We start from the raw sequence: 286,807 nt of genomic DNA on the forward strand, positions 1-286,807 counted from the left end.
TACACACACACGGTACGCTCGGGTATATACACACACACGGTACGCTCGGGTATATACACACACACGGTACGCTCGGGTACATACACACACACGGTACGCTCGGGTATATATACACACGGTACGCTCGGGTATATACACACACACACGGTACGCTCAGGTATATACACACACGGTACGCTCGGGTATATATACACACACACGGTACGCTCGGGTATATACACACACGTGCAATTCCTTTTCAGTGAATAAATATAGAAAATGTAAAAAGTGTGTAACGCTGCGTGTAACGTCTGTGCATGGCGTTAGAAGAGGAAGGTACCAAAGCTGCCTTTTCCGTTGCGTTTGAATTGGTTCCCCACTATGGAGACAAACATCTCTTGGGACGTCAGTTTGTCGTCATCTGCTTTGGTGATGCCCAGGGTGCTCAGCCTTTTCTTCATTACAATTTTCCGTCTTGAATTAGCGACTAGTTCATTTGTGATGGCGTGATTGCCTTCAGCTTCCTCCTGGCCTACAGAGGCAGTATATTTCTGCTCATCTGCCACGTCACAAGCTTCAATATCCAGCGGTGGAAGGAGCACGTCTAACGGAGCCTCGTGTTCCTTTGCTTTCTCTTCAGGGTTGTGACCTACAATACATCAGTAAGGGTTAATTAACATCTCAGAAACGCCAAAGCCCAACAAAGCCGCCTTACAAAAAGACAGAAGCGCTTTAAAGAGTTATATAGTTACCTTCAGACTCTTCTGGCTCTTCGTTCAACACGTCTAAGGTGGCTGCAGGCTTCACCAAGACAACTCCGTAACCCTCGTTATTGTGTATGACGTTGTTCTCCATGATTATTTTGGGGGTGTCGTAAACAATATCGATGAAATCCTGCAAACAGAAAAGACTGTAACGTGGCTCTTAACACCGGTGCCGTCTTCATACGTGGTTTACCGTAACGGAAGTGGCACCGTCTGTATATAAATATATAGCATTATAAAGGTCTGTAGTAAGACCCAGAACGAAGGCAGGCGCTTACCTTAATGAGAATGCCGTCGCGGCAGTGGTGAACGCCATTTCCAGTCAATATACAGTTACTGCCGGGGTAGATCTCTATTCCTGCTCCCTGCCACAAACACAAAGGGACAGAAAAACCTAGTGAGCGTATGTGTGAGGCAGGCAGTCCGTACCCCGAACAAGCAGTCAGGTTCCTGTAACAAATCCAGACCCATGAATGCTTAGAGTGCCCTGAAGCATCGTGCAATAAAAAGTCCTGGAGGGACACACGCCCTGCCATAGGCCACGCAATACATTTCGCTGGTTTCTGTAGCGTAAGGATTGTATATAAAGCAGATACCTTGGCACCATACAGGTCACAATACTTCATCAGGAGCTCCGCAGAGTTCTTCACCGTGACTCCCGACGTCTCACACTGTAAAACACAATTATCCAGCTCTGCCTTCCCACTGTGGACACCTAGAAAAGCGGAAAACCGTGAGAAACACTCGTATAATAATAAGAACCGCTTCCCACGTGGAATTGTTTAGTTATTTTGTATCGCGGTAGCGGTAATTGCCACTTTATAAGCCATTAGTAGCCCTATTCCTGCACTAGGCTTGCTCTAGGCGCAGAGAAACGAGCCCCAAGGAGAAGCTGCAGCCTCCACCGCTGGCACGGCCTTCCTGCGGTCTCCTCTCGCACTAATCGCAATGAGATGAGATTTAAACGAAGGAGTGAGAAAAAAGCTTTTACTCGTCTCTCTCCACCGTGCAAGAAGCCATCAAGCGGTTAAGATGTTTGGAGCAATATTGAAAGTTTGAAGGCGCCTTGCGTTATAATATTAATTTACACCATTGTCAGAAGAGTGCAGTTTGATGCTCGGCCCGACCCAGCTGTCTGCAGCTTACGTGTATTAGGTACTTGTTAGAACAACAGGTATCCGTGCTAATTAGACACAAGCCTCAGGAACACAGCTTCACACCCCGACTTCGGAAAAGAAATAATTGTGGCGGTGACAGGAGGCGAGATGGGATTACGCTAAGGATGCATGCAGATTTCCAGTAACGCTTTAAATCCGTGCACTTTTATAAATACAGGAGCATCCCCGCGGATTTAGAACAGAACGCCGAACTAACAGGAAAAATAAATCGGTAGTCACTTAAATTTAGGCCGCTGGTGACCGTCATTCAGGATCGTTAAAAAATCATGGAGGGCAAAGAGGCTGCCTTTTAACGGAGCCAGCCGAGGCTACTTACTTATAATGCCTTCTACTCCTTCGTGTTGGATAAATTTCACGTTGGAGATTTTGACGTGGGCTCCGGTGCAGTCGACAAAACTGTCCCCTTTGCCCTTTTTTTCTATAACAACATCGTCTGGCAGACCGTATCCTGTGGAAAGAAAACATCCAGCGAAACATGAATACTGCAGCTTGTAAAACTTCCAACGGCTTCCGGAACAGACGCGGCCACCAGCCGCCCTTTTGCTACCCAAACCAGACAATGGAAACTTAACGGGGGGACGCAAACGAAGTTCACGCAACGCGGACTGCATCGTGTTAACCGGACGTGCAGAACTCTGAACACGCTTCATATCAAGCAAGCAGGTGTAGGAGAAGAGATCCACCATGATTTCATTGCGAGAAGTTTCTGGATTAAAGAACGTGGAATGAAAGTAGCGTTTCCTTTATATCTTCCACCTGCTCTGGCGAGTTGGAGGGGAGCCCATCGGAAAATAAAAGTCTCAGATAATAAACAGCCGAGGCAGTGGGGAGCTCCAGATTCATATTTCAGCACCGCAGCTCTATATTAGAACTAGAAATCCCACACATATGTAAATGTAGCAGGCAGCTTAGCGGCTTCTCAACAGCCGAATCCTAAACGGAAACCCAACATACTGACTGGTAAAGCCGGCCTGGCTACTCCACATCCACGGCCCAGTTTCAATTATTCATTGTTATTAGTAGCTCGGATAACCAGGAGCGTTAAGCTCATGGACAATGGTTTGTAATAATGTATAACCTGACCAACCCATTGCACAAACCCCTCAGTAACCGGCTGTACACAAAGCCCTGACAGTGTGCTTACCTTCTAGCTCTATAGAGTCTGCGATGCCGATCACGCCATAAACCTCATATCGGCCGGGACAGATAATGACAAGGTCCCCCTCGTAGCACGCGTTAACTGCTTCCAGCGGGTCTCTGTGAAACTGCAGAGCAAACGAGATGTACAGATGTGGGAGAAGCACATGCGCATGCCACTGCAGGGTGCCCACGGGCTTCACTTAATGGTTTAAGCTACATATAGGAGCTGAAAAGGGCTCTGAAGGCAACTATTCCTGAAAAATGGCACCAGGATCGAGATGCACAGAATGTATGCGCAATCAGGACTCGATGTGTAACTGAAACGCGAGAAGAAACGCTGTTAGGACAATCGGCTCCTCACCTGAATCTCTACATTTCTGCTGCTGTTCTCAGGCTGAAGTCTTTCCGTCATTAGGTCCTGTAAGGTGGCGAAGGTCATCGTTGTGGATACGATATGAATAACTCTCCCACCCGCCTGGCGAAGTCCTTTGGCTTTCACGCTGTGCGAGCCGGAGTTTCTCTGATAACAGAACAGATATCTGCAGAAACAATCCAAGAGACGACTCCTTTACAACGTCACCGGGACACGACGTCACGCAGACGCTCACTGCGGCTCCAAACAAACCTTAGGAGAGGGTTTTCAATCAGTTTGAGCTTCCTTTTCAAATTCTCCATCTGGTCATCCATCTTCATCCCCTCCACCATAGACACGTTATCCAGTTCCGAGTCCGAGTCGGAATCTTTGTTGGATAAACTGTTGCGTAGGTTGGTGAACCGCGCGTAAACCTCCTCACATTCCGAGAGAAGCTTGTGATATTCCGACACGAGCGCTGATGGGATCCGATCTTCCAGGATGTCATAATGTCTGCAAAAGAAGTACATGCGGTTGTGACTTTAGCCTTAGGCACCGAACACAGAACGCGGTCCTTCAAAAGACCCCATCGCGCCGAGCGACAAAGCGTTCATACGCGAGCTCCCCACCACTTTCATCCTGTCCTGGTCTAATGTTCTTGGCGCGTCTTCCCAGCTGAATTTCCTACGTGAAGTAAGTATCGGAGGTGTCTGCAGCTTTTTATGTTACCAACAGACAATGGTTGCAACAGTAATAGAACAGGACATTTCAAATAGAACAGCCAAGAACAGAGAAGAGGCACTCAGTCTACCCGGAGAAGACAACGTCTCACAATGTAGAGTGGGCTAATCACAAAAGGGGATTTCAGTTCATCTATAATGGCCGCGTTCTATAAACGTGCATTTCAGGAGATGTAGGACATGGGACACAGAAAACGTATTGAGGTTAAAACACAATATGTGCGATTTATCATCATGTACTCTAGAAACGTAATTGAAAGTAAAATGCCCAAATGGGAGGCCCTAGCGCGAAGACAAAATAAAAGCACACCAGCCTCCGAGGCCGCGGCAACTATAAATCAAGCACCACATTTCCGCGTGGGTTGCTTGTATAAGTATACACCGTCACGGCAAGTCTGCTTCTCTGCAATTGAAATCGCAGAACTCCAAATTTTGACGGGAGCCGCAATCTGTCACTCTCTCTCATCGCCTCCTCCTCGCAAATGCAAACAATTTACTGTCTATTAAGACTGATCGGATCACAAAGGCTTGGGCTGGTATTTATCACGCCGGTATCCACCTTCTATCATCCTAAACGGCTCGGAGGTGTGTAACCAAATACTGCGACAAGCAAAGTTATCTTTGATGTAAGAGAAAGCACCCCTCCTTTCCTTTGCTGGACCATCTGCTGCGTTGCTCACACATCTCCCAGACAAATGCCTTTTGTCATCTGCAAATGTAAAGTTTGCAGTCCAGAGTAATTTCTGATAGGTGCTGAAAACGAATGGACTAAAGCTGTCACAACAGGCTTCTCCAGAAAAACAATCTCATCATTAAAACCTGTTTGCGCATGGAATAACGTACCTGCTGCTTGTTATTGTAAGACTATAACGGATTGCTGAGGAAGGAGCGTGCGGGATGGCTACATGTTTGGTTATATTGGGGGTATATAAGAAAGAATATAATAAGAAATATATATATATATATATAAGAAAGAATGAACACGCTTACTGAAGTGTATTGTGGGCAGATGCGCGTCTAAAATGACATTCATTAGGGGACTCAATGCGTGGGAAGAGACGCGCGTCCGTATGCAAACTACCTTGAAAACATACTAAGAACAGGAAACATTATTGAGCCTTTTAACGGAGAACGGGTGCAATAAGGAGACAGTTCTGCATTTACGGTAAAAATACATGGTTTGCGTAGTTAAGCAGCGCCACCCAGTGGCCTCCTGTCATCATTGCAATGCCACGTCTCAAGATCTGTGCAGAGTCCTCTCCGAACTTAGCTTTCAATGCGCAGATAAAGGCATTAACACATGACGGGGCGCGCAAGTATGTGAGACGATAATTAAAACAATAAAAAACAAGAAATGGAAATAAAACATTTCCTGGAGGACTTACAGACGCAGACGAGGCTCAACGCAGCGGACAAAGAAATCCAAGCGGTCATCTTCCTCTTCATCCCACGGCCGCCAGATGTGCTGGTAGAAAAAACTAAAGAAAAGGAGGATTTCCTGATTCTCTTTTCCGGTACAAAGGTGCAATCATGCTCTTCAACAGAGAAAATGTGAGGTTTATGATACAGAAAATAGTTTCTAGAAAAAGATAAAGGGGTTAAAGAGAAAGGAAGAAAGCGGAGGAAACTTCAGCGCATTCAAAGTGAAAATACAGACTGAGATTCTCATAAACACGCCAAAGATTTGTAAAAACAGAGTGGCTGGAAAGGTCAGAATGAGATATTATTATTAATACATGTTCACTTACGCACCAGTTATCGCAGCTGATTGACAGGACTGGGTTACGGTACCCAAGTCTACTAAGCCAGGCAGGCGTGTGGTGAAATACACTTACCGCACATGCTCGACAACGAGCGCCGTCTGATCAAAGTCCCCTGAATCATCAAACACCACGTAAAGCTCCTGCAGAGGAACCTTCTGGTCCTTAACCTCCAGCAGGTCTCCAATGCCCTCCGCGCCAACGCCGCTGACCCGGGATTCAGACAGCAGCGGCTCGCACAGCCGCACCACGGCTTTCAGACTGGACGCGTCCACATCTGTCACCTGCAAGCAGCAGACCCGAGTCAGGGGACAGCCAACGCATTACACGTACACGTCACACTCATCCCCGGACACGTCACACTCATCCCCGGACACGTCACACTCACCCCCGGACACGTCACACTCACCCCCGGACACGTCACACTCACCCCCGGACACGTCACACTCACCCCCGGACACGTCACACTCACCCCCGGACACGTCACACTCACCCCCGGACACGTCACACTCACCCCCGGACACTTCACACTCACCCCCGGACACTTCACACTCATCCCCGTACACTTCACACTCATCCCCGTACACGTCACACTCATCCCCGGACACGTCACACTCATCCCCGGACACGTCACACTCATCCCCGGACACGTCACACTCATCCCCGGACACGTCACACTCATCCACGGACACGTCACACTCATCCCCGGACACGTCACACTCATCCCCGGACACGTCACATTCATCCCCGTACACGTCGCTGCTCGTCCCACCCTACGCTTCCTAAAAGTGGCGCCATGTAATTGGATGTTCCCCGGGAATGTATGTGCAGATAGTAAAAACTGTCAGTGTTTTCATTTACAGCTTACGCGCAGGTTCACAACGCAGAGACGGCGAGCTGCCGGGACATGAACGGTTTATTAGCGCAGGGACGGCCCTGAAGGTAATCCGCGAAAAGTCCTGCCGATACCTGCTATGCGAGCCAGCTGTCAGCAGCCTCGGGGGGATCCCTACCGCAAAGCAAACTGCAAACAAGTCCTTTATTAAAATCTACTCAGGCAGAGAGTCCCTTAAACACAACAGAGGATTTAGAGCCGTGAGTGCGCTTCGATTTAACGATACTGAGAGACCCGGTAAGCAGACGGCTCCCTCATCCTCTGCTGCGTCCTGCGCTTATATTTCACTCGCGTACTTCTCATTCTACGAGGTCCAGGCCAATAAGCGGCGCTCAACGTACCTCCACCAGAACGTCGAAGATATCCGTGTGCCAGACAGCCTTCCAGCCCGTCGGCTCTATAGCCTTCTCTACGTATTCACCGATGAATTCTTCGACTTCTGATGGCTTGCCATCGCCTTAGCAAAAAAGAGTTAGAAGGTGTTAAGGATGCATCTTTGAGATATTTGGGTCAGGCTGGCACAACGGCTGCCATGATATGAATTTCCACGCGAGACGCGTAGTAGGATGGAGAGACGGAGCAGTAACCCGGTACCAGACCTTCTCATGAAGCACCGTGCCCTGCGTTAGACGGGTGAACCTCGGGGACAGGCTCGCTCTATATAACTTTAGCTAATGGAGCCAAGGGCACGGCTCCGACTCTCAGGGCCAGGATTGCAGCGCTCTGAGGGCCACGCGGTGACCAGCGGGAAGCAGAGGAGCTTAAACATGTTATATCCCGAGCTGACGGTGAGAAGCCTATATTTAGACAGCATGCGAGTCTGTGACAGCAGAGGCATCTGCGCACCGGTTTATTTGGCACATCAACTGCAGTTCCTGCTGAAAAAGAAATATCTGGTGGTCCGCTCATCATCGCTACAGAAAAATCTGGTTTTGCAAATAAGGTTTATTTTAAGCGTGAAGCTGCCAACGAGGAGTAGGGGGGCCGACAGTCCACAGATGGTAAGGAGGAAAATAAAACTCACTTTCTAGTTAGGTTGAGTTTGCTAAAGTGTCAAAGTCAAGTACAAGAGGCTGGCCATCAACCCGCTGGTCTGAGGTTACGCTGCCCTGTCCGCGTTTAATAACCAAGTCTGATAAATGAGAAACGTATCTACTGTAGAACTTTGTAAGACAGCAGATACATGAGCTGGATGCGGCCCTTAGCGGTCTGGGGTATGACCGCCCCCCCTGTCCTGGATAAAGAGGCAGGTTGGTGCTCATCACGCAGCAAGCGAGTAAAGCACGGAATGACGGCACTCACCGAGCAGATAGTCCTTATACGCCTCAAACCTCTCGTAGAACAGAAGGTTGTTGGTCTGAAATACATCAGGAAACAGCACGTTCCCGGTTGATGTGAAGTGCGGCACCGATTTCCCGAGCTTCTTGCAGCTGCCGTAGTCACTCGCGCTCTCGTATCCCTCTTGGAACAAACCTAGAGATGGGGCAAACATATCTCAGCGTCATCCCCTCTGTGCTCACACCGGAGATCGTTCCCACCGCGCTGTATCGTCACATTGTCACCGAAGCCGATAACATTACTCAGGATCTGCGAGCGCTGAGCGGTCGGGAGGAAGCGAGTGGGTCCCATCGCTAAAGAGAGGAAGAACCCGCAACCCCGACACTTCATTCATCAGCCACAGCTAAGCCTGCCCCGCATTATAAAAACATCTAAACAAGAGAGCACGGCAATGACTAAGGTTTTCCTTCAGCAATGAAACTTTAGTGGAAATATTTGTCTCGAGGAGCAGCAATAATAAAGCAGAGAGGCCCCAAAGTGATTTATTTCCAAGCATGACGGGAAAATGACATTTACAGGCACCGCGAAAGCTAGTCGAGGACTCATAGGGAGGGTGGAGGCGACACAAACACTGGCACACAGGGGCAAGCGGAGACCGGGCACAGAGACCGGGGCACAGAGACCAGCACTTTGCACATGGATGCTTTGCTCTGTCATAGCCATATAATGGAACAAACCAGAGAATCACATGGGCTCTAATACTATAGAAATCTATACTCCCCTATATAGAATTACACAACTGCACTAAGCAACCAGGAACCAATAATGGACATCATATATACATAGAGTGTGCATGGGGACATTACATATATATACACATATAATGGGTGTGTACATGTGTGTGCATTACATATACAAATAAAGAGTGCATGTGTACAATATATATATATAGCGTATATACACATAGAGAGTGTTTGTACATTATACATAGATATAGTGTGTGGGTGTGCCTACATGGTATGGAGTGTGTACATTTAACATATATCACCTATACATATAGAGGGTGTGTTTACATTATATGGAGTGTGTTTACATTATATAGAATGTGTGTTTACATTATATGGAGTGTGTTTGGGGACAGATGTAACTTTGTCTCTATATATTTATACACAGACCCGCCCCGCTGTTTATCCTCGCAGTGTACCGTGCAGGCCTGCAGCACAGACCGTGTCCCTCCCGCACCGTCATGCAGGGATCCGGGTGCGTTACCTCGCCGTAAGTCCGGGTCGCTGCCCGCTGGGAGATCGGCCTCGGTGACGGGTATGTCCTCCATGGCCCGGGGAAAGGTTCCGGTCCACACCCGACAATTACACTTTCAAATTCGCCCGCTCCTGTGCAGTCCGGTGACGTTGACGTAGAGCTTCTCACTGATTGGCTGCCGTGCCCAGCGACACAACTAGGCAGACACTGCTCCGTCTTGTGGCCACAAATGGGTAAGACATGCAACAGCGACACAGCCTGGCAGGCAAAAAAGAGGAATACTTGCTCCGCCTTGTGGTCACAGATGGGTATGACATGCAACGGCGACACAGCCTGGCAGGCAAAAAGAGGAATACTTGCTCCGCCTTGTGGCCACAGATGGGTATGACATGCAACGGCGACACAGCCTGGCAGGCAAAAAGAGGAATACTTGCTCCGCCTTGTGGCTACAGATGGGTATGACATGCAACGGCGACACAGCCTGGCAGGCAAAAAGAGGAATACTTGCTCCGCCTTGTGGCCACAGATGGGTATAACACGTAACTGATAGGAAACGTGTTTATTCATACATTTGGCTTTACATGGAATAACGAGGCATAAAGCAGGCAGTGTACACTGAAATTTCAAGCACCTTTTCTGGGAGCCAGTCCCAAACCCCTGTGCTTTAGGAGCTCAGAGAGGGTACAATGTATTGCCAGAGGGGAAAAAAGAAGATTCAGAAGATAAAAATTGGTTGAAAACAATGGGAATGTACAAATGTGAAGCTATGTGTATATTTTGCCAAAATATGTAAAAAAAGAAATGCCAAAAAATTGAACTTGAGAGAAATGACTCAATAATTTGAGTAACTATTGGAACTATTTTGGATTATTGAATTGGCTGCCAGGCAACCAAAAGGTATAAATCATGAATGGAATTTGAACCGTATATTTAGACAGTGATGAGATTATTGAAAAATAAAAACTAAAAAGAAAGAATAGATAAACAACAAATAATAATCACGACTATTCATGTTTATTTTACTTTTATACATTTATAGGATCCATGTTTATAGATATATATATAATGTTTATTATGTTTATATTGTGATTATATATTATATTTTAATTGTTATACAGGGAATACCATGCATTTAATTTTCAGAACACACGCTATGTTTTCCTATGTAACCTCTATAAGGAAATTCATTCTTGTCTCTATGCCTATGACTAAGCATCAGTGTTAGGCACAAAATGTGTAAGGCGCTCACTCACCGGATGTTGAATCCCCTCTTATGTTAGCCATGTAATAAATATGATATTTTGAATCACACAGTCCTTGTTTGGAGCTTTTTTACAATGTTACACATCCGCATTTTCTTTGTTGAATTTGGTGTTGAAGGCAGCATCCCGGAATGCCAATCCAGGCATGCCAATGCTTAACTGTTATTGACACAAAAGCCAGCACCGATCATCTGTTGCCATACTGAAAAATACTGTTTTTATGTGCAAAGCCTTAAGATGAAAAAAATACAGATCTGCTGAGATTTATTGAGAGCTTCTTCTTTGTCTAAATGGGACAGAAGCTTCAAACGTAGACGCTCATTGAGGCTGATTTGGAAACCACCAGATGCACAAATAAATATTAAAATCAACAGCAGGCATCACAAGCACAATTCATTTCTCTACATTTTTGTAATTAACTATTTATGTATCCATTAAAATGTATTTGTATTAAGCAATCACAGTCATTTTTAGTATTCTTTTTCCTCTTTGCCACAAGATGTCTCCAGTATTCCTATGATAATGTTACACTGATGTCGCTGTTCCCTGCTGAGTACTGCCAGAAGTTCCTGCGTTTTCAAATCCACTGCCAAATGTTTAATTGCTTTCTTTTGCCGAAAATTCAATAAAATTAGCTGACTCGTGTTACACTGCCCCAGTCTGCGCATGTATCCTCCTTGACATGACCAATAGAAGGTTCTTTATATGTATTTCAAATGTGTTAAAATAACAGCATAATATATATACTAATATAGATGAAATATTCTTCATTTTTCTCAGCACATTATAGAGAGCTTAGGTGGTGATAAGTACAGAAAAACGGATACAAGCAAAACCATCAGCGGTAAACGCATCTCTGTGTTCCAGATTATACATAAAAAGGAAAGACACATACCAGCCATGGTCCAAAACAGCACTAATCCAAAGCTTGATAACATACACGTGTCATAGGTCATAGTATGGGCAGCAGCAGGAATGCATGTGCATCAGTGGATGTTACGTAGCCCAGAGCATACCCGGTAGAACCCCTAGGAACGCTTCACCAGATAACGGCATGGTAATATGTTGTGGTGGAGGACTGGGAGGTGGGCTTGCCCCTCACTGCATCCCCAATAAAAGTTGGAAGGTAAGGGACAAATCATAACACAGAAACACTCCAGTGCCCCGTGCATGATTTAAAACGATGCAACTGTTCCTTTAACACAGAGTCAGGATCATAAACAACAATAAGCAAGCTGCCCGCGTGATTCATTCAAACCCACTCAGCATGAGATGTTAAACTGTGTTACATGCTGTCAGCCAGCGGCACATGGAATGACAAAATGAATGGTATTTAAGGGTCTGGTCAAATGTGTACTTTTGATGGAAAAGTGCAGATATCAATCAGCGACTCGCTATAAGGTCTACGGATCCATTTGCTTGAGTTGTGCTATTTTTTAATGAACCAACATGTCAGTTTTACAAGCCTTTGTGGTCTGGACATTTACAGTCTGCAGAAGGCTTTATGACACCTATTTTAAAGATCTAAGAATATTCCTGCGGCCAGACACTCGTATATTTCAGTCTACTATTAAGATATATTGAGTATTGCCTGCTAGCAGTGATAATATGCTATACTAATATCAGATTAATGAGTAGCGCAGACGCTTCATGGGCCATCATTAGCAAGAGGCTTCTGGGGTCATGTCCAATGTGGATAAATAACAGAATGACATTTTCACATGTGGCCGACTATAATCTCTTTTGTGACTCCTCCCACTGCACTCTAACCACACCCACTACATTCTAGTCACTCCCACTGCATGAACATCTCGCACTGCATTCTAACCCCTCCTGCTGCATTCTAGCCACTCTCACTGCATTCTAGCCACTCTCACTGCATACTTGTCCTACGATGACTGTAATCCAAGTTGTCCAGCCCTAGCATTTGACTTCCCCGTGATTTAAGCTTCTTATGCACAGTAACTTTGTATATACAAAAAGCCAAAAGGTTTTTAAGCCTTTCCTGGATCATAAAGTCAGCACCATGTCTCATGTTTAATGCATTAGTGACCACTGAAAGGCGATGCTAGAAAAAATGTCATGGCTGATTTGATAAGAGCCTCTTAAATATCTGAACATAATGGCAGGTTACAAGCCTATATTATGAAACATGTAATCATGAGAAGTATAAACTAGTCTCAAATAAATAAGATATTACTTAATCAAACCAGGTCTGAAAGGGCAGGGATTAGAATGAAACTTCATATGGAGAAAAATAAATCATGTATTTTTGAGCGACCGTTAACAGCATTTAGTAATTACCCTGCTGTAGAAAGAGCTCATCTAATGCAATGTGCTTTGCCGCTTAACCACCCCCAGAATTCATGGACTGTTACAACGTTCATCGGCCCAATGGCTCTATGCATATACGGTATATTTACATTATACATCTTTTCCATAAATTTGTACCACTTCAAGGGTCATTTTAGAACTGCTTCACATCTAATAGTTTTAAAAGCTCACACACAAACTTTGTTCATACAGATGTCACACCATGAACTTGTTTTACAAAAGCCGCACAAGACAATCGGTACAAAATAAATGCGAAAACTTCTTTGAATCTAGAAAAAAACACATTTCTAATTTTATCTTTAGAGACTGTGTACCTTCTGCGTCTGCGACACTAGTGAAACACACAAAACACAAAGCTCTAATTAATTTGGAGCTAGAAGAAGAGGGGTATTGTGTTTAAAAATGACAAATTAATTGGGAAGATGTGGGTGATAAAACATCCCTTCATTTACTTGCCTTGATTGTATCATCTGTATCGCAACACAAACCCTCCATGCTTCTTTGCCACGGTAAGCACAATATATTCACCACATTTAGCTGAAATAATCTGAAATAATAACATTAAATAATAATATTCCAGAATCTGTCTAATCTCTTGGGTCTCTAGATTGATCACCCAACAAGCGCTTCAGGCTGATTAGATTCTATCACAGCTAGGTGAGCTGCCATCGCCTTGACCCAAGTGCTTGGCTCGGCCCCAACTAACAAGCTGGCTCTCAGCTCGAAGTTTGGTCTTTGGAAGCAGTCTCACTATTGTCTGTGTTAATTTACTGTCACCAGATTAACCACCAGTCTGTCTCTGTGTGCGAGCCTTTATTCTGTGCTTTCTGTGCTTTCTGTATGTTGAGGTCACGCACATCACCCATGTGAAGACTGTGATGTCCTTCATCTATTACTCCTGCAAGGCTGGCACTAAAAGGACCCGGGTCAACTTCTTGGTGTATCCCTGCTGAAAATAATCAGCAATGAAGGTCCACACCACATCTCGGTACAGTAAACATATATTGTTGGCATTGTAGACATTCTAGGTACCCGAGTAGAATACTAAAAACCACTAATCCGCCACTCCAAGGCGAGGTTGAGATAGTCTTAGTGTCATTTCCCAAGAAGAAATTATGAAAATGTTCCAGAATTTTGCTGCGGAGCAATTAACTGCAACTTCCCGTACGCCTGCTCTGACGGTTAATCAGAAGAATGGTGCGCGCCTTTTAATTGACTTGTAATTAGGAAGCAACACAAGAGTAATTCTGACCGATTTGCATACAGCTCTCCGCGAAACAATATGTTTGTTCTAGTGAAAATCAGGAGGGTAAAAAGTTTCACAATCAGGAAGCTAGATAGAGGTCAGCACAAAAAAGGCATTGCCCCGAGGGCAGGTACATGGTTTATTGAGCCTAGCGGCACCTACAATGCGAATCCAACCCCGACTATATCAGAAACGTTACTTAAGTGGTAAGCTGCAGGATTAACCCTTCTTAGCCTCGTTATTTATTTATTTTCTTATCATGATGCGAGTAAGGATTGGTAATATGAAATGAAATAGCATCTGCTGGTGATCAAAAGTGTAATCAGCTACCACGGAGAAAACATCCGATTTCATTTCCCATAAACTGTTCCGGATGCTCTTTACCCCTGATTACAAAGTCCAGCATTACATCTTCCACGTGACGATGGCCACCTGTGATGCAATATGCATTAGGAGAGCTTTAAATCCAATCCCACCGTGTTGCTTCTCCACGTTCATTGAGTATGTATGATCCAGCACACAAATATGTGTTTTGCAGGAAATTGCAGGGCAGTTGGGGAAGGCTCGCCAAGCTATTCAGCAGCAGACAAAAAGACCGAATGAAAATTGCAGCTCTCTGATCATGTTTGTCAGTTTTTCTAGTCTGCAAACAACCATGGATGATTACAGTTATTGTAAAACGTCTATTTCCACAGTTCAAAAACTTGCAGAAAAGCAGCCATTTGCATAACCAAGAAATATTAGCAGGTTTGAAAATTGCTGATCCGACGATGCTAATAAAGACATAAACTTTATGTCCTCGTGAAAAAGTGTCCAACTGGCCTATTTTTGGATTTTTTATGTATTTCAAAAAATACCCACCAAAAAAATGAGTGTTTCTTCCCAAAGCATGAACTAAAGAAGCTATGTTTTTCTATTCACCTCCTCGTGACCGCAGGCAACAGGGGTTCTGTATTAAAAATGTGATTCTGGGGCACAGTCGGAAATTGGTCTCACTGCCATATTAACAGAATAGAATGATCAAATAAGCAGGAACGTTCTGTTAGTTGTTATGGTGATACTATGTGTGGCTTCTATTCTATAATAAGGCTTAGAAAAGTCTACTAGTCCATTTTCCAACAGGAGACTAAAGAAAATAAGCTTTCTTCTGCTCATATATATAGATACGGTATATATATATATATATATATATATATATACCGTATCTATATATATATATATAACGTTGGTGCTTGCTATCACTCCCTGAACTCTTTCCAGGTCTCTCAATGAACCTTAAGTTACTATTATAAAGAAGAAGGCGAAGAGCTTTTGGCTCGCCTAATACGTCAAACGTCTGAAAAGCCCGCACGGGAGGTCTCAGATAGGCAGCATTGTTGGCCCAAAAGCAGAATCCCCTCATGGGGCTCACAATTCACCCAAAGCGTCTTCTGATCCTGTGTAGGAGTACAGGTAGAATTGTTCCTTACAGGCACAAAACACAAATGTGTCCTTTCTGCACTCCTTCATTAAGAATCTATTTACCCGTCCTTATTACAAAAGGATTATTCTATTAGCAGGAAAGCAATTTAATACAAACATCATTTTGCTGGTTAATTATCACGCCTTGTGTACAGAGCATTTCAGCATCTTGCTCTCTAATAAGACTTTGTTTCTCCGTGATTAACTCATGGCTTCACGTTAGGAGATTTCTTGTTTTTCTGGATGTAATAGTTAATTAAGCCAGTAGCATGATATAATTTGTGTTAATGTGTCAGACAAAGAGCAGCGTGCATGGTGGTATGAAGCGGTAGCACTGATCTGTCATGGATTGACGGGGATCTAACCGTCTGTTAGTGTATTAAGAGTGCCCCAAGACAAGTGCTTTTATTTTATCTTAGGGAGAAAATTACAAAGATAATCAGAAACCCAATTCCGTGACTATTTTTGATGCATGAAAAAATGTCTCCAGTATAAGGACTGATGTAGTGTCACAGTCTGACACCGCGTCATTTATCTCTCAGTCACTTAGCCGAGGCGATCTGTGCTCCTCTCAAATGTGGAGACCGATTCGGAGAGACAGCCAGTAACTGAGCGATGGTGGCATGCCTATCCAGATCTGGATCGGCAGAGGAAATGGAATATGATTAGAGGTGAGAATACCAGCGGGCAGGCAATCATTGAACAAAGTACTCAGACAATAGGAAATTCTCCCAATCTAAGACTACTACATAACGGCACAAAAGGAAAAGCGAGACGCCTTGAACTCTCGGAAAGAGTCTTTTTCGCGATCCAGTCTGTGAAGTCAATAAAACCTCTCAGACGGCCTGAAATAGTGACTGCAATACTGAACTCTAGAGGAGGAACACAGACAACGTGTTCTTAACCAGAGAAAAAATCCAAGTAATGCTCTGAGTAAACAAAGCATAAAAAAATAATATATCGGATGGATTTCAGTGACAGCCGACTGTGTCTGTACAATAACGAAATAAGCTCAATAACGAAAATATGGCAGAGAAAATAGAATTAAAGGTGCTGGGATTCATTTCAGGCTAGTGTTTAAAAGGAAGGCTTCCTAAAAGGTCATCCATAAACAAAATAACTGTGGATCATTATATGATCATTATTTCGGTTCATTCTGTGCATAGAACAGAAGATAAAGGTCGGATTACAATGATAGGTAAGCCATGCCAGACACATGACCCTTGCACTATACAATGCGGTGACAGTGGTTGATATTATATATATATATATATATATATAAATAATACACACAATAAATGACACCAGCCCGACTTGGATTTTTTAATGGCCGCGGCATTCATTTACCTAAATGCCGCGTCGTGTTTTATTGAGAAAACAAACAAAATAAGCAGTTAAACGTCAATAATTCACCTCACCGCTTAAACCTGCTGTAGGGTCCCACACTACTACTATAAACATTACAACATGATGTATCGCCCACCAGGTACCGCTGGTCGTTCCTCCACACAGCGGGTCGCGTTAAGCCGTGTCACCTACTGACGTCATCATAAAACCAATTCTAAATCTACCCAAGAAACAAAAACAAATGAAAACATAGTAATTTAGGTTGAACAAAGAGCTAAGTCCCTCGAGTTTAACTCTTCTACCTATTGTTCCTACTTTTTATCCAAAAGAAGGAAAATAAATGTGATTTCTTTCCTACTACATCACAATAGATCTTGCTTTGGGAAAACATGACTTGTGCAATGGAGCAAGAGAAATTGGGGGTATGTTGTTAAGTCGCTGATGTGTCACGTCGGTGTGTATCCACCCACTGGTGTCAACGACACTCAAATGAAGGAAAATAAAAAGCCCCACAGCGAGAGAATTGTGTATCGGGCTTTTATGTGTTTGGCATGGCTTGTATGTCTACCAGTAACTCTGTGTTATATCACTGCCAGGGCTGGTTGGTCAAAATTATAAGGATAATAACCCCTACTTTTATGTCTGTGACACTGGAGCACTCTGAAGCCTAATTTGCACTGCATGAGAGCACAATGTATCCATGGCGATGAAAATAATTTTTCCTCTAATTGTAATTTACATAACTCCACAGGCTCCCAGTTTACCTTTCACTATACAATGTATCAGTATGTTCTATGACATCATTTATTTTACCAATTCAACAAAAACCCTGATAATTATATTCATTATAAGGGAATATTGTTTTTTTTCCTATAATCCCACTAACATTTAATATGGCTTTGGGCAGAGTTGCTTTTCTGCTTAAGATTGTTGCCAACTTCCACACGAATCCAAGAACAAAGTTCTCAATATCCATTTGCTTCCTAGAATAACTTGTAAGCACTAATTGCGATCTTTGTGGTTGCGAACTGTGGATTTCGTTGGAAGACATTTCAATGTCTGCGGTTTGTATCCTGAATATCAAACCATTACAGATAACAGGAGTCCGTTTCTGTCCCGTTCCTGTCCCGTTCCTGTCCCGTTCCTGTCCATGGTGCTGAAAGAAGCACACGCGACACATGGATAGTCAATCTCTTGCAATCTGCAGACCGCTGAATGATGCCCCTCCACGGCATTTAAGTCCCGCGTTACCTAGCACAGAGTAGATTGATTGGAGTAGAATTTTTTGCAGATAAATTGAGGCAGAGCTTTGTTAAAGTAAAGCCGCCTTGATATTTAATTATAAAGGACAATTTGTTACTGTTCACTGTTACTGTTAGCTCCAGCAACAAAACAAGGAGTCAAAATGCGTAGCTGTCCTGTAAAACACATGTCATTTTGGAAGGAACTTTGATCTTATTTTCGTTGGTAGGATTTGACCCAAGGTTTTTGTGGGTTTTTACAAAAAATACAGATTCTTCTACTTGGCTACTGACTCGTCGGTCCGGGTGAAATTCCAGATTCCAGACCCTACACAGATAGTCGGCTGTCAACTTGTCTGTCGTAGATTGAGGATATGCCCTTTTTTTTGTTACTTTGACTTCCTATGTGAATTTTAATGCATGAGTAAATATTTGCAATTACGTCCCTTGTAGTGCAGTCCAAATCATGCTGCGGGCATGATGGTATTATATTTCATTAAACCGGTTTTAACAACTGTTGTTAATAAAAAAAATCCCACATTTTATTTATAGACATTCTTTGAAATAATGTCTGTAATTCAGTTTCTATTGTTCCATTCGTCGTCTTAATTAACCTCGGATCTCCAACTGTGACCTTACGTCAAAGGCTTTGCAAGAAGCACAGAAAACTCCAAGCGCAGCATAAAGAGATTTACAGCTGTAAATTGGCCGGGTATTTAATGGCTAGAACGCTATAGTGACTCCTCAATCAGTTAATTACATGTTTTTATTGTTCTTTGCCCAGAATGGCAGCATGACACTAGAAGAACCGACAGTCTGCTGGCTGTTTCTCTTCTGGCTTGCCACTGGTTATTTCTGATGTAGGTTTTGCACCTGTTCTGATTGGTATGTTGGCCCCTTTTAAATGGTTGGCAGATTTTCCATGAATTGCAACGGCACATTGTGTGGGGGAGGAAAGATGGGTAGAGACACTAGTCACTTGCCGTCGTGGACTCTAAACGTACAGGCAAACTGTTTCTCCGTTTTCAAAGCAGTTAATGATAATCGGAATTGACTTACAGAAGAAACAACTCCATTAGCAGCCACCGCTTTGGCCAAAGAGAGAGGTAAGGTGAGGTCAAGTAACGGACGGACCCACAAGAAGCTTTCAGGATTTGTAGACACCACAGGCAGAGAAATCAGGGGGTGAATAAATCAGACAATGCAATGATGAGATGAGGCTGAATCATGTGGGAGCATTTGACATATTTTGCAGTTCCAAATACCTTCTTGCCACTGTGTAAGGAGTCTAGGGTGTTTGACCCATTTGGCCCCTGGAACAGTGATATTGCCCAATCTAAAGGCGAGTTCTGGATCTCGCCCTACATTTACATTGCCAGTCATGTCACAGCACAGGCCAAAAGCATTTCCCCATACGGAAAACACTTGCCTGTAATATCAAAGGGAGTTTTATATTCCGTCCACTGCAAAGAAAAACATTCAAGGATTTTTTCCCTGGAATTACACGCATTCAGATATAGAGGTTCTGCACTCCAACTCATAAAGTACTTTATTCGCTTTCTCAAATAACAGTTAATGCATTTCATCTAACGGAACAGATATTCCGGTGCTTTCATCAAAAAGAAAAGGACTGTGCTTGCTGTCGCAGAGGGAAGATTGATTTTTATTAATATTGATGAATACACTTTCATTTTATATTATTATTATTATTATTATTATTATTATTACCTATACATGCATTTCATTAGCATAGAATGCTTGTTTTTGCTTTTTAAATAGAAATAAAATCAATAAAAGCCCTTGAAACACAGCATGCCCGTCGTATTTGGATACAGTAAATACATCATTATGACTTAAGACATGAAAGTGTCTGAAACCCTCTACCTCTAATATGATCCAGCCATATTGGTCCAAGAGAAGACATGGATTTTATTCATAGTTCACCTTTTTGATGCCTTTTTTGGGCCAACATAGAAGAAAATGTCACATAAGCTTTCAAGGCCTTCTTTTATACCCCAAAAGCTGATGTGACTCTTACTACTTTTTTATGTTGGCCCAATACAATGTTCCAACTTCAATCAACATTTTTGAAAGTGAATACCCAGTTTTAAAGTATATAAATATGTAAAGCCCTTTTAGGTTAGTTTACCTGCAGTCTGCATTGTCCTAAGCAAACCGATGTTGGCCGTCCTCCATTAGTTGAAATGCACTCCTTGTATTTAGAATGGCAGATCGTAGCTTGATCTATTAGCCAGCCTAGTGGTCCATCCTCATTATATTATACATTAGAACAGAGACTTTCATGGGAAATAGGCCTTGCTTTAATCTTCTTTTAAAAATCTCTCACATTGAATTATCTTTGTGAAACAGTTTGAATCTCACATTAAAAATGAGAAATAATCCTTTTATTTCCGTTAAATAAAACAGACAGTGCTAATTCCAAACTGCACAAAAGAAAATGGTAATGTGATTTGATTTTGCTCTAAGCGTTAACCGTATGGCGGCTGTACAGTGGCAGGAAACATAATTACTGCCTGTTCTGTAATTACTCTAATAGGATGTCCATTGTACCTCTATGCAAAATAATTATTATAGGCCAAAGAAAAAAACGCCAATTCCGCTGGTGTTGTGGACATGATATTAATAACACTCGATGCGCAAACATCTACTTACTGCTATCTAATAGTGCTATTATTTTTTAAGGATACATTATATCCAAAATTTGAATTGTTGTAGTTTTACCTTTGTCGGACTTGATACACTTCAGGTAGTATGTGCTCTATCCTGAGCTTTTGTCTTTTATTTTTAACATTTGGAAACTCTATATTCTCTGATGTGAACGAAGCACACAAGTTCCCTACCGAATTATATATGGAAGGGGAAGCTCCCCTTTACATACCCCAATCCCTGTAAGTCCCTAATTCTTGCCCTATTGGGCACGTGAACACACAGCTTCAGGGCTTATGTACACATACACTTACCAGAAGAATGTGGTCCTGCGCTGAAACATTGTGGGCTTCAGTGTTTTGTTGATGGCAGAGATTCAGATGACGTTAAGAGATCTGCACAAATGTTCTATAAAGCAATCAAACCCTCGGTACGACTGGAATAGTCGCGGTGTCTGAGAAGTCTGTAACTCGCGCCACTTATAAGCAACAAGATGACTCATGTGAGTGAATTAACAGAGAAACACAGTTAGATGCAAACATTCCGTGTGCATTTAGAGAAACTCAGCAACCATCAATACGTTGCAAGACGGAACTTGAACTCCTCACACGGGGGCCGTTTATTACCGGCAAAGGTAGAGATTCAGTAATATGTAGAAAACATGCCAGAGCACATGCAGCAAACTTATTTCATAATCACTATAATTCACTATTCACACGTTTCCTTAAATAGTGAACTTTATAGGCTGGGGGCGGTGATGGGTTTTAATAAAACAGCAGTCATTTTTTCTGCATATCTGCTATGTGAATAACACTAAGACGGGGAGGCAGAACATTATTACAACAGTCATTATTATTAATTATTATTATTAAAGAATTAAACAATAGTAAAACAATATAAACAAAGGTGATTGTGATCTGTATAGTATCAACTTACTGTACCTGTATTATAAATTCTAACATTTCTGCAAAACCCCTATCTAACTAAATTATACTTTCAAAATATATATATATATATATGCCACATTCAAAACATATGTAAATTCTGTTTATATGTTCTAAAATATTTATCGATCATCTTCAGCACCTTAATTAATAAAAATATATCATTTCTCATATAAAAAATATACATTTTCCAAAAACAACGTATAATTCATTTTATTTTACATCTCTCTTGTATAAGAGTTTAATTTAGCTGTTGATGAAGACACATATAAATCATATAAATACCGTTTCTTTGTTTTGTGGGGCTCTCCTGATGTGTTAATTGAATTTTAGTCAACGTTCTAAACTTGGCACCCAAATGTCAAACAGCCAAAAATTGTTTCTACGGAATAGGATAAAAACCGCTAGGCTGTGACGCATTTGTTTTAATAGCTCTCTGCGACTTGTGGCTGGCATGAGCTGACTCCATGGGATGTGATTCATAATTACCAGGGCTTCTGTTCAGAAGGGGGGCGTTCGATGGAGGTTAGCCACCAAACAATCCGGCAGAGGAGGCATTTAGTAAAGCAGACCTTCTATGTACAAAAATTACAAAAGGATATGGAGAATATATGTAATTCTCTTTATAAAAAATAAAAAACCCTACAAGACATATTTAAGACATTTTAATGACACATTTCAGCTTACCTGCCCGCGCGAGTTATTTTTAAGGACTGCGGCAGGATCGCTTGTCAGTTCACCAAAATCACTCCTCCGAACGTCACGTCTCTTCTGCACTAGAAAGCAAAGTTTAAGTTCGAATTGACATTTCGGAAAGTTTGTCAGGTGCAAGACTCAATGGGGACGTGGAAAGGAACTGACAGGTGAGAGCTAATCCAAGGAATTTCAGAAACAAATGATGGAGTGTTTCTTATTTTGAAATCTTTAAGCGCTTGTCTGATTCTGCTGAGTGGTTTCATAAACTGCTAAAATAATTGACAGCTTGGAAAGAACTCATTTAAAAACCAGTGGGAACTATTCAAGGGTTAAGTAAGGTTATAATAATGCAATGAGATCAGAATGCTTGTAGGACTTGGATTGAAACAAATGTTTTTTTTGAGAAGACATAGGAGGCTATTGAAAGGTAGTTACTGACAGCTACAAAGCTCTGTGGTGTCAAGAACCATTGAATGAAAAGATGTGTGTTAGTGATAATTTGAGTAATATCAGGTATTTTAAACCACCATTAACACCAATTAAGGGTTAATGTCATTTAATCTGGCACATAAAGTCTCAAAATGAAATAGAGTTGTGACCTTCTTGTGCTTTCTAGATGTGTGACTTTGGTTATAATTTGGCTTCGGATGATACAAAAGATGTCTGTATCTTGCATACAAAAGGGCTGCAGTGGGTTTGAAAATGTACTTGAAAAATTTCAACAGATCAGTATCTGTATTACTATCAAGGCTGCAAAACAAGGTAGGATCAGCCAAGTTTAAAAGGCTGCTGCTTTGTAACACAGCACATGATTTCAAAAGCCTTAAGCTCTAGAATTGCTATTCATCAATAACCCTCCAAATCCCCAAACAATTAGAGGCATCCCCTAAAGTAACATTCAGTATTCAAAAGACAAAAGCCCCCGGCGTCCTATCCGCAAGCTGCTCTGCTTTATTATTCCATTTTCTTGAAGAGCAGGATACAGAAATTTAACAAACAGAGTCAAGGCGTACCGAGCCACAGTGCGAGGCAGAAATAGCCCAAGGCGCTCTTCCCATCTTTATTCCCCTTCACGCTCACACAGCGATGTCTTCAATAGACAAAGTGTGCTTCATCTTACCTGGGAGATGCGGATACAGGTGATACAGGTGATACAGGTGATACAGATGATACAGGTGATACAGATGATACAGATGATACAGGTGATACAGGTGATACAGGTGATACAGGGGGTCAGGTATACAGTAAACAGACCAATCTTCATTTGTTCAGGCAGTTGTTTTGTGGTTCTTATGTATTCGGAAGATGGGAATTACACGGTCTCATTCTCACAGAATCCACGCAATTAAAATGCCATGAAATGTACAACGGACTAGAAAAAAGGAGCAAAATGGCATTTCAAAGTGGCAATAGCTGCCACGGCTCGCTTTACCCAACCCTTGTGATGGCAGCTGAGCTGATAAGAATGTCAATGGCTTCAAATAATCAGGGTCACAGAGTCAATAATAAGTTTTAATAAGCCAAACTTCTTTAGCTTTCAGATTCTGTAATTAAAGACATGACTGCCTAATAATACATGTAAAAGGGTCAATCTGCTGCCCCAAATTGCCCCAGCAAACATAAACGCATATTAATATCCATTTTTACATTAAAAATAAACAAAGGTGCTGGGGATGGAGGAACATCCCAAATGTATAGAAAGGATTCAGATAAAAATGCCTCTATGCACGTGGATGAAAATAAAAAATAATTGCAAAATAACGGCTGAAATATACCATCAAGGGGATATAAAGGCTGAAGTATACCATCAAGGGGACATAAAGGCTGAAGTATACCATCAAGGGGACATAAAGGCTGAAGTATACCATCAAGGGGATATAAAGGCTGAAGTATACCATCAAGGGGATATAAAGGCTGAAGTATACCATCAAGGGGACATAAAGGCTGAAGTATACCATCAAGGGGATATAAAGGCTGAAGTATACCATCAAGGGGACATAAAGGCTGAAGTATACCATCAAGGGGACATAAAGGCTGAAGTATACCATCAAGGGGACATAAAGGCTGAAGTATACCATCAAGGGGACATAAAGGCTGAAGTATACCATCAAGGGGATATAAAGGCTGAAGTATACCATCAAGGGGACATAAAGGCTGAAGTATACCATCAAGGGGACATAAAGGCTGAAGTATACCATCAAGGGGACATAAAGGCTGAAGTATACCATCAAGGGGAGATATAAAGGCTGAAGTATACCATCAAGGGGATATAAAGGCTGAAGTATACCATCAAGGGGAGATATAAAGGCTGAAGTATACCATTAACGACTCACATGCAGGTTTATTGGAATATTGCCAAACCTGGAAATCTTAACGCAAAAATCAGGAAACATAACAACTTTACAAATAATCTCAGTCTTGCTGGTGTATGAGTGGAATTATGAGCTTGCCGCATGTTTATCCACATGTTTAGCTGCTATTTCACATATGGCCCCACGAGCTAACATGAAGCAAGGCCTTTAGCCAACATGTTTTGGTGTTTCTCCCATGGGATCTGTCTCTGTTAAGCCAGTCCTGAGTGACACACGCTGGCCTGAGTCCCGTATATTCATTCGAAAGCCTGTGTGTTCCACGTGTTTTGGGCTCATTGTATCGAGGACCTTACTGTGCCATCTAGTAGTTTTAGCATCGTCGGTTGAAAGGCACCGTCAATGTCACCACTGAATAGTTTATCACCGAACCCCATGACTAGTTACCAAGAGGTGAAGACTGACATGAGTAATTTAAGTGGGAGCCGTGGAATCATGCACCATTACGTCATCATCATCATTGCTAGATCCAACTGAAGGCCAAGCTGCCTGCATCGCTCAATCTGTAAAGTTGTTAAAAGAATAGTTTATATATATATAGATATTTCCACAAGCACTATGTCTCCAGATAAAAATAATTCTATTGGTGGAATCATTTCTGAATCGGGACCCCACTTAACCTTGGGATCTTACGTGTCAGCACTTCAATCTATGTAATGGATGGCCTAAAGCCAGGCTCATTAAACTTGGTACATTTGTGCAATCTGCCTTGTCACAGACTACTTGTTGGTAAATATAATGTCTGCACAGCTGAGCCATCAAATTATACTCAGCCATGAATTTTAACTAAATAATAATCACACCACATGTATTATTAATGGGAACACCTGCTGAACTGCTAAATACTAGAATGGCTCCTCTGATGGAATAACAAATTAAACATGAATAAATATTTAAGAAGGTCACCCTCTGATTGTCAGCACAGTTTTTACCGGAAGACGTTAATAATAATATATATATATAATATAATAAACTCTTATGTTACTATTATATCTCTTATTTTTGTACTTATTTTGATAATTAGCAAATGACTGAGGATCTACACGGCAGGCGGCTACCTCCACTCTCCCGAAAGTCTCCAGACAGGAGAGTTAAGTGATGTTAGCCCAGAAAACTGCCTTTGCATTTTACATCTCTGTTAACATCTCAGGAAGTTGCTCCCAAGTCTTAATTAATTCTAGTTTACAATCAATCCAAAAAAGGAGCGAATCATTCTGAAGTTAGTTATAGATCACTACTGCTGAAATCAGATTTGTCTCTAACAGATGGTACAAACCAGATCCTCCGTTCTGCCATTAGGAAGAAACTCCATGTAACGTAAGTGTGAATGAGTTACGGGAGGTTTTCAGTCAGTACTTGAGCGGTGTAAATTTAGCACATATAATAAGAATGCACCATGTTCCCAGTAGAAGGAGGCAATTTTCAGCCTAGGTGAAGCTCATCTGGAGGTGCCGCTGACACTAATTCCCACATCAGGTCGCACTTGTCTCCGGCTCATTGGGAGCCGTTTGGTGAATGATACAAAACATGAAGCTGCCGTCCACTGTGCCTGTAATGGAAACAGCGGATTATCTTCCTCATGTCATTTCCTGACTGGATAAATATTCCTAACAGTATAAAAAGAGCCAGCCACGATGAAACCTGGGCCTTACCATCATGTCCATAACAAGACAAAGGCCCACCATGACTGAGTAAAAGCAATGGTATCCACTGCACCTGCAGCTATTTCATGCATTAATGACTAATTAATATTATGTGTACTTACCTTCTCATATGTGCCTTCTGCTCCAGTAAAGGAGATCAACCCTTCTAGGATCCTTTTGCTCTTACTTTCTCTATAGCGGATGTTTGATGCCCATGAAGGTTTCATTCTCTAGGTAAGAACATTGATGGAACAGATATTACTGGGCCCCAATGCAAAAATTACACCTCCCCCAAAAATGCTTGTAGATTAATAATTCAGTACATATAGACAACAGTATTATTATAGAGCATGAGATCTGCACATTTTTAAGCTTTCATTCCACCAATAAGTTTCATATTGTGAAGAAAAACTACAATCGCCTCGTGTTTTATAATCAGACAGTTCCGTTCATTTTTCTATGAATGTGTAGGATGGATCTTAATTCATCCGCATAAATCCTTTGGTAAAATTAATACCAGAAGAACGTGTTGATTTAATGAATTTTGCAATTATGATTAACATATATTAGTATAAAATTAAACTATATTTAAATTGCGGTCTCAGGTGTCCTGTTGTGGAGCAGAAATATTTATCATCCTGATTAAGATGCTGCGGATACACTTCTTGTCTAGTTAGGGCTCCATTGCTAAGGTAAAATAATACTGATATGGCAATTTAGCCAGCATGAGTAATCGTGGGTCTCAATCCTTCCTCTAGCTAAAAACATAATTAATGGGGTAAACACGCAGCACGATCACGTCAGAGATAAAGCAAATCATTGGGAGGGATCCATAGGGTAAAAGCGCATTGATAATCATGCCTGCTGCCGGTAATATTTTGAGAGGTCACCGCAAGGTCTCTAACGCCTGCCAGAGGGATTGCTGAGGTTTTTGCAGAAGATCATTCAGTTAGAATAACTATTCTGTGCATTAAACAAAGACATTTGGGGTTGCCAAACTTACAAGCCCAGCATGGGATCTGCATACATTTTCCATGCAGTGTTAACTTTACGTTAACAAAGTAAACAATTTCATTAAATAAATAAACTACTGTACAATGTTGCCAACACGTCACATCAATAACATTACGGATACATCAATTAGTTACAGTTGAATTACAATTAAAGCCAGTTGCAAACTCATTCTGTTTTGACCAAAGGGACACCGATATTATAGATTATTTATTAGTAAAATCAGCGTGACCTGCGTCTCCATTGATTTTTGTTAGGATAGTGGCTGCTGTGTGCATATCTTAATCACGTCAATCTGCCTCCTTCCTGCTTTTCTGGACTGTCCTTCCCTCAGGGTATAAAGGACCTCTTCAAAGCTTCCATCACAGGCCCCTATGTGCATGGGAAAAAAGGAAAAATGTTAAAAACCATTACTAGTTTACGGAGATTCAGTATATATTCAGTATAATTAATCACCGCTCCATACTGTAGCAGGAAGTTTCACTTCAGTAAAAGGACTGTTTCTTAAAACATTCACGCCAAAAATTAATAAATAAATGATTTCATATAGTAAAGCCCTAGATTCTGATACCGGTTAAACTCAAGTCATAGAAAATTCAGCTGCGTTATATGATGTCACACATGTGATGTGTGCATGAAGTTGTTACCTCGACTTGCATGTACAGGAAGGCGGAGGGTTAAACACCAAGAAGTCACTGCCTGGGCTGAATCCATTTTATGATACATTCTATAGCGAAACAAAGACCTCTCACAATGCAATTCAGGATAAAAATACTGGCTAATTAGAATTTGTTGCAGAAGAAAGTGTAACGGGGGCGCCCTGATGTTACCGCAGCGGGTACAACTTGCCCAATTAAATAGCAATCAGGGTGGGTCGCAACAATGCAAATATTATTTGTATCTAGAGGTTTTTAGCTGAACTGGAATAGCAGTGCACGGATGTGTTTTCTCGGATACCATGTCCTCGCTAAATGAAATTAATTAATTTGACAATTAGCTCTACACAGTATGTATGAATATCATTGTGAGGCTGAGCCTCATCTACATTTTCTTCCAGTTTTCCATGAATCTTTCTCTTTTTTCCTCCCCACTATTTTCTCTGCTCTGCTTCCCTTTCTCTTTTCGGCTTCAAATGTAATTTTTAATTGGAACGCAATGTGAATAATCACAATGCCAAAGCTACTCTTAATTCATTTATGGATCAGGTCAGGAAGAGGACATAAACGCCAAAGCCCAAAGGCCCAGGCTGGCATGCTGAGCTGGACCAGGACACTGGTCTAATGAGTGCTAATTATCGTACCACCTTAGGGATGTTATTGGACCCTTAACTTATCAAGACCTGCTTCGGATAAGCTTCACTATACTAACCCGTTAACGGTATCCATGGCTCGTTACCAAATACAAAGGGGAAGTATCGTGTAGATGCGTTATTGCTTTTCACTTTCCAGTGGGAAAGCTGTTGAAAGAGAAGGCATTCATTACCATTCATACCGATTGCTCTATGTAATGTCACAGCCAGGAACGCGGAACTTATACCCCACGGAGCATCCACCCAAATCGAAAACCTGAAAATACCACATAATTGGAGAATAAAAAAAATAATATAATCCCAGCTGCATAAATATGGAAATCCCTTCAATGATTGTGGGGATAACGGCATAAATCTGAGAGACTGTTTGTAATCCTTATGGACGCTAAGTGTTGGTGAGCAACACATCCCATGCTGCCAGTATTTAGCGTGACAGTGGCGTGTTCCCATAACTAAAAAGCTCTTTGCGTGGCCGGCAAGAATGCTTTCCAATCAGCAGCCCGTGTGACCGGCTCCTATCAGCATTAGCTAATAGCTGGTATGTGCATGGCTGCCGCGACCCAGCGGTGTTAATCCAGAACCCAGTCACCTGTTTACTCCAATTTATTGCAAGTCGCACCACCACACAAACAGCGGGCTGCAAAACATATTGCAACAATATTTTTAGAAACATAATCTGCAACACAAGCGAGTCACACAAGCTGGTTTCTGGGGTATTACAATCATGGTGCATTCATACAGATGGTGGCCAGATTGGAGCAGATAATGGTTCACTGATAACTGATTTTGTGATTGCAGGATCGAGGCTATGTCGAGGTACACGCACTCCATGCGTCCACCACCAACGCAAAATCCCATCCAGCGTTAGCCGCAGCACCGATAGAAAGACCCCAGACATTCTTCTCTTCTACTGCGCCAATTGCCAAGGTTATTAGCACTGGTGATTCACTGCTATTATTACGGCACACAATGGATGTTTGTATTATCACTCTCGCTTCAACACTTCAGGAGCATTCGGCGGATGTAATTTGAATGGATAATGTGAGTGTAAATGCATAATGCTTTTTAAAATTCCCACATGCTGTAATTAAAGGCATCATAAAGAATCTAAAACTTGGCTTCATTCAACCAGACAAAAAGTTAGTGCCGCAGAACTGAAATTGAATGATTAGCCATCCATCATGTATGCATGGAATCCTATACTATTCCTAATGGAGACGCCTTAATGAAACGTTATTTCCAAACAGGTCGGCCATACATTTCTTAGCTGTGATGCCACGGTAGATCGATGGCTGGCCAGCTCCTGGCGTGGCAGCATAAAAGTGGATCCCAAGCCATAATAATCAGCAGTGTGATCGTCACCGGTGGCTTCTTTTGTTTTTTGTGGTTGGTATAGTTTGGAAAGCGTTTGTCTTGGCTCGGTGCGCTGCTCGTCTCTCCGGCATGGAAAGGTTTAATGCAGAGGATGCGCGGGATGCGTTATGCAGCCTGTGACAATTAGGGGACGTTCTTTGGAGCACAGCAGGCCATTAAGCAACAAGAGTGCACATATTAGGCTGAGCACTTTCTATTACTTTCTTCTTGTTTTTGATTATTTCCAGGCTGATTTATATTCTGACAATGTGCCGCTGACCTAATGTACTGCATTTTTTTGGGTTTCATAATGCTGAAAAATCCTATCACAGTGTAAACAGCCTGCTACATGTGTCAGGCACGGGCTTTGTTTCAGAAACCAGAACTTGGTATTGATGACATTTATTGTTAAATGTTAATCTTCCACCAAGACATGAGAACCAAAGCCATTATAACATGTACAGCTCCGTTAACGCTGTTAATTAAGATGTGGGAAGTGGTCTTCACAAACATAAAGGTGTCCTTGTGTATGCGAAACATTCCTGGATTTGCCACATGTAACAGTGTATAGGGTATCCAGGTAAAAGAAAGAATTGTATAAAGACTGCCCACACAATGAATGCGACTATAAAGGCATTAATGCAGCAAGGGACGGGATTATGTGGAGTTCATGTTATCGCTCACACTGTTTTCTAAGCAATACATGAAGATAAATTGTGACAGTTTATTGTGTATAATCAACATTCATTTGTTTTATCATCAGTCTTGGTGACCATGAACAATAAATGAAGCCCAGTCTGAGGCATTTATAACAAGCCCCCTTTGGAGATGTTTAAAGGGCTTTGGTGCACGTTCCCACTCAAAACCCAACATATATATAGTGGGCACGGCTACCTCCCTTTACTATGGATAGGGGAGTGGTGATGGTCTAGAGCCCTGGTTTGTACCCCATTCTTACAGGTAAATGATTATATTTCTTCAGGACCAGGGCACAGAGACAACCTGGTAACAGCAGAGGATGGTCTATAAGGGTTTATATACCGTATATATATGTGATAGGGTCGGGGCACAGTCTCCCCCTGCAGCAGGCATACAGCTGGTAACAGCAGAGGATGGTCTATAAGGGTTTATATATATGTGATAGGGTCGGGGCACAGTCTCCCCCTGCAGCAGGCATACAGCTGGTAACAGCAGAGGATGGTCTATAAGGGTTTATATATATGTGATAGGGTCGGGGCACAGTCTCCCCCTGCAGCAGGCATACAGCTGGTAACAGCAGAGGATGGTCTATAGGGGGCTACCGACCACTCCAGCAAACACACACAGAACGCGTCTCCTGGAGATAGTTATCGGCCGTTGTCACAGGGACATTAAAGCTTTTAGAGGAATCGATCCTCCTCCTAGGACCTCGGTGCCTGCATCTCCATTATACTCCCCAGGGGGCGCTGCGAGCAGCTCCTGGTTGACCAGTCCGCAATTTGCCACGAATGAGTCGCCTGCTTTCTGGGAGCTTCCTCCCCCGATCCGCGGGAGGAAAGGGGATCCAGGAGTTTGAGGCTATCCGCCGGCTCTGGAAGGGGAGGCAGGAGTTTGAGGCTATCCGCTGGCTCTGTAAGGGGAGGCAGGAGTTTGAGGCTATCCGCTGGCTCTGTAAGGGGAGGCAGGAGTTTGAGGCTATCCGCTGGCTCTGGAAGGGGAGCCGGGAGTTTGAGGTTATCCCCTGGCTCATCTCACGGACACCCCCTCTACCCTGGGCAGTATGTCTACAGGGATGTGACTTTGTGGGGTAGAAGGCTGCTCTCTTTTCGAGTTCTGCAGCTTCTCCTGGAAGGAAGCCTCGTGATCCCGAGCCGGGCCAGTCGACGTGCCGACCATGAACAGTTCCGCAGCGGAACTTCAGTCCGGGAACGGGTGCCTGGCTGCCGGGGAGGATCAGCTTCAGCACTACGGACAGTTCTCCCCCGGGGTCTCCATTCTCCTGGCCGTTGTCATGGCTCTCATGGTCCTCGCAACAGTCCTGGGGAATGCCCTGGTCATCCTGGCTTTCATCGTGGACAAAGGACTCCGCACCCAGGGCAATTTCTTCTTCCTCAACTTAGCGATCGCAGATTTCTTAGTGGGTAAGTGGGGTGCGAGTGTATGGGGGGGGGGCGATTAGTACAGCCTCACTTTACACACCTGTGGTCTGTATAATGTATTCCATAACACTGTAATCTCTCTCTCTCTCATTGGTGGAGAGTATTTATATGTGGTCCTTTCAATATCTAGTCCAATTGTATAGCCAACTTGTTCCCAAAGGTCACCATCCTCCTGTAGTGCCTTTGTGCAGTGTGAAATTATCCATTGGTGTTGTGGCTTCTCTTTGACAGGTGGCTTCTGCATTCCTCTGTATATCCCCTATGTCCTGACCGGCCACTGGAAGTTTGGGAAAGTCCTGTGCAAGTTGTGGCTAGTGATGGATTACCTCCTATGCACAGCTTCTGTCTTCAACATTGTGCTTATCAGCTATGACAGATTCATCTCTGTCACCAAAGCGGTAAGGAGATCACATTATACCACCCATGTAAAAGAGACCTGTACCTCCTAATACCCTGCAGCGGGGCAAATACCTTCCCCAGGGTCACCATGCTGTCCAGCAGTCAGGGAGTAATTGACACAATGACTAATCCATCTCACACAAAAGCATTACACACATATTACGGTAACACAAATCACATCACTTCACTGATCAGGTTAATTCATTTTTGACTCAGCTCCATGACATGCAACGCTCCTCTATTATTCGGTAAATACAGTAAAATAATACATTTACCCCCAAATGATGCGTGTGAACGCGTGTAATAGTTTTATGCTAATGAAAAACTGCTGCTGATTCTGGCTGAACACACAAACAATAAGGGTTTTCAGTACACCAGGCAGCCGGTGGCATTAGGCATGGTATACTTGATGTTTTCCATTGCATTGTTCATTTTGTTTGTTTTTTTATCTATAACAAGAATGCTTGATTTAGTACATATAATATACTATGCATTTACCTGATGCCTAAAGAAAAAAAATCAGCTGGCTCCCATGATTATGTGTTCAGCTCCAACATGATGAAAAAACACCCATAAAACATATTTACTGTAATTCTGCATACCCACCATAGAGTCCTTCCACATCATCGAAGTTTAGTATGAAGAATGGGATACTGTATATGGGAAGGAATAAAGCAGATCCTTCCAAACAGAACCATTAGAACCTTGCCTAGGTTCTACCTGACCCTGACTGCTACTTAAAGGCATTAAAGGACCATAAGCTCCCTACTGGCTACAGCATGAGGTTGTTGTTAGCCAATAGGAAACAGAGACCACTGGAGCCATTCTAGGACTCTTCCAGATTGAACGCTTTGCCCCAGAATGTATTCTTTGTATGTATGGCCCAACATTTCCCAATAGACAGCTCATCATTTCATAACATCCACCGAGATTAATATATAGTAAATAGGAAAGGTGTTTGCTGCCAGCAGGTGAATCGGGTGCCTTAGCTCTACAAATTCTACAGGACACCAAAAGAACCGGACCCCTAAACTCTGCATAGACCAGCACAGCTCGAAGAATGGGACCAGCAGATTTTATTTAGTTATTATTTGGCCGTAACGCCATGAACAGACACACAGTAAACATATTTCTGCAAAGACTGCCATTGATCCATTTCCTGCAACACCAAGTGTGTTCATATAATTGTGATTCTGTAAATGGATTAGGAAACAATTCCGTGCAGGAGGCTGCATATCACTTTAGAGTTGTTCAGGTTATGGCTTGAGGGTATCACTTATAAGACAAACTACATGTTCCATTCACCCCAATATTAAGAGCTGAATAAACTTTCCCTAAAATAATGGCTTTACATTTCAAAGAAGGGGCCACACATTCTAGTTTAGACCACTAAAAGGTGACATTTGGATCCTAGCTCCATATTGTGTCAATTGTGATTATTTTATAATGATACTCGTGACCCATACACTCCGCCATCATGTCGTGACCACGTAGGGCAGACAGGACTGAGTTAATTATTATTATGCAGTCTTAGGATGGACGCCTTAAGCATTGTGTTCGGGGGAAGTTCAAGTATATTCACCTTAACACGCTACAATTATTCCAGTATGAAATCTTCATTAAAACTAAACACTGACCATTAAACATTTTTGTTCTCAATGCATAAAACCCATAATCACCAAGCTACAGCCAAGTGAAATGTATAAATTAAGCAATTTTTCCCTTTCAGATACAAGGAACATGTAATCCTCCCCTTTCCAAGAGTGGTGCATTAAAAAAATCAATTTAATTACAAACACTTCATCATAGCAAGACACGGCAAAAGGTTCTATATTTCAGGAAAGTATAGCATTAGTGGAATTGCAGTGAAGTACCTGGGTAGGGTGTCCTCATGTGTTCATTAATGCCATTTAACCAGCAGGTATTTAGCGTGTGTTCTCGGTAAATGCTTTTTATCAGAGGAAATAAAAGAATAAAATAGATTATGAAAGGGGTTTTTTGCAAATAACTCATGTATTGCTCCCCAAGGCTTGGAAACATTAACATTTCACTTGTAACCTTTCTGTTTTGGCATAATGTAGGTGTCTTACAGAGCACAGAAAGGAATGACTCGGAGCGCGGTGTTAAAGATGTTGGTGGTTTGGGTGGCAGCGTTTCTGCTGTATGGACCAGCCATCATTAGTTGGGAATACATTGCCAGGTCCACCATTTTACCGGAAGGAGAATGCTACGTGGAATTTTATTACAACTGGTACTTTCTAATGATCGCCTCCACCGTGGAATTCTTCACGCCCTTCATCAGCGTTACATATTTTAATCTGAGCATCTACATCAACATCAAGAAAAGGACCATCATGCGAAACGAAGAGTTGGCCCAAGGGCAGGAGCATTGTGAGATGACTTTCCAGGGCAAGAGGAAAGAACACCTTATATTTTTTGTGAAGCCTGCAGACAAGCTACACTGTGAGACTAAAAAACAGACCACCTGCCTGACTTCTACAATTGCTTCGACTGCAAGACACAGGGAAGAGAAACTTGAAGGCCACATGCTGGACCTCAACATTAGTCAAGATCTCCCACCGCTACAGGTTGAGGTCCAGAACAAAAGACCTCAAGACTGCTTTTACAAAACTGTTGAAAATGCTTGCAGTAATATCAGACAGGACATGGCTAGTAGCATTGCCAATCGTTTTAGGCTATCCAGAGACAAGAGGGTGGCCAAGTCCCTGGCTATCATTGTTTGTGTATTTGGCCTCTGCTGGGCACCGTACACGTTACTGATGATAATCAGGGCTGCTTGTCATGGGCGCTGTGTCCAGCACTATCTCTATGAGATATCCTTTTGGCTTCTGTGGCTTAACTCAGCCATTAACCCTGTGTTATACCCTCTTTGCCATATGAGTTTCAGAAAAGCTTTCATGAAGTTGCTTTGTCCAGGAAAGGTAAAAATACACCCACACTTATTTTTGTAACAAAAAAAAGCAACAGGAAAGGTATTACAAGAAAATAACCCTACCCAACGAGGTAACCGGTATGCATTCTTACGATGCGTAATTAAGATTTGATAGGAATGGGGAAACCCTGGGAAAACTAGGAGTGAAATGCCACAGTTTTATCGAAACGTTGCTACAATATTGCCAACTGTCACTTCTAAGTAGATGTATATAAAATATGTCAGCGTGTAATGTGTCTGGAGCTCCAAGCAACACTCTTCATCTGTACTGAAGTGCATATGCGACCCGCATGCTGCAAGGGGCAACCAGTACATGCAATGGGTTAAATATATGTCTAGAACAGAGGCGCAGATAGGCTATTCTTATGACTAGGTTTATGGGGGTCAAGGGTCATGGGTGTCTGTGGAATATTTAAAATCCCAGATAAAAAAAGGTATGGTCTTAAGAATTTGTCGGTTCATAAAGCATTCACACACTCTGTGATCTCCAGGCCCTGGGGCATATCCATCACCGGGCCTGGGGCATATCCATCACCGGGCCTGGGGCATATCCATCACTGGCCCTGGGGCATATCAATCACTGGCCCTGGGGCATATCCATGACTCCACGAGCACAACGTGTATATAAGACTAATTCCTGCACTTTGATGGCCAACATACTGCAAGACAATATTAGTGACCTACCACCAGAAACCGTACGTTGATCACATGAAATGCCACTTTTTAGAATGAAAGCTGCCTTAACATATCCTCATCCAAACTGCCGCCTTATGCACTAGTAAAGTACATAGGAAGCAACACTGTGAACGATTCAGTATTACATGTACATTTCTAATAGGACACGCGTGTGCAGCATTTCCATATGTTTTTAGCAGCACTTTTCCAGCAAATTTTCAATACTTCGGTAATAAATCCCTCTGCACAGTTTGAAAGGGGACTAAAGCACCTCATTTGGGGATTATAAATGAGCAGGTCTCTTAAATGAATTTAAATAGATTACACTGAACCCCTCGGTGCCAGTCTTCACCGGCAGCATGACTAGAATACAAACCTCTAAAGGCTACAAGTACCGCCAGGTGAGTGTGCCGCGCGACTCTAAAATACAAACAATCATATCTGAGCAGGAGATAGGATCATTGCACCAAAACCACCCATCACCATAGCAACTAATGGGAGAGTCCAATCAGCAGCAACAGACTACTGTTTATATAGATGTTCTGGATAATTCAATAAAATGTACAATATTTATAATGAATATTTCAATGTTCCAGAATCCATTGATAGATTGTTACCCCCATTGCTCTGATACAATGTAACCAACAGCCTGTAGGGACAGGAAATAGCAGGAAACAGCATGCCCTGCTGGGGGGATGTATTCCACTGATTCTGGTGCATCTTGTTACCATGGGAACCAATGCCACCTGGACCACTGTACTGGTTGCTATGGTGATAAGACCACTTTGGACAGAATGACTTTTTATATGTAACCCCAGTATTACATTTTATTTTCTGCTACTCTTACCTGAAATGCTGGGCTTTGTGCTAGATGCTAGGAGTTGTACTGGGGGTCTCTGCATGCCCTGGAATTGTCAGATTCACTCTTTATCGCCATTTAGCAGATCTCTCCTTGTCTTTGGTAATTGTTATCCCACGAGGGTAGCTGGACCATGTTACCCCACAGACAAGGGGGCCCCCGCGTCTCCTGGTGCAATAAACAATCGGGGTACTCGGCTCCTTAATACAGTCTGTGAGAAAAAACTTCAGAAACTGCAGCTCACAGAGTACGGTTCCCGAACGGCTTCATTCCTCTACACGGACTCCATGACAGGGTTTCACAGGAAGTCCCAGAACGAACCCCATTCAGCCTGTTTCCTCCGCGGACTATTTTCTGGTGGACTTGTTCCTCGCGCATTGATAGCGCGGGACGTATCACCGAGGAGCGCCCAGAATCTACAGTGTACATAAAAGGCGGGAAGCGGAGCAGTTTGTGAGGTAGTGGGGTTCAGTCAAGCACGGCACCTTCTCCTCTCCCGGGGCCCCAACCAAGAGGGGCTACTGTCCTCCTGGGGCCAACAGGGTCTGGTAATATCTGACCAGAAGAATTAGTGAATAGCTAACAGGCGCTTGTACCTGCTGTGAGGAGATCCTTGTAATGGACGCTGTGCCGGCTGTGAGAGGAGACAGGCCATGGAAGCTGTGCCAGCTGTGAGAGGAGACAGGCCATGGAAGCTGTGCCAGCTGTGAGAGGAGACAGGCCATGGAAGCTGTGCCAGCTGTGAGAGGAGACAGGCCATGGAAGCTGTGAGAGGAGACAGGCCATGGAAGCTGTGGCAGATGTGAGAGGAGACAGGTCATGGAAGCTGTGGCAGCTGTGAGAGGAGTCAGGCCATGGAAGCTGTGCCAGCTGTGAGAGCAGACAGACCATGGAAGCTGTGGCAGCTGTGAGGGGAGACAGGCCATGGAAGCTGTGAGAGGAGACAGGCCATGGAAGCTGTGCCAGCTGTGAGAGCAGACAGACCATGGAAGCTGTGGCAGCTGTGAGGGGAGACAGGCCATGGAAGCTGTGAGAGGAGACAGGCCATGGAAGCTGTGAGAGGAGACAGGCCATGGAAGCTGTGCCAGCTGTGAGAGGAGACAGGCCATGGAAGCTGTGCCAGCTGTGAGAGGAGACAGGCCATGGAAGCTGTGCCAGCTGTGAGAGGAGACAGGCCATGGAAGCTGTGCCAGCTGTGAGAGGAGACAGGCTATGGAAGCTGTGAGAGGAGACAGGCCATGGAAGCTGTGAGAGGAGACAGGCCATGGAAGCTGTGAGAGGAGACAGGCCATGGAGGCTGTGAGAGGAGACAGGCCATGGAGGCTGTGCCAGCTGTGAGAGGAGAAGGGCCACGGAGGCTGTGCCAGCTGTGAGATGAGACAGGCCATGGAAGCTGTGCCAGCTGTGAGACAAGACAGGCCATGGAAGCTGTGCCAGCTGTGAGAGAAGACAGGCCATGGAGGCTGTGCCAGCTGTGAGAGGAGACAGGCCATGGAGGCTGAGTAGTGAAGAGGTTCAGGTGATGGGGTAGTCCGCTGTGCAGGTTCTGGTAAGTGCAGCCTGTAGGCCTCTGGGTGGGTAGATCGCTGCCCATCTCAGTTATCTTGTATAATGGATTGTGGCTGGAATGCTATTACTGTGATTACCCAGAACCCCTTTGGACCATGGCATGCATTAGATATAACAACTGTTCTGAGCTAATGTTTCCAATGTGAGGCAGTCGCCATAGCAACAGTCCTGCTAACTGCTCAAGACTTTGCTAATTGCTCCAGGTCTGCCTATAGGGACATTCAGGGACATTGTAACATATAACCCCTAATGCTTGAAATGTACCTGCGCGGTGCTTCGCCCTGTACCGTAGGGCCACGGAAGTTAACATGGTGTACCTGGAGCCGGTTAAAACTTTTCAATGCACCTACAAAGTGTATGGCACTAGAAATATACTCTTAATTGCCCCTCAAGATGTGCCATTCAGGGATCACAACACAAATCATCGATCATCCCGTAGGGTTAGTCATCAACATAAAGAAATCCATCTAATTATGAAAACGGCTGGCGGAGAAATCCTTTGTTATGCGAGGCTTAAACGAGCATAAAGATAACAACACAGATCTGACACATTTCAAGCCTAGAAAATGAAAGGTTTTAAAAGACAATTTGTACGTATGTGAGAATGCACGTCTAGCTTCATAAACGAGATTGGTATCAAAGTAATGAGCTGCTAGCCTCCCAGACAGCGCATATCTCTGTATAGATTATGTCATAGCAGGGGGCTGGTTAATAAACAGGCGAGGGGTATGTGCCCAGCAGAGATGGTCACACATTTTCTGCATTAATTATGTTCTGGATATGCCTCTCCCAGTGCCAAGGAATATGTCAGTAAGAAAATGTAAAATTGCACATCTCAAAATGTTATCTGTGCCATAAAATGTGTATGTGTGTATATATATATATATATATATATATATATATATATATAATGACTTAAATGCAAATATGTGGGGGATCCCCTATTAAAGTTGAGAAAGCATTGTGAGTGATGGTAATGGCTTACATGTAACTTAATTCCAACATTCAGCCTGGCGTGTCAGATGAGAAGGTACGTGATACTTAAATAACATTAAAATGGTATTGTTCTATTGATTGAAATGTCCCCCTTTTACCACCAGAGTCACCCTTTGTACATAACCTCTATGTTCCTGCTTTACACATTTCCATAAGACCTACCCATACAAAGTCCTTACCTTACTGCATATTTACTCTCTCTTACTGTGCTGCCTACCTTCCCACTGCTAGAGGTGGAAGAAGTAAACTAATAATGAAAAGGCCCCAGCTTTAGTATTCTTCACTCCCTTTCACATCTGTGAGCGTATTACGGTAATGGATAGGATGTGCTTATCGCCCATGGAAAGTAATACCCACTGTGACAGAACAAATTGTCTGAACTGGGATCTCTCACTGAGAGAGTGAGGAGCATTTACAGCAGGTATAGCGCTCTCCCTGCAAAGGCTAAGGAGGCCAGTGCTTTCAATATGATCAGGTGTGCCAAGCTCGAAATACATAATTGTCAATCCTGGAACAAAATGCTAAATGTAGAGTCACCATGGAGACCAGTGGAACAGTCTTGCTAACCACATTTAGCACATAACCCCAGAATTGCTCCTTTTAACCCTGGTGCCACGGGTGCTTATCAATTTTTGCACATATACTTCTGTAAGTAAATAGCAATGTTATGCCAGGTTTACACGAATGGTTAAAAATGCACATTGTTTTTTCACGGCAGGAATACACAAAACTAACTTCCCTAAAGGAATTTTGAGGAGAGGAAATAAGTACTTGTTATCGAAACCTGTTATTATGAACCATTAGCTGCATGATCATGAGCATTATTGTTCTTGTTATTTTTATATTTATTATTGAAATTGCACAATTAATTTGGGTGTTACGCAGCATCTGCAGAAGTTTATATCCTAAAACGAAGGTTCATGCAATTCATTTAGATTCCAGTTTTCAGATATTACTGCAAGTTTAATAACAATATCACAGTATGCCACAAAATACACAAAAGGGTTTGGAGAACACAAAAATGTTGCACCATTTACTTTTTACTGTAAGTGTAATGCTGAGGCAAATGTAACAATTGTTGCAGTGTTCCAGTGTTGTTATGGATACAGTTCAACCAGTTCATTATTTCCATATGGATTGCAATGATTGAATACATTTTATCTATAAAAAAAACAGGAACTTTGAAGGTGTTTCAGTTTTTATGGGGACGGTAAGTACCTGCTTTATTGTCACATGACAATTAAATATCTTCATTTTAAACTTGTACAATTGATTATTGCTTGTAAATGTTCGGACATTCCCCAGTGGTATAGATGATGTTTGAAGCTGTTAAATTGATATGATAAGGTGGCACAGCAGCTTTGATGAAATCTGTCCTGAAAGCCAGACTTTAATTGATCCACCTTGACACTCTTCTGACAAGACCCTGTAATCTCGCTATGGGAATCTCTGCGGTTACCAGTCTCCTCTGCTTTTCAAAAGGAAATGATTATGGAGGAGCGGATGACAAATTGATTGTAACTGGAAGGAGTGACAAGGCATGCTCCCTGGAATATTAGGATCTTTGTCAGCGTCTTCCTTTCATGCTAGCTTGTAATAAATGTAATTTTTGTTTATTTTTGTGTCCTCCACTTCAAAAAAAAATTTCAGTTTCCAGTAATAATTGACAGCCAGGCAAATGCAAGAGCTAGTGTTAGAAAGAGCAAGAAAGGTGTGCGACAGCAGTCAACTAAAGTGTTAGAAAGAGCAAGAAACAGGGCAAAACAGGGCATAACTATTCAATATCACAGCGCAATACCCATCACATACTGACAAGTCCATATTCCAGAAATCAATTACAAGACGGACTGCAGTGAAACATTGCGATCAAGAGGTGGGACTAGATGCTGGTGCTTCCGTATATATGGTTTATCCTAATGCCATTAATTCGATTTAAAATTAAACAAAGGATTTTTAATTCATGTTTTTGTCTGGGAAATCTGTGAGATTTAATTTACCACATTCTTGGTTTCTGCTGCCTGTCAGCAAGAGCTTTGTCAGCGGAATAGAGCAGCATCATCTGAAAATCATCCTGGGACTGATGAAGAAGCAAAATAGTTATACAGTTATGCCTGGAAAAGCAGTTTGCTCTCTGGGATCCAGAGAATACATTAATGTTACAGCAGTCGACTTCTTCAAAATGAATTATCTCCTTCTGTAATAAACTTTTAGATGAGATTGAAGGCATGGTAGGGTTTCAATTTCCTCCAGCTGACCTGAAGTCATGCCATGCATATAACAGCATGCAATCTACTTTATTATATGTTGGTTTTTAGTTTTTTTTTTACTTTTGGAGCAAGAGAGATCTGAAGAGATGATAAAGAGATAAAGAGAAAACATGCTATTGTTAATATATGCCCTGGAGAAGATTCAAGAACGTCATCGGTTTAATTACTGAAGCAAGACAATTCTAGACACTTGTGCGTGACTTACAGATTAAATAGAGGCAGTCTTCTTTATATTTTTACAGAAAAGACATAGAAACATGCGGTTACTGTAGACTTAACTTAGCCAGCAGCTTTCTTTATCCTCCTGCTGAAGTTGATTATGGCTCAGAGGTGTCAGGCTTGCTGGCAGTCTTGTTGTTTTTTTGTTAATTCAAGAAATCAAGTACCATTGTTTCATATTGTGTGGCTTGGTTTTGTTAGCAGAGCTTTCTGGCATACACTCACAAGTCACTCTTCTTTCTTTCTATTGTACGGATTTCTCCATCTGGACATCTTGTTACTTCTCAGACTAATAAGAAGAATCCTCATAACTATTTAAATTGTAAACTGCAATGTATTCTCTATGGTGTCCTTGTATTTTATATGGATTCTTTAGTTGTTGGGCCAAAAAAAGAGATGTGTTGCTTAGAGGTCTCTTCTTCATGGAAGGTATTATCTTTGACCAAAGATTCGACCTTCTCTTGGACCAGTACGGCTACATCCATTTTATTTTCCTTAATGATCTTTTTTTTTGTGTTTAGAATATTAGTTTATTTCATAATTTTTGGAACAGGTTATAGGACACATTAAATAATAGCCACGCATGTGGATCTAAGTTATCTGCAGGATTACTGTGTATGTCTTTACGTTTTATTCCTGTAAATTGTTGCTAAGGAAACTGTCAGTGTAATTACAGAGAATTGTTTTCCATGGATTTTGCTTCTGTCTTTGTAAAAACTAAATGGATTTCAAAGACGCTAGGCCTTGACGTGGACGTTTTCGCCTGAATGAACAATAAAAATACTCCAGCTTTGGTATGTTAAGATATAGGTTAGATATGAAACTATCCATGTCCACCTCGTGAGTTCCTTTGTTCATCTACCCCAAGGATATTCCTGCAAAGTAAAAGATTCAGTTTTCTGAAAACCGTCTCTTCTTTTTGCCCCCAAACCAAGTTTTCAGTAAGGAAGCTCCCCTCATGTTGTTGTGCACTGGCTTAGTACCCACCTCGTTAGATCAAGTCATAATAAGCATTAAACCACACTACCCGTTTTTACTGTTAATAGTTGTTTTATTATACCATGGGTGCAAATCATGAATTTACAATGGAAATGGTTATACGTACACTATATAGATCACACACTTTCTCTGTTACAGTCATTTTTATACTATATAGAACAACTTCTGTTGATAAATAAGCTCTGTGTACAGTACTGGCTCTCACTGAAAACCACAGAACCTTGCTTATGGAAAATATAACTTCTACTTTGGAACATTGCAATTTAAGAGATTATAAGCATGCATCCATAGAGGCTGGATTTGCAGGACAGGGAATATATATTTATGGAGATATACGTAAAGAAAACAGAGATAGCTGCAGCCCATGTATAACAACCCATACCTAACCGAACGTCAGAAGCAGCAAGGACAGTGTGGGGTTCTTTAAAGGGAAAAACACTCCAGAAAATATGAATTACAGGACATAAAGCAATGGCAAAGAAATTAAATGACTGGGAATTAAGAAAACACATATTCCCCATCCCTTTGACTATCTCACCCCTTTGTCACCCCATTGTACTCTCCTAAAACTACAGCACGGGATGCTGTTCTGGATGGCTGCATAGCCCTGGACACAACAGGAGCAGAAGAGGACTGTAAGAGTTCTTACTAAGTATATTGGTCTGGCATGACGGCCTGTCCATTGAGATAAGTAAATGCTTTGAAGTGCTTAGAGGACCTCTATCACAGAGAAACATTTGTCTACTTGGCATTCCCAAAAGGCACAATCTATGGAAGAAAGAAATCTAATGTGGTTAAAAAAAAATGTCAATGAAGAAAAAGAGTATTAAGTAGGGTATGTAACGAAGAATATGAAGGATCTTCCTTAAAGAACGAGACCCTCATACATGGGTCCTTCTGCCTCTGGAGCTTCTCTTCTCAGACGTAAATGCTCAAGCGTGTTGTGAAAGTGTTTGTTAATTTGTTCAGTTTCTTCACTGGCCTCTAGGCTGGGAAGGTCATCTCTAATCTTCTGGATAACTTGGTTTAGAATCTGGACAGTGACCTAAAATATATATTTTTATTGTGATCAGATTTCAAGCAGGAAGCAAACAATGAACATGCATTGCTTCTTAAAAGTGTCAACTGTCATAAAATAGGTCAACTCAAAGAACCCATAACAGAACCCAGGAATCTAAAAGGAATTCTCACTTACTAAAGAAGTTTACAAGTGGAGTAAACTGCTGGCTAAAAGGTTATTCAATCTTTTCGACAACTTACACAGATGGGAATAAGGAAAGGTATGATTTCCTCCAACGTCTCCCTTTTGCAGCATTTTGTATTCAAAAACCATCCAAACCATAGCAAAGAATTCACTTTGATCCACACAAACAGCACCTTCAAAAACATTGTCTACAGCTCTTGCAAATAAATTATTAAGAGGTGAGAGGGAAAAGCCAGGTTAGAATTATTCATGGGTGTTCCTGCACTCACCGCATCATTTTCCTTCTCATAGAAGTAGATGTATCTGTTGAGAATTTCGATGTAGAGCTGGACTTGTAGAGAGGGATCCATGCACTGATTTGCTATCTTCAGAGCTTTTTTCAAACACTCCATCACTCGCTTTCCACTGTGAATCTACGGAGGTGATATAAATAAGAATGCACAATGAAATCCAATGCTCCACTCATCCAAATAGTTAGCTTTTTAAAAAAAAGACAAGATGAATGGGCTCTGTTTTCACTAAAGAATCCTCGAAATAAATTAAAGAAGGGAACTATCCACAGGAAGCATTGACCGTTACAGTCCCCAAGAGATCCATGCTAGGTTGTTTCTATGTTGAATGTATCAAAAAGATCAAGACTCCTCGTCGTACACAGTGACTAAACGGATCATCGAAGAACCCACCAGCAACAAGCTGTGTTCTTTTGCAATCGACTGTATTGACATGACGGCTGTAATCATATTTCCAAGGAATATTGGATTTCATGTTGTTCGCAGGCTTGTAACTGTGCAGTTTGCACCAACATGGACATTTAGCCAGTTAACGGATTGCCTGTTTATTATTAACCTTTACTACCCAAAGTACAGCACCTTGTGGTGTTACATGCAGCTATCATCCTCTCACCTCCTCTCCATTCTTGTCCGTGTTGCGCCCTGACCAGAAGAGGTGAGCCGAGGTGCTCACTGCTCGGCACTGGTCGGGTTTCTTCAAGAGCTTGGAAGCTGCCAGAGCACTCTGTGTCCTAAGAGGCTCATGGTTCTCCTCACTGAAACACTTCATCTTCTCAAAGGTCCCGATAATCAGTGTGATGGCTGCTAACTGGGCTTTCGAATCACTGATTTCATCTTCATACAGCGAAAACGCCTAAGATTCAGAAAACAACACAGAGCTCACAATAATTAATTGTTGTATAATGTTTAAACCAGAATTAAACTACTGTGGAAGTATCTTTAAGGGACAGTGAAGTCTTATAGTATGAGAACTGAAATTGGTATTATAAATATGCAAAATAACAAAAGCACATTTAGAAAAACGCTGCTGTTCTAGTACATCTGTTCATTTGCTACTTCCGTTATGCCTAGCTTCTGAAGACTACATGAACTGAGTGTGAGTCTGGCCTCCATCTACCTGTAAAATGGTAAGATGTTTTACCAACCATTACCACCCTCTCCAGAACTCAGCGCTCAGCCTCTCATCTGCCCCTTAAGCCGAAGCACCTTGCACAGAAAGAAGACATAGAACGTGGACTCAAAGAACTACACATGACAGGCTACACCACGCATGGTAAAAGTATCGGAAGACAAGGCTTTTGTACAAAGCTTGAATGTACAGATCAAACTTTCGTGGATCAAGATCTCCCGTTAGCTTGTGCTCACCTAGACACGTCGCAAGCAGCCTTTGCCTTGACCCATGAAAGCGACAGTATAATAAGAACAACGTCTTGTTTCATGGGAGAACAATTTTCCATTGTCTCTATTCTATAATTGAAAAGGAGGGTGGGAAGGTCACCATCAAAGTGACAACGAGATGAATTGGTGGAGGTTTAGTTGTTACCTGAGACATGAATTCATAGGCCACAGTCTCGTGGTTTTCAAATCCAATTTCACCAGCTGCCAAGGCTCCTTGGAGGAATAGCCTGAGGGGCAACTCAGCCAGTTCGGCTTTAATTAATGCACTGATCGTCTGATGTGCAAAGGAGAAGATCTTCTGACATTTCTTCTCCCATTTATCATCCTGCGCGGCATAAAAACAAACCCTTAGAAGGAAAATAGAAAATCCAACCCGGCAAATGGAAGCGTAATTATTTAGCACTTGTCTGCGAAAAACATTTCACAGCATTGATTAGATTGCAGGGAAAAAAATTGTGGATGTGATTCTTCCCCGTCTGCTTATTTTTAGATTTCTGTGTTTCAGTTAAGAAACCGCAATGCAACAGATTCTGTAACGCTACTCTTTCTTGGGATATATGCAAAACTGTGCTCTCTGATGTACAAATCACAGTCACACCACTAACACAATCAAGATTATACTGTATCTTGGAGTATGTCTCACTTTGGTTAAATTAATTCATTTTAGCAGTTCCTGAATTTCTGACAGTCTAATTTATTTAAACTTGACTTGATCTGTTGACCCCTAAAAATTCTATGACTTACTACTTTGGCATTTTCTTTATATCGGAAAGCGAGTTTATAAGCTGCGAACACCAGCGGCGGTAGCGTGTAGCGAATTCTCTGGTTTCCTCCCGCACCAAAGTGTTTCCGAGATGTGTTGAGAATCTAGAAGCCAAATTTAAAACATAGTTTAGGCACATCGATATTCTGACTCTACTGACAACAAACAATAAAAGCAGTACAATTCACAATTGGTATTTACCAGCAGCCGATATGGATGATAAACAAGAAACATAAGAATATAAATGACATCATAACCTGATTAGATCTACTGGCTACGCATACCCCATGATTAAATGTTATGGGAAGTTATGGTTGCATTGAACATGCTGCTATTCTGCTATAAACCGTCAACTTCTGAATGCTGCTTTCAACAGCGGAAATAACCGTATTGAGCATGTTTACAGAATAAGAAAGGCTTTGACCATGACATCAGACGGAAAATATGTCCTCCACGGGAAGAGGCAGGTCATGTCCTTATACTGACTACTTTCTGTGTGACATTGCACCAGGCAGTGCATGTAATGGACATTAGGACGTGGTGGTGGAGGACAACATGGGGACCCATCATCGGTGCCTCTTAATGATGGAACATTTCAGAATTCACCGGAGCCATTTCCAAAACCGTCCTCTTCTTCAAAATGCAAACTTCAGTACGTCTATATATTCTTCCAATGTTTTTGCGAGAGAACTTTAAATCTATCTCCTAACATAAGGGCAACACAAATATGAAAAACCCTGATCTCCCACGTCTGCCTATTATAGTCTTCTTCTGTGCTGACAGTCACACTTTGGCAGTGTCCTTACTAAGCAGTAACATCATAATACATTGGGGGGGAAAAGGCTAATGAAAGGCTTGAGACGGCTTCCTCGAGCGGCTGTCGATACATTCACACACACTTTGTATGTGAAAGAACAAGCTTTTTACCCTGAAACGCTGGTTGTGCACTCTGGGGTCTGTGTGCTAATGAATACTACTGAGGCTTCTCTCCACATGAAGGTACTACGACAGGAATGGATATAATATTCAAAGGGCCAGTGACCTCTTATTGATTATTCCGTGTTGGATTCATTAAAAAAAATACCCGACAAGGCATCAAAGAAAAGAAGCACAGACCATTACTACAGATTATTGGTGTTCTGTGCGCACGCTGTAAGAAATTCTGCATTCATAGCTGTTAAGCAAAAGAGTAACCACATCTCTGAAGTCACATATAAGACGAGGAATAAACCCTGAAAATGACGTACCCCCCTTAAAAAAAAACCACAATGAACGAGTGATACAAAGTGAGATTCTTTACACGATGTGGATAGGCCTCTTCGAGAACAACCCAGGCCAATTAAAAAGGTATTGAATGTGAAAACAGAACTATCATTATCTCAACAGACCCTTCATTGCTCTAGCTGTTCTAAGCGATGGCTTATTAATTGGGGTCCGGGACAGACTCAATGATTTAGATTTGTAATTAAAACCTGGCACTAGAGAAACTGCAACACAGCAGCTCTGCACGAGGATCATCCAATCTGGTTTAAAATACTGAAAGACAATTTGAATAAATTTCCAATTTGATGTGTCTAATTGACATAATAGGACCAGAACACAAGAATAACAGAACATGGGAAATTAGGTGACCGCTAAATATCATATATCACTACCCACTGTTGGTGATAAGAGACATGCAGTTGTAGGCAGTTAACATGAGCGTAAGATAAACAAGTTGCCAGCCCTGCAGATGGATTTGAATGGTATGACCCACACATTGCGTAAGATTGAAGAAAATTACAGATGACAAAAGAGGGGAACAACCCTAAAAAACGTAGTGTGCATCGCAGGACATGGTGACTTGCGGAGAACAGATATAGAAATGTGCAGTTTCTGGGATTTTTTTTTTTTAAATAAAAATGCAAGACAATTTAAGGAGAGGTCCCTGGGAAGCACCAACGCAGTCCTCCTGTTATTAATGTCGGAACACCAGCGGTGTAACTGGCAGATATTCATTGTGAGATCCGAGAACTGATTATGGATATTAAAAACGGAGAACTAGATAATAGTGTTCTGAAAACATTTCTTATAAACGAGAAATCAACCACTGTTAACCGATCTGGCGTGCCTGGAGGATTAATTGAGAATAGAAAATGATATTTAAAATGATTTATATACTGCTAATAGCAAAGTAGGATGGTATTACCAGATACAGAATGGTGAGATACAGTAATTGGAAGTTTAAACCGTAGCTGAACATGCATCTGATTGCCTTTCTGCAAATGTATTTTTAAGTAAATTTAACATGAGGACTGTGTATATTACTATTTACTAAAGGAGCTACACAAGACTTCTCTTCTTGATAGTCCTGAATACCTTACAGTAACTACTGAAATCTCAAGTATTCATAATGATAGTCCAATATTCAAAAAACAAAGAAAAAGTTAAAAACGTACCAAATACTGTTGATCTGGGTCATCTGAACGCAAGAGGTGGATAAATCGTCCAACTAGACTCTGTTCATCCGCAAAATCTTCAGGATCCGGGTCCTCCGCCGGCTGGTCAGGCTGGTCTTGTATCAGTGTTGATACGAGATTCATGATGGCGTCCACCTGGCAAATGGAAAAAATATTAATTACCCCAGTGGTCCCAGTTCAAGGCTTCCCTGCAAAACTCCCTAAAGGCTTTACAGAGGGGTACACCAGCCCAGCGACCAACTGCCCCTTATTACAAGGCATTTAACTTCTTCCATATTTCCATTACATATATTGATAAAATATCTTGAATGTCTGTAACAGCGAAACCAAAATCTTTACCTGCTCCTGGGTGCCGACTTCTGTATTATAATCCAGCGCGCTGCTCAATACGTAACAGCTCATACTCTTCCGCGACTCATAATCAAAGTACTCAAAGAGAGGGTGGAAATGCTTTAGCTTCAGGACCGTCAGGATATTGTTATAAGTATCGACGGGGATTTTCAGAAGTCTGGTCAGCTCCTTGGAAACTGCGCTGCTTGTGGCAATGCTGTAAGATACAGATCAATTGAATTATATCAGAGTTACCCCTGTCCCCCGACATCTTTTCAAACGATTTCTGTGGATTAATGCAGAGAACGGAACAGCAAGAACAGATCCTGCAATCCCTATTTTGTTCAGTAATACATACATTTTTTTTTTTTTTTTTTTTTTTTTTTTTTTTTTAACTACCTGCTAGGACATGGAATAAAGAGACCAGAGAAATATCAAAGCCTAACATGCAATTACATGGTGTACAAATCAGGAGCACTTCAAACCTCATCATGTAGAAGATTAGTGCTTCCTACACAAGAATAAACTGTTACTTAAACTAGCGTATCAACTAAGCGACGAACGAAGACCCTCAATTCACAAGCCAAACGTGGAATGATTTTCACTTTCAATGCCACGCAGAGATTTGAAACAAGCAATGACAGCTGTTAAGATTATCTTGTTTATCAGTAACAGTGACTTTTATTCTTTTAAATTCACCCTCATGGAACATCTCATGCTTCCACTCGTCATCACCCATCATATTGTCTGCATATTAATGTGCTGCCCTTCAGGAATAACGTATTCCTGCTATATATGCGACAGAGATATTGTTTTAAACACAACAGATTGGAGAAGAGCTAGCCAGGCTGAGTTACTGGTGTCACATCAAGCACTAGTTAGACTAAGTGCCACTTTGGCCTTATTGAATAACCACCATTATCAGTGTAAAGCAGAGCATACACTCTGGATGGAACATCGGCCGTCAGGACACAAGAGCCGTTTTGTAATTAGAGTTGATTATGATGAAGACTATTCAGTGATCCAATGCCTGGTCTCTTATGAGAACACGCTCAGTCGAAGCTACACAATTAGGTTAATACACAGTGTGAAATGTCTTACCACGAACAACAAAATTAAAATAGATCCAGTAATGGACACTGTACTAAATAATCACTGTTCAGATCTTCTGGGACATATTATACAGGAGCTATGTTCTTTCCTTCCTTTCAGGAATTTTAACTTTTTTGTTTAGAAGGGAATGAAACAACCGTATAGACGTTTGTACGTGGACAATAATACTGGTCTGTCTATTAACTGTCCTTTAACTGTCATTTCCCACAATACGTTTGTTAAACACCATGGCTTGCTAGGAAACTTCTCTGGCGCACACTTGCTTCTTGGCCAGGCCAATACAGTAACCAGGCAGGTGGGGATCCCACAGTCTCCACTAACCGTCGTCAAACTCAGAACGAATAAACCGAGTGGAGATAAGAGTACAAACATCACAATGTTTTATCTGGTGACTGTTCCTAATTGAGTGATGGGCCCTAGAAGTCACCCGATTTTGCAAACATTTCTAAATGTGTCTTGTGCAATTACATACAGATTCTATACAAAGCTTTATTTTGTATCACATTAATCTAACTGCTTGTTAAAACTTGGTTGCCTTAGCAACTAGACTTGAAAATGGCTCCAGATCCTCTATGGTTTAAAATAGATACTGGCAATCAGATTACATTCTGTTCCTAGACACCCAAACAAAACATACATCTGTTCTGGATTCATCAACTAAGATGTAAATGTTCATAAATGGAGACTTTTTGGAACAAACACATGTCTATCTTTGTTTACTGTGACATGGAGCTATACTTTCCACTGCAGACAGAAAACATGGAGACAAACGCCAGCTCCTAAAGTGCTCATGGGAGAATTGGCTACTCACTGTTCAAGGTTGAGCTTGTTAAAGATTTCCACTGTTGTCTCAAGCACTTTATCAACATAATCCACGCGGTCGGGATAGCACTTCATCGCAAGGTTAATGAGAGAAACTTGCAAAGAAACTACATCCTCCGAAGGCATGTCCTGTCTGGACTGTAAGTGGCACAGAAGACACAGGAGTTTTGTTAAGCCTTTACTGAGGATGGAATAAAGAGTAAATTGTCATAGTAGAGACATATGCCTTTGGAAGGGCAATAACCATCACACTCTGGCCCTACCTGTATGACGGAGGCCACCTGCTGAGAGAAGATGTCAAACAGCTTGATATCTGCTGGGATTCCAGGTCCATCTTCCCGATGTGCGAACAGAGCAAGTCTGAGATCAAGAAAAACAGAAGAGGATCTCGATCAGCGTCGCCGTTTGGAGACTGGACATTATACTATATAGTCTTCTATTTACAAGCCTCTCTCTCCATTCCTTCCCACAGTCACATTTATACAAGGGTTTCTCTCTCCTTACGTCTGCTCCCATAAATACATATTACTCTCGTAGCCAGAACTAGATTCTTGACAGTGGAGACCATGTGTGGAGACCATGTGTGGAACCCCCCCCCCCCAAAAAAAAAATGAGCCTTTGGTTAAATCATAAAAGCCCAAAAACTAACCGGAAAGAGTAAACCGAAGCCAGGAGCTTTTCCTATACAAAGCATCAGAGCCCCCACAGAAAATGCACTTACCTGTCGATTAAAGCAATGATTATATTTTTCACATTGACATTTTGATGCAGTTCAGCACAGGCTCTGAGGAAAGGGTTTAGGGTCTGAAGATGGAATTCATCAGGAAAAACCTAAACAAGAAAATGTAAATGTTACACCGGACAGCATTTCCTACCACGAGTGAAGCGTTTCCATGCAATGCGACAATAGATCCAACAGAGAAGTGAACTTATCGTATGGGACTAGCGAGATATGGTGCCTGATTGCTGGATATTACCTGGATTATGCATTCCATGAGGTATTCCTGAGCCAAGGCATCCCTGCAGTTAACAACTTGTTCCAATATCCCAGGCAACACAATCTGAAACGTGGACAGAAAATCATAGTTCAGTTCCAGCTGCTGGAGCCCTATGCACCCCACACAGACCGAGCCCAACTCTCAGGGATACTGCAGATACATTTACCCCAAAAAATTCCTCTCAACACGTCATCCTGTCTTAATAGAAAATCTTCGAGGAGTGACAACCCGCAGAAAAACAGTCCTGAATACCTAAAGCACCACCATTATCCTGCCTCCCAGTCTCTGATGGAATTGTTGGCATTTTTGCAATGTTGTGCCAACGACGGCACAATGAAGCACCTGTTTGTATCTCTCCACGTTTACGCCTTCCAGCTGGCTCAGTCGGACTAAGTTCGTTCCCACTAAGATGCGGAGCTCCTGTCTCTCGCGCTCTCTTTTCTCTTTGTCCCGACTGTGTCCTTGGTGTTGCATTCGGACCCAAAGCTTGTTCATCTCGGCAAAATTCAGCAGCACAAAATCCATAGAGTCGCTGATATCACCGGTAATGTCCTCGCTGTAAAGAAAAACACTTGCGTATAAGAACACATGAAAATCTAAGCGTTATTAGTGTTACTAGTAACTACATTCACCGCTAAATTGACCTCAGGCGCATTTACATCGGGCTCAATGTGACTGAAGATGTAATCGTTAACTGCAAAACCCTTCTATTTGGGAGCCGACTGGACAAGTCAAAGTAACAAAAACAGGAGTCCCTGTGGTTATGGGGTGGATGGAGCACCAATTAGCGAGTGTCTTACTGTGTCTGCTCTCCTTCATCCGGCAGAATGTTCCTAGTGCATTGTAACAGGTAATTTCGGAGAAAGAGTCCTCTCAGAGGATGCTGCACTCCGCGACACATCTCCACCATGTCTTTCAGGATGTCTTTTCTGGACTGGGAGAATGACTTGACGTAGACCACTCCAACTGTGATGAGCAGATAACTAGAAAAAAAAGGAGCCACTCGTCACCGGAATTCAATAAAACCGCCAACCATAACAATGCAAACTTGCGTCTGGAAGGATCATTGTATTTTCAAAGCGAAACATTTCTTTTGGGCAGTGGTTTGCAAGACATGGCAAGACTGTTACAGTGTACAGTTTGTGTGAAAATATTCTCATTCATCAGGTCTTGTGTGGTGACCTCCGAGGTATGCTTCTCTAGATGTACCCTAAAGCTCAATAATGAAAGAGTACTCACAGCCTGGGGATGATGTTTCCGGCATATTGTACCAGCTCATACAGATCAGACACTTTTCTTCCTTTAGAAAATTCATCTGTCAGATACACCTCCAGATAATGCAGCTCATCTGAAATAGCCATGTCTGTTCCCACTCAGTTAAAGAGACTTCCGGTTATACAAGTGCATTCGTTCATAGAAAGAAGCAACGTCCTTCCAAAAGCCACTTAACTGCGCAATGGATTATTCTCAAAAAATCCTTCGAATTTTGGAATTGAGCTGACTGGCAAAATGTTTCAACTCATAGAACAGTCCCATGATACCAAGTCATTTATCATTCAACACTAGATACAAATCATATAGATAACAGGGTACATTAACGAGAGAGATACGGGGATCCGTTAAAAGCTCCGTTAACGGTAAAACCAAAGCGGCTCACAGCCCCTAACAGCCCTCTGCAAAGGTCCTGTCCAGACTAATACAGAATCATAACAACAGGTGAATGAAGGTATTACATAAAGTCAACAAAAAGGCAAAAAAATGTAGACCTCTACAAGATGCAGTTGTCATCTAAGCCCAGGAATATGAAACGCGTCAGTGACCACTACTCTATTGTGGATTTTTCCTTCTGTGTTTGGTCCTGTGTCATTGCTACTATTTTTACTATTGGAATACGCAATAAAGGGTTAAACAGTTTTTAATCGTATACACAGTCTCTCTCACTGTTCCTAAGAGTAAGAATATTTCTCTAGCCTTTTTGGGTTTGTTTTTTTCTTCTTCTCTTGTTTGTTACATCCCTACAAACCTACAATGCCACTTCCAAGCCTAGAGACGAAAAAGGGATGATTAATAATCAGCAATTACGCACATAATGAAAGGGCTCACCAACTAACGAGCATAAACGTCATGTACTGTGTGATATTTACGATGCCCTACGCAGCTTTAAGCGGCTGTCATTAGTTTGTAAAGAACACAGAAGACGTAAGCAGGCTCCAAGTGGTAGAATACGAAGATACACGAGTGTCTCAAATGTGCGGAGCAAGCACTAAGACATCTGCAAGTTTCTACAGACACACTCGGCGGTCTCTAGTTCATTTCTGTTGTTGCCGGAGAAGCCACGTGACCCTGATACTGTTGTAACATCATTGATCAAACCCTCTCACTCTCGTGCGTGAACAAGCAATCAATGGCGTGTTTTCTGCAATCAGTCAGGGGGCTCACAGCGCGTTACATTGTGTGCAGTCTTTAAGATTAAGAAGGGCATCATTATCCCAGCACAAAGTCCCACTAACAAATATCTGATTGCAACAGGGTCCTCAAGAACCAACACTCTCAAGTGGTCATTAAGACACTCTAAGAGACACCCTGTTACACACATTTTCTTCTAAAAAGTCATTCACTAAATCAGCAGGTAAAAAAACACACCAGAAAAAAAAAAAGTTACAAGGAAGCTGAGACACTCCGATTCTGCCAACCCTACCCCTTCCAGTCACTGATGATTTATTCCTAATTCACGTCACATGCGCAGTCACATGACAAGTATTTTACAATGAATGTTTTCATCCGTACTTCTTCAGTCTACAGGGAACACGTCGCATAAGGAAGAAAAGTATAAACAGAACGCTCCTCCTCCTGCATTTTAAGAATAGTCTTCTCAATAGCCGTGAATTAAGGAAGAAAAAAAAGTAAGACGCTAAAAGAAAAAGTTTTTATGAAGACGAGCATGGAATAAACTACTGAAGACTAGGCAACTTTGCAATAAAGGATACAGAGCTCGTAGTAGCTCTTTGGAGAGAGCATGGAGGTGCGCAGCTCACCAAGCATGTTTGAGGCATGTTTTAGAGCATCCATCAATTTGTTCTTGTCCTATAGAACAAAAATAAAACAAAACTTTAAGATATAACACAACATACTATGGGGTATAATCACACAAACAAAATGTTACTGAAGACAGTCATAGAAGACTTAATTGATACATTTGTAAAGGTTTCCCAGATCGTACATCTGCCAATATATTTTTTACAAAATGAAACGTCTCCTTCCCTATTTTCAGGGGCAGAACGGACTGTACTTCCTCCTTCTGGCTGGTGTCTTCTGCACATATCAGGACGCCGTAGTCTACTCTATACAGGAAAGAATGACTACTGTACACAATGTGTCATACTACAGCAGTGTGCACTTATAGACCTAGAACCAACAGTCCAGACATCCAATCCTTAACGTAATCGCGTGTAACACGAGACACGCCGAGTGCTGCGGCACCATGCGCAGAGCGGTGTGTCGCGCTGTGTATATAAAAGAGTGGACTGGAGCGGTTTCTGTACGGTTTCTGTACGGCTGAACAAATTAAACAGAAATGGATTTTTCACAAAGAAGGAACATAAATATATATCTGAATGCCGGGGCAGTAATTCTAACTGGGAGCCGTCTGGTCTGTTGGTAATAAAGCTAGTGACAATATTACTTATCCTATGTCCGGGAACATTAGTTAAATATTAAGCTCTCCTGAATTTGCATATTGAGGCCATTTATCAATATATACAGGTATGAAAAATATCGCTGCTTCTTTGTTTTACTTATTTTTTGTTTTTCTATGTTGCTTATTTTGATGTCGACCGGGGGCGAAGCTCAGGGCATTTCTAAGAAGCAGACTGAAGCCCTCTTCGGATGCTGGGTTTTTGCTTGGTGACGGGCTTGAACCCGTCTAATGGATTTCAGTATTTGGTAGACGAAGCTCTCAATTAGATGAAATAGCGGCAGAATGATAAGGACTGGTTAGAAAATAAAATTTCTAATGAATGGCGTATGGCGGGCTGTGCTTCGCAAAGACTAATTTCACAGTGACAGCCGCCAGTGGCACGGAGCAGATGCTGTACGCCGTGATTTACATTGATTAGGGGAGCAATTTTCCGTGCCGCCCCAGGGGAAATTAGGCAGATTAGGATTGATGGGACAGGCAAGAATTTCATTTTTTTCTATTAAAATAAATGAGGCTGGCATTGTTTTGCAATAGGTTAGGAAGGTGGCTGTAATTCAATTTGATCATGCAACACGAATATTTTAAAACGGTCCCATATGTAGAGCTTAACTAGTACGGGAGATTAAAGTTACTTATTTATGTATCCAGGTATGCAGTGTATATGTCCCCCTATAGCCACACAAAGCCAAGTCTGAAGCAATATTAATTATTGATTTATATAGCGCAATTATATTCCGCAGCGCTGTACAATGTGTAAATAGTGCATAAAAACACTGCATCATATAAAAATGTGGGTTTACAAAGCAAACGGTCAGAAGGCCTCTGCTGAAAAAAGCTTACAATCTAGGGAACTCAAGAGATGCTGAATTATTACGGACATTCGCCCCACTGTCCTATTTGATCATCGTTTGAAACAAGTTTGGACATACACCTGCCTGCTGTATACAGAATTCCCCTATAGCCTCTGCCTTGGGATATAAACCCCGAGACCACACTCCCTCCTTAAGCTGTCTAAGTGAGGGGTGTCAGAGGATTATATACACCACCTGATATTGCGTAGGTCCCCCTTTTGCTGCCAAAACAGGCCTGACCCGCCAAGGCATGGACTCCACTAGACCTCTAAAGGTGTGCTGTGGACGTTAGCGGCAGATTCTTTAAATTCTGTAAGCTGCCAGGTGCGGCCCCCCACGGAGGCATCCGGGTGCCGCGTTTTTTCCAGGTAAGTGACGCAGGGGACAGCATGGGCACCCTGACTGGTCTGCGGCTACGCGGCCCAACAGGCAAACTGCAACGCACGGTGTGTTCTGACACCTTTCTCTCCTCTGTTGGATTTGACCACACGGGCAGCCTTCGCCCCCCACGTGCAGCAATGAGCCTTGGCGCTGGTTCACCGCTTTTCCTTCCTTGGAAGACTTTTGATAGGTACTGACCACTGCAGACTGGGAACATCGCACAAGAGCTGCAATTTTGGAGATGGTCTGAGCCAGTCGTCTCGCCATCACAATTTGGCCCTCGTCAAAGTCACTCAAGTTCCTTACGCTGCCCATTTGTCCTGCTTCTGACACATCATCTTTGAGGATGAAATGTTCACTCTCTGCCTAACATACCACCCACCACCACCGGCAGGTGCCATGATAACAAGATGTTCCGTGTTACTCCCTTCATCTGTCAGTGCTCAGAATGTTACGGCTGATCGGTGCATACAAGGAAAAGAAACCATTTAAGTTACAGAAGTATAGCAGCTGCACAGAAGCAATGGCTAGTTCTGTTTCGCAATAATCTTGAGGTATGTCTGAGAAGCCGGCCTACAGAGTGTCCAAAACGTGTGAACGAATTTAAGGACGCTGAAAAGGTGCGGGGATGAAAATAGCAGCAGACGCTCCCACTGTGAATATCCACATGCTTAATAGTCAATGAAATGGTTATGGTAATTGGTTCATTACATCTTCACACAAGGAGCCGGTACATGAATGGCTCTCTTACCCTAATAACGTTAACATCACTGGAAATAGCCCTTAGCTTCCCGAATACATGGGAATGATTAGAAGAATTTCTCTTTCTTTAAAGAGTCTTGCCGCTTTTCTTTCAATTAGAGATCCGTGTGTCTTTAACACATGCCTAGACCAGGGAATAGTTCCACCAAGTGAATACAAAGATATCGGCATAAACGTCTCTTTCCCAGCCCACGGAATGCCTTAAATCTATTATTAAGCAGAAGAGCACTCTGTAAATCTCACGGTAGAAGTTTAGCCGTTAGAACGCATTCGCCTCACTCCTCAATGTAACAACCACACCTTCGCAATCCAACAGATTTCATGCGGACTGTATTTCAAAACACCACTAATAACAGTTTATATGCAGAAACGACACCGTGAATTCTTTTGTCCGATTTCTCTTTTTTTTTAAAAAAAAACCCCAGCTGTCCATGAAACAGAACACAAGGTGCCCTGATGACTCCCACTAGGCGAGTTTTGGTCTGATGGGAAATATTATTTCAATTTCCATTAAAACGTTCCTGAAATAGCAGTAATCGAGACAGAGTATGAAGGCTCATGCGCTGAATTCTCAAGCCATTCATGAATTATCCTGGACGGCCCTGGCTCCCCCGCTCAATGCTTTTATTTCCAAAATAATCCTAATGAAGAACAACACACGTCCCCATCTCTGGAGACCATCACAAAGAAACAAAGCGCTCGATAGGACATCACTCCGTCTCATCTCAAAGATATGGATAACTATATATATAAAACAAATAATGGGAAGCAATCTCTTTCTCAGAATTAAAAACACATAAACAGCCCACAGAGCCACCCATTTGTGATGCAGGACGTACAGAACAAGCAAAAAAAGCAGGAAAAACAACAGGAAATTTCCATTTATTAGAACATAAAAACACAGAACTCTGCTGGACGGCCAGACATCAATGGATGACAAAGATTAAGGAAAAACAACATCTGTTTTCTCAAGGAAGTCACCAAAATGTTCTCAGCATTGAACTGAAGGAATTCCCTGCCTACGATCTGCATTTTAGTTAGCATTAGCGGGTTTTCTTACCAGACATCTTTTCATCTGGAACGACTGAACCTTCACAGCCTGGATAACTTCATCGAGGAGCTTCTCCTGCTCATCTTGAGGGGACGGTTGTGTCGTCGGCTGCGGGATGAAAAAGAAAAGGCACAAATCATTTAGAGAAAAGTGCTTTTCAGCCAGGAGACTACAGCCTGATTGAAAAACAAACAACCGGCCCAAGAACCCTCATGTTCAGGTCTACGAAAGACAGAAGACCGTCACTCGATATCGCTCCCCTGCCTTGGAGTAGAATGGCGGAGCAAAAACTCCCAGTGCCGATGAGTACCCAGAGTAATAACAGGATGAATGGCAGGTGTCAGCAGGAGGCCGGGGGACATGGTTTTCACTAAAACAAGGATCCTGAAACAACAAACCTGGCTACGATCGGCCCATGGGGGTGTAGGCGCAGTTATCCTATTTATACTAGACGGGGACCATATAGGATTTGAGGATCTTACAGCGAAAAAAATCCGGGTAGACTAGAAAAGAAAATTGGTTCTTATCTTCTAATTCGATGTCGTCTTTTTCTTGTACATGTAGGATGTGTTTGCGATACTTTTGTTTCAGCGAACTGTTTGGGTATTTACAGATTATAAAACATTGTAACAAAAAAAGTAGAAGCAAAAAACTCTTTGGGGAAAGAGCCCTACGTTTCCCTCCAGCAGCGTTTGACTAATGGAGAGGCATTTAAATGGTAATTGTTTTATTTGCAGTGTTATTTAAGAGACATTGTGCATTTTTATAAAATGTTGGGAGATTTGGTACTGGACTGGAGAATAAGATCGGAAAAACATAACTAAAGTGCATCCCAAATAATCACCCCCTTCCCTCAAAGAAGCAGGAAACTGAGTGTTTGTTAGTTTAGCGACGTTGGTCCGGCTCTGCACACGGCAGCGCGTAAGGACAGGCGTGTGCGAGGCTTTAACACAATAAAAACGTTACTTTATTTTATTAAATCACTTTGTATAGTAAAAACACAATCATGAATTAAAGCAAAACTTTTGCTTTTTGCACGCCCATGCTAGGCATGACCGTGGCACCAGCGTGCAGAATGTTAAATATATGATGGGCACCGGCCTAGCAGCCAGGAGCAATAAAGCTTTAGATCCTTTCCCATTACCTTTTACTGCACTGTTCACAGCATGTGACATTATCTGCATTTATCAGCTATGGCGGCCGGTAATTAGCAGGGTAAATAATCAGTGTGCATGCAGATTCTTGGCAGGCCCTGCCGGTGACTGCTCTTTACCCTGACCACTAGTCACTTGTGACCGGGGGAGGGGGGGTCGGGGCTTTAGCGTTTACTGAACCCTACAGCGGGCTGCCAGCCAGGCATGCAGGGTTTGGGGTGCGCACCGTGGGGGTACAGGTGTGCCAGCCGCTGTCACGGGTACATTATCCATGCAGCCAGCCCCCTTATCCCTGCACACAGGGAGGATACCTCTCGTGTGCCTCCCCCGCCTTCCCACTGCTGAACCGGTGATCACAGGCCGGGGCTGGGCCCAGCACAGCCCCGCTACAACCCACACCAACGAAACCGCTCGAGTCTCTGCCCTAGGGGGGCACTGCCCAGTCCCCCGCTTTTTGAATCCACCGCACAGGTTCCTGCACTGCGTGGGGGTCATCAGGACTCACCATGATCACACAGCTTCCAGGACCAGGAGCTCCTTCTAGTCATGTGACACAGTAGACATTACACACGCCCTCTACCATGCTACAATGCTTCCGATTGGCCGAAACTAACCGACCTCCCAGCCAACTGCGAATTGGCTCACAAGAAGCGTTATTGGCAGTGTTGGCACCCAATCAACTGATCCCACTGCAATCTGAGGCGGGGAACTGAGGCTATTGCCCCTGACTCTTTGCCTGGCAGGGTCTGTCACTGTGAGTGGCTTTGGAGCAGCTTATCACCTATGCCTTATGATTACACGTTTATTATTGCCCCACTTGTCACTTCTGGAATAACATTTGTGAAAATACAAAAAAACAATAACTGCCCTTTATACACAACAAGAGAGTCAGTAACTTACAAGTGAGAAGGGCGAGAGCAAAAAACATGCGATGTGCCATTTATAAACTTCTTTTACCCTACGCAATACCAGTTTCCCCTATTCAGGCAGCGAGTCCTGCACACCGCATGTACGCCTGTCCGGTGCTCGACTATTAGTTGGCACTCAAGCTAATTACCCAAAGCGGCTGTAAAACATGGTAAAATCTGAACACGCATCTGGCCAGCAGGGTTTGCCTGGGCATGCGTAACGGCGCATCCCGCCACCTCGGTGTCAGGGCAGGGCGCATGCATGGCTGGCCAGCTGGCTGGCAGGCATATTCCGCTAACCCTCCCCTATGCAGCACCGCAGTGGGAAAATCTAACTAAAATCGGTTCAGATTTTACTTGTTAGACATTGTAAACTTGGTGCACCCTTATTCAGAGCAGCCACGCTGGCTAATGGCCTTTCACTTAGCCCGTTAAAGTGTCTGTGTAACAATAAAAAGGAAAACGTGGCTGTTGAGCAGCAAGGGCTCTATCTGCTTCATTATTAACACCAGCGAGTCGATCAGCGATAAATCAGACCCCGACAGCATGCAGAAAAGCTGTAAAGCAAAACAGTTTTGCGTAGAATTTGGGCAAGTAACATCAGACTCCCACCAAATGGCTTGTGCATCTTTCCATCTTCGCGGCTCCTGATGAGGCCACCAGTGACCTGGGGCCCCTAAGCAGTTATCTATACCGCTTAACTTAAAACTGCCCATATGTCCCTCAATAAAATCAATAAATGATATTGCGACATGCTGTAATGCGCATTCAGACTTATTGAAAGAACGCACAGCGCTGCGGAATATGATGGTGCTTTATAGATCAACAAATACAATTGTGACGTGATACAGCATTTATTCAATAACTATTATGACACAAGAGCTGACACTTCTCTGCTAATGCAGCAGCTGTCACTGAATTTAAACCACAGCACGATCTGTAGCTAAGGAAGATAATAAAGGAACTCTCCAGGACGTCACCGAAGCATGACGTCATTTCTGTGCGCAGCGGGTTCTATCCCCACCCTTTTGGAACGTGGCTTTTTATTGGCTGAAGTTTGCCCAATCGGCTCTTGCTCTCTCAGTTTGCCGCGAAAGTTTCCGACCAGCAGCAAGTTACCAGTTATGGAGTCCGAGGCACTGAGAAGACTGGCTTCCAAAGTGGGGGTGACCTCCAGCCGGGTCATAGGGTATGTTCGGGGGCCGCAGGGTGAGCGGGTCTGCTTGGTCTCCGGTGTTCCTCTGTGTACACGGGGGAGAGCCCTGCAGCGTGGAACGTCTGCCTCCAAGTCCGCAGGAGCAGAGCTCTTCTGTAATCGGGTTACTAAAATCCCCCCAGTCTCTGCTCCCCATTCAGGCAGCAAATCACCCCGGATGTCCCCATTTGGCTTCCATACTGTGTATAGTATGTGTATTGGGTGTAGTGCCCTCACCTGCCCCTCAGTGCACGGAGGTAACTTGCCTGTGAGGGTTTTTTGCCCTAATGCCCCAGTGCTTAGGCAGTGATGCTTTGGGTCAGTTAATGATGGCATTTATCTTTTAGAAAAGCTGAAGAGTATCTGCGCCTTTCCCAGCTGAAGTGTTCAGGGCTGTCGGCACGCGCTACAGCCACCAGTAACGCCGTGATGTGTCTCCAGATTGCAGCAACGTCATTCAATCACCCCGTAGACAAAGTAAGCGCTGACATCTGGTGCCCCGTTGCACGCATCCACCGGAATAATTCTGCACTGAGTGTTCGTGGCCACCGTAGTGCACCTTCTTTTCATCTGCAAGCCGGAAGGCTATCGGCACCAACAAAGTTTATCAGACCTAGTTCTTCAAAATCTCATTTGGTAGGAATATTTTGGATTTTCATGTAGTAACTGCCTTCGTTCCTTAGGATTACTTGGTCACCTTGTCAGGCCTAAACAAGAAGACGTATCAAAGTTGTCTGAAGACGTTCGAGTGCCTGCTAGGCGTGGATTCAAAGTTGGGTCTCCGAGACCTTGCCGTTCAGCATGGGTGCATGGAAGCCATCAACGCTGCGTCCAAAATATTGAGCAGGTTGTGTTCTTCACTAAAATGCTATTTCGCAGCTATGAGCTTTCTAAGGTGTTTTGGGAAGTTTATTTAGGATGTTCAGCTTTTCCATCATGAGAGGTGTTTGGAAGCTGTTAAAGAATCTGTTGGAGTGGACGTTCGAATTTAAGGTTTAGCGATAACGTCCATTAAGGCTTGGAAATATTGGCTTGGTAAGCATTGGCTCTGATGCCAAGGAAATGGCTTGCTACAGCAGTCCATATTATTTGTATTGATTCGTATTTTTTAACCAGGAAGGATACTTGTATTGAGATTTCTTGGTTTCGAATAAGTTCTGGGTTCAAATATGAAGTGAAATATAACCTGCCCTTATTACAGATGTGTTCTGTATTGATGTATATTGGGAGGGATCTCTTAAGGCATTATGGGCACTGCATTGTCCTGCATTCTATCATTGAGTGCAATATTCTTGCACTGAACACCTCTCTGCCGGAGAATCATTACTTCCTTTACCTTCTAGGTACGAATCCAGCCTTCCTCAGGCTCAACTGGCAGACCTGGATTTATCCAAACCTCTGTTTATCACGGCTGCCCTGTACTCTGCATGCAGGTGAGCAAATCCATTAAGTGACATATTTCCACACGCCAGTAGTTGGTACAGCGGAGGCTCAACCAGTTATCCAAGATATGATTCCCTCCATGGGTGGAATGAAGCAGTTCAAAACTAGGAAGGACAACTGGATTATTAAAAAAATAAATAAAAGAACCTGCTGATGAAAATAGGAGAAATCTCAGCCAAATGTCCATCTTCAAACACTGGAAGAGTGGCCATCAGAACATAGACTAATAATCACTAACTCTGTAACCCTGGCCGTAAGGGTTCATTATAATGAAACGTCCATTGGGATGTTTGTTAGAAAACATGGAAGAATGTAAATGAAGCCAGAATGAGTAGAAAATAGAGAAGAGCATGTGAAACTTCGCTCCAGGAGAACCGTGTCTGCCTGCCATGTAGTGTTTCACGTGTGTCACCCTGACACCTGGATAGGTGGAGGCATGAGATTCAGCAGGAATTCGCTCTGAATAATCTTTATTATGGCACCAAAACCATCGTTATTAAATAAAATCTACTTTATAGTAATTATAAATTATAATCCGTTTTAGGTGCCTTAAGATGAAAGTTGAGAAGAATAAGTTACTTGCTGCATCGGGAGTGAAGAAAGGGATATTTGACCGTCTTTGTGTTCAACTGGAAAAGATTGGTCTTCAAATTTGTCGTAAGTCTACCTTGTCCTAAAAGATGTTGAAGGATTCCGGATAGCTTTTTTTTTTTTCCCCTCTTCTTCTGCGTTCTGTTTTAAGATCGGGCTAAACCTTTAACTTCTATTTGTTCCGGCTGGCATTCTCACGTATGCATCTAATTGCAACTTGTGGCACGCCTATTGGAGCTATAGGATGAACCCTAAATTTCTTTCCCCTTAATGCAGAGGAAAGTACGCCAGTGACACAACAGCCGCGTAAGAAGCAGAAGACACTACTGGAATCCTTAGAACAGGTGGCAGGTAAGAGGCTATCATTTAGGAGACTTTTACTCGTTCATGGAGCTTTATCTTGGTGAGTAGTTTCTGCCAGAAGATGTCCTTGGAGCTGCTACCTTCAAATGCAAGTTTCTTTAGCGCCTTTACTGAGTCGAACCTTTTTCTACCCGAGGGTCAGGATGTGATTGAAGTAAAACCCTGCTTTACGGTTTATTCTAATAAAATGAAACTAATCTCCTTGTGATGGCAGACGAAGATGAAGGCGAGGTTCCTTGCAAGCAGGCACGCAGCGACACCGACAAGGAAAGAGACTACGAGGAGTGGAAGAGGAGAATATTGGAGAATGCGGCCAAAGCCGCCACCAATGACACAAGTTGACCTGTTTCATTATCGGATGCTTCTACTGTGAATGTTGGCCATGATCCAAACAGGAGCTACTATTCTTTTTAAAAAATGTCCTTGAGAAGATTTTATGGTGGTAAATATACTGGACAGGATAGATGCGTCCACATAGGGACTGCTTCTTCATGATACTACTAAGCGTGGCAGATCCCCAGAAGCTTTTATAACAAGTCAGTAAAGATGTTGATGTTTTTAATGGCATTTTTTTACCAACTTAACAAATAGTCTGTTTTATATTTATAGAAACAAAAAACATTTTTACTCTGCAGGTGATCTGCTTTTATCTTCTGTTTTTAAATTATTTATTGTAATTTTTAGCTGTGATGCAAAAATAAACCTTTTTAGTGTGGACTTTGTGCAGTGATTATTCAGTACAGATTAGTTACCTGTATCTTCTGTACCGCTTAGACTTTTGTCTTGAGTCTGTTTTATACTTTCTATAATCTGGCATCGGGCCTTGAAATTACTTACTTTTTTTTCTGTTTTGTGATCTACTTAGTTCAGCGGTAACTGCCTGCATAGACTATTCTTCATTAAGACGTTTTATTTTTACGATTCCACCCAAATAACAGAAGAATAACAAATTATTTTCATATTTACATCAACCCGTAACCATAGAGAATTAGGGAACCGAGCGGATGCGTATAAGTAGCGTTTTCTGTACCCTTTCGCATCAAGCATTTCATCTAGGTTTAAGAGTTCAAGCATTGCTGTTTACCAGCGGGCTGTCCGAGTCCGCATTGATTCCTGGAAATAAATACCTAAGCTCGCTGTTTCTGCCGCACTGTTGGAAGTGCCAGAGCATATTGAAAATGTTATTGTGTTTTGAGTAACTCTGACATGAGAAGCTCGTCTCTGTTATGTCTGAATAAGCTCAGGCCTGAGGCTGCAGAACACTAAGTGGATTTCAGGGAAGATGTTTCAGCTGCTCTAGAAGTGCCTACGGATCAGCATCCCATACGCAGGCAATTTGCACCGACTGCGCGTTTGGGATTGTGCCAATAGGTTCAGCGGGGTGAGAAATTGCACGCTGCCCATTGTTATTAGACATACATGTGCCAGAGTCCTGTATATCATAATGTTCTTTGTCACTGAGCCCTTTTGGGTTGTCTAAGGGTCAGCTTGGTATAAATCCCCTGCAGCGCGCTGCGTCGGGTCTGTGCAACTGCATTAGGGGATTATTAAATGTATATATATATACATATTATATAGTCAAGCTGCCAAAGGTGCTTTTTTGAGCTTGACTTTCCTTTCAGCGTCCCCCCCCCAGCAGTGAAATGCACTAAAAAACACACACAAATTAAATGTCTGACAACCGGTTCCAGCAGGAGACTTCAATAAACCCATTTAGAGTATTTTTGCTCTGCTTTTGTGTTAAAAAAAAAATAATCACTTGAATTATGTCCAAAAAATCCAAAACATTAAATGGGATGACAACCACATGGCAGAGGGTAGAGGAGTGTTGTTGGAAAGCACTTGTCGTGCAGACTGTGATGGAGCGCAGGGCCAGGCTTATTGTGTGTTCCATAAAGAGAGGTCGTCTTTTGTCGTTCAAAGCAGCTGATGCTTTGCAAAAAAAAAAAATTAGTTATGGTACAATACGGGGTGAGTGCCCCGTGGGATCAATACAGCTACAGAACAAGAATGAAAGCTAATTGAGTTCTATTATTTCCTATTATGGCAGACTATCCCCATATACCCCGGTCAATTTGGGTTTAGGGAATACCCCCCCCGACTATCTACCATTTTTTACCACTGTGTAGCTCCAACCCTCAAGGGGTGCAAGCAGGTAACAATCCTCGTGTCTCCGAGTCCGAGCACCAGCATCGCAATTCTGATCCAACAAATTCTGTGCTTATGAGTGAAATGACACTAATCCAGGAGGCTAGGATGAAGTTACACTCGCCTGATTTTTTTAACGTTCATGCGCACTCAATGAGGAAGAATCCTCACCCTGTAAACATAATCTATATGCTGATTTACGCAGTCTGGTGAGCGCTTCAAGCTTAATTATTAATGAACTGTGCAAAATGGCTTTATTAACAAGTTCTACAAACTACATATTCAGAGTACATCCTATTAAAACTCAGTAAAAAGTCAAAACATTTCCATGTACAAGTTTAGAAATGAGCGAGACAATGTTTTAGCTCCAGCAATAGTATAAATGCGCGAGTAGTGAGGCTGAGTGCTTCATTTTTGGCCGCGTTTGACTTAGTGATCATGTCTATGCAGTTTACTTCTGATTCAGTGAAGAGGTGGTTGATACATATGTTGTCATCACTTTGTTCATATTAATACTTGTGGATAGCGGCCACCCCCTCATCAGCTTTCCCCACACGATACAACATTTAGACTAATCTTATATTTTCCATAAATGGTGGCGATGCTCATCTGCCATTGAATGCTGCGTGCAGAGAGCATACTCTTTAAAGGGAGCGCCCCAGCACATATGTACAGATTAACTACTCTACATAGGGACTCCTGGCCAAGCGGTAAGCCAAGTGCCAATGGTCTGCACTCAGACCCCGGTTATGCGTTGCTGTCCGCATGATGTCCGATTCTTAGAGCAGCGTTGGCTGTCGAGGAGTCGCTCCGAGTAGCACCAAGCCGGACATCCTGAGTACATTGAGTTGGAGGTCGGTTTCTATGAGGGTTTGAGGGAGAGAAGCTGGAACTTCCTAAGGCGGTTGGCCGCTGTCACCACGTAAAAGTGTTTCTAGGAGGAGTAAATAGAGAAACCATTATTTGCGTTCAGAACGATTTCTTCAAACAAACTAAAAAATAAGATTGCTTAGTGACTTTCTACGTGTTGAATATTTTTCTAGGTCTTCCGCTCTGTAAAACTGTATTATGACTTGGATAGAATTTGTGTTTCCGTGAACGGTTTATATACTGAATCTGGTTCATTTAGAAATGGATTGTAATAATGTCATTCTTCCGTGTTGGGTACTGCAGCCACAGCTGAAGAGGCAATGCATGTAACGGGTGCTTTGGTTTAGAGTAAATGTGGAATAAGAGGCTGTTGCCTTGGCTCTGTTTGGAAAAGAGTGATACAGATGGGGGGGGGGGTATCTTTTTGTTGTGTAGGGTGACCTGCACTGTTTTGTTAAATTCCTACCCCAAACATTACTGGCGGTTTAATAACCAAGACTTACTTTCCATTTCTTCTGCATTAGGTACCTCTGAAGCAACACCTGAGACTTCAGACGGATGTTGTATTTTTTGGCTTTTAAAGGCAGGCTGACCAACCATTCGTGTTTCAGGCATTGCCCGGCACTTAACCGGCAGCTGTAGGAACAGAATCCACAGACTGTCAGATCCACGGGACATTCGTCTGCATGAGTGTATCGATGTTTTGCCAAAGGGACTCTCAATACCCCCATAAAGCTTAAATAACAAGGGCCATCGCTATGCGCTGATGTTGTTTCTTATAAGCCTGTGTTTTTCCCCCGTACACCTAATTTGACACATACGCTTATGACACGTACCTCTTTTCTTTCAACAAAAGTCTGCTGATAAAGTCCTTGGCCTCTTCTGACACTTGCTCAAACGTCTCTGAGTCAAAGTCCCAGTTACAGTTGACAATATAATTCATCGTTTCTGCGTCGCTTTCACCCAGAAATGGGGACAAACCGCTGAGTCTGTAAAGAGGGGAGCACTTAGTTACTTCTGCTCGCCAGCGGGGTGTGTGAGCTACGGCGTTAATTACGGACTATTTCCGGCCTGGGACAGAATGACGTTCATATTATCGCTTATCTGCCATGAAACAAATAGTATGGATCAGTGCGTCGGGTTGTAGCTTACTAAATGACACCGATTAAAGGCCCCGTCAGCTATGCTTCGAAACGGGTCAATTTCAAGAAAGACTCGAATGACCGGATTTTTCTATAAATGACAGATCTGTGGGGACTTACAACATGTATGTGATAACCCCCACGCTCCACATGTCTGTTGGAAATGACACAAAATCATAATTCACAACTTCTGGGGCTAGAAATTCTGGGGTCCCAAAATTCACTCTCAGCTTCTCCCGAGGCTTGTATCTGGGAAATAAAGAAGAGTAAGGCATTCGATTAAAGGTGGATTTATTACTTTTCATATGTCTGAAAAATAGAGGAAATGGATAAAAATCTTCACCTTCTCGCCAGCCCAAAGTCAATGATTTTGATTTGGTTGCCAGTGCGACTTACACAAAGAATATTCTCTGGCTAAAGGAGACACCGAGAGGTTTATTAGCATTGGCATTAATCCATACATTGCACTCTGTGTCGGAATAGATATTAACATAATAAATCACATGCTCTCAGATATAATTATAAGCTACTGGCCTTCAGATCTAAATGAAGGATGTATTGCTGGTGCAGGTAGTATACTCCTTCACAGATCTGCTTGGTGAACATTATTGCATCCAGCTCGGTCAAACTGTAGTTTTCATCCGTGATGCGATCAAAGAGTTCACCGCCGTCGAGACTAAAATATAAAGAACATAAATGAATATTGGTGTTTTTTTAGCACCTGTATCCACCGAGGTACAGTAATGGAGGACAAAAGGCTGTGCAAAACAATGATGTCCCAGAGAATGAGGTCACGGGGAACAAATATCGCTTGGATGTTTGGAGTCTCAGTGCTAAGCAGCACATTTCAGAAGACCCGAGGTTGTCTCTGCTTTTAGGACATTTTCTCTGGATGGTGAAGCACACTTGTGGACGAGGAACCCCGTTTCTAAATCTACCAGAGAATCTTCTAGAAGGACTTCCTGAAACCCATACTACTTCTGTGACTCGGGCTGAATAACAGTTGATCTATTCCATGTCCACTATACCTACCTAAGGATTTTCCAGAGGCATATGTATCAACAGTGTCACTTTTGTGCTGGTTACACAGTGTCCCACCATGCCACACACTGCGTTAGATCTTGGTATCATACGGTGACCCGCGGCTGCCCCGTTGGGGTAACTTACCATTCCATTATCAAGGTCAGGTCATTCTTGCATTCAAAGGCATCATAGAGTTGGATCAGGTTCACATGATTCAAATGGTTCATGATATTAATTTCGTTTTTCACTTCATCCTGTTCAGTTAAAATATTGGGAGAGACGCTTTAGATATTCTATGATGACGTATTTACAGAAACCTGGTATTTCTAGAAGCTGATTAGTACTTTATCAACACAGAACTGTTTCAGCAGCTGAAAGGCCTGATTGTGTGAGCTTTAGGAATGCGCGGGTTGGACACTCACTTTATGGAGAGTTGATAAGCTGCTGTCTCTATGGCCAAGAGGAGTGCTGGGTTACTTCCCTATGTACCGGCACCGAGGAAAGTAAGGGGCCCTTATGGGGTGGCTCATTTCTATGAGTCTACTCCCTTCTGCACCTTATCTTCAACGACAGACCTTGACACAGACCAGAGGTGCGTTCCGTATTTTGGGAAAGATATCCAAGTAAAAGAGAGACTGCAACGTGTGACCGTTCAGCAAAAGAGTCTCAGTGTATTTACCCTGTCTTTGGGTCCTTTCACTCTGATCATTTTCGCTGCAAGTCGGAGCCCAGATGTCTTTTCTACACATTTGTGAACTTGACCAAAGCGGCCCCTATTAACAGAAATATTACACACAAGTGTTAAAACACATCCTCCCATTCCAAATAGAACAAAGCTAAATATAGATGAAATAGCAGAAGCAAATTTACTTTGCCTACTTCCAAACTTTATCTCAAGGGAGTCAATGCGAATGAGATTCCCTAAGACCCCTGGGCAGACTGGCTCTTCCCTGTTGCCCCAACGAGAGAGGCTTTGGAAATGTTTCCTAAACCAACGTTCTTATCACTGAGTAAAAATAGCCTGTAATAATCTGTAGGTGAACTCTATAGGCCAGTGACTGTCTCTTTTTCTCAGTTAGTCCAGCATTATCCTGGGTCTCGCCTCCAGCTGTTCCAGTAAGGCAAACGGGATCTTATATCCCACGATATGCTTCCCAGTCATGCCCAATATCTGGGATTCCACGTAACTACCCCTTAGCACTGAAAGGCATTGCCATTTGCACAATAGATCGCATTTTGCTCTCCTGTCAAGGGAATTGCAAGTTCTGTGTGCTCTGTTGTCTTTGGACTATATGACAATACAAAGGTACAGGGGGCATTAATAGATTCCCCCCTCCATCTTCATAGCAAGGCATCATGGATCAATGAAGCAGGGAGTTTGCGAGCGACTGCAAGTGTAACTCACCGCTACGTGACTTTAAGAGGAAGGTAGCTTTTTTTGCACAAACCCCAATAATCAAACAACTGTCTACGTCTCCCGTGTACTTATTTCACCCAGGACTGTCTCTGCCATCAGGATAGATAAATATTTTGTGCTGTAATGTGTTTTGCTGGAGATCTTTGGATGACATTTAGAAATCCTCCTACGCAGACTAAGTGTAGGTGTTATTCAACAGTATGTTATTTTTTTTAATTAAATATGTATCTGGAGATTTAAAAACATCTTTTCTACACCCATTTTAATGACAGCTCAATAATATCATGCTTTATCCTAACTAGTTGTTTTTATTTGCGTGTGCACGCTTTATTCTGTGCTTGGGTAGGTGTGGGTGTCAGTCTGGAGGCAGCGCGTTGACACCAATATGTTTGGGTCGTGGGGAATAGAAAAAGGCACCAGTGCTTGGAACCCTAAATTTCTCAGCGGGGCAAATAATGTTGAATTAAATAAAGTGTAATGGAATACTGACTGTTTGGCGAGATGGTGACCTATGGGCCCTGCCTCGGTTGAATATCTGTCTCCGAACCCCATTCCGTACACTTACCCTCCTAAGACCTCGTGCTGGCACACGGTGTAACATGATGACAAGATGGCTTGCTTGATCGTCACTATCCGGTGGTTGAATGGTGCAGGCGGCGGAGGACAGTCATCTAAATGAAGATAACAATCGCAGGTACAATCAAAATATATTCGTAGGAATAACTTGGAGACTTAGAAATAACTGGAGATACAACTAATACAGCCAAACCCTCTAAGAATGTAGTCTGTGTTTTTTATTTTGCTTCTATGTGCCTGTAGGGGTTAGGTTATAATCATTTTATTAATTTTCCTATTGCAAGAAAATAAATCAGAGACACGGCCCATGTAATTGTATGCCCATTGCCACTAAAATGCAGGGGATATTGTGATTTCCGCTGCACCTGCTGCATTTTACTGACCTGTACGTACTTTTCATGATGTTTGGACTGAATTTCAATGGTTAATGGACCTTAAAATATATGAAGTTTAGCATAAATATTCTGTGTCGGCTTGTTAGCAGGGATATCTTTTGGTAAGGGAAGGAATACATTGCCCGGTAACACCATATGATCATATTTCTCACCCACCGATGACGTGTAAGGAGGGCGTCTCTGGCTGTGCGGATGGGTCAGCCGTTCCTGTAGATCCATGTGGCTGATCCGTGGCTAATTCCTCGTTCGGTGACTCTCCTTTCTGAGGTCTCGCCCCATCTTTTGCACTGCGCTGTGCGCTCGGTACCTCGCCTTTCTCCGGGTCTCCGGCTTGGTCTGTTACGGGAGTCTCCAGACTCTTGGAAGACTTTTTGTTTTTGTTGCAGGATGCCTTAGGTTTCCCAGCTTTTTGTGAGGGTTGTTTTTCCTCACTTATAACATTGTCTGTTCTCTGAACCCCTGGTTTGGGTTTAACTTTGTCCTGTAATTGTCCCTGTTCTGACACCGTGCAACCGTGAGGGTTCCTCTTCTGGTTCTCCTCACCTACTTCAGATGTTTTGAATTTCCTTGCACAAGAGCCTTCCCTGTAAAGAGCATACGTATGTACGTGATTAATACATAATATACAGAATATTTACCTGTCCGGTATCTCTACAAGCCATAGAAATCTATGCAGACCATGTGGACACCCGCATCGCAACAGATCATTCTGAGAAGAGAGGCATAACTATGTTATTCATGATGAGATATGCCTTTGGACAGAAAGTAGAATTTCACCATGCGAATGTATAAACTTTCACAAAACAGATGATACTTACACAACTTCAATGTCATTTAGTTTCGCATCGACCCAAGCACAGCTAATTAAAGGCCATAAAGCAGATTCTCCGGCAACTGCACACTATCACAGGCCACAGCAAGTCATATAGCGCCATGTTTTCTCATGGTTATTAAATGTAAGGGTGCATGGATGAGGCGCCCTAGGTTAGTGCCTTGCCTGGGGCATCATGGATACATTTAAAAGGCCAAATTATATCCAGTACCTGGCAGGCTGCTCCAAACAGACTGACTCGTTTGTTGCGGGCGATGCCGAGGGGATGGGGCATTGAATGTGAGAGCTGCTGCTTTCCTCATGGTTTCCTGCCTGCTTACAGTGTTCTTCCTGCCGGCTGCCGTGGTCTATGCCGTGGCTGGAGACTGGCTGCTGATACAGGACTGGTGGATTGTTGCCGGCAGCTTTCTCTACAGATCTTTCTGCTGCCGCATTTTTCCCACGCACTGCACATCCATGTTTGGATTCTTCCTGGACTTGTCCTTGGCCTGTGGACTGCACTTTAGTTTGAGAACCCCCTCTCAGGGCTGTCTTCTGCTTTAAACCCCTGTCTCCTAATGCACCGGTTGTTTTGGAGTCTTTAAAACAAACATATACAACAAAATAAGCAAAAACAAATATTTCACCAAACAGCCCATATTTATGACCACGCGGAAGTCGTGCGCCATGAACTTGTACCTCCATCTGGGCTCTTGACGTCAACCTTCACCCCTCTGCTGCCGACTGCATTCTGCGTTTTAGGTTCTTTCTCTTCAGAATTGTCCTTAGCCTTTGGGGAAAGAAAGACGTAAGACAAGGCAATCCTTGAAACCTAGCACAGGGCCCATGTTTAAAGTACCTTTTACCCTTGTGTTTTAGAAAGCCTTCCTCAGTCATCTGAAGCTGGAAGCACTATTCCATTTCTCTGCAAATGTCTTATACCTCTGCCTGGCTTTTGTTCAAAGAGACAATTCCTGGCCTAGAATACCTGCTTGCCTTTCAGATATAGTCATATTGTGGTTATTGCTATGACTTATCGTTTAGTGGTCTGTCGCTGCTATATAGTCAGTATTAAACTGGCTTCTGTATGACCATGAATGGTGTTTCTGCATTCACTACAGACCTAGAAGACCCCATAAAGGTCCCCACAATCTTCTGTGAAACATTCCTCATCTGTTTACCACAGAGATACCACAACCCGGATTATAAATTCATCAAACATCAGTACACTGGCAAAGAGATGTGACGGAGATGGAAAAGTAGTTTCACACCCATCCGAGCAAGTCTTCCACCTTACTCGTGTATCTCCCGCTGTGTTCTACTGCTTTAGAGAAGGAAGATTACATAACGTTCCTCTAGACCCTGATCACCAAGGGGCATCTACTTTAAATCAACATTGGCTGGCTTTTTTTGCTGCTAAATGATGAATATTTAGCAGGCGTGCATCAGACACTGAATTTAGAAGAGCTCCCAAGTGCCATCCAAACATTGCAGGAACAAAGTGGGAGCTGCCATTTCACTAGAGCGCCAGGATACTTTTTATCGAGAGGGAACAGCTGAAGCTGATGAGTAGCACCTCAATAATGAAATCTGCTGAGGTTACAGCAGTCCTTTCATATGATAACTCTTTTTTCAGGAAGAAGAACTTTAAACTCATCTCACTGGCTTCCTGCTGCGCTTGGGAGCCTTGATCTCAAAGTAATACCTGTGCTTCCGAAGCGAGATTTATACTTCTGAAGAATGTCCCTTTAAACAACGTATTTAAGTGCAGTAAAGCACGCTTCATAGAGCGTGATACAAAAGGAGGAGGGCTCCAAGTTGGCAATTATGTCTCTGCTGTTGATGTCCCAAGTCAAAACCCTAACTATTTGAGTTCCAGAACTTCGAGTGTTTCTCTCCCTCTTCAGTACACAGTGTACTGTGTGTCTGAACATCTGAAATAAATAAAGTCCGAGATATTTGTTGTTGATCAGAAAAAAGAACATTTTGTTGTTCTCTGTACTTTGATCGATATGAATAGCATTATTTGGGACCCATCGATGTGATATGCGAGTTGGAATGTCTTAAGTTGTGTATCAGCAGTCAGTTTCCATCCAGCTTCTGCTGCTGAGTGTTTGCAAATCAAGTGCTTATAATACTAAGCGTGTTTTTCTTCATGTGCCCCAAAGTTTCCAAATTAAACAGGTTTTAAAATACCCATTGAACCCAACAGAATTAGCCCACAGGGTACACAAGCTGCAGAATGATAAACACTGGTCCAAAATAGCTCCAGGACTAGCGAGTGTCTGTTCTATTAGAACTGGGATCAGTTCTTTGTATCCTAATTTAGTCCACATCAGCTCGCGTACGGCCTGTATCAGGGGAGACAGCAAGTCATTAATGGGTATGGAGGAGATCATGGAGAGATGGGATGGACACTTACAACGCAGGAAGCTTAAGGTAGACAGGAACTGGGATAAAAAACAAGACTAACCCAAAGAAGATGGGGTAAATCTGCGAACAAGGGGTTCTAAGGAGTTTGAGTCACTAATGTGTATAGCCATCAACATCACAATATGTATGTATAAATATATGCAAGATGTGAGAAGAGAAACCCATTGCACACATTTCTCAATTATTCAAAGTGGATCTTCTGACACCAAAACCAGGTTATTGTGTAATATAAGACAAAGCAACCAGGTCCCCAAATTTGACCTGAACTTTCAGAATCTGCTGCGCATGCCCAGTAATTGATCTCATTAACAGTGGCTAATTCCTTACCCTTTTTAATTGCCAGAGGGCCACAAAGTTCTGTTTGTTTGTTTTTCATGAGCCTGATGGGTCAGTGAATATGTTTTGGGAACACAGAAATGGAAATCCCATTTGGCTTTTGGAATCAGTAAGCCTGGATCTAGAAGCTCTACCTTTACCTGCAATCAGCAAGCTAACGTTAGCTCATACGTCCTTTGTTACTATCTGAGTATCCGACATATTTAGTAACGTTAACTATGGAACAATGAACGATAAAGAAGTGTAGGAATCAGGGACATCATTTCACAGTCATAAACATAAATAAGGCAATTTTGGCACTAAATAAGAACCAACCTCCACTTCCGTCTCCTTTCTCCAGGGCACTGCACCCTTTAGAATGAAATCCAGGATTTTAGAGTTTCTCAGTGTGTTTCCCACAAATTCCACCACTTTGTCCATTGTGGAGACCATTTTTTCTAGGCTGTCCAGTTTCTCCCGGTGAATCACCGAATTCTCGTGAATTCTTTTGAGTAGTTGAACCAGCTCCGAGCTGGCGTCGTTTTCTCTCACCTCCTTGCTTTTATCCCTGAGATCCACTTGGATTTCAGGCACATTTGGGTGAACTGGCCCATGAAATACTGATAATTTGTCAATTCCTCTTTCCACAGAATCTATGCCATGGTACACAGTCTCCAGTTTTCCCATTACATCTTCTTGGAAATGTAATAGCTTGTCCACTTTCTCATTGAGAAGGTTCAGCTTCTTCTCCATACTGTTGACAGGAGCCGGGGATTTGCTGACCAGGCTCCCGGGCCCCTTAGTCGACTCCAATTTGCTTTCGTAGATTTTGGCCAAACAGGATGCTATTGAGTCTTGTTTACTCATTTTCTTCTGCTTGTAAATCGAGTTGGTCCAACGTAATGCATATAATCCCCGACCTAATTCTGCGCCTATATAGAGGTTTTATGGCAGTGACTCAGTCCATGACTGGCCAAGCATCGCATTACATATGTGCAAACAGAATTAACGCACGCTATCAGCATGTTCATTGTGAGCCTCCTAAACCACTGACTAAACTTGGCATTGAACTTTTTTTGGGGGTCCTTTGACGTCACACGGACATTTTACATTCCTTCCTGAGTGGCTGATGATGGACAAGCATGTTAAGAATTGACAATGGCAGTTACTGATATGCCAAGAAGAGTCAGAGAAATCTTTGTAGCAATCTAACTAAAATCAAACAAACAAACAAAAAAACCCCAAACACGCGACAGATATTTATGATACAAACTGGCAAAAAAAAAACCCAACTAAAAACAAGAGAATGCCATCAAGAGGCAGAACAACACATGCTTCAAATGAAAGGCTGTCAGCTCGCCTGCCACTTCTGGATAAAAATAGATGACAATGACAAGGGTACGAAGCCACAAAGGTATCTGGCACAGGGCGTCTTCTGTAAACCGAGACGTCCGTCTGCCTTTGCACTCGCTGTAAAGTCACTCGATGAACAAGAAATCAAATTCGTTTGTTTTCACGTTCAACAAATAATTTATATTGAAAGATGCCCATTAGAGGTTATTATTGATATGTTCCCAGAGTTAATTTAATTGCTAATTAATTGGAATTGGAGATGTTATCGCCGGTCAGAATCTGGATTATGCATTCCTTAAAACAGGGAGGATTTCAGATTTACTCTTAAGGGGTCTGGCATCTGAAGTGAGAGATGACCCCCAAAACAGTTACATCTGATACAGACACATAAAACACAATATATTAGGTAGCGGATTCTTTCCAGCCTGTGGTAAAACAGTAGGTTTATTTGTAGTATCCGCAGCTTCAAGGACATGATTAATTACCGGGGCTGTCGAAACCACTACTCGGCATGAAGTGCCTACTCTGAGCTATTTTGGGATGATTGCATAAAGAATATTTTATTTTTATTTGTCCTTTAATGACCAGCATATTGTTCACAAGGTAATGCAAGCTTAGAGACCCTTACCCCATCCCCAGCCTGTACTTAGAGGTCTGAGCATCTTGGCCTTTAGACAGAAGGTAAAAGCACATTGTTATTGCTCGGGGGGTAAGTTTGTGTAAAGTTTGGTAAAGCAGAGCCTGAAGGTCCTGCTTCCGGCCATCTCTTTGCCCAGTGATAGTGTGTAAACGTGCTTAATGAGCCCTTTTACCCCAGCTACAAATCTTTCCCTTCCTTTTGCTGGAGCCTGGATAGCAAAAAACATCTCTCTTGCCAAGGAGTTCTAAGAAGCACACAAGTGTATTAAAAATAGTTACTTGGGCTCCTGTAATCAAAGCACACGAGTTCTACCTCCACGTCTTGGCTGAAGACTTTCATTTGCTGTGTGCTGATTCAGTGTATTATTTAACGTCACACGGATACGGAATAAGTGAATGTTTTTTTTCTTGGCAATAGTATTCTTGCAAAAATTACTCATAGATGTAAAAGAAAACAAAGCGCTTTGTGAAATGAAATATTTTGAAACTGGAGAGTCCTCGTACATCAGATGTATAACGCATCGAGGCGTGGAAACTATGTTCGCGTGCCAAGCTGCCATCCGTCAACACCTACGTTTTTGCTTTGTTTACCAAAGCCTGGGGACCCTGTTAAAGGGAACATCAAAACAGGGGGATCGCTCGCTGAAAACATTATTTTTAACACCGGGTGTTAAATTACAATAGTTCCCTTTTACTTGCAAACGTAAGCTGCTTTTCTATTGTGGATATTATTGATGTTTGACGGAAGCTGTGAAGAGTGCCTTGTTGCTTATATGAAGAATATGTTACACAATCAACACGCGTGTTTTTAGTGGATGTTATCACACTGCCAATAATTTCAGAATGATAAAACATTAAATTTCCCCATGTTATTCAATAGAACATGAAAATGGAACCTATTAATATATTTCTAGAAGTTAAACCATTTGAAGGCGTTTTGATCATTTCCTGGTGCAGACCCCCCTGTCACATCTCTTCCATCATCATGTATCTCTTTTGGTAAAATCACCAGAAGATCCCAATCACAGCCGCGGAGTGCCACCACCTTTATATCTTCCAATACATCCTGGCCTGGATCCCCTCATGGATGGTAACCTATGTTTTATGGACGCGTTGAGCATCGTTACGAGTTACCGTTGGCTCAAAGTGCTCAGTTCGATAGTGACTTCTGTCCCTCCTCAAAATAATATTCAAGACCTGCATGCCTTTGACGTTCCTAAGATCTGAGAGAGGATCAGCAAGCAGAAGATCAGTGTCCTCTTCAGCAACCTGCTTTCAATAACAAGTACTAAAATACTTTGTTCCACCATGGGGCCGGCCTTAAAAAATATTTTTTATTCTATTCTCTCTGCACGATTCAGAAATAATCACATTCTGGGAAGACAATGTCTATTAATGCTGCCTTTTGGAGCGTGTCATCAAATACAAGAACATGGATGAGATCAGATCGCACGTCAAGAGGCACTTTGAGGTCATTATAATGAAGAGCTGAGTTTGTGGCTAAATTAACCCCTCACACATCAGTGGTTCAATGTAATGCAGCAAGCTCTTCAGACTCTTCTGCCACCATTATTCACGCTGCCGGATCGGAAATCTGTATATCTTATCGTTTTGTGATCACGATACTGGGAAACTGTAGGGAGGCGGGTGGTTTTCACTGAGAACAAGTGGTCTGTTTACCAGGCAGAGTGACGGCTATGGCTGAAATGCAGATGGATGAGTTTTGTTGAGTATGCTGAAAATGAAAGACACGGGTCACCTACAATCTAGCGTGGTCTCATTTCGATGGTTCCCATCTTGAGCCTGGTATATTCCAAGTACTGGGTGAGCTGGTGAAGTCTCTTGGAATGCATTCTGGGTACCTGTGTTTGTCTTCTTCCACCTGTTTGTGTTTCCTCTTCCATGATTCCAATAAAAGCACACGGTGCCAACTCCCCGACTTACTGCCTGGTTGTAATCTACGATTGCCGAATTATAGCGGTGATCAAACAATAGCTAAGAGATCAGAGCTTGGTCCTGGCCGACGGCCATATGCAAACTTCCATATGTATTTTCCATAAGACATTCAGTCCACGTCCTATGTAAGAGCATAAACAACTGCAGATCCCAGCATTCAGTTTACTGCAAAAACTATAGGATCTATAGAAATGTTCTCTTTATATCCAAATAACCAACACAAACATGCTTACTCAAGCTAGTCGCCACTCATCCCACTGTCCTTCCGTGTTCTATACTTTAAAAAACTTCACACATCACACTTTTTGGAAACGTCCAAAAGCCTTTAGAATCCAATTATTAACTTTGGACACATTGACCAATTCCGCAAACAAATACTTAGCAGAGGCTTGGGTTTTTGTGTTAGAATAGATCTGGAGCTCCAGCAATAGGAGTATAAACACCTTGTCGATACATTATACCAAACAAAACGCCTCCCTCAGACTGGAACTGCTCTGATAAATCTGTTACAGTTTTAATAGCTTGGAAACTAGAAAAAAGGCAAAACGTACATATCTTAGTAAGAATATCGGTGTGGATAATCACATGACAAAGTGTGACATAAGAATGATTAAAAACAAACGTTACCGCAAATCTCTTGATGTACTCCGCGACGCTGAATCCTCCTGTCGCCAGCCGGATGGAGCGATGAAGTGTCGAATCTTGGTACAAAGTCCCCATTTTCTGCGCGTGAAATACACTGGGCTAGCCAAAAAATCCACCGCTAAACGAAGACCCCCAGTCTCTGTGGATCTGGTAAGCACTCTATTCGGGAGATAACCCAGGAATGTCTTTATCAGACTTTCCACCAAGCATCCCAGACATGTCACTGCCTTATCTGCTGCAACGCGGAATACAGCTTCCTGCCGCGGAGACGAAGGCTCCACGCCCGCCAGAGACAAAAAAAACTCTTTAAATATCTACCATTTATAAAAAAAAATAAACATACTTCGTAAATCACCAGCCCGGAGGCCATAGTGCATTTATTTCCTGATCTTGACTGTAAGAATGGTGGAATTTGGAAGAAATGCTGCTGGGACGGTGCTGGTTGCTACTGGTGCAAATGGTACATACATGGTGTAATGTTACGTGAAGCCTGGTCTCTTCACATCCAGGTTCCATGAAAATAAAGATGTGTGAACGCCTGGTAATACACTCAAAAGCCAAAAAACGTGATATATTGAGGCCAATTCGTGTTAATTAAGAATCAGCGACAGTGGGAGCTCTGCTGAGCTCGGTAAGAAGTGACCAGGAGAATTAACACGGAGCTCAGCTGGTTCCAAGCTCCCGACACATCATAGGAGGCACATTTACCAAACCCGCAAGGCCTTCGGTGGAAATCATACCATATATCGAATCATGAAATCAAACACTCGTATGTTTCAAACCGTGGTGGAACCACATACTCCTTCCGGAAATCTCAGTGATTGTTGATGCAACATGGAATACCAGCCACCTGCCATACCGTACCAGGCAACGTGTCTGGAAGTAACTCCATAAGAAAGCTTTACATTAGACAACACGAGTGCTTCACCCCTTTTATAAATGCCCTTTTCAAAAAGTGGTATGGACAAGTAATTTCAGGTATGTTCTGTACCTTTGCGTGTACTTACATGCTCCCCAGGGTGCCATCCATGCACGTTCCTGGAACCGTACACCAGCATAAATCACCAGCCCAGAGCTCCCCAGCGTGCTACGTTTTGGACAAATCCAAGGACTGCCCTGGGACAAACAGCCAGGTGATGTATCTTGAGTCTACGCTGGCCATCTCTTTATAAGCATCCTGAACGGACTCTGTGAGCCCTCCCATTGGGACAGTTGGCCGCTGCAGCCCCAGATTATAGTTAAAGGTCATTCCCACTAGAAGAGAACTCGCAGGAGCCAAAATAGAAATATTTAAAGGGAAATACCTTACATAAACTCAGAATCTGTATATCGGATATATAACTATAACCAGCACACCCTGCGCCAACGGGACACTGCAATACCCGGTCATCTCCGGCCTCCTGTAACCCAGGCTGGGATAGAACAGCCGGCCCCTGGACTCAGCTGTCCAGTATCTGTGGACAAGGTGAATACACCGGGAATTATATCAATACACAGAGCACCCGGTAATGTCTGACCTCATTGATAATATTCAGATCGTTCAGCTCTGTACCAGAGAATTGTCAACGTAATGCGTTCAAATAAAAGCTTTCAATCAGCACCGACACAGACCGGTCCAGGAACTTTAAGGTTCTGGTGAACCCTTTTATTCGCTGGTGATTATCCATTCACGGTTAAATATTTTGCAACGAGGGGACCAGTCACTGCTGGCTCTGCGCTGCCACCTACAGGCAAAACGACAAAATGCTTTTGGTACACTGCCAGTGAACGAGAGGACTCGCTCACAGCAGATCTCACCGTTTAAATGCGATTGATTCTGGCCACAGTGTATTTTTGTAAAAAGATTTTTTTTAACCCAACACTGATTTTATTTTATTTCCTGTTTTAGTAACAGTGGAAGCCAAGACTAGGACGCGGTTTTATTTGTTTGAGAAAAGGCCTTCTAAATAAACATTTCATTGTCTCCGATACAGCAAAAATATACCATCTGTATCTGCTTCTATGAGAATGTATAAATAATAAAGACTCTGCGAAGGAGTGATGGCGGGTTCCGCTTGGCCACGTCTCATAATGACCAGCAATTTGCCCATAAAATAGTTTTCAGAGAGTCGATACATCGTCTGCTGCAGTTAAAATTATTCCCACTACTCAAAAGCTTACGCTTCAAAACATAAATAACAGATTGGAAGCATTTCTGACAACATTAGCCGGTAAATAATTGACGCAATCCTCCAATTGTAGCACCTGTTTAATATATAAAGATTATATAAACTGTACATGTCAGACGTGAATCATTGACTTTAATTTAAAAAAAAAATGCAATATATTTTATATTTACTTTACCAAGCATTTAAATACATATACACTGACAGGCCGCCAGAATGACTTCCTCTTCTAAAAAGGATTAAAAGCTTCCATTCGTCTAAAAGATTACAGTAAAAAACAGTCTTTAGTGCAGGTCGGAGTGTGTGGGGTCTGTCGGAGAAGTCCTTCCACGGCTCCGTGCTGGTACCAGCCTGCCAGGCCCGGCTTGGTGCGCAATACCCACCCCGGCAGTCAAAGGATAAGCCTTTGATTGATGATTTTTCTGTTGATTTCCGCGAGGGCCACTGAAAACACAAACGCCTTTTCATCCGAGAGATTGGCATACATATCGATTTCCTTCTCTTGTTTTTCTGTTTGAAAAGAAAGACGTGTTTTGGGATTAAATAATAAAGATCGGTTTCTGTGCTCGGAAAGATAACCTTGAATCTACCAGTGATTTTTAACAGACGCTTTACACACACGGACATACACAAGGTCTTTGATTTGCCTTTGAGTGCCACAGTCTCATTTGCCTTTTGTGACACCAGATTTAGAGGGTCGATCTGAACTTCATTATACATTAGCATTTAACCACCAAAAAGTTACTTCAGGTCTTCATAGTGAGAACCTAACGAGGTTTCATGGTCTCCGGTCCACATTAATACACCACGTTCCTGCTCTGCCATAATAATATCCCTTATACATCTGACCCAAAGGCATCACCTTTTAACTCTAAGGCTAGCTGCGGTTATTTGAAAGAGCCACACATTTGCCAGGCATGTAAAGATTTAAGTCTTTACCTTTTTCCTCCTCGACCTTTTTGGTGGAAGCCGCTTTTGGGCGGCCGCGTCCTCTCCGCGCTGCCTCGGACTGGCTGTTGGATCTCGATCGCTTCCTGTTCTCTAGGTCTTTATTCACAGTCGCATTTATCCTTTCCCTTTTGATTCTCTCCGTTCTTCGCCTTTTGGGGTCGGATCTGTTTTCTGTGCACACAGATTATGTTTCGGTTACACGTATTCTGCGGCAGCCCTCGATATAAATATTATACCTGATCCCAACGGCCCTGTCTCTCGGTCTACCTTAAAAGCCTCTTTGTTAGGAAATAACCCTTTAATGTACTTCAACCTCACCTGCCAGAGGAAGGAACCCCACTCATGGCTGGACTCACCTTCCAAATGAACCATTCAATTTGTGACTTTTAACTATTTCTAAGCTCATCATTCCACCCAGGCATAGGAGGCTAAGTGTCCTACAAAGGACCTTAATTGTTTAAGGACTGCGCTCAGTTAGTTGCTATTTTATAGGAGCGGGAAGCTTACGGGGGTCTGTCTTAAACCCACCTGCTGGACTGTAACTGAAACAGGGATAGGAGAATTCTTTAAGGATCACCTCAAATGGAATCGTACCTTCTCTTTTAACAGGCGCTGGATTGGAGCCGATATACAGACTGCAGAGCACTTACCGGAGGTCGCAGGCAATCTTTCTGACTGCTTTGCATGTAGTAATTTTCGGCTAATAAATATATATCCACAGGGGCAGGATTTACAGGCCACAGGAACCTGGAAGCAGAAGGCAAACACACTTAATAGAGAGGAATTTTCCTACGTGCTACGGTGATGACATCACGGCTTACAGCCTCCATAACATGAACCCAACGGAGATGGTTTCACCACCAAAGGCTGAGCAATACACAGGCCTCGGCCTCTCAACGCTTAGCCCAGTAAGCATACAGTACCAGACCAGTTAACAAATATCAGGCGTGTTGGCGTGTGGAAACCTCAAGCATCACGCTACGCTCAACTTCTTATTAAAGTCCCATACAGTGGCAGACCTGTGAACACGCGCACACACACTCACGCACACACCCATTGCTCAATTTAAAGGCCCTGCACCCGATTTGTGCCACCACTCATTTACCCAATGCGACTACACCCTTCTGCCCGCAACACTGTTTGGCACAATAACAATGTATAAACGTATGCATTGTTTAACCCAATAGCCACTAGGCGGCGCTCATGTCCCTTTACCAGCAGCTGAAACATTTATGGTCTGTATACCTTCCCCTGATACCCCGCAGCCTCGTTGAGTAAAGCAGATTTTAGTACTTTTTAGCATAACAAAAGAGTTTAAATAAGGAAGACAAGCAGAGCAGAACGAAGGCCGCAGAGCATTTCAAATTCCTCTTCCCTTCCTAACGGGCTGTAGGCATGCTCAGTAACGCACTCAATTACCCACCAAGGTATCCCTTAATACCGGCGGTAACCCAACACCAGATTCCCGTAACCGGGGAGTATAACGCGCCAACCGTTCTTTCACCTCTACATGCCATGGGAGTTCAGTGCCCGAGGCATCCAGGCTCCTACCAGCGCTGTGTAACAGCCTCTCTCACTCCCATAATATGCCGTGGATTACAAGAATGATCAGTAATTATAGACTGAATATTCTGGTAAAACCTAGCTGCATATGTGGAACATTATGAAAAATGACAAATACAAAAGGTGACAAATACTAGAGTGGAATTGCAATTGACCTTAAACGTCTCCGGCCTGGATGGTAGCGAGCAGGGTATGGATCCAGCTGACGGAAGGCACGATTAAACCCAGAGGAACTGGCAATCCCCGCTCCCTTTTGGGCTGTTTATACCCCGGAGGAATGTGCTGCAATCTCTTGCATTTTGTGTTCTCAGCCGATTCCTCGTTCACAAGGCTTTACCCCCAGCTTCTAGCGAGAACCCTCCACCTGTGCCACGGGAGTCACGCGCTCATTATCCAACTAACCTAAACTGATCGGACCAACTCTGCATTTACACGGAATTCTCACACCCGTGTACCGAAAGCAGCTTCCAGCCCTACGTTCCTGTCCTAAATATACGTACATCAATCCCGGGGCTGACAGAGCAGGATTGTGCCAATTCCAGATCACACATTAAAAAATATCCACCTACTCTTTCAAATAAACTTCTCTGCAGACTAAACCAGCAGACTGGAATTTTCTTTAAAAAAAAAAAAAGTCCAGCAGATGTGTAAAAAAAATAAATGATAATTTTTTTATAACGCTGGCTTATTAACCCACCGTGAGCTGCAGTATAGCAGATAAAGCTGCACTGCCGCAAACGCTGGCAGAAAGAGTGACATAAATACCCCTCTGGTATTATTCAGCGCTCAGCTGCTAAAGGAAATGTCATTTCTCTGAAAGGGATTATTCATCCTCCGGTATGAAAGCCATGGGCTCTATAACTCGCCAGTAGGAAGCTGGGCTTTGTTAATGTAAACAGTCATCTTTTGCTGGGAAGACGCAAGGAATGCGGGGAGAGGCTGCCGGCTCCAGACGTCTCGGCAAGGAGACTATGGGCTAACTGCGCTCAGCCACAATAACCCCGGGATTTACGCACGTCTGGGCTGATACATGAGATCCATTGGCTCACCACTGGGGGGTCCATTCCATATAATGTCCCCTGGATGGTAATTTAAGAGAAACTCACTGCCAACTCAGGCTTATGGCAAACTGACCCACTACTGAAGCCAACGAGCGCTGAACTATGGCAGCTGCCTCTGGTGAGCTCTCAATATACTCTATTTACAGGCTGTACGACGTGAAACACTCCTCTCAGCCCTGGAAGAACACACACACCACAACCTCCACTCACGTCTGTCCCCTAACAAAGAGAAGACCGTCCACTCCAGAATGACCAGCCAGCAGCAGGGGCCTCGCAGGATCTGTGAATCACATTTCAAACACACGGACAGACAGAAACTTGTCTTTGCACGTCATTCTAGCAAGATGTGGGTATTTTCCCCGTGTAATGAGTCAAGCCTCTGGCCACTAGGCAGTAGAAATGGGCAGGTGGTACTGGCTGGCATCAAGGCTGGAGAATGACGACTATTAAAGCCGGGAATGGTGGGTAGCCACTTACAAGACAGGATAAGGGTGGGCTTTGAAGGCTTATGGTGGAGGGGGCTGCTCAAAGGGGTTTAGCAGACTTAACGTGCTTAAAGATTTCATTGATCATCAGTTCCTGCTTCACCATCACAGCACCGAGGAGGCTAGAGGTCAGTCTGTGGCACACAGGCAGAACGACAACGTCAACATGAACCACTGTTAGGAGGTGTAAATACTGCATGAGGCTGAAGCGAGAAGAGCGCAGGAGACAGGTGCGGAACGGCCGCCATACGATTTATTCATTTTAAGAACACGGCAGTCAAAACCAAATACTCTACAGGCGTCCGTCATACACGTCCCAAGCCCGATACGCATAACAGTCTACAGGCCTCAGTCATACGCGTCCCAAGCCCGATACGCATAACAACCTACAGGCCTCCGTCATACACAACCCAAGCCCGATACACATAACAGTCTACAGGCCTCCGTCATACACGTCCCAAGCCCGATACGCATAACAGTCTACAGGCCTCCGTCATACACGTCCCAAGCCCGATACACATAACAGTCTACAGGCCTCCGTCATACGCGTCCCAAGCCCGATACGCATAACAACCTACAGGCCTCCGTCATACGCGTCCCAAGCCCGATACGCATAACAACCTACAGGCCTCCGTCATACAAGTCCCAAGCCCTTTGCACAAGGTTCCTGGGTGACACGCGGATCCGTTTCCTCGGAAAACACATGGAAAGTAAACAAACCCTTCTGCAAACAAGGACCCTGCTGGTCTTACTGGATTCAAATATCAAATAGAGAGCTTACAGTGCAAATATCCACCGGGGTGAAGGAAAACAAGGTGCGAAAATGCCCTTTTGTCTGTCCTGAGGGGGGATGAATCATTATCATACGGGCTCAGAATGCTCTTTGTGCGATGCCTATGGGCAGGAAGAAACATCCCATAGCCATTACCGTAACAGGGCTCTGAAATGAACGTGGCACTAATTAAACTTTTAAATATCACGCAGCACAAAAACGCCTGGACTTGAAATACTCGCTACGGCAATCATTAACGTGCGAGACATAATATCTCCAAGAAATAGTTGTGAATGTTGCAACATGCTTTCCATACAGGAGCAGGTCACAGGAGGCTCCATGACAACGAGCGCAGGGACATAGTGATAGAGTCACCGGAGCCCACTTCACAGCGGATTTATTCGCCGGTGCAGGTCCTACGTGAATAGGTTATAATATACGTATGCGGAAAAGGGTGTTCCATGCACAATATATTCATGAGGGGAATTAACCCATTCAGTGCTACGTGGGACACGACTCGCTGCAGCAAACCGCAAAATGAAACGACTTGAAACTGAAAGAGGAAGAAAGAACGCGGAGCAGAAACCAGCACGATCCACTAATGGTGAATGACGGCGGCGAGAAGGTTACAGCGACGGGCTATATATATTATTTACACAGAACTTTAGGCTTTGTTCTCGCCGTCCCTTTTGCGATACTGCGGAGCCACGTCACTTTTCTCCGGTTTTCACATGAAATTGCCGTTTGTTGCTGTTCTCGGGGAGATATCGGCAGCAGCCGGGCCTCTTCCCAGCCCTTCTAGGCCTGTAGTGATCTCTCACGCGGGAACACCGGCCAGTCTGTCTGACCAGAGGAAGAAACGGCGTGAACACGCGCGGCACCAGACCGTCCAGAATGTCAGAAAGAAGAGGCAGATCCAAACCCTACATACGGGCTACACTTTCATGAACCATACAGGACCTGTACCCACACAGCCTTAAACATCTGCCCTCGCATGGTGGGCAAACAATGTGAGGTCCTGCCTGGTCGTGCCGCGCATGCACACCGCACTGCCTTACCCCAAACAGACCGGCTCCCTAGTGGCTCCCTATCCAGGTCTGCCTGAACGCTCTAAAGATCATTACTGGCGGAGTGTGTTGACCAATTACATTATCTTTATGTGCAAACAATTAAAAGCAACAAACAAATATATTTACAAACAATCACCTGGGATAGGATGAAGTAAATAGCGGTAGTTTTGGAAGGGGAAGCCCTTTAACCCGCTGTATTGGCGCATCTCGCTGCCCACCCTTAGAAGTGACTGATCAGAGGGGCCGGTGCCACGTGGTCACATTGCGGGGACCCTGTCCCCAAACCGATTGCCATGACTTTTGCCTCTATGTAATTAGCAGAAGCCAAAATATACTCCTTATTAGCTTCCACAAGGCCTCCATTGTGACTTATTTATACAGCGGTGGGAAGGGGAGCTCCGGGGACTGAATTACCCATGCGCAAGAAACACACTCGCTAATGAAAAGATCAGGATGTACAGTTATTAGAGGCTTTTTTACGGGACTCTCCCCTAAAACATTTCATAGGGTCCCCCATAAGTCAGGGGAGCCCCAAGCCGATGCTGACTTGGCAAAGGGTGGCAATAAAAACCTATAATCGTCATTCCGTTCCAGTAACAGCCGGCCGTGCAATATCCTGTTTCAGATTTAACCCTTAAAGAGCCCAGTTCAGCGCAATATTTCAGAGAGTAGAGTAGCTGCGGCGGGTGCGCCCGGGTCCCCGGCCCACAGAAGTCCCAGTATAGAGACAGCGGCAGGGGGCAAAACATAACACACCAAAAATAGGCAAAGCATACAAAAATAACCTGCGTGCCGGCATCAAAGGTGCCTCCAGACACCCCGGGGTGACCTGAAACAGGAACAGCACAAAATAAGCCAAGAAGGGCAGAATGCACCCAAACGTCAGCTCAACATCCAACGCGAGTCCCTTTCCTCTTATTTTGGCCGGAATTTGTTATTTGTTTTTGTATTTGATTCGCAACAAATACTGAAAGTAGCAAAATGTTGTCTCTCTGTCTGTCTGGTAGCGTCCCACTACGTTAGGTCTGTTAGGGAGTCCTTGCCCCATGGTCTCCCCCTCCTAAGGTCGTCACTCCTTCCTGTCCAGCGTGCCGGGTACGGTGCCGACAAAACAATAAGCCATTTAAACCGCCAGCCATGATTCCACCGGATTGGTCACATTAAATAAAAATGCAAACAGCCCCTCATCCAATAATCCTGGAATAAAAGTAAATTTACAACCCCCCCCAACCTTCGCAGAGACCCCAGTAAAAAACTATACCACCCAATACCACCGGCAGGACTAATACCCAATAACCCTGACACATGCGCCAGGCAGCACTGGACAACATGGCTGGGGTGAGGACAGGGCACTACAGGCACATGGAAAGGGTTAAATCACGCACGGGATCCACTAACCCCTTCTGCGGGTTTTTTTTTCACTACTGACCACGTCAAGTGCGAAAAGTGGGTGGAAATGGCAAGAATGTGAGCGGGCATTACTGTTACAGATCACCCGATTGCCTCACTGTAAAGGGTTAACCCTTCTGGGTGTAAAAGGGCACTGCAAGGAGATATTAACACCATCGTGTCAGGGGTGCTGAAGAGGAAAGCCCTTTAACCCACTGACCCCTAAGAAGCAGATGCCAGACCCAGTGCAGAATATTAACCCCTTTTGTGCTAAGAGGACACATTCAGGGTGGCATAGTTCACCCCCCATGGGGCACTTAGCAGTGTCACCCATCACAAGAAATAAGCTGCAGTTTAACTCTTCCAATGCTGGAGTTGTCACCAGCTCTTTGCAATGCTCTGTCTCCCAGGTTGGCACCAAAGACGCAGGCTGAATGCAGAACCCCTTGTGACACGCATGTTTGTTGCTCTGCATTGAGGTGCCAGCCCAGTTCCTCCCAGAAGGGGATGAGAGCTCGGGGCCCCGAGGGGCCAATCCTCACCTGTTGGTCGCACTGCGGGCAGGACTTGGTAGCCATCTTCACTTTCTTAGCTCTGGCAGTTGCCATACTCGCTCCCGTAAGGCGCGACCCCCAGAGCTCGCCCCCGCCTTCTCCCCTCGCCGCCTAATGCACCGTGCACGGAGAAAGCACTGCCCAGCTCCGCGGCCCCGCGCCCCTGCAGCCGCGAACGCGCACCACCCTGCCACTCCTACCCCTACACGTATACCAATGCCTGTGCAGCGCGTCACTAAGAAAGTGGGGACGGGCAGAGCATCCTGCTAACCAATGAGGACAGCTTCGGTGGGCGGGGTCTGGCCAGGTCAGGGCCAAGTTGTAGGAAATATTTCTGTATCGAGTGTGATGTGATAATGTGACATTGAGCACAGCCGGCCATACATATATATGCATAGTGTTAATATATATAAATATATATATATATGTATAGTGTTAATATATATAAATATGTATATATATGTATGTGTGTATAGTGTGAATATATATAGAAATATATATATATATATATATATATATATATATGTGTGTGTGTGTATAGTGTGAATATACCGGTATATATAAATATTTATATATATGTATGTGTGTGTATAGTGTGAATATATAAATAAATATATATATATATGTGTGTGTGTGTATATTGTGAATATATAAATAAATATATATATATGTGTGTGTGTGTATAGTGTGAATATATATAAATAATTAAATATATGTGTGTATAGTGTGAATATATATATATGTGTGTGTATTGTGTGAATATATATATAAATATTTATATATGTGTGTGTGTGTATAGTGTGAATATATATAAATAATTAAATATATGTGTGTATAGTGTGAATATATATATATGTGTGTGTATTGTGTGAATATATATATAAATATTTATATATGTGTGTGTGTGTGTATAGTGTGAATATATATATTTATATATGTGTGTGTGTATAGTGTGAATATATATATAATTATTTATATATATGTATGTGTGTGTATAGTGTGAATATATATAAATAATTAAATATATATGTGTGTATAGTGTGAATATATATATATGTGTTTGTGTGTATAGTGTGAATATATATATACATATTTATATATGTGTGTGTGTGCATAGTGTCAATATATATATAAATATATATGTGTGTGTGTGTATAGTGTGAATATATATATAAATATATATATATGTGTGTATAGTGTGAATATATATATATATGCGTGTATAGTGTGAATATTTATATGTATATTTTATAGTGAATATATATATTCACACTACACACAAATACACTATATACTATATATATTAATTAACACTATACACATATATATATTCACACTATACACATATATATATATTTACTATACACACATATATATACATGCACACTACACACACACACACATATATACACACTAAATATATGTGTGTGTGCCTGTGTGTGTCGTATGTAGGTGTAGTATGTAAAACTGTGAAATAATGCGGTTCTTCTACATACCGCACATGCCGAACCACGAAGCCGCAGAGGGTGTCGGGATTTGTAGTTCCGTTGGCTCCGTTGCCAGACCTTTTAGCTTGTCACACGTGTACCGCGGAACTACAAGCCCCAGAATGCCCTGGGATGATGTTTTGTACCAATTTGTCAGTTGCCGAGAGGGATGCTTACTGTGTTTCCCTGTGTTGGGGCACTAAATCATGCAGAGAGTTCTTGGCCGGAGTGTTTGGGGGCCCCGGGGGCCACTGATGAGCAGATTCTCTCTATACAGCACTGCTGCAGAGGTGTCCGAGTTCCGCCGGTGCAATGAAAAGAGCCGGGGCAAGATCCTCACTATGCAGTCTATGAACCCGGTGGTCCGGGCGATAGAGAACGCGGTGCTGGGTCCCACCGTGGAGAAAGCTGGGGGGATTGAGAGAGAGCTGCGTAGGGTGAGTGCGGATCCTAAGCCAGGCATTCTCCTTCCCCAAATACTTCAGCCCACCAGGCATTCTCTCTGCATGCCCCCAAATACCCCCAGCCCACCAGGCATTCTCTCTGCATGCCCCCAAATACCCCCAGCCCACCAGGCATCCTCTCTGCATGCCCACAAATACCCCCAGCCCACCAGGCATTCTCTCTGCATGCCCCCAAATACCCCCAGCCCACCAGGCATTCTCTCTGCATGCCCTCAAATACCCCCAGCCCACCAGGCATCCTCTCTGCATGCCCACAAATACCCCCAGCCCACCAGGCATCCTCTCTGCATGCCCCCAAATACCCCCAGCCCACCAGCCATCCTCTCTGCATGCCCCCAAATACCCCCAGCCCATCAGTCATATTAAAAGCTGTGTATATATCTCACTCCCGTGGCCCCATACCTGTATCCTACTCGCCCGCACCCACGTTTGTATGTATAACACATGCATATGGAAACCCCTCTGCTTTTGAGCAGGTTGACACTTTCTTATTGTGTTCATTTGTTGGGGACATTAAGAAACTGGTCTGAGAAGGATTTACACTCAGGGAGCTCCCTCGTGATCTACAACCCACGGCTCCGCTCGACATGCTCTCACTTTTCTATATGCAGAGTTGGGTCACAGGCTTTTACCTGAACCCAAATTAACTTTGGTAAGAAAAACTCACAGGTTATTCGATAAAACTTAGTGGGAAGGCTGATACTAAACCACAGGGGTTCTGAACATACAGCGCTCATGGAAACAAGTGCTAGCACGTCATAATAATGTTACTCATGACAAATCTTAAGGGACAAGCGTGTACGTGTTGTGATAGATGTCCTTTAAATACAGGCTGAAATAAACGCAGTGAATAGAGGAGGTGCATTTAGTAAGTATTGCCCTAGGGCTTTTTGTTTGGCCACCATGTGGATCCATCACAGGGCTAACCTGTCGGGCTACAAATGCCTAACCATAATAAACCGGGAGCCATTAGCCTAACACAATAATCCTTGTAGGAGGAAGATGAGGTAGAGGGGATATAAATTCCCTGCCTGACCTGTTTATAGGTAGCAGAATGTAGCCGGATTTGCCCCTGTGCGCTGTGGATTGTCTGGAGGATGTTACTTTAAACACGTAGGGTAAAATGTGACAGGGCTAGAAGGAGATACTTAATATTTACGTCATAGGATGGTACAGAGACTGGAATATTTTCCATGCATTTTGCATTAAATGAGGTTTCTGCCCCCGAAAAAAGCAGTGACAATGCTGATGCTGTAACCACTAAGGCAGCCTAATAAATTGCCCTTTTTGTACAATGGTTCCTATGGCAACTGCTGCTTATCACTGTAACCCTGCAGTGCTTCTTATTTTCTACCATGGTAATTGCACAGTCTTAGCACCACCTGCTGTGAAATACGAGTGCTGTCTTTCTGTCCGCTGTAGGGTATCAAAAAGCAGTTCGATGAGGTGATCAGAGCTAATATTGGTGACGCGCATGCAGTGGGACAGCAGCCAATCACATTCCTCCGACAGGTAAAAACGGTTGTAGTGTTTTGCAGGCGGGTCTGTACAGCGTGTGTTTGCTGATGGATGCTTGTATGTGGAGTGAGTACAGGACTGTCATTAAGGTTGTTTTGGGTGTTGCGGGATCTTTGCCGTTGCTCGTGTTTCAGCTCATTGCTCTATCCGTGTCCCCAGGTGGTGGCTCTTTGCACATACCCGGACCTCTTGGATAATCCAAGCTTTCCTAATGATGCAAAGTCCAGAGCAATGCGAATCCTGCAGTCGTGCGGCGGAAAAAGCCTGGGTGAGAATCATTAAGCCGGTGGGGTCACGGCCACATTATGTATCACGAGACTGAGTTAGTGAAAGAACGAGCCCACCATGTCTGGCTCATCACACCCAAGTCGTAAGAGACAGAGTATCGAAGCAGGCATCCAGGGTCACTCCAGCCTGTTTAATGTGCGCTGTGTCATATGTGTGGAAAGGGGCCATGCAGAGTTATGGGTTGTTACCCATGTGTACTAAGGACCCTCACCAATTATGAGTGGTTTAAACAAAAAAATAAGCACTTTCCATATTTCTGACCAGAATAGTAGAATTCCTACTTATGGTATTTTTGAATTTCCTTACTTAACTCATGTGGAATGGGTTTATTTATGACCCTCCTCCAGTATTTCGTGCAACTGATTCTTAACTTAACAGCGTTTTGGCAGATGGGCGCCTGTCTGCATGAAGAAGCTGCTTTTGTTGTTCCTGGTGGTGATTTCACCTTCTCGTAAAACATATAATTACAATTTGTAACGGTCAACCCATGTTCTGCTCTTGGACCATAACAAATCCCTCTGTCAGTAATAGCCGAGTTCTCCCAGTGGGTTTGTCCAAATTTATCAAGCACAAGGATGCGGCCATTATTATTGGCTTGAGTGAAAAATACCTATCCCTGAGCACTATACCTGATGGTCTTGTCATGTAGGATCCTACAGCGCCAGCCAAGGAGTGAGTTGTATCCTTGAAGACGTGGCCCAATATATCATAAGGCGAGATGGAGGCATTCCTGCTGACCCGGATAATATCTATCTAACCACAGGAGCTAGCGATGGTATCATAGTAAGTCTTGGGACCACCCAGCCGTTCCTAATGGACTTTGATTGGTTTATATTGATTGGTTGTTGTCATCATATGATGCCCATCTCAAGTTAAGTGTGTGGTGCCTGGCTGATGGTGCCTGGCTGATGGTCCATTTGGTTTGTTCAGAGTATCCTGAAGATCCTTGTGTCTGGAGAAGGTCAGTCTCGAACCGGATTCATGATTCCCATCCCTCAGTTTCCTCTGTATTCAGCAGCCATCTCTGAGCTAGATGCCACCCAGGTCAACTACTACCTGGATGAGGAGAACTGCTGGGCAGTAGATGTCAAAGAGCTGCGAAGAGCGCTGTACAAAGGCAGGGAGTACTGTAACCCCAAGGTCCTGTGCGTCATCAACCCGGGAAACCCAACAGGTCTGTCCACCATGCATACTACTGGTGTCTGGCACGGGATCGTCAATAACAACTCTAGACAACCTCCTACTAACTAATGCTGTTCAGCAAGTTGGCATGACCTCATCATACTTACTGGGCCGTACTTATTGTGGATTCTCACAGCAGTCAGTCATTCCTCCGTTTTTAGGGCAGGTACACAGCAGACGTTGCATAGAAGAGGTGATCCACTTTGCGTTTGAGGAGGGCCTTTTCCTTCTGGCAGACGAGGTATGGAAAGTTATCCGTTGCCTTCTCAGAGGGTCTTTAACATGGCTGCTTTTGAAACTGTTTTTTGTTTCTTATTTTGCAGGTTTATCAGGACAACATATATCCCGGGAACTGCAAGTTTCATTCATTTAAGAAAGTTCTCTATGAAATGGGCCCAGAGTACTCAAGCAATGTGGAGCTTGCCTCTTTCCACTCAGCCTCGAAAGGATTTGTGAGCGAGTAGGTTCCTAGGGATAGACCTAGTGATAACACCACAATGCTTTTCAAAGGAGTAGAAAGAAGACAGCTTTTTGTGTGCTCTGTGGCTTCTTGGACACTGCATACCTGTGTTCTTTAGCACTCCTGGGGTTATTTGCAGACGTGCTCAGCTGTAACCCGCTCTTTCTTTTTGTCCAGGTGCGGTTATAGAGGGGGTTACATGGAGGTGCTGAATCTACAAGCTGATGTTAAAGCACAGCTCATTAAAATGCTCTCTGTCCGGCTGTGCCCTCCATTGTTAGGTCAGGCAGCCATGGATGTGGTTGTGAACCCACCAAAACCCGAAGAAGAGTCCCATCAGCAGTTTATGAGGGTACGGCTCTGATGGACTGAGAGGCTAAGCCCTGGAAAGTGACTCGTGTAACAAAATGATTGCATCGGTATTATTTTTAATCCATGTCTGCAGGAAAAGGAAGCTGTCCTGTCCAGTCTTGCTCTAAAAGCCAAACTGACGGAGGAACTGTTAAACCAAGTGCCAGGCATCCAGTGTAACCCCCTGCAGGGCGCCATGTATGCCTTCCCCCGTATCCTCATCCCAGATAAAGCTAGACAGCAGGCCGAGGTCAGTGGAACCAGATAATCCAGTCTTCAGAAAATGCGTAAAGTAACTTCATTTTACGCTTCAAAACGTAGGTCTTTCTTCATGTAAGGAATACTAATATTGACTGATGTCATATCTTACCAGGACCTTCAGGTGGCCCCTGATATGTTTTACTGTATGAAGCTACTCAAAGAAACTGGTGTTTGTGTTGTTCCTGGTAGTGGATTTGGACAGAAGGAAGGAACCTATCACTTTAGGTACCATACGCTATAAAAAACAAAAATATATATATATATATATATGATATAATCTCCTTAGTGTCCTGTTTATTCTGTGGGGCCTGTGCTTGTACAAACCTTCAGCTCATGTGCCTTTCGGTATTTAGTTACACGTTTTAAAGCAGCATCAATGGGTTTTTTTGGTTTCTTTTGCTTCCAGAATGACAATTCTCCCAGCAGAAGACAAACTGAAGACTCTGTTACAGAAAGTGAAAGATTTCCACATCAAATTTCTTGCTGAATACTCATAGTGATGCTGGTGTACCAAAGGTTTCAGGACTGCTGTCATTTGCAGAGCCGCAAAGGGTTAATCAGGGTAATACAGTCTTAGCAGACCAGAGAATTTTTGGGTACAAATAGCTGGGCAAATTTGCACAAACTGTCCAGATTATGTGTCTTTCCCAATATGTTTCATTTTTTTTACTTCTTAATTCCACGATTCTCCTGCCACATACCAGGGCATCTGTTGTTGGTGATGTTGAATGTGAATGACAATGCATAGACTCAGCAATCCCTCGCAGGTAACTCTGTCATGTTCTCCTAAATTCTGATTGCTGGCTGTTTAGCCACTAATCTCAACCAATTCACACTAAGCGTGAATCAGGTGAGATCTGTCATCAGCGCCACCTTATAACCCATTATATCTTTTGCAGCTCAGTGCTGCCACCTGCTGTTACCTGGCAAAACTGCAAGACAAGCTGGCTGGCTCTGTGTGTGTGTGCGCAGAGCTGGGCTAAAAGTTGTGCTCTTTAGTGCCACGCTGGGACCACCGTACGTTAAAAAGTGGTATCTTTGCCAGAACCCCCTACGTTACCTGTATGAGATGTATGAATGTGTTCACTGTTAACAATGGCTCCAGATTTGTCCATGGAAATTCATTTAAACGTAACCTACTCTTTGGCACTGTAGCACACACGCCTGAAGGATGACTTAAATCCATAATTACTCAATGTTCTAGTTAAGTATTTGTATATGGTGGTGATTTGCGGTGTCATTTCTGTAGCAAAACTTTAGATTTTTTTAATTAATGGTCTTTTCTTGATCCTGGGGAGTGACTGTATATGAGAAATGTGCTAATTACATTACATTCATTTATAAAGCTCCAGGCATTTACACAGCACTGTTACAGTAAGTATAACAATATAGAAACCCATACAATAATACACTGGTTCAAAGGAGAAGAGGGCCCTGCTCTCGGGAGTTTACAATCTAGTTGAGTGGGAAGTGAGACAATAGGAGAGGAAAGCTTGGATGGGGATGAATCGATCTGGTTCCAGTGCTGTGTTGAAGCTGTTCATATGTCTTGATTGTGATGTTGGGAGTGACGGGAAGGAATGTTGTACCCTTCCCTGAAAAGGATGGCACCAAATTTAACTATTTGAGAGCAGCAGGGTATGGAGACATGCAGGATACAGACATACCAGGTGGTAAACAGCAGGAAATGAGGGGTTCAGGGGAAAGGTGCAAGTCATACTAGGTAGAAAATAGGGATAAACAGCAGGAAATGAGGGGCTTAGGTGAAAGGTGTGATGTCATACCGGGTGGAAAACAGGGGTAAACAGCAGGAAATGAGGGGTTCAGGTGAAAGGTGATAGTCTTACTGGATGAAAACAGGGGTAACCGCAGGAAATGAGGGGCTCAGGTGAAAGGTGCGAGTCATACCAGATAGAAAACAGGTAACAGCAGGAAATTAGGGGTTCAGGTGAAAGGTGTGAGTCATATCAGGTGTAAAGCAGGGGTAAACAGCAGGAAATGAGGGGTTCAGGTGAAAGGTGTGAGTCATACCAGGTGTAAAGCAGGGGTAAACAGCAGGAAATGAGGGGTTCAGGTGAAAGGTGTAAGTCATACCAGGTGGAAAACAGGGGTAACAGCAGGAAATGAGGGGTTCAGGTGAAAGGTGAGCCATACCAGGTGGAAAACCAGGGTGACAGCAGGAAATGAGGGGCTCAGGTGAAAGGTGTGATCATCTTACCGGGTGGAAAACAGGGGTAAACAGCAGGAAATGAGGGGTTCAGGTGAAAGGTGTGAGTCATACCAGGTGGAAAACAGGGGTAAGAGCAGGAAATGAGGGGGGTTCAGGTGAAAGGTGTGATAGTCATACCAGGTAAAAAACAGGGGTAACAGCAGGAAATGAGGGACTCAGGTGAAAGGTGTGTCATACCGGGTGGAAACCCAGGGTGACAGCAGGAAATGAAGGGTTCAGGTGAAAGGTGTGAGTCATACTGGGTGGAAAACAGGGGTAACAGCAGGAAATGAGGGGTTCATGTGAAAGGTGCAAGTCATATAGGGTGTAAAACAGGTAACAGCAGGAAATGAGGGGTTCAGGTGAAAGGTGTGAGTCATACCAGGTGGAAAACAGGGGTAAACAGCAGGAAATGAGGGGTTCAGGTGAAAGGTGTGAGTCATACCAGGTGGAAAACCGGGGTAAGAGCAGGAAATGAGGGGCTCAGGTGAAAGGTGTGAGTCATACAGGGTGGAAAACAGGGGTAACAACAGGAAATGAGGGGTTCAGGTGAAAGGTGTGAGTCATACCAGGTGGAAACAGGGGTAATAGCAGGAAATGAGGGGTTCAGGTGAAGTGTGATAGTCTTACTGGATGAAAACAGGGGTAACAGCAGGAAATGAGGGGCTCAGGTGAAAGGTGCGAGTCATACCAGGTAGAAAACAGGTAACAGCAGGAAAATAGGGGTTCAGGTGAAAGGTGTGAGTCATACCAGATGTAAAGCAGGGGTAAACAGCAGGAAATGAGGGGTTCAGGTGAAAGGTGTGAGTCATACTGGGTGGAAAACAGGGGTAAGAGCAGGGAATGAGGGGTTCAGGTGAAAGGTGTGAGTCATATAGGGTGTAAAACAGGTAACAGCAGGAAATGGGGGGCTCAGGTGAAAGGTGTGAGTCATACTGGGTGGAGAACAGGGGTAAACAGCAGGAAATTAGGGGTTCAGGCAAAAGGTGTGAGTCATACCAGTTGGAAAACAAGGGTAAACAGCAGGAAGTGAGGGGTTCAGGTGAAAAGTGTGATAGTCTTACTGGATGAAAACAGGGGTAACAGCAGGAAATGAGGGGCTCAGGTGAAAGGTGTGAGTCATACCAGGTAGAAAACAGGTAACAACAGGAAATAAAGGGTTCAGGTGAAAGGTGTGAGTCATACCAGGTGGAAAACAGGGGTAACAGGAGGAAATGAGGGGTTCAGGTGAAAGGTGAGCCATACCGGATGGAAAACCAGGGTGACAGCAGGAAATGAGGGGTTCAGGTGAAAGGTGTGAGTCATACCAAGTGGAAAACAGGGGTAACAGCAGGAAATGAGGGGTTCAGGTGAAAGGTAAGTCATACCAGGTGGAAAACCGGGGTGACAGCAGGAAATTAGTTCAGGTGAAAGGTGTTTGTCATACCAGGTGGAAAACAGGTGTAACAGCAGGAAATGAGGGGCTCAGATGAAAGGTGTGAGTCATACAGGGTGGAAAACAGGGGTAAAAGCAGGAAATGAGGGGCTCAGGTGAAAAGTGTGATAGTCTTACTGGATGAAAAAGAGGGGTAACAGCAGAAAAAAAGGGTTCAGGTGAAAGGTGTGATAGTCATACCTGTAAGAAGAGGATATTGGTGATTACCAGAGGAGTAGCTGGATGAAAGCATGAAGACCAGGGATGGATGTCTGGATAGTCCAGTTTAACTTTAACCCCACTGTTTTGTGAATACTTGTACCACATGCATATGGAAGGTGTACATGGTTGGCAGCTGGTGATAATGTTGGGATGTAAAATGACAGAATTATACATTACAAATAAATATATCACAATATACTGTTTCAGTGGGCTTATGTTTATTACAGTAGCCATGCTGTAATGAGCACCGCAGCATCAGGTGCACAGATAAACAGTTTTGGTCTGATCACACAATCTGGTAATACAAACCATGCTCTCTTTTGGCAAAGCCCCGGCTCTCATTGCCGGTACAGGAGACATTACAAAGAACTAGCTTCAGGTTGTTGGCTGTGAGACAAGCATTGGTGTATTCAGCCTATGTGGGAGATATTTGCCCCACTTGAGAACCAGTGGATGACATCAAGATACAAGCTTCCAAAATGCAGAAAGACATAAGGAACAAGAGTGGTCCAGTGCCAAAACATAACATAAGGCTATAGCCATAATACTGCACGCAGCAAGATACAAAGCAAGAAAAGCAAGCATAAGACAGTCAAGCCTGCAAACATACAGTCTACCAGAAAAGGACACGGGACAAGGAGAGATACAGGCAGAGGCTAGCCGGTGGACACATCCGGAGTCCAGCACAACCCACGAGGCTGAACAGCTAGACTCCCACCCAACCCTGCCAGGCAGAAATGGAGGACCAGGGACATCCACCTAGAAAAGGAGAAAAGAAAAAATAGTGCTACAAAAGCAAAGCAATAAAACAATCCAGGCTGTGTGCCGTTTGCTCAATGCCAGTAATAAGTCAGCACAAGCCACACACCCATGAAAAGCACTGCAACAAAGTATACATGTAATTATGAAGTCAATACATGCAAGTGGTCTCATTACCATAACCAAAAGATCTTTGTGATACACAATTCCACTCACCAGCATTGGCGGTTTCTCCCTCCTTCCAGCAGACTCTATCTCTCCACCTACCTGTTAACCATACACGCTGATCTGAACCCTCGCAGAGCTCCGGTTATCCAGCCGAAAGCACTGCACCACGCACTCTCATGACCGCATGCAAAAGAAGTACAAGCCGAGATTAATCCTTTATAGCTAAGCAGTCACTGGGCGAGGCCTGCTGGCCCCGCCCCCACTGGCTCTAATGAACAGGTGCCAGTGCTTGTGATCAGCTGGCCACGCCTCCGCTGGCTCTAGCGAACAGGTGCCATTGGTTGTGCTCAGCTGACTCCGCCCCCGCTTGCCCTAGTGAACAGGTGCCAGTGGTTGTGATCAGCTGGCCCCGCCCACCGCTTGCGCTAGTGAACAGGTGCCCGTGGTTATGATCAGCTGGCTCCGCCCCGCTGTATATATATAGTGCCCAGGCGTGGCCCGCTCTTTTAGTGTGGAAGAATGCCTCCCAAGAGAAACAGAAAGCGTGTTGGCTCCAGGGGCCAGGAGAGCGGAGACTCCGGCGTGGGCATGATGGAGAGGACTGAGGCTTTGCGGGAGGTGAAGAAAGAGAAGTTCCTTCTCTTCATGCGGGACTTTATGCAGCAAAGTGAGTGTGTCTATCTGGTGCAGTTGGGAGGCTAATGTGTGGGGTGCCTGGTGCTCTTGATAGTTGGGGTGCTAATGGTGGGGCCTGGTGCCCGTGGTAGCTGGGGTGCTAATGGGGGGCCTGGTGCCCGTGGTAGTTGGGGTACTATTGGGGGGGCCTGGTGCCCGTGGTAGTTGGGGTGCCTATTGGGGGGGCCGTGGTGCCCGTGGTAGTTGGGGTGCTAATGGGGGGGGCCTGGTGCCTGTGGTAGTTGGGGTGCTAATGGGGGGGCCTGGTGCCTGTGGTAGTTGGGGTGCTAATGGGGGGGGCTGGTGCCTGTGGTAGTTGGGGTGCTAATGGGGGGCCTAGTGCACGTGGTAGTTGGGGTGCTAATGGGGGGGCCTGGTGCCTGTGGTAGTTGGGGTGCTAATGGGGGGCCTGTTGCCTGTGGTAGTTGGGGTGCTAATGGGGGGGTCTGGTGCCTGTGGTAGTTGGGGTGCTAATGGGGGGGTCTGGTAGCTGGGGTGCCAATGGGGGGGTCTGGTGCCTGTGGTAGTTGAGGTGCCAATGGGGGGTGCCTGGTGCCTTTGGTAGTTGGGGTGCTAATGGGGGGCTGGTGCCTGTGGTAGTTGGGGTGCTAATGGGGGGCCTGGTGCTTGTGGTAGTTGGGGGGCCTGGTGCCTGTGGTAGTTTGGGTGCTAATGGGGGGGCCTGGTGCCTGTGGTAGTTGGGCTGCTAATGGGGGGGCTTGGTGCCTGTGGTAGTTGGGGTGCTAATGGGGGGGCCTGGTGCCTGTGGTAGTTGGGGTGCTAATGGGGGGGCCTGGTGCCTGTGGTAGTTGGGGTGCTAATGGGGGGGCCTGGTGCCTGTGGTAGTTGGGGTGCTAATGGGAGGGGGCCTGGTGCCCCTGGTAGTTGGGGTGCTAATGGGGGGACACTGTTTTTGCAGCATGCTTACACCTGTTTGGTAGGCCTTGTATTATACATTTGTATTTGAGCCTGTGACTAGCTTAGCGCACCGACATTTTTTCTTTTCCCTGTTTGCACATATTTGAGGTTGTTGGCTCCTCATTAGTCTGGTTGCAGCTTGCTGTCCAGGGGTTAATAGGGAGGAGGTTTAATTGCCCCTCCCCCAACACATTAATAAGGTTTTGGTAGCCGTATAAACTGCTTTGTGTGTCCACTATGTAGGAGGTGAGAGTCGGTTCTCACCCTATTGAGTGTGCCTTGACGTGGCGGGTGAGCTTAATTATGCTTTGGCCAATTCATATAACCAAAACCTCTCATTTATTTTGTTTATATATTTGTTGCCAACTTTATTAGGGTAAGAAGTGCAGACAGTTTTTGTTTTTTGTATACATTGTGCAGCCAATACACTGTTTTTGCAGCATGCTTACACCTGTTTGGTAGGCCTTGTATTATACATTTGTTTTATTTGAGCCTGTGACTAGCTTAGTGCACTGACATTTTTTCTTTTCCCTGTGCTAATGGGCGGCCTGGTGCCCTTGGTAGTTGGTGTGCTAATGGGGGGGGCTGGTGCTCCCCAGGAGTTGGGGAGGGGGTTAAATGTGTGGTTACCTGTACTGTGTCCTATATTGGGATGCTTTTTATAGCATCTGCTCCAGGGCTGCCTGGTTTGAGGGGTTAACTCCCAGTAATAGACCTCTTTAGACTGGGGTTCTTGGCACAGCTCTTGCAAATTAAGCAGCAGACTCTATTATATTCCAGCATTCCCTGGTTAATGCTTTGCATATGTGTATTGGTGGGTTGGGGGTGCTTATTTCTTATATTGGTCTAACTCAGTAAGGTGGACAGTCTGATGGAGACTTATTGCTTATGGTGGAGTGACTGGCACCTGGAGTCACTTATCACTTAATTGTTTGTCTCCTAGACTGTGCCCTTACATAGTCTGTTTCTATATTATTTCTATATAAGTGTTACAATTGCTGAAGCCCCTTATATTTGTGCATTTAGCACTTGTAAATGGAGTTGCCCCCTAGAATGTTTATCCCAAGCTGTTTTTTGCTCTCCTGTTACTTTGACAATCTGACAGTCTGTTGGGCTGGAAACTCGCATGCAGTGTAACCTTCACATCTCACAAGAGTTGGGATCTGTTTTAGACATCACTTGGTGCTTATGAGTATGTTTGGGTGGGAAGGGGACTTGTGCTACTTCCTTCTGATTCTTGAACCTTGTGTTCCCTTAAAATTCCAGGAAAGAACAAGATGGATGAGCTGCGTAAGGAGCTGGAGGCCCTTAGCCTGACTGCGGATAAGTCTTCAGATGTGGAACTCCTGAAGATGCCGATGGCCCTCCGACAGATGGAAGTTGGTGAATTCATAAGTAAGTCATGAAAGTTACACCCAGTAATCTCGTCCGTTAAATTAAGACATTCTAAACTTATTTTTTATTAAATGCTGATTTAAAGGTCAATGACAGAGGGGTTTTCCTGTTGGTATTGTTCTATGTGCTTAAACATCCATGTGAGATGCATCCAGTGAGACATCTAGAAATCTCGGTATAAAGCTGCCCCTCTTACCCTGCCTTGTGTTTGATAACAGATAAGACGCCAATAGTCAGAGAAAAGTACGGGTGTCGCTCCCCCTCAGACAAACATATGAAAAACCGCCCAAAGCAGAGCCTTTTAAATCTGCCCTCTGAGCTGAGAAGTGCCCCCAGGCTTAGCCCTTTATCTTGCTTAATCCTTGAGCTTTCCGTTTGCTTCTCAGCATTGGTGCTGCTTAATCATTTTCAATTACCATTCACATGTCCTTTTAATCTGCATTTTAGGTTTAATCGGGGCCGATAAGTCTGCCGTTGCTGCTGCTGCTGTTAAGGTAGAGTTGAGTTTTGGTTTTTTTTGGACCCACTAGGTTTATTTTGCGTTGCGTAAGTAACATTTAAAATTTTGTTCTCAGCTGGACAGCTCAGACATATCATCACAGCCTAAGTTAGCAAGAAAAAGTAGTAAAAAGGGTATGTATCAATATTGTAGAGATAATTAATGGAAACATTGTATCTGGCTTTATATGTTAAATATATATATTTCCTCCAGTGGTTACAATCTCGACTGCCGAAGAGAACAAGCCAGCCAAGGGGATGTCCACGACGGCAAAAAACCGAACAGTACAGAAAGTAAGTCCTCAAAGCTCTCAAGAGTGGCTGCAGAAGCCTTCAGAGGTGTTTGGATAGTCTGGACGATTTGTATTTTGGAACAGATACTCTTCCCTGGGGTTTATATCGGTGGTCATGATCTCTTGGTAATACATGGTAGGAAGCAGCTTTGCAGGCTGTCATGTTGTGAAGTAACTTCTGAAAATGCCTATTATGGGGAGTCTGACCAAGTTGGTTTACTAAATGTTCTGTTGCTTCATAGTGAAACTGGATAATTATCTAGAACAATCTAGTAGACTGGGAAGCAGCAGATCACTAGTTAATGTAAATAGTGAATCTAGTTCTGTTTAAATGTACAAAATGCTTATCTTTTGTTTTAAAGGTGGTGAAAAGCAAATCTTTGGTTTCATTAACGGGTAAAACTACCAAGAAAACTCCCACTTTGACCAGGTAAAATACTGAGCGGTTTATACCTTTTTTGAATATCTGGTTCTAGCACATTTTAATAACTTGTTTACAATGACTGGCCTATTTCTTCAGTCATTTAGAAATGTGAATGAAAATTGCCTTTTGTAAGTTTTGGTGATTTGGTAAAAGTGGGGGGAAATGTACTGAATAATAATCCAGGGCAGAAGTTTATGGAGTGTGGGGATCAGCACTCCAGGTGCTCATAAACTACCAATTGGTGAATGAATACTGGAAACAATTTAGGATGTGAAGAACAAAATGATTTTTTTTTTAAATGTTAGGTCGGTTTCTGCTACACCTATAGACAAGGCGTCCAAAAAGCTCTTGGGAACCGGCTCTTCCAACAGAACAGCTACACGCTCATCCAGGTACACTGACCATTTCCCCATCATGTGGTGCTCTGCTTCCCTTGACGTGTTGGAGTCAACTATCTGGGTTATTACATTTAATATAGGGCTAGTCAATTCCATAAACATTTACCGCAGCCACATCTACGTGTGAAATGCTAACTACTGGCTGGGTACCCAAAGTGTGTGCATGAGAACAAGATGGGAGTCTGCTAAAGTTTTTCTGTATCCTTCTAACATGTACTCCTCTCTCATCAGGACACCAATGACCCCTCTATTACAATCTGGCAGGAGTGGCAGCATCTTCACTTTTGGGGATGGTGTGGTTGACGACGTCCCGTTTATAAACATTCCCCTGGCTGATGGAATGGTATGAATCTGGCCGCATTGTGACAGTAGAGCAAAGTTCTAGATGGTTATTGATTGAGCTGACAATTTGGAGTTTCTTCATGGTACTGACTAATTTTGTCCCCTGTGATCAGTTTGTGTGCTCATCAGGAGAGGATCTGGATAACATTGATGTGGAACTCCTGCGAGATGACACTGTGCAACAAATCCATAACTTAGTGGTGAGTATCAGCCGCAACGCAAGTGTTAACAGATTACAAAATGTGGGGGCCTGTGTGCCTGCTAACCTCTACATAAAAGTATGGTGTGGAGTAAAATGATGGCTTATATGGCTGCTTCCTTTGGACATTTTTGTGCTGGTTGGGACTTGCTGACAAATCTTTCCTCCCCAGGGACAACTTACAAACCTTTATGCAAAGGCTTCAAGCCAGCTTTCAAACACCTGATCTGTCTGGGCCTTTCTTTAAATTATCTTTGATTAGTCCTGTTTCTTTTCTGCTACTTTGGAGACATCACCAGCACCTATTTGGATGAAAGCACCTCCTTGCTATATGCTGATATATGATGGGTCTTAGCATTTATTTGTTGTCTGTGTAACTAGTTTATAATTGTGTGTAATAAAAACTGAAATAAAATAACTTTTACTAGATCATGGTTGGCATTTGAAACTGGTTGCGCAAGTACAAAGTCTACACTAGTCACATCAGATGTCCCATTACCCAATGTATAATTAACATTGTCAAAGTAAATGTGTGAAGTGGGGGCTTCCCTTTTGCCTCTTCATTACAACATTCCGGGATAGGAGGTTCTGTGATCTACCCTCTGAGCACCAAAATGCACTCATAGCCATAGAATATTAACAGTGTGACTCAACCATGTTACTAAAGGAGACTAACATTTTTATAATGTAACACTAGCTTTAAAACTCCATTGGTGCTATTAAATGACTGGTCCTATATGTTGCTGTAGAGGTAATGTCTGCCAGTAACACAATCATAAGCTCTTATGGGAAAAACTTCTCATAAGGGTAGGGGGGTTTGAGACAGGTCCATATAAACTGTCTATTGTGTATGAGGGTTTGAGCATATTCTCCCGTATAATCTCCATTCCTATATGAACCCTTGGATAAGGGACCAAACGGTGCTTTAGGGTCTACTCCTCTATACCCTGAGCTAATAGCTACAGGTGATATTAAATCGCTTAACATGAACAAAGCCACTCTTGTATCCTTGTTTTATTGATGGATGAAATCCTTGACAATATCCCATACATTCTCCTTTCTGTACAATATTTCTGTGCACTCATGAGACAATAGGCTACAACAAGAAATTTATATGTAGCAGCTTACACAAGTGCAGCCCCATACAAAGCTCAGGACAAATGGTACAGGTCTTTACCATGTAGAAATTGGAACAAATCTACAGCAGCTAGTAAAAACCAAGCATGTGATACAAGGACTGAAAAGCAGAGTCTCACCGGTTCCTCAGGATTGAGTGTTCTCTTTATTTCACTATAGAACAGTCAGAACCGCATGAAAGCTTTTTGTGGTTAGTTGAAATTATACACTCCGTAAATACTATAGAACCAAATTTAAAAATTACACATACAGGAAGAGACATGTCCATCAGATCATATGGATCGTTGGGGGCAATACAGCTGGATCGCAGAAACAAAAACCAGGCAACAATTTGAAAGGAAATCCTCAGAATTTAGCTTTGCTTACTGGTGCGCGCACTGCACGCCCGGCCCGTGGTGACTGCTTTCGTCATCAGAACTGTCATTGTAAGCCTCACGTCTCTGGCCACCGCCTGAGCCACGAGTGCTGTCAAACTCTTGGAGATCAACCTCTTCTGTTTCACCGCTGATCATGGAAGTCTCTGGCCTGGATGGCAACAGATCCTCCAGTTCCTGTCAAGTCATATGGAATAAGACTTTAGTTCACTCAAGAAAATTACAATCAGAAGGTCACTAATTACTTTTTACTAAAACAAAGCTAACCCCAGCCCAAAATATAAGTCTTTTAGCAGAAACAAAGGACCAACTCACCGTGAGCTTCTCTGGGTTGATCCAATTATTCTCAGGAAACTGCACTTCAAACTTAATAAATAAATCCCCTTTTTCAAAGGGATTGCGATACTGCGGCATGCCTTCACCTCGCACCACGCGAACAGAGCCTGTGTCAAGAGCAAACGGAGCCGAAAATGAGTTGTTGGACTGGGGTGTTAAGGCTAACGGAGTAGATAGGGGAACAGCTACTTGCATTTAACCTTCGCCTCATCCTGCTAAGCCTCTAATGGGCAGGTAGTAATAAATGCGGCTGCTGTATGGTACAGCACTATGTATGCAAGATGTGCAGCTGTGCGCTATATTGGCGCAACTTCTTAAACACAAGCTCATTCGTTAACATCAAGAACTGAGGTTGAAGATGTCCTTTTCTACAAGATTCAACATTTAGAAGTACTGAATAGTAAGCATTAAATTGGTACCTGGTTCAATAACCTTTCCTGCTGGGTATTTGACGACAATCTGACGCGCATCAAGGTGCTTAAAATTGAACTGAAACCCGCAGAGAGCTTCAACAAGGCCGATCTTGTGTGTCATGTGCAGGTCATTCCCATCCCTCTGGAAGGTCTGCAAAGGAAAGATGGGATTAGTCCTGCGACGATGCCAGGGCAATTAGAGGATCGCATAACCACTACATAGAAAACAATTTAGAGACGGACGATGAGATACCACGGGCAGTGAACACAGACGCAGCCACGGAAGGCACACACATCTTACCTCGTGTTCTTTTTCTTGTAGCACTAGGACTATATCTCCAGGTTCCACTCCAGGGGCCTGGTCTGCTTCACCGGCAAATGTAATCCTCTGGCCATGTTTCATACCCTTATCTACATGAACCTCAAGGATCTTCACTTCTTTGATAACTTTTTTGCCCTCACATTTTTTACAGCGATCTTTTTCGTTAATTACTTCTCCTGAAAGAAAACAAAAGGTTGCAGGTTATTTTAATACACAATTATCTATGGAGCCAAGCTCGGTGACACCGGCACCTACAAGCAGATACCTGCATTGTCAAAACTGAATGCAGCCGTTAACACTTGTTGAACCACGCTTTCCATCTACCCCAAGCCCCACGTTCCCTTACCTTCTCCGTTACAATCTGAACAAACAGACTGCATTTGCTGGACCATTCCTGGACCCAGCTGTCTGATCATGATACGAACACCGCGACCCCTACATGCAGAACATTTCTGAACGGCACCGGATTTACCCCCTTGTCTGCAGAAAAGAAGAACAAAAAAAAAATCAAGTTTCAGCACAAACAGACTATAGGGCTGTAAGAAGTTAGGGATGCCAAGGAAATGCCAACATACCCATTACAGGAGCTACACAGAACATTCTTGCTAAGTTGAAGTTTTGTGGTCTTCCCATTGTATAGATCTTCTAGAGATACTCTGAGGAATAGATAAGAAAAGTCTTGGTTATCATAGAACGTGGCGCTTTGCTACAACATACACATCAGATACAAAAACTACAATGTAACCAGAACCCAGAGAACTATATAAAGTGCAACAAGTTAACAATACAAAGGAAACACTCAGCGTGCAAATCCCAGCTTTGGAAATACTTGTCAGCTACAATAATCAGCCATTTTCATTCATGCTGAAACTGTGCATCAAATTACCATGGAAACCGTATTAACGAATTCCCATTAATTTCACATAATTCTACAGAGAGCTATCTGCAAAGAGTCACAGAGAGATATTAGAACAAAGGATGGACTTACTTTAGCGGATGCATCATGTCCTCACCCCTTCGTCTACCATTACGACTCCGATTCTGGCCGCCCATGAAGCCAAACAGGCCACCTCCAAATATATGGGAAAATATGTCATCCATTCCACTCCCTCCACTGCCTTCCCGCAGACCCTGTTCTCCATATCGATCGTACAATTCACGTTTTTCTGGGTTGGACAGAACTTCGTATGCAAAGCTTATTTCCTTGAACTGTAAGCAGAACAGACACAAGCAATGTAATGGTATACGATATACATATATATATACCCCCTCGGAACCGTTGTATGTCAAGCTCCAGAGAAGGAGAAATGTGATGCTCAAGCAGCCAACTGCCTTCTAATGTAATAATTAGGCCAAAAGATGTGGCTTTCTACTCACAATAGACAGCAGATTAACAAACAGATAATCTCCTGTGTCTCATTACAACCCACAGCTACATTATTGTGGACAACAAAGAGCTAAACTCCGGCGCTCTCACCTTATCGCCAGCGTTGGGATTCTTGTCTGGATGGTACTCCTTGGCCAATTTGCGGTAAGCCTGAAACACAACAAAATGACATCAGTGATCTCAAGCGAAACGATGCCTGGAGGCAGGGGAGAAAAAACATGCAATGACAGTAAGAACGCCGAAAAATGAAAAGGGCTTCCGGGAACGGACACACGGGTGCAGCCGGTAACGCCATGCAGCGGACGATGCACCCGCGCCTCGCTCCCCGCGCATACCCTACAACGCCAAGGTTTCACATTCAAGTTTTATTTCTCTTGAGCTGGAGAAGTTCCCAGCCTCACGAGTCCTCAAACAAGTCGCTGGACTATTCAGCAACAAGGAGCTGGCAAGGAGTTGTGGTGTCATCTGGCTTCACACTTCTGCCACCCCCCGCTGATCGGGGAAAGCGTTCACATAACATCTACGCTGACTGTTTCAATGTTACATATCGGGTATCTATTCATGCAGCCCGGGCTTATCTCAGGACAGAACGTCCACTTACAACCTGCAAGGAGCTTCTTAGTGGAACGCATCACTTATTTTCGGTTACGTTCTGTTTACATTTTAGATTTGTGGTCAAAATACGGAGCCCTCGGGATGCCTGCAATGCTTAAAAAAGCCAAGACCTAGCGTGGGACCCTCCCAGACAGCGAGTGAAACCCCAAGCCACGTGTCTACTGATGGAAATACCAGCTGCTTACTCAGGTGACCTGCCGTCCAATACGTGAAAAAATCATTTCATTTTATTGTTAACCATTTTGGCGAGAGATATTGGTGTAGAGAGTGATGTAGTGACATCATATATAGGTACGAGGTGGTTTCCTGTACCAAGCTATATCAATAACACGCCAGTCCTTATTAACCTATGCATTATGGTTTTAGTAATGTGCCAAACCGGTTTCCCGCCGCGGCACCCCACGTGCCGCCATCCTCTCGATATATAATTATGTGCGGTGTCACCGTTCAGTCGCCCAGCAGGATCCAGGCTTTTCCTGGTTCATCCCCTTTGTTCAGCTCCCTTTGCCTGTGATAACTTCCCCCAGCGCTGAACACACAAGTATATAATTAACCTGACACAGATGCAGCCAAATGTGGTCAGGCAGCCAGTGATGACATCATATTGCCTCATCATGTTGGATGTGACATCATATATCTGCCCCCCCCTAAGGTGGTTGGGGTTTAACACCTTTAACCCACAGATATAGGGGGCAGAGGAGGCCCAATGAGATGAAGGTCTCCCCCACCTGGGGTACTTTCGGTAGCGGAGGGTACACAGGCTAGCAATTATGTTCGTCCCAAACAGGCCTTTAGCACAGAGGGCGAGTTACACTATTACCACCCGCGGATCGACGCTATAGGCCCGGGGCCTGCCCCCTCCGCAGTGACCCCAACTGGGTCTGTAGGCCTCAGCCAGCCGGTGCGGCCTCTTCCCCACTCACCTTCTTGAGTTCGTTTTCGCTGGCGCCGGGCGGCACGCCGAGCAGGTCATACAGCTTGGAGTCCACAACGTTAGCCATGGCTGGGGGGTCTGTGCTGCGGTTAGGTGGCCGGTGATACAGGGACCGAGCCGGGAAGCAAGCGTAGAGACAGGCCGGAAACGGGAGCTACGACGTCACTTCATGCACAACTCCACCCACCGACGTCACTGCGCCGCCCACCGCCTCGCGCGCCCCGGCTTCTCAGCTCACTCATCTCCATGGCAACGTGTCAGTGGCAGGCGGCGGCCATGTTTACCAGGAGGCGGAGGCGGAGGCGTTATTATTATGCATGTATTGTGTCTTGCCGTGTACAGAATAACAGAACGTGTGCGCGCGCCTTACAGGGACAATAGAACATGTCCTGTGAGGTAAACAGTCCTTTAACTGCCCCCTTTCTGTGCCTATTCCAGCTCGGCTATAGCCGGGCCCACCAGGACTCATATCCTGAGGCAGAAGGCGGTCTGTTAGTTGTTGTTAACCCCCCCATGATTCCATGGGGTTATTGTTGAGGTAAATTGGTTACTGACTTCCAGTGTCTTTGAGGTGAAACCCCCCCCCCCCAAACCCGGTGAGAATGAGCTTTATGTGGCGTCACGTAAAATTTCTGCCAGTAAACATATATGTATATGGTGATACCCAGAGCCCCCCATGCCTCCATGGGGTTATTGTTGAGGTAAATTGGTTACTGACTTACAGTGTCTTTGAGGTGAAAACCCCCCCAAACCCCGTGAGAATGAGCTTTATGTGGCGTCACGCGAAATGTCTGTCAGTAAATATATATTTATACAGTGATACCCAGAGCCCTCCATGGGGTTATTGTTGAGGTAAATTGGTTACTGACTTCCAGTGTCTTTGAGGTGAAAATCCCCCCAAACCCGGTGAGAATGAGCTTTATGTGGCGTCACGTGAAATGTCTATCAGTAAATATATATTTATACAGTGATACCCAGAGCCCCCCATGCCTCCATGGGGTTATTGTTGAGGTAAATTGGTTACTGACTTCCAGTGTCTTTGAGGTGAAAATCTCCCCAAACCCGGTGAGAATGAGCTTTATGTGGCGTCACGTGAAATGTCTGTCAGTAAATATATATTTATACAGTGATACCCAGAGCCCCCCATGCCTCCATGGGGTTATTGTTGAGGTAAATTGGTTACTGACTTCCAGTGTCTTTGAGGTGAAAATCCCCCCAAACCCCGTGAGAATGAGCTTTATGTGGCGTCACGTAAAATGTCTGTCAGTAAATATATATGTATACAGTGATACCCAGAGCCCCCCATGCCTCCATGGGGTTATTGTTGAGGTAAATTGGTTACTGACTTCCAGTGTCTTTGAGGTGGAAACCCCCCCAAACCCGGTGAGAATGAGCTTTATGTGGCGTCACGTGAAATGTCTGTCAGTAAATATATATTTATACAGTGATACCCAGAGCCCCCCATGCCTCCATGGGGTTATTGTTGAGGTAAATTGGTTACTGACTTCCAGTGTCTTTGAGGTGAAAACCCCCCCAAACCCGGTGAGAATGAGCTTTATGTGGCGTCACGTAAAATTTCTGTCAGTAAACATATATGTATACGGGGATACCCAGAGCTGGGGTGACAGGAGCGCCACCGCCATAAGCACGTATACGTCATACAAACAAAGGGATTCTGCTGCAAAGTTTAAAAAAAAATGGTTTTATCACCATAGTAACGCAAAGACATGGTCAAGTCACCACAAATCCCCGTCTGTTGGTTTATCAAAGTACTTGTAACACATAACCCCACACACTGAACCCCGACACTGATTGCGGTAAAGGTTATTGTAACGTGAGGAGAGTTCAGTGTCGTTATGTGGCGGGAAGCAGGCTAGTGGCCTAGAATGGGGGGGGGTAGCCCTGCAGGGTCACCAGTTGGCTTGCAACGTATATAGCGATCCAGCATAGATACACCGGCATATATATTCAGAATTATAACATCCAAACTATGTATTCAATTATTTCAGGATGAAGCTGCTGTCCACACGGGTCCATAATCAGATATTTACAGTTCAGAGCTGATCGCACTAGAGAAGAAATGGCAGTCGTGGTGCGCATGCTTTCGACTCGTACCCAATCTCGGTATGAAGCTGGGTGATTCTGCACACTGGAGAGGCACTTATCAGCGTGCTGGAGAACTGATAGAACGTAAGATCTCCTTCTTTCATATACTGCTGTAATATTCACTGAGATGCCAAGCAAATGTAATAAACTGCCTTAGTACTGAAAACAACAATATACACTATACTGAAGGGTTAAAATTGGCGTTTACCCTCGGTGTATAAGAACACATACTGTGCTTGAAAAGTGGTCAAATCACCATAGCAACCGATGGAAGGACTTTGCAGATTGGACCATTCCAGTGGTTGCTATGGTGATAAGACCAGTTTTAAAACATTGAACCAGAATCACGGTTTATGCAAAACTGCCTTTGGGGTTAATGATTAAAGAGGTAACTTTGGGCGCTGGGGCAGTTACTGTCACAAACACTGCTCTTTACATATAAATACATCGTGAGAGGCTTTTAAAGCTCCAGTTTGAAATGCTTTTATATTTATGCCAATGAGAAGTGTATTGTTATTGGGGTATTAGGGTGCTGTGTGCCTATACCTTTACACTTATTGGGGTGCCACATACCCTACGCTGTCTGCAGAGTCAGGGATTCAGGTAAGGATAAGCACCTCCTGCAAGACGCAGGCAGCGTGCAGATTCGGCTGCAGGCAGTCAGAATCAGCGTACGTCGCTACCAGGTCCCAGAACATGCCGGATCTCAGGTCTGCCGTGGCTCATGGACTGCCGTCTGGTGCCTTGCTGGTGTGTTTCAGGCTCTGTCCTGGTTCTTCTGCACAGTAGGTCTGGCTGCTGCCGTGGAATGAATTTAATGTGACGGCCAGTGAGCCTCCGATGAATCTGTATGAGCATGTTAACAACGCGATATTAAAGATCAGGTTTTCTTGACTTCATGCCTTGTAGTTGATGGTTATTAGTAATTATAGTATTGGAGTAAAGTGGGCACATTTTTCACATGTAACATGGAGCTTATTTGGGTGCGATCCATGCGTAAATGGTAAGTTCTCACCCCAGCCTTTGGTTGTTTGGAGTTTTAGTATTGTGTACATTTCATTGCATAGGGTTTGTGCTTATGATTCCTGCACCAGTTTCACATCATGTGAGGACAGGTGGCTTTTTCTTTAGCCTCGAGGCTTCTGATTAACCCACCTGTGCTGAGCCTGACTCACCCCGTACACCTGTGCTCACTGTTACATACATTCTATTCCATGTTCCGTATAGGTATTACACGTTAACAGACATTCTGTTATACAAACCACACGTTTGCCCAGAATCTTCTCAGATGGACGGTGGGCCTATCCTCCCTGACAGAAACTTTGGGACAGTGACATTAATGTTTACAGTGGCATTTCTCGTAAGCAGCAGGGGGCGCTATTGCTCCAGATATTTACATTCTGGTGTAATGCAACAGAGATTTCTTCCTACCTCCACCTTACTATGGGACATGGGTTCATGAATCCTATCATCAACGTGGCGAGTTATATCACTGTATCTAATTACCATGCTTCATTTATTCATCCGGGTTTCAAATAGTCATTTCCAGTTCTGTAGTAGAGTTGTCAATGCTGAATGAAATACATTTTCAGTCTGGCTGTAGTATCACTGTATATAAAGGGAGTGAGAGAAAGGAGAAACTGCTCACAGAATTGCCTTCATCACATTTAGTTACAGAAATGACATATGGAATAAGCAGACAGTTCTGCTGGGTTCTTTATACAATACATGGTAGTTTAGACCTGTACAGTTCATCTTACATTTGCATTTGGGCTCTATAGTATAACTCAATTGTTGTTTTGTGTTACTGGCCCTTTAAGACTAACCCCAGAGGTGTATAAATCATTTAGTTTAATTGCCTGAGGGGCAGAGCAGGCCACCTTCATGCGTGACCTACATAGTGGCATGTGCGGGCTTTCTCCACATCTCATCCTCTGTGTAGGATGCCTGGCACAGCGCCTCATCCATCCAGTTCTCCTGTTAAAAGTGCTTGGCTCTGAAGTGCTTCCTATTTTTATGTGTCGTGAAATGAATTCAGTGCCCAAAATATTCCTGAGCCAAGTGAGCTTAATTACCATCTTGGAGGCACGAGGGCCTCAGGGATTCTGCTGAAAGGGATTTGGCCACAGAGTTAACATTCTGTATGGCTGATGCTGAGAGATGAAACCTTTTTCACGGCGGGCACTAAACTTATAGAATGTGGCTAATTATTAGCACTGCAAAATGCTGTGGAGTCCTCTCTTTTAGTCCTCATCATGCTCACAGCAAGTCGTCCTGCTTCAGTGATTCCCGTAGATAAATGACACTGTTTTGCTGGGTTTATTTTCCAATAAATCTCAGAGCAGCACAGGAGTGGGCATCAAATTCCATCCCGATCCTCCGAGTCCTTAAGAAGTCAAAGCGCAAGCATAACTTACCGGTGGGTTCCAGTGCTTGATGCTCCTAATTATTCCCTGTTCACATATGTGTATGGGAAAGACTTGTTTGAAGAACAATCAAGTGTCCTGCATTATAGTAAAAAGAAATAAACTAAAGACAACTAAAAACTTTTTTGGCACGTAGCGTGGTGGTGTGTGACTGTGTGGCTGGTAATGGCTAACTGACATTATTTGAAATGGATTCAACTATAGTGTGGATTGTATCATACAGCCCCAGAGATGGCCAAGCGGCAGCGCCGGCTCTGATACGAATCGCACGTAGACAGATGGCCGGAGAATGTGCCAAAGAGTACCGAGTGCAGCCAAGAAACTCTGCAACTCCAACAGCAGCTCTCACTCGCGGGAATTGTCGCGGGAAATGTTACGTGTTAGCGATAAGTACCCAAGAGTGATTTCAGTGATAATGTGAACAGTGCCCCGTTAAACAAATAACGAATAAACTCCTTTTTCAGATTGCGTGGCAAGGGTTTCTCTTTGGAGACTCATTCTATAGCTCGTGTTGTATTTGGCGCAGTGTGTTCATTCTTGCTTTCTAAACCGTGCAAAGTGGTAACGCTGTCATTTTCTCTTCTAGCCTCCCAAATGTGTTCCACTTCAAAAGTCCTTGTCTCAGAGAGCGTCTCCTCAGGGGTTTCAGGTAAGTGGATATGGCATTTTTTATGCAATTATTTTCTGGTTGTATATAGTGAAGCCTGTGAACTGCTTATTGAGCCGTCCCGCCTCACACATCACCAAGTTAGCTTCATAAAATCCACATGTGTACTTTTTCTAGAGCATTTAACACCTAAATATTTATGGATGTACATAGGGTTTGAAATGTATGACATTTTGTATTATTATAGATGGGTAAACACACACATGCACAGGTGTATCTTTTCAGTGACACACGTTATCTGCGGAATCAGTAGTGTGACGGAAGCCTTTAGGTTGAAGTGTTACTTGTGTTGTTGTAAACTAGAATGTGATTGAATACCGTACAAATTGTGACATATCAGTGCCCGCTACGAATTGCTGCTGCTTATACAGTCACTGAGATAAGGGCTGTCAGCCGGAAGCAGGTAAGGACAATCGTCTGCTGTAATTTGTGGGTTTTGCCCGGGGTGAACTGATTCATTGCAAAGTGCAAACAAGATGATATTAAAATGATGTGGGCTCTGTCTGTTCTGGACAGATATCTGAGAGCTTGAATGCAAAAATGTTTCCATTTCTGACCCCCTTCTGCTTATAAGAGATGCTGCATGTAATGCAAGGAAGAATGATTACCATTTATCTTTCCACACAATAGATTGTATTTTTTATTACCAGTGTTTATGCATGTTAGCTTATATGTTAGCATATCAAATGACAGAAGTTTATTTAAATGTAATGTACGCACCAGCTGGATAACGTATTGCTGCATGCCGATGCCAACGCGCCAACCAAAGGTAGGTAATTGAGTTGCACAAATGTTTGGGGTTAACATAAGTATACAGTTTAATGAAGTGTGTTGTGTGGCCCTGTTACCTCAATGGTGATAATTGAAAGTAAATTTGTACCTCGTCCGACTTGCCATCCCAGAGGCATCCACTGCATTCAGCACAGACCTGCCCGTAGGCGCGCATGGCATGCGATACCTGGTCTTCACTTCCCAGCAATCTAAACATAGTTTAAGGATGATGAGAGATGTCGTCTTCACACAATGTACAGGAAGAGTAAAGAATTTACCCAGAATGCAGCACTCTCCCCAGCTGGATCTTCCCAGCAGATGCCGTCCGTCCCTGAGCCATGTTACCCAAATATTTTATGGGATGTGTACTGGGATTGACGCTAGGGCAGGCATGCTGCGAGAGAGTGTGTGTAGGCATCTGGAGATCTCTGGGCGTACATAGTAAGGTTTTCTTATTTCTCTTTGCATAAATTTTTGAGCCCCAGGTTACCCCACACCTTGCCCCATGCCCTCGCGTACCGGTAAGGTTCCTAATGCAGCTGCGTCTGTGCATGGCAGAGCCGTCAGTCATATGTAGCCATCCAGCACGTGGATCGCAGCTGCTTCCGGCCTCCCTCCGAGATAAAGAGCCAGGCAAAGCTCGGGCTAGCAGCGGGCGAAATGCCATTTCCTCTGACCTTTCCACTAATTGGCATCCACCATGGAAAGTGGCAATTTACATGGGTCTACAAGCTATCAATTATTAAAGCCTTTACTGACTGCGGTACGGGTGTCCCCAAGTACAATGATTATTATAGAAAAACACATGGCTGCCACCTGATGTTAAAGCGTATGGGTTAGATTTATATGTTTTACTTTTATACATGCGCTACTAAATTTGCCCCCGGCCTTCCCTCTAGATTGCCTGCTTGTAATATGGGTCAAACAAGAGTGCAAATGCAGGAGCTCATGCAGCTGGCAGATGCAGGGAAACGTCAGTAAATTATATACATGACTGATCTATGGTACGTGATGTGTAGGACCCTGTGCCTGGAGCACACCAAGTGATGATATATCTGGCCACTCATTTACAAACAAGTATACCTTGTAGCTGCCACGTTCACATAATACGCGAGATTAATGCCAGTAAACTTATTAAATGTAGGCTGTGAAAAATGGTGATTTTCTGCTTCATAAATCACTCACTTTATGAAACTTTGCTGGGAAATGTACCAACCTGCGAAAGAAAGATTAATCAAGAGTAAGATCCGATATGCGACATTTTGCAAAACAGCACTAAGAGTTGATATAGTGAATCGCTGATTTTTTTCTGCTTTTCATTGGCAACGTCCTACGCGGCCATAAAAATCCGAACGTTGAATCATAAATCCTTATGTCCCCTGTACAAAACGTGACAGCGCGGCGTTTCCCTATCGTCTCCCAGCCATCGGGAAGGTAGCTAGCATAGCGTAAAGCCGCTTGTGAATGCGCTGTACCCTTGGGTTTTGATTAATACATTTTAGAGATTAAATTGCCGTCTTTCGTGTTCAGGAACCTGGAATGATCTGAAACAGCTGAGTGGAATCGTAAGGGGACACCGTTTAATGCCTGATAAATTGTACTGGCTTTAAATACGCGTCTCTCTGCCGGGTAATGTATCGGCATTTAATGAAACCGTAAAAATGCAAATGAAACCAAAATCGTCTTGTTTTCTCATTTGTTTCTCCCGTTAGCATTTTACAGCGATGGAGGAATATGCTGCCTGTCTGCAGAGTGTCCCGCCATCGCCACTAAGCCTTGTGCATATACCGCTATATATTTCTAGGACAGGCAGCTACTATGCCAGGTAGATATAGGTACACTTACCTGCCTGCAGTCCCGTGACGGCAGGAGCGTTGGTAATCGGGTAGTATTGGAACGGACTGCGAGGGATGTTATAGTAACAAGGCACGGTTCCCTGTATAAATCAATGGGGTATTTGAGGCTGCACTTGATTCCTTCACTCATATCGCAGTTTAGGTCTTCGGCATTTAAATGTCTGGAAGTAGTTTTATCGTAAGGATGACCGAGGGGATCAAAAAGTCACAGGAGTAGGGGCACATTTACCGCTCCTGCCCAGTCACCATCATGTTCACATATTGGTTACAGGTCCAACAGCAGCTCCGTAAATACAACGACGACATCATGGCTCCTAGATGAAAAAGATCTAGATTTGTATGCCTAGCTGGGCTCGCTGGGTCACCCCTGTGGGACAGGGCTTGGGTTTGAATAGTAGCTGTACTGGTACCTAATGGTTAAGGTTGTGTTTCCAGGATCCCTATGGCCCTCACACGGCCCATTTCATTACAGTTGTGGATGGTGATTGACTCAGCTGGCCGCTCTCATAGACCCCACAAACCTTACTTGGTTTATAATGCGTTTGAATTGCCAGGTTGTAAAAGATGCCGTGTGCTATTCCTGTCCGAAATCACGTTCACTCGGTGCTGCCATTTCTATCCCTACACTTCTACGTAACCAAAAGAATCATCAGCAATTCCTAGCAATGCTTCTCTTATAGCCGTGTCTGTCGCGCTCGTAACTCGGCATGGGGCGCCTCTCGCAGATGGATCGCTCCCATGTCTGCTCCTGGATTTTTGGTTACAGGGACATGGATTCATTTGGTGATTAGCCCTCTGCTGGGTGCAGAATAATTATGTCTGTGCAGTAAAACCAGACAATATGTGCCTGAGTAAGCTAAATCACTTCCTTAACGGGACCAAGCACCACGTAAATAACCACAATCGATACGTTACGGTAATTGTAATAAAACTGGGAGGGGTAATGGAATTCTATCTGAATATTGTGACACGTTGACGTTTTGAAATGTGATGTCGGCTTCTTGTCTCATTACCGTGAAAGTTACATTTTGCATGTCAGTCTAATGCAAGCTCTCCAGTGAAGACATTGAAAGCAAGTCTATGATTGTGGATACAGCACCCGGAATCTGCCAGAAGCCCGTGCTTTCCTGTCTCCTCCCGCGACTCATCATACCGGTAACATCGCCCTAACGTCCAAACTTCTGCCAAACTGGAAATCTTTGTTCGTTTCTGTGTGACGTGTTTTTAGGTTATTATTATTATTTTTATTATTATTATTACCTACCAATGATCATTTTTCAGCCTGCGGTATTCTGGGCACTTACTGAGACTCGCTTCGTCACAGGCGTCACCTCATCACCACAGTGTGCAGAGTTTGAAAAGCAGTGTTATCACCATAGCAACCAGTGAACACTCATTCTGTCTGGTTGCTATGCTTACCAGACTACATTCAAACTTTGCCCCAGAGTCAGTGTTTTCTTTTTTTTCTGACCTCACTGTTACCAGCTACTCTTGAAGAAGATAGGAGTTTTTTTTATTTCTGAGTGGGAAATTGAGCTATTTTATAAATTGATGTCTGCGCCAGAAGAGTTCACGCTTTCATCTTATGGCGCGGCATGGAGTGAAACACAGACTCCGGGATCTGAACGGTGTCTGAATGATTATTGGTGAGAGCCATAAACCTGAATAAACGGTCGTCAGTACACCGCTCTATACATACTTCTGACACCACACGGCACAAATAATTTCTTTTAGCCAATGCAGGAATTTAATACGCTCTTCATGACCATTATGTTTACAAATGATTAAAATAGCAATTGAGAACAGTGAAGTACCCTTCAGCTGGTGATCAACAATCTGTGTGTCCTTGATCTAATGTGCCGAGCAGGATGGATAGACAGTATTTGCACAATAATTGGGCTTGTTTGTTTTTGTATTTTTTATAAGTGTTCTTTTTCTGGCATTTTGCTTCTCCCGTCTCCAGCTCCGATGCAGGGTCTTACATGTGCTGTGCGAGCGTCAGGCACGGAAATGGAAGCTGCGATTCAGGTGGCATCAAGTCACACAAAAGAGAACAGGTAGACATGCCGTCTGAAGACTGCCTGTCCTATAAATCTTTCATTAAGAGGAAAGAAAACGCATGGGATTGGGACTGAAAGGTGGATATTTCCGTATGGCTGTTGTCATGATGCGGGGCTCTGAAGAACATCTTACCGGAGTAACTATGCATGATGCGGGGCTATGAAGAGCATCTTCCCGGAGTAACTATGCACAATGCGGGGCTATGAAGAGCATCTTCCCGGAGTAACTATGCATGATGCAGGGCTCTGAAGAACATCTACCCGGAGTAACTATGCATGATGCGGGGGTCTGAAGAGCATCTTCTAGGAGTAACTATGCATGATGCGGGGCTCTGAAGAGCATCTTCCTGGAGTAACTATCCATGATGCGGGGCTCTGAAGGACATCTTCCTGGAGTAACTATGCATGATGCGGGGCTCTGAAGGACATCTTCTTGGAGTAACTATGCATGATGCGGGGCTCTGAAGAGCATCTTCCCGGAGTAACTTTGCATGATGCGGGGCTATGAAGAGCATCTTCCCGGAGTAACTATGCATGATGCGGGGCTATGAAGAGTATCTTCCCGGAGTAACTATGCATGATGCGGGGCTCCGAAGAGCATCTTCCCGGAGTAACTATGCATGATGCGGGGCTCTGAAGAGCATCTTCCTGGAGTAACTATGCATGATGCGGGGCTCTGAAGGACATCTTCCCGGAGTAACTATGCATGATGCAGGGCTCTGAAGGACATTTTCCCGGAGTAACTATGCATGATGCGGGGCTCTGAAGGACATCTTCCCAGAGTAACTATGCATGATGCGGGGCTCTGAAGAGCATCTTCCCGGAGTAACTATCCATGATGCGGGGCTCTGAAGGACATCTTCCCGGAGTAACTATGCATGATGCGGGGCTCTGAAGGACACCTTCCCAGAGTAACAATGCATGATGCGGGGCTCTGAACAGCATCTTCCCGGAGTACCTATGCATGGTGCGGGGCTATGAAGAGCATCTTCCCAGAATAATAATGCTTGATGCGGGGCTCTGAAGAGTATCTTCCCGGAGTAACTATGCATGATGCGGGGCTCTGAAAAACATCTTCCCGGAGTAACTATGCATGATGCGGGGCTCTGAAGAGCATCTTCCTGGAGTAACTATGCATGATGCGGGGCTCCGAAGAGCATCTTCCCAGAGTAACTATGCACGATGCGGGGCTCTGAAGGACATCTTCTCGGATAAACAATGCATGATGCGGGGCTCTGAAGAACATCTTCCCGGAGTAACTATGCATGATGCAGGGCTCTGAAGAACATCTTCCTGGAGTAAAAATGCATGATGCGGGGCTATGAAGAGCATCTTCCCGGAGTAACTATGCATGATGTCGGGCTCTGAAGAACATCTTCCAGGAGTAACTATGCACGATGCGGGGCTCTGAAGAGCATCTTCTAGGAGTAACTATGCATGATGCGGGGCTATGAAGAGCATCTTCCCGGAGTAACTATGCATGATGCGGGGCTCTGAAGAGTATCTTTCCGGAGTAACTATGCATGATGCGGGCTCTGAAGAGCATCTTCCTGGAGTAACTATGCACGATGCGGGGCTCTGAAGAGCATCTTCTAGGAGTAACTATGCATGATGCGGGGCTATGAAGAGCATCTTCCCGGAGTAACTATGCATGATGCGGGGCTCTGAAGAGTATCTTCCCGGAGTAACTGTGCATGATGCGGGGGTCTGAAGAGCATCTTCCCGGAGTAACTATGCATGATGCGGGGCTCTGAAGAGTATCTTCCCGGAGTAACTATGCACGATGCGGGGCTATGAAGAACATCTTCCCGGAGTAAATATGCATGATGCGGGGCTCTGAAGAACATCTTCCCGGAGTAACTATGCATGATGCGGGGCTCTGAAGAACATCTTCCCGGAGTAACTATGCATGATGCGGGGCTCTGAAGAACATCTTCCCGGAGTAACAATGCACGATGCGGGGCTCTGAAGAGTATCTTCCCGGAGTAACTATGCACGATGCGGGGCTCTGAAGAGCATCTTCCCGGAGTAACTATGCATGATGCGGGGCTCTGAAGAGCATCTTCCCGGAGTAACTATGCATGATGTGGGGCTCTGAAGAGCATCTTCCCGGAGTAACTATGCATGATGCGGGGCTATGAAGAGCATCTTCTAGGAGTAACTATGCATGATGCGGGGCTATGAAGAGCATCTTCCTGGAGTAACAATGCATGATGCGGGGCTCTGAAGAGCATCTTCCCGGAGTAACTATGCATGATGCGGGGCACTGAAGGACATCTTCCCGGAGTAACTATGCATGATGCGGGGCTCTGAAGAGCATCTTTCCGGAGTAACTGTGCATGATGCGGGCTCTGAAGAGTATCTTCCTTGCGTAAGTATGCATGATGCAGGGCTCTGAAGAGTATCTTCCTGGAGTAACTATGCATGATGCGGGGCTCTGAAGAACATCTTCCCAGAGTAACTATGCACGATGCGGGACTCTGAAGAGTATCTTCTAGGAGTAAGTATGCACGATGCGGGGCTCTGAAGAGCATCTTCCCGGAGTAACTATGCATGATGCGGGGCTCTGAAGAGCATCTTCCCGGAGTAACAATGCATGATGCGGGGCTCTGAAGAACATCTTCCCGGAGTAACTATGCATGATGCGGGGCTCTGAAGAGTATCTTCTAGGAGTAACTATGCATGATGCGGGGCTCTGAAGAGCATCTTCCCGGAGTAACTATGCACGATGCGGGGCTATGAAGAGCATCTTCTAGGAGTAACTATGCACGATGCGGGGCTCTGAAGAGCATCTTCCTGGAGTAACTATGCATGATGCGGGGCTCTGAAGAGCGTTTTGATGCAGTACTGGGGTTGGCCCTACATGATGATTGGAGGAAATGATTTAGAAATGGCTCTTTTGGGACAGATTTCTGAATCTCAGATAAAACACTGAAGAACGAACTGCTGGATCGTAGAAATCACACAAGTATCTGCGACTGGCTGAGTAACGCGCAGGTTCATTGTTACCCGGGTAACGCTGCGTAGATACTGGGAGTAGGTGGGACGTGTGGTTTGTGGGTTACTCGCGATGGGTTTTATCGGCTGATCCCACGCGGCCAGAAACCAAACGGCTCGACGCACCCCACCCCACAATCTCATGCTTTTCTCACACGCACGAAGGCTGTAATTAAAGCCGACGTTAGCAACTTCTGAGCATGCGCCACGCGAGTGGTACACGGGTACCCTGCATTACAGAATTAACCCGACGAGTGCCAGGCGAGGTCTAGGCTTTGTGAACCTTTCCAGTGCTTCTCTGTAGGTATGGTTAGAAAAGAAATGATTTGTCTGCCGTTTACTTCTTTTCAGTACTTGTAACTGATATTTGGAAGAATCAGGCACAAGTTTTGATTTCTAAAAGCAATTCGTATAAAGGTGATTCTTTATTTTCTGAACGAAAAAGTAATTGTAGTCGTGTTTTGAACCAAATGAGCTGAAACATGCTGTAGTAACAGACTATATGAAGAGCGTTTATTTGTGACTGTAGGCCGCGAGTATTGGAATCTGAATGCATTCCTATTTCGTGACGGCAGAAAGTAATGTGTAGAAGGTTTCGGTGGATACAGCACAGGTGGGACATATTTTTACCCAAATATCTGGTTTCTCATAAATACAGAATAGCACTGTCATGCAAAACCTTTTTAATGGAGTTTGTGCTCAGAAAAATAGAGCTTTATTTTACAATTTTTGGGAGTTAATTTTCAGTCTGTTTTCTCTTACAAAATGCAGTGATGGGTATAGTCTCAAAAATATATGTATATAAATTTATAGAAGACAAGACATTTCTGAGGCGTTCTAGAAGTCGATGGACATCGAACCCTGAGCGCAGTCTTCTCTGCCGCGGACGTAGATTTCGCAGGGAATCTCCTCCATGACGCGGTCTTCTATGCCCTGCTCGGGGCAGTCATGGGCTTGTTGCTTGAAAGTGTAAGTGCTTTTCTTAAAGGTGCTGTTGAAGGTTTTCATCGGCTGCGGCTGCGCAAAGTCGTTGCGGAAAGGAAGATCCATGGAGCTCAGGTTGGTCCTGCTCTGTTTCAGAGTAGCAGTTTGGGAGCCGCAGTGGTGGTCGTGTATACATCGCGACGATGTGGATGAGCGCCTCGTTTTTTGGTAGTTCTCCAGTTCTTCTGACAAATCGGCCAAGTCCGCGGAAATTTCTTTGTCCCTCAACGAAAAAAGCTCGTAATGGGGTGGGTCAAAAACCTCCTGAAAGCCAGTCTTGTTAAAGGTAGTTTTTCGAGCCAGGATCTTTTTCCGAGGCTGCTTCACTTGGACGAGAATGGAAATTATAAGCAGGACCAAAACAATGCCAGACGTCACTCCGATTATAGTCCCGTGGGTCTTGGTGATTTGTTCAAAGAGTCCGGCTTCTTTTTTTTCTGTAAGAGTCAGAAGGTAAATTCCATTTTAGCAGACAGTTTTATAAACACTTTAATTGAAAGATACTTTGTATTAACTTAATGCTTTAACTTAACGCTGTCTTTTGACCTCAGAGGAAACACAGAGCTGTCCATTCAGCGGTTTACATGTAATGATTTGGGAGACTGAGCTTAATGTCTCACTTGCAAACAAGATTATAATAGAACCCGGGCAGTGGTAGTCGTCACTAAGAATATTGATACATTTTAAATGAATAATTGCGTTCAGATTTTGAACAGAAAAAATATATTCTTGTGGATGATTATATGTAGAACAGAGACCTGTGATGTCAAAGGATTCTTGGGACCTTTCCCCGTGTAACAACTTTGAGGACCTACTGCACACCTCTATGTAGACTTTATTAGATTGTATTATTTTTTTTTTAAATAGTTTGATGCAAATGTTATCTTTGAAGGTAAAAGGGCACAGTTTCATAACTCCAAACCTCATCTTCAGACAGACATCAGAGAATTAAAAATGTCTGATCTGAATCATCATAACTGCTGGTCTCTGACATCCACCCGGGCTGAAGCTGGTCTTCACGGATGCCGTCAGGACCTGACAGGTGCCTTACTGCTTAGAGAAGCCTTACTTTGTCCACGTCACAAAACCATGATCTGCGTGCACCCTGTCATTACTCACACCGGCCCCAGGCCTGGAGTCGCTGATGTTACAATGTCACATACCCACCTTTACAGTGGTTTTCATCCCAGGGATAAGCACAGTTCTGGATCCCGTTACAGACTAAGGAATTATTGATGCACATGTTGCTGTGGCAGAAGAAAGTGTTACCCATACATGGAGCTGCGGGAACAGACAAGAGACATGGCTGAATAGCAGAGCTGCGGGTGATAGCGTGATTATTAAAAGCTTTGGATACTGGCACCTAGATTTCTCAAGTATTCTGCAAACAAGCCAATGGGTGGATAGCTTCACTGGATCCAGCAGATCATCATCATGGCTCTTGACAATGTCTGTCTACCCCTAAACCCAACTAGCATGTTATCCATGTGCACATATTATGTTGTGAGGAGTCAAAGCCAGCGGTTTACCCTCTACTTACGTTCCACAAAAGATGTAAATAGCATGCGGAATCGACTTAGCCGGCTTCCTTCGTCTGCCCACATCCGCACAACGCCTGTCCCTGTCTGCAGCATAACGTCGTTTGCCACGGTGCTGCAGAATTTGGCCTTTAGGTTCTCGATGGAGCTGCTGCCGTCGTAAACTGCTACAAAATTCCGCTTACATTCATTGGAGTGTTCCATCTGGTAGTCAAGGAATCGCAGGTAAATCTAGGTGGGAAACAGAGATTCAGTTCATTGGTATACTATATGACTGACACCTTTATAAATCACTGGAGCGTTCCACGGTTCTTATCCAGTTTGTTTTGCAAGGTATCACAAAGATCAATAACCTCTTATTTCTTCGGGTCACCTACCTTGGCTTTTGGGGTAGCTTTAATTGTCCAAATGCAGTCAACTGCTTGGCCGGGTTTCAATTTCCCATCTTGTTCTACCTGGCTGGAGCGAATGATTCCATCTGCTCCCGATAGCTCAAATTGGCAGTCTGTCATACGAAGAGAAGGATGTTGTCATTGGAATGGCACGAGCTATATCGCAGCGAGATAATGGAGTGCAGCGTGATTGCGTACCTGGGATTGGGTTGAGAATGCCTCCAAGGTAACTGAAGTCTGGATCTGTAAGAAATGGAAATATTGTGGTATTTTGGACAGTTGAAGTGACACTTCGATGTACTACATGACTACATGATTGTAAACAAAGGTCAGGCATTAGCTATGTAAATACCCCATACTGGGGGGGGCAAAGGGTAAATGAAAAGGAAGCTCTCAGCAATTGTGTGCTGGAATCTGTGTGAGCCGAAGGAGACTTTGGGTCCATGATCTCTGCGATTCTCCTACCTGGTATGAAGGAGTATTTTGCCCGGAAGCCAAGTCCTTCTAGTTCCTCATCTGAGGAGAACTTAATCCACATGAATCTTCCTGTCGACCGAATTGCCACTGGACTCCTGAGGCCGCAGTATCGGTCAATCAGAGGAGAAAAGCCAAACGGGCCATCTCGCACTTCAAGGTTATCAAATCGGCATTCGAAGGAAGGCTCTATGTGATAGGGCTCGTCGAAGGTCAGTTCTATTCTTTGGCGTGGAGCAGCTGAAACACATGAAGGGCCTGTGTGAGTGCGGGAACCAAGGAGCACTCACCTGGAGAGTAGACCACACTCTGCGTGTTATTTGGAGTGAAAGCAATTATTATTCCAGCTCTCATAGGACAGGATTTCTTTCTGATAACCACACATTTAACATATCATGGACCTGGCTTGCGTTTAATATGTTCTGTGTAGTATGTTGTGCGGAAGCCTTGGGTCTGTTAATGGAGGGGACACTTTGCGTCTTACTTACTCCATTCTTGTTGAAGGCTTCTGGTACAAGTAACCGCACGCAGCAGAGCGTCCTTAGCATGTCCCAGAGACTCACCTTCCAAAATGTAGACACATTCCTTGTTGGGAGGATAGATGTTAGGAAAATTTGGGGATGCGAAATGTCCTCCGTTACTGGTCCGGACCCAGGTTCCACACTGAGTGACCGGGATGTGTTTAGCTCCAATGTTCTGTGCGTCTGAAACACGTATAAACCAGAGGTGTAAACGTCTGATGCAGCGATCATATTAAAAAGGATCCCAGGGGACACTATGAAACAAATCCTAAAATACTCCAGCATGGCCGTCCCTTTCAACATAACCATTCACTCTCTCTAATGTACACACGATGTAAAGCTTGTGCACTACGTGTCTGTGGGTCGGGCATCTTGGGAGCATTTCCCAGAGCAGCATGCAGAAGAAACCACGTTTCTCCATCTTACATCCTAATAGACAGTTCTGTACGTTTTTTTCCTGTGGTGACATTAAGAAGCTTTATCTTTTGACATACAAGGATTAGCGTTCACCCGGCTTGCGGTATGAGATGGCGAGGGACGCTGCTGTCTGGGGTTATGCAGAAATCTGACGGAATGCATGGGTTTTTCCCCTTATAGCTTATTGCACTATTTCTGTGCTTCTTCAGCGTTAATATTTTGTTTGTACTTATTCTGGTCATCTCTACTATTAGGAACCAGATCTGTTATAGTGTATTGTATATCAAGTAAATCAGTTTTAAGACATAGCGAGGCTAGAGCCGTACCTTGTGTTCTCTGGGCCACAGCAATTCCTTCTACCACGAGAATTGTGATCAGCAGCACTGCCAAAAGAAAGGAGGAGCAGGTGACTATTCCCAATGTCTGACACGGGGAAATGATCGGACGCAATTCACAGTATGAGTTAGGAGAGGGGTTTGTGACCGTGGGGTAAATACAATCTATATATATACATACAGCTGGATTCAGTTAGTGCCAATGGTCTGCAGCAGAAAATGTGGAGCAATAATCTATATCTCCAGTAATTGTAGCCAGCCATTGAGGGCAGTGCGTCCACAAGGGCTGCCCTGTTCAGTTTAATGTCTGTTCCTGGCAGCTAATTATCCTTAGGAAACGCTTTCTCACATAAACCACTGGACCCTCCAGATATATTGAAGAGATCTGAGAACCGGCTCCTCTTTCCAAAACTCTCTGAGGTCCTGATGCAGTCAACGCCATCGCTGAAAAAGCACGTCCGGCCCTGAAGGCTGAATTATTAGGCTCACAACAAATCCGATTACTTGATCTAATCAAAGATGTCCTGCCAGAGCCTTTTCTTCTCACATTGGAAATATTCACACTAAGCCGTTTTTCCGTCTAGAAGCATATTTAGTGGCTCTAGCTTTGGTAGTCCCGTTATTACTCTGCCTCCAAGGCATGTGGTGCACATCCACATTACAACAGCGCTTATAATGCCCAAAATGACAAAAACACAACTGACTTCTGCTCTGGTACTACACACTGAATGGCAATGAATGAAGCCGTTACAGCTGAGAATATTTAAATCGGTACGTTAAATTGGCAGTTTATAAACCACTGCCTATGACTGATTTGGTCATACGATAAGTGACGTTTTGGATGAATCTGGTGGTGCCCACGCCATGTTAGCATGGTAACCGGATGCTGAAGATGACTGCACGTGTACTGTATGTTCTGCACCCCTCCAGTCATGTCATGTCTCCAGTTGCTCCCAGTTGACTCATGAACATATAGCAAACATGCTGATGGAAGCTTATAGGGAGCTATAGGGCTTTTGGTGACATCACACCTTGAAGTGTATTACAGGTTACTGCCTAGTGACCCAAAAGCGTCCTTCTGCTGGTGTGGGGCATCTGACTATTGGCATGTGGGGGACAGATTAGTGAGGGGAGGCAGGTAGTGCTGTAGACCAGGGCAGCGGGAAAATGCCTCAAATGCAGCAGGTTAGAAGAGGAGAACCATAGATCACCGGCAAGATGCGTAGGATATATCTGGTGATTGCTTTTTTTTTTAAAATGTGCTGAATTCCAACAAAAGGGAGGGGGTTGATAAGAATCTAGTGCCCTTACTGTGGGTAGATAGAAGTGACAGGCGAGTAAAGCCCTCCTGCCCCTGATGGTTCCGGTAGCCAGTAAAGGGTGTTTGGGAGGAAGCCGATCCTCTGAATAGCCGGAGTCCCCCCAACACAGAGCCGGGGAAATGGACACAAAGGGGCCATTCACCTCGGAGCAGCGCTCTCAGCGTCCGTTTGAATGGAGATTCTCAGTTTTAGGAGGGTAATGGGCACAGACTGTAGGACAAGGGGAGCAATGTCTGATGTTTGGGGCATTTGCTATGTTTGGTGGGTATTCCTGTTCCTGTCTGCTTAGGATGCAAAACACAATGACAGATTGTGAGTGTGGTGTGTGAGACCCCTCATGTTTTTTGGTGGTGTGTGAGATCTCTCATGTTTTTGGGTGGGTGTGTGAGACCCCTCATGCTTGTTCAGTGGGTGTGTGAGATCCCCCATGCTATTTTGGTGAAGTTTAGTAGATTACTTTGATGATAGAAATATTGTAAAAGCTTGAAGCTCGGGTTGAGTAGACCTTGTAACCGGGAACATCCTGCCAACATTGTCACACAGAACGGAAAGAAGATGACCAGCTAGTGATGGCTTCTTGAAGTTAGTGGCTGCCATTAACCCCTCTATTTCTTATAGTAGGGGGGAACTATAACACAGAAAGGTAATTGACAGGCTGGACGAGTGGCATCTATGATTAACATAAAATCAGATTTCCATTTACTCGCAATCCTAGAATAAATGCTAACATTCTGGCCAGTGATCCAAATGATTAATGTTAAAACAATAAAACATCTTAAGAAGTAGAACTGATAACGTGAGGATATGGGGAGCCCTTGTGCTCCAGGGTCTGTACCCCACACACTCGATAGCTGGATTCCACAAAAATCTTTTAACACCATGAGTGCCAGGGGAGATCATTATAATCGATCCCTACAGAGCTTGAACCATTGAAACCATAAAAACCTTTATATAGTTACTGTCCACCAGACCCCAGGTTTAAGCTTTTCATACTACCTCCCAAGTACATCTGTGACCAACATCTCACTTTATGCAAAATAAAAGCTGCTTATATTACACAAAGCGGCTGTTTATCTGGAAAGCTTAGATCTATTCATTTAAGCATCTGCATGAATGAGGAGCAAATTGTCCCTGAACCACATCCTCATGACACCTTATTAACATACAGCCTAAACGCAGGGTTTGGCCTCCAAATTCCTGGATCAGTTCCTACCTTTTCGCGATTAGCATGGAGTGTACGGGTGTAGGGCAAATGCATGCTGCCACAGAGCCACCCCAGGAGCTGCTTATAGGGGGCAGAAATTCCTTACTCAATTTGTTGAACAAGGAGAGCTGTTAAAGAAAAAATAGGGAATCCCAAAAATCCCAACGGCTCGAGACGGCCATGTGAGAGAGTGAACCCAGCTGCTAAAAAGTGACCTTGTTCAATAGGACGCTGTCTGAGGTGTGCGTTCTGGAGTAGTCTCCAGAGGCATGTTCCAGCTGTCCACTAGAGGGCTCTCCAAGACCGAGTTGTCATCACTTGTGTTGAAGTGTTTATGAGGAAATGAAGAGATCTGATGGGTACCCCCGGGTTTATACCTCCTGGGTGCCCTGAAGACCACATACCTCCCACACAGTGCAATTCCCTGAACATACCACCCCATGACCTGGCCAGGAGAAAGAACAGGTCTCTGTCGGTGGACCTGAAACGATCTTTCAACCACCTGATGGCACCGCACAGGGGCTTTTCCTTTACGTACCACTACTAGCTTGAATGAGATGGTGCCGTGTGAATGAATGGTTTGTCCCTGTCAATCGTTGACCATTACTAAGTGTTATTTTGCGTTCACATTCTAAAGTCTCCGTGGATACTGGGTGCATGATGTATTTGCAGTCACAGTGGAATAGGATCTTACCTTCCAGGATGAAACAGACTTTTTCTAACATCATGGTGATTCTTGTGCTGCTACCAGTTGTTGTTCAGCCTGGAGGGTTTTTGGCTCTCGGTGTGTCAGCAGAGATGTGAAGTCAGAGGTGTGTTCCTCCCGTGTATGACATGATCCCTTCTACCCCTCTTGGTTGGGGGAGCTCAGGGTCTCCGCAGGATTCCACTCCCTCTAGATGTAAGTTATTTGCCCCTGTCTCACCATGCCTGCTTCCCCGCTGCTTCACCAGATCTGAAAACTTGTTCCCTGATACCAGGGCAGTAGGAGAAGGTATCTTGCCAGTAATAACTGCCCCAAACCTGCAGCAGTGGCAACTCTTTTGTAGACTGCTCTGCAGAACTATGATCCATTAGGAATTTCTCTTCATACAAATGCCCAGCTCAGTCCTCAGACTCTGCGGTGGATTTGAGGTCCATTTCTCCCAGAGACTAGATGCTTGGAGCAGGATCCAGCAGCCGGCAGGACGGGCTCTCAGCTCCAGTGAAGTGTTGCAAACAAATGAGGCTCATTTATGATGTGAGACTGAGTGAGAGGCTTGTACGCATGTCCCCCCCCCACCCTTCCCACTCTTCCCACCTCCCCACTCCCCTCTCTCCATCCTACAGAGCGGTTCTAGCTCTCTGGGTCCTCTCATCACTGGCGGTGGAGCTGACAACACATTGCAGCTGTATTCGGTGATGTGCCAGGCTGCACGAACGTTTGCAAAGCCTTTAGAAATATTTGGGGGGTTTACAAAGGTTTATCTTCTCAGTTTTCTCTTTACGATGGGAAGAAGAGGGTCATTTGCACTAAGCAGTGTTTCCAGATATAATACACCCTGACATCTCCCCGAGAGAGGAGTATGGGCAAAGTGGCCAGGGGGGCTGTTCTGATTTTTAAAGATTTGGATTTGTGTGTCCACCGATTAGTAAAAAGAAGTGTTGTGACAATTCATCCACGACTGGCTCCTTTTAGTGAATACGTGCGAGCACTCCTGTATGTGCAGAGCGCGGGTGCAACAAAAAAACCGTAGAATGTGATAGCAGATAAGAGCGATGTAGCCCACCTCGTCTGTCAGTTCATCTACCTTCTAGGAGACCACGACCCGTACTCAGCCTTATCTTAGAGAGTCTTATGGCTATGGCACGCTATAATATGACCCGTATAAACCTGGCCGGACTCGATGTGCCGAGGTCTGCACTAGGCTGGACTGGATCTGAACATTTACGTGGTGTGTGTTACCTCTGTAATTCCCCGGGTCCATCTGTAAAACAGATCTAATGAGGGATGATGAATGCCGTATTACCATAACTACGTGAACATTGACCTTTGATGTCTGTTTTTGGCACGTTGTGCCTTACTCTTTGGTAATATGATTGCCTTGTTACAGGGCTGTGCTGCACACTTATGAACGGTGCGGGGTCTCGCCAGCCTGGCAGCAAACTATTACCCTGCATACATACATTGAGGCTGGCCGGGCCGCTCCTTCCCGTCACTGCAGTATTTTCCAGATAATGTGCCGCTCCGCAGATTATCCCGGGCTCTCTGCACGCTGTCCGTTCAGCACCAACCTACAGCAGCAAATACACATTGTTCCCGTAGTAGCTTCAAGTGCATTTTGGCTACCAAAGGAGAAAAAGTGTGCGTTGTATGATGACTTAGGGGGCAACACAGGGACTTCTATAATACGGTGCCCTGGGGAAGTGCTTTACTACTTACATTTTAGAGAAAGTAGGTACTGCGGGCTGCGAGAGAAACAAATAAACCCCCATGGATCCGCCATTCCGTGCGTTAAATTCCCCTCGTCTGGGTAAATAGTCAGAGCTGCATTAGGATAATGTAATGGAATTACCGCCGTCGTCAGACTTATAAAATGTTTAAATAACAATATTAAAGCAGCGAGCGGCCCACGGCTCTGCTCCTCGGTGTCCGTTCATACATATTTCAGCACGAAGACCTTCTGTGTCGCATGTAGCATTTCAGCTTGTTAGACAGAAGAACAATGCGATCCTCTGGACACGGCCGCTAGGCATGTCTAAAGTGGGGATTATAACGAGAGCCAGTTCCGCTCGGTGAATAAATGGAACAGAGATTCTGAAAGAATGCTGGAGAGCAGGAGCTGGCGCTTTGCTAAAAATATCACCAGCGATGTATGGATAAAGGTTTTCTCTGTGATCTATCTCGTAAGGTAACCTGTGAACACGCACACGCAGAGTTATACCTGTTCATACATGAGGAAAGCACCATGTCTCATTAAACGGCAGCTATGGACACTGCACACAGTCAGCCGAGCGTGGTGTCTTCTTCCAGCATTTTTAAGAGATTTGGGACATCAAGTGGAACATTTCTCATGTGCAGAAAGGATGAGCCGTGTGGTGTGTTCATGTCTACTGCATCTTAACACGGCATTAACAAGTGTTCTTTACACAATGGTTTTATCGATATGACCATTTGACATTCAGTAAAGTGTTTGCTTAATTACACTGCGGACATCGCCTTGGTGTGTAAAAAGTGTGGTGTACTGTTGTGTTCCTTATAACCGCATAGATTGGACACACTGGCCACATAGTACATCTTACGGCGTCGAACATTTTCTTCTGCTGGTGGCTGTATGAGGGGCCTATAGATATCTCCACCATCGACAGAGGATCTAATTTCCCCAACTGTCCCGGTCTGTCACTGAGGAGACAGCAGGGGTAACTTACACACCGACGCAGTCTTCTAGGAAGGGACATTTATTGGGATTTACCAACATTCAGTTTATTACAGTGTACTGGACAACAGGCACAGAATCACAGGACACGATGCGATGCAGTCTGGGGAGCGTCAGCGGCCGCACATTCTGTGTACGGCGGGAATCGACTTTCCCAGCTCCAGGCTGGCAAAAGGCGATGGCAAGAGCTGTCCATGCACCGGGTGCTGCTGGCTTCTGGATGGACCCAGTAACTCAGCATAGCCATGTGGTAAGAGCCCAGTGGGGCGAGCAGTTACACATGAAATGGATAAGTAGTCTATACGGGTGATGAGCTGCCAGACAGGACATCGACCGGTCCGTGCATCCTGCTCTGCACTGGCCTTTTACTTCGGTCCTTTATTCTTACTGCTATAGTGCATGAAACCAGTGGAGAAGCGAGACGCTCCACCGCCGATCCGATGAATACATATAAATATCATTTATAAACAACGCCACCGTCTGTGTACATGCAGAATAATCAAGTCGGGGCTGGTGGGCTCCAACTGGATCACAGATCCTTAAAAACAACATTATTATTAAGCTTTAAATACAACATCCAGACAATTTAACCCGCAGCATAAAGAAAGATACACCTCCCAAAATTTACAGGACCCCAATCCTGGGTTTCATTTTTCCACAGATCCCAAGTCTTGTGGTTTTAGTAATCTGCACCAATAAATTAACACATAATGCAAAATATACAGCGAACGCCGTCCCGTCTGCTGCGGCTTGACCTTCCCTCACACCCCAGCTCAAAGATTCGCACGTCCTATGACAAGTCTCCTTGCTTTAACCCTTTCCGCTGTGACGAGAACGGCCAGACAAAGGGTTAATAAGCCATTTCACATGGCGTCAAAGTGGAAGCGATGGGCCTCTTGTCTCTTCTCCCTGTCGTCTGCTTTCTGCAATACAAAGGAAGAAACCATTAGCACGTAATGCATATGAATGGCTAAAAGCAACGGCTTCTCTACAGCTGAAAGCCCAGGATTCTTATTTGTGAACAAGGGGCCAGTTATCAAGAGTAATAATTTCACCGGGTATTAATGATCTACAATGACACAAGTCATTAGCTGCTTACAGGGCTAACGATCTCCTCTGCGTAAAGTCTAAATATATAAAAACCATCAGTCATTTCCAACAAACCTGGAATTTACACTCAGACAGTAAAGCCTAATCTGGCAGGTAACGGGCGAGTAACTGCGAGGAGTCTGGACAGGTTACGCGGACGGCTTCGTCAGGACAAACTCTTTTAATGGGATAGTAAAACCGTCCGTGATGGATTTGTTCAGTAGTTAAATGCAGTCTCTGACAGAATGCGGAAGCAGGGCGTACCGGCTTTCTACCGGCCTGTGAACGTTGGTGATTAGCACTCCTGTGTGCCCCGTATCGTTAACCTGCCCTGTACACGGTGCTCGCTTTCTGTGCATTTCTGATGTCATAACGCAGACTCGGTTATGTTGCCAATTCAGAAATCATGCCTGTTGGCCCATAAGGGATTAACGCCGTTATTTTCCTTCTCGTAATTATGTAAAAAGCCAATCATTTGGAAGCCTCTCTATGAGCTGTCCCTCTATTCACTAAGATTCTATTTGTCAAGCAACCTCTCTGCGCACAGAACCAGTTGCCCCTGCAGTGAATGTTATTCTCCCGCTAGGATTTCGTCATTCATTGTTAAACAGGTCATGGAAATACTATGAAGTATACAGAGTTCTGGGGCATCCGCCGAGCCTTTCTCCAGAGCTCTTCACCGGCACTTACTGAACACTATTCACATTACAAATGGCTCGGACAGCAAAACGTACTCGCCCGCCAGCGACACGATTACACGATACTGTGTAATACCTTTGGGGTGTGATTTTAGGTGGAAACTTACCTTCTCCTGCCAGTGCAGGATGCCAATTATGGCCAGGATGAAAACGCAAACACCGATGAGCGCGATGGCCGTCAGTAAGACGATGTTACTGGGGGTGAGGTAGAGCTTGGCACTCCAGCTGTAGAGAGTAGAGAGGAACGATCAGTGGGCACATCCCTGTATCTCTCTAAAACCCCTGCCCCATACTCTCACCCGACGGAGGAATTACTGAATTCACGCAGGTTCACTAATGATACCTTATCTAGAGCCGCTGCCGGGAGACTCTGAATACGGCTCCAATGGCCCCAAAGATATTTAATGCACTGGGGAACGCAGCCATTAGTGGGTGACGCTGGTAAGGAGGCAGTGTCATGTACCCAGCATCCACCGCTGCTTTAATGGGATGTATTATATAGAGTTCACGCTGACATCAGCATCTTGGCCCCATCGGACATTCCGTGACTGACACAAATGGAAAATGATTTAATTCTCTGCCAGCGATCTGATTCCCAGCGATTAATGTGTATGAAACCTTCACCAAACCAGTGACCCAAATATCAAGATTCATTGCAATCACTGTCACTGCCTGCGCTGGATTTAGGACCCGCTCCAGGTGACCGGCGTGGATCCTTTCCATGATTCGCACTGGTGGAAAGTGCAGAAGCCTGCCTACTGCCAACCCCATCTATAGCCCCACACACAATGCCATTACCTTTTTGGGGTGTGATGGGGGTACGGGATAACGATGAGCTGGGAATTGGGGATGATCGCAGTCCATTCTTGCTTCCGAATTTGCTGAGGGGAAAAAAGCACAGCCTTTTAGTGAAACAGGACATTACTAAACATTAGTGCGCAGTGTCTTTCTATACGCTACAGGTGAATTCATGACTATTAGTCCATTTTATGTAAGGTGGATAAGACGTGTGTGTTCTGTACACGCTATCAGCCACGACCGGGCCAGACAAGCAAGCGGACATAGATATCTTAACACAGCTGAGGAAAGCTGTCCCTGAACTCTATACCTACTGACCTTCTCCCCGAGCGGCCGCGGAATCCCCACAAAGAGATGATCGAGGAAGTTGGCGCTCCTCCCCAGGCCGAGGACGTTGTACGGGAGCTGGAGCGCCAAATGGGCAGACTGGCTGAGCTGGCCGACTGCAAAAGAACAAAACAATGTCAGTCCTCACTCTATAAGCACTGATACCCCATCCCGGGCCGCTAAGGGCCTCATGAGCAAATAACCCAACAAGGAGAGTGTTCCTAAGAGCTCACCGTGTACAGCCCACAGGAATACACAGGAAGCAAGGGATTCAAACAGAACATATTACATGCACCGTGCGGATCAGCGGCTCATCCTTTGTACTTTTCTAACTTGTAAGTCATTCAGGTGGCCGCCGTGTGTACTGATCAGGATGCTGATCAAATAAATGCTACTCCAGCACGGAAACAGGACTGTATGTATAAACTCCACCTGTGATATCACACACACACACACACACATATATACATATATATATATATATATATATATATATATATATATATATATATATATATATATATATATATATATATATGACTAATACAGCTATGCATCTCTCTGCAGCAGCATGATATGTACACGTAAAAGTCACAGGGTCTGAAGCAGACATTACAGGGCTGCACGTACAGCAATAAATGTATATATCTACCTGGCCGCACCTTGTGCATGTGTTGAAAGGCTGATACATATTTCCAGTGTCGGTACACAAGGCTCTGTATTTTATTGTGTGTGTGGGGGGAATACAAGTCACGCGTTAGCATGGGCTTTGGAGAATATTCTAGAATTGGTCCTGTGAACAGGAGCCCAGACATCCCGGCACAATCCCGAAAGGCAATTATTTCCCTCTCTGAGCTGCTTGGTACAGAGTATTTTACTCTCGCGCAGGAAGACTTCCTACAGATCTGTTTAATCATCTCTGCTGTCAGAAAGATAATTAGCAGCCGGTCCGCTCCGTTCCTGACCTCCCTGTTAATGTGGTGCTGGTGTAGCCCGGTAGGTGATAGCAGGAGCTACGCCGCGCATGACATCTGTTAATAAACCCCGAAAGCAAGCTGTAGCTGGAAGCAGTTATGTGCCCTCGCTGGGGCCGTGTGTTCAGCAGCCATTACTCCGGCACACTGTGTATATTATACCCCCTTCCAGGGTGCGATTCTTCTTGAAAATGAATTTGTGCGGTTTAGGTGTCTGAATCGATCAGGCGGCTATCAGTTCTATGTGCGTGTGATGGATTCTGCAGACCTCTCGTTATATGTGATTGTGTGTGCGCGGGTGCGTGCGTGCGTGCGCGGTTGTGCGGTTGCATTCTTGGTACATTTGCTTTGCAGTAAACCTTACCGCAGACGTGTGGTTTACAGGCCGGCACCGCACTACTTGTGGGTGAAACTAAAGTTTCTTCATTTCCCGAGCAGTCTTGAGAACATTCTGCTTTTTTATTTTTTTTAAGGTTTTTATTGTGTTATTTAATAAAACAAATAGGGCAAACTGTGGCACGGGCAGGAAGGGGTGCTTCCCCTATCGATGCTGCTATTCTTTGCTCCATTAAATCAGACAGCACATCGTTAGCGAGATGGATCGGAAGGCTCATCCCCGGTAAACAAACTGCCAGCGTATTAATAAACGTTATCGCCATTAGCGGGGCTCTGAACCGTATTATATACCCCAGTGTATACAACACATCATACAGGTACCGTTACTGAACGACTGGGGGGGTAGCGTGTTTATAGACAGTCTCTGGTGTCATGAAAATCGGGAGCGATGGAGTCTTCCAGTTTAGGTATTAAAGCTGTTGCTTGGCATGAGACTGGCAGCAGCTGGCTGTGAGAGCGCTCAGAAACCTGTTCTTTCACACCTTGGAACGGAGCATCTGCAGGGAAGACTCCCCGTGGCACTTCACACCACCCACAGAAAAATGGGAGCCGCTGGCGGCGTTCATTAATGTTATTCTCTGCATGACGTGCTGCAGGGTTCAAATGCTAAACAGCGGGAAGAACACGCTAAGACGCCAGGGCAGCGCGTGCCAAATGAATGGAATCGTAAAGCCAGGAGCATGGAACAGAACATGGACATGCCTGTCACACGAACCATCCGCTGGGGGCTACAGGCACCAAACAAACCGGTGGGTTGTGATACTTAGCAAGAGGGCTGCGCGTTACTACCACTCAGCAGCAGGCAGAACCCGCATTACACAGCGGAGATTGTTAGCTCCTGCGCCTCTGCAGAACGCCTCTGACAGCGTCCCACTAAAGAGAGCGTCACCCCTAGTCAATCATTACCGGCGTATTACATGGTGAGCGTAGCCGTGCTCTGTCCCCGGCCCTCTCGTCACAATACATCCAGGTTTGTGTTAAACAGTTTGTGGACAGAGAGCTAAGTACCACGCTGAATTCTGATCAGTAATTCCTTCCATTCCGGCAGCTGGTCGGCCTCAGCGAGAGCCGCACTTTTCATTTCCAAACCGTATGAAACAACTCTGAGTGCAGCATCTAAGTCGTCGAGTGTCAGTAATAAAGAAAACAGGACCCGGCGCTAAATATCACTATCCTGAGAAATGTCTATTTAACCCCAGCGTCGATATACTAGCCCACACTGTGCGGTCATCATCACAGCCTTAATACACCACCGTATCTGCGCATGGATACATATAGCACCCGTATATAATCTAGCATTAGCTTTGTCTGTTCACCGGTTGGGCAGAAGGTGCAATGGTTCTGAACTGGTTTGGCACAGATGCTGCCTGCAACTGTCCTGGCAGCGACGCTTGGACTCTGCCGCTCTATGGAAGTTACATGAGCGCGTGGTGGGAATGTCAACGGAACTGGACATTATCTCAAAGCATCTGGCGTCCGGCAGAGTTTGGCATCTCATAATAGGGATTCTGTAGTTACAAGCTGTTTCGGCACTTCACGAGAATTAGCTGGACTTCTGCTCACCCCACAATGTATTTACTTTCTAATTTAATTCAGCAGAAAACCTTCATACCGCCCCTAACAGGGTTAATCCTGTTTCTGGACAGATGCTGTCATTTCACCTGTTCTCCTGCACTGAGCCCAGATATAAACAGCCGTCACACGATTTAATATAAATGTAAAGAGAGAACTGTCCTACCGGATGCGTTCTTCAGGTATCCGTTTGCGTCCACAGTCGTGTACATGATGTAAGGTCCGGGCTGATTTACACCAAATGGCTGGAACAAAGAATGGACGACAGTAAAGCCACCATAAACTATGAGCTGCTCCCTAATCTATGTCAACGCAAAGCCAGGGCCCCCAGAGGTGCCACTATATGTCCTGACAGGGAGTATGTGCCATCGTCATAGCACACTATTGTTTTAATTGGGTCAGGACCCCTAGTCATATGGTTTACAGCCCACCCTATTGAGCAGATGGTGGGATGGTGAACAGCTTCCCCATAAACTTACCTTAACCTGGTGTGGGCAGTCATTGGAGCAGAATCCGCTGAGCACTGTGGAGCAGAACAGGTCCGGGTTAGTTTACATGAAAACACACAGGCCGATGTACCTCTCCGAGAGTTAACCCTCCCTCGTGGCGGCCAGTCACAGGAAACACTCCGCTACTTATTACTCAGGAGACGGCCCCGAATCGTCTGCGTGTGAACGAGCCGAACCCGGGGAGAGCTGCTGTTTTGGACTCCAAGCTCTCTCAGCCATTAGCCCCCGGAGAGCGTTATATGAGGAAGGTCTATTCATCCTGTGCTCCAGCGTGACCTTCTACATCCTAAGCACCTTTTATCTTAGGTTAATGAAGTGATGTCATGGTAACTCACATTAACAAAAGACCAAAGAGACGAAAATAATACACATTATCTCTAATTACTGTTCTCAGTGGCCCATTAATACTGGACAATTCTGGACTGTAAGTGCTCTGCTGTTAACTCTTTCTCTGCCTACAACATGTTGAGACATTAGGACTGGATCTTTTTCCTCTGTTCTAGTTCTGCACCTTACTAGCTCGGACTTGATAGGGCTTATTCCGGACAGCTGCACGGATCATCCAAGTGTTTTATCATTTTTTTTTTACGCTTCCTATAACTTCACAGCAAAAAACACCTATTCTGGGAGATACTTCACTAACAACTACTGTCTTCATCTCACCACAATACTGTGCAAAAAGCAATGATCTCATCACCTGAAATGCAACGTCATCATCATCATTAAAATGACATACATTTCTGTACAGTGATGTCATAGCTCCAGCTTGCAGTCCCGCAACCACCTGTCCAGCATCAGCCTCCAGTCTCGGAAGACAATTCCCTTCTTACCATGAAAGCCTTGGCCTCATCAAGCAGATGACCAATTACTGTTTCCTTTAATGCTCTGAAAACATCTGTTCAGCAGCGCTTTATCCATCTGCCAAGACCAGAGCCCTGGGATTAAACAATCTGCGATTGCTTGGACACCCCACAAATCCCACATTTCAGGTGATGTGGACAACAAACTATGGCAGGGTTCCGGTTTTCTTTTTTGATTAAATATATAAGATGTACAACCTTGAAACATGGAGACGGCTGTATCTTTACCACTGAAACGGTTCAGCCAACAAACCCTAAGCAAAGCACGCATGCATGAAAAGCTGGCTCGGCTCTTACTTACCAATGACTTTCACAAAATAGGCATCCGCTTCAAAGTTATTCAAGAAGACATGGATGGCAAAATTCTCCGGTGAAGAGCCCTTACCCAGCACAATGATATCCAAGATTCCCTGCAACGTACGGGACAGACATTCGGGTTACAGAGCGGGAAAGAGGTTGGCACTGTACTTCATGGCACTGGCGTATAACCGTGTATCGGAGCGGAGCTGTTTTACCCAGGGCCACATTCTCTTACAAAGCGACCCCTCCGCTTGGGTGGGTTAACCCAGCAGGTGGCAGTTCCCCAACAGCCCATGCATTTAATTAAGTGTATGTGGCACAGACACATAGCAATTAAAAGTAGCAAAAACTCACGTCTTCGTAGAAGTCAAAGAAGGTGGCGACGACAGCATCTTTAATTTGATTTAGATCAGAAATCTCCCAGTGGACTTCAAAGATCCTGGAGCAGGTTGTATTTTTACACAAGACGTTCTCAAGAAGGAAAGCTTGCTGATCGCTGGCAGGCAAAAAGAAGGAAGATATTACAAGCTGAGCTCATGGGTAAAAACCTAAAACAGGCATTTTCTATGTAGTAGCATATAATAATTATTATTATCATCTTTTATTTATATAGTCATCACTCCATCTAGCTGTGAGAGGCTCTAGGCTCGCCGCTGAGCGCGTGACATCTCATATCACAGAGAATGACCGCCCTGTATTTCTACATTGTGGCACATTTTCCACGTGTTCTTTTCATCGATATGTATTGGCAAGGAAAATGTTTCCAACAGGTGTAAGAGCCCGGCGCTCGCAGCGCGTGGTATGTGGAGAGGACGCTCTGCCGTTTAACGATTATTACCCTTGCAGTACAGCGGACAGCCAGGCTCCGGCAACGCAGACCAGGAGTATCCGCTGCTCCCAATCTATCTGACTACAGCGGGATACTCTCCATCTCATAATTAGTTGTATCGTTCCCGGAGACATATGGAATGATTTCTGACATATATCACCCCAATGGGGCTCGTATGTTATTGTTAATCTGGACAACAGTGCAGCTTTCAGGCAGTTGGCCATCAATCCTCTTTCAGTTGCTGGAGTCCTGGGAATCTGCAGAATAAACTGCTCTGTTAAAGAGCAGACACAAATTATTTCCTGATGGAGTAGACTATTGGGAACCATAGAGCCTGAAAGGGATTAACGAGTCTTCAATCCCAATATCTTTTTCTTCAGACCAAAAAAGCTACAATATTTTCACTGAGTTATGGAGCTTTTCCACACAGTAATACTATGACGAGTGATACGGGACATGCTCTCACACAACAGACCTGAGGAACTGCTGGACCACTTAGCACAGAGGATGACGTGATAACAGCAAACACCAGGTCACGTACATACATGTGCATGTACACACGCTGCTTTCTCAAACTGGCCTAAAACAGTAAATCTGAAATATTACACAGCTGGGGAAGGAAATTAAATATCTCAGGCCGTGCGATGGCTCTCAAAGCAAAGAAGTGTTTAACATGCAAATCCCTTCTTACTGATAGCTGACTCTCCGGCTACTGATTTATCACTTTAAAACTAAAGCCTCACCGGGGAAGGACAGTTAAAGGTTCTTAATAGTGAGCTTCAGGTCCGGTGTTCATCCCTACTGTCTAATAACCAAATACCTGAAGGCAAAACGATTAGCCAGGTGTTGGAAAGCAATCGTATAGCGGAGAGGAAACTTACTGGTAAAGGAGCCGTCTATAATAATGGGGACTGCGGAATGTGTAAATCCTCTGGATTCAGGAAAAGTTTGTTGTCCCTGTAGAAACAGCATTTACCCTTTCCCATTCACAACATCTGCATCCCCCCCCAAATCCCATTTATCTCGCCATAAAAAGACATGAATTGCTGGCATTTAGTGTTCTGTGGCGTCTAGCTGTTGGACTACAAGTCTCACCATCCACTGGAAATGATTTTCTTGGTGGGCTGCAGGAACTGACTGTTTTCTGAAGTGACCAGTATACACACGAGCTGACGGGTTGCAGACTTTCATTCAAGGTGATCTAACAAAGATCAAAACGCTCCACAAAACCAGGAACATGGAAACACGACAATAATCCCTGATTCAGGTACCCAGCATGAGTCACTGAAATTGGCTCCCGCTGATAAATGTTACTTCAAGTGTAGGAAAAAGAGCAGCGCGAGACCATAAAGGAACTGAATGAATGCGGGGGTTTATAGGAGCCGCTGTAATCAAGGCAAACCTTGCGGGTTTCCAATTACAAACTCCCAGTTTGGCGCAACGGCCTCCCCATGGTTTTCTAATTAAAGCCGACAACTATAAACCTGCAGCCAGCGCTCTGTCATTGACCACAGCAGGTAGCCGTTCAGCACTCTGGACAGCACCAACTCTGCAGAATATACACGCCTTACACGAGATAGCCGTGTTACTGCCGTGTGTCAAGCATGGAGATCCAGGCTAAGATGCTACATCCTGGGAAGGTCCAAACAGGCTGCCCCCCTCAAACAGGGGGGGTTACTTTGGATTTCTAATGTCCCTCTCACTATTAAACCCAATTAGGCCCCATTTCCCCACCTCATTGACACTAATGTATGTCCCATGGCGCCAATGTTTTATGCCTTTGGGACCCAACGAGTCATCAGCTGTCGGGGTCCGGGTGATCTGGCCAGACGCACATAGTCTCTGCCGCCGCTGGACAGGGAAATGTGACCAATCCTTACTTTCGTTTTTTTGTTTTTGTTTTTACAAAGCAAACCCATCTGGAATGGAATATTATCCTTCCTGTGTGTCCGAGATTCATGATGCACCTCAATTATCGCTCATTAAGCAGCTGTGTCTAATTACAGGAATGCGCGTGGGGCATATAGTTTCCGTGAAATACACGCCATTCTCTAAAACACTGTTGTTATCTGGGAGTGATTGGTATGGCTGGTAAAGATGACGCTTTTCTTTTCAAACATTTTAACATCCAAAGTGGTAAGTACCCACCAGCGAGCACAGGTGGTGGCTCTGGACGGTATTTGGTGGCAATGATCCCAAACGGTGCACCAAGACGTTCAAGATATCGAGTAAAAAAGAAAGCCAAGGTTTAATTGTGATAAGAACATAAAACAATCACTACTTGTGCAAACATCAATACGGTGGAGATTACCCCGATATACATGAATACTACTTCATAGGAAATCAATGACTACCAACTCATAGGATCAGATTTACATTTAAACACAGGCCGTAGGGTAACCGGTGCTTTCACACGACTGAGCTATTTAGACCATTTGCAATTCCGATCCCTCCATCCACTTCTGAGAAATAAATGTATTGGCGTTAAAACAATGTTTATGTGGCTCATCATATAACGAGGCAAGGTGTCCTAAGACACATGAATTCATCTAGCTGTGTTATCTGGCACGTTTCCAGGCTTACCGCATCCACTCCAAATATAAGAACGAACCGTGTTAGTACGGCTGTACAATGGCAGAGGTTTTTCTTTTCATTAGAGCTGCGATACCGGATATCGCATTCAATTCCACCTCTCGTTACGATCTGAATCAATTAGCTCTTCATCTCTGCTCCTTCAATTACTAGCAACAAACAGCAGGTCCATAAGGAACATGAGCACAGTAAAGAGGAATAACTAAATCATACGTGAATAATAAAAACATTAAATTCCCATCCACACGGCTATATTAGGCCAATGTGCAACCTACTGGGAAAATAAAGGAAACAATGTTACAGAATAATTCTTTACCCCGAAACATCACCATTCATAGATGTTCCAGTTCACCGAGGCTGGACTCCGTTACAATGTTACTGTAATTACACGCCATCTTGTATGTATCTGCCCACCGACTTCTGTGTGATACACTATATAATGCATGTTTCATTGCAGCCACAATTACTTCTGTACTTCCTCTTAGTGTTTTTATATAATGTGTGTCCCTCAGACACACCGGACACAGCTCGTTCTGCCTCCTTGATGGGGTCACCTTATTACTTCAGGCATTATGGATGTACTAAGAGGACGTCTCCGGACACACTGCACAATTCAAAGCAGCAGAGACAAAATAATAACTATGGATGTTCTTGTGGGACACAGTTCCTCAGAACAACAAATAACCGGGAGACGGTTCGTTTTCTTAAAAGCTCTCGTATCTGCGTGATCTCCCCCGTCTGAAAAACTAAGACATTGCATGATCTGTGATTTGAAGGAAACCGCAGGAAACCGAGATGAAAAACACAGCTGGTGTTTTCCTCTTAACTTTGAAACCATAACAAACCCTTGTTTTTCTGGGAAAGATGCCGGTGCAGGGGCTGTGCTCACAAAGTTTTCCTCATCTCTCTACAAAGTTTCACAAAACACAGGTTTCCAGGACCTCTGTAGGGCTGTTATCACCACCCCTGGCTGGGGTAAGAAAAGGCGGATGTGGGAACCCATTACACATTATGGAGGACCGGACTAAACCGCCACAGTAAATCTACCCCGGGCTGCGCATGCAGCCTCCTTCCTTCCGTATTCTTCATATTCTTACCCATTCTCACCCTTTGGATGCAAAAAGTCTACCGAAACTGGAGGGAAACATGAGCCACAGCAAACAATAATGGGCTTATTATGTTCTACTGCAAACTGCATGTGACATTTTGATGAAATAATTACAGGCAAGACACCACTGGCTGCCAAACCCACTTCTGTGCACCCGATACGGAGGAAGAAGAAATAATTACAGCTTATAAAGAATTCCCAAAGACAAGCAGGGAGTGAGCATCGAGAAATGAAAAATCACGTCCTGCAAACCGTGCTCAATGCTCAGGCCAGCGGAGAACCGCCGACTACGAGAAACACAGAAAAACAGCGCAAGGCTGGCAAACCCTCTTGTAAAGTAAAAATAAAACAACCTCATAAAGCCCTGGCACTGAATCTAATCCATTCGGATTAACATCCAGCCAAACTGGAAGGAAAATAAAAGCAATAAATGTCAGCGATGACATCACGGCCGAGGCAGAATCCTCTGTACTCGGGGAAAGGCTGTTTATTTGGCCAGGGAACAGTTTCACAGGATAATGATGGGGGATCAGAAGGTGGCTCAATGTAACAGATTCATATCCAGGGAGGTTCCTAGAAAGATGCATCTCAACTAATGAATAGCAGCGATGCCCGTCAATGTTAATACAAGTCAGCTTGTTCTTTGCATCAACCCATCTGTGTGCTCCGAGAGGAAGCCACAGAACTGATAAAATTCATAAAATGTGACCGAAATCCAAGTTACCGGAAGCAGTTAATGAAATGTCTACACCCGGATGCTGAAGACCAATGCTTGAGAACACTCAAACCTCTGCTAAGTCATGATTCATCGATGAGTTTAAAAGGCCTCGGCAGGCCCATCAAGGACCCCATGAATCAGACGTCTGCCTTCAGGTTCCTCAGGGGGTACGTGGCCGGCTGCTACTAGGTGCCGTGCTGAACAAGTCTAAACACGGCATTGTAAAAGAGTTCACGGTTTGAGTCTGAGGGCTGAAAAGTCATGCTTTTGAATCGTACGTATACCTCTTGTGATTGCAGATGCACTATAAATCGAGCTCCTGAAGAGCCAGCGACCATGCGAGTCTCTTCTTCATTCTTGAATGAAAATATTCAAAAGCTCTATCAGTCAAGTTGAAGGAGCATGCGGAGGAACATCGTGGATCACCAGCAAACAATATGCATCTGAGAAACCTTACCTTATTATCGACCAAACGTAATGGGAAATACAGCTTAAAACATCAACCCTGCTGCAGAAAGAACATACCTTCCTGATGTATCTCGTAATATGGCCAGGGCATCAGGGTAACCGTCCATATTATAATCCCCAATGTGAAGGGTAATTGGCAGAGCCGTGGGAGCAGTTGGCGGAACAAATCCCCAAACGGTGTTCTGATTCCTAAAATCCTGCAGCACCGGGACCCACTGCGAAACACAGCAACAATACAGCGGGTATGAACAGCATGTAAACATACTCGCAACAGCTCTCAGAAGTTATTATGCCTGGATGGAAATATGAATTAGCCCATCTGCCTGCTGTCACATTCTGTCCAGTGTGTCCGGCCCAGCAGACAGCACCCAAGAGCCCCAAATGTATTCAAGGTGCAGGTCTCAAGGTTCTGTCTGACCTAGTTCACCTCTTAAAATGGGGGAGATAAAGCCAATACATGCATTGAGGACAGCAGCGCCTGAGCTTCTAGACCAGACTTAAAGCCCCATGGAGGAGGGAAGCTGATGGCTAAATGAGGGACTTTTCTGTAGAAAATAATACAAGACCTCAAGGAATGGATGGCAAATGGAATTGGCCGGGCCTTTAAATAGCCACCTGCTGATCTTACATCAAAAACCAGCTATAATTTCTATGCTAATTTCATACTTAACAACTAAGAGCTCCCTTTCCCTGAAAACGTTAAAGGATTTATTGAAATTAACACACATCAGAGCAGAATCCTGTCACTAATGGGAGTTCACAAAGAGCTCACATCCAGCGCTACATCAGGGAGGGTTTTACTGTAATCCCTTGCCTGGGAAAAGCATCGGCACAATCCCGTTACGTGGGCAGTATGGCTAGAACTGCTGTTCATGTTACTGAAGAAATGATACCAGGGCTTAGAAATATTAAAACAAGACGCGTAACAGCCGCAGCGGTTCACTGCACCCAGACTCCACGACCTGGTGCTTTAAACCTGCTTAGTGGTCTGTGCTTAACGTAAACATCCGATTCCTGAGGGCAATTCAATCTCTGGCCTTCAAGTTGCCACTATCCACAACCTGAGAAACAGAACCATTAAACTCCCACAAAATAGAGGGTAGGACATGGTCAGCCTTTAAACACCAGTAAGCCCCCAGACTAACAAGCTCACAATCTGTACAAAGGGCCACACAATGGGGGTGGAGGATGCTTGATTTCACACTTGGTTAAAAGAGAGAGAGACACGACGATTCAGCTCACCTGTCCACTCTTCCACAGGTAGATTGCGCTTTTGAAGCATTTTTCATCTGCGCATGCTGGTAGCAGGAGATCCTGAAGCCCATCTCCATCTGAAAGTTAAAATCCCCAAATAATAGAATTAGTGCTCTGGTTTATTGTACACCTAAATATGGTGACACCAGTGACCTCAGTACGATATGACCATATAATAATAGGCAGGTAAAGTAACTAGAGGCAAAGGGAAAAAGGCGATAATAAAGACTGCTGTCGCCTCCTGAGCTACATTCACACACACACAGTGTGATAATCTCATCCACACGCAAACCACAACATCTTCTCCACGACACTTACACAATCTCAGCCCCCAAAAACCAACTGTGCATGTAAATGGTGAAATCATTTTGTTCTTTGGTTGCTGTGACAGGTGACGTATTCCGAGACGTGGACACTTAGCCGAGGAACGCATTATGGTTTTTATTTCGCCATCCGCGATAATAACGAGTTTACTTGTAATGTTTATACACGGAGTATAATCATATCGGCTCTGCATCCGGCTTGCATGGAATTAGAGTCTCGCCGTGGGGCCCTTTGTATCCCATTTCTGTCTCTGTTACATCTGACTGATAGATGGACGCAGAGGGGAAAGGATGAAACTGCCGTTCTGCCGGTAACCGACATGGTAGTAATTCACCAGGTTGGCTCAGACACGGACAAAGATCAGGGAGGTTGGCCCACGGCGGGGATGCAGCTTGCGCTTGGGTTACTTATCTCAGTAAGGATTTTCTTAGCTAGGTCTGGCCTGTGACCGGCAGACAGAAACCGCATCATTTTTAACACGTCCACGGCACGTACCGTCCTGCGAACATACAACGAGGGCCCCGGCAGTACCGCTGTGATGTGCTACTCTGCCGCGGGCCCAATGTCTGAACAAATTATAAGTCTTTATGTAGGCGTAGTGCTGAGAACTGAATCCTAACGGCAGCAACGGAGCTTGTGTGATTCCTGATCTGACAGCGACACAACAGCAGCGTTGGCAGACGGATTTAAATACACCCCCAGCTATAGACCACGAGAAGGCTTCAAAAGGGTTGGATGCACGCGGCCCTTCTACACGGCACTGCTTTCAGTCTACCCCCGGCTTCGCTCGGGAACCTGCCGCTGGCCCCAATTTAAATCAAGGAAAGAGCTAATCGCGACGCTCTGACCACACGTTGGCTACAAGAACAGAAGTTAATGGCAGACCTGTTTAACTACACGACCCTTAGAAATTCATATATTTTGTGTCATGGAAAGAGAAGCTCTTAAATTAATATATTCTTTACCATAGTAACAAGTAGATTACAATAACCATGGCAACACAAGGAGAATCATATAAAAGATAGATAAAAGTGTGGAGAATGAGCTGATTTCTCGGCGCCTCACACTTTAAATCACTCAGACAGCTATTTCTGGCAATTTGATGTCACAAAGTCCTGGATGGATAGCAGAGGATTCAGCGGGCCGGCTCGCACCGTCTGGTAATGCGTCCGCGTATTGCAGGAAGCAGACTGAAAAATAAGGTTTCTTCTAAATTCACCGCTAACCAAAAATATTCTCTCCATTGGAGCCGAATAAAGTAATGGAAGCTTACAGGAAAGGCAGGGAACTCTGTACCTCGCGACACAGAAATATGCATCATGTAGACAGATCCGTCGCCTTTAACGATGCAGAAGCTTAAAGGGATAATGAAGCCGGCGTTCATCATTCCAACAATTCCCATCTCCAAGAATGAAGAGCAAACGAAGGAATGTTGTCACGGGTCTACTGGAAGGGCAGTCTTTGGGAAGAGCCTCACGCGCAAAACATCTGCGCTCTAAACCCAGTGCCGCTATTAAGTAACGGCCGCCATTTTTACCGCACATCGGCAATCATTAAATAGAGCTTGAGTAATAGGATGATATCATTAATTTAACCCTGGGCTTCTCATGAATATAACGCGAGTCTCGCTGTGACATTAAAGGGAAATCGTATTTTATATTTATCTCATTACAAGCTTGTGAAGGAAAGTGTGACTTTCATCTCAAGCCCTTAAAATAATGATCACGAGATGTAAGGAAAGCTTTTAGTTTGGTCTGGCAGCCACCATGAAGGAGTAAATACCTCTTTAGTGGGTATTAGTCTGCGGATGATGGGAATTACCATTACTGACACTCTCTGTTTCACTTTATGAGGCTAGAAGATGCCTATTTACCAAAGAAACAGTAAATAGATTGCGACTCGTTGATACCGCAGCATATCGGAAAATTAGAATCCCAGAGGCTGAAGGATAGTCTGGGCAATTTAAACTCTGATTCAGAGCTCCGGATTAATGGCGCTTTTAGGGTAATTAGGAGACCCCGTTACATTTTAATGAAGTGAAATTATAAAGTGTGTAAAGGTATTAAAATGGTGAACGTACCTCCGGATAAGCGAGTGAGAGTGAGAGTGAGAGAGAGCTGTAAATATACATTGAAAAGATGTCTATTCTCAGACGCCCCAACATGTATGATAACCGCTCCACGGCAGTTCTCGTGCCGGGACACATAAATCACCGCTGCCAGTTATAAAAAGCAGGAATATGTACCGGATCTGACATTACTATCAATTATGGGTTCATCAGGTTGTGACCGGTATTGTCACGTTAAAAACAGTCGAAGAAAAAAAGATTATTATTTTATCCTGATGGTTTTTTCCCGCTGTATAAAAGGTACCTGCTACCTGCAGAACTCAATAGTTCAGGGGATTACTGCAGAAAGGCTTCTTGTGAAGTCGCTATCTCCGCGTTTATCTGCATTTTCTGTCTCACCCATTAAGCACCAAAAACACAAGCTGATTTCGGAACTTTTCATAACGATTTGTTCAAGGAAGCGCTACTAAATATTCAGCATTTAATACTCGCACCTGTGGGCTTTCTAATTGCTTTTAAGGTTCTCCCCAGTCTGCTACAAGACTTGGAGACATGTGCGCTCCATCCCGACCAATATAATTGTGAACGTTATGAAAGACCCGGTGTGAATAAATTCATATTTTACCATATAAATTGTACACTTAGCTGACATTTAACATTTTCTGCTCAGTATTATGTCCCAGATCACTTTATACATGAGGTTTGCTACTTACTGCATGACCCAAAAGTCTCTCCTCATTCTTTTAATAAGTAACTTGGCAGACATCTTTTTTTTCCCAAAGATTGGATAAAAAAAAAATATTCGATATAAACGTTCTCACAAATTTAAAGGGAAAGAAAAAAAGGACATTAATAAAAAGACCCCGCCTTACATGAACGGATAATGCGTGCATCTGAAAAGAGTACGAGATGCTCACCAAGAACAGACAGCCGCTTCACAGCCTGTCCTACGGCGCGTCCCACTTGGGAGGAATTTTAGCTCTCTTATGCCGTTACAGAGAAAAAAATCTCCATTTCAGTCTGAGCCCACCCAAAAGGGCAGTCCAGAACCAAACATGAGGCAAAACAACTTCACGAGGGAACCCCACACGTACGTTTCAGCCTTCACTGGCCTCGTCAGTGGGGGACGGTCGGTATCCCTCCAGGCACAAGAGAGCCTTTACACTTGGAGTGCATCCTCACAGACGAATTGACAGCCGAGTGCCGTCTCATTTTACCATTACGGCATTTTCAGCAGAAGACACATCTGTAACCTCTCCAATTTTTACAGAGAGTAGTCAGATAAGAACCATTCGGCCCATATAGTCTGACACAAGATAAATCAGATGAACCTTTTTTAAACAAATCTAGTAAATGAACGCCCACCAAATAAGTATCTGTATGTAAAATGTAGCTTTCCACTCGGAGGAACTGTTTCCAGTACGGAGAATGTAACACGAAAGTAAAAAGCGCAGCAAGTCCAGTTTCCCATTAGATTTCTGTATGTGCGTGAAAGTAATGGGGGACAGGGCCAAGGAATTAAATTAGAAGGACTGATTCGCCTTCATTGATTTTTATTCTTTAACATCATAGTCTAGTCTAGCAGAAGGGCTTCATCATTTGGAACGATAGGGGGAGGGGAGTCCTTAATAACACCCAATCTATCACTGCACACGACCTTACAAGTTCAGATTAAAAGAAGCAAGAAGTCATTCTCTTTTATAACAACTCGAAGGCAGCAATAAAGAAAGGAAAATCACATTTCTATCGCTAAACCAATAAGTGGAAATGAATGCCGACAACTTGCTGGGCACCTGCCATGTCCACCACCATGAAAGGGACGTTCGGGCGCGCGCCTTATCTGGGAATTTCACTTAATTATTATGAGACAAAAGAAATATTCTATAGAAACAGAGAAATATGCAAAAGAAACGGTAAAAAGGCGAGACTGTGAACAGCAACAACAATTGGAATTGGCCATATTTCTCAATGCAGAGAACTACGTGTTTAGGAAGTTAAATTGTGGCCGGTTTCCCATTTATAAAGCACACAAAGCATCGCTCGCCAATGACCTGGCACAATTTCATAACAAGAAGTAACAGCAAGTGCCATTATGTCATCCAGACCCAAAACCAACGAGAAAAAGGAGAACTAGAACTTACCGAAATCTGCAAAGACCGCCTGCCCGACCACCTTCACATCTTTTGGCTTCGGTATGGTGGATTTGGGTTCTGTGAAGTTACCGCCCTTTGGGAAGACAGAAAGAAGTTAAATGCTTTGAGACGCCGGCACCAGTAAGCGAGGGGAGCGCTAACGCTTGGTGGAGATACACGTCTGGCACATGGAGCATCTTATGGGATAAGAGATTCTCTATTCACCATATCCAAGCTAATGGACGTTACGAGTGGCGGCAGTAACTTCCGCTCTGTATCTATTCTCTGCCTCCCCACGCTTGTCTCTTGATTATGATATCATTTGCCTATTTATTATTTAATGACCGGTGCCCTACATACTCCATTTCATGGTTCTGCACAATTTTGCCATGTCTAAAAAGCAGAAGCAGATGATGCACGCCGCATGTTTATCCCTGGTGCGTGTCAAATACAATGATAAAGGCTGCTTCATTAGGGAGCCTCAAATTAATAAGGGGAGAGCTGCAGGGATGTGCACGGTGCCTCCCTGGTAATCATTGGGTTAAAAGTGCCCTGATTGCAAGCTTCTGCATTGCGGACCTGGCGGCAATAAAAGGTTTATAACCGAGGCCACGTTTTATATTTCTTGATACTTTCCCTCTGATGAATTGTAAGGCAGTCATAAGCGTTCTCGGGGGGTGGGGGGGCATATTGTAAGGCAGCTTCACTATACAGAACGTTCCTCCGCCCCCCCATCAAAACATAACAACTACATGGTTAAAAATATCGGCGGACCAGCGAATGTTCCTCTGCAAATGCTTTTTCTTCGTATGCTGCCATGCTGACAAATTAAACGACAGTAACTCGTTACAACAGCTGACAGCACAGCGGGATTCCTGTTAACATACCCATCAGGGCAGGCGGATTGGTCTAACTGACTGGCTGTCACAAATAGCCCCATGTACCGGAGGTAACCCACCCACCAAAACACAACGTTCACACAGGATGGCGGTGGGATAGGCATTCACCTGAGAAGGAGCGCCCTTAGGTGACAATTTCTGTCCTTGCTATTGATGTATGAAGACAGCCCTGTGGATTCCTCCGATTTAAAACGTGTGAAGAATGGGTAATACCAGTCAGAGCTGGACCCCCTCAGAGTGTAAATGGTTTCTTAAACAGCCTTCCAAAGGCAAATGTGAAATTTGCCTCTGTCAATTAGCATAGCTGGAGATTTAATGATTTACAGATTGGGAGAGGGAGTGAAGATAGAGAAGGGCTGCCCAGCACAGCAGGGATGCACTCACAAGGCTGGTAACAGAAAATCTCCAACCCAGATGAGCCAGTATGAGCCGAGCAGGGGGTTCGCTGTTCTGAAAGCCTGTGACGATGAACCAGACCGAGCAGATAAGCAGTAAATCAATGCATTTTAATACAGATAGCCACAGGAGGACGCCATGAATTTCCCTCACCTCATTTGTCCACGTTTCAAACTGATGCTCCTTTGACTCGGACACAGACGTGAGAAACAAATCTGCGGGGAAAGAAAAAGAACACAACTATCTGAATCTGTTTGTAAATTAGCTTATCCATAAAGCAGACAATAAATACTTAACAACGACAGAAAGAAAGCTTCAAGGAATAGATACAGAGGAGTTTTTCCAGGAACACAGATCCGGTCTGACGCGTTGTCCGTTATTCTACCTGAACGCACCCACCCCAGGCTCTTAGGAGGGAATCGCTAACCCTGAAGGCACGGGGTGCTTTGTAGAATTAGATCCATCTGTCTACCGGTGGGATTATAGAGGAAACACTCGAGTTTGTCACCAGTAGAATTCTGATAATACGATTGACACTCACTCGGGGAAGGTATGCTGTGAGTGAATCGATCTCATCCCTCCAAAATCCCCATTTACATCCCTGCACATGTAAAACATACCGACTGGTCATGTATGAGAAGACAAAATCAGTCATCATGTAAGTTGTAAACATTTGCACAAAGCCGTTGCTCGTCAGCCATCCTTCCGACAGCTAGCACCAGTCGCAGCGACCAAGCTGTCTCGCCGGACTTTGGCCAGTAACCACCACCATCTTCCCAGTCTAACACGGGACAAACCGCTTTACTCTCACACAGGGTCCTTTCTAACAGACAGCGTACCTTCCGGTGTAAACACAACCTCGATCCCTGCTCAGTCACCAGGAACTGATTGGTAGAATAGAGAGAAATCCGAAGCGAGCCGGCGGATGACAACTCAATTTCTAGTACAATGATGGGGAGCAAGCGATGTGAGGACGATTAGGGAATGGAGTGGACTGTCAGACTGCAATATTCCTAATATATAGCAATTCAGGCACAAAGACTGAAAAGTGGTCCTATCACCATAGCAACCAATGGAATGATCTAATCAACAGTCTGCACCAAAACCTGTCTTTTTTAACAAAGGGCTGTGTGTCAGAATTTCAAAGGGCCGTTTCACACACCGGAAATACTGTACTTAAGGTCACAACTATACAGAGTGCCGTAAAATCAAATTATCTGTCAAAAACCGTTTATTCAGTCCCATCTTACACAAGATGCCGCGGAATATGAGGGCGCTACGTAATCATAAATTAATCATACGTGACTTGTAACGGCCACGAAAGGGCACACTGATTCTAAGCATGCGCTGCCCCCCACAACTATCAGACTTACACCCCCCTTTAGCGACGGGCACTCGGCAAGTAAAGACAGACTAGAATCATTATTAATCAAACAGACTCATTTTAAAAGCCTTCGCAACAAAGAAAAAAAATGTATTAGAAACATCAGTTCAATTGAAAGTCTAATTAAAACAGAGACTAAATTAATTAAAACAAGGTGCAGTTGAACAATAAACCCATTCCAAGTGCTCCATTTACCATAACATTAACATAATGGCTACATAATAGCAATTTTACTTAACATACATAATGTAAATGAAAGTTTCCAAAATGATAACTGGCTCCATTTGAATTTTAATACGGCTTTAATCCTTTGGCATGTAAAATGGGAGAAAGGGATTAAGAAACGGTTCTGCGGCACGGGGAACGATCTCCGAAAACCGCACATAATAGAAGAACGAATAGAGAATAAGGATTTGTTTTAATACATAAAGCATGGTGCGATAGGAACGCGCGGCCGCCAGGTTCCGTACGAATCGTTAATACATTACAAACCCCAGCATCAAATAGAAAAGTTTTACTTTGAGACTTTTCTATCTCGTGTAGTTTGTTGCGTTCTTTTACACCAGAATAGCGCAGGCTCTCGGGATCATTATTTCTCGTGGGGTCACAGCACAGATACCTTAATGCTTACTTTATACGCTATAAAGCCGTGATCTCCGGTAAACACCGCTGCAATACTTCTCCGACATTTCTCTTTCACGCCGCGCGGAGGATATACAGATACCAGCGAACACCCAGGATGGATAAAGGGGACACACGCAGCCCCGGAGGCATTAAATCAATGGCGGATAATACTGGATTAAGGGCCGATATGCCTCTGTGGATTTATGATTCCGGCCAAACACCGCAGCCATCATCCTTTCAATTATTGGAAACTGCAAATTGCGCGCATTCATTTGGACCGCCGATTAACGCCGACAGTGTGCTTCAGCGTACATACCGCGTACTGACCGATATCAATCAGTGGAGGTAACTGGTAAAAGGCTGGCGGTGTGCTTTCCTGCGCGTCTGAATAACCCGGATTTCTTTACGACGGGAGAATAAAATGCTGAGAGGCCGGGAAGATTGTGCTAACGTATTCAGTCTGCTAACCTCATGTCTGCGCGGCGCAACCTTCCAGCCCCGCAGAAACCGGCAATAAGACGGGCAGAGGCTGAGCCGTGACTTGGCGAGATGCTATTAGAGAGCATTCGTGCCCCGGTCATTCCAATTTCATACAAAAATAGGCTTTCAGGCTTCAGTGTCAATGCATTTTTCCACGAGGCCAAGGATTACTTGACATGTGAATGAGGGTATTAAGGAATACATTTATATTTAACCCAAGCTATTCCGCTGCTAGACACGCAGTGGATGGTTGGCGACGCCGGCATATCAGAAATATCTTTCCCTTTAAAATATTCCGGGTGTCACGTTATCAGGCAATTCCAGGCTGCAAAGATACGACGCCACTCAATTTATCAGCGGGTTATATTGGAGCTCATATGCATGTACAGCGCACCTCCCATGCATGCAAGAACCCTCTAGCGATACACATCATGCTCAATTTGTACTTGGAGGATAGAGAAATTCCATTCAATTCATTTACAGAAGCTCCACGTAGCTCACATCTGCGGGCATCTAGTTTTTTAGGGTCTTCCTGCTATCTGTGCTGCTTCATACTAGTAACGGCTGCGTAGGGGATGGCAGTATAGTGGATTTGCTATGTTATACACCACCCGGCCCCTCGTGATGCTTCATACTCCTCTTGTCATCAACATATACGTGGCTGTATCAGTAGTGGCATTACTGACGTCTTCTGCACCATGCTAGAACTGATTAATATTATGGACAATAAAAAGAATTTATAAAAAAAAATATTAAAAAAAACCTGATATCCTCTCTACCCAAAATCTTGTTTTAACCCCACGAATGCTTTACCCTGTACATATCAACCTGAAGGGCCCTCACAATGTTGCCTTTGTATCTGACATCCTTATCTTTAGCACGAAGACATCAGGTACTTGAATAGATCACGCTTCATGCCAGTAACCCTGATAATCCAGCCCTTAACTACCTAAATCCGACAGCCGAGTATTTTTACTCAAGCAGAAGGATATCGGCATTAAACCGTATAGCTGACAAGATGCAGGACACAAACCCGCTCCATGGTGTCAAAAGAACAAGTGTCCCCGTGGAGCCTCTTATTGGAAATCATTTCACAATCCCCGAGCCGCCGGTAAACAAATCTTCTCATTTTCTCATGGGGAATTAACCCGTCCTTTCAAAGAGCAGCACTGCATCAGGCTGCCGGACGCGGCTTTTTATAAAATCGCTAGAAACAGACCCAAAAAAAGGGGCCAAAAACGGGCCGCTCATCAGTGACAGAAAAAGAAAGCAGATTCTACAAGACGGCGGCTAGAACCGGAAAGCCTTTCAACCAAAGCCGTTAAGGACCTACGGCACGCAGAAAAAAAATCTTATTTCACTCCTTAGGCCGGCCGCACACCGATGGAACGGCATGACAATTATTCCGGCCAGACACGCCATCACTTCATTTCTTGCACTAACCGGATTAAAGCATCGCCGGAAAACGCAGCCAATGGGAACCTGGTGCGAGCGACAGCCGGTGAATTACCCAGATTACCCTCTGAGACCGAGCTACGCAGTGTGACTGCTTGGTGGGTACCAGAGAAAGCCCCAAATGTTCATTCACAGGAGCCACACAATTAAACCACGATTATATCCGGGTCTCGCCACCAACAAAACCTACCCATCATCTGTCCTGCCAGTATCTTCAGCCCGGAGTCAGGGATATTAACCATATACAGCCAGTTACACCATAATATTGCCCTAATTTCTCAACACAAGGAACGCTGTTAAGTCGAGAAAGGTAAGAGCGCTTTACACGGATGTAAAGAGCTGTAAGGAAAACATTGGAGAAGGAAAATGAAAAGAATGTCAAACAATTATTTAAAAATAATGTGCAGCACAACAATGCCGGCTGTTACCGGATTGTACATCATTTAAAGCAAATAACTTAATTGTGAGCGTGAATCCACTCCCAGCGAGGTAATTGCTCCCAAACATACTGCAGAAATTGGAAATACAGAACGTTTAGACATCTCTGTCCAACTGAAGCCGGCTGTAAAAATACGAAAAAGAAGAAGAATAGATGTTTTTGCCCATAAATCAGCATCACGCCAGAGGACACGGACCCGCAATAACAGCACTGAGCGCTCCTAATGATTTCCTGCATCGGAATAAATCTCACGGCAGCTTTTTCCAGTCCATCTTCAGAAAAACCAAAACACAGCAGCATTTAATACGTGCGAATGCGTCAGGAGGGCTTCTCCAGCGGCCGATTCCCATCAGCCCACTGCCGCGATGCCAGTTACTACATTACCACCTTATGTCAAACCGGACGTAAAAGGATGATCTAAATCCGTAACCATGACGTTTCACCGTATCCCTCGTTCAGATAACACACTAATTAATCATCACATATCTATTTAGACAACATGCTTTATTTCAGAAGGTAAATAAAAGCTCCAGGCACTCAAGAGTTCCAGCGTCAGGCAGATTTATTGAGACAAAAAAAACAAACAAACGTTTCGACCTCACAATGAGGTCTTTTTCAACCGGGGAGCTGGCCCTTCCTGGCACAGTTAAGCACCTGGGTTCCCTCGGAGTGTGCAGGTTTGCCATCCTGAATAAATGGCACATGGAGGAACTCCGTTAAGATATTATAAACACACAGAATCCTCCCCTGAGAACTCCAGACAATTCCTTGCAGATATTGTTAGTGAGTTTATGAGGATAGAACCTCCCAATCCACATTTAACCCGCACAATCAATGGATGGGACGTTGTGTCTTAGAGGTTAATTAACCTTTACACTGTATCGTGCGGAGTCTGGAGCGACGGGCTGGCAATATATAATCCTATTTATAGTGGGCTTAGTGCTCAGCGCTGGCAATCACCGGCTTGACCTTTTCTGTTAATGTCAAAGGGATGGAAGAGTAAGAGAATCCTTCGCATTAGTAGCGCCTCCTCTGCCGTTTTCTCCACGGCTCTTTGGAATAAATAATCTACGTCTGCCTTTCATTACAGATTTCTATCCCCTAGCACCCGGGGAAATGCTCCTGGGGGGTCTCTGAGCTACGAGGAGGAACAGGCGGATTTTTGCTATAACGTGGTTTATAACAGAGTTGGAAAATACATTGCGCTCAATGTGTATACATTATATATTACACACACACACACATATATATATCTATAATTTATTAAACGTAATGAGTTCGGTGAGGCAGGCTGCGTTATCAGCCTGTATTTGTTAAAGATTGGTGTGAATGAGTATCCATAAGAACCTGGGCAGCCGTGTGTTTATAGCGGGTTAGTGTATGTTTTACACAGGCTGCCGGGATGGGGCTGGCAGATGATGGGATAACCATGCTCAGGACACACGGGGAGAGTCAGGGAAGCAGGGGGGGATTTTAAGGCTTGTGGTTTGTTCTGTACGTTTTTTATTTTATTGTGTGTATAAGAACACCTCAATTTGACTTCTTTCTTCCGATCTATAGCTTGCCCATAATGTGCAAATTTATTAAAACAATATTAAAATAATACGTTAGAGTTTAACCAAAATACAACATCCGTTACTGAGACAGGGAAAAGCGAGTGCATGCTCACTTTCCAGGCGTTGCTCGCCCAGAACGTAACAGGCATCTAATCTTTCTCCAAGTTTCTTAATTTATGAAGGTGTAGAGCATGAAAGGAAGTGACCAGACTTTCCCTTCCAGTAATCGCATTAAAAAATAACCACACTTCTATCCTTAACTACATCAGAGAAGCATTTAATAGTCTTCCATTATTAATCACAGAACAGAAGTCATAAAAACGGCGCAGCCTCTCTGGCTGTTAAGGAGCGTGTTGGATGTGAACGAGGAAATGTGTGTTTTAAGGCTGGCGGAGTCTTCTGTGAAAAGCGACGCAGTACAATCTCCGGTTATAACCCGTCACTGCGATGGCTGGAAGAAAATCCAACCCAACACTTTCTGGGCTTAATTTAAAGCAGGCGGAGACCACCACGACTCACTGCATGCGTACACGTCATGCGACACGCGCTGGTCACCGCTTTGTTCATGCGGTTCCCGACGGCTGTACAGTATCGCCGAATAGGTCGGCGCCTTTACAAGCGACGGACGGACCTTTTTTCTGCGCAGATGGCTTCTGGCTGAACTACACGGCAGATTCCCACTTAACGCTCTCGGCATTTGGCATTTTCTTTATCCTGAGATTGAGATTTTCGAGTTTACGTTGGTGTCCAGGCCTGAGCCACTGCTCTCTTTAAAAGAAATGGCAGTCAATCCACACAGGAGCAGGGAAAGGTTCTGCACGTCTCATAAACAGATGGGAAATGTGAGCTTTGTTGTACAGCAGAGAGTCTCATTTAACGCTGAATGAGATAAGGGAGAGGGATGTCTCTGGACACGCCATGCCGTCTACAACTGCTTTAGAAGACAACAAATTAAAAGCATGGTGGAGAATGGCCAACGGTGACAGCAAACGGGCAACTAAACACATCCTATACTTCAAGAAAGTCATCAAGAAGGCAATACATATTAATGCTTTATGAGCCACGCATCATCAGAATCAAAGTAAACAATTAAAAACAAATCCACAAGCATGATTTATAATGGCTGGAAAAGCGGAGGTATGGAAAGGCTCCCTCACTGGAGTGTACAATATACAAGGAATTATGATTAAAGGGAAGCCTTGTTCTCACACGGACTTCAAATGCCCCAAAAGACACAAATGAGTCTACTTTACAGACAAAAGGCAATCCTCATAATAGAAATACGAGTGAGAACGAGCCCTTCAGGAGTGCTTGGCTAAACGCCTGCCAATACCCACACGCCAAGTCCCATTTATCCCACAAATACTTCTAGCTTTGTCGTCACAGGCAAAGAAGTTTGCTAGCAGCAGGTATTTTAAACTCATTATTTTTTATGTTTGGGACAATGCAGGAAAGCTAATGCCTTCACACAATAAAGATGCTAGAATAATTTAACTAGAGACTGTTAAATGAGAGATCGCATGGAGCCGGGCGATAGCCCACCCGAGAGAAGAGATGCTACAGATTTATATATCATTTGGGGAAAGGAGCCAACGCTGATTCAAGGGAGTTAATTTGCTTTTACCCATCATAAAGCCAGTCCTTAGGCTCAGATATCGCCTGAATGTCACCATAGCAGCCAAAGTCTTCACTTCCACGACTTCACCATCGTCACAAAGCTTCCTGCACAACCCCCGGGGCAGAAAAGACATTTAACGCCGAATGCAGACCGCTCCCAATGTTCCACATTAGAACAGAACCAATGTTGGGAGAAGAGAAGAGAGCGACCACCAAAGTTCCATCTGATTACTGAACCAGACAGCTGTCTGTCAGTGAAAAAATGAACGGATGAATGCTATATTAATGTTGGAAGTGGGTATTGGGGGGGGGCACGGGTCCAGCCCCATGGATTTACCCTCCTGCCCTCACAGGCCAGACGCCTACATCTGGCGTCTCGTGACAACATGTCATAAGTACCGTTCTTATTAATATGCTTGAAGGACACCCTAGATTGGACAAATCCAACATCTTGGACATGGCACCGTTACTCAGGGATAACACGGGACGGTTCTACATGCTTTATTACGTTATTTCTACAGTCTGCCGTTTGATGCATTGTTTAAACGTATAAATTGAACGATGAACACCAGCAGTTTATACGGATGAAGCACCGATAATTATAGCTTTATATTTAAACACCGACGCTTCACATTCCTGCGCCTTCCACGGCCGACTTCTCTGCTGCAGCACACTGACGGAGGACGGCCGCCGCTATCTGTAGCACTGGATAAAAATAACTTACCAGCAGTAAAATCCCCATTCAGATCAATAAAGGCATGCGAGTGAGGATTAAACATCTCTCTTTTAGTGTCCAGAGTGGAATTTGCCGATAAATCCCTGCGGAGAACAGTAAGAGAGACATAAGAAAGGGTGCATCCGGCAGAATAATAACATACGGACTAAAAAAATGATTGTTCGACATGCGATAATTATGGAAATGTAAAAAAACAGCTACATATGGGGACTATTTAACTTAAATACCAATGCATTTTAATGTACATGCAAATGGACTAAAGTGTCCTTAAAATAATTTGGCTTTTACGGCGTTTGAAAAACAGCTCTTTGAACATTTAGCAGCACATCTGAACACCCATATGTTTTTAAAACACTTTTAGCATTCATCAATCAAAATATGTCTTTTCCATTTATGCAGACCCCCCCCCCCCACACGTTTTAGGAGATGAAATCACAAAACATCAACTTCCCTCCCGCTAATAGTTAAACGGGCAAACTTGGAGAACGTGGGGAAATGTAGTGAAAACGTCTTTACATAAACCATACAGCAGTCTGCTTAGGAAGACGGGCACATCGGGACTCACCCGCCGTGGATTATTAGAGGTATCTTGCTTCCGCTGGGGACACCAAATATATCAGGAATCAGATCTCCGTTAAAGCTGAAAGATGAAGAAACATAAATGCAGGTTTCTAACATGATCCAGAAACGTTCGATTCGTTACAGCAAGCAATCTGAATACGAAGACAACCGCTCACAAACTAATTCAATCACTGGCAGTACCTATTATATACTTATATAATATATATTATTATTATTATCGTCCCATAGCACAATAAAATATATATAAATCTATCATATAGAAAGATGCATTAGCAAGCAGCGTATTTATAACAATTCCTAAAACAGGAGGCACATCCTCAAACCTTAAGGAACTATGAGCTCCATCGGGCTTTCAGTCAGCCTACGAATAGCAGGGCATCATGGGAGTTAAAGTTCTTACACACTATACCCTATAGATATTTACGTAGAAAAGACATACTCACTCCATGATTAGCGGCTCATCCAAGTATGTTTTGCTTAAGTGCGTTTTATTATTGATATCTGTGGGAAATAAAGCGACAGCGTCACACATTATTCGGCACGTCATGGCATTATTCGGCACGTCATGGCATTATTCGGCACGTCATGGCATTATTCGGCACGTCATGGCATTATTCGGCACGTCATGGCATTATTCGGCACGTCATGGCATTATTCGGCACGTCATGGCATTATTCGGCACGTCATGGCATTATTCGGGGGATTGTGGCATTATTCGGCACGTCATGGCATTATTCGGCACGTCATGGCATTATTCGGGGGATTGTGGCATTATTCGGCACGTCATGGCATTATTCGGCACGTCATGGCATTGTTCGGCGCGTTATGGCATTATTCGGCACGTCATGGCATTATTCGGCACGTCATGGCATTATTCGGCACGTCATGGCATTATTCGGGGGGTTGTGGCATTATTCGGCACGTCATGGCATTATTCGGCACGTCATGGCATTATTCGGCACGTCATGGCATTATTCGGCACGTCATGGCATTATTCGGCACGTCATGGCATTATTCGGCACGTCATGGCATTATTCGGGTCTGCCTGCGTTGGGTGAGATACAGCCATTTACGCTCTTTGCAGAGGGCTTTAAAGCCTTAAGAGTAACATTTACAATCAAGGCTAAAACCGCAGGTGGTAGGCAGGCAATCTCTCTGTAGGGAATGTCATCTCGTGCTTTCTAAAACTGCTTTCTTAAAGTGTATCCACATCGGGCGACTCTGAAAAATCAGAGGTTTCCTAAAACCTGCTCACATTTCCAACTTTAAAGCCGGGAAATAAAACGTCGGGTTCAATAACAAATAACAGGGGGCTACAGAGACCCCGTCGGCAAATCTAAAGCATAAACGTCGAATAGGAGTCTCTAAGAAGGGCTTGGTTTGGATCCGCGAAGGGTTCTCCCAAACGTGTAATGAATGTACGCTGCTAAATAGTTTATTCGTTCTATTAACATCGCTGCCTAAATATCTGCCGCTTTCCAACCAAACACCCTCATTACAATTTAACGTCTCCTCTCTCATCTGACAACAAACGCAAGCATTCCTCCACAGCCAGAAACCTATCTGTTCCACCACAAGCCCAACGCCGTGGAGATACCGAGAAGATCTCCCAACGCTGAAACAGCATGCAGTCTAAGAGCACGGAAGCGGTTAAAGGAAAGCACGCCGGCTTAAAGGACCGTTACCGGTACCAGTAACGCTACGTTTAAATGGCGCATGTTCTGCCAAACCTCCTTGGCAAAACCCCCAGCCGGGAATGTTACTCGGGGGCTTCTCGTGGCATTGAAGGCTTCAAGCTCATCACTGCATGTGCATATGGACAAGGGATACGTGCCAAACAGGACATCATAACCTCTACAGTCCACTCTATGACATCAGAGCAATAATCAGACTCGCATATACACTAGACATTAGTCAACAAGCTGTGCCATCACCAAACCTTGGATAATAGTCCTGTGTATTGGTTTATATAGCGCCATCATAGTCTGCAGCGTTGTACAACAAGCAGTGCGTCACAATCCAAAGACGAGGCATGTGTTTAGAATGCTAATTCTCCCACAGAGAGCTGATTTAGCATTTATTCCTCTTTACAGAACCCACTGAAGCTGACCTGTTATAAAGTAACCAGAAGCAGCAACATATTTTTGGACTGTTCACAATGACTCTGTTGCTCAGAAGATTATTTGATAAGTAAATATTTTGTGTCACGTACCGATCCGACAGCAAAGAAAACACACCTTGTGTTCAAACAGCAATACTAATCGCTGGCGGAGAATGTTTGCACCGGGGCCATAGGAAGGGCGAGGCGAGACAGGCACTCGCCTCGGGCGCGGCTGCGAGGGGGGGGCGCACAGCCGTCCAATCAGCATCTGCAGCCTCCAGGACTGCTTGGGGGGGGGGGTCACGGATCTCTCCAACCAGCCCAACATTAAGGTTGCCATTCAAACACATTGGGCACACGAAGCCCCTAAATAAACAGTAGGGATTATATAGGGGAGGGGGCAAGCAGTGAGGCCCCCTCCCCGGGGCAGTCTTCAGAGGAGTGCAGAGGCAGCTGCAGCTGTGCTCTCCCCAACCAGCCCTGCTCATCAGGCGCCCCCGTGGGCAGTGCGCACCCAGGCACCATCAGCACTGGTCTGGGTAGGAGGTGTCCGATGAGCAGATCACAATCCCCCTCTAACCGGCCCAACACTTCAGACCTCAGCTTCCGTGCTCCCTAATCACTACACTCCGGCAAATGATGCAGAGTGCTGGGATGTGACGTCACCCGTTAATAGCGCGCATAGCGAAGAGGGAGCACAAAAGCAGAGGCCTGGAGTGACAGACCTCGTGCTCCCATGACACGATGGAAAATGAGAAAAGTAAGATGAGAAGTAAGGGCTGTGTATATGTGTGTGTGTTTGTAAACTGGTGTTTGTGTGCGTGCATGAGAATAATGGAAATTATATTACATGGCGGGGTCCCGTTATACGTGGCTGAGAATAACGGAAATTATATTACATGGCGGGGTCCCGTTATACGTGGCTGAGAATAACGGAAATTATATTACATGGCGGGGTCCCGGTATACGTGGCTGAGAATAACGGAAATTATATTACATGGCGGGGTCCCGGTATACGTGGCTGATATTAAAGGTAATAATGTTACATGGCGGGGTCCCGTTATATGGCGGGGTCCCGTGGCTGGTCTGAGTACGGAATAGACTGCTGTTGTATCTCTCCCTGGCTGTCTCTGTCTCTTCTCACAATGCAATCAGGACTTATCACAACCAGACAGTACCTACAGTGTAAGGGAGCCCCATGGAAAGTTACCGATCCCATGTGAAAGTGGAACGGCGGAGACTTACTCAGGGTTTGGTTCTGTCCCCAGTAGATGACGGCAGACAGTGGGGAGCCAGCCTGACCTTTGGGAACAGTGGTCAGAAGGACATCCATCTGAGAGTCCCCATTGTAGTCTCCAGGAACCACGCTGGTTATAACGATGTCTTCACTGGGAGAGAAGAGACATCCTTACAACGGATTCTAGCAGAATCAGAGCGGGGATATTAAACCCGTTTACTGCCCCAACCCAGGGTTTTAATACACCTTTATTGCAGACCCCCAGCACTCACCTCAGTGGCAGCTTGACCTTTGGGTTAAAGTACGGGGTGGACTTTACATCCGCCAAAAGGATTCGGAGCTCGTTTCCTGCCGGGACACAATGGAGACGGTTCACAAATTAAACAAATTAGCCATCACGAGCCCTACGCCAGAGAGCACATAAAAGAGGGGGCCGGGTGGGGTACAGGGACCTTTTATATTGTACCCCACCAAGCACGAGCTGGGGTACATCAGCAGAATACTGGTTTATTGTGGAGAGGGTGTCTGCAATACCCATCAGTGCTGGGCAGCCTAGTCTCCCCCTGACTAAACTGGGGCCAAAATGTGTGGCCCAGCCTTTCCGTACTACCACCCAGTAAGCAGGGGAGGGCCACAAAGCGTAAACAGCGTGCTGCCAGCAACTGGGGGTTATGTATAAAGAAGGATTCTGGGGCAAAGTTGGGATGCTGATGTTATTACCATAGCAACCAAAAGACTGGTCCGGTTGATTGGCAGCTAGCGCTGTAAATAACTCAGCTCTGACTCACACAGATCCCACGGCATCCCGACACATTATTACTTAATGTTTTATATAGCGCCATCATATTCTGTAACGCTGTACAATGGCACACAAATTAGAACAGCCACCAACCCCCTAACATGTGATGCCCCCCACAACCAAAACATGTTACAGCCCACCTTGACATGCGCTTGCCCTCCTACCAAAACATGTCACAGCCTACGCTCACATGCAATGCCCCCCCTAAACAAAACATGGCTCCGCCTACCCCCCCCGGACATGCGATGCCCCCTAACGAAAACATGGCACAGCGCACCCCGACCAAAACATGTCACGCCCCCTCCATGTCACACCACCCCATCATTGTGTCAACCCCAGCATGTGACAGCTCCAAACACGTTAGATCTCCCCCACCGGTCACAGCCTCTGCCCCCCAACTATGCCTTAGCCCCCGGTCCCCTCTCACCATTGCGGATGAGAAACATGTCGGTCTGCTTGTCCGCGTTGAAGTCCCCGAATGCAGCCACCTTGCCGGCGGTATCGGTACCCATGATATCCCCGGTGACATTGCGCAGGGAACCCCGGACCTGGCGGGCGGACACGGTGAGCAGCACCACGAACAGCTCGAGCGTTAAGGCCCCGGTACTCATCACGGGAACTGGCCTGACAGCGTCACAACCAGCAGACTTCCGGGTGTGCTGCGACAACGCCTCTTACGGCGAGTCGCGCAACACTTTACGGCAGCTGGAAGCTGTGTGACAGAAGGCAGGAGCTGGGGCCCCGGAGATGGCACAAATCCTGGCCGATGTCAGCTGGAAGGTGCTGGAGCTGAGGGCCAGATCTAAACGCTCAGGTTTGGCACCCACTACCCCGGCATGACGAGTGCTGCCCCCGCTGCCTGCGTAAAACCTGCCGTTACCCCTTCGTAGTATACACAGTATATCCACAGTGTACAACATGCCCCCCCTAACCCTGTGTATAACCTACCAGAACCCTGTATAACACACAGTGTACAACCTGCCCCCTAACCCTGTGTATAACCTACCAGAACCCTGTATAACACACAGTGTACAACCTGCCCTGCCTCTGTATAACACACAGTCCATAAGCTGCCCTGCCTCTGTATAACACACAGTCCATAACCTGCCCTGGCTCTGTATAACACACAGTCCATAACCTGCCCTGCCTCTGTATAACACACAGTCCATAACCTGCCATACCCCTGTCTGTCTGTGTAGCCCCAATTGCTTGTGAATTACACACATTACGCGTGACCTGCTCTGTATAAGCTGACCTGCTCTGTATAAGCACATTGCCAGCACTGCTTTTCGTGCCGTTTATTCTCTGTGGGCTTGAATGAATACAGTAGTGGGAAATTACCCCTATCTGTGTATGAAACAGAATTTCTTTAACCTACCCTGCCTCTGTATAACACACGTTATCTGTAACACTGCGTCTGTCCATACTATGCCGCCTGTGTGTAATATGCTGTCAGTGTATAAGGTACTGTACCATCGACTACCTGCCTCTATAATTAACATTGTCTGCACATTTAGTTGCCCCGGAGCCTGCGCTGTATTTACCCCGGTGCTATTTCTGCTGTCCAGCTCACTATGTTAACCCTTATTGACCTGGAAGTGTTTATAGAGCAGCAGATGGTCTGTCTGCGGCACCCAGGTGTGATCAGCGAGAGACCCCCCGGCACTCGGGTTCTGCCGTATGTAGAGGTGTTAACCCTCGAGTGCCACTCATCTCAAATGACCTCTACATGGCGTTCCCCTCAGCTGGCAGTTAACCCTTTGAGTAGCAAGGATAGGAACCTTCTGTAACTTAATGTGTTACCCCCATTTGGCATCGACTCCAGCTGTTCGTGGTCTTTGCTGTCATTAATATTTCACGTTTGGTAACCATGGAGATAATGTTTATCCTCTCAGGAAAATTCACTTTGATTTATTTGAATTTAGATTTACAAAAAAACGACCATTAGGGATGTTTTACAAGTTAGTGTCATTTATATAATTAGGTGAAATATTTCATTTAGTGGTTATGAGGCTGAATTACTCCTCAAGGGATTCTCACTAAACCCACAAGCAGGCTTTGTGCAAAGTTTGAAAAGTAGTCTTATCACCATAGCAACCGATGGAATTCTCAATTTAGCAGGAATTGGTCCATCGGTTGCTATGGTGATAACATCACTTTTCATACTTTTGCAGCAGAATCAGCTTTTATACGTATACCCTGTTGGATAAAGAACAGCCTGTTGAGTGCCAGTCACCATAGCAACTGCAGGGACATCTCTTTTGACTGCTGCACTTTAACTCTTCGTTGCAGCATTGATAATCCAGTATTCCCCATGCGTTAGGAGTGCGGCCGATCCCCACCGTCTATTTTCCGAAGCCGTGTTTGGTGGTAGGATCACACCTGCCCAGGCCACTCTCCTCCCGCGCTATTTCTGTAACTCCTTCCTTCTCAGTCCTTCAGGCCAGTGACAGCACGTCAGGACAGTTACTACTCCATATGTGCTTAACCCCATGAGTGCCAAACACACGGGCAGCTCCTCTGGCACATCAGGAGAGACGGTGGTGGTCATTACCTTGTCTGTCGCTTGCCTGTTTGTCTGTGTTACTGTTTCTACTAATAAAAGGTAGTTTGTGGCATCAGCGAGCAGCTCGTAACACGTGGAGCCCTTTTACCCCGGTAGCCGGTTTAACCCTTGCTCTGCACTGTGGGAATCCCATCGATTCTCTCGACACAAAGCCTTCCACCTCCACACGTTGTTAGGTTTCATACATGTGCATCATTATAAATGTAAGAGTATTACGCTCAGAGCTTTCTCTCTAATGCCTTATCGTTTATTCGGATATATTTGTAAATGTTGTAGAATTGTCCGTGCTGTTATTGGATCTCCAGCAGGTTGGGTAAACCGCTATTCCTGAGTCTTCTTTCACCACATTGGCCAAGATTTGCTTAGCAGTTTGTAATTGTGTAGCCCCAGCCAGCCAGGTCAGCTCATGCAATGCCGTGGGTTGAGTTTTTGGTCCCTGTATTTCACAAGCCCTGTCATTGTCGTAACGTCTGATAATATCATTATCCCCAATGACCCCGCGTACCAGCAGGGAGTCTCGTGTCCTCGCTGTTATACCAGACGGCTTCAGATGGAACTCGGTTTCCCGCTATCCGTTATCGTTTGGATTCGTTGGAGTCCAGGATGTGTTTTTCGTAGGCTGTTGAATCTTCGTCTCCTCTGAGGGACATGCTATTGTTTTATTTAGTGCAGTGAAGACATAGTTAAAACTTTGAGGGGTTTAAGTGTAAATCATTTGAAATTGTTAAATTAATGAAGCCCCCATCTGTTGTGTCATCTGCCTTTGTAGGACATTTCCAAAGCAACCTCCTGCATAGATGAAGGATTCCATTCTTTGTTTAATCTGATAATTCTCCCCCATAAAATACTAAGTTTATTCAGGGTTTATTTGGGTCAATAAATTCCGTATTGGCTAATTCGATTTATCAATGTTGCCTATTGTTTGCAACAAACAAAAGCCATTGATACTTGTTTACAATGGCTGGAGAGATTAGATGTGTTACAGCACAGAGTGGACGACCTTATCCCCACAAGAAGCCTCTTAAAGGTGAACTCTGTTATTGGCATCTCTGTGAGAGCATGAAAAAGATTAGGCAAAAAGTCTTCTAGTGGATACATTCTAGCAGTTGGTCGTCCAGAAACGTTACAATGTTACCAATTCAGTCAGTGTCGAAATGTAACTACGTCGCGTTTTCATGATAAATCACCCATACAATCTAACCATCAGGGACACCCAGGGACCCATCGAGTCCAACCATCCTCTATCAGGGACCCATCGAGTCCAAACATCCTCTATCAGGGACCCTTCCAGTCCAACCATCCTCTATCAGGGACCCATCCAGTCCAACCATCCTCTATCACGGACCCATCCAGTCCAACCATCCTCTATCACGGACCCATCGAGTCCAACCATCCTCTATCAGGGACCCATCCAGTCCAACCATCCTCTATCAGGGACCCATCGAGTCCAACCATCCTCTATCAGGGACCCATCCAGTCCAACCATCCTCTATCAGGGACCCATCCAGTCCAACCATCCTCTATCACGGACCCATCCAGTCCAACCATCCTCTATCACGGACCCATCCAGTCCAACCATCCTCTATCACGGACCCATCCAGTCCAACCATCCTCTATCAGGGACCCATCCAGTCCAACCATCCTCTATCAGGGACCCATCCAGTCCAACCATCCTCTATCAGGGACCCATTGAGTCCAACCATCCTCTATCAGGGACCCATCCAGTCCAACCATCCTCTATCACGGACCCATCCAGTCCAACCATCCTCTATCACGGACCCATCCAGTCCAACCATCCTCTATCAGGGACCCATCCAGTCCAACCATCCTCTATCAGGGACATAAGATTGAAAACTATCCAGCAACTGGTTGTGGGAACTTCATTCAATCCAAGCCAGAGGCAAGCGGCCCCGGGGCATTTTGAGCCATGAAGTTAAAACTGGATCGATTCCAAAGCAAATGGCTAAATCTAGAAGAACGTTCCTACTGATTGTTGTGGAACTCTTTTATTTGATAAATAGGGACCGATTCCGTTATTCCAAACACCTAGTTTTCTCCTGACATTTCCACCAGGCTTTAGCTACATAAACCCAACATACATGTTCTGGCGCAGCTTGCCGTGCAGTGCACAGCTTGGCATTATTCGGCGTCACGGGAAGGAGAGGTCTGCGTGTTAGTGAGCGCTCGCTGCAGCCGCTCACGGAAGTCTCACAGTTTGGCATCTCGGGTACTTCAGTCGATGAGTCTCTAATATCTTATCCATGTCTCTAATCTGTTTGTGATACATGTATGTATAATGTATGTTTGTGCTACATGTATGTATAATGTCCGCCATTGTTTCTTTTTGTCTTGTTTTACGATTGCCTTCATTTAACAGCTCTAACATTTTAATTTCACGGTGATTGCCCTGTAACAACTACTAATTGATTGCCTGAGAAGTTTCTGATTTGGTGCATCCCATTGAAATGGCCAATTCTATCGACAAGACGGATTCCTTCTCACCCTCTTTCCTAAGGTCTGGTAAGTGATCCGATGTCATACTAACTCGTCTCCGGTAGCATGTTACGTGCATATGTCTCTTTCATTATGTGTAAGACTAGTAAACGGTGCCTCCTGCCTACTGTCTCATCTGGGCCTGCAGCCTTCACTTTATTTAAATGAAATCCTTACTTTTAGTTACTTATTGAATTAATGTTATGCACTGAATGCGCTCTTTTAGAATGGAGAGTATATAGCTCCTGGTTTCTAGTTAACAGAACTTTTTTATATCCCGTACAGTGGATTTAATGACCGTATTAATACATCGAGGGGTGGGCGCGTATGGTCGATTATTACCGCCCCGCAAAAGTGGTTTGATTGTTCTTGATATCTGAGATAAGGGATTATTTCATTATTAAGCAGCAATCTCTGAAATGTCTCGCTCCGTGTGCCGCCTCCTCTTCCAGCGCCGTTAGTTTCTCATGACGTTTGCACTTTGCTGTCGTGCCTGAACGTCGGCGCCTGGCTGGGTTTCGTACACGAGGTTGTGCAGGGATTAATTCCCCCCCTAATGCACCGGCTCCCGCGTGGAGGGTTTTTATACTGTTGGTCGTTGGCCGCGCTTGAAAGATCAATGTCCTAAAAATAGCTGCGCAGACCCATGTGGGGTTACATTCAAACCCAAGCCTCAGGGAACCCCTCGCTGCCCCCGCTGCCCCCCGCTGCCCGTGGCGTGGGACACTTCACGCTGGGGCATTGCTGTGCTTTGATATTGCGGTATCTGTAACCCTATGTTTGCATGTGTTTTTAGCGTAGTTCATTTTGTTTTGTGGGGATTGAGGTTGGAAATAACCGGTCTTTTCATTTTCTTTGTGCTGCGTTGTGCGGAGAAGAGTCACCCAGTGAGTATCCCAATCTTTATTCAAATCTCATCGCTGTCTTTGTGTCAAAACTTCCCAGCCGGAGCCACAAACTGACCCGGGACAGACCGGGCTCCCTGTATGCCTGCCTGCCTGCCAAACGTCACGAGTATGGAAGTAGTGGCATCACCGTCTTTATTCTTTGGGGAAACGTGGTATGGGAATAATGCAGATAAAACCATCGTGTGGACTAGAGTCTAGATTCTGAGCTCACGGAGCAGATTCCAAGCCCAAAGGGCAATTCACGTTTGCCAAGGATCTCAGGGGGGGCAGATAATTTAATGGTAGACCACAGGACCACTGAGGCCTGCAGGTGTATAAATAACAGACACAGAAATTCCTAGCTGTGAGATTTCTGATGCAAATCATTGCCTTGCAGATACAGAATCACAGGTTCACCTGCTGCCCACGCACACACATACACGCACACATACATACACCCACGCATAAACACACATACACGCACACATACATACACCCACGCATAAACACACATACACGCACACATACATACACCCACGCATAAACACACATACACGCACACATACATACATACTCCCACACATACACGCACACACACACATACATGCACACACACACATACATACACCCACTCATAAACACACACACACGTACTGTTTTAAGGGAATCGTTTTGTGTTCTCCGTAGTCTTATGCAGTTTCCTGGACACACAGAATGTAAATGGTTTGATGAGTGCTTTCCTCAGCATTATATTCAGATGAGGCTCTCCACCCCTCGCTTCCCAGCGTTTCCTCACCCGTTTACATCTCCTTGTGATACTCAGGGTTTTTTTTCTCATATGAAAGGTTTTCTTCTCTTTGAAAGTAAGAGAAAAACACAGCAATTTATCTTGTGTTCGGCAGATCAAAGCCCGGAGTAAATCACACTTATTTCCATTATATAATCTCACGTCGTAGCTGCAGTTGTTGAAAGAATAGCTAAAGGTGGTTTAAGAAGCTCGGCTTCCGGACGTGATTGAGGCTCACGGGTATTTATATGGAGTTGCCCCCATACTTTGGGACTCCAGCAGCCTCCACTCTTCTGGGGAAGGCTTTCCTCTAGATTTGGGGGAGTTTCTGTGGGAATCCAGTAGAGCGTTTGTGAGGTCAGGGTTTGGCTCGTGTTCCAGTTCATCCCAAAGGTGTTCGATGGGGTTACGTTCAGGGCTTTGTGCGGCCGGTCAAGTTTCTCCTCACCAACCTCATCCAACCATCTCAACATGGACCTTGCTGCGTGCGCTGGGGCGCAGTCATAGAATAAAACAGGCTCTCCCCAAAAACTGTCCCGCAAAGCTGGAAGCCGAGCATTATCCCAGACCATTACCCCCCCGCCAAACTTTGGACAGGCGGTTTTTATTACGAGGTACGAGCGTCAGCATTGAGCAGCCCCGTTCTGTTAATCAGTTAATTAGTTAGTGTGCTTCGTGGCTGACAGTTTGTTACTTCTAGGGGCAGATTTATCAGGGCAGAACTGTCCTGTACGACCCGTTCTGTGGCTTTTGGTCGGTGGAGACGGCCGCCTTTATTTGATGCACCTGTTAGCAGTAGGTGGGTCTGGAACCCCTAAACTCGATAATCAGGAGGGGGCCAATGTCTCTGTCCTTCCGCTGCATTTCACGGCCCCGTATTCCCAACGATAGCATTGTGCTGGGGTTAAAAGGCTGGAGCCCCCCAATTATCCCTCCTCATACCCCTTTCTATAATATTTTCGCGGTTTGGAGCCAGTGAGGGATGAGTCTGTATGTATTTTTAGGAATTTGCACATCATGTTGTGCCTCTGTGGGGTATTAATAATAACTCTGTTTGTTCTTTTATCGTTCTTATGTTTTATGATTATGGTTTTTGCTTTTCATGCAGAGCGAAGAATAGAAAGCTATTGTTAAAGATGGTTTTGTGAAGACTCCCTCGCTCTGACTTTAATGAAGTAAAAATAAAGCTATCGGTGGGACGCACGTTTAGGGGGCTGATGAGGAAACTCATAGCGGGTCCTGGAGGCCGCGCTCGCGTTTCGCTGCTGGGTGCCCTGAATTTAAATAGAGTCAAAGACAATTAGGTTTTCTTGGAAGTGAAAATACGTGCCCTTGGCCCTGTCCTTGCTGTTATTAGACCATTAAGAAAGTATTCGCCGCTCCTCGGGTCCTTCTTGGTACAAACAACAGGGAGCCGCAAAAGAAAGCCAGGGATACGGATGCCTGAACGTTCCCGTCTACTATGTATATATGCTTATTAGCCAAAGGATGCGTGTGAAACATACATTCTATCCAATTAACTCGAATTCTAACGCAGCAAACACCATTGCAGTAAATTGGGTAGAAATAAAAGGTGTTGATGAAAATGTGATTTCAGGGAGTGAATGCAGCTTTGCGTAATGTTCTCTGGAGAGAAGGCACATATTAAATCGCAAACTAATACTTGGCTTTGTCTTTGTTTAATTGCTTCCGCGGTGCCGTGGAGTTATGGTGGGCAAATATTGATGAGTCTCCGTGCCAAAGAAGTGTCAGGGAATGGTAGGCACGTCGATCGTGCGCGATGGAGGCGCTGGAGGCAGATTCTCTGTTCGGGCATTAAATGCCTAAAGTGTTCCGATGTCATATGTGTTATTGAACATGTGTGTTATAGAACATGTGTGTCTTAACTCACAATGCAAGAAATATGAAGCTATTTAACCCGCATATTATCTCGGCTAAATCTCCAGGAGCCAACCTTTACCTGTTAGAGAAGTCACCAGACCGGGTATCATCCAGCCGATGATCACGGCCCCCCGGCAGCGGACCCTGGACAGGGTGCTTTTCAGCCATATTTCCCTGATAGGCTGGGCTGTTACATATTTTCTGCCTGTCTATAAAATGGGCAAAAAAACTCAAAAAAGGCAATTAAAATATTAAGAGAAGATACTAATCCCTGCCGAGCGAATGAAGTGCTGCGGATTTATTAGGTGAGCTTCGGCGCTGGCAACGGTTCATTTACGTGAATAGCGAGAGCCTTTTAGTATAAATTTAAATGATACCAGATTTAGATACAAGATTATTTTTTTATATTAAAAGACATTTTTATGTACTTAATTGTTAAGTTAGGTCTTCACGGTCTCTCCCACAATAAAACTCTCCAGACCCCCCGATTAATCCGTGTCCTGCTGCCCAGCGCTCTGGACGCCTGGGACCTGTGGCTACGGTTTTGCTTCTCTCTGTAATTGTTGAGAATGTTTCCTGCGATGGGACGTTAATCGAGTATGAGTGTCAGCGGCGCTGTATTTCCGCCATCTGCAGACACTCGTTTCAGGCGCTGGTGTTTTAGTGGTCGGCAGTTCGCGAGGCGAGCGCCGGACCCCACGTGGCCTGTAGACTTCCATCGTCACGTGTTCCATCTGCGTGGGAACATCTGGCTGCGGACCGGACAGGCATGGACTCCTTACGCTTAACGCCAAGAGAATTAAATGGATACTAAGAATAAAAGTCTTGCTGGCCTAAGAGAAGTTGGAGTCTTTACCTGAACTTCATTCTGAGTTAGGTTTCCTGAACGCTCTCATATTAGACATCTTTACTGTGTTGGCCCAGTAAGGTCTCGACTTCAGCTAAAGACTCCATGTGTTTAGCGTGTAGTATGGTAACATTACGGGATTCCCTCGCCCCCAACCTCCTGCGATACCCGAGGGCTGAAAACCCCGCGCACGTCCATCGTTCCGGAGCCGCTCGCTTTCTGACTAAAGTCCCGCCGGTGCAGAGAGCTGTCTGTAGGAACATCATCTATTTTTACATTCGCGGAGGCCTTTGGTAATAACAAGCACTTAAATATGATGAGCTGCTCTGCGGAGAATGCAATTAGCATCATCAGCGTGATTAATGAAAGAGACATTAAATTAAAAGGATTTGGCATGAGAATACTTGGTGCTTTATTTTGGAGAGAAGATCTTTTTCCTCCTCGCGCTGGTATATATATATATATATATATGTTTTTTCTCCTGTTTTATGTGTATTTTGTTTTTCTTCCCCTTTAGGCTCCGTTTATGAACCTATAAAAAGCACCGACCTTCCGAGGCCTGATAATGAGAGCCTCTGGGACAAGTTGGATCGTTATTACAGGATTGGTAAGTGAACTTTGCGAAAACCCTGTCCCGCGACACCAGGACGCGCGTCTAAGCGATGGGCTTGGTGGAGTGCGGGCAGTTACTGGTCCCTGGGGCAACCAATGCGTGTAAATGTTACAGCGCTCGTTACACATGAAATACTGCCAGATTACCGCGTCCCGGCCCTTCACGCCGCCCGTACAAAGTGGGTACATGTTCCCAAACCCATGCGCCTTTCTGCTGGATCTTAGATTGGGGTAGTTTGTGCCGAGGCAAACGATTACCCCGTCTCTTAATCTTAAATCGTTGTTCTCAATACCATGATGGCCATTGTTCATTGACAGTTATTCATGGCTTCCCTTTGGCGTGTAGCATATAATGTGTAACGTGTAGCGTGTACTTTGTACTGATGCAGGGAAAGCCCATGCCGGCGATATCTGTACATTTGAGGCTTTTGTGAGCTCTCTGAGCGAGATCTCGCGCCTGGCCTTTGGGAACACCTTCACTAAGTGGTGCGAAGTCAGTGAGAGGCGGCCAGCATTTCACAGCCTGGTAATTAGCGGCGGTGTCTCCGGTGTAATGCAATCAGCGCGGATTGTCTTGTTGTAGCCCCTGCGCTGGATGCATCGCGGAAACTGCTCGTTACGGCCAATTGTAAAGCAGCTGGGTCATTGAAACCGTTAGAAGCGGAACTCCGAGTGACCCCGGCGTGTCGCTGAACTCTAATATTTGTTTTATCTTGGTCATTTAGAATAAGTTTTAGTAATCTAGCTCAGCGTGTGTTCAGAGTATTTCGCCCGTATCTGGGGACATGAAACGTCGGAGAAACACGTCCCTGTTACATACGTTACCAACAAACACTGATTAACAGAACCCTGTTTACGACTTCCTTGGACCGGTTTATGTATATATTATATAGATACGCTTTATGAACTGTTTCGGGTGAATTCATTCTCTGGTCTTCTGTCATCTCTTCAGTATCCAGGTTAGGAAGAGTTTGTGACGAAGTTGAAGGACAGGAACTTCTTAAATAATTAGCTTCATTAAGCAGATTAATTTGTTAATCAGGAAGATTGGGAGACAACTAATGAGAGACCCTGAGATGAGATCATAATTATGCTGCAATTACCGCCATTAACATTTATTTTTATCTGACATTCATCTGCCTGCCTGACTTTTCAGTAACGTGGAGCTGCCACCAACGAAACACAAACTGCCGGCCACAGGGATTAGTGCTCCGGTTACTTAACATTTCGGTTTATTATTTATTGTGTGATATAGCACCATCGTATTCCGCGGCGCTGTACACAGTGTGTTATTATTATTTATTGGGTGATATAGCACCATCATATTCCGCGGCGCTGTACACAGTGTGTTATTATTATTTATTGTGTGATATAGCACCATCGTATTCCGCGGCGCTGTACAAAGTGTGTTATTATTATTTATTGTGTGATATAGCACCATGCTATTCCGCGGCGCTGTACACAGTGTGTTATTATTATTTGTTGGGTGATATAGCACCATCATATTCCGCGGCGCTGTACACAGTGTGTTATTATTATTTGTTGGGTGATATAGCACCATCATATTCCGCGGCGCTGTACACAGTGTGTTATTATTATTTATTGTGTGATATAGCACCATCGTATTCCGCGGCGCTGTACACAGTGTGTTATTATTATTTATTGGGTGATATAGCACCATCGTATTCCGCGGCGCTGTACACAGTGTGTTATTATTATTTATTGTGTGATATAGCACCATCGTATTCCGCGGCGCTGTACACAGTGTGTTATTATTATTTATTGGGTGATATAGCACCATCATATTCCGCGGCGCTGTACACAGTGTGTTATTATTATTTATTGTGTGATATAGCACCATCGTATTCCGCGGCGCTGTACACAGTGTGTTATTATTATTTATTGGGTGATATAGCACCATCGTATTCCGCGGCGCTGTACAAAGTGTGTTATTATTATTTATTGGGTGATATAGCACCATCGTATTCCGCGGCGCTGTACACAGTGTGTTATTATTATTTATTGTGTGATATAGCACCATCATATTCCGCGGCGCTGTACACAGTGTGTTATTATTATTTATTGGGTGATATAGCACCATCGTATTCCGCGGCGCTGTACAAAGTGTGTTATTATTATTTATTGGGTGATATAGCACCATCGTATTCCGCGGCGCTGTACACAGTGTGTTATTATTATTTATTGTGTGATATAGCACCATCGTATTCCGCGGCGCTGTACAAAGTGGCTGAATACAAGGCACACATCCTCCGGCAGTCGCCTGCGCTCCTAACCATTTTTAATATCGTTCGCATATTTTTTGTGATAATGACCGGTAAATTCTCGTATGCTGATGAGTGTGATTGTCCCGTTGCATTGTGGGACTGAGCCCTGCCACCTGCGGCACCGCGGTTTGCTTTTGTTTTTCCGAACCCCATTTGCTTTCTGGGCTTTTCCTCGCTATTTTGCTGCTTTTCGGTTAGTTTTGATCACTATGGAAACCCAGCATTACGTTCTGCGTGTAGACGGTAATCAAACCCGTCAATACCAAAGGGGTTCTCTGCTGCGAGCGCTCCTGGGCCGTTGTGTCGGCGGGGCGGTTGATGAATATCCCCCGCGTGAAGCGCCAGCTCTGCAGAACACACAGTGCTAGCCCAGCGCTGAGTCTCCTTTCTTTCCTCGCGTCCTCCAAATGGCCGTTTTTCCTTTTGTTTGCAGAATCTGTGTTCTCTCCGTTTCTCGCCACCTGCGTCTGATTGCGAAGTCATTGAAATGCACATATTGTCGGGGAATTATTATTTTTTCCGCCGCTGATGATGCTTGGGTTATGTTGGCTGGGAGCACAGATTAAAAATACCAGTAAAAGTTTTTTATGCTTTCTGCAAATTTGTTTCTCTCCATTTCTGCTTCACACGCTTAATTCCGATCCAAGCTGCGTTTTCTGCTTCCTAAATAAATCACCGGCCCTGTGAAGCAATCGCTGCCTTTGATAGCTTTGGGTCGCTCCGTATGCCTGCGCGCTTCCCTGGGATGTCCAAATACCCCTGGCGTCACGTCTCTTACAGCAGAGGCAGCCTTTATTCATCGACTCATTGGCAAAGATCCAGAAACACCGAAAGACTTTGAAGATCCTATGCCTTCCAATGCCGGCCCTTTCCGGTGCATGGACGGTATGAGAATGGCCCCTTTCACTAAAAACTCCAACCGAGCCGCGGCTTTAGTGTCACCGCTCGGGGCGGCTGCCGGAAAGTAAAAGGCTGTTTCTCTTTCTTGTAAGGAATGTGAAACGCGCATTTTTTGTATTTAAACCCCCACTCCGCGTGCGGTCGGAGGATAATAAACCCTCCACACATTTACTGCGCTTTGCGGTAGAACTCTGCAGGAAGTTGCCTCTGGAAGGGGTTTTATTTTAATTAAATAAATGGCTTAATTGTAATTGAATTAGATTCCACGCAAGTAACTTCAGAACGTGACCGAAGCGGCTGTTTAATAATCCAGCGCTATATCGCGCATGCCGAGCGGGGGTGCTGGAGCTTTCCGCGAAGCGCACGGAAGGGAATAGCTGACCGCTAATAAGGAGGATAATAACAGGGGTTTTTTAAAGCTGGGAATTCGGAAGGAATGGGGTTTGTGATATTCGCCCATATTCGACTTAATATAGAAGAGTTTTTTGATAAGCTCATCAACGCAAAAACGTTTTTCTACAATGTAAGTCCTGTGTGACCCGCGAAAGGCCGGCCCTTCCCCCGATGGGATGCTGGCCACTTGCGAAAGACGCATCCTCTGGAAAACGCGTCGGGCTGAAGTTTGACGAGACGCCGGAATAATTAGAGAATTCACGCCTCGGTGAGCAGATACAAGAGCCCACGCCTGATACAAAGTTCCTCCGAGAGACTGTCTGCAGCCGAGGTGCGGAATACTAATTCTCCTCCGCTTACAAGCGATGAGACCGGTGGCAAGAAACGAGACGGCAATGAGGCTTCTAATGCTCAATTAGCACGCGGCAGCAGATCGTGTAACCAGGAAGATGTTTATTGAAGCTCGCTCCTCGCTCCGCGGATGTATCTGGCCTTTCCTTCCAACGCTCTGAAACGCTTCAAAACGTGGCACCGACATCTGTTCTCGCGTGACCCTTACAGGCTTTAAGTGTGAACGTGTTTGTGAAACGGCTGCCACAGTCGCAAATAATTGCACATTCTGTCCGCATTCTGTAGCGTAAGGTTCTTTGGTTGCCCTGACGCTGTTTGCGTGCCGTGTTGTCGATGTCCTGGCCACCAATGCTGCAGTTACCAGATAAATTCACACAAACAGCCCAATTCCCCTTAATGTTGGTGCATTAACCCTTTGTCACTTATGTCACCGCTCGCCATGTTGCTTATTGTTGTCTTGTGTTTCTTCCACAGTGAAAATTACGGTGCTGAACTACCAGAGTCTGACGACCGGTCTGTTTCCAACCAAGACTGCGGGAGACTGCAAGAGGGCCAAAATCCACGACAGTCTGTATTGTGCCGCCAGCGCTTGGGCTTTGGCTCTGGCCTACAGGTAATTCCCGGCGAGTCCACTCATACACAGCACGTGTTATCCGTATGTTGCGTGTCATATGTCCCGGTGCCGGTTATAGGTTCATTTTACGGCATTGCAGATCAAAAACAAGAGCCTCTTTTATGAGGCTTGCCTGGGAATGATGTAAAATATCATACATTAGGATTCTGATAAATGGAAGTGACGAACGCGTTCAGCGAGGTCTTCTTTTCCTCCTGTGGAAGGTTGTTAACAGACGTCGTGCTCGGGTCCCTTTATCAGTCTGACACTTTGCATGGATACCCTTCTGTTCTTATAAGTGCAGCGAACGCGTGATGGGGAACGGCTCAGACTCCCGGCTCAAGCTATCGATCGCGCCTTTTTAATGATTCACTGAGAATTCACATTTAATTAGAACAGATCTTGTGTTTTTCTCTCGCCGGATGGAAATGAAGCAGAGTTGAAAGCTGGCAGCCCCGGGCGCTGTGCGTCTCAATCATTTGTGAAGCACATTAAAAGCAATGTGTAATGTCACTAATGACACGGGAAGGTTGAACGGCTTGCCTGTGCAGCATAATACATATAATTCATATTATATTACACATAATAAATATTATATTACATACAATGATATTACCGCAGCCTCCATAAGGATCGAGGTGCCAGATCAGAATTCAGTGTTGGAATTATTGCAGAGGCACAAGGTAACGGCCGGCGTGAAATATGTGGCTTTTCACATTATATTAGCTTATTATAAATGCAAAAGTTATAACCGAAAAGCCCCGTGAGCTCCCGGCACGTTTTGGGACGGCTGCGGAAAACGTTACATGCGGTGCGTCGGAGTAATCTTTCCGGGGCTGTCCAGAAATAAATAAAAGGTGGTTATTGGCCTGACGTGACGCTAAAGACACCTTTATTAATGAGACAGACGCCGCGGCCGTTACCGAGCTGCATAATGTGCTGGAAGCCATACTCTTCATTTGATGATAACGTCATAATTACTTCCGCGTCCCTCGTGGGATCTTTTATTTGGTAAATCCATTTCTTCTTAATGTTCCATCGAAGCGAGAAGCCGTCGCTAATAAACCTCCCTGAGCAGGAGAGACGGGGGAGGGGGTAACCTTCCCGTGACTGGGCTTCATTTTATTCAGCAGCTCTATAAATAGACAGAGGTTTCGCTCAATTTGCTAGCAATAGAGAGACCGCCGAGGCACAGAGGGGGCCACCGGGTGTCACTGATCACGTCCAGTGCAAGTGATTTTTACGCGGCCCCAAGAGTTGAAATCCACCACCGGCCCATCGTGGGGGAACAAAACCCCGTTAAACGCGGTGACGCGCCTCTCCTCCGATAGAGCAGAAGAGCTTTTTACGTCTCTGCCTGTATAACTTCTGTATTTCTGCTCCCTGCGATGTGTCGGCCCGCGTGGAATCCTTGTTTCCGTCTCCGATTCCGCAGCGTCCTCTATACGCCTTCATTTAAAGATGGTGACGGTTTAACCGGTAAATGGACCTGACCGGTTGCGTTCCTGCTGCCGGTACTGGAGCGTTTATCCCTAACCTGCCATTCCCTTCATTGACGAGTAAGAGCGGCGGCTTTGTGAATACGCCTAAATTACTATAAGCAAGTGTATGGTAATTTAACTCAAGAGAATTGTCACTCGTAGAAAACGCTAGAAATTGTTCCCGTATCGCAGTAATCCGTGGAAAATGACATTATTATGGATGCCCAGTAATTATAGTGCTTAACAGAAACGAGCGCCCATTACCGCATTAAATCTGATTTCTTTTCTGTGCAGCACTTTGAGGTTTTAAATGACAGCGTTGGATACAAGTTGAAATCGCTCTATAAAAGGCCTTTAGTAGCAGAAATGTGCCCCCCCCATCGAGACCCGCTCCTCGAGGAGTCCGAAACGCGTGGAATTACCCTACGCTACATTCAAACGCAATAACGGAAATCAGTTCCTGCGCGGTTATGTCAGCGGACTCTAGATAATCCTCTCTGTATCTCTGTATATGCGGTGAGAGACGCTAAGGCAGGCATTACCGGGAGGTTTTACGAGCCACTGAAATGAAGAGAATGTGGCCCCGATCGGATAACCCTCGCTCCGTGGAATATTAAGCAGCTTCCGCGGGGCGACTGCAGAGTCCTGTTTCCACTCCGACCCTGATAAATAATTCCTGCCGCTTCTCGAGCCTGGCGGTAATAATGAGACTGTTGTCATATATTCATGGAATTATCTGTAACTCGGACTGACGCGTACGTGCGGCATCGTGACATGCGCGGGGTGCGAGCACTTAAGATTCAGGGCAGGATCTCCGCTCGCCGCTGCCCGGTTTATACACGCCGTGTTAAATGTTACCCCATATGTCCCCGGGCTGCAGGGGTTAAATAAATTAGGGCGACACAATTCACACAGACACTTGTAAGAACATTTATTGATTTCTCCCTAGCTTTTTTCACAAAGCGTTCGCTGTGTTATTCCAAGTATTGGGCCGGCTTCTTAACATCTTCCGGGTCTTCGTTTCTCCGAGGATTCTATCGCGGTATAGAGCGTTATGTCACACCGTGCGCCCGCTACCCCCCAACACACAGCCCTCATAGTCCCGATCAGTCCCGTCATCAGGGAGATCGGCAGCAAACTGACGCCGACAGCGTCTTAAAACAGAAAAAGTCTTACAATATAATTCAACAGAACCGAGGGAAAGGATTCGCCACCCAGGCTTTATTGTTTGCTTAAACGATTGAATGGAAGCATCTGTATCCTCCGACTGATTGAGGGTTTTATCGACAGCTGAACGTAATGATCAGATTTCAATCAGTAATCAGATTCCAATACGTATGGCTGAAAAGGAACGTTACTTTAACGAAACGAAGAAATGTATTGAATACGCATTTTTATTTTACAATATTTCCCTAAAAACTGCTGCATCGCGTACAGCATATCAGAAATGCCAAATATCTAGCCAATTACTAAACATGGATTTCGCATTTACTGCCGGCCAGAGAGGTCGCCATGTTTGGCTAACCAAAACATTATTATTATTATATTTATTATAATAATATTTATGATTATTGTTTGTTATGTCCCCCTTCTTCAAAATATTTTGTGGACCCAAACATAAAACCAGAATAATATGGGTTCCCAACTTATATAATATTTTACGTAAAGCTGCTTTTCCCACTAATACGGTAATAAAAAGTATTTGATGGCAGAATTTGCTTGACTACCTCTGAGAAATGAGTGAAAGTGTGAATTTCCCGGGGAAGCCAGAAAGATTTTGCGTGTTGAGAGACGCTCGCTCTGTGTCAGGGAACACAGGGTGTTAAACGTGTAAAAACACCCCGTACGTCTTTCATTTACACTAAAAATAGCCCGGAGACAATGAAACCGACGTTAAGCGGATAATATATCTTCAATAACCCGCTCCAGAAAGAGCGGCATTTCAAGACCCCAGAATCATTTAAGTGATATTTACTGTAATGGCTGATAGCCGAATTCGGCTCGCCGTTCCCCCGACATCGCGGAAATAGCAGCCGTTCTGTCAGGCCGGGCGTGAAACCCGGCGTCGGCTGAGTGGTCAGGATGGAGGTTTTCCGTTTGCTGGAATAACGCGTGACTTTGGGTTTTTATCCTTTCTGACGAAGTGAGAAACCTTCAACGCAGTGAAATAAATAATATCGGCCCGCAGGGGCATATATATCGCCAACAGCGCGTCGCGGCACAGATCGCACGCCTTCAGGTCCAAAAATATTTAAAGAATGGCTTCTTACAAAATTAGAAATGATAAAACGGCAGAGTGAGTGGGGATGTCTGTGAATAGGAGTGTAAGCGGTGGATTACGTTTAAAGGACGCTCAGTTTGGGGAGCTTTCTTGTATTCTGGAAGGGAGTCCGCGTGACACGGAGCTGATGAATAATTTACAGTCTATTGACATTCGCTGTAATGCACTGAGATTAGAATCGCTCTTTCCCAGCACAAGTCTGGTGGCTGCAGCCCCCCCCGTCTGGAGAGAAACTAATTAGAATTCATCGGAACACAGAATATTTGGATGAGATGATGAAGAGAACGGTTTCTATGCTTGTATTTGTAAAATGAATGTTCCTGCTCTCCAGTCCCGCTCACTTGGCGTTGGCATAAAACGAGTGCTTTTTAGAACCTATATATATAAATATATAAATATATATATACACGTTACAGGCTGCTGTATAGACACACGCGATGGTTGTTTTAGTACAGTGTCTGTAGTAAGCTCGCTTTGTGGCCTTCTGTGGACTTGCGCGACGCTATACAGGGCCACGTTCCGTTGCATCCTCCTCTCTGTGGTATATTCATTTCCGCCGGTTATCTCTTCCTTTCAGGCGCATCGACGATGACAAGGGGAGAACTCACGAGCTGGAGCATTCGGCCATAAAATGCATGCGAGGAATCCTGTACTGTTACATGCGGCAGGCGGATAAGGTAATTACCGGGACTCCACCATGAACTAAACGTGAGAGCCACGCTTCGTATAATACATGTTTGGATATATAAATGGTTTAAACGCGAGCCACTGAGATACCGCTAAGAAAGCGCTTTGCTCCTGGTCTGAGCTTTAGATGTAGTTGGGCGAGAGGCATCTCCCCCACTCTCTCCCATCGCTGGAGGCTGTCCAGTTCCAGTGCTATGTCGTGAGCCTTTCCATCTTCCATTAGATTTATGGAGAAACACTGGGGAGGCTCCTCATGCCTTCTCCTCAAATAATATTCTTATAACATGTTACATAATACCCGGCTTCTGTGCCAGGCGGGCAGGACGGGTGGTGATGGTAACAGCATCACAATGGGATTATTTCAGAGGAATCTGATTAATACTAACTGGTGACTCCTCTCAGTATCTCCATTAACCCGACCTCCATATCTCCATCTATCCAACCTCCATATCTCCATTTACCCGACCTCTATATCTCCATCTATCCGACCTCCACATCTCCATCTATCCAACCTCCATATCTCCATTTACCCGACCTCCATATCTCCATCTATCCAACCTCCATATCTCCATTTACCCGACCTCCATATCTCCATCTATCCAACCTCCATATCTCCATTTACCCGACCTCCATATCTCCATCTATCCAACCTCCACATCTCCATCTATCCAACCTCCATATCTCCATTTACCCGACCTCCATATCTCCATCTATCCAACCTCCACATCTCCATCTATCCGACCTCCATATCTCCATCTATCCGACCTCCATATCTCCATCTATCCAACCTCCACATCTCCATCTATCCGACCTCCATATCTCCATCTATCCAACCTCCACATCTCCATCTATCCGACCTCCATATCTCCATCTATCCAACCTCCATATCTCCATCTATCCGACCTCCATATCTCCATCTATCCGACCTCCACATCTCCATCTATCCAACCTCCACATCTCCATCTATCCAACCTCCACATCTCCATCTATCCAACCTCCATATCTCCATTTACCCGACCTCCATATCTCCATCTATCCAACCTCCATATCTCCATCTATCCAACCTCCATATCTCCATTTACCCGACCTCCATATCTCCATCTATCCAACCTCCACATCTCCATCTATCCAACCTCCACATCTCCATCTATCCAACCTCCATATCTCCATCTATCCAACCTCCATATCTCCATCTATCCAACCTCCACATCTCCATCTATCCAACCTCCATATCTCCATCTATCCAACCTCCATATCTCCATTTACCCGACCTCCATATCTCCATCTATCCAACCTCCACATCTCCATCTATCCAACCTCCACATCTCCATCTATCCGACCTCCACATCTCCATCTATCCAACCTCCATATCTCCATCTATCCAACCTCCACATCTCCATCTATCCAACCTCCACATCTCCATCTATCCAACCTCCATATCTCCATCTATCCAACCTCCATATCTCCATTTACCCGACCTCATTACCTACATTTACCCCACCTCCATATCTCCTTTCGCTCCCCGTGGTCTTTGTCTCCGGGATTCAGAGTTTCTTTATCAGTTTGTATAAATGGGTGCATTTTTCCCGTTACTTCTTAGCAACCTTTCAATAAAACCTTTCCAAGGAATGAGTTCCGGAGCAGGGGTCTCTCCGCCGGCCGCTTTTACCCGCTCATTAGCCGCTGGGTGATACAGAGCACTTGTGGGGCAGGTTAGAGCTTCCCTCGAAATAAACAAAAAGATGCAATCCTATAGCACAGGATAAATGTGCGGATAGAAAGCAGGGCCGAGCGCGGCCCCCTCCCGCCCTGCACCGCTCTGGAATATTTCCACAACGTGTTTATTCTTTCTCCGGCTTTTTGTTTCCCGACAGCATGCCTCATTAATCACAGAAGCCTGCGCAGAACGGCCTCCTGCATAGATTTCAAATTTGTCGCTCGTAAACTCCGCCAGCGCCTTATTTTTTAACACTCGTTTACCCAGGTGCTGGGAAAGAACCGCCGGGGGGACGCTCAATATATATATATATGTAAAAGTGACGACGGTGCAAAATTTGGAAAGTGGATTAATCACCAATAGAGTTATCCGATCCATTTCTTGCTTTAAACATTTTATTGAAACAGATTTAAGGAGCCTAATGTATCGTTTAGCGTCCTGCAAGGAACTGTATAATGCTCAGAGCTTTTAATCTTAATGGCGGGTCTAAAAGGGCAACATACGCCGGCAGGTCTTGTGGGCACATGGGAGATGTGAGGGGTTCGCTTCAGCAAGTGTTTTTTTTTCTTTCTCGCCAGATTGAGCAGTTTAAGCAGGACCCGAGTCCACAAAAATGTCTTCATTCAATCTTCCATATTGACACTGGAGATGAGATCCTGTCCTATGAGGAGTATGGACACATACAGGTAATATGCCAAACCATTAGCCCAGAGGCCGCTGGCACAAGGCCGTGTCTTCTACAGACGTCCCTTCATGTAACATGTCCGCCAGCCATCCCTCATATCACGCTAAGCCCCGCTCTGCTGGCTCCGGGGAGATATAGACATCCCACGTCCATGGAGCCCTCGCTGGACACGAGACAATCTATTTCATCTCATTGATAACGAGTACCTTTTAATATGAGTACGTGTCGTTAATGTATGTGAGCCTCCTGCAGCTCGTTAGTAAATAGCTGGTTGTTTTCCCCCTTTTTTAGATCAATGCCGTGTCCCTGTTCCTGCTGTACCTGGTGCAGATGATCTCCAGCGGACTGCAGATTATCTACAATACAGATGAGGTAGAGATTTGCATCCAGTTCCATTACACTAAATCATTAGCGCTTTTAATGAATTATTTCCTGCTCTGTGTATCTCTTAATTATGATTCTTGTGGTCGATGTACATCGAGGCATTTAAATACCGATGAGATGATGCATTAGGCACGGGCTGGTGGGGCTGGTGGGCCTGATGGTCTGCAGAGCAGTATCTGCGGGTCACCTTTATTGAGCGTTGTCCCGGGGTGAAGAGGGTGAGAGAATGGAGTTTTTCATGGCCCCAGCCGGTCGTGGATCAGGCTCATGGCGTGTATTATACAGCTGATGACGGGGGGGGATAAAGGAAGAGATCGGGTTATGTAGGATAATCATAGTGATTTCTACATCACATCACGTACCCCGGAATATAAAATCACACAAACCTTTACCTACCAACTATTTCTACTAATCCCCGTCTACATACAATATTGCCTGGAGTTTAACGGTAACCATGGAAGCGCATGTATGTTCTTTTCTAAGGAAATTACATTTATGATCGCTAATAATTATAGGCAGCGGAAAGATCACGCATGTCACTCACAAGCTGTGTGACCTAAAATGACCTGCAAACTTTGACTTCGGCTCTGAAAGCCTCTCACGGCCCCCGTCTCCACGCGCATGTGTGATCCTCCGAGTCTTCCCCAAAGTGTACTTTCTCCTACTTTACCCGAACGAACAATTACGCTACAAACAGCAGCGGCACTAAACGGGGCAGGAAAGCTTTGTCTTGTAATATGAATTTTACATGCAGGTCAATGTTTGCACTTTACACGTCGGGAGACGCCTGAAACTGTATGCGTGTGAAGGTTTAATATTGATGAGTATCACGGAAAGTGTATTCCGTGTCTTTTACATTCGCAGCAGCGCTGCTCTATAGAGGAATTCTAATTTGTTTCCATGGCAATATAGTATAAAGGGAATATAAAGGGTAATTAATTTTTAAAGCTTGCAAAAAAAAACTTACTGATCTTTCAGAAGGAAACATCATAGCTCTCGCAATGCTTTTAAATTAAGACATATGTTCTCCATAACCTGTAGTTTCCAGACCCCATAAACCCATCTTTACTGCCTTAGGAAGCGCATGGTGAATACACATTGGCGTTCTCCGTGTCAGGCCGAGCCCTTTCATTCTTCTCTTGCTGAGTTTTTATCGTTAGTGTCAGAGGAGACTTTGAAAAGTGTTTAACTAGAGTCTTCCCCGTGTTCTTTAAAGAAAGGCCAGCGCTGCAGGCACTTCCCGGAGTCCGGCGTGGATCCTGCAGTACCCGCTCACCTGCCGATGATAAGCCACAAAGAGCCGCCCCGGAACCTGCACTTTTACCGTTTATTATTACCCTCTAGTAATGAATCCTCTCGGCCCGGGGATGACCAGAGGACACAGAGCTCTGCGATGTCTCCCAGCTGTTGTCCTCCATTCCCATCATCCTTCCGCGGCTAGACCCGAGGGTCCGGTAACCATGGCGAGTTGCTATCGGCCTCAGAAAGCTGGTTAGTGTGGTTCTGGCTCCACTTTCTTCTAGTTGAAGGGTAGCCAGGCCTGGACAGCCGGCGTTAGACCGCGGCAGCGGAGTTTGGGGATACACACTGTGCATGCGCCTTTGTACATGTTCCGCAGTGTCTTTCCCTCCGCCTGTCATATCGTATCCATGCGCTTAATTAAATACCAGAGCCAGCGCTGAGAAGAGGACGCTGCTGTCTGCTCTCTGTTGTGATTACATTTCCATTTTCCGCCCGCATTTCCACCGCGTTCCTTTTAAAAATGGATTTTGCAGGCGGATCCTACAGGCAGCCTATTACTGGGAGATTGCCTGCCGTTTCTTCGCCTTATCGGTCACACAACTGAATTTCCTCCCCGTTTCCCAATCCCCGCTCTCACCGCACGTCTCCAGTAAGGGCCTAACTGATTATGTACAACGTGTTTGCTTACAAGAAGACTTGCCTTCGATTTAGGAACAATTTCCTGGCTGTAGTGTTTGCCCTCGGGGTGAAACTCTGTATTTTTATTCCTTATGGATTTCACGCGCTCAGCGCTGCACTCGGTCTCATCACACCGCTGATTCCACGGCAGCTTTCCCGTGTCTCCCCCGACGCCAAAAATAAGTAATAATCATATATCTGCGGGCACCGCTTCTCCCTCTCGGTGCAGAAATCCCCGACACGAGTTACAGGGCTTACCCCAGTTTCATGTTCTGTCCCGCTGTTTATAGATGCAAAAAAAAAGGAAGCTGAATAAACCAATAACTTGCAAATGTAATAAATCGGGAGAAAACGAATGACATCGAGAGGTTTTTCTTTGTTAATAGTTATAGAAGTTATTTAGCATTTCTTGAAACGATTAACCTACCTCCTAAGCAAATAGATGGTGATTCTAAAAGCAGCAATGCCAGCGTTCCAGGACGGGGTTAATAAAGCTCCATACTTACCCTGCGGCCGGACGCGCAGTGAGGAGGGCACGTTTCCCCCGGTATACGGGGCAATGGCGTTAGTCTGGTGCCTACTGGTTGCGTAGTAACATTGATGAGGGTTACTTGGCACGTTATTACTCAGTCGAGTTGTCTTTTGTTGACGCGTTTTGTGTTTTCTTTGCTCGCAGGTGTCGTTCATCCAGAACCTCGTGTTTTGTGTGGAGCGGGCGTATCGCGTGCCGGACTTCGGGATATGGGAGAGAGGCAGCAAGTACAACAATGGCAGCACCGAATTACACTCCAGGTAACGGCGCGCTCCCCTCGTCATTATGTCACGCTGATTGAAAATGAAATGGATCAGAAATGGATCCAGTACAGCTAGAAGTGTCCTTGTGAAGGTAGAGAAATATTTTCCCCCAACCCTGCTGCGATTCCCGCTTTCTCCCATCATTCTGAAATCGATAAAACTCCGTGACAGAAAGCAGTTCAGCAGACGTGGGCTTCGGTTTGCCGAAGAGCCAGACGGGTGACATTGTGACAAATGTGTTTGTGTTGGAACCTAATTAAATTTATCAGCCGGTTATAAATATATTTTTGTAATGAATGGGACCGTCCCGTGTTGTTGATCATCGGACCTGTGATGGAAGCTCGTTCGTCTTGGAGATATTAGGCATCATAATTAAGCGGTGAATGTTGATGAATTTGCAACGTAGAACAGAGCAGATGATTAAATCTTTCTTAGCTCTTCCATCCGGCGCGTTACGGTGTCGGCTCTGATGGATGTTTACTTAACCGGTCACATTACCGCAGTCATAAAAGATTCGGCCGACACCTCAGACATATAGTATTAGAATGACAATGCGGCCCTCGCGCCGGCCTCGTCTCAGTGTGCAGGTTTATTGATTATTGGTGTAGATTGATCGTTTGTTTATAGGCCGTGTGATACGGCACAGGAGCTGTCACTTCATCAGGAGGGGTGAAACGGAGACGTGCCGGGCGACTTGGGGCTTCCCGGCTCATCTCCAGTCTGGTGTCAGGGTTTCTTTTGGAAAGCGAGCCGTTTAAAGGCTCGGCTCGCACCCGGCACAGGTGGATAGGTACGAGTAGCCATGTTCTTAGCGTGTAAAGACTTATTCATTGTCTCTTTAGTTTAAGGAAGAGAGGGATCGCCTCCGCTGGTTGGGCGCAGGGCATCCCTGATGGTCATTAATCTGAGCTCCCCGTTCACTAGAGGTGGATTTATAGGAACCACCAAAAGCTCAAAAGTCTCTGACTGGCCCCCGGAGAAACACGGCATATTAATAAAGCATTGGTTTGTTTCCGAAAGAAAATGGTAGACGCAAAAGAAATTATTTCGTGTTTAATCAGTGATACATATTTGCTATTTCCAAATGGTTTCCTTGTGGATAGGGGAGTGAACCCAAACAATGTCCTCTCGCATCCTCAGATAGATTCACTTTACAATACGATTATCCTGCATCTTCAGAGAAAGACCCAAACTAAATGGAAGCATGCCCTATGCACACGCTGTGATTGAGTCACGACAAAGCCATGGATCGGTCACAGGCTTTGATGGCAATTTTGAATAAAATGGATTATACCAGGTGAAGAAGAGACCTCTGAGGTCCTGCAGGCCTTTGTTACCTAGCGTCTTTTTCTAGGAGATACTGCAGGCACTAAAGAGTATCTGATGCTGAGGGAACACTTCCCTCTCTGGGACTAGGTAGACTTAATTAGTGTGAGTGTACGTTAACCCATATCTATCAGACGCGGAGCTATTTAAAGCAGAGATAAATGTGCCCTTGGGAGGGTTTTTTTGCTCTAATTATTTTATATATGCACATATATACATATATTTTCTTTGGTTCATACCAAAAAGTAAGCAGAGAAGCGCCAGCAGATAACGAATCGAATGCCAAGAGAGGCATTTTATTAAATTATTTTCCAGAAGTGCTGACTGCGGACGATCTCTAGAAGAAGAGAGAAAAGCGTTGTTATCTCTGTCAGCTCCATTAATAACCGAGATCCCAGCTACCCCGGCCCGTGTGCCCCAAACCCGAACGTCACGCTGCAGAGGACACGCGGTGTGCATTCCCTGTGTCGGAAATAATGGGAAAGCATTGTGTACGCAGGAAAGAGTAAATACCGCGGTGTCTGCACACGCACACGGCAAGCCTGCTTAACGGAGGCACCTATTTCAATCATTTATTGACCTGTGTGTTCCGACAACGAGCGATCCCAGACGTCACGGCAGGATCCGTAAATCAGATTGGAGCACCGGGCATGTTTAGGGTGCCGGAAATCCGCCACCAGTCACGTATCACACGGAGTGAAGGCAGGACGCTTTCCCCCGGGTTTTACCTTCATGCCTGCAAATACAGCGTTGTAGCTCTGGCGGAAGGCAATTCACACGTCGTCACCCACGGCAGGGCTTTCAGCCGTCAAAGGCTCACGGGTGATGATTCCATTTACACAATCAGTCCTTTATGTGATCCTAGGATCACATAAAGATCTAAAAAAGATCTAAAAATCTTGCAATCGCAGTGAATAATAAAATCATTTAAAAAAATCACCCCATCGATCTGTTTGTCTGCCGGAAGGAGGCGAAGGGGTTAAAACGGGCCCGGGGACACGGATATTTCTAGCTCTCATGCCCGTATGTCACTCTTCTAAACAGACGCAGACCGCGGTCCTCCTCCTGGCAGCCCCGTATCGCTCTCATACAGTCACTGCAGCAAAGCCCGAGCCGTATAGCTGAATATTAACCTGACGTGCCGGCCGGCAGCTAAATCCTGTTGTCTCTCCATTACTATTCCGGCACAGCGCTGCTTAGGGATTATTTATTAAAATTAAAAAACCACTGTTGACACATTAATGATTTATCACCTTAAAAGCGCTGCCGGTGTTCTGTATTGAGGAATAAATTCTTCATCAGTGTTCCAATACACCTACTGTCCTGCCTGCATCCTGATTGGCTGCCGATGCGTCTCGAATGCTAAGCGGCCTCGCCGCCGCTCTTTCAAAGGAGTTCCCGAAGAGGGAGAAGAAACGCTCTCTAACCGAAGATTTATGCGTCTAATCGCATCGTTTGGAAAATATAGTGGGTATTTGGCGATGAAATACGCGGGACAAGTTCTTACATAAAAGAATCCTAAACTAAAATTATTGGCGGAGAGACATTGATGTCGTTTTAAGTGATCGATTGATAGAGAAATAAATTCCTAGTGCGGCTTGTAAAACGCTCTGCATGAATCTTTTGCATGATATCGTATGAGCCGCAAGCGAATGTCTTTCCGTGTGAAATGTGGCCGCCGCCGCCGGAGATCTCTGTCGGCCGCCCCAAATGCACCAACGCTGCTGACTTGCCGTGGATAATGGGAATGGTAGTGGGGTGGATAACCGCACGAAGCCTGTATAAACAATAAACCACCATATGTGGAAGGTCGTACGCTACCTGAATACCCGGCATACATTCTGAGCTGGGACACCGGGATTTAGGGCTCAAACAGGGACTGGCCATCTTAAAGAAGGACGCTTGGAAGGTACGCTCCTGCAAACAGAGCTAATAATCTGAGCAGGAGAAGGAAAAAAGTCTAGAAATTCGTACGCGCCATGTATTCTGCCATCCGGGGTCTATTCATCTCCCCAACTCCCCGCCCTGCTGGGAATCGATCCGGTTATTTGGTGAATGCAGCGTCTTCTCAGTATATTCTCAGTATATCGGTAACGAGTAGTCTAAACACATGACAAACCCTTAATATTGTGATTTATGAGTCATAATTGGCCCGTAGCGTTTTAATAACTCTGAGCAGTTTATGAAACCGTTGGTGATGGCTCTGTATGTACTGATGAAGCCCTTTTAATGGAGATACATACAGCGCATCGATTTTAGATGGAAAATTGTGTTTTATGGGTCATTTATGTGTTAAATTGTGTAACAAAAACTGTCCTGACCCAGACAGCAGCACAGCGCTCATAAATTCATTTAACTCCTTTTACTGCCGTCGTTAGGGAGTAACAATGTGTGATGTGTAATGGTCTGACCTATTCTCAGCCGCTCATTTCACACTGAAGGCTTTCCACGGAAGGGGTGCTGCCGGTACCGAGCTCAGTGACGCTGTCTGCAGGGTGGGATTATGTGGTCTGTCGGTGGAAGGATGCTGCCGGTACCGAGCTCAGTGACGCTGCCCACAGGGTGGGATTTTGTGGTCTGTCGGTGGAAGGATGCTGCCGGTACCGAGCTCAGTGACGGTGTCCGCAGGGTGGGATTATGTGGTCTGTCGGTGGAAGGATGCTGCCGGTACCGAGCTCAGTGACGGTGTCCGTAGGGTGGGATTATGGGTTTTGCCGGTGGAAGGATGCTGCCGGTACCGAGCTCAGTGACGGTGTCCGCAGGGGGCGATTATGGGTTTTGCCGGTGGAAGGATGCTGCCGGTACTGATCTGATGGACAGTGTCAGTGAAGTTTATTGAAGCAGATGGCCCCTCTCGGCCCGTTGGGGTTCCTTGTTCTCTGCCGGTGTTCTGGTTGCCCCCGGATTCCTGGGTCACTGAATGTCCTTTGCGGGGGGGATGAGGCATTGGAGCAGATTTAGCAGTCAGGTGCAGGTTATGGCAGCACGCTGTCGGGAAGGATCGGCGAGCACGGGGCGGAAATATTCCCGCTGCATTATACGCCATTTGTCTGCCGCCTGTAATAAAGCTGTCGCTGTGAAGAAGTCCGGCCGCCTGGACCTTCCGTGTTTATTTATTTGTGACCCCGGTGTCAGGCTGTGGATAGAAATCGTTTGTTGTGCGGCTGCGAGGTGGCTCATCCCCTGTCATTTGATTCCTGCTTCTAAATAATCGCCGGTTATTATCGTGTGTTCCCAATTTCCAACCATTTAAACCCGTATCCGGGGGGTAATAAGAGGTCCTTGGCCTGGGGCACATTCACACCCATCGTTCTATTAAAGAGACAAATTCATGGCAGCATAACAGGGCTGCAAACAAATGAACCCGTGGTTTAGAATGAGGCTCTCTGCTGCTTCGCTGCCGTCCCCGAATGTTTCTGACGTGGGCAGCGAGCCGTCCCGCCACCGCCTGACCTCGCAAGCTGCCGCTTCCTGCAAACCCAGCCACGGTATATGTGAATGTGCGCCGTAAGAGACAAGAGACATATGACAGCATCAGCCATACGATAATAATAATAATGATCACGTGATGTGACGCGTTAAAACAGCAAACACCATGTCTTTACAGTTGGTGAGAATATTCAGATACGTTTCGGAATTTCTGGGTTTCTGACTTTATCTCTGGGTTTCGGTTGAAATGCCCTCCCCTGACTTCTTGTGACTTTGTGGCTGCTGTGACTCTCCCCAAAACAGCTCCTTCGCCCATCAGGTCGTGGAGAAACCAGGAGGTGCAAATTTGGAAGGATTCCATCTAGTAGATATGTGTGTATGTGTGTGTATCTTTCTATGTATGTATGTGTGTGTATGTAAGTATGTGTATGTATCTTTCTATGTATGTATGTGTATGTAGATATGTGTGTGTATGTAAGTATGTGTATGTATCTTTCTATGTATGTATGTGTGTGTATGTTTCTATGTATGTATGTGTATGTAGATGTGTGTGTGTGTGTGTATATGTAAGTATCTTTCTATGTATGTATGTGTGTGTATGTTTCTATGTAGATATGTGTGTGTATGTAAGTATGTGTATGTATCTTTCTATGTATGTATGTGTGTGTATCTTTCTATGTATGTATGTGTGTGTAGATGTGTGTGTATGTAAGTATGTGTATGTATCTTTCTATGTGTGTATGTGTGTGTATGTTTCTATGTATGTATGTGTATGTAGATATGTGTGTGTATGGATGTTGCTGGAGCTGGTCCCGTGTTAATGCCTGGGTGGGTCTCGTGATCAGCCCTTATTAACCCCGTCTTTCATGTACCGATAACCGTTCTGGTAACCGTCTCCTTTCTTTGTTTTGTTGCAGCTCAGTTGGGTTGGCCAAAGCTGCGCTGGAAGCCATTGATGGATTCAATCTCTTTGGAAATCAGGTAAAATCTCCTCGATAACGGATCTGTCATATAATTCATACTGTTCGGATTAAAGCACATGGCAGGCTGCATGGGCTGGGAAGGGGCAGAGTCTCGAGAGTTTCATACCCCCCTGTTCTATATACTGTAACAAACATCATATAAAGTCCAGCGCTGAGACACGCGTGGTTTGGTGGTTCTGGTACGAAGCGGGTAGCTGGTGCTTTGGAGTTATTAGGAATCCAGACAGATGCTTTGATTTGTGATCTGGAAGTAGCAGCCGGTGTGAGGATATGCGGCACGGTATAGGTTCATTCCTTCGCTTATAGATTATTACTGTATCCATCTGCCACGGGAATCGCATTCAGACACTCGCACATTTCAAAGCCGCAATTGTGTTTGAAGCCGGGCTCTGCTGCCTGCGGCCGCCAATGGCGCAGGAAGGGATTTTTAAAGGAGAAATCTCCTCTTTGAAGGCAGCGATGTATATGATTTGAAATATACCGCATTCTCACGGGAAATCATTTACTGGGAAAGCTTTCTTTGTGTGTTCTTCCATTCAGCCATAAAACGCCTTGTTTTCATTTTACACAAAGAAGACATAGAAAAGTGCCGCTCTCTCCCTCCCTCTCTCTCTCTCTCTCTCCCTCCCTTATTCTCTCTCTCTCTCTCTCTCTCTCTCTCTCCCTTTCTCTCTCTCTCTCCCTCTCTCCCTCTCTCTCTCACTCTCTCTCTCTCACTCGCTCTCTCTCTATCGGTATTTTTCTCATGTTCTTTTTTAGGCATTGGCTCTTTTTTGTTCACCAAATGTCAGAAAGTAATTGTATTTTGTCGCTGCAGTAAATGGGAGCTGATACTGAATGAAGGTTGAGTTTTCAGGGGTTTCTTTTTGATCATGTTTGTGGCTATCGGCTGCGTATTTGCAGCATCATGCGTGGAAGCCGTAGACCTCAATGTGTCCTCGGGCTGGGGGGGGCATTTAATCTCTACGCTGCACCTCCCAAATCCCCCACAAATGTAAAGATAAGAAAGATCCCCCATCCTCGGGTGAAGTTATGAGCGTGTTTGACATTACTTCTTCTATACATTTCCCTGTAACGTATAGACATTATAATTCCCTGCGGGTGAATGTTTATAGCGTGTATGATGTGTGTGTATTGCTATAACCAGCTTCGCCGTTTGTGATATACGTTCTGCTATAGGGGATCCCTGTCGCTATACGCTTTACCCGCCGGCGCTGCAGTCCCGCGCACGTTGCCAGCCGGGGCTCGTTGCATCTTGTTTAGTGCGCTGAATGAGAGTACAGAGAAGCGAGCCATTGTGAAGGTGGGAGAATGGCGGCTTTGAATGGCTGTATGTAGGTGCTCAGTAATAGCCACGCATAATATATATGTTGGTTCCAACAGCGGAATTACTGAGGCCCTAATGATCTCCCGGGTTTATCTGCCAGCGTTTGTTTTGTGTAATGTGGCTCGGAATGGAGCTGCCAGCCGTCACTTGTTCTTTCTGCGGGTAATTGTACGGTAAATACAGAGTCTGAAGTTGCAAATATCTTGTGCATCTCTTTGTATGTTGTGTCAGCTCAGGCATAACGCCCTGGCACCTAGTATTGTGTGCTGGAGAATTTGAGGCCGGAAAGCTCGTCCAGTCAATGCAGTGATTGAACATCTAGCCGTGTAATTCAGAGACAACTAAACATGGGATAACATGCGTGTTATCGCAGGAATTACACAGGATAAGCGCAAAGCAGCCGCACGGGTCGGCATCAAAGCTCCTTAGCAGAAGCTGCGGGATAAGCATTCAGGAGATTTGTAAATCTCTGGGCTTCTCCGGGACCCGCTATTACACACAGCGTTAAATCCTGGAGCGTGTGCAAATCCCCGCGGACAGAATGCCGGAGATTTCCAATCTAATCGCATCGTTCCTTCAATCAGAGAGGAAGCCCCCGCTGTTATTTATTGGTAGGTAAGGGTCCCAGCTCTGACCCCAACGAGCCTTATCCTGTCCAAGAAAGGCTCTGGGGACCCCAACGTGCCACAAACAACCCTTCGGAGTGTACGTAACTTTGGCAGCATGCCACCTCGTTGTGTAAATGCGCATGAATGTATAGGAACAGGCCCTGGTGTCTGGGGGGCCACAGTTAGACACACCTGGTACATGTAACCTGAAATGGGACTGTGACTCTGGCGGTCTCCGTTGATTTCTGGGACAGGTTTAACTTCGTTCCAAGCTCTGTGCTTTTTGATTGTTCTCAGATGAATGTGTTTAATTTGTTATCTTGTCAGCGAACATGGATTGAGTCTTCCTTATCGATCATGCGCCCAGCAGCCGGGGAGCTCCCAATTGATCAGCGTGTGCTAATTGTGCATTCCAGGAGATAACGGCTTGTTTTGTTTCTTGTTGTGTCGACAGGGCTGCTCCTGGTCTGTCATATTCGTGGATCTCGACGCTCATAACAGAAACAGACAAACTCTGTGTTCATTGCTACCCAGAGAGTCCCGATCCCATGTAAGTCAATAAAATTAAGGTTAAAAGCATCACGAAGAGGAATGATAGCGCATTAACACAGCTACTTGGCATCACTGCGCATTCCTCTGGCATCCTAATTAGAGAACAATTTCTAGAGAACGTTTGACACAACTATTAAACGTTTGAGTAATGAATTAACAGGAAATGTCTGAATGAATAATATCAAAACATGTTTACTCCCATCACGGGTGTCTTTATCTATGCCCTGCCGTCATATGTTTAACAGCAAGGACTGCCCTCTATAAATGAGAACCCCCCGCCAGGTTAAACTGGGAATGACGAGAGTAGAATAGACGGACTAAGCCAAACTGATACATTAGGTTAAGAGGGCCCAGCTCTCAAGCATACAATTAATGCAAAAAATGTGCACCCAAAAGCCAAAGAGGGCCCAGAAACCAGGCCAGACCGGGCTAGGTGCACCCAGATGCCAGGCCAGGCAGGGCTAGGTGCACCCAGAGGCAGGTTTAGTGGCCCGAGGGGCACAGTGGGCAGGGTGTTGACAGGTGCCAGATAACAACAAGATTTCCTGCCAGCTTTCGCCTGCATGCGCGAGGCTGTATCTGAATGCTCCCTGAATTATACTCCAGCCAGCTGCTCCAGTTTAGGGAATTTCTGTGCATTCTGCTCTCACTTTTCTCTCCATTCTCAGAATACAGACGCGGCTCTCCTCACCTGCATCAGTTACCCCGCGTTTGCCGTGGACGACGATGCTTTGTTTCACCAGGCACTGGATAAAATTGTGCGCAAACTCAAGGGGAAGTACGGATTTAAACGCTTTCTACGGGACGGCTATCGCACTGCGTTAGAAGATGAGAACAGACGTTACTACAAACCAGCAGAGATTAAGGTGAAGCCTTTATATGACTGTCTGTCTGCTCGGAGGCCATAATTCTCAGACCATGGATTTCATACTTTATTTCGCTGCCCACTGTGTGATTGCAGAACAAAATAATTTAAGAAAAAGAAAAGTTAGATGATCAGCGTGCGCGGCGGTGTACATTTACCGCGTTGTGATATACGTCTCGCTGACCTCGTTCTCTCGTCTCTTTCTCCAGTTGTTTGATGGCATCGAATGTGAATTCCCCGTGTTTTTCATCTACATGATCATTGATGGTGAGCCACCTTCTCCTGTGTTCTCCGTGGCCCAGGCGACAGTATGTAGTGTATCCCCAGCATGCTGGAGTGCTAGCTCTTCTGGTTGAGCTCAGGGTCTGTCCTTATCTATATAGTTCAACCAGAAGCCAGCTGAATGTATTTAATAATGTGTAACAAGGCTGTTTGGAGGCCTTTATGTAGTTCCGTCAGAATTGTGATGGGATGGTTATTACTTGACTCCATCTGCTTGTAACAAAGCCTGCTGAGTGTCAGTGGATTCATTAGGTATGAACAGCACATGCCTATTATCAGAGAAAGAGACCCGCGTCGAGTGCTATATTCACTGAGATGCCATATTAAACACCGAGTGAAGCGCATGTCACCGCTCAGCACTCCCGGCTAACGCGTACGCTCCGTGCGGACCCCTGAAATATCCAAACGAAGGATTCAGACTCTCAGCACACACAGCCTGTAACAGCCCTGCGTGCTTCACATCCCCGGAACTCCGAAACTAACATCATAATTCATCAGGTTTCCTTAAATAGCAAATAACAAGGAGCCCGGGAGTGCGTCCGCCGGCTGCCATTCCGGCTGCCATTGTTCGTAGAAACATTCACGGCGCAGGACACGGCATGCCCGGTAATTTTACCTTCAGTACCAGTGAGAATTGTTTTATTAATTGCCACTCAGAGGGACAAAACCTCTGATTTCTAGCGAGCTTTGAGAGCGGGGGCAGTAACAATAGCAATCGAGCGCCCGTTCCAAAGGATTTCAGGTTTTAGGTACACGATGCCCAGAAACCGGCTGTAATTCTGACCTTTTTATATAACAGAACATACAAATGACACGCGGCTACCGATGTCGCTCAGGGGCGGTATTTCACGTGTTCGGCGATAAACACCTTTTGGTTGCTCAGTACACTAAATGTGGTTGGATGTGGTCGTAGTTGCCATCTCCTGTAAATGACCAACTGTAAGACGGAAAACAAAGGGTTAAAACAGTGGTGAGAATCCAGGACGTTATAGGGTTAATTTGACGTGTTTGTCTTTCAGGCGTTTTCAGAGGAAACTCCAAGCAGGTGAAGGAATATGAAGAAGCTTTGGATCCCCTTCTGTTTCATGGCTTTGACGGTGAGACGTTTTCATTTCGTTCTGCTGATATTTAGAGACACATCAGGGGTAGTAGAGCGCAGGATTCAGTGATTCGGGGGTTGTATATCCAGTGCTGGGACCCTGGGGGGATCACGGAGGGTCAGAGTAGGGGTTTTGGGTTGCAGGGCTCAGCCGCCATGACACCGAATGCTCCATCTTCCCGTAACGGATCGGCTAGAAGGGAAATAAGGCTCTCCGCAACGTCCATGGCCGCACCACGAGACGTTGGCCGCTCCCAGAATTCCCTTCCCGTGTTATACACATACATTTATTCCCTTTGCCTTTCTCATGCTGGGAAAATAACGCTGTTTGAGATGTTGGTTTAAACGTTCCGAATGCTGAGCGTTTGGAGGGGCAGATTCTCTGCGAGTAGCGCTTTTGTGGAGATAAATAAGAGAAGCGCAGAAAGCACTGATTATAAATGAGGAAATTACCTGAGCGCTGCGCTCCAGGCAGCTTGACTGGTGGAATTAAAAAGATGTGATACCCCCACCCTGTATAAAAGCATTGAGAACTATCTGCCTATTACAACAAACCGGAGCGATGTGCACAGCACATACTAACACACAGAATCGCCCTAACATACACATACTAACACACAGAATCGCTCTAACATACACATACTAACACACAGAATCGCTCTAACATACACATACTAACACACAGAATCACTCTAACATACACATACTAACACACAGAATCACTCTAACATACACATACTAACACACAGAATCGCCCTAACATACACATACTAACACACAGAATCACTCTAACATACACATACTAACACACAGAATCGCCCTAACATACACATACTAACACACAGAATCGCTCTAACACACACATACTAACACACAGAATCGCTCTAACATACACATACTAACACACAGAATCACTCTAACATACACATACTAACACACAGAATCGCCCTAACATACACATACTAACACACAGAATCGCTCTAACATACACATACTAACACACAGAATCGCTCTAACATACACATACTAACACAGAGAATCGCTCTAACATACACATACTAACACACAGAATCGCTCTAACATACACATACTAACACACAGAATCACTCTAACATACACATACTAACACACAGAATCGCCCTAACATACACATACTAACACACAGAATCGCTCTAACATACACATACTAACACACAGAATCACTCTAACATACACATACTAACACACAGAATCGCTCTAACATACACATACTAACACACAGAATCACTCTAACATACACATACTAACACACAGAATCGCCCTAACATACACATACTAACACACAGAATCGCTCTTAACATACACATACTAACACACAGAATCACTCTAACATACACATACTAACACACAGAATCACTCTAACATACACATACTAACACACAGAATCGCTCTAACATACACATACTAACACACAGAATCACTCTAACACACACATACTAACACACAGAATCACTCTAACATACACATACTAACACACAGAATCGCTCTTAACATACACATACTAACACACAGAATCGCTCTAACATACACATACTAACACACAGAATCACTCTAACATACACATACTAACACACAGAATCACTCTAACATACACATACTAACACACAGAATCGCCCTAACATACACATACTAACACACAGAATCACTCTAACATACACATACTAACACACAGAATCGCTCTAACATACACATACTAACACACAGAATCACTCTAACATACACATACTAACACACAGAATCACTCTAACATACACATACTAACACACAGAATCGCCCTAACATACACATACTAACACACAGAATCACTCTAACATACACATACTAACACACAGAATCGCTCTAAAATACACATACTAACACACAGAATCACTCTAACATACACATACTAACACACAGAATCGCTCTAACACACACATACTAACACACAGAATCGCTCTTAACATACACATACTAACACACAGAATCACTCTAACACACACATACTAACACACAGAATCACTCTAACATACACATACTAACACACAGAATCGCTCTTAACATACACATACTAACACACAGAATCGCTCTAACATACACATACTAACACACAGAATCACTCTAACATACACATACTAACACACAGAATCACTCTAACATACACATACTAACACACAGAATCGCCCTAACATACACATACTAACACACAGAATCACTCTAACATACACATACTAACACACAGAATCGCTCTAACATACACATACTAACACACAGAATCGCTCTAACACACACATACTAACACACAGAATCGCTCTTAACATACACATACTAACACACAGAATCACTCTAACATACACATACTAACACACAGAATCGCTCTTAACATACACATACTAACACACAGAATCACTCTAACATACACATACTAACACACAGAATCGCTCTAACATACACATACTAACACACAGAATCACTCTAACATACACATACTAACACACAGAATCGCTCTAACATACACATACTAACACACAGAATCACTCTAACATACACATACTAACACACAGAATCGCTCTAACACACACATACTAACACACAGAATCACTCTAACATACACATACTAACACACAGAATCGCTCTAACATACACATACTAGCACACAGAATCGCTCTAACACACACATACTAACACACAGAATCACTCTAACATACACATACTAACACACAGAGTCGCTCTAACATACACATACTAACACACAGAATCGCTCTAACATACACATACTAACACACAGAATCACTCTAACACACACATACTAACACACAGAATCACTCTAACATACACATACTAACACACAGAATCGCTCTAACATACACATACTAACACACAGAATCGCTCTAACATACACATACTAACACACAGAATCACTCTAACATACACATACTAACACACAGAATCGCTCTAACATACACATACTAACACACAGAATCACTCTAACATACACATACTAACACACAGAATCGCTCTAACATACACATACTAACACACAGAATCACTCTAACACACACATACTAACACACAGAATCACTCTAACATACACATACTAACACACAGAATCACTCTAACATACACATACTAACACACAGAATCGCCCTAACATACACATACTAACACACAGAATCACTCTAACATACACATACTAACACACAGAATCGCCCTAACATACACATACTAACACACAGAATCGCTCTAACATACACATACTAACACACAGAATCGCTCTAACATACACATACTAACACACAGAATCACTCTAACATACACATACTAACACACAGAATCGCTCTAACATACACATACTAACACACAGAATCGCTCTAACATACACATACTAACACACAGAATCGCTCTAACATGTACACGCACATTCTCTCCCCGGGTGGGGGTGAAGTAATACTGCTCCTCGGTGCCAGTAACCCCAGGCTCGCCGCTGAAGCACACAGTAGGTTGTTTGCTCATCATGACTGGGAAATGAATGAACGAAAGGCTGTCAGCCCCGAGACCTCTGACCGGTTGTGGTCTCGTCGTGTTTTTCTGCAGGGTGTCCCGTGGTGCCCAAGTATTTCCATGTTCCTGCCGATTTTGTCGAAGCCGAAAAAATGAACCCAAACAGCCAGAAGAGATTCCCGAGTAACAGCGGGCGCGACGGAAAACTCTTCCTCTGGGGGCAAGCGCTGTATATTATCGCCAAGTTACTGGGTAAGTGGCACGATGACCTGCAGGGGGCGCCGTGAGTCCGGGGCCGGGGGGCTTCATGCCGGGACATGAATCCATCGATGATCCCTGTGCCTGGCAGCCGTACTTAATAAGCTTATTCCATCTGCAGTTGCTATAGTAACTGCTGGATTTATTATGCTTAGATGTGGCTTTATCCCTCGGCATGCGGTGCTTTCTGCCATTCCCCGGCATACAGCTGACACCATATGTAATGAAGGCAGCAAATACTATGGATTCACATGTGGACGGCGCGTCCTGTGGTCGAGGTATCCGGATCCCTGATACCACGTTCTTCCACGCGGCCCCCTGAAATGTCACAGCCAGGGAGCGGACCCCCATAACTCCAGTAATATGTGGCAGGATATTTACAGCCAGACTCGTAACGCTCGCTCATGCTGACAGCAGAAATGTCTCTCCGACTCTACATATTGCAGATCGTTCACCCGGGGAGTTATTCTGTAAACGAGACAAGTGTCACTGCGGCTCAAACAGCCCAGTGAAACGCGCCGGATTTATGCCTCAGCCTTAATTTATCCTCTCCCCGGGGAAACGTGAAAAGCAGGGCCGCAGATCCCAGAGGGATTCAGGGCTTCTCGCGGTACCAGGAGCGGCGCTGCACCGGTGCGTTTTAAGAATAACATTCAAAATTCCAGCTTTACAGAGTTTGTAAAGAGCGGCCATTATCCGATGGGCCGGCAGACGGCTTCACGGCGTGTTTATTATGAGCCAAAGCCTTAAACCTCTGCCAGCCGAGGGCAAATGGGCAAATGGGGTAAGAAGGCACTGGTGTTCAGTGATAAACCCTTTCGCTGAGACGAAAGCCCGGTACAAACATTCCCCAAACAGCAAGAACAGAATCGGTTAAAAGCCCTGAATCGATAAAGCGGAAATTCTGTCATTTAAAGGCGAAAAGTTAGCAAAGGGAAATGTGATTACTCGTGGCTTGGCCATAACCAGACGATCCGAAATCAATAAGCGCTTAAGCGCACGGTGCGGCATGTGGACAGAGGTCGCCTTTTCAGAAATCAATACTCTTATAATATGTTGGCTTTAACATCATGCGCTGGGCGGCCCCCGTTCCGGGCTTGTTAATCGCAGACATTATCGGTAAATTAGTCAGAAATCCGCGCGGCTGTCATCACCCACAAGCGATTTACTCGGAATAAAGCGGGTTGCATCGCACCGGATCGCTCCAGTCTTCCTCTTTTGTTATCTTGACAAACAGAAATGTATAATTCTAGTTGCTAAGTTACTTATTCCGGACTCTTTAATACTCATTCAGTGAACCCGAGTGGAGGAACGCCGGTAGACTAGTACATCGTTACCTGGTCCGGCTCTTCGCGTGATCCATTCCGAGTGCGACGCGTGCGTAGTTTATAGAGTGCGGCTGGAGTGCGGCTGTGATGCTGTCTCGGTTATTATATATACAGGGCCCCTTCTCTCTGGGAATTGACTGATCCCCGTTTCCGGTGCAGTTCATACAGAGGTTTAGTTCTGCTTCGTGGAGCTGAAGCTTATATTCCTGCGCCCGCCTCGACTCCAGCTTTGTAGCTAAGCCATGGGACAGCTCATGTGTGTAATGGCAATTACCGGCGTCTACACGCCATCGCCAGCGGCACCTGCTCTATTAACTGCCGGATATTGTTTCAGGGAACAGGTAAAGGGTTAAGTCCTTCTCTTACTCTTCCCACGGTGGTAACATTTATGTTAAGTCTCCAGCACACCCGCTATTGCCCCAAACCCATTACTGCGCACGTCAGTCTTAACCCATTTACTCGAAACAAACGTCATACCGAAGCTTCCCACGACGCATAGAAGCAAATAATGGAATTTCAGCAATGTGGAAAATCACCAAATTGTTCCTTAAAATTTTTATAAGCACTTTATCGCGAAGCCGCGCAGGAGTTAGCAGCCGGCGGGGGGACGGAGGCCTGGAGCCGTGGATTAGCTCTAAGCGCCGATCCAACCGGCTGCGGCTGCAGAGCAACAACGCGTGCGGACCGGCCCGGAACACATTCAACGCTTTTCTGATTTCATAGCCTCGGGGGTCCCAAATAACGCGGACGATCGCTGTGTTAGCTCTTGTTCTCCGATACGAGGCCAGGCTTTATTAAAGAGAAATCCAGATCATTCATAATACATGATAATGTGCGTGGATTTGTTGGCGTGTGTTGGGACTGTGATTGTCTTCGTGGTGCGGAGTTATAAGAATACAAGCGGGGGCTCAGGGTCATTTCTGTGCTCCCTCTGACGCAGACATCTTATGGTATTGAGTGCTAGCTCTAAGGCAAAGCAGAGCCCAATTCCACCCAGCCTTGGAGGAACCACGTGAGAATCACATGTAAAACACATGTAAACGTGTGCGTGTTCTCTGCGGCATTGCACGCGCTCATTCTCCTTTCTCTGTTTTGTAGTTGAAGAATTAATAAGTCCAAAAGACATCGACCCGGTTCACCGCTACGTCGCGCTGCGAGACCAGAGAAACATCAGCATGCGATACTCCAACCAGGTATTACTTCATGGGGCTCTGTGATACTGTCCGGGAAGGGCCAGGAAGGGCCGGGTCTGTGCTTCTCCAGAATGTGGAGGCAGCTGTCACACTACGCAGGACAGCGCTTGCCATGTATGGCTGCCAATAGCCCCGGATTACCGGTGGATTATGTTACAGATGTTTATGTACATGACATAAATCACAGCCGTTCTGGAGAATCAGGTAATCACGTCTTCTTCCTTTAATATTACGTGGTATCCGTGCGGTATCCACGCAGTATCTCACAGCTGTCGGGTTGGGGAAATTGTAATTCTCTGCATGTGAAATGACTTGTAAACCCTGAAATCTCCGGCACGTGGCAGCCGCCCCTCAGCCGTCGATATCCTGCATGATTCGCTTTATAGAGAACATTGATTCCAGACATTGCCCCGGGGTTTGTCTTCAGCTATGGCTGGCGAGCCTGGAAAAGAGGCTGCCGGGGAATTCTGTCCCATCCCAGAAGCTCCGGGAAAGCGGCCTCGCGCTGCGATGTGTGGCTTACGTGCGGAATAAATACGGTAGCCAGAGAGCCGCGTGGCCATTAAGAGGCAGTGAGCTCGAGACTCGGGTTATTAGTCATTTAACCACTTTTTGTTTTTGGTGTTAATGTCAGTTTTCTTCTGGGCCGTAGATTGAAGGCGTTGTGCTTTTATTTACTTTGCGTAGAGATGATCTGTCTGCATGCTGGGAATATTCTCCGTGTCCGCATTAATACTGTTTTCTGAACACAGAAACTTGCCTTTGCGTTTACTTTCTCCCCATTACTTCCAATAAGTGATCTTTCTGAGCGCATCATTCTTTAATAAAACATCTACATTATCTTGTTTATGTCCCGCCTGGCGCAGAAAATGCTTTGTGACAGTAACAGAGAAATCTATTTGTTCTTTCAGTCCCGGTTATGCATCATTCACAGGAGCAGACAGCCGGACCCCCATGGGCCCCTGTAAGATTTATGGCTGTCTGGCTCCCCGCGTACCATTACTACAGAGAGCGAGCCACTTCCAAGTCAGCTGGTGCCGTTCGCTTTAATAAAGTGCATTTATATGGCTAACGTCGTACAGCTGCATTTCCAAAACGCGAGACGTAAAAAGAAATGCTTAAAATAAGTCCTGCGCATGCGGAGCCCCCCAGACTGCGTTGTGACATTTCTTGCCGTTATTTACATTTCACTGTCTGAATGTCTCACTCCTTGTCGCCCGTATTGTGCACCCTTCCTGGTGTTTGCCCAGCACTCGGCAGTTAATAAATAGGGCTTGGAGATGTGGTCATCGTATGCAGTATGTCGGATACATGTTATGGGGTCCTGGGGGTCGGTGAGAGGAAGCCGTGTGCTGGTGTTTTCCAGCCCCTGCGATGATCGTACCCCGTATTCTCCTTCATACAGGTTTTCTGGCCAAATCCGTGAAATGTCTGTTTTTTTCTGTGTATACGTTTGAAGAAGCTTGACGCCTGTCTTTGTGTCTGCAGGGGCCGCTGGATAATGATACCATGGTGCACGTGGCACTGATAGCGGAGAGCCAGCGGTAAGACGCTTACATCTGTTACACGTTAGATCTGTAAACGTGACGTTTGGGGACAGCCGTATAAAGCGGTGTGGGAAGCCTTGTTGTTGCGGTAAGGCCCGGGGACATCAGGAGCTGATCGGTAGCGTTAGGAATAGAATCTCTTTCTCAGTATGTGCTGCCGATGCGATAATCCCGGCCCGGTGCTCTGCGTTTATATCGCGCTGCTGCTTTTTGCAGGTTACAAGTATTCCTCAACACGTACGGCATTCAAACCCAGACGCCCCAGCAGGTGGAACCCATCCAGATCTGGCCGCAGCAGGAGCTTGTGAAGGTGGGATGTTTGTGGGGTATTCTGGGGGTTTAGTGACCGGGGGGGTGACGGTCGGTTCTCTTGAATATTGTGATGTGTTTTTTTTGTTGTTTGCTTTTATTCCCCCACATTCTGGGTCACATAAATTCCTATGAGGCTGGATCTGACACTTTTTATCCCAACCCCTAATCTTTAATACTCCAGGGAGAATCCCAGCATCTCTTTGCCGAAGCTTACTGCTTATCACGAGGTGTGCCAGGCAGCGAATGATAATAATACTGAGGCTGTCACCTTGTGATCCGCTGGAATTACTGGCTTTCTCTGCCATTTATATGACGTGGAGACTCATCGAGGCTCCCTGATCATCCTGATGGTTATTACACCCAATAATGGACGGCCGTCTGCATCACAAAGCGAGTTCTGCTTTAAACGGGTAGCTTAAGGATGGCTGAGCTACAGCTGAATAGAAACACACGGAAGGAGACAGCCGGGGGGAAATAACAGACGGTATCACTCACGGCAGTTTGATGAAATCCCAGTTTTCTCTCTCGAATACAGCACCGGGAAGGCTGCGTAATAATTATTCGGAGCTTTGCCCAGACTTGGCCGTTGTCGTTTCTGCAGATTGTTACAGTAGAGAGACGGAGCCGTTTCTTTGCCATCGATACGTTCGTACAGCTCTGCCAGGCAGCCGCGTGTCCGTCTAGCGTGATTCAGACTGTTTCCAGAGCGTGCGGGACGATCCAAATGCTACGAATGATTTCTCGTTACTCAAAAGTCTTACGACCTAGAGCGGGGTTTCAGGCCAAGAGCTCAACAGACATTCAGAGGCATAATTCATGCGTGTTTCATGGCAGAAGCTGCCGGAGTCGCAGAACAGCGAACATGTACACGCAGATGGCGGTAATATACACGGCTGACCTCGACAGAGCGTCATTCCCAATGGACTCCTCGGCCTCTTACTGCGAGTACCCCTGGGGGGCATTAGTCCTGCGGATTGTGTGCTTTGTACGGAGATCACTGTTTGGGGTGATAGTCCCTGTAGCTGCTTCCGCTGTCTTCTTCTAGAAGTTTGAGGTGCTGCCCCCGGGGGCCTTAATCACCAGCAGCATAGGTCTGAGCCATGTTGGGAAGGAAAGCATTACATACGTGTTATTTTGCTTTGTTACACAGCCTCACGCTGGCGCACACTGTGCGAGCGATCAGGCTTTTCCATCTCCATTTGATGCTCTTTTACTTAATGCAATCCCCAAAGCTACACATTTAATCTACCCTTTTAATGTTTAATGCCCGTTTAGGGAGACTGCGAGGGAGGCAAAAGATTTATGCTGCGTCTATCAGCGGAAACCCCGTAATGTCTGCTCCTGCCGAGCGGTTTGCCAGCGATGATTTTATGTAACGTGTTTGTAAATGAGATCACCGAGTTTATTGGTTCGGACGCTTCGGCGAGGTGCGCGCGTGTCGTAAACGGCACAGAACGGATTATATTGTAGCCGTTCTTTATTCAACGTCATTTACGGCTGGAAATTGATTTCTTTCTGTAAATGAATTTCTGGTTATTTGCGTTGCTGTTTCTAGAGGAATTTCCTTATCTTTACTCGGCTGCTCAACCCGCAGCAAACGCCCTGATTTCATTCGCTAACGATAGCCGCGAATGAATAAAAGCTGTTTGTCTCCGGGATCGTTTGATATTTTTATATTAGTGAAGCGGAATTCTGGTGCAAAGGGGTAATCGGTAAACTCCCCGGAGCGAGGTCTGTCTTATCGCGTGTCAATCGGATTGGGAATTTTAGTGTCGTCGTTAACCCTTTCTGATAACAGTAATAACAGTAAAAAGGCGGGATTGGAGGCTGCTCGTCCCAGTAATGGTTATTTGTACTATGTAGTGTGCGCTCAGATCTCACAGACTGCAGATTACATGTGAGGCAGCCACTTCCGTTGCATTTCGTTAATCCTTAGCTTAACTAAGCTTGGACCGCTAAACAAAAATCAAAAGTATTTGGCTCAGAATGTCTGGATTAAACTAAATGCGATTAGACAGCGATTGATATTTTTGTTAACAATCCTGCAAAATATCGTTCCACCAGAATATGTGATGTGCTTCTATATGACCATCCTTCTGTCTCTTGCATCTGTTATTTCCGAGCTTCATCTCTCTGTACATATTATTCACACATACATGTATACATGTGTAGTATATATTCAGGCGTGTCTGGATTTGTCATCGGATGCAGTAACCCCTCCGTGTGTTGCAGGCCTACCTTCACCTGGGTGTGAATGAAAAGCTGGGATTGTCTGGGAGACCCGACCGGCCGATCGGCTGCCTCGGGACATCAAAGGTCAGTTGTGGAAAGCACTGTATGTGCATTAACGGTAAATGCGCATGAATGTGGCATTCCGTGTTTACTTGGTGTGGTGAGTCACTCGCGGCCAATGCTGTATGAATGTCGGATGCAGCGTGTGTCTCACGTTCCTGCATTAAGTCAGGCCATGTTCTCCTTCCACAGATCTATCGTATTCTTGGGAAGACGGTCGTCTGCTACCCCATTGTGTTTGATCTGAGTGATTTTTACATGTCGCAGGATGTGATGCTGCTCATCGATGATATTCAGGTACAGTCGGGGTCCGGTCTGATCGCTTTCCCAATGACACAATGAGATCGGAGCTATGAGTCGGTTGGCTCCGATCCCTGGCCTGTCTCTAGCGGGACTTTGAGGCCATAATATCCGATAATAAGCATGTTCTTGTTAAAGTGTTTTCCCTGCCAGAGATCAGTAAGCAGGTGCTTTAGGTATTGTCCCCGGTTATTCATCTGACTATCCTGTCGCTGTGCGCTTGCTGATCGTCACTAGGAATGTTTATTAATTAATGAGACTCAAAGGAATTTGAATTAAATGAGCTCAGAGTATTCAGCCGCTGCAGTCACTTTAAGTTCATTTTGTGAAATTTAGGGAAATAGTCCTGGGAGAGAATGCCGTTATTTCCCGCTGACTGCCCTTATATTCTGCTTTTAGTTTAAATTGGCGAGTGTGAGGAGGACGTTACTTCGTTAGATCCTTAAACTAATGATCTGCGGAAAGCCAGCAAAAGCTTTCATGGTTTGGAAGGAGTTCTCTGCGAAATGCCGCAAAGCAGCCCAGCACCTGCGAGTATTAACCCTGCGATCGCTGTCTGCTCGCCCCAACATGCACACAAACCATTAACAATATGCTCTAAAAAGGTTTTATTTCTGTGCGGATTGGCGCGGTCTGTGGGACATTTACATGACAATATTAACACGGCCATGTCTTTCAATCATGAGTCCTGATTAACACGGCTGTATTTGTCTTCGTGTGCAGAACGCTCTACAGTTCATTCGCCAGTACTGGAAGATGAACGGACGGCCTTTGTTCTTGGTTCTGATCCGTGAAGACAACATCAGGTACCTTCCCGCGCTCAGCGAGTTCCACAAGCTTGGCACTGAGCTGCACGGAGGGCCGGCCTTTAATGCCTCTCCTTGTGTCTCTTTCCACCTTCCAGGGGCAGTCGCTTTAATCCCATCCTAGACATGCTGGCGTCATTTAAAAACGGGAACGTGGCGGGTGTGAAGGTCCATGTGGACAGACTGCAGGTAAAGCACACAGCAGGCGGCCAGGTTATTCCACGTCATACCAAAGACTAACACAACATTATTATTATTTATTGTTTTATATGGCGCTGTCATATTCTGTAACGCTGTACAATGGGTATCATTCTTAAAGAATCTTACCCATAATACATCCCTTCTCTGAGCAGAGGGCTCCAGCATGTACTACCCCCTGAAGTTGATTAATTACCAACAGGCCACTCGCTGGACCCCTTAAACTGGAACCAATGTCCCCCCAAACTCTCAGAGCATTAAACAGCCAGCCCCCACACGATGCGTCTTACTAATAGGAAGTGTTACTCGCTGCGGTTAGCGGTTACAGACGTGTAGCGGGCGGGATGTATGTTATGTGGCTTGTGCTAAAGGTGCTTCTGGCAATATTCCTAGTGAGATATTCAGCCATATAATGGCAGTAAAGCCGTGCGGCCGGCAGCCATGTGCCGGGGGGGGGGGCGTTTTATCGCTCGTTCATTTTCTAGTCACAGAGGAACTGCATATAGAGCTGTGTGGGGGCCCAGAGGACCCCCCCTCTACCGCCATCTTAATAATTGACACGTTTCTCATCTGCTTACACTTTATTATTTAACGAGTGTGTGATTTGGTCGGCACGCCTCATCTTTATTTTACTGTCTCCTGGGTATATGTATTTGGTATCTTTTATTTATTTCCGCGGCTCTCTGCTCGCCCTGATGTGACGGGCTGCGTAGGTTTAGGTAGACGGGCTCGAGAAGCCAATCAGTCAATTTCTATCCTGCCTTTCCGCTTTCTATACAGTGATAGTTTCAGACGTTTCATTGGCTGAAAATTCTATAATCCACCCGACTTTCCTGATCATAAGGAAAACACGGTGGATTTTAACCGCAGCGTTATTTAACCTGCGTGGAGTCAGACGGTGGAATCCCGGCACGTTCCCCCCGACGCGTTCCCCCCGACGCGTTCCCCCCGACACGCCCCCCGACACGCCCCCCCCAGCGCGTTCCCCGCGCTTTGGGGCTGAGAGAACCTTCTTCCCGTGCTCTGTATTATTCTTCGGTAAGACTCCAAGTCGGAAGAAGCTTAGAGACTCCGTCTGCTCCACGCAGTCAAAGAGTAACCCCGGAAAATAACTTTCCGATCCCTTGGAATAGCGTTCCAGCCCTCCGCCGCTGACTCCTCGCAGTAGTTCTCCTGTGTTTTTGTGCTTCCTCCACCCCCCCCGCCGCTGCCGCACCATTAAATTAATGACGGAGCTTCAAGAAAGAAGAGGGACCCATTAAAATAATTGAACACTTTGAAAATTCACTTTCCTTGTGTCCAATTTCCTGATTTACCTCCAAATGCTCTGATGTTTTGCCAATTAATCTTGGTTTGAGCTTTTAAAGCAAAGATCCAAATGCTGCATTTTTCTCCGTTGTACACCAAGAAATGATTATTATTATTATTGGCGAGCAGCGCCAATCCCACTCGCATTTGGAGCCGCGTATAAATGGCTTCTGCCCGCTGTATAAATGTGACTCGCTGTACGGCGCCAGACTGCTGCAGCTTTATGGATCAAATAATAGGACCCGACGTGTTTAAAAAGGAGGTTGTGCGTAGCATCAGGTAGAGAGTTTATGAGGAGGAACGAGGCCTTTCCCACCCACACAGAGTTCTCCAAAAATCACAGGAGTTGTGGGTGATCGTGATTCATGAAGCTGTTCTGGGAATGTAAGCGCTGTATTACACGGCAGGGGCTTCTCGCCTACGTGTCGGGTGTGTGGTAGAGCGGCCGGTAACAGGTCACTGCGTGCGCCCCCATCGCTCTATCCGGCCCCTGGGGGCACTCGCTGTCTGGCCTGGAGATTTGGGGATCAGAGGCTGTGAAAGCGTCCTCGCTGTGAGAACAACTAACGCCTTCACAAGCCGAGGCTCCGATCCCCGCTCACCAGCTCATGCATTTAGTTTAAAAAGTCCCTGGACTCTCAGGTCAGGATTTCATTTGTCTGTCGGCTTATCGGCTCGTCCGCTTGTCTTGCAGACTTTAATCTCGGGTGTAATGGTGGAGCAGCTCGATTTCCTGAGAATCAACGAGACAGAAGAGTAAGTTCATTCTTTAAATGGCTGGAGTGCGAGTGTAAAGTACTACGGTAAAGTAGCAGGATATTATATACGGGGCTGAAGGTACTCATGGGTAATAATGAACTTCCATACGATATCAGGACGGGAGTAAAATAGCTCAATAAAAGCTTTGACGGGGCCTCTGACACCCCGGCCAGCATATTCACTCAGCAGCACTATTGGGGTTATGCTAGTAACGGTGCTGTGGGCCGCCAGATGTGCCGCTACGTGTCCCCTCACTATGGATTCATTGCTCAATATATGTTTATACGTCGTTTGCAGGATTCCAGAATTCAGAAGCTTTGAAGAGCTTGAAGTTCCTAAACACTCAAAGGTTAACAGGCAATCGAGTATTCCCGTTGCAGAAATGGAGCAGCCTGAACTCAACCTCACAGAATGGAAGCACAAGCCCACCTACGAAGTCCTCCAGAAACTCAACGTAAGCTTCAAAAGCAAATGGGGAACACATTACTCTCCACGAGAAGTCACACAATCTGGAGGCAACGCCTTCCTGGAAGGAGCTTCTCGAACGGCCTGCGCCGAATATGTAATCAGGGAAACCCCTAGAACATCTGAAGCTTCTTTCAGATAGACGGACTGTCGCCTTAATGTCAGGATCTGATCCCATCCCGCTCTTTGCAGACTTTCCTCCAAGTTAATGTTTTCAAACCTTCTCTCCCCAGGACTGCAATTCCTTGGCGACACAGGCCATTCTGTTGAGTATTCTGCTCAAGAGGGAAGGACCTCATTTTATTACCAAGGAGGGTGAGTCCTGTTTACCGCATTACTGGTTCATTTACAGCGGCATTGGGGGAGCCATAGGCCAGCGCTGTCTAAAAGACATCCGCGGAGACGCGTTGTTCTGACACTGGCGGGGTGTTACATTGTGCGGTGACACAACACGACACAAGACAAGGCGTCCAGTAGAAGGGGATAACGCTTCAATGACATGGCTCCGAAAACGCCTGTTTCCATCAGTTTTCTAATCCTGTGTAGCCAGAGTCAGAGCAGTGAGATGCCGAGAATAAAAGCCAAGCGCTCCTCTGACAAGAGCAAAGTCTGTCTGGGCTAATGAAAAGAGGTGGGATATCTGTGCGTTTTCTTCTAATCTATTCAATTTCCCTTTGAGACGGCACTCAAACCAGGAGATGATAAATTCATAATGAGAAGTGTGTAGCCTTCTGTCCGCCTGCCCCTGCTCAGGATTAGCGCCCCCCTTGGATTTAACGTGCCCGCCTTGGCCATGGGAGGGTGACGCTCAGGACACAGCTTGCCAGCTAATGAATATAGCCAGCCGGCCATAGCGCTCGTCTGCCGTCACCCCGCGCTCCCACACGCTAGGACAGAGCGTTTGCCTCGGAACTCTGTAATCTCTACATGAAATATGAAATATTAAAGTGCTTGAACCCGTGGTAATAATTAACTATTCTCTGTGCGAGACGGCTGGATTGGCCTCATTTAATGCGAATCACCCGCTGCCAGTTATATACTTATTAACATTTCCCTGCTCTGTAACGAAGCCGTGATTAACGGAGAGCAATTAGCTGTTTGACACCTTCTCTTCTGCAGGTACAGTGTCTGACTTCATGGAAAGGATCTACAGGAAGGCGGGAAGCACTAAGCTCTGGTGAGTAGCACTCATGGGGCAGTGTTTTTTATCGAGTGATAAAGCTGAAGAGAATCTGCTCTCTATACAAAAGAGGTGCTTCTGGTCTTTGCCTGCAGTCGCCACGGGGTATACTGGCAGCTAATGGCAGGTTGTAGGGCGCTAAACAGTGATTTCTCTCAACACGCTAAAACAAAGACAACGATGATCACTGAGGCAGTGACCCCCGGTCCCCCCTAGTGGTGTTCCCTCTATAGCAAACAGAGGTGGCAGTGGCCTGTTCTCTCTATAGCCAATCCGAGGTGATGTGTGGAGTATTCAAAAGTATCTGACAACAAATGACCCCTTTGTACCGACCCCCCCCCCAGCGTCTGAAAAATGAATTAATGAAGGCATCACGGTAGGGTTTTCAGAAATACTAACGGGATATACGGAGCCAAGTCATATACATCTTAATAGCATGCGGATTAAACCGGCTTTCGGATGATTCATATACAGGTAGATTACTGCCAAGTGCTGCTAATTCTGCAAATTAATAGAGAGAAGCCAAACTATTCTGGAAAAAAAATGCTGCAGGTGAATGGCTGAGCCTCTTCAGATCCCAGCGTGTGCCCTCCCTTCCAGTCCGTCCATCACGATGTGACCTCATTTATTTTGCGTGACGTCACCGCGCATGTCACACTGAGAGAGAGATCAGGGGCTTCGGTCGCGGTGTTTGTGGTGGGGCCCTCCTGTTCCGTGCGCACCTTCTCATCCTCTTGTCTTGCTGTTGCATACGCAGGTTTGTGGTTCGCTACACTGCTGCGTTTGCGCAGAGGTTTGCTTCCTCCATAGCTCCGCACATCACCACGCTGCTGGTACACGGGAAGCAGGTATTACGTGGCACGTCGGCAGCCAATGCACACGGCGGCACGTGTTTTAAATGCACCGCGTGCGGTAACTGGTTTTGGCTCAAGGCTTTAGCAGATGCTCTTAGATCCTGTTCACTTAGACAACAGCAGCGTATGTTTTAGCCCCGCATTATACTCCACGGTAAGCGGTTGTACTTGGTATGATGGTCCACACGCTAACAGAATCAGTGTCCCTGAGCATTTAGCCCCATTCGGATACCCCTCCGGGGCCATCGGTAACGGAGCCCAAGTGTTCATAATACGGCAAACTGTCCAGGGCGGCTTCTGCTGAGCTCAGTGGACAGGAAAGCTAAGAGGTTTGGACTGTGGTCATGCGTGTTCTGCTCAGCATGTAAAATGCTTGATGTTAGAAATGATCATGTAGCAGTTTGTTTACGTGGTTTCTGTGTTCCTTCCATGTGTTGAGTAGCATAAGGGGTTAACAATCAGTCTGCTGTCTGTAACAATGTATTCCTGTGAAAGAAGTCTCTGCCTGGTTTCTCGCACATACATGTGGCTATAGTGCCGGTCATTCCAAGGCTTCCCTGATTTGCTGCCTCTTGCCCCAGGCTAGTATATACCCCACACACGTGTCAGGAGGGTCCCACATTACACACAGACGAGCTCGCACCCTGAAAACGGATGGCTTCTACACTATTAGTATATGCTTAGTAAGCGGCCACCTCATCACATTCAGCCGGAGGCGTCTCTGCGGCTCCTCGCGTGTTTTCCTGTCGCTGGGAGAGATTGAGGATACTCTGTGTGCTCGGACGTGTGCTCGGACGTGTGCTCGGACGTGTGCTCGGACGTGTGCTGCGAGATAAACTCTGAGAAGGGTTTGTAGCGCCGAGCAGTTAGGGATGCTGTGGCATTTAGTGGCACTCCTCTGTTTTCTGTCCCCAGGTCTGTTGTACGCCTGGCCGCTGGCTATTTGCATAAACTTGTGGACAGCCTGGCTCCATCTATAACTAATGTATTAGTTCAGGGAAAGCAGGTAAGTGCCCCCCCCCATCTACATACACAGTGGGTTATTAATGCCCCCCCTTTATACACACACACTAATAATCCGGCCCCAACGAGCTGGGGGTGTGATAAAAGGACGCAGGGACCCTCCCGATAGACCTGTATTGCATGCGCGTGGCACTTATGTGATGGCGTTACCAGCCGCGGTGAGGAGTTGTGTCAGTACCCGGCTGCTGCTGCTGCTGCTGCTTTTGGTGGTTTGCGCTGTTGGAACGCGTCTGTGTAAGATGTGTAAATAGGGCCTGATACAAGATCCCCACCTGGGCTGCCCCGAATGTAACGCACTACTCCTTAACGCTGCATTCCCAGGTGACGCTTGGTGTCTTTGGTCACGAGGAGGCGGTTATTTCCAACCCTCTCTCCCCCGGAGTGATTAAGGACATCATCTACAGTAAGTGCAGCCCGTACGACGAGCGAGAGGCCGTCCTGCAGCAGGAGCTGGTCATCCACATCGGCTGGATCATCTCCAACACGCCAGAGCTGTTCAGCGGGATGCTAAAGATACGCGTCGGGTGAGCGTTACTTCTAATAAAAAATCTAACCCTCTCCAAGCTGAAGAGGAAGCGTGCAGGCGCGGCAGCCTTACCTGCAGGGTCTATGATGTATACATGTAAGGACCCTTGTATATTCCCTCCCTGCCAGATGGATTATTCATGCCATGAGGTACGAGTTAAAGATCCGGAGCGGGGACAAGCCGGAGCGAGACATTTACCAGCTGCCTCCCGGGGAGATCAAACAGCTTCTCCTGCACATACTACAGCCCCAGCAATCGGGCCGGTGAGTGACACGCAGGATTCCCTAACCCCCCAGATGCGACAGAACTGCTCCCCCACCCATATAATACTTATGGTGGTCCTGTGTCTGTGTACAGCTCTTTGCTTTGATGTTTGTGTCTTTAGGTGCTGGCTGAACCGGAGGCAGATTGACGGTTCCCTGAACCGAAACCCATCTGGCTTCTATGACCGAGTGTGGCAGATTCTGGAAAGGACCCCCAGTGGGATAATTGTTGCGGGCAAGTTCCTACCCCAGGTAAATAAACACTTGAACATCTAAAGCAGTGGGACCCTTTAACCCCTTCCGTACCGGTGACGTACCTGGTACTTCCTGGTTGGGTGTCACCCACAGACCGGGACTTACCAGGTACGTCATCAATGATGCGCAATCCAGCCTCGCTATGGACGCTGGGATCGCGAGGGGCGGCTGCTACTGACCGCTGGGTGTCCCCAGCAATCCGTAGCAGCCACTCCCCCTCAATTCTGTGCATGTGATCGCTTTGAAGCGAATCACGAGCACGGAATTAAAATATTTAAATGAAACTGTGGCCTTCAAGGGAAGACACAATACGAGAGCGCCGGTCCTGAAGGGGTTAATACCCCTGTATGGTGCACTGTAACGTACTCCAGTGGGAAATATACTTCCAGTGCCAGCTCCAGTGCCGACTCTCGCACGCCAGTACCAGTGCTGGCAGAACCCGCAGCTGACACAATATGCTGCTCATACAGACCAGGGTTTTATATTCCCATGGAATGTGTAGTTTGTTCGCTTCTGCTTAATGACATCATATCCTGTCTGTCTCCAGCAACCTACTCTGTCAGACATGACCATGTATGAGATGAACTTCTCCCTCCTTGTGGAAGACATGCTGCAGAACATCGCTCAGCCAGAGTACAGACAAATCGTGGTGGAGGTAACGTTCACACGGGGGCCTTTCAGATACTACAATGGGGGGAACCAAGAAACGTTTGGGAATTTGAGCAGAATGAGGATCCCTGAAAGAGATTCTTCAGGGATAAAAGTGCCCAATGACTGGCCAGGCCAGCACAAGTAATCCAGTGAAGGAGTTTAACCTCACCCCGGACATGCGCAGCCAAGGGACACGCTACAAGGAAAACGGGCAGATTAAATGTCAAATGTTTTCCGTCCCAGAATCCAAGTAGTTGGTAGTAACACTCAGGTACCGCCGTCACGTGTCCAAAGACGCTAGGCAGACTTTAGGAATGTGGAAGTGGTTAAACCAGCTGTGTTCTGTGATTCTCCTTCCAGCTTCTTATGATCGTCTCGGTTATTCTGGAGAGAAACCCGGAATTTGAATTTCCAGATAAAGTCGATCTGGACATTCTAGTGAAGGGGGCTTTTAATGACTTCCAGAAAGACCAGGAACGGCACCAAGCGGAGAAGCAGGTGAGTTGGGTCTGGCTAGAGCCCTGTGAGGTTCCAGGATAAAGGCACCAGTAATAAGTTACAGAGAGCCGAACACAATCGGAAAGGATACGGAAATGTTTCCATACACACACAAGTACACATCCATGCTCACACACACAAGTACACATCCATGCTCACACATTTGTGCTCACACAAATTCAGCGTTATAATTGGGGGGGCACATTATGATGTAGGGGTGCCATGCCCCCCCCTGCTGATGCCACCGATAACGAGGTGCCTGAGTCTCCTCATTGTGCCCGAGAAATGCTATTAGCTTTCTTTAAGTTCCACTTACAGCCCATAAGTAGTTCTGGAAAGAAATAAAGGCCGGTACAATGCAGAGCCAGCTAGTCATCCACATAAATACACGATTGCTTTAGGATTCACTCCGTGTGTACATGTGTGTGTACATGTGTGTATACGCTCTCGCTAACCAGCGGGATGTTCTCTTTATTCCTCCCTCAGGACATGGCAGCCTTTTATAACACACCACCGCTGGGCAAGAAGGGAACTTGCAGCTACCTGACAAAGTCTGTAATGAACATGCTGCTGGAGGCAGAGGTCAAACCCAGCACCGAGGACCCATGTGTGGTGAGCTAAAGGTCCAGCCAGGGGACGCGCCTGCCTCCCCCAGCCGGTGGCGTTTCTAGGAGTTTTCAACATTATCTCTAATGCTTTTAAAATGCGTTGGCGGCACATGCTTTAAGTGAATAATACGGTGTCAGGCAGCAGAGGCTGTGAGCCTACCCCGTTCCAAAGGATTTCATTACAACAGCCAGTGAAGGACCACGGAACTGCAGTTTCACAAGAGCGTAATACAATGTGTCATTGCACCCCAAACAATGCAAAGTACAACGTCCGCAGGAGATACGCTGCTGTTTATATGTAGGTGGAATTCTTTGCGTGTGCAGTGAACAAACATGTAATAATGATCTGCTTGTGAACTGGAGCAAAGCCACGTCTCTCCAACGTACAGCCGGTCCCAGTAACGTCGATGTGTTGTGTGATATAATGTTACAGAGAATGACCCTGTGGAGTGCAGTTGATTGCATTTTGTTCCACAGCAGATCATACGTTGTTACAAATAGTGATTTTTGCATAATGTGCTTTGTTTCCTCGGATGTAACTGAAATAAAGAATGCTGATTGGTACCGCAGACTTTTACATGTACTAAGACACACAGCCAGTCCCGGTCTCAGGCTGTACTATGTGTGTTCTTTTGTTTGAAACATTGTCAAGGTGCACTGATGCTAACTTGTATTTGCTTGGCCCAGCAATACAAGCTGGAGTGAAGACGGCTCCTAGCAAGGTTAGATGGAGAAGGGGTGGGAGGGAAGGCTGTGCGGATGATAGGAGAGGGAGGGACTGACACATTATGTGTATGGTGTGAAGGTAAGTGTGTGTTTATGTATGTATGTGCGTGCTTATTACTATATGGTTTTAGAGTGCATGTGTTTGTGTATCTGTGGGTGTTACTGTGGGTGTTAGTGTGTATATCAGCTTTTTATCTCTTCCCTTAACCATGTGTTTATTTTCCTGGAACCCAGGGTTACACTAACATACAGTAACATACAGTAACACACGCTAACTTCTTATGTTCGCAAACAGTAACACCTTGCAGTAACAGCAGTGTTAAAATAGCTCCGGCCGGCAGCATCAGCACCCAGCGGCCGTTTAGATTCGATTTCCAACAATCTGATGGCCGCGTAGTGATGGGAGCAGCGTGAGGGGTGAAAGGTGAGTGCGAGGGGGCGGAGCTTTCACCCCTCACGCTGCTCCCATCACTTGGCGGCCATCGCATACGGCCGCTGGGTGCTGATGCCGCCGGCCGGCGCTGCTTTAATACTATTTTTTTTTTCATTTAATAGCCGATCCGGCTTGCCATATTAAATTTTAAAAAAAGTATTAAAGTAGCGCCGGCCGGCGGCATCAGCACCCAACGGCCGTTTAGATTAGATTTCGGGCGGCCTGCCCCCCGGCCCAGCCCGCCCCTGGAAGTCATGATAAAGGATAGCCGGCTCTGGTACACAGAGAGCAGCAACACGATAAAGGATAAGCCGGGTCTGGTACACGGGGAGCAGCAACACGATAAAGGATAGCCGGGTCTGGTACACGGGGAGCAGCAGCACGATAAAGGATAAGCCGGGTCTGGTACACGGGGAGCAGCAGCACGATAAAGGATAGCCGGGTCTGGTACACGGGGAGCAGCAGCACGATAAAGGATAAGCCGGGTCTGGTACACGGGGAGCAGCAGCACGATAAAGGATAAGCCGGGTCTGGTACACGGGGAGCAGCAACACGATAAAGGATAGCCGGGTCTGGTACACGGGGAGCAGCAGCACGATAAAGGATAGCCGGGTCTGGTACACGGGGAGCAGCAGCACGATAAAGGATAGCCGGGTCTGGTACACGGGGAGCAGCAGCACGATAAAGGATAGCCGGGTCTGGTACACGGGGAGCAGCAGCACGATAAAGGATAGCCGGGTCTGGTACACGGGGAGCAGCAGCACGATAAAGGATAGCCGGGTCTGGTACACGGGGAGCAGCAACACGATAAAGGATAGCCGGGTCTGGTACACGGGGAGCAGCAGCACGATAAAGGATAGCCGGGTCTGGTACACGGGGAGCAGCAGCACGATAAAGGATAGCCGGGTCTGGTACACGGGGAGCAGCAGCACGATAAAGGATAGCCGGGTCTGGTACACGGGGAGCAGCAGCACGATAAAGGATAGCCGGGTCTGGTACACGGGGAGCAGCAACACGATAAAGGATAGCCGGGTCTGGTACACGGGGAGCAGCAGCACGATAAAGGATAGCCGGGTCTGGTACACGGGGAGCAGCAACTAGAAACGTAGGAGGTAAGGCACTAAGGTCCAAACGGCACAATAACTGAGCACTGGATGAATCTCGTTGCTCAGTTTTTAAATTGCCCGCTAGTGGACGCCACGCCTACGTGCGTGACATCACTCGGGCGCTTTCCCCACCGTCTTTGACGGGGAACGCATAAAGTTGATTGAAGGGACGCGTGTCTAGTACATGGCGTGCCGCGTGTGGAGGAGGAAGTGCCGAGCGCGGCGTGGGACCTGCCGCTACAAACGAGCAGGCATCCCAGTAAGGCGTGTGAACCGGGACTCTGACACCTTGTTAGATTGATTGTATGTATGGTGTAATATTCCAAGACACTTTGGGCGATGCTCTGCGGCCACCTTTGTGGGAACAGGTTGGGGGGCTTAGGACCCTTTCTATCCCAGCGTAACTGGCCCCGGGACACAAAGTAAGGTCCATAAAGACATGGTTGGATGAGGTTGGTGAGGAGGAACTTGACCGGCCGCACAGAGCCCCGACCTCTACCCCATCGAACACCTTTGGGACCGACTGGAACGGAGATTGTGAGCGGAGCGTCTCATCCAACACCAGCGCCTGTCCTCACAAACGCTCTTCTGGATGAACGGGCAAAAATTCTCACAGAGCTGCAAAGAGGGGACCATCTTGATATTAATGTCTATGTATTTGGAATGTGATGTCATCAGAGTCCCTGTTGGTGTAATGGTCAGGTGTCCCGATACTTTTGTCCATATAGTGTATGATGTTACTGCCTGTTACTGAGTCACATTTACTCATATACACATAAGTATGCATCATATGTTAAAGGGGAGGAAAAACTTCTGATTTGCGGACAAATGGTTTCACGCAGTGGACTGCTGGTTTGAACCCAGGCGACCTCTCTATAAGAATAGTGTTTATATTGTGTTTAAGAGTATTTGTGGACCATTTAACCATCATAAGTCCACGGGAAACAACAAACTCAAACACTGCCTGGTGGTGTAACGGTACACGAGATGCCTATGGTGCTGCGGAGCACAGGTTCTGATCCTGGTGGGAATACTTTACATGATGCCACCTGCAGATATGTGAATGCACCATTCTAAAACAAAAATATATTTATACATATTTTTATATTAATTATATTTATATTCAGGGACAAAAAACTAGGTGCACCACCTCCTGGTTCTAAGTCCCATTCATCCTGACCCACACACAACCATTCATACACACACACACACACACACTCAAATCCGCCTATCTAAAAACCAAAGCACACACACAGCACCTATAGCGCTATATACTTACACCGGGGTAACCACCACCAACCATTCGGGTGTTATAACCATTACGCCACCAGTTGGCATGAGACAGAGTGCCCGTCTGCTCTGCATATAATCATAATCACCCGCCCTAAAATGTGACATATACACCCGCTTTAAAATACAGGGTTTACCCCTATTCTGAACATGAAATATTGGGGCCAGAACCCGCCATGCGCAGTGTCCCCAAAAACGGTACCATGGAAGATGGGATTAAATTATTACCAGGGCTGGTTTTAATTTCCAGTCAGCCCTGACGCCACTGTGGGGCATGTATGCATTGTGGCCCCTGTGTGGCCTCTGAGGTGGTGCTTGTCTGCTCTGTTACGAACATGACATCACTGAAGAATATCTGAATCTCACAGTCTCCTGAATGTCCTACCTGCCCTCTGTCAGCTCTGCCCCTGCCTGCTGCCCGCTGACAAGAGGTGCCATGCCTGCTTCTGCTGCCCCAGTTTGCCCTGCACGACTACACTTCCCGGTAGGCAGCGCGACTATCACGTGACAGGATGTGCGTGACGGTTCCGACTGCGTTCCTTGTTGGTGACGGGTACCCGGAGGAGAAGCGGCAGCAGGAACCCCGACCGAGACCTGTCACCTCTCCCCCTGAACACAGTGACGGCTCTGAATGACAAGATGTGCGAAAGCGGAAGGTGGCGGCCGGTCAGCGGCCAACTGTGGGGGGAACCTAAGAGAGGCTGAGCTGAGGGGGAAAGAGTTCGGGGGGGAAAGGACGAGGCGTGAGACCAAAGGGCTTCCCAACCGGAGGAGGAGGAAGGATTGGGGGCAGATAGTTGGCTGTGAATCGCTGTAACCGCCCATTGTATTTCTCTGCCACCTATAGCTGCCCCCCTGTGTGTGTCTGCCACCTATAGCTGCCCCCTGTGTGTCTCTCTGACACCTATAGCTAAGTAGCTATTTCCGTGTGTCTGTCTCTCTGCCTCCTCTAGGTGTCTCTGTATGTCTCTCTCTGCCTCCTCTAGGTGTCTCCAGGTGTGTCTCTCTCTGCCTCCTCTAGGTGTCTCTGTGTGTCTGTCTCTCTGCCTCCTCTAGGTGTCTCTGTATGTCTCTCTCTGCCTCCTCTAGGTGTCTCCAGGTGTGTCTCTCTGCCTCCTCTAGGTGTCTCTGTATGTCTCTCTCTGCCTCCTCTAGGTGTCTCCAGGTGTGTCTCTCTCTCTGCCTCCTCTAGGTGTCTCTGTATGTCTCTCTCTGCGTACTCTAGAAGTCTCCAGGTGTGTCTCTCTCTGCCTCCTCTAGGTGTCTCTGTGTGTCTGTCTCTCTGCCTCCTCTAGGTGTCTCTATGTCTCTCTCTGCCTCCTCGAGGTGTCTCCAGGTTTGTCTCTCTCTGCCACCTTTAGCTGTCCCGGTGTGTCTCTCCAAGTGCTACCTATGTCTGTCCCTGTGTCTCTCTCTCTCCCTTTGCCACCTATGGAGACAGCAAGAGGGTTAGAATCATCTCAGCTGCATATTATAGATAGCGGCATAATCTTTACACCACCAAGAAGCTGCACTTTCTGCCTTCCCGCGCCCATATTATGCCTGTATGTTCCACGTCCACAGAGTGGGTTCTTTTGAGTGGATGTGAGTGAGGAGGAGGCACACAGTCTAGCTATCTGGTGGCATAGAGGGTAATTGTGTTAATTTACATCCAGCAGGTTGTTGGCTCTATTTCCCGCTGATTTCTGGATGCTGTTATAAAGACCGTCTGTATAGTTAAAGTTTTCGCGGGTCAGGAATAATATGTACGTGGGAAACAACACAGTCAAGCTGCCCAGTAGCGTAGTGGGTAGCTATGATACCTACGGTGCTGCGGAGCACAGGTTCGATTCCCAGTAGAAACACCTTACCTGTTACTTAAAATAAATAAACACTGAAACCTTATATTTTTACATTAATTATATTTACATTCGGGGACAAAAAACTAGGTGCTCTGCTTCCTGGTTCTAAGCCCCATTCGCCCCGACCCGCACCTACTCTACCTGCCTATCTACCCACCTACCTACCTACCAGGACTCATGGAGATTAGAACCAGGAAGCACCTACATGGCAGGCAAAGTGCCTAGCACCGAGCCGCAATAGCAGCGACCCAAACGAGCTCGTCCGTGATAGATATCCTCAAATGCGCCGATCTAAAAACCAAAACACACACAACACCTACAGCGCTATATACTTACACCGGGATCGAACCAGCAACCTTTTGGAACATAGGTTAGGCACCTAACCTCTATGCCACGAGATAAACAGACATGCTCTCTCCCCATGGTTATATAATGCCTGATCCTGACTCATATAGGCAGGCAACATATGTCCAACGGGGAGGCAAAAGATACTTAACCATCTCGCGGAGTAATGGTAAGGCGTCTGACCCACAGTGGCAAGGAATGCTGGATCGATCCCAGGTGACTCTTCTATGTAAGTATGTAGAGTTATAGTGGCTGCGCGTGTATTGAATGTTTTAAAGTATCCGTGGAACATTCAGCCATCATAGATCAATGTGACAAGCAGAGAGTAAAGCTGCCCGGTGGTGTAACGGTTAGCTGTGACACTTATAGTGCTGGGGAGTGCCGGCTCGATTCCTTTTTCTGGCACTTCACACGCAACCTTTCAGACAATAAACGCTCAGGGCTCTGAACTTAAAAATATAGAAACGCAGCAGTGTGATATTTTTACACAAAGCAATCATATTTCCACGCAGGCATAAAAAGTTACGGCACTACCGTCTGGTTCTTATTCCCATTCATCCTGACTCACATTTATACGCACTTCACTCACACCACTTTGTTCATACTCAAACGCATTCATACTCATACCATTCAGACTCACAGCCACTCGCAGGCCTCAGAACCGGGGACCAACTACATGGCAGGCAAAGCGCCTAGCACCGAGCCACAACCCAAATGAGCTCGTCCGTGATAGATATCCTCAAATCCGCCGATCTAAAACACACACACACAGCACCTATAGCGCTATATACTTACACCGGGGTAACTGCCACCAAGCATTCGGGTGTTATAACCATTACCCCACCAGTTGGCATGAGACAGAGTGCCCGTCTGCTCCGCATATAATCATAATCACCAGCCCTAAAATGTGACATATACACCCGCTTTAAAATACAGGGTTTACCCCTATTCTGAACATGAAATATTGGGGCCAGAACCCGCCATGCGCAGTGTCCCCAAAAACGGTACCATGGAAGATGGGATTCAATTATTACCAGGGCTGGTTTTAATTTCCAGTCAGCCCTGACGCCACTGTGGGGCATGTATGCATTGTGGCCCCCGTGGCTGCGGTGTGGCCTCTGAGGTGGTGCTTTTCTGCTCTGTTACGAACATGACACCATTTAAGAATATCTGACTCGCACAGCATCCTGTATGTCCTACCTGCCCTCTGTCACCTGTGCCCTGATAGCTGTCCCCTGCTCAATGTCTCCTGCCGTCCTCTGTCAGCTGCCCCTACCTGCGTCTGCTGCCCTCTGTCCCCTGTTACCGTCTGCTGCCCGCTGACAGAGGTGCCATGCCTGCTTCTGCTGCCCCAGTTTGCCCTGCACGACTACACTTCCCGGTAGGCAGCGCGACGATCACGTGACAGTTCCGGCTGCGGCCCTGGTTGGTGACGTGTACCCGGAGGAGAAGCGGCGGCGGTGGTAGCGTGAACCCCGAGCGAGACCTGTCACCTCTCCCCCCGAACACAGTGACGGCTCTGAATGACAAGATGTGCGAAAGCGGAAGGTGGCGGCCGGTCAGCGGCCAACTGTGGGGGGAACCTAAGAGAGGCTGAGCTGAGGGGGAAAGAGTTCGGAGGGGAAAGGACGAGGCGTGAGACCAAAGGGCTTCCCAACCGGAGGAGGAGGAAGGATTGGGGGCAGATAGTTGGCTGTGAATCGCTGTAACCGCCCATTGTATTTCTCTGCCACCTATACCTGCCCCCTGTGTGTGTCTGCCACCTATACCTGCCCCCTGTGTGTGTCTGCCACCTATACCTGCCCCCTGTGTGTCTCTGCCACCTATAGCTGCCCCCTGTGTGTGTCTGCCACCTATACCTGCCCCCTGTGTGTGTCTGCCACCTATACCTGCCCCCTGTGTGTGTCTGCCACCTATACCTGCCCCCTGTGTGTCTCTGACACCTATACCTGCCCCCTGTGTGTGTCTGACACCTATACCTGCCCCCTGTGTGTGTCTGCCACCTATACCTGCCCCCTGTGTGTCTCTGACACCTATAGCTGCCCCCCCGTCTGTCTCTGACACCTATAGCTAAGTAGCTATTTCCGTGTGTCTGTCTCTCTGCCTCCTCTAGGTGTCTCTGTATGTCTCTCTCTGCGTCCTCTAGAAGTCTCCAGGTGTGTCTCTCTCTGCCTCCTCTAGGTGTCTCCAGGTGTGTCTCTCTCTGCCTCCTCTAGGTGTCTCTGTGTGTGTGTCTGTCTCTCTGCCTCCTCTAGGTGTCTCTGTATGTCTCTCTCTGCCTCCTCTAGGTGTCTCCAGGTGTGTCTCTCTCTCTGCCTCCTCTAGGTGTCTCCAGGTGTGTCTCTCTCTGCCTCCTCTAGGTGTCTCCAGGTGTGTCTCTCTGCCTCCTCTAGGTGTCTCTGTATGTCTCTCTCTGCCTCCTCGAGGTGTCTCCAGGTTTGTCTCTCTCTGCCACCTTTAGCTGTCCCTGTGTGTCTCTCCAAGTGTTACCTATGTCTGTCTCTGTGTCTCTCTCTCTCCCTTTGCCACCCCTGGAGACAGCAAGAGGGTTAGAATCATCTCAGCTGCATATTATAGATAGCGGCATAATCTTTACACCACCAAGAAGCTGCACTTTCTGCCTTCCCGCGCCCATATTATGCCTGTATGTTCCACGTCCACAGAGTGGGTTCTTTTGAGTGTATGTGAGTGAGGAGGAGGCAGACAGTCTAGCTATCTGGTGGCATAGAGGGTAATTGTGTTAATTTACATCCAGCAGGTTGTTGGCTCTATTTCCCGCTGATTGCTGGATGCTGGTATAAAGACCATCTGTATAGTTAAAGTTTTCGCGGGTCAGGAATAATATGTACGTGGGAAACAACACAGTCAAGCTGCCTGGTGGCGTAGCGGGTAGCTGTGATGCCTATGGTGCTGTGGAGCAAAGGTTCGATTCCCACTAGAAGCACCTTACCTGCTACCCAAAATAAATAAACACTGAAACATTATATTTTTACATTAATTATATTTACATCGGGGACAAAAAACTAGGTGCTTTGCCTCTTGGTTCTAAGTCCCATTTGTCCCGACCCGCACGTCTTTCACACACCACCGATCATACTCATACTCCGTTCACACACCACACCGCCGCGCCCACCCAGCCCACTTATCTAACCACCTGCCTACTAGGACTCATAGAGATTAGAACCAAGGACCAACTACATGGCAGGCAAAGCGCCTAGCACCGAGCCGCAAGAGCAGCGACCCAAATGAGCTCGTCCGTGATAGATATCCTCAAATGCGCCGATCTAAAAACCAAAACACACACAACACCTACAGCGCTATATACTTACACCGGGATCGAACCAGCAACCTTTTGGAACATAGGTTAGGCACCTAACCTCTATGCCACAAGATAGACAGACATGCTCTCTCCCCATGGTTATATAATGCCTGATCCTGACTCATATAGGCAGGCATCATATGTCCAACGGGGAGGCAAAAGATACTTAACTGTCTCGCGGAGTAATGGTTCAGCATCTGACCCACAGTGGCAAGGAATGCTGGATCGATCCCAGGTGACTCTTCTATGTAAGTATGTAGAGTTATAGTGGCTGTGCGTGTATTGAATGTTTTAAAGTATCCGTGGAACATTCAGCCATCATAGATCCATGTGACAAGCAGAGAGTAAAGCTGCCCGGTGGTGTAACGGTTAGCTGTGATACTTATAGTGCTGGGGAGTGCCGGCTCGATTCCTTTTTCTGGCACTTCACACGCAACCTTTCAGACAATGAACGCTCAGGGCTCTGAACTTAAAAATATAGAAACGCAGCAGTGTGATATTTTTACACAAAGCAATCATATTTCCATGGAGGCATAAAAAGTTACGGCACTACCGTCTTGTTCTTATTCCCATTCATCCTGACTCACATTTATACGCACTTCACTCACACCACTTTGTTCATACTCAAACGCATTCATACTCATACCATTCAGACTCACAGCCACTCGCAGGCCTCAGAACCGGGGACCAACTACATGGCAGGCAAAGCGCCTAGCACCGAGCCACAACCTGAATGAGCTCGTCCGTGATAGATATCCTCAAATCCGCCGATCTAAAACACACACACACAGCACCTATAGCGCTATATACTTACACCGGGGTAACCACCACCAAGCATTCGGGTGTTATAACCATTACGCCACCAGTTGGCATGAGACAGAGCGCCCGTCTGCTCTGCATATAATCATAATCACCCGCCCTAAAATGTGACATATACACCCGCTTTAAAATACAGGGTTTACCCCTATTCTGAACATGAAATATTGGGGCCAGAACCCGCCATGCGCAGTGTCCCCAAAAACGGTACCATGGAAGATGGGATTCAATTATTACCAGGGCTGGTTTTAATTTCCAGTCAGCCCTGACGCCACTGTGGGGCATGTATGCATTGTGGCCCCCGTGGCTGCGGTGTGGCCTCTGAGGTGGTGCTTTTCTGCTCTGTTACGAACATGACACCATTTAAGAATATCTGACTCGCACAGCTTCCTGTATGTCCTACCTGCCCTCTGTCACCTGGGCCCTGATAGCTGTCCCCTGCTCAATGTCTCCTGCCGTCCTCTGTCAGCTGCCCCTACCTGCGTCTGCTGCCCTCTGCCCCCTGTTACCGTCTGCTGCCCGCTGACAGAGGTGCCATGCCTGCTTCTGCTGCCCCAGTTTGCCCTGCACGACTACACTTCCCGGTAGGCAGCGCGAGGATCACGTGACAGTTCCGGCTGCGGCCCTGGTTGGTGACGTGTACCCGGAGGAGAAGCGGCGGCGGTGGTAGCAGGAACCCCGGGCGAGACCTGTCACCTCTCCCCCCGAACACAGTGACGGCTCTGAATGACAAGATGTGCGAAAAGCGGAAGGTGGCGGCCGGTCAGCGGCCAACTGTGGGGGGAACCTAAGAGAGGCTGAGCTGAGGGGGAAAGAGTTCGGAGGGGAAAGGACGAGGCGTGAGACCAAAGGGCTTCCCAACCGGAGGAGGAGGAAGGATTGGGGGCAGATAGTTGGCTGTGAATCGCTGTAACCGCCCATTGTATTTCTCTGCCACCTATAGCTGCCCCCTGTGTGTGTCTGCCACCTATAGCTGCCCCCTGTGTGTGTCTGCCACCTATAGCTGCCCCCCCGTGTGTCTCTGACACCTATAGCTAAGTAGCTATTTCTGTGTGTCTGTCTCTCTGCCTCCTCTAGGTGTCTCTGTATGTCTCTCTCTGCCTCCTCTAGGTGTCTCCAGGTGTGTCTCTCTCTCTGCCTCCTCTAGGTGTCTCTGTATGTCTCTCTCTGCGTACTCTAGAAGTCTCCAGGTGTGTCTCTCTCTGCCTCCTCTAGGTGTCTCTGTGTGTCTGTCTCTCTGCCTCCTCTAGGTGTCTCTATGTCTCTCTCTGCCTCCTCGAGGTGTCTCCATGTTTGTCTCTCTCTGCCACCTTTAGCTGTCCCTGTGTGTCTCTCCAAGTGTTACCTATGTCTGTCTCTGTGTCTCTCTCTCTCCCTTTGCCACCCCTGGAGACAGCAAGAGGGTTAGAATCATCTCAGCTGCATATTATAGATAGCGGCATAATCTTTACACCACCAAGATGCTGCACTTTCTGCCTTCCCGCGCCCATATTATGCCTGTATGTTCCACGTCCACAGAGTGGGTTCTTTTGAGTGGATGTGAGTGAGGAGGAGGCACACAGTCTAGCTATCTGGTGGCATAGAGGGTAATTGTGTTAATTTACATCCAGCAGGTTGTTGGCTCTATTTCCCGCTGATTGCTGGATGCTGGTATAAAGACCATCTGTATAGTTAAAGTTTTCGCGGGTCAGGCATAATATGTACGTGGGAAACAACACAGTCAAGCTGCCTGGTGGCGTAGCGGGTAGCTGTGATACCTATGGTGCTGCGGAGCACAGGTTTGATTCCCACTAGAAGCACCTTACCTGCCACCCAAAATAAATAAGCACTGAAACATTATATTTTTACATTAATTATATTTACATCGGGGACAAAAAACTAGGTGCTTCGCCTCTTGGTTCTAAGTCCCATTTGTCCCGACCCGCACGTCGTTCACACACCACCGATCATACTCATACTCCGTTCACACACCACACCGCCGCGCCCACCCAGCCCACTTATCTAACCACCTACCTACTAGGACTCATGGAGATTAGAACCAAGGACCAACTACATGGCAGGCAAAGCGCCTAGCACCGAGCCGCAAGAGCAGCGACCTGAATGTGCTCGTCCGTGATAGATATCCTCAAATCCGCCGATCTAAAAACCAAAACACACACAGCACCTATAGCGCTATATACTTACACCGGGATCGAACCAGCAACCTTTTGGAACATAGGTTAGGCACCTAACCTCTATGCCACGAGATAGACAGACATGCTCTCTCCCCATGGTTATATAATGCCTGATCCTGACTCATATAGGCAGGCATCATATGTCCAACGGGGAGGCAAAAGATACTTAACTGTCTCGCGGAGTAACGGTTCAGCATCTGACCCACAGTGGCAAGGAATGCTGGATCGATCCCAGGTGACTCTTCTATGTAAGTATGTAGAGTTATAGTGGCTGTGCGTGTATTGAATGTTTTAAAGTATCCGTGGAACATTCAGCCATCATAGATCCATGTGACAAGCAGAGAGTAAAGCTGCCCGGTGGTGTAACGGTTAGCTGTGATACTTATAGTGCTGGGGAGTGCCGGCTCGATTCCTTTTTCTGGCACTTCACACGCAACCTTTCAGACGATGAACGCTCAGGGCTCTGAACTTAAAAATATAGAAACGCAGCAGTGTGATATTTTTACACAAAGCAATCATATTTCCACGCAGGCATAAAAAGTTACGGCACTACCGTCTGGTTCTTATTCCCATTCATCCTGACTCACATTTATACGCACTTCACTCACACCACTTTGTTCATACTCAAACGCATTCATACTCATACCATTCAGACTCACAGCCACTCGCAGGCCCCAGAACCGAGCCACAACCCAAATGAGCTCGTCCGTGATAGATATCCTCAAATCCGCCGATCTAAAACACACACACACAGCACCTATAGCGCTATATACTTACACTTTAAAACATTCAGCGCACCAGCAGACTATCCAGACATCACGGCAACTGGAAACATTACAAAGAGCCTCTGAATCATCAGGCGTTTCATGTCAGACATCGTATGTCAGGGAAGCAGGGAGTTAAGCTGCCTGGTGGTGCGATACGTACGATACACTTTTCACACGCAGACACCCTAACATACAATCAGCAAGGGTATATTTTACATACAGAAGCCATGTCAAACCATACAAACCACACATGTCACATGTCAAACCATACAAACAGTATGGTTTGACGTGTGTGCATGTTACCGTATGGTGTTAGTGTGTGTTTTAGTCTATGATGTTGGCATGTGTGTTAGTGTTACTGTGCAGTGTTAACATGTGTGAGAGTCAGTGTATAGTTTTTATGTGTATGTGTTGGTGTACCGTTAATGTGTATTACTGTATGGTATTAGCATGTGTGTATACTATAGTGTTCATATATGGTGTTATGCAAGCATATTGCTGTATGTTAGTGTGTGTAAGAGTGTGTGCAAATTTTAACGTGCACAGTATGTGTTACTGTATGGTGTTGGAATGCATGTATATGTATGGTGTTGGTGTATGTGTTACTGTATGGTGTTACTGTTTATGTGTGCATGTTACTGTATGGTGTTAGTGTATAATAAGTGTGTGTGTTACTGTATGGTGTTACTGTTTATGTGTGCATGTTACTGTATGGTGTTAGTATGTAATAAGTGTGTGTGTTACTGTATGGTGTTACTGTTTATGTGTGCATGTTACTGTATGGTGTTAGTATGTAATAAGTGTGTGTGTTACTGTATGGTGTTAGCATGTGTGTAGGTATAAGTGTTTGTTAAAGTGTGTGTTACTGAATGGTGCTAGCGCACATGTGCATTACTGAACGGTGTCAGCGTGAATGGCTGTTACTGTATGGTGTCAATGTGTGTGTCTTGGTGTATGGTGTTACTGTATGTTAATGTATGCACTTTACTGTATATGTTGAGGTGGAAAACACAAACTGAGTTGATTGGGAACAACACATATTTATTCATCCAAACATAGTTGGATTAGGAGTATAATCCCATCACTTCCAGACAGCCTGACCCCGTTAGCTAGCAATGCCCACCTGACAAAGAGGCACTATTTTGGGGTGTGGCGGCAATCCCGGGTACCAACGGAGAGCTCAGGGTCCGAGGATGTTATGTACCAAAAAGCAAATTGATCTGACCTCGCAACCCTGAGCGACAGCACTGGGAACGTCCCTGGGTATAGTCCGTTCGGTAGCCGGCCATAGTTCGAGGGTTATTCCCACACTGATATAAAATAACCTACTCTACTCAATACAAGCATGTGGCAGAGGTGCGGAGAACACAAGTGAGATCCCCAACGTTTCGACATGAAGTCTTTTACTAGATATATATATATTTATATATTCACACACCCGGTGGGCGCAGGTTGAAGTATTTGCACCTTTACTTCAATACCATTCTTTGTTATATTGTTGAACTCTTCTCACTGCAATCTCTCTCCATCACTGGATCCTTTATTTTGTGCCCTTCCCCTTATCCACTGCTTCTTAAATATCCATACAGAAACCACACTGCACGGCTGCTCCGAAAAGGGTTAACGTTATCAGCCAATGTCTCTGTCCCTCTGTTTAGACGTTCTCTCCTCTGGGCCAGCTACACCTTTACAGGTAAACATTTCTAATGCGAGGAAGCCTTCCAGGTACAAAGAACTGTTTACTCCTCCTGCAGAAACGGCTCGTTAGAAGTGACAGATTGTGCCATTAGTTCTACACAGGGGGGCATCTGACCTTCCCAACGGGAACGGCTTTAGATCTCTCCAGATCCAGCGGGGCATCTGTTCATCTAGAACAGAACAATTCATTTGGCAGGACTCGGCGACTTTGATGTTATCAGCCAGACAAGGAGATTTAAATACCTGATTTTAAGTGTTTTCTCCCTGCTAAAAACACTAAAGTAAATTAATAAGTAATATCACTTTTAACAAAAAGAATCTATACATACATACATACATGGAACAGGAATACTAGTCACAACGTGACAATTTCCAGGGGTGCTGGACTCCGTGGTACCCTGCGTCCCTACTGCCCCTGCGCTCTCTGACACACTACGCCCGTACTGCCCCTGCCCTCTGCGACACACTACGCGCGTACTGCCCCTGCCCTCTGCGACACACTACGCGCGTACTGCCCCTGCCCTCTGCGACACCCTGTACCTGTACTTCCCCTGCGACACACTACGCCCATACTGCCCCTGCCCTCTGCGACACCCTGTACCCGTACTGCCCCTGCCCTCTGTGACACACTGCGCCCGTACTGCCCCTGCCCTCTGCGACACACTACGCCCGTACTGCCCCTGCCCTCTGCGACACACTACGCCCGTACTGCCCCTGCCCTCTGCGACACACTACGCCCGTACTGCCCCTGCCCTCTGCGACACACTACGCCCGTACTGCCCCTGCCCTCTGCGACACACTATGCGCGTACTGCCCCTGCCCTCTGCGACACCCTGTACCCGTACTGCCCCTGCCCTCTGCGACACACTACGCCCATACTGCCCCTGCCCTCTGCGACACACTGCGCCCGTACTGCCCCTGCCCTCTGCGACACACTGCGCCCGTACTGCCCCTGCCCTCTGCGACACACTGCGCCCGTACTTCCCCTGCCCTCTGCGACACCCTGTACCCGTACTGCCCCTGCGACACACTACGCCCATACTGCCCCTGCGACACACTACACCCATACTGCCCCTGCAACACACTACGCCAATACTGCCCCTGCCCTCTGCGACACACTGCGCCCGTACTGCCCCTGCCCTCTGCGACACCCTGCACCCGTACTGCCCCTGTGCAGAAGTGCAGACAGTTTTTGTTTTTTGTATAAATAAACCAAACGTCTGTTCCACCGACAGAAAGGCGGATTATTCCTTTGGCCGTAATCTTTGGTCCGCTGAAAGCCCTCGTATTTGTCTCTCAGGCTGCCATGACTTCCTCTATAAAGAAATCCAAGTTGTTCATTCAGTGGCAAACACGTACGAAGCAGTAGAGAAGCACGGCGGCGGATTTCCCCAACACCCTTTAACCCGAGGTGCACATTACCAGTGGGGATGTGAGCAGTAAGATATGGATACAGTGAGGATGTGAGCAGTAAGATATGGATACAGTGAGGATGTGAGCAGTAAGATATGGATATAGTGAGGATGTGAGCAGTAAGATATGGATACAGTGAGGATGTGAGCAGTGAGATATGGATACAGTGAGGATGTGAGCAGTGAGATATGGATACAGTGGGGATGTGAGCAGTAAGATATGGATATAGTGAGGATGTGAGCAGTAAGATATGGATACAGTGAGGATGTGAGCAGTAAGATGTGGATACAGTGGGGATGTGAGCAGTAAGATATGGATACAGTGAGGATGTGAGCAGTAAGATATGGATACAGTGAGGATGTGAGCAGTAAGATGTGGATATAGTGAGGATGTGAGCAGTAAGATATGGATACAGTGAGGATGTGAGCAGTAAGATGTGGATATAGTGAGGATGTGAGCAGTGAGATATGGATACAGTGAGGATGTGAGCAGTAAGATATGGATATAGTGAGGATGTGAGCAGTAAGATATGGATACAGTGAGGATGTGAGCAGTAAGATATGGATACAGTGAGGATGTGAGCAGTAAGATATGGATACAGTGAGGATGTGAGCAGTAAGATGTGGATATAGTGAGGATGTGAGCAGTAAGATATGGATATAGTGAGGATGTGAGCAGTAAGATGTGGATATAGTGAGGATGTGAGCAGTAAGATATGGATACAGTGAGTATGTGAGCAGTAAGATATGGATACAGTGAGGATGTGAGCAGTAAGATATGGATATAGTGAGGATGTGAGCAGTAAGATGTGGATGTAGTGAGGATGTGAGCAGTAAGATATGGATACAGTGAGGATGTGAGCAGTGAGATATGGATACAGTGAGGATGTGAGCAGTAAGATATGGATACAGTGAGGATGTGAGCAGTAAGATATGGATATAGTGAGGATGTGAGCAGTGAGATATGGATACAGTGAGGATGTGAGCAGTAAGATATGGATACAGTGAGGATGTGAGCAGTAAGATATGGATATAGTGAGGATGTGAGCAGTAAGATATGGATACAGTGAGGATGTGAGCAGTAAGATATGGATACAGTGAGGATGTGAGCAGTAAGATATGGATACAGTGAGGATGTGAGCAGTAAGATATGGATACAGTGAGGATGTGAGCAGTAAGATGTGGATATAGTGAGGATGTGAGCAGTAAGATATGGATACAGTGAGGATGTGAGCAGTAAGATATGGATACAGTGAGGATGTGAGCAGTGAGATATGGATATAGTGGGGATGTGAGCAGTAAGATGTGGATATAGTGAGGATGTGAGCAGTAAGATATGGATACAGTGAGGATGTGAGCAGTAGGATATGGATACAGTGAGGATGTGAGCAGTAAGATATGGATACAGTGAGGATGTGAGCAGTAAGATATGGATACAGTGAGGATGTGAGCAGTAAGATGTGGATATAGTGAGGATGTGAGCAGTAAGATATGGATATAGTGAGGATGTGAGCAGTAAGATGTGGATATAGTGAGGATGTGAGCAGTAAGATATGGATACAGTGAGTATGTGAGCAGTAAGATATGGATACAGTGAGGATGTGAGCAGTAAGATATGGATATAGTGAGGATGTGAGCAGTAAGATGTGGATGTAGTGAGGATGTGAGCAGTAAGATATGGATACAGTGAGGATGTGAGCAGTGAGATATGGATACAGTGAGGATGTGAGCAGTAAGATATGGATACAGTGAGGATGTGAGCAGTAAGATATGGATATAGTGAGGATGTGAGCAGTGAGATATGGATACAGTGAGGATGTGAGCAGTAAGATATGGATACAGTGAGGATGTGAGCAGTAAGATATGGATATAGTGAGGATGTGAGCAGTAAGATATGGATACAGTGAGGATGTGAGCAGTAAGATATGGATACAGTGAGGATGTGAGCAGTAAGATATGGATACAGTGAGGATGTGAGCAGTAAGATATGGATACAGTGAGGATGTGAGCAGTAAGATATGGATATAGTGAGGATGTGAGCAGTAAGATATGGATATAGTGAGGATGTGAGCAGTAAGATATGGATACAGTGGGGATGTGAGCAGTAAGATATGGATACAGTGGGGATGTGAGCAGTAAGATATGGATACAGTGGGGATGTGAGCAGTAAGATGTGGATACAGTGGGGATGTGAGCAGTAAGATATGGATACAGTGAGGATGTGAGCAGTGAGATATGGATACAGTGAGGATGTGAGCAGTGAGATATGGATACAGTGGGGATGTGAGCAGTAAGATATGGATACAGTGAGGATGTGAGCAGTGAGATATGGATACAGTGGGGATGTGAGCAGTGAGATATGGATACAGTGAGGATGTGAGCAGTAAGATGTGGATACAGTGAGGATGTGAGCAGTAAGATATGGATACAGTGGGGATGTGAGCAGTAAGATATGGATATAGTGAGGATGTGAGCAGTAAGATATGGATACAGTGAGGATGTGAGCAGTAAGATATGGATACAGTGAGGATGTGAGCAGTAAGATATGGATACAGTGAGGATGTGAGCAGTAAGATATGGATACAGTGAGGATGTGAGCAGTAGGATATGGATACAGTGAGGATGTGAGCAGTAAGATGTGGATATAGTGAGGATGTGAGCAGTAGGATATGGATACAGTGAGGATGTGAGCAGTGAGATATGGATACAGTGAGGATGTGAGCAGTGAGATATGGATACAGTGGGGATGTGAGCAGTGAGATATGGATACAGTGAGGATGTGAGCAGTAAGATGTGGATACAGTGAGGATGTGAGCAGTAAGATATGGATACAGTGGGGATGTGAGCAGTAAGATATGGATATAGTGAGGATGTGAGCAGTAAGATATGGATACAGTGAGGATGTGAGCAGTAAGATATGGATACAGTGAGGATGTGAGCAGTAAGATATGGATACAGTGAGGATGTGAGCAGTAAGATATGGATACAGTGAGGATGTGAGCAGTAAGATATGGATACAGTGAGGATGTGAGCAGTAAGATATGGATACAGTGAGGATGTGAGCAGTAGGATATGGATACAGTGAGGATGTGAGCAGTAAGATATGGATACAGTGAGGATGTGAGCAGTAAGATATGGATACAGTGAGGATGTGAGCAGTAAGATATGGATACAGTGAGGATGTGAGCAGTAGGATATGGATACAGTGAGGATGTGAGCAGTAAGATATGGATACAGTGAGGATGTGAGCAGTAAGATATGGATACAGTGAGGATGTGAGCAGTAAGATGTGGATATAGTGAGGATGTGAGCAGTAAGATATGGATACAGTGAGGATGTGAGCAGTAAGATGTGGATACAGTGGGGATATGAGCAGTAAGATATGGATACAGTGAGGATGTGAGCAGTAAGATGTGGATACAGTGGGGATATGAGCAGTAAGATGTGGATACAGTGAGGATGTGAGCAGTAAGATATGGATACAGTGGGGATATGAGCAGTAAGATACAGATAGCGCTTCTATTTTCTACGTACAGTGGGGATATGAGCAGTAAGATACAGAAAGCGCTTCTATTTTCTACATACAGTGGGGATATGAGCAGTAGGGTATAGATACAATGTGTATATTCTACATACATTGAGGATGTGAGCAGTAGGGTATGGATACAACATACCGGTATATATTTTGATTGGATACATTGTTCATGGAATGTGAGGGCAGCGAATGTATAAAATTCTGTTTTTAACATTATTATCTGAAGGAATCCTCTATTATTCATTTGTTCACAGCTGCCCAACAACTTTTCCAGGAAAAACGAAATCCCACAGCTGCCGAGCTCGGCTTGCATCTGCCTGAAGGATAGATGTTCACGCCGGAACACTGATAAATTCAGACTAATTCCATCTCCACAATATGCTATGTTATGGAAGCATCCCCTCCTGGACTATAAATAACATTGTAATTAAGATTTGGCCACAGGTAAATGTATTGTTGATGTTTATTGCATTTCAGTCTGAGCAAGCTAGAGGTTGGCACTGTGATTGGCATTAATGAGAATGAGCCCACAGGGCCGGGAACAAAATGGAAAGTCCTCTAATTCGCACATGGTACACAAATACAAGGCTTCTAATCCCAGTATCCCCCTTTCAAAGTGCTTAACATTCTCTCCATCAGAAGGCTAAACCCCAACATTCTGCGAGTGATAAGAGGGCATGATATTATTTTATAAAGTCTAAATACCCACAAATCCTTTCTTGATTCACGTTTCTGACATCTTAAACTCTGTCAGCTTCATCAGCCCCTGCTCAGTGTGGCGAGAAGCTGGGTAACATATGGTTAATGATATAGCCGCACTAGTTCACCTACGTGGGATATGATGCACCATTAAAGGTGTGTTACCCCACCGCATCCCCAACACTGTCTCCAAACCACCGGAGCTCCAGCCACAGAAATGCAAAACAGAGATCCCAACTGTATTTATTTTCATGCCCGCGTTACCGTATCCCCTCCAGAAGCTATCATTTTGACATTAATAACTCATCCTAGTGGAAGCAGAAAATCCGACACGTGGTCTCTCTCTGCAGTCTGTGTCCCTCGGTCACTGAAGCTAGTAGACTGGACACACAAATGGTGATGTCATAATTTAACTACAGCTCATGAAAACCTAAGTATCTATCTCAGAGCCAGCATGTCTGTTCAAAGAGCTCCTGGTAAATATTCCTGCTTTCTGACAACCGGTAAAACACCGGGTCTTCTCTTGTTGCAGAACCTCTTTAGAGCAGGGATTACCAGGCAAAACAATTCCTAAATCACTCTCCATGTCATCACATGCACCATGTCCAGTAGTCTGTGTCCAGATGACTGGAGGAGGTTTTCATTCATCATGCTTTCACTTAACTCATTGTAAATGAATGTGCATGAATGACGTGTAAATGAAAATTACTTTTTTTTTTTTTTTTTTTACTACACGTAATCAACAAAAAATGACTGGGTTACTAGGTAAACGAGGCATCGTCCCACTCAACAAACATTACAGTTTAGAAAATCCTGGAGCACATCAAAGCCGAATGCACCAACGATTTAACAAATAGTTACTGTTTGCAGCGCTGCGGAATATGATGGCGCTATATGAAACAATAAATAATAATCATTTTACAAAGATATTCATTTTTTAAAGCACATTTCCCGGCCAGCCTGAACTCATTAAGGATCTGGCCACAAGGCAACGGCAACGGCATGGAATGAAGCCGTAGAATGAGTGAGTTTCTGGCACGCCGGGACGGATGTTAGTCTTGGAAAGGAATTGAGGATTCCATGGTTGTCAAACACGTTTTGTCGGCTCAGCTAAAAATTACAGAGTTGGGGAAATGCTTCTGTCACTGGTTTTAATTAGCAGTCAACTGGCCCCGCCATTGATCACAGAGTATTTTAGGGTGCTATATCTGACTAGTTTGTTCACTGCTGCCATGCATTTCAGTCGAGGCTTCTGTAGACCTCGGCAGGCTCTAGGAAATACAGCCTATCTGCAATTTCCTTGAGGCAGATCTCAAAGCAATTTGCTGGAGAAAAATTGATTTCACAATTCCTGCTTTAAATGCATCCAACATTACATCTCAAAATCAGAAACTACTTGCCTTTATGAACACTAAATAGAATTCCTCTCTCGGCTCGAGAAGTCCGATGAATAATTTGAGATGTTTATCTACATTTCTGAGAGCCTTGAAACCTGCGGTCTGCGTGTTTGGTGGGAGTAGTGCTGGAGGGAAAGGGTTAAGCCCCTCTTGAGGATGAGCTGAGAAATGAAATCTTTAGAGGTGAATTCCTGGTAATTCCGACTTCATTATCACATCCTGATGAAACAGAATGTATTCTGATGGAAGAGATTAGCTCATTAGCCTATGGCTGCCAGCAGCAGCTTTCCCTCGTCTTGCTAGCAGGCTAATGAGAATAATGTATATGTATATTCATAATTAGAGACGCTCATTAATATGAATATCAAGGTTGTCATCTAATTAATTAAAACACGTAACATTTTGAAAGCAGACATACTGATGTCCTTTACAGATGCACAAGTCAGAAAAGCTACCGCAAAGACTTGCCATAGTCAGAACCAAGAGCTGACACTCCGTCTGTCTGAAACTGCAGACCCTAATGTGCATCATCCCGGGGGAAGCATTTTCCTTTACGCTCTTTACTTCCTGCTACAGATTACTGAAGCGTCCAGCTCTGGAAAAGACAAGTTTTCCGAGCATAATAACCATGGCACATAAAGCCAGATAAGCTGCGTTCTGTTATGGCGCAGAAAGCCTTGCGTATATAATTGGTGAGTGGTACGTCACGCACACAAATTGCGTATGAGTTGTGGTTTCCTTTCAGCGAGCTGCATTCACAGGCTCTGTTTACTCGGACACCGCCAGCTGTAATAATGATTTTACTCGCGTGTTCTCCGAGTCCCCTTCCTGTGCTACCAATGTAAAGTATGTTGAATGATAACCTCATTGTCAGTAAGTGTGTGCATACATACATTTTTACAGGCTTATTTAGAAAGTAATCATATTAAAATCAGCAGATCGGCTTACTTGGAAATGTGTGTTTGGGATGCCAGACAGTTCGTGGGATCTGCACCGAGATCTGCAAAAGATACCAAAGAAGTTCATTGTTAAGTGAGCGCGTTTGAGTCGGCATTTACAAAATATTGTCACTAAAACACACAACGACAAAACCCAATCTACAACCAATTCCACTAACTCTGAATAAGTTGTTCGACCAACTGAAGTTAAATCTTAATGGGTCCTTTTTATGTTCATGACCTTGATCCTGTGCCCAAGATCATTGTGTAGATTTACACAAAAAAAGGGAAATTAGTGCTGGCCACATTTACCAAACCCCTGCGGATTTACATAATAATCAACATGTCTACAGTGATTGCCCAAGTCATTTCCATACAATAATGAGATGTTCGTCACAGCATCTTGAAAGACCGGCAAACCTCGTGAAAGGATGCTGTATTGGATTATAAATCGCTGCCGGGGAATGAAGTAGATGGCGTAATGTTATTGGATTTGATAAAAAGGATTTGAAACAGATATGATCTTCACAGTTAATGGCATGGGGGGGGCGATGTATAATGCGTTCACTTCTAATCGATGATGCAATTAGATTAAATTCACACATTTATATTATTTTTATCGCTGCCGGGGGCAGTTCATGTCCTGTGTTGGTACACGAGGAGATGGACATTTGTATTGCCTACACATTGTCAAAGGAAATGCGCTGCTCTGCAGGATCCCTGTGACTTTAGAAAAGGTGAAGGCTGCTGGGAGACCGCGCACGCACTTCTATTCAATGTTAAAAATACTTCTGTCTGGCTTTTTAAAAAGGATTATTATAGGACAACAGGGCAATGTCCTGCAGACACCGAGCACGCACCGGGTGGGGGCAGAAGAACTTATGCCCCATTAAAGACACATTAATACACAGACTATATATCATCTTCTTACAGTAATAGCTATTTGGCCACGAAACGTATTATGGATATAGAATTCCAGCATAGAAAGACTGTCTATGGGGTCTCATATAAGCATGGCTCTGCTAAGGGGTACCAATACACGAGGGTGCAATTGGGTGAATCGCCCCTAGCGTGGGCAACACAGAAAGCGATGCATTTAAAATAAAAATCCCCGCAGGGCTGTATGAAGTTACTGATACGGCTCGGTTACGCATCCCCGTCTGTATCGTATACACACTTCTCCTTTTACCGTACACACACTTGTTTAATGTCACAGCTTTCAAGACTATTTTTCTATGTTGAAGTTGAAAACTCCTTTCATCTGATTCCAAGGGCTGACCTGCGTGCACAGCGATGTGGATGAAAAGCTCGCCCGAGAAGTCTCTGCAATGATACGGAATATAACCACACTTTAATAAATGCACAAACATCAATAATACGGGATATGCTGCAAACAACACGGGTATATATATATATATATAGAGAGAGAGAGAGAGAGAGAGAGAGAGATATAGATATATATATAGATATATTGATTGATACTCATCAAAGGGATCATAATTGTGCCCATGAGAATGTGCGTAATAGAATGCACATTTCACATTGGTGAATGCTCATGGATAGCACCTAAAAATGAATTTAAACAGTAGCGGTACACAGAATGGACAGTACTTCATTCAGACAAAGCACTCCATCCTAAATATTACAATAAAAAAACATTAAAACTTACCCCGGAGAAAAAACTTCCGCACGGAATTAAGTTCCTGGCATTTTCACCACTCTGGGGCAAAAAAAAATAAAAATGTTATGACATTTTGCGAGATGCTCGTGCATAACGTACTAGCACACACGCCATTTGTCATGTACAGTCACACGGGTTATTTAAGGCATCTCCCGTTGCCAAATTAATGAGGCATGTAGCAGATCTGCTCAATCTGAGCGTTTTCATTAGATGATGACGGCTTTCTTATTAACCGGTAACAGCCCCTGCGCTCCATGCAAACAGCCACATGCCATCTCTTGCCCCTACATGCAAATGAATAGCCGAGGTCTGCCCTTCCGGTGGGCTGCATACAGCTTCAATTACCTGCCCAGTCACTTCGTGGCTTAGCTCTTCAGTACTTAAACCACAGGTCCACCAATGAACCACCCAACCGATATGCCCAGTGAACACGCGTCTACTTCACCACGGGGCAGAAGAATGCTCCGGGCCGTCCATTCTGCGAAATCAGAAATCATAGTGACGGTAACAATACATGCTTTACTAGCCGCCACTGACAAGCAGATGAGAGGTAAATCTCTGTATAGCCGCGCAGACCCATCATTCCAGCGCACACCCATCTCACGTCGCTTCTCTCGTTGGCAAACCATAGATGAGGAAAACTGGGTGAAAAATGGAAAAGGTGGGTAACCCTTGGTGTAAAAGCTCTGATCCGTGAAAGGGTTAAAGCACAATATTACTTATGTTTTAATTCCAGGGACAGCTAATTGCATTTGCGATGCCGTGAAGTGCCAACGAGATATTGTCTAAAGTCAGTGTGATTAATCCACGAAACATATTTCTGCGTATTTAAAACATAATCAAAGAACCATCTGGCGCCAATGAAATTTATTAGCAACGAGAAAGATAATTTCATGAAAGCATCTTATGTTCATCGCTTCTCCCCTGAGACTGTGTGCTGGGAAATTACCATGCAGATTAATGCAGCATATGGGATCATGTTATTTTTCCTCTTAAAAAGAACAGAAACATGGCAGTTTGGGGGAAAAGAATTATTTTCGAATGAATGCAATTGCTTACATTGAGGGTGTCATGATGCACCCTTTGTGATGGCGTACTTCTAACACACTGATATGACACATTCTGGCCCCCGGGAACATAACTGGAGAGTAGATACAAGCCATTGGGGCCGTCGAGCTGGTCCATTAGGCCGTGGTATCTATAAATGACAGGTCACGTAGGGAAACTGTCACGGGTAGCACCGCGACCTTTATATGTCGCTGCCGTGTCCCAGGACAGTACATGCCTGCAAGTCATCAGCATCCCATTAGCACATCAAGGGGTCAACGGGACACTGTTCACACAGACGAGTAGTCAGGTTTTACGGAAAAGAAAATGTGCTTGTCTGATTTCACTCATTTATATTATTTGTTTGAAGGGAATTCAGTGACCAAACCCGGACAGCATGGGCATTTGATCGTACATGCGCATGTATGAGGGCGGTCAGGCGAGACTCCGAACGCGCTATTCCATTTCCCCGGATAGAATGGAGACCGCATCGCAGTGATGTCCTGATATAACAATACCTGGAACTCTGTTCATCTGCTATGAAATATGAACATCGGCGTGTTAATTGGCATGTAATCACGGGAGACGTAAGAGGGGCAGCGCTGGCATCCATACCGGATGGAGAAATTCACGTGGATGGATCGAGAAGGAAAATACTTACAGAAAGTGAACGGCATTCTATGTTACATGAAGAACTCTGACGGGTGCGAGCCGCGTAATGAATGAAATGAAATCCGTAGAAGACAGACAGAAAGATAATGACGGAACAATGGCATTCCATGCGGTAAATAAAAGAGCTAAAGTCCCAGTACCCATCATGTTATTATGAAACTGTTCTGATCATTGCAATAGCATGTTCACAATACAAAACATTTCCACGTCTTGCATTAGTAGAGTGCTCTTAAACTCAGGTTAGGTTAGGGGTCTCTGGTGTCCCCTTGGGGTGCGCTGTAACCATCTTGCCAAGCGGATCCACTTCTCAGGAAGCCGGCCCTGGGGTTTTGTGGCTGTTATGGGACGTGTCAGGTAATTGGGGCTCAGCCTGTCCTTGTGGACGACGCGTGATCAGGGGAAGAGGGTTAAGGCTTGGAAGACCCCGGCCCCAGGCTCGTCGCCTCTCCTCGCACCCGGACGCAAAAAGCTTTCATCTGCAGACGGTGAAAACATTTCCAGCCAGAGAGTTCAAACTCAGCAGACGCAGCGGGTCTCTTGCAGGACGCAGCGGGTCTCTTGCAGGACGCAGCGGGTCTCTTGCAGGACGCAGCGGGTCTCTTGCAGGACGCAGCGGGTCTCTTGCAGGACGCAGCGGGTCTCTTGCAGGACGCAGCGGGTCTCTTGCAGGACGCAGCGGGTCTCTTGCAGGACGCAGCGGGTCTCTTGCAGGACGCAGCGGGTCTCTTGCAGGACGCAGCGGGTCTCTTGCAGGACGCAGCGGGTCTCTTGCAGGACGCAGCGGGTCTCTAGCAGGACGCATTGGGTCTCTTGCAGGACGCAGCGGGTCTCTTGCAGGACGCAGCGGGTCTCTTGCAGGACGCAGCGGGTCTCTTGCAGGACGCAGCGGGTCTCTTGCAGGATGCAGCGGGTCTCTTGCAGGACGCAGCGGGTCTCTTGCAGAAAGCCAGGGGTCTGCGGGAACGGGAGACCTTTCCGTTAGGCCGAGGTTCTTAGGACATGTCTGTGGAAGCTGAAAACCTAAACGCTTTCTATTTTTGAAGCAACGCATCTCTGCATCTACGGAAAACCTTGTAATTTTAACAAGATGGATGGCCGAAACGCTGAAGATCCCAACACAGAGCTGGTGTCAGAGAGCCAAGTAATATGTTTTCATGATGTTTGTACAGAAAAGAGTGGTTTTTGTAGAGATCAGCGGAAAGGCGGTTTGCGATTCACTGGCAGATAGGGCACTGGGTCAGAGAGAAAGCGCCAGGAGCTCATTCCGCTCTCTCCGTCCCTCCGGAATACGCCGGCTCATCACATTCTGCAGCAGCTCATCATTTATCACCGTCTGAAAATATCACAAATGAATTTTCAGATTGTGTTAGGTCAGTGCCGTCATGATGAACAGTCAATTAATCAGAAGCAGGAGGGAAACACTACGGCACCCGGGCTTAGGACGGCACCCGCCACGGGCATTAACCCCACAGCAGCGCGCCCCGATGTTCTGGAAGGATCCGGAGCCCAGCTGCTTCCGGTCCAGAAATATGTTGGTGAGAATAAAAGGGGCCCCCGGCAAACCCCCCAGATACACCGACTCCAGAGAAACAACCACCAGCATCCAAGATGCTCAGCAAGTGCATTACAGCCCGAGCCAGGACACTTACCGAGACAAAACAAAAACTTGAGCTCTTATTGTTTCAAGTAGCCAAGCGATCCAGCGTCGAGTGAAATGTTTCCATTAACAGCATGAGACGCAGTACTTTGTGCAGAATTGTTCCGGATTTTGCGGGCCGGCATGGGGAGGACAATCATGCCGCTGGTTGCAGACAGTGTGATTGTGGTCTGGCTCGGCAGCATTTAGATAAAGGTAATGAACGAATGAGTGAGCACATTAGTCTTGCACATTAATACTGCCCTCAGGAGGAAAGCAGCGATCATCTACCAAACCTGTTTTACTGTGCAGTCTCAACACATTTTCTCTTTTATTTGGCATGTGAGGTCTCTGAGCCGAATAAACCCAACTATTTCAACAAAATCACTCAAATAAAAACAGGAGCACGCTCAGGAGGACAGGGGCGCCCCCCAGAAAGGGCTCTCTCATGAGACAGTTTCGGGCGCCACCGTTTACACACGTCTGCTCTCTCCAGGGACGGCCTGGTTACATTATGCTTATTAGATTTTGTTTAAGTGCAGATAAATCAGGCAGGCATAGGGCATGGCTCCTCTCATTCTCAGAAATGGTTTGGGAAATTACACAGGGGAGCCAATAGATTTTCTCTTTAAAACACATAAAGATGAGAAAGCTGCCTTAATTTGCACTTCTAAAATAGTAACGCTCCTCTGCTTAATTTTCCAGAATCTCGTGGTTATGTGGAAAGGTCAGAACACAAATTTCTCCCCAAGGAAAGAGTAGAATTTGAAGCAAATGATCTTCTTCAGTCAATATGTCTGCTCCTCGCAGCTAAGACACTTTGTAGACACACGAAACAGAAGTACGAAGAGGTTTTTTTAATTTAGATTTGTTTAGAAGCGGACTGGGGGGCCACGCGTTCAGCCACGGGAACTGGCGACTGAGAAACGCCTCATATTATTACAGGTATGAATCCCAGCCGCGGTGATCTTCCCGTTCCCCTTTGAAGAGGACTGTTGTCATGGAATTAATGAAGCACATCACAGAGATGTTTGCTGGTTTGCCTTATGATGTCATTCTGAACAGCCTGCAGGGTTATCATGTAGCGATAAATGGCACCACATTCATCATTTAGCAGCCATGTGTCTGCTTTGATAAAGATACAGAGGTTATTCTGAAGTCTTCAGTTTATAAGGTGCTATTATATGGAATAAGGAGAGGGAGAGGGGATTCGCCCTTGAGCAACCGATAAGGTGCAAACTACCAAGGTGGCCTCTCTACATAGTCTGCACCTCGGGTCCTGCCTGGTGCGGTAGATCCCTGTCTCTCGTGCTGCCACTGGTTGGATTTCTCAATTTCAGCCACCTGAGCTATTTGTCGATGGTATCTCAAGATGGCTTGACATAGTTCTTCTTCTACTTGATCTTCCTTCCATGTCTGTTGCCGGTTCAGGCATTCTCTAAGCAGCTCATCTTTGAGGGCCGCTTCTGTACTACCACATTCTAGGGGGCTCGTTCAGAACACTGGCTTTGACCCTTATCAGACTCCGTCCACCTTATTTCCAGCTGGTGTAAGCGTCCAGGTGTTGGACTTGTGGTGGAATCCTTTGAACATTGTCCAGTTCTTCACATCTGCGGCCTCCATGTCCTCCTTTGGACAGATCACCATGCCCTCAGGGTCTCTGATGATAGGCACGGTGTAGGAGTTCATAACGCGGCGCTTGTTATTCCCATTGAGTTGGCTCCTCAGGATCTGCCTTATGCTTTGGTGGTACTTCAATGCTGCTGCCTTCTCTACCTCCTCGTCGTAGTTCCCATGTGACTGTGGGATACCAAGGTACTTGTTGCTGGTCTGTATGTCTACTCTCTATCTTCTCTTCTTTTGAATGACATCCTGGTGTCCTCACTGTAAATCCGTTATCAGGTGGATGTCATCCATATAGAGGAGGTAGCGGATGGTAGATCTACTCTTGAACTTGTGGTTAGGTGGCTGAGGGGGTTCAAGTCTATGCAGAACAGCAGTGTGGATAGTGCATCACCTCGGTATATGCCACAATTGATGGTCATTCATGCTAGCTGTCTTGAGACAAGTAGACGAGTCTTGTTCTTAATCTTCACACCCTTCTGTAGGGTTTCTTGGCCTCCAACCTCATTTTCCAGGGAGGGTATGTTCTGTTGTCCGTCTTGAGTGTGTAGCCAAGCATTTCCAGGCAGCTGTAGCATTGACCAGTTCATTGATGGTGGTAGGGATTGTCGTCAGGCAGCTATTGGCATCTTCGAGTATATTAGGCGATAGTCCTTCTCCACTGAGCCTTGGTAATGGTTCTTGTGGATCTTACCCCTCATCTCTGCTGTGCTCTGTAATGGCAGGGTGCTAGTGAAGTTCTGACTTTTGGTGTCAGTTGCACAGTCTGTTGTTCTGGCTCTCCTTTCGTCTGGGCTGTAGCGTGCAGTTGGTCGATTTCACATTGTGAGAGTAATTTCCTCTTCACCAAGTTGAAGCATTGGTAACTAGTTGTTTCTCACTTAGTGTGGATGTAGGTCTTCTATCCATCCATACTATTCTCAAACGCTTCGCACATCCCCTCTAACTAGGTCTGTTATTGTAGTAGCATTCCACCAGATGCTCCAGTAGCCCATATACATATATATTCATAGTACGTATGAATTAATGGAGTCCCAGAGAAGTGCCGAATGCATTTATAGAACACCAGGATTAGTGGCTGAGTAATGTATCCCCCCTACCCCACTTTATACATATGTAAGACAGCACAGAACCGTATTATAAGTGCAGGAGACGCTGCTGTAACATTGAATACCAAAACACAAAGCACACCAGCTCCCTATTACTGCTTCAAAATTGCAAGATCATGAAACCTTTATGAAATGGCATGGTATTTTAGTTGTCATATTTCATAGAACTGACTCTCTTTTATTAGGACTCTGGCATAAATAAAATAATAATTATTCTTTAAATGGCATTTCAAATTGGAAAATTGAATTTAAATGAGCCAGATGCACCAGACAATGCCCCAGCGCGTCAGTATGAGCCTGCTAAGTGTTTCTAGTCATATTCTTGCTTGGACTGGCGCTGCAGCTCGCGTGCTGCCTCCTCAGCGCCGTATGTCTCAGGTATTGATCGGGCTCATAGACTAACACCCATTACCACCAGAGGAGGCGGAAAAAATTAAAGCAGGGGCCCATGTCTAAAACAAGTAATATGAACAATTATGCGTAATCTAATGAAAGCGATAAAATCATGGTCTAATCCCATCTGTCCAAAATGTCTCTGTTTAGGAAGGAACATAAATTCCTCTGACCTTACACTCCCCCCCCCCCTGGCAGCCTTATCTCTATACGCTTTTACTGTTCTATGTGCAAATAATTCACAATAATGTCTGTACAACTGGCAGTGCAATGGCCCCCAGGCATTTAAGAAATAAGTTTAAATATGTACAAAGAGCAATTTGTGAATGGGACAATGTCTCACCCAGTCTCTGTTCACACATAAACCCCAAGTTTATATATTTTACTCCTGAAAGCAGTCAATTTACCTGTTTAATGTCGTGAGATCACAGAGCTGCCATCAGAGATGCGATGGGTATTTTCTTTATCTTGCAGCACGGTCCGTGTTCTGCTTCATACAGTAGCTTTAACCTTTCGGGCGGTGGGCCGTTTCCCATTGAAGTTATTTGTCAGGCTGAGATGCTCTGATTTCTTGTCCTTGTCTGGCCTCAAAGATCTAGACGAGAAAAAGTGACAAAGTGATGGGACGATTGAGAAGGTAGATGCTAGCGTGTCCACGCGTTCCCAGTAACACTTATCATTTTATGGGCTGCCGGAACAAACAAATCTAGCTGTCACTTGCTGATGGCGGTGAAGCCATCTCTGTGAAGGGTTTGGAATAATCAGGCCACGCTTGGAGAAGTATTTATTTTATCAAGGGCTATGTACGAGTTACACTCTGTATCCGGCTTCACCTATGTGTCCACACCACAGTGTCTGAGGGAGAGAAATCTAAACCAGTTTAATATTCATTATCAAAAATAATTAGTAGACAGGAACTGACCCTGAAAATGGTTGCTCCCCCCTCACAGCCATACCCAGTAACTCCCTATAAAGCCTGTATAACAGGGCATCCTAAACCACCACAAAAACGCAAATCAAATATAGCAACCAATAGCATGTAATGCGTTCATCAAACTGGATCGATGCCCTACATTAAAGTTACAAAATATCCCTCTTTAACCCTCTTATTAGTGTTAATTTAATAGCAAATCGAACCTTTTTACTGGCCGGTTGGGATGTAATTTTTGAAGATGTCAGTAAACAGAGACACCGAGACACCGAGACACCGAGACACCGAGACACCGAGACCCCGAGACTTCACTCCACAGTTGATTATTTTTGTTCGCAGTATTCGGCCTCTTTTCTTACGGTGGAAGCAATTTGCTTCAGATAACACTTGGACCGGAACGCTACAATTGTTTAGCAGTGAAAGGAGTATTTATAACACTCAGAGAGGCAATGAAAAGTCATTTCCAAATGATAAATTCTAGCAGCACGGCATTGCTACAAATGTCTGTACGGCCGAGGTTTATCTGCGCAAACATTGAGAAAGCCCTTAATGAAATCACAGGACACATCCGGAAAATAGTGTGAATAAACTCAAAATACTGCGATGTTTAAGAAGCTGAGAGAGTTCCTCACAAGAAACATTATCGACGAGTGAGTCCCAAAAAACCCAGAATCGCCTGTGAAGCTGCCCCGGCCCTTTCACTCCCCGTTCCCACTCCAGCCCAGACTGCCCCGGTTATCTGATCCGCTGCGTTGAAATACTACGCACTCTTCATGTTAGGTACACAGGGATCTGCTCACATTTCCGCCTACTGCTGTATTTTTTGGTTCTGTTCGCTGCATGTGGTAAACGTGACGGTAATTTATTTGAAACAATAAAAGGTTGATATGCTTACAGAATATTCCGGTCTGGAACACGGAGGTAAAGACCTTAACTCATATAACCGCATGCTCTGCTTTGCTCCGCTTGTCTCTTCTGTCAGCACGCCGATCCTTTTGGGTGGAAAAACAATTACTTGTTACTACGTCCATTTCCGAACCATTTCACATGCCCGTCTTATGTAATTGTAGTTAACTAATTACAGTTAATCATAGGCTGCAAGTAACAGTTTCTTTACTGCAGACCAGATGTCACGAACAGGTGTTAATGGAAAAAAACAGAACAGAATTGAAATATATGGAACAAATTAAACAATAATTTAAAGCACGAGTAAAAAAACCACTAATAAAAATAAAAAATGATTGCCTTTTACATTAAAGAGTTTAAATTGTGATAGTGAAGGAGGGCGACTTCCCCATCTCTAATGTAAAGAAACCTGTAATGTAACTTAATGACAAACAGGTCAGGTCAGACCAGACTGTATTTCTGAAAGGTATTTAACTGATAAGACCGGCAGAGGAAAACATCCGTGTTTACTTACTGTGTGCTGGGATCTTTCTGAAGCATGAACTGCAGCCCGGCCACTGTAAATAAATAACTTTAAATTCAATGACAATCCTGGCACTTAAAGCTCCAAATAACGCAATTCTTACACATCCAGAGAGAGATCTCTCGCCATTTCCGTCAATGACATCCCTGTCCCCCTGTAGACTACTATTATGAGCGGTTAGAAACATGGCTCATCCCAGTCAACAATTTATTATTATAAATAATATAATGCTCATTGATTCATTGAGAGTTGGTTATTTGCATTAAATACAATGTGTCGAGGTTGTGTATATTGTCCTTCCAAAAGTGCTTTGTAACTTTGTCTTATGATTTTTGTAACAGTTTTAGAATACTTGCAATGACTCTCAGAAGAGCAGGGAAATGCTCCGCCATACCATATCAGCGCCATATACGATGAAGGACGGCCGGCCTGGATCAGGTACCATGTAGAAACTCTCTTGTATATTCATGAAGTCACCCCCGGATCGGAGCGGCACCCCCTGAGTGACTGCTGCATTCTGTCTGCGCAAGGAACTGCAAGTGTGCCTGAAAAGAAGCAACGCGCCTCAGAAGTGGAAGAGACATGACACAATAACTGAATACATCTGTGAGGGGAACACGTTAATACTCCATGAAACAGAACAGCTGCTCCTATTACGAGAGTTAATGAACCATTAACCTGTCATCAGACACACAGATGAAAAGTTTGTGCTTTGCAAGTAAAGTGCACTTTCCATATGCGGGAGCCGCAGCCTCTTGGCTCGCTGGATATATACGGGAGATCATCCATCAATGCGGCCAAAATCACACTTGCAGCTGTTTGTTTAATGCGATTCAGCACTGGTAATATACCGTCATTTCTCTTGCTCAGTATTGCGAGCCGCGAGATACCCGGCCAGGCACTTTATAAATGTTCTCAGAGCAGAGACGAAAGGCTGATGGATCGAGGCAGTCCTCCTCGAAATAAAATTAGCAAAAAATGTGTACATTTCACACTCCAACAAATTAACGGACCTGGGCATGGGAGCACCGCTGGATGTATCTGCCACAGGGGCCGCACGGCTGACCAAAAAAGCCAAGAACATGCATAACGAATAACGAGAAAAAATAAGCGTGAAGCCAGGTCTACGCTATGCCAGGCCAGGAGAGCGGTGTTATAAATCAGATTATGGTAATTACCTTTGAGGACAGTGCTAGAACAAATTGGTTAATCAAAAGCACCACAAATAGTTTGTTGCTACAGCAGGCTTTTTAATTATGATGCTTTAATTAGGCACAAGATTAATTCAATCTACATTCAGCTGTCATAACACACCAAGGATCACGAGGGAGAAGAGAAAACTGCAATATTAAAGCCCCGTCAGCACCGAGGACGAGATAAAAGCACAAAAATAGTAATTACGGACAAAAACTGGAACAACAAGCGTTTTGTGTCTGGGACGCTGATTGTCTGTTTATAGCGAGAGCGGAACGGCCGATGCATTTGGCCGGGAAAACGTACTGGCGCCATTTATGCCAGTTGGCTGGTATCGTAGGGATCGCATCCACTAGGCATTTCATTATCTGGATGAATCGTTACTTCCATGCTAGACTCGGAATGTAATTTAAGCCGGACGTCTCGTGCTAGGCATGTAACTTTAATTAATGAGATTCCGCAGCTGAGGACTCCACTGATTTCATTTTAGGAAATGCCTGCAGCATTTTCTCTGAGCTCTAATTCAATGGAGGACCTTTAAAGGTCTACTGAAATAAAATGATGTTGTCCATGTGTACGAGACGCTGTATAAGACGCAGTACATACAATAAGGCACAGCGTATGGGCGCGTACACGTAGGAGGGGGTTCCCTACCATGCTGGGGGTTAGCAGGACGCTATATCCAAAGCTGGTATCAATTGAAAAGTGCTTGTTGGGAAAAGGTAGAAACATTTAACTTTTAGATTGGGCAGATTGCATTACGGGGTAAATGTTGCAAAGGTCAGAGGTTATTTATTACTTCCATGACCGGAGCCTTGGGCTGCTGTGGGATTCGGACGTCAGCGCAGCTATTAGTTGTCGTGTTAAACTAGAAATCATTTACTAAATAATAAGATAAATCTGCCGTGCTACAGGTGCCTCTATACCAAAATCTGTCCTCTGAGGATGCTCATACCTCTGCAGGCCAGTAAAATAACGAATACATAGAGCACAGAGGGTGTTCAGGACCACGGACAGGGCTGTATGGTGACCTCGCTACAGTAATTCTCTCCCCACAACTAGTATTCAGTAATCGTGTGTTTCTCATACACCGGTTACACAATACAGGCAACGAAAAGAAGAGAGTTTGGTAAAGTTTTGTTGGGAAAAGATAATAATGACACTTTTTTCAGGTAGTAATCATTGGATTCCTGTGCGTAAATTTGCTGCAGTAGTACTACCTTCATTAAGCACACGGTCCATGGGCATGTGACTGACGGGACTGTCTATCGAGATGTGGGGCTTTTGGCTGACATGTATCTGTCAGGAAGACTAATGTCTCTAATATATGGGAGGGCATTCAGCTCGCCGGTTCTTTTCCAAATAAATCTGCAATAAGTGTTTCTTGGAAGTACCTGGGACATGGGAAGCCTCCAAACTCCGCAGTCAGCACTTTGTGGCGATAAAGCCTGCATTTACAAAAAAAATCCCATTAAAGGTTTTAGCATCGCGTCTGAAGATGAACAGTAAAATGTTTCATGGTCGGTTTATCTCCGGTTCCAATAAAAGAGCAAATCATTTTTTCATATTCTCACAGGGATTTTTAAAATACATCAAAGATACCTTCAAAGGTTATGGAGGGGGATTGTACTCCTACTGCTTCCTGCTAAGGAAATATTACATGTACCTTGAAATTAACCTTTTTGTGTCTCTTTTCTCTTAAAAAAGAGTTCAGCTTCCAAGCGATTCTCTAAGTATTTCTGTACAAGTTGCCCCCAGCCCAGGGTAGATAAATGTAGAGATAAATATGTCTTCTCACAGTTCTATTTATTCCTTAATAGTGGGCACAGGTGAGTTACCCCTGGGCTGGTGCTTACTCCGGCCATACCTGTTCACAGCTTTTCCCTCTGTCCGGTCTCATCGCCCATGAATTCCTTCCCGGGATTTGTAGCCGTGTGTTGGTGAAAACCTTGGATGGTCGTGGACAGCCGTGTCACCCGGTCGTGTTGCTCGGACCTCTTGCAGTGTACTAACCAAAATAAAAATGGTGTTAAAGAAGGTATTTATTCAAATGATGCTTTGATGTGACTTAACGCAAAGTACGGCAGTCACCCGGCAGAGATATGAGCGAGATATGAGGGTAATATCACCGCTAGGAGATAGTATCTCATGTGAAGCAACACAATGCCTCCCGTTTATCTCTGCATGATAAATACACCCGTGGGATATTTGCTTTACATACTTGTGAATGCACATGTCAGAAGAATTTAGCAGAAAATTGGGCCTGGGGACTTTAGAAAAGTCATATTCACCATATATTTATATCATAAACCAATAAAATACAATGCAATTAAACACCATATTAATCATAATGCCTCGATAATACACCATAATGACCAATCTGGTCAAAATCATCCATTATTATTATTATTATTATTATTATTATTATTATTATACAAATAAGTTGACTTTATTCTTATTTTTTACATGCGCCCAGTTTGAAATAAACAATATAAGTAAATTAAAAATGAATTGGATGTTTATTAGAAGAGCAGAGACTAATTCTGCCGTAATATCCCCGCAGACTATTTATAAACTGAACTGTATCGCTGTAAATATCCGCAGTGCTGTCGGGAGGAGAGCGAAGCGAGCGGTAATGAGGTTATTTTTCATAGAAAATACCCAGATTGGAAGTAGAACATACTGGGCGAGATGGGGCTATTGGGAAAATATAAGAATGATGTATTTAACCATTTCTTGGTGTTTTTTAGTGTGGTTTTATTGGGTAAATGCCCTTAAGCGCTAGGTAATGCAATACAAAGTGGGCTCCCCTGGATTTATTGGATTCTCTTATCTGTAATATTCTAGACCATTTTCTGTAACCGAAAACAGTTCATTTTAGGTCATAAACCTGATTTAAAAAGTTTCTAAGTTCAATGTCAAAGCCAGGTCATTAAAAGTGCCGAGCTGAGTAAATAAATGCATCTTTTCCTGGGTTTATTCAAACGTGGAAGCTTATCTTTCCAGTTCAGACTCCTTACACAGAAACTCAGAAGTTTGCGAGCCTGCGACGCGCTGGAGAATTGGCCCGGTGTTATTGGAATCCGGTCTTATTAAAGGTCAGTTGGAATGAATTGGACTCCAGACAGCTCAGTGATTTATCACGCTAACGCTTTCAGTACTGGAGATTTCACAGCAGCCCCCGCTTGCGTTTATATACTCACGAGAAGTGGTGTTAATACCCTGCAGAGAATAAAGCAGGGACTGGAGCAGCCATATTGATGATGTTATCTCAGCTATATATATATTCATTTCCAGGGGGTCTCCTCGCAAATACAAACAGCGCTATGATCCGCATGCGCTGGGAGGCAGAAGTGAAACGACATTCAATTAGCACCTTGTGTCCGGAGGGCACGTAGGCATCAGCGGGTTAAAGCACAATGTGCCCCCAGATTTGTTTAACAAACGAATAATCCGATTAAGGTTTATTGACCCGAGGAGAAACGTCTTTCCAGAGAATCTGAATCAGAAATAATGCTGCTAATTACAGCGATTATACTAAGAAGAAGCTTAACTTTGCCCTTTACTTGGTGAATGAGCGCGTTCGGTGTGGTTACCGTCACGTTATCGCTTCACAAAGAATATATCTCCGACACGCGCATGGATCGCCCTTTAGGGAGGAAGCCAGCCCTCCCCCCGCATGCTGTGTTGGGGCCTCCGTTTGCATTTGATAAACATGGGGTCGCGCGATCGCTTACTCTTCTGTAGCAAGAAGGTGGATTTTTGGGGAGTCCAGGTTGACCGAGGAGCCGCAGCACATAAGCCATCGGAAAAGATGTGCGATTCTCTGCTCGATGGCTTTCTATATTTCGATTGCTTAATTTGACGTCCTTTATAAAGCCATCTGCTGGACTCATTTCATTGCCACTTTAGGGATAGATTTCTTCAGTTAACTCATTTCTGCCGCTTTTCAGAGGTTTTCTCACACGATTGCCCTCACTGTGGCTTATTTTATCAATCATATCATATAACTAAAGCAGCATTGGAAAGAAGCTAGAGGGGCATCTAGGGGCACATAAAAGATTAACCCAGATGGCAGACGCACAGTTTAACCCCTCGTGCTGATTACACAGAGGTCTCTCTTTAGCGCATGATTTTTCCTGTCTCATTATGCCTGCTTGGAGCCTCTTTGGTTTAGATTTTTCTAAGCTTTTCATTTCTAAGTGTGATGAAAACCCGTCAGGGTCATTGTATGAGAGCACACGGGGCATCTATCACCAGAATGGTTGCTGCCCGAATATTTTAGAGAAAGATAAAGTACAAAAGAGAGATGATGCGTTTTCATTGCCCCGAGCCTCGGCGCTGGCCATCTGTGTCACCGGGAGGAAGATGAGATAATGAATAGCAGAGCTGTAACCCTGAGCACAGAAATACAAACACGGCCAAGTAGCCCCTAAGCACTGCTGACTGCGGGGTCGCGCTGAAAGAGGAGCAGACGCCCTTCAGGTGCCGGTGATTTTTCTTTCAATTAAATCGAATCGGTCGTTCGCTACAGATCACACGCAGCACTTTCTGTCCACTAAAATAGAATTTGTCGGAAGAGAAGCTTTGCGGATCTGAATGAGGTTGATTATGGAGGCGGACAAAGGGTGATAGAAGAATATGAAAGAAAGATGGAGTCATTAACCCTTCGTGTGCCATATCTAGCAATCTGAACGGAAGAAGATGACAAAGAAAACAAAAACATAAACTTTCTATAAATGTGTGACTTGAAGGAACGTCTACTCGACAGAGGGGCTTGCAGTAATAACCCATGGGGGGCATATATTTCTTTGTGGATCATGCTAGGTCCCACTATGGGCCTAAAGCAATACGTATGAAGTATTGGTCATAAGAGATCACTTTGGGCACCCCATTAAAATTACTACCCTCTCTCATCCTCTATTTATACTGTACTGAAGAAGCAAAAGTATTTGAATGCAGACCCCGGGGATAATGCTAAATATATTTTTGATGTCTTTATAAAATGGGCCATTTTTAGAAGAAAAAAAAAAGACCTACTGTTTTGAAGGAGTACAAAAACTGAACAAGAGTAACTAAAATACACGTTCATGACCCAAAGTCTTTTTATGTCAGTTTGCTTTTTTTATTTGAATCTTTTGAAACTAAAGACTTCTTTTCCATTTGAAAAACTCTTCAAAAATAATTGGCGTTTCTTGTCAAGTAATTGAAAAGATATTTGGTTTTGTGTGCATGCGCCTCGCAGGCCGTGATCAATGTAGCGGAATGCGCCGGCTGCGATGGTCTGCTTTGCATGCAGCTCCAGCCGTCTCACATGCATCGCGCTCTATGCGTTTTGACAGTATGCATAGATTTAAATTTAAAAAGGATTGTTATTGGGCTTTTTGTATATTTCATGCCTGAAATGTTAACAGAGACTCCTTAAATCATCCAAACATGGAAACGTTGAGATTTTCCTATTTTCAGTGCTCAGTTTAGTCAGCAAGCAATGGTCATTTGTCTTGAGGAATACTATTTATCGAGCCAGGACGCATGGTGCCTGCTATACACACTGTGTCTGCCTCCATATTGCTTGCTTTGTGTAGGGGGACCACTACCTTTCTCATCGCTCGATTGCCATGGTTACCCATCCTTATTTGGCTTCCTTGTTATGTTTAAATTCCTTCCCTGTGTTGAAATATTAACAATCTGAATGAGGTCGACATGCTTGCATGCCTTTTTTTTCCTCACACACACTATATATGAATAAGGACGAGTAGCCAAAATATAGTATAATTATTATTATCACCTTTTACTTATACGGCACCAACAGTTTACGCAGCGCTTCTTACAATGCATATATTCAAGGGGTCTGACGAGACTAGAATTAAAGCGATACATTAGGTGGAGAGGCTCGGCTCACCAATTCAGTATTAATTAATGTAATCTAGTAAATTCATGGTGGTATCCGTCTCACCAGAAGTATATGCCGCAGCACACTTACAATGTATTCTTACAATAGTGTTTTTTCCCTTTCAGCTTACATTCTATTATTTATTACAGAAAACAAGATCAATAAGAAAATCTAATAATCCTTCTCAATCTACTGCTGTTGTTCGTGGTTTTTTTTCCTGCCCATCGTAAACCTTTTCACAGAAATTCTTTTATGTTCTGTTACACGAGCAGCCACAACCTCTGCTGGGTGGCTATTCCATGTGTCAAATATCCTTCTGTAAATGAATATTTTCTCTCATTTTCCCTACAATTCCCAGTGCAGGTTTTCTTGAGACTATGGGACGTAAAGGTGGGGGGTAAGCTTTCACCTGCTCGAGATATGGGTATGAAGACTCCAAAGCAGTGTCAATAATCTAATATAATCCATAACATGTTACTGCTAGTGCCATAAAGCATGGATTACATGATGATGAAGATGATGATGATGAAGATGACAGTAAGCAGATGGGCCAGGCTTGAATGTGTCTTGCTTTATCTATTTGTTTGTGTTTTCTGTTAAAGTCAAATCCTATTTCGACCACGAAACAGCTGAATTGCTGTGTAATTGTGGAAAACAAACATTTTATCTCAAATTTACCTTCATACAGGAGAAATGAAAACAGGTCATGCGTGATGAGCGGAGCGCAGAGAACGGGACACGAGAAGGCACTCAGATTGGGAGCGTTTCTGCAGGCACGGTGAGCGCGGATGGTGGGATATAGCTGTAGGGAGAAAAAGGAAGCAGGTTGATTTCTAAACATTCACACAATCAATCCAGACTCATATAATCTGAGGGCTGGCCATGGCAGGTGAAAATGTTATCCAAATATTTATTGGTATTACCCTCAAGTTATTTCCATAAGCACCCATAGAAACACAAAATAATTCCTAGTCACCCCAAGAAGCGACAGGCAGGGCTATGGAGCCTAAATATATTACAACGTAACAAGAAAAAGTCATTATTAACGAAAAGAATGAGTTAAACCTCATCATATCGGTCTGCGTCTCTGTATGTTTGGGCTCTCTTGCTATGAAATTGCTATGAAACATTATTAAATCATGAAAGCAATATCATTGGAGTGCATTGCATACACGAAATAACCCAGACAGCCGCGCATGGCCAGCACCAGATCTTGGCTACTTGATTTCAGCAAAACCAATGTTTTTGTAACATTCCGGTTCTGGAAACATACACCCCCCCGCTGACTTCACAGGGCCTTTTTGGACGTTATATTTTGATTATAAGCAGCGTTTGACAAAATTCCGATTGGTCTCTGATGATCGCGTGTAACAGCAGCCATATGGCATAGCAGTTTCTAAATCCCAGCGATATCATTCTGTTTCTTTCTGATCTGGATTATGTGTCAATGCGGTTCCCGAGCCATCTGTGATGATCCCAAGGCTACACTGTTTCTGAAAATATTCACATCGCTGTAAAGTGGATTATCGCTTCGCAGCGAATGGAGGAGGTTAGCCGTACATTTATTTACCAATCCTACAGCCTTTGCGAAGACCAACAGGACGTTTTATGATTTGCACCGAAAGACGAAAGACGAAGAGTTTCACCTGTTCTCAAAATATTACTACCACCTTATTCACCAAAATGCAAGAGACCACGTACAGCAACGTACAGCAACTGCAGATTGTAAGCTCTTCACAATAGGTGCCAATTACCTCTTGATTTGTATTGGGTTTTTTTATTTTTGCATTTTTGTACAGTTACGAGTAACAACAAAGCAGTATATGTACTACAGGTTATTATTACTATCTTAACCCCTTAACGTCCATTGACGGGTCAGGCACGTCACGCAAAAACGGTCACTTAATGACCAATGACGTGCCTGACACGACATTTCATTAAACAAACTTAGAAAGTGATCTATGATCACTTTCTTTGCTGAAACGGTGTTGCTGTAATGCCTCGATGTCAAGGCATTCAGTAACACTGAGATCGGCATCAATGTCAACATCCACCATATTCTGTCAAAGCAAAGGAACCTATTATTGCAAGTGTCGTGTTTTTTGTTCTCTGTATATTTCTGACTTTTCCGTTAATGATATCTTCTGTCACTCTGCTGCTGGCGGATCCATATCCGGGGTTCATGTTACCTGGATGCACCTTTTGTTCTGAGTTTACATTTCCTAAGGGATGGCCTGCTACACATCCAGGTTCCCATCTACACAACGACCATCTCACAACACCCAGAGACACCACTTCACAGATACAGTGTATCGCCATGGCAACAAGGCTTACTCAAACAAACATTATTATACGATACAATGTTCCAGGAAGAGCAAAGTAAGAAACAATAATGTTTTCAGGGCCAGTCTCCCTGTCGCAGGGTTACTATTCTGTGGATAACACAATCGTTCCTAAAGTATCTGTCTTGCCCTACAATAATCTGCGGCGACAGGACTGTGATAATGTAATTTCTGGTACCATGGAGGTGACAGCCGGTCAGGACTGAGCCAGGAATCGCCAGCTGAGAACATAAATATCCAGCGCAGTATTAAGATATTTCTATTTACTACAGATCACAGAAGAAGCTCCCCTCAGCATGTAAGGTTCTGGATTTCTACGATGCGGTGAGTCTACTTGTTGATATTTCACCGAATAACTACTAATAGATCATCTTCTGAATTCCCCCCATGCTGGATCAAGGTGGTTTTGAATTCTCTACAGGGGGAATCACAAGACAAAGAATCTGTCTTTGTTATGAGGCTTGTGCAGGGCCAGCTGCCTCCGGGCACAAAAAGAGACAAACATCCAGCCCATAATCCAGCTTGTTTGAGGTTTCTAGATCCCTGTGGATACCTGCCAGCAGCAGAAAACATCTCTTGGTTTTATATCTTCGCGCAGTTTAAACTGGCCAAGGGGGTATTACTTTTTACACAAACCATTCTGCAAAAATGAAGTACGATGAAGGCATTCAGCGACCCAGGAAAACACTCTGCATTAAAATCTGTGTCGGATGGAGCAGGGCATTCACTTATTTGTAATGCAAGATCCCCCATGTAATTTAACTTCACCACTTCTTGATTCATGAGCCTATAATGGGAACTATTACCCTGCAACATCCTAAAACACACAAACAATTGCATGCCAGGGTCACTGTGCAAGGGCAATCTGCAGGTCTTATTGTGTTTTAGACAGACAGACTGACATGCACATGGCCTTACATACTTTATTGTTGTCTGCTTACTGATAACTATAATGCCTTATATCCTCCAGACTTTTATACAGGCAAATTAAACATTCATACCATCAGCCTCAAGGTATGTGGATCAAAGTAGGAGATCCTAAGTTCATGAACATTACATGAGATACATTGATTTCATTTCAGAAAAGATAATACTGAAAAACGAACCGCCGTCCGAATGAATGATCCAACCGATGATGTCAGCGAGACGTCCAAACAGGAAATATGTCACCTGCTTGCGGGAGTTTGAAGCTAATCCCTGTAAAGTGGATTGTGAAAACATTCAGAAAGAGCGGCATTTCACTCGTACGCAAAAAACAGCCTCCAGCTCTGATTAAGTCGCTTCAGTAAAACCTTGTGCATTTGAATCCGTTTTAGAACATACAAATATTCTACATGGCTTTTATTAGGAGGAAGCCTGACATTAATATTATTTGACATATGTGTTCGCTGCACCCTCAGCAATGGCATTTTTATATCTGAAGAGTTATTAAGCGGGATTCGGTATATTAATAGTCGTTGTTTCCTCTACTGCTGATCCCAGACAATACAGACAAGAAACGATGGTGAAGAATGACTTATCTCACATATTTAAGCTGACGTGCTGCCTCGTGATTTTTCCCGTGTTGTCTCCGTGTGATGCGAATAGGAGGGAGTACTGCCTGCCGGAGCACAAGAAGCATTTGATTTATTTATAGACCGGATTTAAAAACACAATGTTTGCTTAATTTCTGGAAAAACTAATATACAGGTATATACGTCCTTATATATGTCCTTATATATGACTGATATGGGTCAACCAATTCTAACTGCCTTATTGAAGTTGATAGTATTTTTTAGATAATGCATGGTTAGAGTCCTATAAATAGGGAACACTGCGGAATGTAAGAACATTGATTACACAGAGCAGCGGAGTAAATGTCAGATCCCCTCTTGCTCTGAAATGTGTCCAGCTAAGCCCAGAGGAGCGGCTCAAGCGTGTGAATGGAAACGCAGCAGTGCTGAGAAGACGGACAGCTCTGGCAGAGTAACGTTGATGCACTATTGGTGCTATTCCTTATTATTTTCGTGTGCAGACACGTTATGTCCGTGTCACGTGTGCAATGTTTCCTGTCCTTCACCTGTTAATACCGCGTGAAGGTTGGAGAACATTACTGCAAATCCCCGGGATGGACCGTGGTGGCGGATAACAGAACTCTTTCCACAGATTTACACAGCTACGTAAATCTGGAATTGTTTTGCACAAACAGAAGGTTTTCTAGTTTCATTTGTTTTGGCTGCGGTATAATTAAGGGTCCTCATATATTATAAAACTTATCTTTCAGCAAAAGAATGCCATAAATACCAGGTAAGTAAAGTGACAACAGTTGTGAGCGTAATAACAATTCTTTGGGTCAAACTTAGTGAGATTTCATACCTTGTAAGGACCAAAGTGGCCCCCGTAGTTGAGATACATTATTTATGTCGAGGAGACTCACGGACGCTCCGTTTTCCCTATTCATCTCTCTCTGATGAAGCGTGCGCTGTGTGAGATCGACTTGGAGGAATCATTTTCCAGACTCGGGAAGGAACTCACGGCCGGCATCAATCTGATCCTGATGTGTGGATGTTAAAATGACCCTCCCAGGAGGTCTCTTCTGTTGTGTTTCTCTCTCTAAACTACAAAAGAAAAGTACACTTTATCAATAGCATATCTAGTCCTTTTTTGTTGTCTATTGAATAATGAAAAATGTCTTTTTCTCCTTCTCCTTTGTTCTGCTTGTCGAGATATTCTGCCTGTATTGTTCCGTGACAATGTGATTTATAATGGAAATGACTAGATAATTATGCTACTTGTCAAAGGTATGTCTCTGTCCCAGCGAGCTGCAGCTTGCTTCTGTTGGATTTGCGAAAAGTTTGGAAATAATTGTACCCAATTGCTTTGTGCTATTAAATTGACAATGTAATCAAGCGATCTTTTAGTAATTGCTGTATGCATGAAGTGTGTCGGTGCTGTGTTTTTGTGAGATGGCACAGGCTTAGGAAAAGGATTGTTCCCTCTTCACAAAAAAAAGGTTTCTAGATGAAACTAAGGGCTTGGGGCTAATAGTCAGGAGAAACAAAGCGCAATTACTTCAAACACATTAAATTAGCCTCCTGTTCTCTCACATCAGACATTTAGGCCCAAGCTTTATTGGTCTGTCTACATATATCAATTGTCAAATGCCCATACGTATTTGGAATAAGACGCAATTGAATAAATTGCAACCTTATGAGGATGGTGATGTTTCCATAGCAACATCATCCACTAAGTTCAAAGCTGATTCTGCCCATTCTGTTTCCTCTCTTATTATCTGACACCCCACATACACAACACCAGAAAAAGGCAGTTTTGGCGGGGGCCATAGAACAAGAGGGGACCGGTCACAAAAGGGTGTAAAAAACCAACCCCATCTTGCCTGTCTGGGGTTCATTGTTTTTGGCTTTTTCAATAAATAATACATGTTTATGATCCATGAGAATGGTAATAGGAGTTACTGTTCCTTCTACTAGGTGGCGTCATTTCTTCCGGCGGCGGTACATGTCTATGAGAAGCAAGAACATGGATGGAGTTGATTGGATTTCGGATGCTTCTACTTCCAAAATGAAAGGTACGTCTGGATGACGTACAACAGGCGCTGAAGTGAAGGCTAATTTCAGTTTCTCTAAAGCCTTTTTTGCTTCTGGGACTGGCTCTTTTTCTTGGCTTTGCAGTGATAGCTGCGATAATCTAAGAGAGGTGGAGTATGGAGTGGCTATAATAGTTTGCAAATCCTACAAGTCGTTGTATACCTTCAATACCAGAGGGTTCTTCCCATAGGAGGAATTTTATCGGGATCCATCTCCAACCTGCCTGCAGAAACGTTATATCCCAAGAATTTAATCCGGTCACAAATTCAGATTTCTCTGCTTTGGCGTAAAAAGAATTCTTTCTTAGACGTTGTTAAACTTGTTTCACGTGTCATCTGTGAAGATGTGATGCATGCCTGGTCAGGACTTGATCCTGCTTCTCTCGCCTTGAGGACATTCTGGCCAATTCTGTGGGATCCATGGGTATGGCCTGTGATATCGGAAGCCATCTGTCAATAGGTAGGTAAGGATCCGCGAGGCAGGACGCCCAATCCGGTAACAGAAATCTGGTAGTAAGTAAGTCACTGTATAGTTCACAATAAATAGAGGGATTGGCTAAATGGACAGTCAGTATCACAGGCAAAAAGGCAGGCAGCAAACAGCGCAGTCAATAGGTAAGCACAGGTTAGCAACATGAATGGCCCTTTAACAGGGCTTATGAATATTCATTCCAGTATCCACCGCACTCGGCTCCATGCGGTTGTGAAGCTGACCATAATCTCCCTCATCGGGAGCCCTCATCGATCCGAATAGCAGGGGACTACTCTTAGAGTATTGCTTGGGTATCACTAGCATCCATAGCAGGCGTTTCTGTGGGTGTCAGCATACATCGGCAGGTTACACATCAAATGACCCGTGTTGGCCTTTACTCTGTATTAGACGGCATCTCCACGCTTTTGTTTTTCACTATATAGATCCTCTTGTGGCTGCAGTTATGATCTAATCACTTCCACCGCGTACAAGGCGCCTTCACAGAACAGCTAGAGCTCTTTTCCATTCTTTCTGTAGCACGCAGCCCCGCTGAGTCCATCATCTTCATCCAATGCGTTTCATTTGGAGGAATTTGTGTGCTCTATAGACCTATTTCATCCCCGCCGGATTTAGATGGAAAAGAGAGCTTTTGATTTCAGACCGTTTTATGCATTCATTTATTATGCAATAACTCCGTGCCAAGTCACAGGAAGACTAAGAGAAACCTCAGCTCCTGGTGTTTTAGAGTATGCACTCAAGCAAAAGGGTTTTAATTCAATTTAAAAAAAACATTAAGAATTTATTCAAAGAAGAATCTGCTGCAATTGATCTGATGTTTTCAGTAAGCGCTTAATACAAACCTATACAGGCCAGGAGAGCTTGCAATTAATGTGTATATAATTAAGTCTATATCATTATAGTTAGCTAAACAACTCCTAAAACACTCCAGCTGTAATCTCCATCAAAATTCCGAGTTCTAGTTCCTAGTTATTTACAAATAAAAACGTTTTTTTTTCTGACTACGGTATACTTGCTTTTTCTTACCAAAATCTTGTGGATAAACTAAAAAAAACAAACTTCTTTTGCTGCTTGTTGAAAGTCCTGGTCCTGGGGTAGGTTCTGATCACTGGGCTATTATGCTGAAATCTGGCTAAAGGATTCCTCACCTGTGGCAGATCAGAGTCTCAGCTGCTCGTCATTGGAAGTCTTTACACATCCAGCAAACCCAGCTTGCCTTTGGATGGCCTGCCGGTTGATGGTTTTCTAGTTCCTTTCGTGACCTTGCTCGTTTCCCGAGGCATCCTGATCTTGGCTTTGACTTCCAATTCTCTGATTTCTGGCATCCCGACGTTGGCTTTGCCAATTGTTTATGCAATAGATTGAGGGAGGCACTTGAGGTTCCGGGTGGATCATCAGTAAGTCCCACAGCCGCTCAAACCCAAGGGCTCAACCTGAGCGGGAAACTGTCAGAAGGGTGAAACACTCCACTTTGGTTCTAAAGGTGTCTCTTCTCTGTTGGTAAACATCTATCTTCTCCTAGGGTTCACTATAAAGATATAGCAATAATCCCGGACTATAGTGTCACTTGTGCTTCTCAGGAACACTCCTTAACTCCGTAATAGTTTACTGCCCTGTGGACCTTATAGCCACCTGGTCCCTGGTTTCATACATCTCAAGACCAAAACTTTTAACAAAGCAGAAATGCATCATGGCCAATCATATTTTACACTAAAGCCATTTCCCAGAGTCATAAACACGGGAAGTCAAACCGATGGCATGTATGTTAATAATTCAAAGGAGCCATAAAGCACTGGAACGAAATACTGAAACGAGCGTTAAACATTACTCAGATGTAGGACCCCAGACACCAGGAACGATCCGGTTAGTATCACTGTCTTTAGCTCTACAGGACAGACCAAGAGATAAGCGCTTTGATGAAAATGAATTGAGAAGATAATCGAGGAAGCCGTCAAGGACAAAAGGAGAGCATGAGAGAGATTACGGCTCAAGCGTTTCTTCAACAAAACCTCGAGAAAGACCTCACTGGGCCAAACGGACAAAATCTCCTTTTTAAACAAAGCAATAACAAAGCTTCTGGGAAAAAAATTATAATAAAAATGTTACCGCGATCCAAATATTTGTAGTGACTCTGATTTGCATGAGAGCATTGGTTATAAAGACGCGATGGTGAAAATGTACCGGCGCTTTAAAGGCATTATCTGACTAACAAACAGATATCTTCACGAACGTCTTTCATGCTCCCTTGGAGCTCAAAAACACCGATTTAATTTAAATAAAAATCCCTTCAGAACGTTCGCACAAATGAAGATGTATCATTGCTGGCAACTCCTATGTATTAATATCATTAAGAAATCCAGTGTAGCCATATCATTTCATTAATGTGTTCCATATCAGGATGAGAATTATAGCAGTGCTGGCAGGACGGGCCGTATCAAGAACTTTTCTGCCAGCAACGGTTTTTTAAATGATTTATTGAACATAAAGTGAAATATGATGCACACTGAAAAAAAAGATGAAGTGCGCGGTAAAAATAAATGTAGGGAACCATAAAAGAAATTCAAAGCAAACAGCAGAATGAGAGCTTTGGCCCCATCAGTCTTCCCTGATTGCTAAAGCTGAATGCGTAAATTCCGCAGGAAAAGAAAACTCCTCTCCTGATCGCTTACATTATGACTGTTAAATGACAGTTTGGGAGAAAATGTTGCTTGATTCAAAAAGGTTTTAAATAATTAATGGGGCTTTGGAAAACAAGGAGCAAAAAGCAGTGAGTTACTTGTTGGGATGTGTTACAGGCATGTCGTCAGAGTTACTTTTATGTAGAAAAGTTTGGGGTAAACGTTAATCTGCTGTGTTGTTTGGCTCTTGATTTGATATCTTCTTCAGGTATGACAATATTTGGGCCAATATTTGCTTACTCACGTTTTTACTGTCGATGCATGTTCACTGCCACGAATTGTTTCCTTTGGGTAGTTTGTGTACACGGACTTTATGCAACAGCCACATTCGCTTTCACAATAGGTTTTTCTGACTTGGCCAAGAGCAGCAGAATAACGAGGCGTCCTCAGGCACCGCAGCCCTTGTGAAACGTAAAACTCCATAGACACCTTTTTATTCCTGGAAAGGGTCTGTGGAGCAAGGGTTTTAACAAAACACCATAAATTAGAATCAGACAATTAATAAATGATGACGAACCGAATAAATTGCTTATAACCCACATAACCTCCTTGGCTTTTTTCATATTAATGACCCTCAGCTGCATAACACATTTAGAATTCTCATTTCCCGCACCTCCCTTATGAAATGAATAATGTTCTGTTATCTAAAGCTATGCGGCTATCTCAAAGAATAGTGACAGGCGCTATGTTGTAGTTACACATTCAGCGTAACCTTTCTCCTTGAAAAGTCAATAAAAGAGCTGCAGAGCTAAAAATCAGTCAAACGGTGACATTAAAAAATATTAACTCTTCACATTTAAACTTATAAAACATTTGTAAGGAAATGAGAAACACATCGTCAAAGATTTTTGGTTAGCGATCTGGAATGTAACGAGTGGGGGGATATTTAAGGCAAAAGGCTAATAACCCCAGCGGCCCTGTCTCCTGAGCGGCCCTGTCTCCTGAGCGGCCCTGTCTCCTGAGCGGCCCTGTCTCCTGAGCGGCCCCTGTGCTTGTCGGTTATGATAGAGGAGAGGAGTGTGAATCTGCACAGATCTGGCCATCAAACATCACTCAGCAAGACCTACCCCTAATGTAGGATTATCATGTTCACTAACAGACGTTAAATCTGGGTAAAGATCACGCATTACTCACCAATAACTATAAACATGTCACCGACGTTTACGGGCTGTCATCGTCAGGGTTATTTTATGGCTCTGGTTATAAGTTACACAGCTTTTATTAAGTCTGCGTTACTTTGCTCTGGGAGTAATGTTTACGGCTCGTTTTAATGCCATAGACAGGAATTTAGTGTGGCTTCGCTGCCCAGTGTTTCTGTGCCAACTACCTGATGGCCCAGGCTGCCCTCCGAACGCCCACCACCAACGTAATTATCTATGCTGCGGACCACGGCTTTCCCAGCAAAACAGCATTAGTAAGTAAGCCATAAATGGTCCATCGGCTGCTGGGTTGTGAGTAGCAGGTGAATAAAGTCATATTAACAATACTAGAAACAATTAAAGAGAAAACTGCTTATCATTCGTTAACAAGGAATTACTAGATGTACTCAGATTACAATCAACATAAAACAATATTTATCACACTGCAATTGTCCTGAGGGCAGGTGATCTCTCCGCTTAATGTAAACACATCTGCCATGCTTCCAAATGAACATGTACTGAGCAGCTTGCCAGGGTCTCATGGCTCACAGAGGCTGACGGACACCAAGGGGCCGGCGCCGCGAAAGTGAACTCACGGGGCACTAAAGCGTGTCATAAAATACATTTTTATTGCGCTACCAGTTTCTGGAATTCTCCCCAAAAAAGATCCCACCATTTCTCGCACTCGCCTGCCACACGTGGTGCTTCTTCCGCTGTGATTATATCTGTATGGCTTTAGCTACAGACTGGCAATTTGCTCTCTGTCTTTTTAGTTATAGTTTAAGGATAGATTACATTTGGTGTCACGAACAGCACGTCTCCAACCTGCTTTGTGCGGGAATAGGGACAGATGTCGTGCTAGGTCGCCTTTTCCCTTGTGTTACTATGAATAGAAAGTCATTACAAACTCTGCGTACTGATACAGTGACAAACACGCACGTTCTAAGAGCCGTCTAGAAAGGCTGCAATTTTACCTGTCAGATTAACTCACAATAGTTTAGCATGAAAGGGGGACACTTAATTCCATGACGGCGTCAGACCATTGCATTAAATCAATAGCCTGCACCATTCCCTTTCTAAGAAGCATCATGCAGAGACACAGCCGGTGCAGAGAGCTGATTGAAGAGGGATATTGATGATGACAAGCCCAGAAATACTGACAAATGTGAACAGAATGGATTAAAACACAGATACAGCTTGTAATACCGACCCGCAGGGATTAATAATATTGTTTTTCATGATATTGCTCCTTCTCAGAAATATGTAATATATGTTATCGGTAAAGCCGGGCGGGTTCCAGATAACTGTATAGGAAAACTGGAGGCTTTCGTCACGGATGGGCGACTCAGGGTGTCAGGGATTAAATCCAACGGCTGGTCAGACTCAACGGGTACGAGCCAGGGGCCGGTACACCGAGCAGGTAGTCAGACAAGCCAGGTACAATAAACACGTACAATACACATGCACAATACACATGCACAATACACATGCACAATACACATGCACAATACACATGCACAATACATATGTACAATACACATGTACAATACACATGTACAATACACATGTACAATACACATGCACAATACACATGCACAATACACATGCACAATACACATGCACAATACACATATAGGGCAAGACGGGCTGTGGAGTTCTTTTCGTGAATCTATTACTGTTGAGGTATTTGGCGGGAGGAAGAAGCAGTTCATCAGCCGACAGAGGACTCGAAGGGGAGCAATTAAACGAGGAGGACTCTTCATGGACAGAACCTTGCGCTTGATGTTCTGGGCTGACAGCCACACTCTGTCTCCGGTGCCGATTAGCATGTTTCTCGTATGTTGCAGAGGCTTTAGACAAGGCCTGTCGAACCTCAGAAAGCCGGGAGCTAGGACACGTATCCGTCCACCGCAGGGACTGGGGTTTCGTTAAAGGGACATGGCAAAGACGAGGGGTGGCAGCCGAAGTAAGAATGGGGAGACATTTAAAGCTTCATGAGTGGTCTTATTTCTGGTGAATTCACCCCAAGGAAGGAGTCTTGTCTAATTAGCCTGGTGGCCTCCCACGAACAACAGGAGAAACTGTTCCAAGGACTGGTTGGGGTCTCCGTAATCCCATTAGTTTGGGGAGCTGTGTCCCAGCGCACTATCGGAAAGGATATTTACAGGAAGGCCACGCAGACAGATGATTTCTTTGATAAAAGTAGGCTGGGGTTAGCGTGAGAAAAAGGTACAAAATGAGTCATTTTAGAAAAAGGGTGCACTACGTCCAATACGACCGTATTTCCTTCTGAAGGGGGGAGGTTGTCAATAAAATCCATCGCTATGCGGGTCCAGGGAAAGCGGGAACGGGAAGAGACTGAAGCCGTTCAGCAGGGTCTTAAAAGAAGTGGCGACCATTGAGCTTGCTTTTTGTCGTTACGGGGGTATTCCAGATTCTTTGGATCTGTTAGGATGGTAACAGGGTTTCTTGCTCCCTCAAAAAACCTTAGCATTCTATTAGCGCCAAATGATCCCCAGGGGGTCCCAATTTCCCACATTGTAAATCAAATCAGGAAAGTTAGTTTGTCTTGGAACTAATGGAGGGTGATTATTACAGCCTCTGTGCTAATGTTATAGACAGAAAGTCTTTCATACGTCCAGATTATAACTCCAGAGAAAACGTCTCATCAGACCACAAGTGATTTTATTTTAAAATGTGGAGCAGGACGGGACTGACATTTAGCCACAACCACAGAAGAGAGTTCAAGAACCTGTTTTCTCCATAACATTTCCATGTGACTGCCGGTAGACAGTCCGCCCGTAGAGAAATGGCAGGGCACGCTCGCCATGCTGTCAGGTGATCTAGCAGAAAAACAGATTTGAAAATGGGTCCAACCTCTGTCTTGGTATAACGTCTCTTCGGTTGACGCCAGGATTCATTAAACACTCTCACTGTCAGCAAGTGCACTTATAGGTCTTCTGTGTTTTAAGTGTTTTGTTATTTTCATACCATCTGTCGTTGACGCCGCGCTTTCATCTGCATTGCTAGGGGCCAGGATCTTATTGCTTTTATATTGTTTGATGAGTCCATTGACAGACAGATTGTCCGTATACCGGTAAGTCTCAATCCATGCACAGGGACAGAGCGGGATCTCGGCTTTTGCCGCACTCTCCGGATCGTTTAGGTCGGCTCTTTATGCCTTCACCCAGCTTCAGGTAATTGCAGAAATCCTGATCACATAACTGGATAGTCTTTCCGTGGAAACCTAAACCCCGCTGTGAGTCGAGCACAAAAACGAGCATGCAAAGCGGCAACACTCTTATTTAGCGAATTGCAAACAAAAAGATGTGCACAGCAGCAATATGTTATTTGTTTTCACCTCGGCCTCCTTTCTTTAAATGCTTTTTTTGGTCAAATTCTACTTCATATTTGGAAAAATATGACTAGGAGTCCCAATCTATTTGTAGACATCAAATAACATGCAGTATGTAGCGTTTCAAGCTCCACATATCACCGGCGGGGAGACTAAGTGCTCTGAAGCTGCTTTCCGCAGTAACGGACTCTTTCTTAATTCATTGATTTTCATGAATTTCCCAATTTGATTATGAAATTGGATCTGGTGTTAACCGCTCAGCCATGACTGTTGAATAACACTGCGGTTCTCACTCAGTTAATGTAGGAAAATGTACAAAATAATTATTTACATGCACAAGAACCAGTATATAACCTCATCCCTGTGAACTTCCAAGCAACTGGCACCCTTTGCTGAAAATGTGCTTTTTGCCTTGGAAGAGGCTGCAGTCCTGGTCTCCCCGATATATTCTTTCTCTAATCCTAACTCTCGGTTCTTCTGTATAATCCGTGAATGTATTAGCTGCCACGTAGGGAATAACAAAGCGTGCTTTCTTATATTTGCCCCAAATCATTCAGAAGCTTATTCGGAGGATCCGCCACCCACGGGCTGGCACTCGTCAATAAACTGGAGTCCCGGATGAATTCGGCTGCCTCTCGTAGTGCTGCGCACAGGAATTAGAAGGCTGCTATCATTAGCAGGGATCTCTACTACTTTAGGAAGCCAGGTTTGGAAGCTGTCGCACCTGCAGAGTGATGCCGCCTGCATCCGGCCCCCTCCTGGGAACGGAGAGATGTCCTGCGGTGAGCTATACTCTTGGTGCTCTTATAGAGACGCGTTTCAAAACTTGGGGAACACACTATTACAAGCGACGATCCTGATTTACCAGGTCCATTTATGAAACACATTCATCTTCAGACAAACATTTTGTCCAATATTGTAAACGTTAAAAAAATCTATATATAATTCAAAGGTTTCCATTTCTACTCTACTGCAATTTAATAAAACAGTTGGGATGTGCAGTATATCCTACAAGCGCAAATATGAATTCCTTTGTTTCATGGATTTGGAGTTGGCCATGGTTTAAATGCAGGTAAAGTGAAACGTTACTCGGGGGGGTGCAAAGCCAATAAAACAGGGGAAAACATAAGATCCCAAGACATGTGGAAGTCTAGCTGGCATCATCGGTGTGGCCCCTTGTGCAAATAAATGGTGAATGTTGATTCTAAGGATGTTTGAGTCCTGCTGTCGCGCATGGCCATATGAAATGTGGGTGTCCAAAGTGCTCTGGTCCACGGATTCTGCGATCCACGAAAAACAACCAAACGGATGTAATCAAAGCAAAGGATGTTAAGAGAAGAACTGATTTTATACTGATTGATACTGATTGATACATTCATTTGCTACTCTTGTGTCTCTTGTAAAATCACAGATGTTTTTGATGCTTTTATCCAGAAGGGAAATGTAGTCCTTGTTACTGATGCACCTCCTCCTGTCGTGGAAGAAAGCGAATGTACAACGTAGCCACTGAACACTAAAAATGTATTTCATAGTCCTTGTAAAATTTTTACCGCCGCTACATGGCTGCATCTTGTTAATTAAACCTGGCATGACGATAATGCTAGATTCCAAAAACCATTCCATTTCCAGGTCCATATTTTAATTGTGGATTTTAGCAGCTCGGTAATTAAATTAATGAGCATTATAGAGTTGTGCAAGAGACCTTTGATAGAGGTTTACGGTTCCATTTCAGACAGGCTGGATGATGCTCAGTGACTGTGACACCAAGGCCACAACACAATGTCAGGCCATGCGGGTATCTGCGTGTTTTAAGCACAAACACAGATGACATGCGCTCTCGAGCCCCCACCATATTCACCTCTGTTTTCTAGTTTTGAAATTTCTCATAAAATAGCATGAATCCTGGCTGCCATCTAGTGGTAAATGGTCATAATTACATTGCTTTCATTTATATAGCACCAGCAGATTCCATGGCGCTGTTACAACAGAGTCAGTAAAATCATTTAAATTTACACACAATAACAAACTGGTGCAAATGAGAAAAGGCTCGGCTCCCGGGAGCTTACAATCTAGTCGGTGGTTGAGGGGGAACTGAAACAATAGGAGAGGACGGCTTGCATAGGGGTGAGTTGATTGAGTCAGGATGATCTGTAGAGGTTGTTGGTCGTGCAGATGGCTTGGTGACGATGCTGGCTGAGAGTATTGGGAAGAAAGGTTGCACTAAAAATATTGTTTTTCCTTGCTTTCATTTTGGATCAGGTGAAAAACACTCAAAAGGTTTTGGTTCCAAAATAGGAAACCTAATACTTGTCTGTCCTGTGCTGCACCCTGGTACCAGCTCTGCTTCCATGTAACAACTGGGATGCTCAATTTGCAATATCAGAAATCGAGGGGCCTAATGCAAGAGAGCACATCCTTGGCAGAACGAGGAGGATTATTTTCTAGGGTAATGACCCAAATGTCTTATCCTACTGTTAGGGGACTTCTCAGTGCAGTCACCCTCTGCCACGATAACATGAGAGACGCCAGTGTCACTTCAGGTCAGAAGGCTTCATCAGACTGATGGTTTCTGCAGCACTACTACAAAGACTGAAGCGAATAATACCTGCAGTCACTGGGAAGCTGGCATTGTTTGACAGACCTGTGTTATATTTGTATTTGGCATAGACAGTAACACGTGGCAGCGTATCATTTGCAGAATGTATAGTGAAAGCAGGTGTGTGATAGTCAGTATATAATATATGTGGAACTATAAATCTCCGCTAGTATCCCCCTTGAAATAGTGCATTGTCGTGTGCTTCTCACAGCCCTGGCATACAACTCTTCCAATGCATATATATTGATCACATTAATGAAGCCCATTAGTTTACTGGCAATCCTTAAGATATTGAAGGTAAATCCCTGCGTCTCTGTACCTCTCATCCATCAGATCAGGTCACAGAGCCTCCTGGCACAGTCATATTAAATGCTGCACTATATGAGTGCTACGGGGGGCTGCTGCGAAGAGGGGGTAGCTGTGAAATACTTGGAGGCTATGTTAGCTATTCTGATTTGAATATAGGTACATAAAATGAGATATGCATTTACCTTTAGGTAAAACCTTCACGGTACTTGATGTTCATCTTCTGACTCCCAGCAACTCATGGACAGTCCTCGTATCGTATGAACAGATAAGGTTGGTCAAGAGCTTGCGCTGAAACCGTAGGCTGGGAAAGTCCTGAAAAGGCAGAATTTGATTAATTGGTGAACCGGTGGAATGTCCTGGTTCGGGCTTATTCCTATATGGATATAAATTGCGTCATTTTGGAGTCAGAGGGGCCCCGTTAAAGCCATCATTAAAACTAACAAGATTGTGGATATTTGCATAACAGACAGGTGATATGCCATTTAATTACCTACCAAACTCCTAAGAATTAGGTTATGATAAAAATTATACAATACACTTTCTGCTCCGTGTCATACGTGGAGCCCAAACAGTCTGTTGTTTTGCTCAATTAAGCTTCCCAAAAATGTTCACACATTCTAAATGTCAAGAGGGCCACAGGGGACGCCCGGAATAACAGAGGTGTTTGGGAACATCTAAAGAGTCTACTGCGAGTCTTCCACACCCCACGGGCTGGATGTAAAAGCCAGACTGAAAGCGTGAGCGGATTTCCATAATCGAACCTTTTAGCTTTTCCCAGTGACTTTAGCGAAATAGCTTTCTGGCATTTTGCTTTAAATAAACGAGACGGCGATGACAATACATCCAGCGGCCCTGAATACACCTTTGTGTAGTCCTTTCACTGCGGGGAAAGTATTCTGACATTGTCTGTAGCCGGGAAGCATGTCAAGTGGTCTCTTAAAACGACACACGGCAATGAAATGGAATAACGAGTCTGCCGGTGTCAGGGCAGGAATAGTGATATCCGATCCAATCAATATACTCTACCTTTGCTCCAAAACGGTAATATCTCCGTATTCTCTGCCCAGTTATATCATGCTCCAGAATCAGCGGCGTTCTACAGATGAAAGGAAAAACAAAACAGGTGAAAAGAATGGAAAGTGTTTGACGGCGTCATTTACTTCCCCGCACAGTGAAAGCATTGATTTTCTGATAAAATACTAAAGGCACAAATGGAACGTCCGCTGGCGCGCCAGAACTTCAGGCCCAAAAACGATTTTATCTGGGTTCCCATTCTCGATGTGATTGATGTTATACGTTTGGCAGATGTACAGAGCTCAGCATCTGCTTCCGAACCCTGATGGCCACGCAGAACAGCTGGGCCGGCTTGCAGGAGTTTTACGATCTCTAGGAGCAACCGATCGCAAAACAGCTTTTTGGCATCCGCCACTCAATATATTTAAACTACTCCCAAATTATTAGCGGACACTGACGGGAGACAGCAACACGACACTCAACGCATCTCTCATCTTTAACAAGTCTGCTTTGTTCTGTATGTGGGAAATAAAACGGTTTATTAATGGTTAGGCCGTATGTATAAAACACCAGGGCCGTATGTATAAATTCCCGGGCCGCATGTATAAAACACCAGGGCCGTATGTATAAATTCCCGGGCCGCATGTATAAATCCCCAGGGCCGTATGTATAAAACACCAGGGCCGTATGTATAAAACACCAGGGCCGTATGTATAAATTCCCGGGCCGCATGTATAAATCCCCAGGGCCGTATGTATAAATTCCCGGGCCGCATGTATAAATCCCCAGGGCCGTATGTATAAAACACCAGGGCCGTATGTATAAAACACCAGGGCCGTATGTATAAATCCCCGGACTGCATGTATAAATCCCTGGACTGGATGTATAAATCCCCGGGACCGTATATATAAAACACCGGGGCCATATGTATAAATCCCTGGACCGCATGTATAAATCCCTGGACTGGATGTATAAATCCCCGGGGTCGTATGTATAAAACACCGGGCCGCATGTATAAAACACCGGGCCGCGTGTATAAATCCCCGGGCCGCGTGTATAAATCCCCGGGCCGCGTGTATAAATCCCCGGGCCGCGTGTATAAATCCCCGGGCCGCGTGTATAAATCCCCGGGCCGCGTGTATAAATCCCCGGGCCGCGTGTATAAATCCCCGGGCCGCGTGTATAAATCCCCGGGTGGACGGCACAGTTCTTGAGGGTTTTTGTCATGGAGCCTGATACGGCTGCGTTGTGTGAAATATTGAATCGCGGCAGACGTCGTTGTAAACGGTAATTCTAACGTCTAACGCTGGCTAAGAGGGAAAGATTATTTCTGCTCCGTATATTAAGCGGCTCTCCTGCAGTAACCGAACGTATTCTCCATTCCACGTGCATGCGCGTTTATGTTAGTTTTGTTAAGTATGGCATACATTATAATGATGGATGGTCTTCTCTTATATGCCCCCAAATTCTGCTAATATCAGCACAAATCAGGCCTGCGGCGACATCTCTAAAGCTGATTATTTTTGGCGCATGTTTTGGAGTGAGCGGAACTTGCAGACCGCTTTCATTAGTAAAAACCATCTCGTGTTTTATCTTTGCCTGTCTGAAACATGCCATGTGTAATAACACGCCGTATGTAATGACACGCCGTATGTAATGACACGCCGTATGTAATGACACGCCGTATGTAATAACACGCCGTATGTAATGACACGCCGTATGTAATGACACGCCGTATGTAATAACACACCGTATGTAATGACACGCCGTATGTAATGACACGCCGTATGTAATAACACGCCGTATGTAATAACACGCCGTATGTAATAACACGCCGTATGTAATGACACGCCGTATGTAATGACACGCCGTATGTAATAACACGCCGTATGTAATAACACGCCGTATGTAATGACACGCCGTATGTAATGACACGCCGTATGTAATGACACGCCGTATGTAATAACACGCCGTATGTAATGACACGCCGTATGTAATGACACGCCGTATGTAATAACAAGCCGTATGTAATAACACGCCGTATGTAATAACACGCCGTATGTAATAACACGCCGTATGTAATGACACGCCGTATGTAATGACACGCCGTATGTAATAACACGCTGTATGTAATGACACGCCGTATGTAATGACACGCCGTATGTAATGACACGCCGTATGTAATAACAAGCCGTATGTAATAACACGCCGTATGTAATAACACGCCGTATGTAATAACACGCCGTATGTAATGACACGCCGTATGTAATAACACGCTGTATGTAATGACACGCCGTATGTAATGACACGCCGTATGTAATGACACGCCGTATGTAATGACACGCCGTATGTAATGACACGCCGTATGTAATAACACGCAGGGTTCTGGCCATGATACAAGAACAGCCACATATAAAGACATAAAGAGACGGCAACTCTGAATAAATGAATTACCCGAGACAGGAACGGAAGTAGACGTCTAGTGACACTAGTGACGCTGGGGAATATGGAGGCGCTATATAACACAAGAAATAATAATAATCAGAAATGACACTAACATCCAAAATACACAAAAAACACACTTACCTTCGTGCTTTGGAGGTCTGCTGTTAATCGGCTGATTTCTGCTGTAAGGGCCCTGGGGAGGAATAACCACAGACTTTACAACAATTTATAACATGGATCTATCAGTTACTTGTTGGGCTTTAATAAACAAACAGCTTGTATCATTATTCTGCAGAGTAACTAAAAGAAACATTTAATGCCGTGACTGGAGTTATATAAATAATCGTGGATACATAGATAGTGGTGATAATAATAATAATAATAATAATAATAATAATAGTACGTACTAACAGTCTCAGGGTAACGTTGGGGAAGTGGTTGCTATGACAATAAAACCCTTTTCTGACTGCAGAACACATGAATGTTTATGTGTGTCATACCCCTTATGCTATGTTTGGGCCATTAGTGACTGCTTCACACACAGTATAGTATACTGTTGCAAATATTCATGGGGTGCGTGTACCAGCAAGACACCCCGGAAAGTGACACCTGACAAGGTGCGATGCATAGGGGACGTGCACAAGGTGTATGCATGGGTAGGGTAACATGGGGGCTTCTTCTATGGGGTACTGTTTGGTTGGGGACCAACCTTGTATATGGTGTATGTGCACATATATATATATGGGCAATAACCTGTGTACTGTATATCATATCAGGGCATACAGTGGGGTGTGCATATATAAGTTGAGGTGTATAATATGTAATATACCGTATATATATATATATATATATATATATATATATATATATATGCACACCAGTTACCTCAGTGTACAGTATATTGTGCTGTATGGGGGGTAATTACCTGTGTACAGTACATTGTGCTGTATGGGGGTATTTACCTCAGTGTATAGTATACTGGGGTGCATGGGGGAGTAATTACCTAATTGTACAGTATATTGTGGTATATGGGGGTAATTACCTCAGTGTACAGTACATTGTGCTGTATGGGGGGTAATTACCTCAGTGTACAGTATATTGGGGTGTATGGGGTAATTACCTAATTGTACAGTATATTGGGGTGTATGGGGGTAATTACCTCAGTATACAGTACATTGTGCTGTATGGGGGTAATTACCTCACTATACAGTTTATTGGGATATATTTGGGTAAATACCTCAGTGTACAGCATATTGGGGTATATATTGGGGTAAATACATCAGCGTACAGTTTATTGGGGTGTATGGGAGGTATATACCTCAGTGTATAGTATATTGGGGTATATGTGGGTAATTACCTCAGTGTACAGTTTATTGGGGTGTATGGGGTAATTACTTCAGTGTACAGGATATTAAGGTGGATGGAGGGGTTATTAGTATTATCTCAGTATATAGCATACTGGGGTATATATTGGGGTAAATACCTCAGTGTACAGTATATTGTGCTATAAGTGGGGTAGTTACCTCAGTGTACAGCATATTGGGGGGTATGGGGGGTAATTACCTCAGTGTACAGTACAGCGTGCTGTATGGGGGGTAATTACCTCAGTGTACAGTAGATTGTGCTGTATGGGGGGTAATTACCTCAGTGTACAGTAGATTGTGCTGTATGGGGGGTAATTACCTCAGTGTACAGTACATTGTGCTGCATGGGGGGTAATTACCTCAGTGTACAGCATATTGTGCTGTATGGGGGGTAATTACCTGTGTACAATACATTGTGCTGTATGGGGGTATTAACCTCAGTGTACAGTATATTGGGGTATATGTGGGTAATTACCTCAGTGTACAGTTTATTGGGGTGTATGGGGGTAATTACCAGTGTACAGGATATTAAGGTGGATGGAGGGGTTATTAGTATTACCTCAGTGTATAGCATACTGGGGTATATATTGGGGTAAATACCTCAGTGTACAGTATATTGTGCTATAAGTGGGGGAGTTACCTCAGTGTACAGCATATTGGGGGGTATGGGGGGTAATTTCCTCAGTGTACAGTACATTGTGCTGTATGGGGGGTAATTATACCTCAGTGTACAGTACATTGTGATGTATGGGGGTAATTACCTCAGTGTACAGTACATTGTGCTGTATGTGGGGTAATTACCTCAGTGTACAGCATATTGGGGGGTATGGGGGTAATTACCTCAGTGTACAGTACATTGTGCTGTATGGGGGGTAATTACCTCAGTGTACAGTACATTGTGCTGTATGGGGGGTAATTACCTCAGTGTACAGTACATTGTGCTGTATGGGGGGTAATTACCTCAGTGTACAGTACATTGTGCTGCATGGGGGGTAATTACCTCAGTGTACAGCATATTGTGCTGTATGGGGGGTAATTGCCTGTGTACAATACATTGTGCTGTATGGGGGTATTTACCTCAGTGTACAGTATATTGGGGTACATGTGGGTAATTACCTCAGTGTACAGTTTATTGGGGTGTATGGAGGTA

The 286,807-nt window shown here is 45.0% G+C and overlaps 12 protein-coding genes and 1 long non-coding RNA gene across 20 annotated transcripts; 6 read left to right on the forward strand and 7 right to left on the reverse strand.

Moving 5' to 3' along the window:
- Positions 1-203: 203 nt before the first annotated feature.
- SHCBP1 (SHC binding and spindle associated 1) lies at positions 204-9,490 on the reverse strand. The gene is made up of 13 exons (XM_053448482.1): positions 9,356-9,490; positions 8,111-8,281; positions 7,150-7,265; positions 5,989-6,197; positions 5,539-5,631; positions 3,687-3,926; positions 3,423-3,600; positions 3,066-3,186; positions 2,238-2,369; positions 1,340-1,458; positions 1,022-1,108; positions 732-873; positions 204-628 (listed from the first exon to the last, which is right to left on the reverse strand). The coding sequence occupies exons 1-13, from the start codon at positions 9,417-9,419 to the stop codon at positions 303-305; spliced, it is 1,998 nt and encodes a 665-aa protein (XP_053304457.1). The 5' UTR covers positions 9,420-9,490; the 3' UTR covers positions 204-302.
- Positions 9,491-31,964: 22,474 nt separating this feature from the next.
- LOC128467532 (histamine H3 receptor-like) lies at positions 31,965-35,738 on the forward strand. The gene is made up of 3 exons (XM_053449194.1): positions 31,965-32,349; positions 32,599-32,765; positions 34,848-35,738. Exons 1-3 carry the CDS (start codon positions 32,103-32,105, stop codon positions 35,736-35,738), a joined length of 1,305 nt encoding a protein of 434 aa, XP_053305169.1. The 5' UTR covers positions 31,965-32,102.
- Positions 35,739-44,120: 8,382 nt separating this feature from the next.
- VPS35 (VPS35 retromer complex component) lies at positions 44,121-61,153 on the reverse strand. The gene is made up of 17 exons (XM_053449085.1): positions 61,082-61,153; positions 59,432-59,530; positions 55,668-55,764; positions 53,920-54,043; positions 53,481-53,663; positions 53,023-53,236; positions 52,660-52,743; positions 52,404-52,513; positions 51,946-52,042; positions 51,672-51,820; positions 49,757-49,964; positions 49,397-49,552; positions 46,940-47,062; positions 46,341-46,520; positions 45,411-45,650; positions 44,777-44,920; positions 44,121-44,348 (listed from the first exon to the last, which is right to left on the reverse strand). Exons 1-17 carry the CDS (start codon positions 61,082-61,084, stop codon positions 44,169-44,171), a joined length of 2,391 nt encoding a protein of 796 aa, XP_053305060.1. The 5' UTR covers positions 61,085-61,153; the 3' UTR covers positions 44,121-44,168.
- Positions 61,154-62,579: 1,426 nt separating this feature from the next.
- Positions 62,580-65,482, forward strand: ORC6 (origin recognition complex subunit 6). Its single transcript, XM_053449188.1, has 7 exons — positions 62,580-62,673; positions 63,027-63,156; positions 63,363-63,526; positions 64,023-64,112; positions 64,667-64,779; positions 64,990-65,064; positions 65,291-65,482. Exons 1-7 carry the CDS (start codon positions 62,609-62,611, stop codon positions 65,416-65,418), a joined length of 765 nt encoding a protein of 254 aa, XP_053305163.1. The 5' UTR covers positions 62,580-62,608; the 3' UTR covers positions 65,419-65,482.
- A 1,970-nt stretch (positions 65,483-67,452) lies between these two features.
- On the reverse strand, positions 67,453-80,940 carry MYLK3 (myosin light chain kinase 3). Of its 3 annotated transcripts, none has more exons than XM_053448943.1 (13): positions 80,782-80,940; positions 74,158-74,248; positions 73,691-74,057; positions 72,804-73,231; positions 72,242-72,347; positions 70,939-71,032; positions 70,404-70,513; positions 69,771-69,912; positions 69,580-69,650; positions 69,357-69,485; positions 68,931-69,083; positions 68,598-68,730; positions 67,453-68,158 (listed from the first exon to the last, which is right to left on the reverse strand). In XM_053448943.1, the coding sequence occupies exons 1-13, from the start codon at positions 80,872-80,874 to the stop codon at positions 68,087-68,089; spliced, it is 1,989 nt and encodes a 662-aa protein (XP_053304918.1). In that variant the 5' UTR covers positions 80,875-80,940; the 3' UTR covers positions 67,453-68,086. The 3 variants fall into 3 exon arrangements, with proteins under 3 accessions (XP_053304918.1, XP_053304915.1, XP_053304916.1); XM_053448940.1 differs by lacking the exon at positions 80,782-80,940 and adding an exon at positions 76,543-77,331; XM_053448941.1 differs by lacking the exon at positions 80,782-80,940 and adding an exon at positions 76,543-77,331 and having other exon boundaries at positions 69,580-69,646; positions 69,767-69,912.
- Positions 80,941-83,343: 2,403 nt separating this feature from the next.
- Positions 83,344-90,955, reverse strand: C10H16orf87 (chromosome 10 C16orf87 homolog). Its single transcript, XM_053448956.1, has 4 exons — positions 90,798-90,955; positions 84,566-84,662; positions 83,904-84,086; positions 83,344-83,474 (listed from the first exon to the last, which is right to left on the reverse strand). Exons 1-4 carry the CDS (start codon positions 90,861-90,863, stop codon positions 83,356-83,358), a joined length of 465 nt encoding a protein of 154 aa, XP_053304931.1. The 5' UTR covers positions 90,864-90,955; the 3' UTR covers positions 83,344-83,355.
- A 1,595-nt stretch (positions 90,956-92,550) lies between these two features.
- Positions 92,551-97,317, forward strand: GPT2 (glutamic--pyruvic transaminase 2). The gene is made up of 11 exons (XM_053449817.1): positions 92,551-92,733; positions 94,183-94,272; positions 94,438-94,546; positions 95,216-95,349; positions 95,497-95,740; positions 95,910-95,989; positions 96,072-96,208; positions 96,386-96,560; positions 96,654-96,809; positions 96,933-97,045; positions 97,227-97,317. Exons 1-11 carry the CDS (start codon positions 92,551-92,553, stop codon positions 97,315-97,317), a joined length of 1,512 nt encoding a protein of 503 aa, XP_053305792.1.
- A 4,789-nt stretch (positions 97,318-102,106) lies between these two features.
- Positions 102,107-107,152, forward strand: LOC128467342 (borealin-2-like). The gene is made up of 10 exons (XM_053448955.1): positions 102,107-102,259; positions 104,452-104,580; positions 105,028-105,074; positions 105,156-105,213; positions 105,293-105,372; positions 105,734-105,801; positions 106,101-106,187; positions 106,425-106,536; positions 106,649-106,735; positions 106,907-107,152. Exons 1-10 carry the CDS (start codon positions 102,112-102,114, stop codon positions 106,958-106,960), a joined length of 870 nt encoding a protein of 289 aa, XP_053304930.1. The 5' UTR covers positions 102,107-102,111; the 3' UTR covers positions 106,961-107,152.
- An 841-nt stretch (positions 107,153-107,993) lies between these two features.
- On the reverse strand, positions 107,994-112,425 carry DNAJA2 (DnaJ heat shock protein family (Hsp40) member A2). The gene is made up of 9 exons (XM_053448947.1): positions 112,242-112,425; positions 110,794-110,853; positions 110,305-110,525; positions 109,892-109,972; positions 109,663-109,796; positions 109,296-109,492; positions 109,001-109,145; positions 108,561-108,688; positions 107,994-108,422 (listed from the first exon to the last, which is right to left on the reverse strand). Exons 1-9 carry the CDS (start codon positions 112,317-112,319, stop codon positions 108,234-108,236), a joined length of 1,233 nt encoding a protein of 410 aa, XP_053304922.1. The 5' UTR covers positions 112,320-112,425; the 3' UTR covers positions 107,994-108,233.
- A 13,376-nt stretch (positions 112,426-125,801) lies between these two features.
- On the reverse strand, positions 125,802-133,361 carry NETO2 (neuropilin and tolloid like 2). The gene is made up of 9 exons (XM_053448945.1): positions 133,017-133,361; positions 129,788-129,844; positions 129,087-129,227; positions 128,515-128,763; positions 128,248-128,292; positions 128,035-128,162; positions 127,660-127,888; positions 127,287-127,400; positions 125,802-126,556 (listed from the first exon to the last, which is right to left on the reverse strand). The coding sequence occupies exons 1-9, from the start codon at positions 133,048-133,050 to the stop codon at positions 125,973-125,975; spliced, it is 1,581 nt and encodes a 526-aa protein (XP_053304920.1). The 5' UTR covers positions 133,051-133,361; the 3' UTR covers positions 125,802-125,972.
- Positions 133,362-135,744: 2,383 nt separating this feature from the next.
- ITFG1 (integrin alpha FG-GAP repeat containing 1) lies at positions 135,745-169,756 on the reverse strand. The gene is made up of 18 exons (XM_053448944.1): positions 169,487-169,756; positions 168,533-168,608; positions 168,269-168,411; positions 165,366-165,423; positions 164,906-164,980; positions 164,329-164,423; positions 156,203-156,264; positions 154,764-154,848; positions 150,219-150,307; positions 149,034-149,191; positions 143,616-143,757; positions 143,263-143,371; positions 142,072-142,115; positions 141,759-141,837; positions 138,642-138,766; positions 138,324-138,406; positions 137,633-137,750; positions 135,745-136,661 (listed from the first exon to the last, which is right to left on the reverse strand). The coding sequence occupies exons 1-18, from the start codon at positions 169,668-169,670 to the stop codon at positions 136,602-136,604; spliced, it is 1,785 nt and encodes a 594-aa protein (XP_053304919.1). The 5' UTR covers positions 169,671-169,756; the 3' UTR covers positions 135,745-136,601.
- On the forward strand, positions 169,695-224,804 carry PHKB (phosphorylase kinase regulatory subunit beta). Of its 6 annotated transcripts, none has more exons than XM_053448931.1 (32): positions 169,695-169,873; positions 174,065-174,145; positions 179,038-179,127; positions 183,536-183,674; positions 188,014-188,113; positions 190,419-190,526; positions 190,817-190,897; positions 193,506-193,621; positions 199,297-199,360; positions 201,752-201,847; positions 202,518-202,715; positions 202,924-202,981; positions 204,016-204,093; positions 207,705-207,863; positions 210,296-210,390; positions 211,879-211,934; positions 212,154-212,247; positions 214,482-214,565; positions 214,734-214,838; positions 215,565-215,647; positions 215,746-215,836; positions 217,848-217,909; positions 218,210-218,366; positions 218,611-218,692; positions 219,497-219,554; positions 220,315-220,405; positions 221,756-221,958; positions 222,089-222,223; positions 222,346-222,475; positions 223,026-223,133; positions 223,490-223,627; positions 224,114-224,804. In XM_053448931.1, the coding sequence occupies exons 1-32, from the start codon at positions 169,807-169,809 to the stop codon at positions 224,246-224,248; spliced, it is 3,342 nt and encodes a 1,113-aa protein (XP_053304906.1). In that variant the 5' UTR covers positions 169,695-169,806; the 3' UTR covers positions 224,249-224,804. The 6 variants fall into 6 exon arrangements, with proteins under 6 accessions (XP_053304906.1, XP_053304909.1, XP_053304905.1 ...); XM_053448930.1 differs by lacking the exon at positions 220,315-220,405 and adding an exon at positions 221,327-221,417 and having other exon boundaries at positions 169,696-169,873; XM_053448936.1 differs by lacking the exon at positions 220,315-220,405 and adding an exon at positions 221,327-221,417 and having other exon boundaries at positions 169,764-169,873; positions 174,003-174,145.
- Positions 224,805-265,026: 40,222 nt separating this feature from the next.
- On the forward strand, positions 265,027-269,569 carry LOC128467345 (uncharacterized). Its single transcript, XR_008345709.1, has 2 exons — positions 265,027-265,117; positions 269,137-269,569. It is a non-coding gene; the product is annotated as an uncharacterized LOC128467345 (long non-coding RNA).
- The last annotated feature ends 17,238 nt before the right edge of the window (positions 269,570-286,807 follow it).

The sequence above is a fragment of the Spea bombifrons genome, chromosome 10 (genome assembly GCF_027358695.1).
Source record: "Spea bombifrons isolate aSpeBom1 chromosome 10, aSpeBom1.2.pri, whole genome shotgun sequence".
In the NCBI taxonomy this organism is placed as follows: domain Eukaryota; kingdom Metazoa; phylum Chordata; class Amphibia; order Anura; family Pelobatidae; genus Spea; species Spea bombifrons.

Excerpts from the sequence above, each read along its gene's own strand:
- SHCBP1 (XM_053448482.1), bottom strand. The coding sequence starts at position 9,419 with ATGGAGGACATACCCGTCACCGAGGCCGATCTCCCAGCGGGCAGCGAC. Across the intron at positions 3,187-3,422 it reads GCAGAAATGTAGAGATTCAG|TTTCACAGAGACCCGCTGGA; the intron begins GTGAGGAGCCGA and ends TTTGCTCTGCAG. Across the intron at positions 1,109-1,339 it reads GTGACCTGTATGGTGCCAAG|GGAGCAGGAATAGAGATCTA; the intron begins GTATCTGCTTTA and ends TGTTTGTGGCAG.
- LOC128467532 (XM_053449194.1), top strand. The coding sequence starts at position 32,103 with ATGAACAGTTCCGCAGCGGAACTTCAGTCCGGGAACGGGTGCCTGGCT. Across the intron at positions 32,350-32,598 it reads GATCGCAGATTTCTTAGTGG|GTGGCTTCTGCATTCCTCTG; the intron begins GTAAGTGGGGTG and ends TCTCTTTGACAG. Across the intron at positions 32,766-34,847 it reads TCATCTCTGTCACCAAAGCG|GTGTCTTACAGAGCACAGAA; the intron begins GTAAGGAGATCA and ends GGCATAATGTAG.
- VPS35 (XM_053449085.1), bottom strand. Across the intron at positions 47,063-49,396 it reads ACCCAGATCAACAGTATTTG|ATTCTCAACACATCTCGGAA; the intron begins GTACGTTTTTAA and ends TTTGGCTTCTAG. Across the intron at positions 44,921-45,410 it reads CGGACAAGAATGGAGAGGAG|ATTCACAGTGGAAAGCGAGT; the intron begins GTGAGAGGATGA and ends TCACCTCCGTAG.
- ORC6 (XM_053449188.1), top strand. The coding sequence starts at position 62,609 with ATGGAGTCCGAGGCACTGAGAAGACTGGCTTCCAAAGTGGGGGTGACC. Across the intron at positions 64,113-64,666 it reads GCCCTGTACTCTGCATGCAG|GTGCCTTAAGATGAAAGTTG; the intron begins GTGAGCAAATCC and ends AATCCGTTTTAG. Across the intron at positions 64,780-64,989 it reads GATTGGTCTTCAAATTTGTC|AGGAAAGTACGCCAGTGACA; the intron begins GTAAGTCTACCT and ends CCCTTAATGCAG.
- MYLK3 (XM_053448940.1), bottom strand. The coding sequence starts at position 77,073 with ATGAGTAAACAAGACTCAATAGCATCCTGTTTGGCCAAAATCTACGAA. Across the intron at positions 69,913-70,403 it reads CTGACCTTGATAATGGAATG|TCTCGACGGCGGTGAACTCT; the intron begins GTAAGTTACCCC and ends TTTATATTTTAG. Across the intron at positions 68,731-68,930 it reads CTTTTGTTGAAAGAAAAGAG|CTGCCGGTTAAGTGCCGGGC; the intron begins GTACGTGTCATA and ends CTGTTCCTACAG.
- C10H16orf87 (XM_053448956.1), bottom strand. The coding sequence starts at position 90,863 with ATGGCAACTGCCAGAGCTAAGAAAGTGAAGATGGCTACCAAGTCCTGC. Across the intron at positions 84,087-84,565 it reads AAGATTGCCTGCGACCTCCG|AAAACAGATCCGACCCCAAA; the intron begins GTAAGTGCTCTG and ends CTGTGTGCACAG. Across the intron at positions 83,475-83,903 it reads AAAGGTCGAGGAGGAAAAAG|AAAAACAAGAGAAGGAAATC; the intron begins GTAAAGACTTAA and ends CTTTTCAAACAG.
- GPT2 (XM_053449817.1), top strand. The coding sequence starts at position 92,551 with ATGAGCAGATTCTCTCTATACAGCACTGCTGCAGAGGTGTCCGAGTTC. Across the intron at positions 96,209-96,385 it reads TCGAAAGGATTTGTGAGCGA|GTGCGGTTATAGAGGGGGTT; the intron begins GTAGGTTCCTAG and ends CTTTTTGTCCAG. Across the intron at positions 96,561-96,653 it reads CCCATCAGCAGTTTATGAGG|GAAAAGGAAGCTGTCCTGTC; the intron begins GTACGGCTCTGA and ends CCATGTCTGCAG.
- LOC128467342 (XM_053448955.1), top strand. The coding sequence starts at position 102,112 with ATGCCTCCCAAGAGAAACAGAAAGCGTGTTGGCTCCAGGGGCCAGGAG. Across the intron at positions 105,373-105,733 it reads AAAACCGAACAGTACAGAAA|GTGGTGAAAAGCAAATCTTT; the intron begins GTAAGTCCTCAA and ends TTTGTTTTAAAG. Across the intron at positions 105,802-106,100 it reads AAAACTCCCACTTTGACCAG|GTCGGTTTCTGCTACACCTA; the intron begins GTAAAATACTGA and ends TTTAAATGTTAG.
- DNAJA2 (XM_053448947.1), bottom strand. The coding sequence starts at position 112,319 with ATGGCTAACGTTGTGGACTCCAAGCTGTATGACCTGCTCGGCGTGCCG. Across the intron at positions 109,973-110,304 it reads GACATGATGCATCCGCTAAA|AGTATCTCTAGAAGATCTAT; the intron begins GTAAGTCCATCC and ends TCTATTCCTCAG. Across the intron at positions 108,689-109,000 it reads AGGAAAGGTTATTGAACCAG|GCTCTGTTCGCGTGGTGCGA; the intron begins GTACCAATTTAA and ends CTCTTGACACAG.
- NETO2 (XM_053448945.1), bottom strand. The coding sequence starts at position 133,050 with ATGATGTTAGAAAAAGTCTGTTTCATCCTGGAAG. Across the intron at positions 129,845-133,016 it reads AGTCTGTTTCATCCTGGAAG|TGCTGCTGATCACAATTCTC; the intron begins GTAAGATCCTAT and ends TTCTTTTGGCAG. Across the intron at positions 129,228-129,787 it reads TGTGGCCCAGAGAACACAAG|ACGCACAGAACATTGGAGCT; the intron begins GTACGGCTCTAG and ends TACGTGTTTCAG.
- ITFG1 (XM_053448944.1), bottom strand. The coding sequence starts at position 169,670 with ATGAGTACCGGGGCCTTAACGCTCGAGCTGTTCGTGGTGCTGCTCACC. Across the intron at positions 168,412-168,532 it reads AAGGTCAAGCTGCCACTGAG|TGAAGACATCGTTATAACCA; the intron begins GTGAGTGCTGGG and ends CTTCTCTCCCAG. Across the intron at positions 149,192-150,218 it reads ACCTGTGGAAGAGTGGACAG|TGGGTCCCGGTGCTGCAGGA; the intron begins GTGAGCTGAATC and ends TGTGTTTCGCAG.
- PHKB (XM_053448931.1), top strand. The coding sequence starts at position 169,807 with ATGGCACAAATCCTGGCCGATGTCAGCTGGAAGGTGCTGGAGCTGAGG. Across the intron at positions 211,935-212,153 it reads CTGATAGCGGAGAGCCAGCG|GTTACAAGTATTCCTCAACA; the intron begins GTAAGACGCTTA and ends TGCTTTTTGCAG. Across the intron at positions 223,628-224,113 it reads GGCACCAAGCGGAGAAGCAG|GACATGGCAGCCTTTTATAA; the intron begins GTGAGTTGGGTC and ends TTCCTCCCTCAG.